At 46.5% G+C, this 249,570-nt stretch overlaps 1 protein-coding gene and 1 non-coding gene across 51 annotated transcripts; one reads left to right on the top strand and one right to left on the bottom strand.

Moving 5' to 3' along the window:
• Positions 1 to 16,237: 16,237 nt before the first annotated feature.
• Clasp1 (cytoplasmic linker associated protein 1) lies at positions 16,238 to 244,237 on the bottom strand. 50 transcript variants are annotated; one of them, XM_075987661.1, is made up of 43 exons: positions 244,146 to 244,237; positions 211,664 to 212,142; positions 163,972 to 164,050; positions 163,379 to 163,482; positions 162,095 to 162,186; positions 159,780 to 159,855; positions 150,287 to 150,384; positions 141,193 to 141,260; positions 113,053 to 113,202; positions 111,080 to 111,153; positions 108,974 to 109,066; positions 107,382 to 107,527; positions 106,428 to 106,563; positions 105,312 to 105,382; positions 104,814 to 104,873; positions 103,326 to 103,403; positions 102,191 to 102,358; positions 101,632 to 101,681; positions 100,817 to 100,987; positions 99,049 to 99,096; positions 92,727 to 92,834; positions 91,233 to 91,259; positions 89,243 to 89,410; positions 83,345 to 83,452; positions 79,033 to 79,095; positions 75,717 to 75,820; positions 73,318 to 73,341; positions 71,700 to 71,944; positions 69,733 to 69,796; positions 68,257 to 68,336; positions 67,193 to 67,348; positions 63,420 to 63,498; positions 62,365 to 62,508; positions 55,175 to 55,318; positions 53,904 to 54,010; positions 49,800 to 49,916; positions 43,018 to 43,168; positions 40,755 to 40,998; positions 37,935 to 38,125; positions 35,972 to 36,100; positions 24,379 to 24,585; positions 22,571 to 22,687; positions 16,238 to 18,813 (listed from the first exon to the last, which is right to left on the bottom strand). In XM_075987661.1, the coding sequence occupies exons 2-43, from the start codon at positions 211,856 to 211,858 to the stop codon at positions 18,727 to 18,729; spliced, it is 4,821 nt and encodes a 1,606-aa protein (XP_075843776.1). In that variant the 5' UTR covers positions 211,859 to 212,142; positions 244,146 to 244,237; the 3' UTR covers positions 16,238 to 18,726. The 50 variants fall into 50 exon arrangements, with proteins under 50 accessions (XP_075843776.1, XP_075843778.1, XP_075843780.1 ...); XM_075987663.1 differs by lacking the exon at positions 99,049 to 99,096 and adding an exon at positions 98,558 to 98,581; XM_075987665.1 differs by having other exon boundaries at positions 100,817 to 100,951.
• LOC142859248 (U4atac minor spliceosomal RNA) lies at positions 164,601 to 164,725 on the top strand. Its single transcript, XR_012912162.1, has one exon. It is a non-coding gene; the product is annotated as a U4atac minor spliceosomal RNA (small nuclear RNA).
• Positions 244,238 to 249,570: the final 5,333 nt, after the last annotated feature.

Here is a 249,570-nt window from a genome sequence, read left to right as displayed (position 1 = left end):
TTTCCAGGGACCACCTCTGCTGCGCTGTCCGCTCCTGGAAGTCACGTGTTTCCAGGGGGTGGTCAACATTCCTGTGGCTATCACACCCATCTCTTTGGATGTAGGACAATGTAGAGGCCATTTTGGCCCCAGAGGTCCCGTGGAGAAACTGTAAGAAGCGAAGAAGCCATCACCTCTGTCTGCTGTTCCCACTCTCCCACATACTGACACTAAAGATTGTGTAATGAAAATCCTGAGTGCCCCTTTAGGGGACATGACAAGGAAAATGCCAATGAGCCAGGCCTTCCAGAGGCTCCTGTCACCCTAGCAAGGCCAGTGGGTGAGCAGAAAGTACAAAATAGCCATGCATGGTGGCGCACGCCTTTAATCCCAGCACTCAGGGTGCGGAGGCAGGCAGAGCTCTGTGAGTTTGAGGCCAGCCTAGTCTATAGAGCGAGTTCCAGGACAGTTAGAAATATACAGAGAAATCCTGTCTCGAAAAAAAAAACCAACAGAACAACGAAACAAACAAACAAACAAAATTCCAAGAAGCAAAAACTATTATGGGAACAGTGGGGGGTGGGGAGACAGTCTGACTTTGGAGCTTCCAGGGTGTGGGAGGTGTCAGCAGCTAACGGCTCAGCAGCTACAGCAACGGGCTGTAGTATCAATGCGCAGAGGAAGGCCTCCAGGTGAGCACACATCACGTGCTATGGCTCGCAGAAAGGGAATTCACAAAGCACGTGGCCAGGGCTCAGACTTCTCTGCTGAGTTGTGAGGTGTGGCCCGTGGGGAGTTAATGCACCCCAGATTGTTTGTACCGTACTTCTTTGTTGGTTCTCTCTCTTTCCCTTTCAACTGGGCCCCTACGCCTTATGGAAGTACTGTTAGACCAGGTCTGACCACATCCCTAGGGTACCAGGAAGCGTCTTCCTCTGCCCCAGCTCTGAAACAACAGCAAGTTCAAGGGAGAGGGGCGTTCACCTGCCTTCAGGCATCCCGGCCCCTCAGTACTCAAGCAAACACAAAGGTCCTGTTAACACTCCCCAAACTGCAGGCTAGGGTGGCTTGCCGAATACTGGCCCTGAGAACCTAAAATTGGCTTTCTTTCTGGGCGGAACTAACGGGAAAAGAAATGTAGATACTATTGTCCTAGTGTGTGGCAGGTGACCGCAAAACCTCTCCGGAGGGCAGAGGCAGCCTTTGATTCCTGTTGGGAGGATAATGATGAATTTCTGAGCTTTTACTTTTCAGTCTTTTGGGACACAATTAGTCTGCCATAGAGAGGACCGATATGCAGATGAACCATCTTTTCTTGTCTTTACTTTGTAAATGTATGCGATTTGGAATATTGACTTTTGATTGCTTCTGTAAAATTAATTTATTTGCGGGAGGGGGCGTGACACAGCCCTCAGGTGAGGTCAGAGGGCAGCTTACTTAGAGTCAATTCTCTCCTTCCAGCACGTGGGTCCCAGGGCTCTAGCCCAGGTTGTCAGGCTTGGAGGCGGGCACCCTACCCACTGAGCCATCTCACCAGCCCAATGGCTGGGATCTTCTTGACACACTCTCTCATCTTAACAGAGTCTGAGTGAGGTTCAGGAGGTGGATACCACAGTGGTGCACCCAGGTCCCTGCTGGCACTTGGGACTGGCCCGTGCACCCGTGGTCCTGCAGTCCCTGTCCTCACGCCCTGAGTTCCTCTCTTCACCTGGTACTGGGAAAAACTTGTTATGATCAACATGACAGTCTGCTCTGAGAATCAACCCCAGAGTCCTTTAAAAACAAAAATAAGCCCTCCATTTCCTGCAGAGTCCCTATGGTGACCCATTTAACATTTCCCAAGGGTCTCCCAGCTTTTCTTAGACACCATCATGACTCTGAAGCTTGTACCCTAAGAATATGATTTGAATGGGTGCTGGGAGTTCATGGCGGCCTGGGAAGGGGCTGGGACTGGACTGGAGGAAGAATGTGTAAGCATGTTTATGGAGGTATCAGGTGCTCATGGCCTGCAGCTGTGAAGGAGTCAGGGAAGCAGTGGGCAGGGGGTCCAGTCAAGCCATAAAGGCCTCCTAGTGGATGCCTTGGGGACCCCAGAGACCAAATGGCAGCAGGGCGCCAAGTGCCCTGTCCTGGATGAGACACGTCAGATGGGCATGTTGGCACACAATAAATCATAAAATGTAATAAGAAAGAAACCATCAATAAGTATAAGGGACTTATTTGTGTACAAAAAAAGGGACTTTCTGTGTTCCACTCGCTTTTAAGTGTAATGTAGCACAGTTGGTAGGATACTTGTCCTGCGTGCACAAAGCCCTGGATCCAATCCTCAGAACCAGCCAGTGATGCATGGCTATAGTCCCAGAACTCTGGGTATCAGAAGTTCAAAGTCACCCTCAGAGAGTTCGAGGCCATCCTGGGATACAGGAGACACTACTTCAAAATAGACAATAGTTTAAATGGCAGAGGAAGGTATCCCTTCACCAAGTTTTAGAAGTCAATAGTCAGAACCACTCACCATGGTACCCACTGGCCACAAAGGGCCACCGACCCATACTGGGAATGTGAAGTCCACACAAACTGCAAAGACGTGAATGAAGAAACAGGCTAAGATATAGCCCACTTGGATAGTGTGAGCCTAGAATGCACAGGGCCCTGAGTCCACCCCCAGCCTGACAAAAACAAAACAAACCCCACAAAACTATACCACAATCGATGAATAACTCATATGCCACTCATAGAAGAGATGATTATTTTTGGAAAAGGGTCACATGTAGCCAAGGCTTGCCTTGAGTTCTTATAGAGCTGATGATCATCCTGACCTTCTGCCTCCACCTCCTCCTGCCTCATCTCCCACTGCCACAGACAACTGCCACCACCACATTTACAGAGTGGAAATGAAGCCCAGGCCTCAAGCATACAAGACTGGCACTCTACCGGCTGAGTTGCACCCTAGCCCCAGAACTCCTCATGCTCATAGGCTGCTATGCCCTCTTGAGCAGACCCAGCAAACAGTCCTGGGTGAGTTGGCCACTTGCACTTTGGCACAGTGCCTCCCCTCTGGGGCCGAACAAGAAGCCTGTTATCAACTTCACATCTCCTGCAAATGTCCCTAGCTGCAAGTGCCAGCCTCTGAGAGAGACCACGAGCAGCATCTCTTCCTCAGGGACAGGGCAGTGGGAAGGAAGTCTGAGGAAACAGTAGGAACCCCTCCCCAGGTCACAGGAGGAGGGATGGAAGGCACGAACTTCCCTGGCACCTCCTCACATACCCGAGGCTATCACTGTCCCACGTCACTGATGAGAAATCCCAAACTCTGAAGAAGCTCGGCTTGTCCAGACCTGCAAGGCTTGAGGGGCATAAAGACACTCTCTTATTAAATGTGCCTCTTCTCTGCCCACCCCACCTCCCCACTGTGAATTCTCACTGAGCTCAAGTTGAACCCACACTGTCCTTGAACTCTATTGTATAGCCAAGGATGACTTTGAACTTCTGATCCTTGGGCCTCCAAATCCTGAGTGCTGGGGTTAAGGGTGCTCGCTACTGCATCCAGTTTGTGCAGTGCTTGAGATGGAACTCAAGACTTAGGGCAGACTTAGCAAGCACTCCGCCCACTGGGAGACTTGCCTGGCCCAGCATCTTGTTCGTATTAAGAGATATCATGGATGGGGGCTGGAAGATGGCTCAGAGTTTAAGAGCACTGCTTGGTCTTCCAAAGGTCCTGAATTCAATTCCCAGCAATCACATGATGGCTTACAACCATCTGTGATGAGAACTGGTGCCCTCTTCTGGCCTGCAGGCTTGCATGCAGGCAGAACACTGTATATTTAATAAATTAAATAAATTTTTAAAAGATATCATTTATGGGCTACAGAGATAGCTCAGTGGTTAATGGCATTTGTAGCAATTCCAGAGGTCCCAGATCAGTGCCCAGCTCTTCCCAATGTTAATGCAGTTTGTGCATGTTGCTGGTTTTGGAAATTGGGCTTTGCTTTGGGCCACCAAGAGCATGGGGGAGCCAAGTGTGGGGACTCACTCTTGTAATCTCAGCATTTAGGAAGCTGCTGAGCCATGGAGCTCACTGTGGGTTCAGCCTAGCCTGGGCTACAGAATGAGACCTGTATCTCATCACAGAAAGAAAGAATGAGAAAGAGGAAAAAGAGAGAAGAGACAGAGGCACGATAACACATTCCTGTGACCCCAGCACCGGAGAGATGGAAGAATCAGAGGTCTAGGGCTAGTTGTGGCTACAGCACAGTGAATTAAGATAGAGGTCACCATGGGCTAAATAAGACCCCCTCGAAAAACAAAACAACAAAACCAAAACCCAAGAGGTACAGCGAACAGCACTAATATGGAGACTCCTAATTGGCCAAAGTGCTAAGAACAAATAACTGTCACGTGCTCAACCCTAAATGCATCATCTGTATCAATACCCTCTCGCAGTCTCAGAGAGGAGAACACTATGGAGGAGGAGGCAGAAAGGACGTAAGAGCCAGAGGGTGGCAGGAAGGCTGGGAAATGCCATCTTCTGGACGCAGCGTGGCCATCGTGCCCATGACCTCACAGCAGCTGTTATTCCCGGCACTAGACCCAGCCAGTGAGATCAATCAACATTCCAGCAGGCAGCACTTGCTGAACTCAGTAGGTTAGCAGCAAAAAAGGAGAGGTTCTGAAGTGGGGATGCTGGGGGAGCCTGGGAGTGGAAGGGGAATTGGGGTGGTAGGGTCCATGTGCATTGTATACAGGTGTGAAACTGTATACAACTAATAAATAAAAAGATATTCTAAAAAAATATCCCTTTTTCTTCTAAATTAAATCACAGGATAAGATGCCAACACAGGTAGGCATTCAGTAAGCTGAGGCAGAATGATCTCTAGTTCAGGTCCTTACCTGGCATCTTAACTGCAAACCCTCCAGAAGAGCAAGCACTGTGTGGCCATCACACACAGACAGAGCTTCACTGTTGGCTTTGGTTACGGTTGGCAGTTTCTTTGAATTTGTTAATACCATCCTTTCTCCTCAGGACTGAGGATGGACTCCCTCAGTCCTCCAAGGAAATTTTATGAGTTTGCAGACAACACCCAAGCATTTCACAAAACAACCCACCAACAAAGTTTTGCCAGATGTCAGCTGCAACATCTGACTGTGGAAATAGGAAATGCGGGGGGAAAAAACCTCACGTCTGAGAATCAATGAGCTATACTGACTCAATTGTGTGTGTGTATCGGGGGTGGGGATGAGGTGGGGCAGATTGCCCCCTTAGAATCTGGTTTACGGGTTTCATGTAGCTCAGGCTGGCCTCAAACTCAGGCTGACAACAACCTTGGGCTCAGGATCCTCCCATCTCCATCTCCCAAGCACTGGGACTGGAGGGATTCATCACCATGTCTGACTATGTGACACTGGGGACTGAACCCAGGGCTTTGTACGCCTTGGTCCTCAACCTGAATTTAAAAATAAATGAAAAAAGGAGAAGAAGAAGGAGGAGGAAGATGATGATGATGAAGAAGCCAAAGCAACAAAAACCAAGCAAAAACCAAAACCCTCTGCATTTCCCATTCTGCTTTGCTGAGGGAAGCACCTTGGCTTCCATGATGGACCATCTTTCTCTTTCTAGAAATTCTGTAGGAGATAAAAGTCTTTTGGGGAGGTTAGAGGTCCCCAGAAGACCTCTCTCTCTCTTTTTTGCCCATTTTCTGTGTCATTTGATTTTTCTTTGGGGTGTTATATAGCAAGGACCTCTCTGAAAAACCCTCCGCATTCACCAGTGCTGCCCAAAAGAGTCCATCCTAATCAGGCTCGAGGAACTTGTTTACATTTTCTCGATGAAGGGGGTGGGGCCAGGACGGTTGTTGGGCTCTCACCTGAGATTCTGTCACTCTTCCCAGCCATTTGTATGCAGTTTTGACTGATTAGCCCGGAGGTCTTGGGAGGTGTTAGGGCAGGTAGGACGGGAAGGTTGAGTCCCCTGTGTAACTGTGAGGAAGCCAGCATCCATGCTGAGTGAAAACTTTCCATTGGCCCTGCTCTGGGGACCCCCACACTCACAATAGTACCCACCTGTGCTAGTGAGGACGCCCAATAAATGCATCAGTTTCCCAGGGTGACTGTGGTGGGATTGTACTTTCGTTTGTCTTTATGACCTTATGGGGTGGGTGTAGACATCACGTCTTCCCAGAAGCAATTCCTGCCACGTGGATAGAGCTTCCAGAGTCCAAGGTCAGGCCCCTGCTAAGCAAGCTCTCTACCACAGAGCTGCATCCCCAGTTGAGAATCCTGATCTTGATGTGTAAGCAATATTCACCTAGATTAAAAAATAAATTAAAAAACCAAAACCACATTCACCAGACCCGCTCAGAACAAGTATATAAGGCAATTCTGACCTCCGTGTCATGGATGGTGGAGGTTATGGGAGAATCCCACTGAAGGTGAGCTGACTCAGTGTGTCCTCCAAAGCGAGACCTCTCACGGGTGGGCACTGTGTGGACTACTTCCCACAGCTAGAATTTCAACGTATTCTTGTTCACTGTACCCAGGAGGCATGTATTCAGGGAAGGAGCTTTAAAAAAAAAACCTCACACCCCAAAATGCACACAATCACACCTGAAATACACAAGAATCACACCTGAAATACACACAATCACACCTGAAATACACACAATCACACCTGAAATACACACAATCACGCCTGAAATACACACAATCATGTCTGAAATACACACAATCACACCTGAAATACACAAAATCACACCTGAAATACACACAATCATGTCTGAAATACACACAATCACACCTGAAATACACACAATCATGTCTGAAATACACACAATCATGTCTGAAATACACACAATCACACCTGAAATACACACAATCATGTCTGAAATACACACAATCACACCTGAAATACACACAATCACACCTGAAATACACAAGAATCACACCTGAAATACACACAATCACACCTGAAATACACACAATCACGCCTGAAATACACACAATCATGCCTGAAATACACACAATCACACCTGAAATACACACAATCACACCTGAAATACACACAATCATGTCTGAAATACACACAATCACACCTGAAATACACACAACCACACCTGAAATATATACATCACACCTGAAATACACACAACCACACCTGAAATACACACAACCACACCTGAAATACACACAATCATGCCTGAAATACACACAATCACACCTGAAATACACACAATCATGCCTGAAATACACACAATCACGCCTGAAATACACACAATCACACCTGAAATACACACAATCACACCTGAAATACACACAACCACACCTGAAATACACACAATCACACCTGAAATACACACAACCACACCTGAAATACACACAATCATGCCTGAAATACACACAATCATGTCTGAAATACACACAATCACACCTGAAATACACACAACCACACCTGAAATACACACAATCACACCTGAAATACACACAATCATGCCTGAAATACACACAATCACACCCTGAAACAGAAATTTGGAGCTAGTGGGCACAACTGTAGGAACCCTTAGCCTCCATGCAGCATGTGAACTGTTTTCAGGGCATGAAGCAGCCCTTGGCTCTGCTCTGAACAAGACCTTACTCTCTACAGGGCCAGTGGTCTGAGTGCTCAGTGCCTCTGCAGAGGTTAGGGCTGAAAATAGCTCAAGATGACCCTCATAGCTGTTGTTCTGCTCTTTAGGAGGGAAAATCTGAAAGACATGATCATTGACTGGAGTTTTACTTTACATTTTCTTTCTTTTTAAAAAAAATTTATCACTAACATCATCATCATTATGTTGTTATTGTTATTATTATGTGTGTATGTCTGTGTGAGTATATGTGCACATGTTTATGTAGGAGCCGACACAGGTCAGAAGACAGTGTCAGCGCCCGGAGCTGGATTACCATGTTGTGAACCACCAGACGTGGGTCTGGGAACCAAGTTTGGGTCCTATGCAAGAGCAGCAAATGCTTTTTACCATCAAGACCTCTCTCCAGCCCCTTTATTTCTTTTTGACTCAGTCTGGTTGTGTAGCTCAGGCTGTCCTTAAACTAGAGATCCTCCTGCCTCCCAAGAACTAAGAGCATAGGTGGGAACCATCATAACTAGCTTTATATTTTCAAGAATTGGCATTGGCCTTATAGCAAACTTGTGTTCATAACTTAACAAGTGATAACATTTGTTATGGTGGTCCCTGGTCCTCTAGATCTCCTCAAAAGTTGGACTTGCCTTTCAAAGTGGTCCTGTTGCAGTGCCTTAAGATGGATCATCAGGGCTTGCCAGACGGCTCAGCAGGTAAAAGTGCCACCAGCCCCAATGACCAGACTTTGAAGCGGGGACCCTCAAGGTAGAAGAAAAGAACTAACTTTAGCAAGTTGTATTCCAACCTCTACAAACATCCCATAGTGTGTACACCCAAATGCGTGCACACACACAGTAAGTAAATAAATTAATAAAATTCAGAATAATATTACCCCAGGAAGCTTTCAACAACTCCTTTTTTAAACATTTAAAAAGGCTATATTTTACTGTAACTACGTGTGGATATGTGTGGCCATGAGCATGTAGGAGTGCAGGTGCCTACAGAGGCAGAAGAGGGTGTCAGATCCCCTGAGCTACCTCTTGTGGGTCCTGGGAATCAGTCCTCACCTCTTCTGTCCCTTTACTGTTTGCTTTGACTGCAGGTGCGTGCGACTTCTCAGTGATGGAACACGTGCCCAGGTGCACAAGGTCCCAGGTTACATCCCCAGTACTGCAAACTAACTAAGTAAATAAACACACAGGCAAGTCACCTCTGTGTCACTGCTGTTTCGGTGAACGGGTGCTTGTTACACACTGGATGTGGTGCCCTGATATTCCACTGGCCCTGGCATTGGATTCCCCTGCCGCTGCCCTACCTGCCCCTCGGTGGTGTTGGAGATTGAACTCAGGTGTGGGCTAGGCAAGAGTCTACCACTGAGCCTCCTCAGACCTCAGTTAGGAAACACTTAAGAGTTAAGGCAGTGGGTCAGGAGTAGAGTTTAGGTAGGGATAGCTGTAGTTGTGAACGTGGCTTTGTTCTCAAATGCGCCACTAGCTTAGCTGACTAGGTTGAGTGGTAGGGAAGCAGCCTGACTGGGAAGGACTTCGAGCAAGCTGCGTCTCCCTCCCTGTGCTTCTGGTTACTTCCAAGAGCTGGTGAGTTTCTGTTTCAGTGGGTCTCTTGTGGGTCCTCTTTCCTCTACCTCAGACTTGGCTGGAAAAGCCTCTGTGACTGGTAACAGCTTGGACAACGGGACTGTTTCCCCATGGCCTGGCTTTCTCTACACAGGACTGGAGAGGTGGCTCAGCGGTTAGGAGTGCATAACACTCTTACAGAGTCCTGAGCTCAGTTCCCAGCACCCGGGACTGGCAGCTCCATGGTCTCCAAAGCTCTCTTCTGGCCTCCTTGGGCACTCACCAACACAGAGATATACATGCATAGTGAAAAATAATTACTTTTTTTTTTAAAGCCAGGTGTCGTGCATATGTACTTGTAATCCTAGCACTGGGGAGATGGAGACAGGCAGATTCCGGGACTCCCTGACCAGCCAGCCTAACCTACTTGGTGGGATCCAGGCCATTAAGAGACCCTGTTCCAAAAGCAAACCCAAACCAGGTAGATAGTATCCTGAGGAACGACACCAGAAGTTGACCTCTAGCCTCTAACCACATGCACGTGTGTGTGTGTACATCCTACAGCAAATAGAGATTTAGTTCTGGAGGCTGGGGAGTCAAGAACATGGTAGCTACATGGCAAGCTGCACCAGACAGCAAGCTGGAAGCAAGAGGCAGACAACTAGCCAAATCCACCCTCTTCCCAGGATCCCATTCTTTAAGATGATTTATTATTTATTTATGTGTATGTGTGCGTGCCTGCATGAGTTTATGTGTGCCACATGTGTGGAGGAGGTGGAATGAGCTTTAGGTCCCCTGGAACTGGAACTACAGGTGGTTGTAAGTCACCATGTTGGCGTTGGGAACCAAGCCAGGGCTCTCTGCATGAGTAGTATAAGAGCTCTTGACCACTGAGCTATCCCTCCCGCCCAGTAGCCCACTCTCGAGATGTCCGAGATGCTGGAGCCTGATGGTTGCTAGCCTAGCTCAAGGTTAAGTGTGAGACCTTGTCTCAAGGGAATAAGGGAGAGGATGATAAGGCACGACACCCAATGTCTTCTTGTGGAAGATGTCGTGGATGGGGGCACCCCCATGTATGTACATACACCACACACCTAATAATAATTTATGATGACTAAATTATAAAAACTTATAATATGCAAAAGAAAAGGATACATTTGTTACAGGCAGTCATAAAATACTCATGAGCTGTGTTGGAGAGATGGCTCCCGAGGATAAGAGCACTGACTGCTCTTCCAGACGGCCTGAGTTCAGTTCTTAGCACTCACATGGTGGCTCAAAGCCATCTATAATGAGATATGGTGCCCTCTTCTGGCTTGCAGGCATACATGCAGGCAGAACACTGTATACATAATAATAAAAAAAGTACCGCTGGGCGATGGTGGTACACACCTTTAATCCCAGCACTTGGGAGGCAGAGGCAAGTGGATCTCTGTGAGTTCAAGGTCAGCCTGGTCTACAGAGTGAGTTCCAAGACAGCTAGGACTGTTACACAGAGAAACACTGCCTCAAAATAAATAAATAAATAAGTAGGTAAATAAATAAATACCTGTTGAAATCAAATTAGGAAGCTGCCCATCAACATCAGTGAAATTGCAGCTAGAGTTAAGACTGTGTAGAGTGTTTGCCTAGGATGCATAAGGCCCTAGGTTCCAGCCCAACACAAATAAACAGGATGTGGCACAGCACACCTGTAATCAAAGCACTTGAAGTAGAAGAAAGAGACTCAGAGGTTCAAGGTCATCTTACTCTAGGTATTGAGTTCTAGACTCCTGAGATACAAGAGACCCAGGTGATGGAGGAGGGTCATCTGTCTATGTGTTACTTTCATTAGTTAATAAAGAAACTGCTTTGGCCCTTTGATAGGACAGAAAATTAGGTAGGTGGAGTAAACAGGACAGGATGCTGGGTAGAAGGAAGTGAGGTCAGATGCCATGATTCTCTAACCCGAGACTAACACAGGTTGGGATCTTTCCTAGTAAGCCATCACCTCGTGGTGCTACACAGATTATTAGAAATGGGTTAATCAAGATGTGAGAATTAGCCGATAAGAGGCTAGACCTAACGGACCAGGCAGTGTTTAAAAGAATACAATTTGTGTGTTGTTATTTTGGGGCATAAGCTAGCCAGGCGGCTGGGAGCCAGATGGCAGGAATGCAGCCTGCTGTTCCTTCTACACCCAGGCTTAAAGCAATCATTGAAATCAATTGCCCTTTCCTTCTCTCCACCCCCATCCTCTTCCAAACTAGTGAGTGCTCCCCCTTTCCAGCCAGGCCCTGGCTGCTAGAGATTCGTAAGAGGTTCTGCAGGAGGTTGTGAGTTTGGTGGCCTGACCAACTGAGCTCATCTGAGACCAGCCAGGGCCCAAGAATTTGCTAACAAGAGTCAGGGATGAAATGGACTGGTATGTCAGAGAAAGTGAGAGGAGGCCTCTGTGTGTGCGCACGTGTGTGTATGTGTGTGTGCATGCCACAATACACATCTGGAGGCCAGAGGACAATTAGCAGGAGTTCTCTCCCACTATGGGTTCCAGGGATAGATAGAACACAGGCCATGAGGTGAGGTTTGGCAGCAAGAACCCTTGCTTACTGGCCTGACTTCCTGCATTTGAATCCCAGCTCTGTTTCTCACTAGCTATGTGACCCCAAGCAGGCTACCTGACCTTGTTGTGCCTGTTTCCAGTCTACAAAATAGGAGTGATCAGGCCCCTGATTACAGATGGTTCTCTGGACCAAAGCCTGACAGACAGCAAACTCTCATCACTGAGACTGCAGCCTGAGGTGTCCAGGCATAGGCATAGGCCAGGAATGGAGGACCAATAGGCACTGACTAGGTAGGCATCAGACAGGTTCAGGAGCTCTCTAGGCTCTTCTAGGGGAGACGCCGAAGAGGTTCAGAGCCTGAACCAGATTCCTTCGTGCTCCATCCCACACCTCCTTGACTGGTCCCTCTGGACTCATCAGAAGAGGACGTGGAGGGGCTGCCTTTCAGAGCCTCTCAATCCGTAACCCAGCATTAGATCCCCATTCCCATGACCTTTGTCCGCTCTTGCCTGGAGCCTCCAAAGTGTGAGTTAATAAATACAGGAGGAACCAGAGGGGTCAGGGAGGTTTGGGCTGAGCTCATGGAGGAAGTCCATTCATGAACAGAGAGCTTTGTGCCCAGCATACCTGGACACGTCTGCCTGGGCTCTAACATGTACCTCTTTCAGTTAAAATTTGTGCATGTGTGTGTACATGCATGTGTGCAATTTGTGAAGACCAGAAGAGAACCTCAGGATTGTTCCCCACCATGCTTTTGGGACAGGGTCTCTCATTGGTCTGGAGCTAACACATTAGGTAAGGCTGGCTGCCCAGCAAGCCCGAGGCATCCTCTCCAGTGATGGCGTTGCAAGGGTGTGCCACCACACCTGACATTTTACATGTCTAGGTTCTGGGCATTGAACTTGACAAGCACTTTACCAGCTGAGCTATCTCTCCCCAGCCTAGTCTATTTCACTTTCCGTGGTCCTAGTTACGGTGTTGTTGGCTGTTGCTATAGTTACCCATAGCATCAGGCAAGGCAGCCCTCTAGGCTAAGTTTCCTGAGGCCTCATACTATTTTCTGCCACAGTCTAGATTCTAGACTCTAGAACATTCATGAAGGTTCATTGAGAAACAGGCCAGCAGACTCAGCATCACCTGGGCACTTGCTAGGAATCCATTCTCAAGCTCACCACTGCTCTAGGGGGCTGGAGCTCCGTAGGGTTCTGATGTATGCAAGAACCCAGATATCTCCACAACTGCAGGGAAAGTGAATGGCCCAGTGAAGAGTAAAGGAAGCCACTAAGCTGGTAGGGAGGAGCTTGGGGCTGGTCCTGGCTCCATTCGTCACTCTCTAGCTGGGGTTTTTCCTGTGCCTCAGTTTCCTCATCTGGAACTGGAAAAGGACAGCAGTTCTAGTATCTGCACATCTGTAATAAGTCACAGATGAGAATTCTTCAAAAACATTGTATGGATTGGTGAGATGGCTCAGCTGGTAAAACATACTTGCTGCAAAAGCCAGACGGCCTGAATTCAACTCCTGGATCCAAGTAAAAAGTCAGTGTGGTAGCCTTTCATCCCAGCACTCCTATGGAAAGATGGGAGCCAGAGGCAGGACACCTGGCTAGGAACTTGCTTGTGCCATTCAATGACAGAAACAAAAGGGGCCTTATTTCCATTTCTATTTTGTAAAGTTCTTTTTAGATTTATATTGTATGTGCATAAGTGTTTGCATGCATATATGTAGCACCACATGCGTGGTTGGTAGCCTGACAGTCAGAAGAGGGCATCTGATCCCCTGGAATTGGAGTTAGAGATGGCTGTGAGCTGCAGTGTGGATGCTGGGAATTGAATTCGGGTTTTCTAAAAGAGCATCCAGTGTTCTTAACTGCCAATAGCCATTTCTCCAGTCCCTTGCTTACATTTAAAAATTTGTGTGTGAGGCCAGGCGGTGGTGGCGCACGTCTTTAATCCCAGCACTTGGGTGGCAGAGGCAGGTGGATCTTTGTGAGTTTGAGACCAGCCTGGTCTACAAGAGCTCGTCCAGGACAGGCTCCAAAACCACAGAGAAACCCTGTCTTAAAAAAAAAAAATTTGTGTGTGTTTGTCACTCTCTGTGTTTTCTCTCTGTCTGTCTGTCCATCTCTCGAGTGTGTGTGTGTGTGAAAGTCAAATGATAACATTTGAGTCAGTCGTCGCCTTCCACCTTGGGGGTCCCAGGATTTGTGGAAAACCCCTTCATTGGCAGAGTTATCTCATCGGCCCTAATTTAACCCTTTTGAAAAGCACCGAACACCTCACAAAGGATGTTGAGTTCTCAGTCACCCTTCCTGCTACTGGGAGACTGTCATAAGCACGAAGGGACTTCATACCAGAGATTCTCATCTTGAGACCCTCAGCAGTTTCACGGGGTTCAGATCCCTTCTATGACTTCCTTCAAAGCCGAGCAGACAGCAAGTTTAACTCCCAGAACCAGGAACGGCTGGAGATTCTGGGCCTGCTACCAGCCTGCCATCTTCCTGGAACAGTAAGCACTGCCTGGCTGCCCACTGGAAAAGGAGCAGCAATGGCGCTGGGCTTAGAGAACCAAACAGAGGACATTGAGTCCGTCCTTCTTCTCTCAGGGTTTCCATGCTTGAGCCTGAGTATGTGCGGAGGCGTGTGGGCGATGTCTCCACCCTGTATACTCCAGGCCATGGAGGGAGCAGAGCAGGTGACCAGCAGCCAAGAATTGCTTGACATCACCTCTAAATTCACACAGCACTTCTGCCAAGCAGTTCCTTTCTGTCTTCTTCTTTGAGATGGGTGCCTACTACATAGTCTAGACTGGACTTGAGCTCACAATTCTACCCCAGCTTCTCAAAACTGGGCCCTCAAAATCCTCTGTGAGACCCCAAGATTGGGGGTCTACCCAGGTGTTATTCAGCCTTATAAAAGGGAATTGTGACATTTGCTATATCATGGAAGAACTGTGAGGACATTGTGACCCATCAAACAAATTAGGGTCGTTATAAAAAGGTGGAATTCTATGTTTGACTATTTCTCAGAGTTACATATAATGTAGAAGCTACATTCAGAGTCAAGGTGGACTCACCACTTAGGTGATAAAGTTCTTGCCTTGCAAGCCTAAGTACCTGCGTTTGTTCCCAGAACGCACATTAAAAAGTCAAACACAGAACTGTGTACTTGTAATCCCAGTGCAGGGGAAGTGGGGACAGGCAAATGACCAGCTAGCCTAGCCTACTTGGTGAAATCCAACCAGTGAGAGACCCTCTCTCAAACAATGAAATGGCTAGCCCTCGAGGACGACCACCTGTGGCTGTCCATCGGCCTGCATGCATACCGCACACACGGCCCTCAGGGAGAGCAGGGATGGGAACTGCTCAGTGGTAGTGGGTGCCAATACGGCAAATATTACATTACCAGGCTTCAAGGAGGCTGTGGAGTCACTCCACTGTGCCCACTTCTAGGGCCACACTACTGCTGGCACCCAGCAGTCAGTGCCAGGCCTACAGAGGTCCAGGGGCTGCAGAGCCGAGCAGCACAGACTAGCACTCGCTCTCACCAGGTCTGGTCCAGTCTCGGAGCCAGGGTCAGTTTCCTCCCTGCTTTGAGCTCTTCTAGAAGAGTGCTGTTGCTTGGCTGGGAAAATGGGGTTCAGACAGGAACTCACTCAGTTCTGGAGAAGGGCTGGGGACTCATACCTCATGTGCCCCCAGTATCCTGTCTCATCACACAGCAGGGGCTGACGGGACACTGGATGGAGGGGGGGGGTTTCCGGACAGTTGGACTTCTCTTAATTTTGAGACAGGGTCTGTGTAGCCCTGGCTGTCCTAGAACTCCTTTGTAGACCAAGCTAGCCTTGAACTCAGAGATCTACCTGGCTCTGCCTCCCAAATTCTGGGATCAAAGGCACACACCACCATTGCCTGGCTTTTTCTTTTCTTTCTTTCCTTTTTTTTTTTTTTGAGATAGGGGGTCTGCCTATGTAGCTCTGGCTAGCATAGAACTTGCTATGTAGACCAAGCTGTAGACCCACATGGTCGTTCACAGAGATCCATCTGCCCCTGAGTGCTGGGATTAAAGTTGTGCACCATCAATCCAATACTTGGTCTTTTGTTTTGTTGACAGCTTGTGGCTCTCCTGGAACTCACTACTTGGCTCAGGATGGCCTTGAACTCATGCAGAGAGAAAACCTCAGAGAGTGCTGAGATTAAGGCATGCCTGACCTTTTTTCTTTTTAAATCTATTATTATTGTATGATTACGTGAGGAGGAGATTCACACTGTGGAGGGCAGCTGGATGGAGCCGGCGCTCTCCTACATTCACATGGGTTTGGGGGATCAAACTCAGGTTGTCAGGACACAAAGCAGTGCCATTCTGGCTGCACTACTCAGTTTGACCCTTTACTGTCACAAAGACGTGTGCTCTCAGTGTCTCTGTGAACACAGCAGGATGATGACAATCTGACAAGAAACTGCAGGTCACCCGAGGGTTCTCACAGCACCACACACACAATTTTAACTGGATTGTCGCATATTCCAGGGCAAACTCAAGGTCTTTTTTTTTTTAATTTTCTTTTTTAGCAAATCCTAGCACATTATTAACAACAACAACAAAAATCTGTACATTTGCCATGATACACTTGGAAGGTGAAACAAGTAAGATATAAATACAGATTATGGATGTAACATGAAAAAGCCCCCCAAAACCCAAAACAAACAACACCCAATCTGGGGGCGCAGGGACCATGCGTGTGAGCTATTTTGGTGGCTGATTGTTTTCAGAGCATTTATTTCTTTCAAACATTGTTAGCAGAGTCCTGGTTGGGGGTCTACGAAGTTCTAATCTGTTGTCTTTTAAAGTGTGAGTTTCCGTAAGGGTGGCAGAGAAAGAAACAGAAGACGTCTGAGACAAACCTGCTGCGTGAGCTGCACAGGTGGTGAAAAGCTATTGTGAGCCATAGATGTGGCGGGCGGGCCCAGGCCATCTGTGGGCACCAGGGCCGCACAGCACACGAGCACACCTGGAGAGAGCCTGTCCAGTAAGGGAGGGGCAGCTTGCCAGGAAGCAGGAAGTCAGATGAGCAGTCCCCCTGGATACAGGGTAGGGGGTTTCAAGGCCCTGGATAATCAAGATAGATGGGGAGGCAAACAGTTCTGGGAGCAGTCAAGAGTCCTTCAGGGTCTAGGTGCTTCCAGCAGAGTCCTTTGGGGAGGTGGAGGCAAGGCAAGGCAGCAGTAGCTGTCAGGGTTCTGGAGTGGCGCTATCGCCCTCCGTGAGGTGGTGGTGGCATGCGAGTCTCCTCAGCATTGCGGGCAGCAGTCTTCAGATTGAGCCCAAGAGACCTGTGAAATGACTGTATTCTTTCTACTCAGGTGGAAGAGGGCACGTGACATTGGAGGCTAGCCCTTCGTGAGTGCCGTGAGGAAATCAGGCAATATTCTGGAACTGTCCAGTTACGGTGGGGACATGGAGACCATCTGTGGGGCAGAGAACTCCAGAGAAGGGCCCTTCTAACTGCATCAGACATAAAAGAACTCCTAAGTAACCGGGCCGAGATGCACAATTCTACAAGGCAGTGGCTACAACACAGGGACCCTGGTGGAGGGTGAGAAGGAATTTCATTAATAAACTCTTAACAGACAGGATTTTTTGTTTGTTTTTTGTTTTTAACTAAAACGAAGGTCTGGTCTTGCTATATTTTGATTTCAGACCAGTCAATAATAGTAAATCCTTAAAATGCGCCCCTGAGTTCTCCGGACAGCAGCAGTGGGGGCAGTTACATGTGTGAGCCACCACACACACACACACACACACACACACACACACACACACACACACACGGCCCTAATTTTCAGTGTATTTCTAAATACAGCATAGGTCTTTCTCAACCTCCCTACCTCTTTTTTGATTGTTTCTTGAGACAGAGTCTATATAGCCCCAGCTGTCCTGGAACTGACTCTAGACCAGGCTGGACTAGAACTCACAGAAATCCACCTGCCTCTGCCTTCCAAGTGCTGGGATTAAAGGTGTGCACCGCCATGGCCAACCAAGTCATTTGGCGGGTCAGAGAGCAGGGCTGGAATTAGGGCTGAGAACTCAAGTGCCCAACCTCTCCTTTCATCTCTGGTAGCTGAAGTGGGCTCTGTACTGGAGGGGCGCACACTCTGCTAGAATTAACACCCCCAAAGAATCTTTTGCTGGGCATGTGGCCCATGTCTATAAACCCAGTATTTGGGAGGCTAGAGGCAGGAGGATACCAAATCCAAGACCAGCCTAAAAAAGTTTGCATGATTGCATTAAGAATTGTCATTTGGCTTAAGGATTTTAATCAAAATATATTTAGCCAGACTCTACATTAGTTGCTGGGTCAAAAGACCTTCAAGAGGTTAGGCCAGTGATTCCCTGGGCAGGAATTTTGCCATCTGCAGTCACCTTGTATTTAATGCAACCATGAAAATGTTGGTGGCATTACTGATTCTGTCCCCAAAGGCAGACTTGTTTGTCACGAGGCCAGCTCCAGGCTGTTGTCCTCTCTGTGCCCAGACTGCAGTCCCACTCTGACAAGTTCTCTTAAGACAAAACCTAAAGACACACACAGCCTCTCTCAGGGTCAGGTGGACCACAGGTGGGGGGTCTTGTCCCATCTGACCACGCTCTAGGAACATAGGCATAAAGAACACAGCAACACCCCAAACCACCCCAGGTCTGTGTGGGCTGAAAAAATACGCTACTGTGTACCAAGCACGGGCTGGAGAGCTCTGGGTTCTAAGAACTGTGTCTTCCATGGTTTGGTGATGTCAGCAGGCGGTGCAAGACACGCGTGAGTGTGGCTCTGTTCTCAGTCCTTTTGTTTCTAGGGAGATTGCATAACAGGCCTCGCTCCCGTTACATTCAATACCAGCGAAATCTACACAAAAGCTGGAAGGGACCAAAATACTGATTGTAATAAATTATGTGCGGCCCCCTGAAGGACTAGACGGCTGATGGGCTTCTCAGAGGCGCCACCATGTGGGTCTGCACAGACTGGCACGGCCACTAGCTGTGTGTGGACACATCGGAGGAGGAGCTGCTGTTGCTGTTGGTGGTCTGGGCCCTCTTGATATAAAGGTTGAGTAGCTTCATCTGCAGAGAGAAGAAAACAGAGACGAGTGAGCAGGGGAGATGTGCAAGAAGCAGGGAAGAGGTCAGCAGGCCGGTGCTTAAAGACAGTTGGTTTCCAGATGCTCTGCCTTTGACTAGCTCAGAGAACAAGTGACCAGAAGCTTGGGCTGTCAGAGCTGCTGAGGAAGGCACATAGGGGCAGGGCCAACACAGCCCAGACAAAGACCCAGATGGATGCCTCTGCCCCTGTGCTGTAGCTGCTCCTTCCCCAGGCCCTACAGACACCTGCTGATGTCAGCCACATCTGAGATTAGTGTGCTTGGCCCCATGAAACCTATGCTGTCCTTGGTTTTGATTTTCCCCAGAACTGCAAAAAGAAAAAGAAAAAAAGGGAAAATTAAGTTTAGTATGGTGGCTCATGCCTGTGGCAGAAGGACCAGTTTGAAGCCAGTCTGGGCTGCAGAGTCAGACCTTATCGCAAGTATCCCAAAACACTGGGGCCAGTGAGATGGCGCAGTGGAAAAAGCACTTTTCCCGAGCTGGATGAGCTGAGTTTGGTTTTTAGGGCCCATATGGTGGAAGGAGAGAACCAAGTGGCAAGTTGTCCTGATTTTTACACAGGTACCAGGTCACATGCAGGACGGCTCACACACACACACACACACACACACACACACACACACACACACACCAAAACCTACACAAAGAATGGCAAAGCCAAGCATGTGGGCCGAGCCTAAGGACTTATGCATATGTGCATGGTGGAACGGCACAGAGCCTGCAGAAGGAACCCTTCCCACAGATATTTTGACAATGGTATCAAGACTGTGATAGAAAGATTATCTTTATAGCAAACTGATGATCCTGGGAGATGGACAGCTATCTGCAACAGAATCAAGTTTAATCTTACCTAACACCACAGACAAAAATTAACCCAAATGGAGCCAACTAAGTAGCCAATAGCAGAGGAATCATAAAGAAAACGTGGTTCACATACACAATAGAATTTTTTCAGCCATAAAGAATAACAAAGTTATGTCATTTGCAGGAAAATGGATGCAACTGGAGATAATCATATTAAGGGAATTAAGCCCGCCTCAGAAAGACAAACACTTCTCTCTCATATGTGGTTCCTGGACCTTACATGGGAGTATGAAATCATGTGCCAGGGAGGGAGGACAAAACAGACAAACAGGATGGAAAGGGGCAGAGGAAAACACAACCCAAGCGAATGACAACCCTGAATCTCAGAGATGTAAGAGCGTAAACCCTGACACTCGCACGGACTGGGTAACAGCTTCATGACAGTGGATGTGGCAATGATTTCTCGAGTGGACTCCCAAGGTCCAGGAAACAAAAAAAATAGACAAATTTATTCCTTAAAATTAAAATTGTGTGCACCAAGGTACAATTAACAGAGCAAGAATCTAACCCACACGAGGGAAGAGACATACATAAATCATATATATCAGAAAAGGCTTGGGAATATTTTTAGATTAATTTATTTGTAAGTCCAATCCACTTTATAAATCGGGGCTTAATGGTGGCCACTGTAGCCAAGTCACCCCTGAATCCCTGTGGAGGAGGCAGAGGAGGAGAGAAGAAAGGGAAAGCTGTGTGACTACGGCTACCAATTTCATTAACAGTGAAAAAAGCAATCGGAGCAAGGTGTTGTGTTGCACACCTTTAATTCCAGCACTTGGGAGGAAGGGGCAAGTCTGAGTTTGAGATCTAGCCTGATCTACAGAGGTGGTTCCAGGCTAGCCTGGTCTACAGAGTGAGTTTCAGGAAAGCCAGGGTTATACAGAGAGATCCTGTCTTGGGGGGAAAAATGATCTGATCAGAGTCTTGGCAGAACAGAAAGAAGGTGGAAGACATAGAGACTGGGTCAGGTAAGGCAGATCTATCTATCTATCTATCTATCTATCTATCTATCTATCTATCTATCTATCTATCTATCTATCTATCTGTAGTAGTACGAGTGGCGGGGCTGCGTCCCCGGCACCTGGCCGCCCACATGGCTAGCTTAGCTTATGCCCCGAAATAATTACACGGAAACTGTATTCTTTTAAACACTGCTTGGCCCATTTCTATCTAGCCTCTTCTTGGCTAACTCTTGTACCTGGACTAGCCCATTTCTTATAATCTGTGTAGCCCACGAGCTGGCTTACCAGGAATGATCTTAACCTGCGTCTGCCTGGAGTGGGAGAATCATGGCGACTCCTTGACTCAGCTTCTTTCTCCCAGCATTCTGTTCTGTTTACTCCGCCTACCTAAGGGTTGGCCTATCAAATGGGTCTAGGCAGTTTCTTTATTAATAAGAAATCACTCCCACATCATCTATCTATCTATCTATCTATCTATCTATCTATCTATCTATCTATCTATCTATCTATCTTCTCATATAGCTCAGACTAGCCTTTAACTCCATCCATCCATCCATCCATCCATCCATCCATCCATCCATCCATCCATCCATCCATCCAGTCTCATGTAACTCCGGCTAGCCTTTAATCATGTAGCTGAACATGATCTTGAATTTCTGATCCTTCTGCCTCCACCTGAGCACTGGGATTACAGATGAAAACCACCAAATCCAGTTTGTGCAATGTGGGGTGGAACCCAGGACTTTGTGTCACTAGGCAACACTCCCCAGCTTCGTCCTAACTTACCCCACGTGCTTCTGTTGCCTCTTTCCATCTGTCTCCAAGTATGTCCTCTGGACTAGTGGTTTTCAACTTCAGCTAGTTTTGCTCTCGGGGGACATCTGACCATGTGTAGAGCCAGTAAGGGTAATGACCTTACAATCAGAGGGAGAGCTACTGGCATGTAGATGGTGGCTGGGGCTGCTAGCCATGGAACTTCTGTCACTGTACAGGTGAGTTCCATAAGCAAGGCCCCGGGGTGGTGGGAAGAGACCTGGCTATGATGCATGTCAGCAGTGAACTGGAAGGAACCACTGCCCACATATTTCTTCTCAGGCAGTAGTGTGCACCCTCAGGCAGGCTGGAGGGACTGAACAACTATTCTTGCCCCTGAGGGAATCCTGTCTTGTAGTAGAGCTTAGAGCTGTCCACATTCTGGGGAAGTGAGGCTCTGGCTATGGTGCTCCCCAGCTGTGTCAAAGTGGCAGCTCAACTCTAAAGGCATCTCACTAGAAGATTTCCTCTGAGAAGGAGCAAGGCTCTGTGCCCCTGGATTCTGCTCTCCACTGGCATGCCAAGTGTATGGAGCAGGGTCTGAGGAGCAGCAGGCCCAGGGCAAGGCTGCCATTCTTGCCGCTGATGACCACAAGGCACTCAACTCCGGTTCAGCAATTTGTTCAAGGATGAGGTAATCTTAAAATAATTTATTACAGCGCCACATGTGCATGCCACAGAATGTGTGTGGAAGCTGGATAGGGTCTTCCACCTTTATGTGAGTTCCTGGGATCAGGCTTCATGGCAAACACTTTTACCCACTGAAATGACTTGCCCACCCTGAGGTAAATTTCTTTAATAATTCCATGGGGGAAAGGGATGGGGGAAACCTGTTTCTGAGCAAGGTTGTCTTCCTTCAGTAAATACACTGAAAGTTAGGTTGTCTTTTTAAAATCGGTTAGAATGGCCTGTGGTATGTCATTCAGCACCACCTTCCCATGGCTTTACCTCATAGCCAGTCCTTTTCACCTCAGAGAAGTCAGACAGCTAAACACACCCGACGAAAAGAGCTGCCACCAAGGGGCTCACGATGAGCTGGTGGCCCAGGTGCAGGCAACAGTAGGTAATACTATACATACCTTGCTCCCTGTGAGCTGTGCAAGGTGAGGTTTCAGATCTTCTCCGATTACGGAATAGATTGCCACTAAGCAAAACACGCTGGCCTTCCGTACACTGCTCTCAGTGTTGTCGTAACCCTAGGGAGTGGAGAGGACAGAGTAAGATCAAAGCTGCGCCTCCCATCAGTGCTTCAGCATCCAGACGCCTTCTCAGTGCAACCCTGAACTTGTCAGACCTGCGCGTGAATCCAGAGAGCTCTGGCCATGCAGGGTCAAAGTGACTGGCTGTAGGAGTGGCATGCAGGGGCAGGGGATGTGGGTGCCAGCTTGGCTGCTTTGTTACAAGGTGCTGACATTACAGATGGCAAAAGGGAGGAGGAATGGAAAGAGAAAACCCCCGGGGAGCGGTGGAGAAACAAATATCTCCTCCAGATTCCTCCTGGTAGTGGAGCAAACTGCCTGAGGAAATGGCTTAAAGAAAAGAGAGGGCTGGGGGTACAGCCCAGGAGGCAAAGGCATGTACTGCCAAGCCTGGTGCCAGGACTCGCAGGGTGGAAGGGGAAAACAGAGTGCCCTCAAGCTGTTCTCTGACCAACCAACACGTGTGTGCGCACATGCGCGCACACACACACAAACACACTTTAAAAAATACCACCTAAAAGCAGTATTTCTCTACTGTCCAGGGACTGCAGGGACTTCCTGTGTCCCTCATGTCCCACCTAAAACAGGAGCCATGTGCTTTGCTGCAGATAGCCCTGCACAGCCTTTGTGTCTTCCCTCCTCCTGGGACAATCTAGTCTGTAACACTAAGTCCAAGCAAACCCTTGCAGACAGCAGCATGCGCGAAACGGGAAGCTGGCTTCTCTATCTTTCCCACTAATGCCTGCTCTGTATGTGACACGGTTGCTTCAGCTGCTGTGTGGTCCCGCCATGTCTCATGGAAGGCTAGGAAGCCTCTGGAGCAGGAGAGCTCCATCAAACACAGACACAGGACAGCAAAGCATGCATGATGTATACTCCCTGCGACCCTTTGGCCCAGGGCTGAGCCACACAAGGTATGCAAAAGGCATTTGTAGAAGCCATGCACAGCGCATGTTTACACTAAACAGAAGGCTCATTCCTGGAGCTACAGGGTGATGTGGACTGTCAGTTCTCCTCTGCTGCATGGAGGAGCACGTGGGCAAAGATGTGTTTGTGCAAAACTGGGCCTGTCAACATCCTGTCACGGGGGTAGGAGAAGGGAGAGACATCTTTTCCATCGGTGCAGCACTGGGAGGGACTCATCTTCCTGTGAATAACCCCTCATCCACACTCCTGGAAGAAACCCGTAGGAAACGCACCAGGCTGTCAAGGACTAGGAAGATTTCCAGTCTAGTCGTCAGTGGACGTGTGCTCTTGAGACCCTCTGCCTCGTTACCAAAGGACACTACAGCTAAATGGGCTTTGCTTGATTTTAATAAGTTAGAATAAGCATCAGCTAGAGAATATTCTCTTGTGTAAAACCTGAGTTTTTAAAATCAAACAAACTAGCAAAAAAGTAAATAAAGACGTGGGAGCAGAAGAGGGAAGGGATCCTCAGGAGAGACAGGAGAAGGACATGGGAGCAGAAGAGGGAAGGGATCCTCAGGAGAGACAGAAGGACATGGGGGACACATGACAAAATGCACAGCATGAAAAGGCCATGATGAAACTCATTATTAAAAATATGCAAACAAAACCCTTTGCAAATAGAACCGATGTAGGTCCCAAGGACAGTGTCATCACTTGGGGCTTCCGTCTGCCCCTCTTCATGCTGAACAGCCTGACTTGGACCTCACTGGGATGAGTACCTGCAGCAGGCCTGGGATGATGTCGACAAGGAGCTGCAGCAAGGACTCCTTGGTGATCCTCTCCACCACTTTTGTCTGCATCTTGATGGCAGCCAGGTTGATGGGGTAGTCGGCCGTCTGGATGATTGGACACAGCACTTTGATGCACTGCTCGGGGTGGATGGAGCTGGCTAGTGTGGATGCAGCCTCCTCGGCAGCCCTCACCACCTGAAAGGGGACCACAGAGTGAGTGGGGCCTGCCTCGAGAGTTTTGAAAAAGACTAACACCACTCCAGAAGTCAGATACAATGACCCACTTCCTCTAATACTGCTAAGGAAAATTAAAAACAACCTGGGTTGTTGTGTGGAAAAAGGAAGTACAGGCCTAGGGGTTGGGGTCAAAACTTAAGCAGGGTAGTCTTCAAATGTGTCCCCACTCATGTAGCAGCAACTGCACATGTATTCACAGCTGCCCCACCACCGTGACATCTCCTTAGCAACGTGGCTTCTCAGCCTTCCCCAGGGTGCTGTCTCAGAGAAGGACCCCTTGGACAATTTTTACCATAGCAGTAGAAAATCTCTACCCTGGAAGATTAGGACCTGAAAGTCAATACTTTCCAAGGGCCAATGGGACCCTCTGACACAAAGCCTGGAGAAAATTAGTCTTCTAGACTGGTGTCCCTGGGAGGGGCTGGATCTGGGAGAAGGCTGTCTTCCTAGGGAATCTCTTGTGGAAGCTGGTGACCAGGAATCTGCGCTCATGATGCTCTTTACCTTGAATTTTTAATTTTTAATTAACTAATTAATTATATCCATCCACCTATTTAAGAAAAAGTCTGTCTCCCAGATTGGGCTTTAACACATTATATAGCTGAGAATGACCTTGAACTTCTGATCCCCATGTCTACCTCCCAAGTGCTGGGATTTCACGCAGGTACCACCAGCCCAGTTTGCACAGTGCTGGAGATGGAGCCCAGGACTGCATCAGGCAAACATCCCAACTGAGTGACCACATTCTCAGCTCCCTCTGTGCACTTTTTAGGAAGTGCATAGATGACTACCACATGGCTGAGGGAGCAGCTCTGACTTCTGGAAAGCTCTTAGGGTACTGTACGCCCCTTGTAAAAACTAGTATTCTATTTCCTCATCTGTAAAATGGGATGACTCACAGCAAGGAAGCACCTTAGGTAAATGCTATGTAAACAAAGATAGCAGGCTGCACACAAGCAAGGGCTCTCCTAGAGAGTACAGTGAGAATCTACTGCTCTCCCCTGACCCAGTCCTGGACTGCACATTCATCTTCAACCCTCCTCTGCAACTAATTCTTCAGTCCAATCTTCACACAGTAACAAGACAAGCCGACACCCCGAAGCTTGGATCATCTTCACCCTTGTGATGATCACACACACACACACACACACACACACACACACACACACACACACACGTGCACACACTCATGTGCACACACACATATTTTTGGGGCAGTGGGCATGGACATGCTATGTGTATAAAGGCCACAGGACAACTCAGGTCAGTAGGCCCTTTTACCTGCTGAACTATCCTGCCAACCATGAATTTTTGTTTGTTGAGATAGAGTCTTTCTATGGAGCCTGTCCTAGAACTCCCTCTGCAGACCAGGCTGGCCTTGAACCCATAGATATCTGCCTGCCTCTACCTCCCAAGTGCTCTACCCTACCCAGTGAGAAAATATATAGCCTTTAAAAATATATTTTAAAAGTTACTTTTAACCAGGCAGTGGTGGTGCACCTTTAATCCCAGCACTCAAGAGGCAGAGGCCAGCCTGGTCTACAGAAAGAGTTCCAGGACAAGCTCCAAAGCTACAGAGAAACCTTGTCTTAAAAAACAAAACAAAAAACAAACAAACAAATTACTTTTAATTATGCATGTCTGTGTGGTTATAGTCACAAGAATGTCCCCAGAGGCCCTAAAACTACAGTGACAGGCAGTTGTGAGCTGTGATGCATGGTTCTTTGCAAGAGCAGGAAGTACTCTTAGCCTCAGAGCATCTCTCCAGCCTATCCTGCTGCCTTTCTTTTCAGCTCAGAAGTTCTTTTGCCCACTGAACCATCTTGCTGGCCCATCATCCTTACAAGTGACGAGTCCTGGAAACAGCATCTGAACCACCTGTGAAGTCACATGGTAGACCAGGGTGGGGTGTGGGGTAGCCACGCCCAGACCGGCCACTTGGGCCAGGCCATATTTGGGCTCTGAGGCCACACAGGTTTTGTCACTTGGGAACTTGAATTAGATGCTGCCTACCACCTGATCCCCACAGTCGTCAGCGGCTGGGGTTTGCCCTTCTCTGCAAACACTGCTCTGCTGGGGGACATACCTCATCAGTCCACAGAGCTACCATAGTCACAGCCATGGCCACTTCATTTAACACACTCAGGACTGGCCATGTTAGTGGCGGGATTTTCATCATGCAGTTCCCAGGAGAGTCAGCTACTCACACCATCACGTGACATCCCTCACTCTGAAAATCTCAGGTGAGGTGCGTGATGGCTCAGATGCTAAAGTGCATGTTCTGGAATCATGAGGACCCGGGTTTGACTCCCGGCACCCACGTGAAAAGCCAGGTAGGGCGGCACACACTGTAATCTCAGTGCTGGGACTCGGGAACAAGGGGACTGTTGAGGTAGTTGGCAGGTGACAAGCCTTGCTGAACTGGTGAGCTCTATGCCAGTGAGATCTCATCTTGAAGGAAAAGGAGATGGCATCTGAGGGCCAACACTGGAAGCTGACCTCTAGAGTCCACACACACAAATACATACACACAAAAATCTCAGTGACAGTGTATAAAATGGCTCATACCCCTCAGAGTGATCTGATTATGGGATCTTTTTCTTCTTTATGCTTTTTACCTTGAAAAGTTGCCATTAACATTAACCTTCCTGGCAAGGAGACATTGATAAAATTTACCTGAAGTGTCTTGTGAGGTCAGAAGTAACAGCCCTGGAAGGGAGCATGCAGAAGAGTCACACCTGAGCGGTGGCCCTGGCATGGGGTGGAGCGCTGTGCAGTGCTAATCTGCTATAGTTACTGCAATGCTCACCACTGTTCCTGCCCACTACCCTAGACTGGCTGATCCAGGACATGCCCTATCCCTCATACAGGGCTCACATGGGTGTCCTGCCCCTCCTTCACCCTCCCACGCCACACTAGAGCACGCTTTTGATCCTGTTACTTGTGTTTACTTTTGTTCTCTAAGAAACACTGCCGTGTGGTGAGCAGAACTGAAGACCTCACCAGGAGTAGAGAGTAGAATAAACAGAGACTTGTAGACAGAGAGAAAGTCAGGTCCCAGTCTCTGCCAGTCAGGCCCAAAGACGCCAGCCTCTAGTGCCTCCAGCGGGAAGACCGTCTCTCAGGCTGTTGCTATGAGATTCAAGTGAGCTGCCATACAGTGCGCTGCTGGGAAGACACCCTGTCAGGTCTGCTACAGGGAGCCCACTCCAGCAGTGTGTCCTCGAGGGTCTAGAGGGCACGGGCATGAAGCTGCAGGGAGCCCACTCCAGCAGTGTGTCCTCGAGGGTCTAGAGGGCACGGGCATGAAGCTGCAGGGAGCCCACTCCAGCAGTGTGTCCTCTAGGGACATCAGGGGCTTTAGAGGGTGCAGGCATAAAGCACTTCAACAAACACATCATGTGCACCGGGTTTCTGGAGACCATCTGGAAAGCCACTGCCAGGGACTGCACATCAAGATGAGTCGCTTTGAAGGCCCTCTCTTCCCCCAGGGTGAGAGCAAGTTCCTCAAGACAGACACTGGTTTTGGCAGAGAAGGTAGTGTTCTGACTTCCCTCCATATGCCAAACCCTGGCTTTGGCAGGCTGCCTGTATCAGGGTGAACTTTAGGTTCTGCCCTATGTTCTCTGTAACATAAGACGTGAGATTATAATGTAAGCAAATAGAGAACAAAAGTAAACACAAGTAACAGAAGGAAAGGAGGCAGCATGCTCAGCAGACGAGGTGGCTACCAGTGCTGAGGGAGCTTTAAAAAGGGTGTGGGGGGAAGACACACAGGTCAGCAGGAGCAAGCTCACAGCAGGAGGAAGCTCACATCTGTATTTTGATTTCGCTTCTGTCTGTAGAAACACAAGAACTCGTCCTGTCCATTGTTAAGGATATAAGTGTCTGGCTAGGGAAAGGCTGTCACAGTAGTTGGTTTGCGCAGTGAGGTCTAGCTCCAGGCCCAGGCTGGCCTCGATCTCTTCATCCTCCTGTGCTCCTAGCTTTTTAAGGAAATGGGATCATGACTCGAAATACTGATGAATGTTTGCTTAAGGATTAGGTTTCTTAATTCTAAGGCACAGAAGTTCTCGACATTTGGACTGCGGGTTTGGAGTGCACCAAGTTTGAGTTGGCCCTGTCTCAGATGCATGGGAACAACTGAGAGCGGTTTAACAAAAAAGAAAAGAAAAAAAAAAGCAGACATCCAAAAACAACGATGGCAAGAATCCAAGAGCTCTTCCCCAGGGCACTTGGAGTTTAGCTCCTGGAGCATTTAGAAGCTAAAGAGATGCTGATGCCACCTTCTGGGACTGGTCAGAAAGACTCACAACAAACACAGCCGACATGGCGTCTTGGTGTCCATTAGACATATGGTAAGAGCTGGGCGTGGTCACATATGTCTTTAATCCCAACACTCAAGGCAGAGAGGCAGACAAATCTCTGTGCATTTGAGGCCAGCCAGCTCTACGTGTGGAGCTCCAGTTCAGAGCTACATAGAGACACCCTACTAATACTAATACTAATACTAATACTAATACTAATACTAATACTAATACTAATACTAATACTAATAACAATGAGGCAAAATGGCACAGCTAGGAGCTGGGACTTAGCGCAACCAAGAGTGGAGTGTAACTATGGGTCCACCCTGACATGGTGTCATCTAGACAAGCCAAGATCAAGAGGGAGAGACAAAGCAAGCTCAGGCTCTGGAGGCTCCAGTTGGAGTGAATTCTGTTACCCAGCAGCTAATAGAGGCTGAGGTGGAACCCTTCCCATGTCCATGCCTGTTCTCTCCTCAGGAAAGCTATCGGAAGGACTGACTGGAACATTGTTAAATTATCTGCGACTATATAATCTTATCACTCACCACAACCTGATGGGTGCTTCTCCTTGAAAAACAGGTACACAGACAAGTAAGGGCTTCAAAACCCTCCGAGGCGAGGAAACCAAGGGCAGTGTACTCACGACCAGGAAGGCGGCTCAGTGGGTAACAGCACTTACTGCTAAACTTGATGACCTGAGTTTGCTCCTGAGGCCCACTTGGTGGAGAGAAATGACTCTTACCCTTTGTCCTCTGACCTCTACGTAGTCAGTGCTGTGTGCACATGCCCCTCCCCCCATGCTCACATTCTCACTAATAATAAACAAGAGAGCTACCTACTCATTGGGTAGCCTGGGGTCATCAGGAGCAATGCTGTGGAATGGGAGGGTAGAGTGGGGACTGGCGGGGTACAGGACCACCCCAAAGTTGCTGCACAGGGAAGTGACTGAGAAGCGAATCCCTCTTTGCATCCCTAACTCCACTGTCCATCTCTAAAAGTCTACAGTACCAGCCCTGACGCTGGCCTGGCAAGGCTGGCATAGCAGAACAGACTGAAAGCGGGAAGCCCCTCAGGGACTAAGTCATTTTTACTGTGATTTAAATAGAGGCTTTGTTGAAGTTGAATTTAAATGTCCTCTTGGATCTAGTCAATGAAATGAGGTAAATTATATTTTACTTTATTGTGTGTGTCACACACAAAATAAGAAAATAAACAAATGTAATAACCTTTCTTTTATTTTCTTTTAAATGAGAATACTTTCTTCAATAGAAGATGGGGGTGGGGGGCTTGGGCCAGTCACCTCACCTGACCACAGGGAGGGGCCCAAGGCAGCTTCTCCCCATGTCATACCCTGGACGTCAGAGCCTTGGTGACTTGTCTAGGCACAGCCTCTGAGCAGTGTGCCAAGCCATCTATCACCCAACTGCAGCGGCCTTCAGAAGCCGTGCCACCTAGGCCTGGCCCATTCTGACAGTCCTGGAGGTGGAAAAGGTTACGTCCCCATGGAAACTGCACTGACTCCCTGATGGGGAGCACTCCTGCAGTCCCCATAAGTGGGATTTGGCCTGGGTGTACATCCCAGACCGTGCTCCCAGCTCTAGTTTTCTCTCTCCTTGTCCTTCTTGCTGTCCAGGCTGTCCACCCTGACCTTCCTAGTCAGCTCCATCCCCAGGGTCCCTTGCTAGTGATCACAGAATGATCTCTGCTGTAAAAAACTAAGACTAACCACAGACTTGAAGGCTGTATTGCCCCCCACCCCCACCCCGGCCCTGGCTAGGTGCCTAGAGGGGTGGGTGTCACTGAGGAGACTGCTGGCTTGGCAACTAGGGACCGCACAACGATGCTATCTAGGTTTCTGACTCTGTCTGTTCATTAAAAAGCAAGAATATCCAAAAGAAATGGGGCTTCTGGTCAAATCCCAACATTGGGCTCATGGAAAACGTAAGGGATTTAGAATCTGTGAGGATTTCAGTTTGTTACTCAACAGCCGCTGCTGTTATTGATGTTATTGATATCCTGGAACTGGAAGAGACAGAGATAACCCTCTGATTGGGCCTGGGGCTACCAGCTAAGACAAAGCAAGGTCCACAGAGGGGTAGTGACTTCTAGGCTCTGCTACCCTGGAGGTTGCAGACGGCCATGGAGATGGGGCTGGTTGGGAATTTTAATAGGTACCTCAAGGAGGACCCCTCAGGACAAGCTTCCTCTGCCACAGTTATCTGTTCAAAGGACTGATCAAGTACACCCTACTTCTGGGGAAGGCCAGGCAGCTGGGGAGCTTTTTTTTACCTTCTATTTTCAAGTGACTTTGGTCTGATTTTGCTTTTCTTCACCTGGAGGAGGAGTCTCTGTCTCTCTATGCTGGAACCATATAGTACACAGCATATAGGCTCTAGGAACATTTCCAACACGGGACCGAGTCTCTAAAACCTGGGTTGGTGGCATGATGGTGACACCCATGTTTGAACAGAAGGTGCTCAAAACAAAATAAAACATCCAGACAGACAGACTACTCTGACTTCATATGGTCCTGTATATGCAGGTTGTATAGGAAGGAATGGGTCCTACCTATCCTTGGAGCAGGGTGCAGCGGCTTCTACTGAGACACAGGCCTCAGAAGCATGCCTGGCTGTTAGTTCTCTTATCAAACCCTCACTGACTGTCAAAGAAGAGATTCGCAGTCAGCTCCCACAAACAGATTAAAGATGTAAAGGAGAAGAGTGTTCACATGAGTGAAATTATCATAGAGCCCGCTGTATCAAGCTCGGCCATTTAAGATGTTTGCTGAATGCAAACACCAACACAGCACTCAGGAACTCCACGAATGTTAGAGGGACAAAAACTCAGCAGTGTCTACTACACAGACAGCCGAGATCCTGGCAGAGAATGCCTTACTCAGATAGGACTATGAAAGGACTATGTCTAAGATGACCAACACCAGCCTTTAAAATACAGCTGTAAGCTAGGCTCTGAACCCACCTGTCTTGTCTCTGTAGTTTGCCATTCGCTGTGGATGGTGGCTTTCAGAGAAGTTACTACCTGCATTTCCAGTGTGTGTGTCAGAACCATGTTCGGCTCTCACAGCTCTTCTAGGAACCTACGACAGCTGACTTCAGCTCATGGATAAGGAAAACAGCCATCTTGCCGCCAGTCCTACCTTTCCAATGTTGAATAGCAGCCTTTTCTTAAATCTTAAAGAAAGTATGTGTATGAACATTTTGCCTGCAGGTATATATGTGCACCATATGTATGCAGTATCCTTAGCAGAAGAAGCCATTGGGTCCCCGGGAACTGGGGCTACTGATGGTGGTATGGATGCTGAGAAAGAAACTCAGTCCTCTACAGCGAGAGCAGCAAGTATTCTTGACTGCTGAGCCATCTCTCCAGCATCCCCCACCTTAAACACTAATACATAAGCACTGTGCATGTTGCTCTGCTTCTCTCTGTGTCCATCCCCCACGTGTGTGTGTGTGTGTGTGTGTGTGTGTGTGTGTGTGTGTGTGTGTCACAGTGATCACGGGGAGCTTGAGGACAACTTCCAGACATCATGCCCACCTCCCACCTTGTTCCCACCAGGGTTTCTCTTAAGCTTGCTGTTGTGTGAGCTAGCCTAACTGGCTTGTGAGCTTACAGAGATTCTCCGGTCTCTGCCTTACATCCACAGGTGACAGGGAAGATGGCTGGTGTTCCATCTCTTGGAGCAGTTCTGTGTGAGCCAGCCAGGATGTGTGTTCATCTCCTACTAAGGCCTGGGCTTTGCTGGGGAAGGTAAAATCACTTCCATTTTAGGAGAGAGTAGTTCTAAGAGAGGCCCCCTGGGATGTGCACACTTTGGAAGTGTTGATCAGACAGGAAAACAGACTCTGCCTTTGGATGATGGACACAGAAACCTAAAAGCACCATTGATCCCATCTAAGCATGGCTGGAGTCCTAAGTACTAAATGTAAGAAAATACAATAGACAAAAATGAAGCCACCAGCATGGCCACCACAACAACTGCATGTTCAGCTAACTATCTCGAAGAATCCTAAGAACCAGAGACCAGGGATGGAGACAAGTTGGTTAAAACAAGTGTGTGTGTGTCGGGGGGGGGGGGTGTTTCTCAGTTGGTAACACCTCGCGCAGGACTTAACTTCAATCTCCAGAACCCACATAAAAGCCAGGCTGGCAAGATGGCTCCAACAAGTAAAAGCACTTGCTGTACAACCTCGATAACCTGGATTTGACGCCTGGAGCCCAGAGTGAAAGGAGAGAGGTGACCTCTGACACTGTCCTAGACCTCCACCCGCATGTACCCAGAGGCATGAGCACACTCACATCCATACACACTCATTGAAAATAAAATAACAACAACAACAACAACAATAAAAACCAGGTGCAGTGGCACTTTCAGTCACAGGACTAGGGAGATGCTGGCAGGCATCTTGTCAGCCAGCATAGACTACCGGTCAAGTTCCAGGCCAGTGAGAGATTCTGCCTCAAAATCAAAGGTGTACTTGAGGACACCTAAGGCTGATTTGCCTACACAATTATATGTGCACATACGTAAGTGTCAGAGAGAGGGAGAGAGGGCAAGAGAGAGAGAAGGAGAGCTGAAGAATTTTCAAGAAAAATAAAAACCAAACCCCAAACCTAAACATACAGGTGCTCCCGAGCCGCTCTGGGGCATGTGGCAGTCTGAGCTGCAGGAGGAAGTGGCAAGGGCATAGAGTCAAGGTGAGCCCAGACATGCAAAGCAGAGAAAGCCTGCCAACAGACCTTAGAACACTATGTCCCGCTGGCACCCTCAGGTCACTGTGATGGCAGTGTGGCACCTTCTGGTGACAGGACTCCCATGCCGACAGAATACTGGGAAATGTATCTAAAACAGGAGATCTTTTCACGCTTTTCCTGGGCAATTTAAGAGAACCTCATACTTACTAAACCATGTTCAAGGAAAAGAAAAATAAAATAGTGAATTTTTAACTTATATTTAAGAGTCCACTGTAAAGGTTTTCAATATTTAAACTGGATGCTCAGTTTAAAGAGATAGCTTCTAGCTGGATAATAAGTACTCAAACATCACATTAACTTAGTTAATTAAATGTTCAATAATAAATAAATACGTGTATGGTATTTTGGCTGCACATATGCATGTGTACCACGCCATGCCTAGGGCTCCACAGGCCAGAAGAGGGTCACAGATCCCCTGGCACAGAAATTGCATATTTGGTTGAGAGCTGTCATATAGATGCTATGAGTCTAACCTGTGTCATATGGAAGAGCAGCCAAGTCTCTTAACCACAGAGTCATCTTTCCAGCCCCTTTAGTTCACTTTAATCTCATTTCAAGCCTGTCCTTTGTCACCAAATAGCCACTACCACCTGTCAGGTGTGGCTAACTTTTTGACATTGCCATATTTAACACTGCTATCTACAAAGCACATGCTTGAGAATGGCACAGTTGAGTTTTAAAGAAGAGTGAGGTCCAGCAGGTAGAGGTGCTTGCTGAAGCTTGATGGTCTGAGTTTGAACCACTGGATTCTACATGAGAGAAGGAAAGGAACTGATTTCCAATAAACTGTCCTCTGTCTCCAATATGTGCATCATACACACGTGTATACACAGAACATAGTATAACTAAAGAAAAACATCACACACACACACACACACACACGCACACACACGCGTGTGTGCCTCTTCCAGTCTTTTAAGTAAGCTTACAATTTTGTGTGAATTACACTGCATTTATAGCTAGTCTGGAATCCAAACTGCTGGTTGGACACACCTGAATCCTAGTTCACTTCAATTTTTCATCATTGATTTTAAGGACAAGCTATTAAAAAAACAAAGTTGTTGCAAGATAGTTTGTCCCTCCTAAGAGAGCCAAGGCCTGGTCCATACTTGTTCTGCTCTGAACTACTGGGCAGGCCTTTTGGGCCCTTTCTTCTTCATCTGGGAACAATGAAGTTGACCATATGAGCCTGTCTGCTTTACACGCTCAAGTTAGCTGTTGTAAGCGGAGCACCTTCTGTTCAAACATGGGTGTCACCATCATGCCACTGAGCCAGGTTTTAGAGACTCGGTCCCTTGTTGGAAATGTTCCTAGTGCCTATATGCAGAGAGAGACAGAGACCCCCTCCTCCAGATGACGATCTGAGGAGGTCAAAGCAGCAACGGCCCAAGCAGCCAATCCATGGCCAGGAGGAAAACTACCCTCAGGATCTCATTCCCTTGCTGGTATAAGAACTGCCCTACTTAAGTCCTCATCCAGAGCATTCTCACAATAGTTATGCATAACCAAGAGCCTGCACTGGAAAAGCGGTCATGGCTTGGTGGGATCATACCTACTCTTTGTCATCTTGAGTTTGCTCCAGTTCTAAGTCTGCCATTCTGGTTTCCACGTGTGTGTTGATGGAGGTTGTTGCTGTGTGCGAGTGCACACAGGCCAGAGGGCCATCTCCGCTGTCAATCCTCATGAGCTGTCCATCTTTTCTCCCCTCCTCCCTCTTTCCCAAGACAGGGTCTCGTTTGCTCCAGCTTTCTGAGTAGGCTAGCAATGCCATGGATATACCTGTCTCCTTCTACTGGGTACTGGGTTATCTGCTTTTAATGTGGATTCTGGAGATGGCCTAGGTACTCATCCTTGTATAACAGACACTTCCCCAAGTCATTAGGCCATGTACCCAGCCCTGGACTAGACTCTGGAGGTCTCTAGCCTATCCATAGAGTAGAAATCACAGGGGCTCAACACACCACCAAGTAACTGGCCAGTGTCTGCTGAGAGCCCATCATCTATACCACATGTACGAGGCACAGAGATATAGCCTGCCTGCTCGCTTAAGGACAGTGGAGATGCTGGGACCTGGCAACCACAGATGCACTTTGTAAGCATTTTAGACATGCAGTTCCTTAGCTTTGATGTCAGCAGTAGGAATCTTACTCCATACAACCCAGGCCAGTTCACAAGGGAAAGACTCATAAGCTTCAACATTCATTTTGGGTTCTGCCCTCCTCCATCCAGTTCTGTTGTGCATGGTCACAGGGCTAACCAACCTCTTTGTGGGAGTCTTTGTGGGCTTCCAGGGTCTTCATGATCGTCAGTTCTGCGTAGTTTTTGAATCTTGCTGGTTGGTTTCTCAGAATCTCCCGTAAAACTCTCAGTGCCAGAGCTCGAATGGAATGCTAGGTGTGAGGGAAAAAGAAATGTCACCTAATAGTACGTGCCCTTGTTCATGCCTACAGCGTGCATGAGCCCACAGGCTAAACATGTTCTGGGTGGCCTGGCCTCTTTTGGGACCCTCTCCATGGATAACAAGTCTACTCAACACATGTTTCCTAGACAGTCAACCTCAAGAGGGTAGGCACTGATGCACGGTGTCATCTTCAGGACCCACCACATGGAGAGGTTGGCAAAGGCTTCTAGAATGAACCCTGTACTGCAGACCTAAGTTCAAGGTCAGTTCTCTAGATGTTCTAGACTTAATGGAAGCTTGGGTTCCTGAGTCACCTTTCTGTGAGACACGCACAGGGACCCTGTCATGGACAGAGGTCTGCCAGGCTGTGAACTCTCTGAGGTCTGCTGGAGACCTGCGTCTGTTCCTGACCTTCTGGGTGATGAGGTCACCATGCAACAGGCCTCAAGCTGTTAAAGCCCAAGTCATGTGTCTGGAGAAAAGCCATTCCAAATAGACGCCTAATCTCAAGAAGAGAGAGCAGAGTTTACTGCAAACAGAGCCAAGAAGCACATCCTGATTCCTTGTCACTCAACTGTGCACTGTGCAAACGCACACAGAAAGCACCTGCCCTCCGTGTGACATCACCCCATCTCCCCGCAGAGCTCAGCCAAGTGTAACTGCCTCCATAGGCACAGGACTTTGAAGAAAAGTTAGTGTGGGCCTTTTGTTAACATTCCTAATCTTTACTTACCCCTAAACCAGACTTTGACCCCGAGAGTCAGAAAACAATTCTAGGGCAGCTTTTACTGCTTCTCCTTCCCCCACTTCCTGCTGCCATCAGTCACCACCTCTGTGACCCTGGGTCTGGCCTGTGACCTCACACTGTGCTAGCTTCTTGGAACTCCTCTCAACTGTGTCTGCTAGGCCATGCAAAACCAATGTGGAAAGATGGACCATTACTTAAGAAACTTAATCCCAGCTGTTCCCTCCCAATTCTGTGTTGTGGGCCTGCTCCATAGGTTGGAGGCAAGATTGGGATTGGATCACCTCCCCCAACTGTACTCACCTCCACCGATGTTAGCAACTAAGCATATCAGGGGTAGTCACAGCCCATGCATGCTGCAAAGCCTGGTCTGTCACATTCAAATGTGCCAGCATGAAGGTTTTGTTTTCTAACCATGAATACACCATGGGAACCTGTTGTCTGCCATGCTAACATTAGCTCTAACACAGGCACAGGGTGAATCAAGATGGAATTTCATGAAACGCAACACTTAATAAGGCTTTTAAAAAACAAACTCTGGATAGGCAAGGGGGCTCAATGACCTGAGTTTAATCCCCAAAACTCACATGGAGGCAGGAAAAAAGTGACCCCCGAAAGGTGTCCTTTGACCTCCACGCATGTACTGTGTGACCACATGAATTAGTTTTTTTTGTTTTGTTTTGTTTTTTGTTTTTGTTTTGTTTTCTGAGACAGAGTTTCTCTGTGTAGCCCTTAGTGTCCTGGAACTCTCTATAGACCAGGCTGGCCTCAAACTCACAGAGATCCACCTGCCTCTGCCTCCCAAGTAGGATTAAAGGTGTGCACTACCATCACCTGGCAAATTAGTTAAAAAATGTGGAAATAAATTTCTCTATTACCTTATTTCACACGAGATAAAAGTGAAACTCATGCGGAGATGAAGCCTGGCAGGCTATCGTCTACACTAATGGGTTTGGGCAGGGTACACACAGTGACAGGGAGACCGGGGTCTGCAGGTAAGTCAGGCGCAGACGCCACAAAGGAGAGCTCTCAGCCCTGCTCAGGAAAGGCATCATGCTCTGGCCGTGAGAGTGCTTACGTCCTTGTCCCCTAGAGTTTCCAGCAGCAGCAGCAGGATGGTCTTGAAGTGCTCCTCCCACACGCCCAGGCTGTCCTCCCTGGTGATCTTGAGCAGCTCCAGCAGCGCACCCTTCCGCTCCTCCACACGCTCGTTGTGGTTGGATAGCTCTTTCAGTAAGTCAGCCACCAGGTCCGAGTGGTCAATGGGCACTAAGGAGACACACGTGCAACCTCAGGAGGCGAGGGACATAGGTTCCTGCCACGTTCTTTCCTACCACAACTCTGAGTGATGGGTGCTATGCATTCCCCTCCTCCTCTGCCCTCCCTGGCTGCCAGCCTCCCCTGTGTACTCCTGACGTTCTTACCATGCTGTGAGAACAGAGTGCCAGGCCAGCTGCACAACGCCAGTGTGCCGTGTGCCTCCCTTCTTACCATCCTTCCCTTTCTATTTTTACACAGAGGTTAAAAAACATCCAAAGCAGGGGATAAAACTGAACTCTCTGATCATGACGAACAATGAGGGCTGATGAGAAGCCAAGGACAATGGCACGCAGTTTTGATCCTACGCAATCTGCTGGCTTGGTGGGAGCCTAGCCAGTTTGGATGTTCACCTTCCTAGATATGGACGGAGGGGGGAGGACCTAGGACTTACCACAGGGCAGGGAACCCTGACTGCTCTTTGGACTGGAGAGGGAGGGGGAGAGGAGTGGGGAGAAGGGGAGAGGGGTGGGAGGAGGGGGAGAAGAGTGGGAGGAGGGGGAGGGAAAGGGGAGGCTGGGAGGAGGTGGAAATTTGTTTTTTTTTCCTTTATTCTTTTATCAATAAAAAAAATAATCAAAAAAAAAAATCCAAGTGCTTAAGCCCCATCTTTTCCCAAACTCTCTTCTACTTTCACAGTCTTGAGCCAGGCTTTCTACTGGACAGCCTCCTGCCGGTAGGAGACCCACTCCGTGCACAAATTGGATTCCCCCAAGGCGCTCCCATCCTCTTACTAAACATCTGTTCCATTCCAACTGCAAACATTCCCTCAAGACTATCACACTGACTAGTATCTGGTCCATTCTTGGACGTGCAGGGCTTGGGAACCAACACAGTACTGATGCCAATCAAAGTGACTGGAATGGATGCCATCCAAAGACTGGAAAGCTTGCTCACCTCTACTCGCATGGGTACCAGCAGGGTCTGAACTACATCAGATGGCCTGAAGGTCCCTCTCGCCCTGTCCATGCTCACTGAGAACCCTCAACCCTGAAAACTCCGCTCTCAACAGGGAACATGGGAACCAGCTGTGGAGACAAGCCATGACCAGCACTCTCCTGAGGCACATTTGCAAACTTCTTTAGCTTCTGAGATCAGGGGGTGAGCACATAGGAAGTTCAAGACCCTGCATACTTGCCATTTCCCCTTGCCATCCCTCCTTTCTCCATAAGCTTTCAGTGCACAGGCAGTGGATAAGAAAGAACTGACACTCCAATCTCTGGGCACGAGTAATACAGGGGAAATTGTGAAACAACCCCACATGCAAGGGAAAAATCACCCACTTCTCCAGAAAGCCTGGGTCACAGCAAACACCGGCCACCCCAGGCTGGCAGCAGGACCGGCACTCGGCAAATCCAGGGGAACGACAGCTCCAGGGCTCTTTTCTGACCACTGATGCCCCCTCTGTGCTGAACACCTGCAGAACTGTCTTCTGTCACAGCACTGCACAGCGCCAGGCCCTTCTGCCTTCTGTGCCTTGAACCTGCCCCTGCCTCATGCATCAGCCCCTGCCTCATGTGGCAGCCCCCTCCAAAGTGTGCTCATTCTGAGTCTGTAACCCACAGGCTGGAGCATTCATGCCAGGAAGTGTGCCTTCCTTTCCTTCCAGCAGGACAAGTTGATTATTCCATGATTACAGAAAGTACTCAAGCAGTCATTAATTATTTAGATTATAATTTACACAATTCTCCACTCTAACTCTATTTAAACAAAACAGATCTACTATAAGCTGCAAAGTCACACGAAATTGCGATAGAACAAAACAGGTGGATGTAAGCAGTGAGGCGGGAAAAGAGAAACTCAAGCTGCTGTTCCGAACACCGTCAAACCCATGCAGAGTCACTCACTGGCCACCTGCTAGTGGACACTGGGCTTGGACTTTGCTTTGGTCGTGCAGATTGATTCCAGGGCCTCACATGTGCTAAGTACAACTCAATCCCTGAACCATATTCACAGGCTCTGGATACTGGTCTTGACGTGACTCAGAAGAAATCCCTAGACACATCCCTAAGTTATTCTTTGGGGCAAGTATCTTAATCTTTCTGAATCTATTTGCTAACTCTAATTTCAGGAGCTAATGGGCATATGCCTCTCAGCAAAGCCCTAAGCATGAGATAGGCAAGTAGCTACCATCAGATGCCCTGCCTCCTTCCTCTGGCACAGCAGGGCACAGCCTGAGAAGACCCCGGGTGCCACACTGCTTAAGAGCGCATGGCTTTGGGACCTCACCTTCACGGTTAAGAGAGCTGGGGCAGTGTGGGCCAAGGTCTTCACAGACAGCAACTATTAGTGCCTGAGCCCTGCTGCACGTCCTGGTCAACCACTCCCCTCAGGGAGCATTCCAGGAAGCCCCAGTAGCAGAGACTTCATGGACAGACTGCAGGCTCTCAGAGGGTAAAAACAAATAGGCTTCTACTCACAGGGGGCTTCTCAGGCCTAAGCACATAGCAGGGACTCAATAGGCAGTTCTGAGCAAATGATGGACCAGGAGACCCCATGTTTCTGTTTGTGTCCATGGACCACAGGCAGGGTGACTGAGGGAAGGTGTAGGGGACATAAAGAGGTGGGCAGGCAGACAGACCGTCTCGGAGCTGCTCCATGTCGTCGTCAAACACCGCCTCCTTCAGCGCCGTCTTGTCGTAGGTGTTGATGGTGTCCGAGTAGGGATACGGGTTATACTCCCGTGCTCGTGGCCCTGGGAAGGCACGTGGAGGCTGTGTGTTGAGCAGGGAGGTCTTGTTGTCCAAAGCCATCCTGCCTCCTTCCACCTCACCACCTCCCCGGCCCTCGGTGGCAGGTGAGGCTGCTCCCCCATCTCGGGACACCTGGAACACAGCACAGTCACTCCTGACACACGCTCATTTGTCTGTCTTCCATCCCTCCTTCCTTCCCCCCCTTTGCCTCTTTTTATCACAGGGTCTCACTACGTAGTTCTGGCTAGTCCAGAGTTCACTACATAGACCAGTCTGGCCTTGAACTCAGAAACCCATATAGCAGGCTGTCTTCCCAGTGCTAGGATTAAAGGCATGTGCTACCACACTCGGCCACACTTTTTCTTTGATGCTTAGGAATTTCTTAGAGGGGTCAGGGGTTTCCATTTGCAAGCTGGCCACTGACCGAACAACAGCTATTGAGGTTTAATTTTACTAAAAAAAAGTGTATAAGTGTGTCTGTCTGTCTGTACCCACAGAAGCCTCATCAGGGTGCTCTTCTTGAAGTTACAAGTAGTTGTGAGCTGCCTGATATAGGTGTTGGGAACTGAACTCTGGGAGCCCAGCAAGTGCTCTTAAGCATGGAGCCATATGTCCAGCTCCGGGCTATTGGTTTTCCATCTGAATAGAACGTTCCTACATCTGCGTATATATTTAGCCTATTTTTCTTTGTTATTTGGTGATTCACTGTACTCACAAGGTTTCTGAAGGATCACTACCATGCAGTCTCAAGAGCTCCTTGGAAATGGAGGAGTATGTCCTTCATTGTCCCCATGCTTGAGAAGCCTGCTTCAGACCACTGTGACCTCTGGCTCTAATGCCAATAGCAGGGACTTCTCAATGACACCTTAATAATAAACACCTCTATGGAGGAAGCTCAAGTACTGCTCAGAGCCTAAAGCAGTCTAAATATCCACAAATCAGCCCCTTGATTTTTTTTTTGAGATAATAATGAGGTTTAGCCAGATTATCCTAAAATTACCTCTAACCTTGAGAGACATAGTAAGTGTCTCATTCTTTGGATACCTAGTACTGAACTTTTTTCTCCTACGTCTGTCTTCACAGTGGTCTTTCAATGGTCTCGGGCAGGTTTTGATAGTTTTGCACTGCTGGCTAGTTTTATGTCAACTTGACACAATCTAGAGTCATTGGGAAGAGGAAACTCAACTGAAAACAAAAGTACCCTAGAAGACTGGTCTGCGATCAATTTTCTTAATTAATATGGGAGTGCCCAGCCCATCGCAGGTGGTGCCACCTCTGGGCTGGTGGCCCTGAGTATTATAAGAAGGCAGGCCGAGCCAGCCATGAGAGGTAAGTCAGTAAGCAGCACTCCGCCATGGCCTCTGCATCAGCTGGCTTCCCTGACTTCCCTTGGGGACGGACTGTGACATGAACTGCGAGCAGAAACAAACCTTTCCCTCCTCGAGCTACTTCTGCTCAAGGTGTCCTATCAGAGCAATAGAAATGCAGCCAGACCCAGTATTAGACCTTCACCTTGGCCATATTAGCCTGGGCGGCCCGTTTCCTCACCTGGACATGAGTCCCAGGAATCTGGAACATACTGGTGATGTTTTGTGCTGCTAACAGGATACAACTCTTACTCTATGTTTATATGGTTTTAAAAGTTGTGGTAAATACACATATCCTATCATTTCAACCATCCATAATCATATGGTTCAGTGACATTATATACATTCACTATTTTGTGTAACCACCAACATATCATGTATACTCCAGTCTTTCACATTATCCTTTCTCCCCCCAAACCCACACACAATAAATAACACTCCCTCTGCCCCCACAAACCTTGATTCTATTTTCTACTAATCTGCCTATGCTAGGCATCTCAGGCAAGGAAATAAAAGCAGACTAGCCCCTCTGCAGCTGGCTTGTTTCACCTGGCATTATGCACTTAAAGTTCTTCTAGGGTCTAGCATGGGTCAGACTTCTGCCCTTTGGAAGGCTGCCTGTCACATCTTCACCCCTGCACCTGCTGATCCACACTGGGGTTGTGTTCGCCCCTAAAAGTACTATTATTTTAACACCAGAGTAGAAGGCGCTGTCACCAGGGAGTTCAGTGTGGGAGAGACTCAAGGCCGCTGACATAGTTGTCCGTGGGCCCAGGATACTCACGATTTCACAGTCCTTCTTGCCATCTCGCTTAATCGGCTCGTTTAGGTCCTCTTGGCTTCGGAAGCTGAACTTTTCGATAGCTTCAGTAACTCCACGCAAAGAGCTGTAGATTTCTTCAGAGTTCAGGTTTTCTGTATCATAGTCCAACATGCTATGATTTAAAAGAAAAAAAAGCAGTTTTTGAAAAACTGAGGTGTGCATGAAACCAAGACACAGGCCTAAATGATTTAGTAATTTAGAGTAAGACTAATTGTACTTGGGGTCTTTGGTTAGTTGGGACGGGAAGGGGACAGCTACTGTCAGGGCACGGCCACTGTCCACCCTCCAGTCAGAGCTGCCCCAGACACATCACACAGCACCGAGAGCCAGTGAGGGACGACAAAGCACAGGAATGGGAGAACTCAGGAGTGACACTGGTGACGGAACGCACAGGTGATGATGGTGGAAAAGTAACGTTCTCATCCTGGACATGGAAAAGGTAGTTTGGTTGTTACTGGTCTCAAATGTACAAACTCTAGAGGAATAGGCACATGGAAATAAGCTCGGATTACAGAGAGACTTTACAAGACTGGCTATGCACCCCAGAATCCAATCCAGAGAAATAATTAACACTCTCCCTCAAAAAACATAAGACACCAGCTTGGGAGTCAGAGTCGGATCTACCCTCACCAGGCTCCTGGGGCTCCATTTCCCACTGGTCTAGCCCAGGAGCTTGCTGGGAATATGAACTTCTTTTTTAAAGAGATGAGCCACCTTCCTGGATGAGCATGTAAAAACACTTGTAGAAACAATACTTGTCCTTCACGGGAAAGTGATGTCAACTGCAATCCTCTGAGACACTAATAATAAAACACGAAACAGAGATGGTTTGAAAAAAGAAAAAGAGAAAGCCTTTTGGTGTCCTGTAGTTTGTCGGCAAATGCTCTTTAGATGTGTGAGAAGAGGCTGACCAGAGGGTCACACCCCTCCTTACTGAAAGTCAGAGAGACCACGAAGCACAGGATGGGCAGACAACAGTGCGAGCAAAGCATGGTGGGACAATCGACTAAGGACGGTTTAAACACTGCTTGCTTGAACAGCATTTGTAGGAGCTTAAACGAGACTGTCTCCCAGAAGCTCCGGTATTTCAATAAATGGCCCACAGTTTGTCAGGAGGTGTGGCCTTACTGGGGGAATGGTATCACTGGCTACAGACCTTGAGAATCAAAGCCCTCCTACCTTCTAGTTTGCCCTCTGCAGCAGGCCTGCCTCTGCCCATGTGTACTCAGTTTCCTGCTCCTGCCACCATGCTTCCCTGCTGGGACGGACTCCTCTCCCTCAGTCTCCTGCTCCTGCCACCATGCTTCCCTGCTGGGACGGACTCCTCTCCCTCAGTCTCCTGCTCCTACCACCATGCTTCCCTGCTGGGACGGACTCCTCTCCCTCAGTCTCCTGCTCCTGCCACCATGCTTCCCTGCTGGGACGGACTCCTCTCCCTCAGTCTCCTGCTCCTACCACCATGCTTCCCTGCTGGGACGGACTCCTCTCCCTCTGGAGCTGTAAACCCACAGAAACTTCTTCTAGCTCTCTTGGTCATGGCATTTCATCACAGCAACAGAAAGTAACTAAAACAGAAGTTGGTGCCAGAGCTGGACTACTGCCGTCATGCTGTAGTTGAGACTTGTGCTACAAGGGGGGGGGGGCTGTAGCAGGTAAGGAGAGCCCCTGCTCCGCACAGAGACAACGAGAAGGATGCCCTCAGTCAACCCCCCCTCCCAGATCAGCGTCCAGGGAGTGAAACAAAGTCTAAGGAGTTTTCTGCTTCTACAAAGCAACTGAATAAAAGGTGGCTGTGCTGAACTAGGTAAGCATGTCCATGTGGTACTGGATGAAGGAGGTGAGAGGGAAAGGGCTGGAGAGTCTTCCTGCAGTCTCAGAGAGCCACCGAAGACAGAGTGTGGCAGGCAGTCCCTACATGGATGCCTCGAGAGGGCAAGGGGCTCTGAGATGCTGCTCCGGGAAGTTGTAAAGCTGCACACAGGGGCCAGAATCAGCCTAAGGAAGAGACGTACATCACAGGCAGCAAAGCCATAGAGGCAAAGCCATCCAAGTCCTTTGAAATGAAAACCCCAAACACGGACATAAGAATTAGAGGATTCAGCATTTGCTCTGATGGTTTCAGTCTCGTTTTGGTTCAGTATTTTTTAACTGTTCCTTTCTCCTGGAATGGTAGTATCTCTTCTGTGCCATTATATATTAGAAATATGTACCTTGTCTTGGTTTTACAGGGGGCTACAATGAAGAGATTGCCTACAGTCTCTGAAGAGACATTGGGCTCTTTATGAAAGACTACGAGCACTTTTGAAGTTGGACTAAATACATTTTGTATCACCACATGGCAACAAGACTATAAGGGCCAGGAGTGGAATTTAGTAGTTTAAATGAGAATGTCCCTCATCAGCTCTGCTACTTGGACACTTGATCCCCAGTTAGTAGCACTGCTTGGAGGTTTAGAAGTTGTGTTCTTCTTGAAAAAAGGCACATCACTAGGGGGTCTTGCACTAGTCGTGAAGTTAGTCTGCTTCATGCTTATGGTTTGAAGATGTGAGCTCTCAGCTTCCTGCCATCATGACTGCTACTTGCTTCCATGTTTCCTCTGCCACGATCCCTTTGGAACCACAACACCAAATTAACTCTTCTTTCTCTAAGTGTCTCGGTTATGATATTTTATCACAGCAATTAAAAGGCAACTAACACAGTATCAAGAAAGGATGAGATGCTGTGAGCTAATTTCACATACAGAAAGTCCCGAGCAAGCTGAGGAGCTGGTGCACTTGGCAACCCTTGGCTGTGCAGAAACAAGCAAGCAGCATTGTCAGTTCTTCCCCTGGTGAGATCCGTTCCAATGGCAATACCGCCAAGCCATGCCCGGCACAAGAAGTAAATTTCCTTAAGTTAAACACAATCAGAATTGACTAAGCTCCTCCCCTAGGGCCTGTCACAGAGTGGCCAGGTGTCTGCCTGCTGGAGGGTATTTTCTAAGGCCGGCTACAGCAACAGTCCTGAGTTCACTCCCATGGGTGGAAGCTACTAGCCTAGCACTGCACTGGTCCAGACAGAATCCTTCTTTCCTGATAAACGGAAGAAAGCACACACACATCAGCCGTGTTAGGAGAGTTCAGACAACACACGCCAACTCAAAAGACTGGCCTTGGCACTCAGTGAAAAGAAACACGAACCCTGAACACATCTGCAGCTGAAACCCAATGTCTGCACCCATGAGAACATTTTTTTGATTTTTGTTTTTCAGGACAGGGTTTCTCTGTAGCTTTGGTTCCTGTCCTGGAACTAGCTCTTGTAGACCAGGCTGGCCTCGAACTCACAGAGATTTGCCTGTCTCTGCCTCCCGAATGCTGGAATTTAAGAGCATGCACCACCACCGACCAATTTTTTTTTTGAGAGAGGTTAATTTAGAAGATCCTCAGTTCACAGGCTGTCCCCAAGGCAACTCTCCGGAAGTGTTGAAGCACGACTGGAGAGGGGGTCCGTGTCTCTTTCCTCAGCACTCTGCAACTCCAGCTTACCTTCATAAGTGTTTATACATCTGACCAGTACACTGTTTTTATACAGAAAGACTGAGTATTATGACTCAAATAAATATATATACAAGATGTAAAAGAATGCCTTAAATACTTTTAATCACAACAACCAAAGATAATAGCATAGCCCATGCAAAAGAAAAAAAAAACCAACGGATTGAAAGAGTGATGGATGGACAAGAGGTGGTCTGGAGGGATGTTCAATCTTTTACGGTATGTCACAATATTATATTCCATGTGTTGCTTCAGAGAATGTTGGCTTTCAGATAAATTCACCCCATGATTTTCTACCCAAACACCCTTAAAGTTTTTCATTTCAGTTCAAACGACTGCGCCATCACAATGGCCTCTTTTGAAGATAAGAAAATGAAGGCTCTGCCAGCTGTTGCTCTCCCTTTTCCCTGACTCCAGCTGCCAACTGGGAGCAGCGCGTGTCCATACCCACTGCGGCCATCCCCGAAGGTCACCTGTTCAGGTGCCCTCAGAGTGAAGCAGGCATCATGAGTGCGAGGTGTGAGAGACCACGCTTTCCCGTTTGCTTTTTCCAGGATCTCTATGGCTCAGTCCTTTTTAAGATCAATACCCTTTAAGCCTTCACTTCTTAGGGGAAATAGAATTTCCCAGGAAGGCTGTCATCAGGAAGTAGGTTGGACAAACAACCTACTTTTAGGTTTTTTAAAAACCTATTTTTTAAAAAGACTTTTTAAAAAAATATTTATTTATTAATTATGTATACAATAGTCTGTCTGTGTGCATGTCTGCAGGCCAGAAGAGGGCACCAGACCTCTTTACAGATGGTTGTGAGCCACCATGTGGTTGCTGGGAATTGAACTCAGGACCTTTGGAAGAGCAGGCAATGCTCTTAACCACTGAGCCACCTCTCCAGTCCCTTAAAAAGACTTTTTAAAAAAAATTTGAGTATGTATATATGCATGTGTGTGTGTATACATGCTTGCACAGGTACTCACAGAGGCCAGAAGTAGTGTCGGCTCCTTAGAGCTAAAGTTACAGGTATTTGTGAGCCACTTGAAGTAGGCACTAGGATTCAAACTGATAGAGCCCCCAACCCTGAGACTTGAAGGATGGCACAGTGGGACTAGGGGGAGGGCCTAGAAGTAGACCGTGAAGAGGCTGTGACCCATAATGCGTTGTTTTATATTGGAGACAATCCTAGGACAAATCTTCCGGGTTAAAGGCCAGGCCTTGATCACCTGTAAACATTCGGATTACACCAGGAGGGCTTCCTGAGAGTCTACGAAGAGTAACTCCGTCAGTCAACAGTCCACTGCAGCCACTCCACAGTGACTGGCCTGCGGAGAACCAGGTGGTGGGTGGGAAGGGACACGGGGTCAGGATGCCAAGAAGAAACCAAACGGAGAGAGAAAGCCTGCTTTCTGAAACTATTTTTCTGTTGTTTTGGGAGATGAATACCATATAGAGAAAGAGGCCCGTTTTCACTCAGCTTTCTCTCCCCGGCTGCTTACCAGGGGTTCTCCTTATGTGCACCCCCATACTGGACATTGAACCCAGAGCCTGGTGCAGCAGAGGGAAGCTCCACCCCACGGTCTAAGTGTGTATTAACTGTTGTCAGTGGGTGAGTTAGAATGTGCTGTGGGAAAGAGGATTCTGGAGAGGGAATCTTCTGGATGGCAATCTTGGTGGCCGGCTGGAAGATGGCTGGAATGAGGCTCGCAGGCCAGCATTCTGGGGGACAGTGGATGACGCAGATTTACACTGCTGACAAGGCTAACATGACCACACAAGTCTGTGCCTCAGCTGTCACAGGAACCCATGGCTGCCGCCGCCTTGTTTTCCAGGCTCGTTTTTTAAATTCTTAAAATGTATTATCATGAGTGTGTGTACAGGCACCATTATGCACGCGTGGAGGTCGGAGGAAAACTTTATGAAGTGGGTTTCATCTTCACCTTCATGCGGGTTTCAGGGACTGAGCTCAGGTGGTCAGACAGGGGCACATCACCTTGCAGGCCCTAGGGTTTTCTTTCTCTTTTCTTTAAAATCTCTTATTCTTCTACACAGTTGGCTACACACTCCTCTTACAGAGCCCAGTGACAGCTGGGCCTCCCATGTTCTGCCCATGAGATGACAGGCTTCTAGGAAAAGCATGCTCTTAGCTTCGGATCTTTACGACAGTGTCCAAGAGGCCTGGAACAGGTGTCTGGAGGAATACATAGAACTTTCTTGGGCTCACAAGCGTAACCTTTAAAACCTGATGGAAACCATGTCCTTCTAGACTTGTGCAAGGTCATAGTGCTGAGCAGCATTTCCCACCAACAGATGATGCTTGCTAGGGACAAATAATGCCCGGTCTGAAGGGAGAGCATCTTTCCCAACTAATGCATTTGTCTGTTTAGCAGTACTGGAGACTGCACCCAAGGCCTCAGGCATGCTAGGTTCACCATGAAACTTTCATTTCAGCCCTAGGTAGGGCATCTGTAGGAAGATGGGACAATGAAGTTACCTATTCTGGTAGTTTTGTTTGTTTTTGTCAACTTGACTTAAGCTAGAATTATCTGAGAAGAGGAAGCTCAACTGAGAAAATGCTTCCATCACATGCCTGTAGGCAGCTCTGTAGGGCATTTTCTTGACCAGTGATCAATGTAGGAGGTCCCCCCACTATGGCCCCCCACCACTGTCATGTCCTCGGCAGGGGGTCCTTAGGGGTATAAGAGAGCAGGCTGAGCAAGCCATGAGAACAGCCAGTAAGCAGCATCCTCTATGACTTCTGCTGCAGTTCCCATCACCAGGCTCCTGCCTGGAGCTCCTGCCCTGATTTCTCTGGAAGATGGATTACAAGCTATAAGCGGAAACAACACCTTTCCTCCCCAAGCTGCTTTCGGCCATGGCGCTTTATCACAGAGGTGAAAAGCACACTAAGACGCCAGCTCTTCTGCACCTGGCACTCCTATGACGAGTTCTGAATGCCACACCAGGCCAAACAGCCCATGAGGGCAAATGGTGATGGGTCTGGCTGGGTGGTTAAAGAAGTTACTGTCCCTAGAGCAGCAGTCTGGCTCCCGAGCCTGTTTCTGCTCACACAGCTCACCCTGGCTCCAATCCTGCAAGGCTAAACGGAAGCAGGAATTACACCAGAGGAGCTCAGAGGCTTTTCAAAAGACCCAGGGCAACCTTGGAAACACAATAATATTGTGACATTTTGAACAAATTTAACAGGTAGCATGTTACCTGGGAGAGTAAGAGCGCCTGAGAGTCTTGTGGGAGGGAGCGGTGGGAATGGAGTTAGGCTGAGAAAAGGGAGGTGGGGGCTTCGATAGCCCATCGGCACTCCAACCCCACAACCGACTGCAGTGATCAGAAGAGGAAAATCAGAGAGAGAAACACAGAAGCAAAGGGGAGGGGAAGAGGAAGACACTCCATAGAGCCCATCAAATTAGCTGGAGCAACATGTAGTGCTTCATACATAGAGGAAAAGAACAGGTTCATTTTACACTTTGCTCCTCAGTAAGACTGGCTTTATTCTTTTCTTTCCCAACCATGGACTAAGCTGACGTCACCAGGAGTCGACTGAGATCCCAAGTTTAGCTGTGTACATACCTGTGAGAGGGCGCGCACCTGTCTGCCTGGGCTGGACATGCAACTGGAAGACTGGGGAGAAACTAAGGATGCTCAGCTTACCACCCTAGAGGTTATTTCAGAAAGGACCAGAGGTGGCGTTCTCAAGACTTAATTCAAGTGGAACAGAAGCGAGGAGATGCTCCAAGAGCATCAGCACTCCAGAGACAGACCGTGCTCCTGGGCCGGGGATCTGGTGAGAGTTCAGAGGGCAGAGGACCGCTGGAGGGTGGTACATGGGAGCAGTAAGTCCCAGGGGAGAAAATAGAATAAAGGAATGAAATGGCTTCCTCTGCTTCTATTCCATCTAAAGGAAACTAAAATACATCTGGGAACACAGGCGTCCACTTGCTTGCCACAGTGTCACTACCTGGCCTGGGCTTGCGGAGGTCCTCAGGGAAAGTTCTAACTGTGCTACAAGAGCAGAGGATGGAGTGAGAACACGAGGCAGAGTTGGCAGCATCCTGCTGCTGCTGCAGTCTGAACATGTATGTATGTACGGGGTCAGAGCACAGCCTCGGGGGCACCAGTACTTATTGACTTCTATTTTTTTTATATGAGACAAGACCTCCCCCTAGTCTGGAGCCTCACCAAGCAGGCTAGGTAGGCTAGCTGGCATGCACGTGCTGGGAATTCGTCTTTACCCTCATCTCATTATTGCTGGGAGTACATGTGTGCGCCATGTGCCTGGCCTTTTTAGGAAAGTTTAAGAACAGGTTCTGAACTCAAGTCCTCATGATTAAAAAGCACAAGGTTGATCTTCAGCGCCCACCAACACAGCTTTCACAGTAGGTGTCCCTAGGTGTTAGTGCCCGTGAGGAGGGTCACAGAATCCATTCTGTAGGGAAAATTCATCTTGGAGATAAGAGGGCATCGTGGTACAGGGTCTAAAGACTTTCTTCAAGCCACATTTGGGGCTAGGGGAAGGAGTAAAGGAATAGAGGTGATACTCAAGGCTGGGTCCGGGTGGGACTGGGCTTGCAATATTCTATAGGTGCTGCTTCACTCTGATAGGAGAAACACAAGCACCATCTGCAGGGCGACTTTGCCATGGCACCAGAGGTGACCATGCAGTTTATTTCTGCTCTACGACTCGCTCTTCAGGAGCACCCACCAGACTGCAGCAACACCCCAGACACTTGGAACTGCAGTTCATTCTCTACCACAAAATCATAATGGGTAAAATGAACTAAAATATAAGTGTTAAACGATGGAAAAAAACATAGGTCATAAATCTCTGCTCAAATATAGCTGCACGAGTTCATCAGTTGGGAATAGCTGTCAACCATCCCACTCTCACAAAGTGTTAGTCTGCTGGCATCTCTGGCCCCACTGGGTTGATGGAAAGAGCCTCCTCACTGGACAGATCGAAAGCCACCATGTCAGAGTTGTCGCCACTTCTAAACCGACCCTTAGTATTGCCATGAACTTTTGGACAAAAAATTTTTAGAAGTCCTAGATCATCTCACTTTTTCCGTCTCCAGAATGAAAAGCTAACACTTTATAGTCAAGGTCATGCTCGAAGGGCAGCACCTGGCAACGTGGGAGGCTGCGCTGTGCCCGGTGGGGGGGGGGGGCTGTGGAACTCAGCCGCTTAGGCGAACACTGCACTTCTTTATAATCTCCCCAGTAGAAGACAGGCTTCCCAGGCAGGGCAGTTTTCACCAGGGGACAAACCCTCTCTACTAGTGGGCTCAGGCTGGTCAGCTAGCTGAGCACTAAACAGGGGCAGTTTTTGTTAGACTGGATCAAGAATTTTAGAACCCAATCCTGGGTTTTAATTTTTCCACACTTTTTTTTTTTTTTGAAAGAAAGAAACTACACTAACTAAGTATTCCCTAAAGAAGATTTGGCCACAGGAAAATATGTCAGCCACAGCCAGACCTTTTGGTACTGAAAAAAAAAAATCTCTTCACTTCTTTTACCTAGGAGTTAAAAAAAGAGCTATGGTTATGAATTAATAGATCTGTGAGGATTAATTTCCAGCCAGCTCTTTGACAGATGCTACTAGGACACCCACCCACTTGTTTTTTTTTTTTTAATTTTTCCCACCCGTTTTTTAAACTTAGGCATTTAATAAAGTAATAAAATATTAGTTTGAGGCACACTCTTTTTTTATTAGCTAATATACAATAGCTATAAGATACATATGAACTGCGCACTGCGGAAGAGCAGGTTTCCTAACTACAGTGCAAGAGCATCGTGTCTAGATAAACAAAAACTTGGAGAGAACATGCAGTTTGCATTTTCACTGTCTGGATCGAACCCTGGTCACTCAGGACAAAACATAGACTTCAGAGATCTTAGTATTCAATCACACTAGGAGGGGCAGACATCCTGGCATCAGCTTCCGTCACAACTGTCTAACAACACACTGAGAACCTGACAACACAGATCGAATCTGGAGATGTGACATCAGACTAGATACTACAGGTCAGGGAGTACATACAAAGCAGTCCAAAACCAGCAAGGTGCTAAAACAACTCACACATGCTTTCAAAACACAAACAAAAACCACGTGCTCTCCCCAAGAGAAAAGACTTCTTTTGTTCCATAATACTGCTGCATAACTGGGGTCTGAAGAGAACTCTAGTGGTGAGAAAGGAATTCATAAAAAGTTACATTTAAAAGCACTAATGTGCCAGGCTTGGTCTCACATGCCTGTAACCCCAGCATCAGGGGAAGTAAAGGCACAGGATCATGAGTTCAAGGCAAGTTCAAGTAGACAACATGGCTGAGACACTGTGTCAAAATGAAAACCAAGACAAAAGTTGCAAACAAAAATAAACTTGGCCATCTTTCCAGCAGATGGAGACCTTTACCAGGAAGGAGGGGCCCATCTGGCACACTTGCATTGCGTTTTAAGATCTTGTGACAGTACCTTCAGGAAAAGTCTTCGAGATTCTCAGAGCCTAAAGATCTTGACTTCTTACAGGTAAAACTCAGCAACTGTGGCCCTTGCTGGGCTAGAAAATTTGTGGCCTCATAGAGGCACCACTCTGGGGCCAGGTAATGCCAACCCACGTGAGGGAGTCTAACAAAGCCTGAGACAGAACATGCTCTCCTTTGAAGTCATACCCCACTGTTGGGCATGGTGGTGGATGACTGTAATCTCAGCAACCTGGAGGCTGAGACAAGATATATATGGAAAGTTCCTGGCCAACCAGGACCATCTAGTAGACCCTGTCTCAAAAACAAAAATACAAACAAATAAGTAAGAGATTAGGCCCCTGACTCTGTAAGGCCATTGTGCATGGTCCTAAAAGGAATCTGCACATGCTGGACCTTGTGATGCTCAGGTCCCCAGGTACTGTCTATCAGAGCAGCATCTGCTTTAAACAGGACACAGGCAGGCCTGGAGCGGCTTCCTGACTGGAAAACTACACCAGACTTGGTGCAGACTCTAAAAAGTTTATCAATAACTCCATAAATACCATTAGGGTTTTCTGTCTCTTGGAGGACAGCTGACAGGTTTCCTCGGGAACTCATACGACCTCAGTCTTACAATCTATGAGGTACCAGGTTCAGTGTTCAGAGAACAGGGAACACAGCTGTCCACTGTAGGACAGGTGTTAACTGCCGAAGACCACACAGTCACAGGCAGAGGGAGGGGCGGAACCTCCCCCTGACTCCTGGCACTCTGCTATCAAGCTTAAGTCTGAGCCAGGCTGCACAGAAAGCAGGGCATCTTCATTCTTCACTTGTGATTGGCCTTACCTTGGAGACAGTCCCCCATGGGAACAGTTGGTGGGTGAGGTCAGGGGGCTGGTCCTGCTGCTGGGGTGTCGGGAAGGCGTCCGGCCAATTGTATTGCTTGGGGATCCCTAGAGCAAAGGAGTGTAGGCATCATTGTCCGAAGGCTTTCTTAAAAATTCAAATCCAACCCCACTTGTTGTCTCTTAAGCCGTATGTAAATGGGTAGGACCCCCAGCCCCCACCTCCACAGATTATTAGTTGCATGGATGGATAATTGTTCTGTAGGAATCCCTGGAACTTACTGACAACTGTCAGCTTACGGCAGCCAACACTGACTGCCAAAGTGACCAGATCCAGAACTACGGAGAAGACAAATCACTAGACATGTGAGAAACTTTCAAGACTGGATTAACTGAGGTGAAAAGATCCACCCCGAGTGCCGGCAGTATCATCCCACAGGTTGGGTTGCCAGGCTGGACAAAAGCAGGACGGTGAGCTGAGCGTCACTAGGACAGTGAGCTGAGCGTCACCAGGACAGTGAGCTGAGCATCACCAGGACAGTGAGCTGAGCGTCACCAGGACAGTGAGCTGAGCGTCACCTGGACAGTGAGCTGAGCGTCACCAGGACAGTGAGCTGAGCGTCACCAGGACAGTGAGCTGAGCGTCACCAGGACAGTGAGCTGAGCGTCACCAGGACAGTGAGCTGAGCGTCACCAGGACAGTGAGCTGAGCGTCAGCAGGACAGTGAGCTGAGCATCAGCAGGACAGTGAGCTGAGCATCAGCAGGACAGTGAGCTGAGCGTCAGCAGCAGTCACCACTTTCTGCTCCTCAACTACAGACACAGTGTGACCAGCTGCCCCTCAGGCCTGCCGCTTTTGCCATCCTTTTTACGATGACTGCGCCACCCTGGAAATGTGAGCCAAAACAAATCCTCCCTTCCTTCAGTTCCTCTCGTCAGAGCAACGAAAAAGGGGCTAACAGAGCTGGGCTAGAGTCATATACAGAATTAAGCATTTCTCTTTTTACAGAGTTAAAATATCTGAGACAGATCCAAAGAATGAATGAAATAGGAAGACAACCTGTAAACACTGCACTGACTCAACGACCTCACCCTAAAAAAAAAGCCACAGATGAGCACCAAGTCCATTCCCCTCCAGGGTGTGTGCCAGCATCAGAAAGGACCCCAGCCTTCATAGGCTCACAGGCTATTAACCAAAGCTGTTGTCCATCAGCTTTGCAGCTGTGAGGGTCACTTGGCAGGTCATGACCAAACCACAACCAGGGCACTTACCACACCAGTGTTACTGGAGTTCTTGAGGTGGTTATGCAGGAGTTTGGTGGCACCATCCTGGAATGTTTTTGGCAAGGCACCAAGTAACATGGTAAATTCAGGAGTGTTCAATTCAAACAGAGAGATGAGCACAATCTGTGCTGCCTGGAAAGAGAAGCACAGCTCAGAAACGTCTGTTACCACGTCTCAACAGAGAGTTCCCTGACATTCTTTCTCAAGGAGAGCGCTTCTGTTTAACTGAAATCTGGAGAAAATGGCAGCACGAGCCACATAGAGCCCAGTTTTAATCTGGAACATTCCCTGCTTCTGTTTTAATGCCCTGGCCCAACACATTTCTTTGGTTGTCTAGTACTAGGAAGGAAGCCAGCAAAAAGAACAATAAAAACACACTAAATACTTAAGATTGCTCTCACTATAGGGAGAGCTGGACAGCCTAGCAATGCCCCGCGGTGCACCCTGGAAAGAGGGAGCTTCCAGGTGAACCACTGCTGGGTTTATCTTGGGACACTTCACCCACTGTACCTGACTAAGAAACTACACATTTTAAATACACATGAAATACATATGAATACAGTGGTGACGCACGCCTTTAATCCAAGCTCTCGGAAGGCAGAGGCAGGTGGATCTCTGAGTTCAAGGCCAGCCTGGTCTACGAGTGAGTTCCAAAATAGGCTCCAACACTGCACAGAAAAACCTTGTCTGAAAAAAACCCAAACCAAACAAACCAACAAAAACCCCAACAAAACAAAACAAAAAACCCCAACCCCCCAAATAAAGAGCCAAGAACACAGACTTTGGGGAAACCAATGGGATACTGATGGTAGACAAAAGCAGTCGCTTTTTAATAAAAAGGTTTAATAAAAACCTTTGGGGAAGGGTTTTATTAACTGAGGTAACAACGCAGGGACATTTACAATGATGGTGGCACATGGGAAAGCAATGAGCTAGAACAAGAGACAGGGGCTTCCCCAGAAGCAAAGTGCTCCTACGGAAGTGAGCCATGTGCAATTGAACTTAAAACCTAAAGACTCAGGAACCAATAAGGAGGCTGACTTATAACTGCTAACACGGACATGGTGGCCACACCTTTAATCCCAAGACTCCAGGCAGAGGCAGAGGCAGATCTCTGAGTTCGGGGCAGCCTGGTCTACCATAGTGAGTTCCGGGCCAGTCAAGGGTAAAGTAAGAGACTTTGTATTAAAGTACAACAACCAAACAAAAACCCACAACTAAGTGGAATGATACTTCTGGTAAATGCCAATGGTCATTTCTTATTAATTTCTAAGAGTCAAGAGAAAAGATATTATGCAAAACTGTTTCTAAAGATACAACAGTTTGTTTAAGCTTTTGAGAAATGATTTCTATTTCATTCTAACTAACTATATGACAGTTTTTCAGAGACTATATTTTTATTTTTCAAATAAAAACTAAGTAGAATGATATTCTTTGTGAGACAAAAAAAAATATTTTCCAACTTTCTAGAAATATAACCGGGCAGCATTTCCTCTCCTGATCTTGAAATCAGTCAGCCTTTCTATCCAGACCACAGTGGCCATTGTACTGTAGCTACACATGAGAAACATCATTACTGATTGCCCTACAGTAAAACATATGATTTAAGCATCATCCAAAATTATCTGTTTCCCAACAAATGAAGGCACTGTTAAGGCGATTCGTACAACAAAACCAACTTCAAATAGTGTGCAAATTAACTTGTACTGTTAAAAACCTTTAATGAAGTGTTAGGGAAAAACACACATGCAGAAAAAGGCGCAAAGCAGGCAGGAGATGGGGATTTCAGCAAGCAAACACAGCGTGGCACGGCAGCAAGAAGGCACAGATGCGGGTTTCACGTGCGGGAACTGCACGGATCTCCTGCTGCATCCCACTCTTGGTTTTGGAGTCGGCCTCAAGTCTGCTCTGAACATGCCAGATGCACTCAACAACGACTATGAACTTCTGCTTTCCCTGCCTCCGTCTCCCAAGTGCCAGGATAGCAAGGGAACAGCTGTGCACTACCATGCCCAGACCTTGAAGAGCTGTGGATGGAACCACACAAGGCACAGGCCTTGTGCATGCTAGGCAAGCACTCTGAGACTTACTGGCTGCACTACAGCCCCAGCCCTACTATCCCTGAACTGTCTATCTTCATGTGAAATGCGCCACTGTCTTTAAGAGAGCGTATTTCCTCCTGGGATGATGTCACATAACACCACCAATGAATGAGTTCTTCATGATGCTGATTAAAAAGCAGCACTTTTAAGAACAACAGGCCTGCAGCCCTAGACAATGTGCAAATCCTTGGCTTTGTAATATGAATATATTTAAATCCTTGGCTTTGTAATATGAATATATTTATCTGAGGAAAGAAAGTACACAATAATTTAAGTTCTAACCCATTAGCCTCTTTTTCCAAATAATCCCAATGCTAAATTTAATATATATCATATAAATTAAAACTATATGTACATGTACAGATTTAGTTGGTGAGTGTGCAAATGTATGTGTGTGTACTTACAGAGGCCAGAATAGGGTGTTAGATTCCTATTATTGTATTCATAGAATTATAAGTAGTTGTGATCCACCTAATGTAGGTACTGGGATCTAAAGTGGGGTCCTCTGCAAGAAGAGTAAGTGCTCTTAACTGCTGAGTCATTTCTCCAGCCCCCTTTACTTTTAAGAACAAATTTATTTTTATTATTTATCTGTGTGTGTTTGTGTATACACATGTGCACAAGTGTGCATATGTCTGCAGAAATCAGAAGAAGGCATTGGTATGGTGTGGGATGCTGTCTGTGTCTCCTGGAGCTGGAGTTACAGGTATTGTAAACCACCTGATACTGTACTTGGAAACTGGACTCTGGTCCTCTGCAAGAGCGGCGAGTGCTCTCAGCTACCAAGCCACATCTCCGGGGCTCAAAAGTCAAACTTTGGCTTAAAGATGCTTACAAAGTACAGTCTTCTTACAACCAGAACAAAACTGCAGAAATTAAAAATATAACTTAAGTATATGCTTTTAAAAAGATTTCAAATCTAAGTTTTATCATAAGGCTGTTATAGCTGTACACCTCACAGAGAAAGGAATTCTGCCAAGCTGGCAGACACAAATTAAACCTTGGCAAATGTTCAGTGTTGATGCTCGGTTGTAAAACTTCAGACGAGGAGAGAAGGACACAGAGTTTTCTCATTTACTGAGAACAGTAAACGTGCTTTTAGAAAACAACTCAAGACAAGGTATTGTGAAATCTTCAATTTTTGTGTGTGCGTGTGTGTGCGTGCGTGTGTTATGTGCCATGTGAAGGCCAGAGGACTACCACCAGGTTTTGCAGGTGCTGTCTACCTTGCTTTTTGGACAGGGTCACTCAGTGAACTGGAGTTTACCAAGCAGGTTAGGTTGGCTGTCTAGGAAAGCTTCTTGTCTCACCTCCTCTGCATGGCAGCAAACACCATAATCCAGGGAACAATCTAACTGGGTCCTAGCTCAGATGAAGGTACCTCCCTAAGTCCTGGATATTTATGATTTTGTCTTTCTTTTCCCTTGCTATTCTATTAAATACGGCAGTGAGCTACACTCAGAAACCATTTCACTGGGAAGGTGGTTAAACACAGGCACACGCAGGCACACACATCATTCCATTATTTTCAGTGGCCTCACAAGAGTGATTGGTATGGACAATGTAAAGGCAGACAGGAGGGTGAGCTTGGAATTAGTACATGGGCTCCATCTACCTGTTTACAACCTTCTTCCCAGTTTCCTTCTCCAGGCCCAGAGCAGGTAGGAACTGACCTAGTAGGGGCATCCTCCCCTGCTCGACTACGCTGACGCTGACGCTGGGACTGGCGAGTAGAAGAGGACAGGGTGCATTAGAAAGTGGGAGGGGTCACTCAGGGCTCTTTGCTGGCTCAGAGACAGTGAAGCTTCATCACTGGGGCCCGTGAGCCAGAAGTCAGGGACAGTGAGATCTCAGCACTCAGAGGCTTGCTGGGTTCCTCATTTAACCACAATCCCCCCTGTGGGGAGGAGAATTCTTGTTTCCTGTGACATGAAGTGAGACTGGGAGGGAGTCACAGTCATGGTCACGTTCAGAGTCAACTCTTCCTTTTCAGATGAGGCTATGCTGCTTCTATATTCACACACACACACACACACAGACACACACACTTTACATTTATTTCTCTGTGTGTGTGGTGGGGGCGTGCACGTATACTACAGCATGCATGTGGGGACTGGGAAACTTGTAAGGAAACTGGTAAGAGTTGGTTCTCCATTTCCATCATGTGGATTCCAAGAATCAAACTCAGGTCATCAGTATTGGTGACAAGAGTCTTTACCTTCTGGACCATTTTGCTCATAATCATTTAGGAATTTCACCCTTCAAAGGCCATTTATATACTTTTCCTGACGCAGCCAATGGCATCTTTATAATTCCTAAGTTTCTCTGCTATGTCTTCATCTCTAACATTTCTCAAAACATTTGGAAGCCAAGGAATTACCAAGCAACTGTGAAAGGTCCCTGCTAGACCACTGACAAGTGACACAATGCATTGACTCAGCATTTGAATCCTAAAGTAGGAAGATGCAATTAAATACCCGGGCTGAGCACAGGGTGCATGCGTCTAACCTTAGCCCTGCGAAAGCTGAGGCTGGAGATCACAAACCCCAGGCCAGCTTGAGCTTCATGAAATCCTGTCTCAAGAAAAATCTAAGGGCTGGTGGTGCAGCACAGTGGTAGAATACATTGCTTAGTGTTCCAAGGGCCCGGGTTGAGTTCCAGCACCATATATGCATAAACTCACAAACACACAAGAAAGAAACAAGCCAATACATTTTGTGGTAAAGATTCTATGGACTTTACCTAGACGGCCTTTCATAGATCACATGACTTCTTAAGTGCTGGAAAGAGCTAGGTCTTCAGTTTGTTTCCTAAACAGCAGCAGCAAATCCTGAACAACCCTTATACAACAGCAAATGAAGCTATAGGATCTGTTTCTTACTGTGATCAAGCCTGCCCTAGAAGCCCCGGACAAGTACAAACAAGGACTCGGGAGAGTAAATGAGTTGCTCAGCTGCACAGGCAGAAGCCAAAAGGAGGCCAAACAGCAAATAATTTCTATGGTAATACGCTCCACTACGTTCCACTCACAGTGTACTGGGAAAGGGGTAGTGACTCCTAGAGTCTGCCTGGCACACTTGCACAAAGAAAAGGTTAATGTTAAAGTAGCCAGTCCAGGTAAACTGCTGGGTGTCTCCAGCAGCCTTCAACCCGCCAGTCTGGCAGCCAATACCCTTTGCATGCTGTGAGTTTGGTTTGGGTTTTGAAAAATGCCTTAAATATTAAAATACCCTTCTTTTGTCATGTGATACATCCAGATGTAGAGCTCTCAGCCCCTCCAGCACAATGTCTGCCTGCTCACCACCATGCTTCTCGCCATGATGATAATGAACTAAACCTCTGAAACTGTAAGGTGGCCCCAATGGAGCTGCCGTGGTCATGGTGTCTCTTCACAGCATCAGAACCCTAAGATAGTGCTCTTCAGGGAAGAGTCTGAACTTCCCCCTGGAGTGGCAGCAGCTGGAGTCTGTTTCCAAAAGCCTCCTAGCATGGGTAAAGTACCCGGCTGGCCAAGCAGATGTGTGACCTTCAGGTTGTGAGGCGAACAAGAGGCTGGAGGGCAGAGAGATGAACCCTGCTGGGGAGCTGTCAGGATGAGCACACACTAGCCTAGTTTTTTACGTGGGTTCTGGGGGGCTGTCCTCATGCTTTCGAGGCAAACATTTTACTGAATGATGCATCTCCCTAACTCACAAAGCTTTTACATAAAGCAAAAGGCAACGACAGCACGTGCCACATGTGAAACCCAAGCAGAGGCTGTGATACTGGTAGAAAGAGAAAGGGGACAGCTACAGCGACCCAGTGTGACTCACTGCAGTTTGTGGGGTGACAATGTTCTGCGGGTATCTATGAGTAACATTTCTGGGAAGCAGAGTACTACCTAGCAAGAGATCAGCAGCCTGTGCTCCACTGCTGGATATGCTCCATATGGGGATTTGGAAGAATGCAGGAAATAGTCCTGTGAGCCAGAAAAGCAATAAGTAATAGCTTGGTGTTAGGTGTCTCGAAAAAAAAACCCATAATACTGAGGCTGGGGTGATGGCTCGGTCAGTAAAGTGCCGCTATACAAGTATACGGGCCTGAGTGCAGATCCCCAGCACCTGGGGAAAAGCATGGTGGTCTATGTGAATCAGCCCAGCACTAGCAGGAAGGGAAAGGAGGATCCTGGGAGCTCACTGGTCAGTCACCATACTTAAATTGACTAGCTTCAGGTTGAAAATTAAGGTGGAAAGAGAGGGAGAGAGACAGACGGACAGACAGACAGACAGACAGACAGTCAGTCAGACAGAGGAAGATACCTGATGTTGACCTCTGGCCACATACAATGCACAACACATGTGCATGGATGTGGGATTCCCCTCTGTATGCTGTGAATACCATTGGTTAATAAAGAAACTGTCTTGGGCCTGCACAGGGAATAGCGGTAGGTGGGGAAAACTAAACTGAATGCTGGGAGAAAGAAGGAGGAGATGGAGATGCCATGTAGCCCTGCTGCCAGAGAAAGACACCAAAATTTTAGCCAGTAAGCCACAGCCACGTGGCGATACACAGATTAATGAAAATGGGTTAAATTAAGATATAAAAGTTAGCCAACAATAATCTAGACCTAATGGGCCAAGCAGTGATTTAAATAATATGGTTTCTGTGTGATTATTTTGGGGCTTAGCAGCTGGGTGGCCCAGAAACAAACTATCGGCCTAATTATAACATGCATGTGCTCACACATAATCTGAATTCTACCTGAATCCCATTCTACTTCCAAATCAAAGAGGGTATGCTCTAGGGTGGCATATAAATGAAGGATTTGGCTATTTTAAAGTCAGGAGTCTGCTGTGTCTTTTAAATGTTTCAGTTACATTCCCTCCCAGGCTCCTTTGCAGCCAGTGAGCCCAGATCGCGGTCCCTCATCAGAGCACCTACCAGCAGACACAGAACCATCAGTGCTTTGTTATCGCCACGGTTGATCCATCAGACCAGGATGGGCAGAGGACAGAGAAGCAGAAACAGCACAGCTTTGGTGACGCGGGTGTATGGGGCAGAAGAGTCTGCAGTCTTGCTGCAGCTCTATGAACATACCTTTCTCACGTCTGAACTCTTTGGTTCTGTAGTCCACGTTATGATTCTAGAAACAGCAAGCCTTGTTTCGCTGGAGTTTACAAAATCTGTGGGATCCATCTGCCTGGCCAGAGACTCGATGTATTTCAGGATTGCGACTTTGACCTGAGAGACCAAGGGTTATGAATGTTAAGAACATGTTACAAACTGAACAGAAGTCTCAGCTGGTGGTCAGCAGTGCACACCACAAGGGCAGAACCTCCCGCTTTCCCACGCTAAGTTTCTGCATGAACTGACAGCCTCATCTATATCCTCTAGATGCTATATATGCTCAGATCCTTTTTTTTTTAAAGATTTATTTATTTTTATTTTATGTACATTGGTATTTTGCCTGCATGTATGTCTGTGTGAGGGAGCCAGATTCCCTGGAACTGGAGTTACACACAGCTGTGAGCCACCATGTGGGTGCTGGGAATTGAACTCAGGTCCTCTGAAGGAGCAGCCACCTCTCCAGCCCCATTCCTAGAGTTTTAAAGAGAGTATTTCTCCCACTGGCTGGGAGGCCAAGCCAGTTCTTAAGCCAGTTCTGTGAAGCATTCTCGGCCAGGTCCTGGGAGGCAATTCCCACCTCTCTAGCTCATACTCTGACCCAGTTTCTTCATTAGTTTTTGATCTCAGGAGAAAGGGACCCATCCTAGAGCCTTAAGAAAAGTCAACGGTCGAGGAAGAGACACATCCCTTCCTTTTTATAGTAACGAAAGTAAGTTGTCGTTACAGGTGTGACTTTCTACGCGGCTCAGAGAATGTTCTATTGAAGGTATTCTAACAAGGCACTGATCCCCTAGTCACAGAATCAACTGTGTAAAGGCTGACGCACAATTGATGGTGACGACACTGTTGACAAGAACAGAATATGGCACAAGAGTTAGGCATCTGCCTATGCAAGGAACTAGTCATTTGGGACCAAGAGAAACGAGAGCATGTCCACAGAGATGCTCCCAGTTATGCAGAATCCGACACATCACAAGCCACACAGGGAAAAGTGAACAAGAAAAGCAAGATGAGCATCCACTGACCTTGAGGTTTGGAGTTTGAGTCTGATCCACAATAAATCTCATTAAAATGTTGAATTGTTGATCAAATGGAAAAGAATCCCTAGGACAAAAAAAAATAGAAAAAAAAACAAAACTAAAAAGCAGCTCTTATTTTTAAAGAAATTGATTACATAAAAGAATATAAAACTATACAATATATCCTGATACACACACACACACACACACACACACACACACACACGTACATTCACATTTTTATGGATGGTGCTTTTCATTTTAGATAAGTACTAAACTATATTTACATATAGAAAATTCACGGAAAGGAATATAGGTCACTTTGAGTAGCTACTTTAAAACTGAAGACTAGGCAGAGAATGCGGGGAAGCAGGCAGCCTCCTGCTCCTCCCTGCTTCCTGGAAGACTGCAGGCCCCAGATCCCACTTCCCTTCTGCTCTAGGTTGCTTGCCCCCACTGTGCAGAGGCCAAGCAGATGTCTTTCTAGTCCTGTACATGCAGACGGTCCTCCTGCAGTCACCACAGAAGAATGTCCATGTAAAGCTCAGTGCTGGGAATTTTCTACACAGCTCTGGCTCTACAGATGCCCCTCCTCTTGCCTCAAGCCTGTGACTAAGCCCATGCCCAACAGTCACTGTGCTGTCTGATCCAATCAAGCAACCCTGGGGGCTTCAGGCTAGGGAACATCAATCCTTTCATCCTTAGCTGTGGCAATCACTACTGCTGGTTTAAAATTGCCTGATGGAGCCACTCGGATGTAATGTCATCCTCAACACAGGGAAGGTGAGGCCACTGAGTCCCTGGGGCTGGGTGATAAGACTGTTTTCTTTGGACTCTCCTAAGAGACTTCCTACAGAGGTGTGGGACAGTAGCTGAGAATGCAGGCTTGAATCACCATTGCAGGAAGAAATGTTATCAAGTATTCCTAGACTGAAGTGGAAACTGAAGAACCAATACAAGAAACCTATAAAGTTTTATAAAGGAGAGCACATTACAAACCAGTGTTTTAATAGTAATCACTAATAAAGAGTAAACTTAAGCTAAGTGGAAGAGCACCTGCTTAACATGTGCAAAGTCTTGGGTCCCCCTGCCCTGGAAAGTGATAAAACCGCCCCTAGAGCAACCTTATTTGCTCGCCTATTTATAGGCTGGAAGCTACAGTGGGCTACTTCTGAGACAAAGTGCACTCTAGTGGCGCTGTTTAAGTAGTCAACAAGCCACAGATGAGTCTTCCCTGCTTCTGCCTCCAGCAGATGGAGACAGGTGGGTAAGTTTAGGCAGGAAATGAGCCTGTTTCAGGCACAGCTAGAGGCAAGGGAGCCAGGGAAAATTAGAAAAGTGGAGCAAGTTGCTCCTGGTGAAGAATCACTGATAAGATTCAGTGTCCTCCAGGATTAGCAGCTAGGCCATCTTTCCAGCAGCTTCTGCACCTATCTGACCTTTCCTACAACAGCTCTGCACCACAGTTGAGTGAGTTGGGGGTGGAACAAATGTCTTAAACATGCACAAATTTACTCAAGTTTTCTGCTTTCACTTGTGCATGTGTGTGCCTGTGAAGACGCTGAGTATCTGCCTTAATGATTACTCAGTTTACGGAGACTGGATCTTGAACAGAGAGCTCACCAATGCTGGCCAGTCTAGGTAAGGTTGCCCTGGAGATCTCCCACCTCTGCTCCCCAAGTTCTGGGATTACAGGTGACCACCATGCTGGCTTGGGTTGTACATGGATTCTGGCAATCTCTTCGGTCCTCATGCTTGTGGGGAAAGTGCTGAGCCATCTCCTCAGCCTAAAATTAGGACTCTTACAAGAAAGGGTGTCAAGGAAAAATAACTAATAAGAGCTCACAATTCTATTTTCCTTTCATTGTGTGTGTGTGAATGAGTGAAATGGACAGAGGTAGAGAGGAGAGAGAAAAAATTCACTGAGCTACAACTAACTGTATCACCAAAATTTAGAACTGTAATCTTAATAGTCCCACCCTTCAAAAAATTGTAACGACTATTTTATTCATCAACTGACTCAAGCTGCGACACCCTGGACTAACACGTGCTTTATTTGGTCTTTACAGTGTCCTAAAACATCTTTAAATATATTACCAAAATCTATGTTTTTGACTTTTTATAAAGTCTAGGAACACTAGATCCATATTTTAGAAAGACCACAAGTGGAGGCAGCTGCCAGGCTGCCAGGGACACTCCTTCCTACCTGCACAGCTACAGCTGTCAGGCTGCCAGGGACCCTCCTTCCTACCTGCACAGCTACAGCTGTCAGGGACCCTCCTTCCTACCTGCACAGCTACAGCTGTCAGGGACCCTCCTTCCTACCTGCACAGCCACAGCTGTCAGGGACCCTCCTTCCTACCTGCACAGCCACAGCTGTCAGGGACCCTCCTTCCTACCTGCACAGCCACAGCTGTCAGGGACCCTCCTTCCTACCTGCACAGCTGTCTGCACAGCTACAGCTGGCCAGCCGCTCTGAGGCCCCAAGGCACCGGTGCACAGCACTGGTCTCCAATTTTGCTAAAATGAACCATCCAGTGGAAGAGGACCTTGGAAGCCTTATCACAATGTATGCTACTCAAAAGAAAATGTGTGCAAAATCTGTGCAAATTGCACAAGTCAGCAGGCTGAGACACCCATTGGTAGCAGAGTGCAGACTCACAAATGCCATACAGCAGCTGCAAGCACAGATGTGTTGCTGGAGTGGCATATGCCAACTGAGCAAAACGGTGCAGGAGGGCAGGACACAACCCTACAGGGCAGTAGTGGCAGACAAAAAAAAAAAAAAGCAAAGGCAGAAATCCTAGCACCAATACTAACTGTGACCTTAGGCAAGTCAGGGTAGCTTTTGTTTCTCATTGAGAAAATCCCATTTCACCTCTGAGCTCCTTTGCTGTGAAAATCCCATGATACCTGGGGTCTATCCTATGTGAGATTTGGGTTCTATGAAAGTTACTGCCCTGACAATAATGTCAAGTGCCTGGGAGTCACTTGCTTGTTCTTTTCAAAGATCTGTGAGTCTTTCTTTTGTTTATACTAAATCAGTCAGCTCACGGCCATTATCTTCTGAGATCATTCACTTCTAGCCCAGGCATTCTTCTGAAGAGCAGCACAGCCCATAAACGTTCCTGAGCCTCTGTTAACAGCCAGAAGGGCTATGTTTTCAAACTCTAAACTGAGAAGTGTGGGTGTGTGCATTATTTATTTCTTACTGTTACTAGTTTATTTTTGGGGACACACACACAGTGCATGCGGAGGCCAAAAGTCAACATCAGGTGCCGTCCTCAGCCACTCCTCATCTTTTTTTTTTGAGACAGGATCTCTCACTGAACCTGGAGCACCCTCCTTTCCATGACCCCACCCCCACTCCCATGCCAGGATTATAGATTATAGGTGCAAACAGGATTCTGGAACCTAATGCTCATACAAGACTTTGGCACCAACTGAGCCACCTTTCTAGCTCCAGAACTGCTAATTTAGAGGCAGTTATGGTCCAACAAGATTTCTACATTACATATTGATATTAAATTCCTGAGGCAAAATATTAATAAACAAAGTATTAAAAATAAAGAACTTCAGAAACGTATAAACGAATATCCTAAATAATCTCTCTAAATACTTTAGAAAAGCTGCCTATATTCTGCAGGCATTTATAAAGTATTGCCTACTCAGAGATGACACGATCCTCTCCCTCCTAGACTGGTGAGACATGTCAGCCCAGACCACGGGAGATGAGCACGGACCCCTCCAGCACCACAGCCAAGACCCTGAGTGCCCACCTGGTGACATCCAGTGCCTTCTGAACTTTTGCTTGCACAGATCCAAGTAAGTCTGCTCCCATTTTCTTCAGTAATTGTGTGAGAAGGACGAAAAGCCAATCTTGTAAGTCATCCTTATGAATGATTATAAAATCCACAAGGGTCTCCAGAAACATACTGAAAACCTGCACGAAGAGAAACCAAGCCCATCACAGCCTGCATTCAGGATCCCTCCACAGCCCGAGAACACCGCAAGTGCCCGCCCGAGCTGGCCTAGCCCAGTCTTGTCACTTGGGTTAACAATGCTGGCTGCTCTCATAGTCAGAGACAGTGCACATCAGAACACGGGGTGGGGGTGGGGGTGGAGGATGGGAGTGGTTGACACTTACTCTCTGTTGTGAATTCCACCGCACACCAGGGCATGCAACAAAACAAATTCCATGTTAGTGCACAGCAAAGGAATACCAGTTTCATGCAGTTTCTTTTAAGAATTCTGAAAAAGCTACAAACTGATAAAACACTCTCTTCACCTCAATATAAACCTGTAACTGTCAGTACAAAGAGAAGTAAGTTTAATCTTGGAGGGTTTTCTGAGAGAGAAAGACAGAGAGACGGGGATGGTGGTGTTTTGTTCTGATTTGATACTAGTCTGGTTCATTCCCTTGCATTCAACACATATTATTATAGGACATAAAGGGGCAGAAGCCTACTAAGGTTTCTGTAACCACTGACTTTTGTGTCAAGTAATTTGGCATGTGCTAGTTTCAGATGTTATGAAGGGGTTATCAGGGGAGCTACTAAAAATTCCTGTTAATTCTCATGCCACTATGTAGTTACTCTGCTTCCGAGGTAAAGCAGCGCACAGTAGCGTATCTCTACGCCTGTCTCAGGGAAGGAAGTGGCACGGGACTCCCCAGGTGTGGTGCTGTTCTGGGACACCCACCCCACAGGTCGTCAGGTCTATCACAGCCACTATTCACCACCAGGAGTCTCCAGCGACAGCTCAGGAAAAAAGTCAGTGAGCTCTGAGAGGTGGGATTCCTAGCTTGGCTCAGGCAGCTAAGAAACATGAACTAAACTGAGACCTCCAACTCACTGGACAAGAGCCTTCTGATGGAAACAAATTTCCTTCTTTATCCTCACATTCTGCTTCTGAATCAGCAATCTAGAGGTAACGGGTAACAGAAAGTGCATCAATGTGAAACCATCTAACATAGCATCCCTTATGGTATAACTTACCAGCTATAGCATGCTTACGCTTTAAATCCTATTGCTCTAATACCTCCATAGAGAACAATCTTGATGATCAGATCTTTGGTTATCTAGGTGGCCATTAAACTCAGTCTTTTGGGAATTTAAAAATGAATGCTTTGAAATGTGCTTTCTGGAAGGCCTGCATGATGATTTAGTGAGGGCTGCCGCGGGAACAAGCAGGAGGAGAGGGGCCCTGTGCTTGGTCCCAGTGCTTATGAGAGTGCCTCCAAGGCAAGGGCCTGGATTTTCCATATCCCTAGCTCATGGCAGGAATTCAGGGAATGTGGAATGACTGGGTAGATGGGAAAATGGGTGGGCAGTGAGTAGGTACATGGATGAAGAGATGAAAAGGTGGGTGGGTGGGTAGACAGATAGTAGGGGATGCATGGTGGATGGGTGGATAGAAGGGTGAATGCATGAGCTGATGGGCGGGTGAACAGGTGGGTGGGGGGATATTTACTACTTCAAGGACAATTCCTATGAGGAAGCAAGGATAGGAAAGAAGAAAGAGAGCAAGTTGCTGGACTCTTTGACCACCACAGGCTTTTTTTCTCCCAGCATCGAAACTTTAGTGCCAGCATGTCCACAATGAATTTAGTTCCTATTCATTCCCACACTCTAGCGCCTATCTCGTATTTACCCGTTAGCCCCCTCTTGTCACCATCCCTTCATGACATCAACAGCCCTTACTAGCATCTTCCTAAACAACAGTATTTACTTAAAATACTGTTAATCAAGGTGCTTTTGTAAAGAGGTCCCTTTCAGCACTACTTCTGGAAAGGACTTTGTTCCACTCCTTGTATGGTTTCTCCTCAACAGTCCTTCCCAACGGCAGGGTACCAGCTAGGAGAACTCTATCCAGCAAGCTCTCGGGAACAGCCAGATTTCATCAGGGAAATAACTGAACTTGGTTTTCCAATAAAGGCAATAAATAAATACTTCCATTTTTCTATCTTATTCTATGAATACAAATTCTATGTGAGACACCAAAGTAATCATATACATCTTCCCACTACTGTAACATTGCTAAAATGTACTAGATTATATCCTAGAACCTAGCACCCTGTTTGGCTAAAAGGAGACAGACAAAGATGCTTGCTGACTGGATGAAAGATTCCGTCTGATTACTTTCAGGACACTCCTTATTTGAGGCACACCTAATTGGAAGTTGACAGCCACCTAAGTCCCCGAGAACTGTACTTAGGAAGATGTTAATGGGGATGATACTGGGGAGCTCTCTCTCAATCCGGGGTGTATTACACAGTTCGCACAGGCATGCAGACGGACTTTACATAAGGCCTGGTTACCTTGCTGTGAGGGTCAGCAAACATTCGGGTGAAAATCTCACACAATCTCTTCAATTCTACTCGACTAGAGGAAAAAATGGAAACAAATGAGTTTAAGATGTAGTATCACCAGTGTAACTAGTTATGGCTTTAGAAACCCTTTAACTAATCTTTAGTTATATAACAACAACGCCTATATCAAACGAATCATCTTATCTAATTCATGATGAAATTTAAGCTACAATCTTCAATTCATTTTAAGATGAGGAAACAGATTTAATTGCCTCCTAGAAGGGGACAGATGCAAGGCAAGTCCCCTTACTTCAGCCTACGTCTGTTTTCCACCTGCCAAGCTAACTGTGTGTGTGTATGTGTGTGTGTGAAGGTCACAGGAAAACCTGTGGCAGTGAGTTCTCTCCTCCTGCCACGTGGGCCTAAGGACTGAACTCAGGTTGTTGGGCCACCATCTTCCTGAGACTCACTCTTAGCATCTTTTGCCCTGTCTTCGGCTGGGAACTCTGCCATGGGACTGAGAAGAGTAAAAGACACAGTTAACACTGAGACCAAGAAAAGCCTCAGTGCACACCTGCGTCTCCTAAGTCCCCTTTTCACATCAAGGATGGGAAGAAGAGTTCTTCCTTCCTGTCCCCCTGGGACAATCCATCTTCTTCATGTGTCTGAGACACAGATGCCTCAATGATCCTTCAGTAACCTAGACATGATAGTGCTAGCAGGTTTGCACGGACAATTCAGGTGTAGCTGGTAAACACTGGGAATCCAGAAAGTGGACTAGTCAACAAGACCAGAGCTTCAGATCAACCCTGACAAAGCACACTCACAAGGGTGTCTGTTCTTCAGAAGGATGTGGCAGAACCTCTATCAGCTTCATGGACAGAATGGGTTAACAGGAGCAAGGGTGAATGTGGTGTGCAGAGGCAGACTGGACACCAAACAGCTCAGGAACCACACAGGGCCCAGAAGGGTCTTCCACCCAGAGCTGCAAACCTATTCAGGGTCACAATTTTTTCTTTAAAAAACCAAAAAACTGCCTTCTCTGTAGCAATGCTCAAAGGCTGTCACAGCGTATTTCACGGTGTCCACACATCACTCACATCTACTTAAGATTGGTCTTTAAACCAAGAACAAATTAACAGGCTGGATTAGTGAACAAAATTTATCTTCCTCTCCCCATCCCCTCATCCTTTTTTTCTTATTTTGGGAGGGGTGGAGACAGGATCTCACCCTGCAGTTCAGACAGACCCAAAAATACCCTGTTTCCGATTTGCAAGTGCTGAGAGCACAGGAGCAGACTAGCCACACTGAGCGGTCTTTCTATTATTTTGTGAATAATATTATTTTCATCATTTTATGAATAAAATAATGGCATGCCGATGGCAGCTTAGATATGATGAAACGTTATATAAATGCATATTCCTTTGGTATGTGTAATACTTGGTTATCTAAAAACATTATATAAATGCATATTCCTTTGGTATGTGTAATACTTGGTTATCTAAAAACTGCATGAGATATCAAAGGACGGCACGAGAGAAGCTGTAAAGCTGCGCTGCTGCTGCTGCTGCTGCTGCTGCTGCTGCTGCTGCTGCTGCTGCGTGTCTATTTCATCCCAGGCTCGCTGGGCACACGTCTAGGCTGTGCACACAAGTGGTGTGAGCTTACACACTGCGCTTTACCCTGAGCCTGGAGTGGACTCAGCGTTACCAATGCGAAGCTGCTTTCTGTGTCCGACTCCTCAGGAGCATCATCTAGTGGACAGACATACACCTAACAGGAACCAAATGTCTAGCAGCCACCTAACAGATTGCAGAGAATTTTCTAGATGTTTCCAAGCATGTGTGTGGCAGGCACTATGTCTTCCAATCGTTAGAAAGAACTTTGCAAGGACTCTGTAATGGCAGACTCCCTCAAAGCCCCTGACGAGTCTAATGGGAGAGGATATAGATCATGGCAGAGTTTCTTTTCCTTACCTCAGTGTTCTTTGGCTCTTCAGTAAGTTCTGCAGGCCCAGGAGCCCCTCTTTCCTTTCGGACCAGTTGGAACTAGCACAGTGGTTGAGAACTTCGGCTACGTCCTCAGTCTGCCGCAGATAATGAGGAATGCCACCATTCCTGGAGCCGTACGAGCGCTCAGAGCACACGCTGGAGGCGTCGCTGTTGGCGTCATCGTCAGAGTACATTCCATAGGGCTCGTACCTCCTCCTCACAGGCTTCTTCTGAAATGTCCCATGGGGGCGGGGTAAGGAAGAAGTGGGAAGGGGAGTGTTCATGAGTCATTTACTGACAACTACAACAGTGCAGAATGACATGTAAAAACACACACATTCCTATGCCTGCAGATGAGGGAAGTGTCAAGGTGGCAGTATCTTGGTGTGGGAGAATCTGTTGTTTTGTAGAAAGTGTGGATATGTGTATCGGTGGCAAGGGAGATTTCTAGCAAGATGGTCTTGGGTTCTGATCCAGGTATCACTGCTGAGCAAACTGTCATTTTCTGCCTCAGTGATTCTTCTCGAGGAAGGCAACAATCCCACTCTCCAGACTACGGGGGGGGGGGGGGGAGGATTCAGTGGAACTCTGAAGGATGAGGAATGGACACACTGCAGACATGTGCACATGCTCACCTCTTCAGAGCCCAGAGCATTGACCCTAAGGGCAGGCTATGGATGCCCTTGGCTTCAACAATCATGCTTGCTTTTAAGAAGCGTGCAGTTGACATGTCTGTGGCGGAAGTAGTCTATGCAGAAGGGTCCCATACTGTGTGAGCCACTTTAGCCAACAACATTGGTTAGTTTTATAATGCAAATAGGCTTTTTCTTTTCTTTTTCTTTGCCTGCATGCCAGAAGAGGGCACCAAATCCCATTATAGATGGCTGTGAGCCACCAAGTGCTTGCTGGGAATTGAACTCAGGATATTTGGAAGCGCTCTTAAACTCTGAGCCATGTTTCCAGCACAATAGGTTTCTTTTTAAAGTAGAGTACAGCAGGCTATTCTTTCTTCTCTCACACCCTGAATATAAGACAGTGTGTTAAATCCATACACAGGACAACAGTACGGTAAGGTTGGCACATACAATGTTTCCTAAGTGCAGTCACTGACTCTAGCCACACAGATAGTTTTAATCTTCAAATAATGTTAATTACTTTGAAAATCAGCTTACTCAAGACTGTACTGCCTCCTGTCCCAACAAAATTATTCATAGCGTCCTCTTTTTACCTTTGAAAACAGCTTTGATTTAGATAACAAACCATATGATTTACATTTACATAAGCCAGATGCCTAAAATAAGAAAAAAGGTGGTTGACAGATCTATTCATGGAATTACGATAAAATAGACAGAAACTGAGTTAATAAAATGAGACACAAAAAGGAGAGGGAGTAGAGAGTGACATTAAAACAAAAACAAAAAAGTACCAGAAGCATGTGAAAGGTGACGAACTCTATCACAGACAGCAAATAATGCTTACCAGAAACACGTGAGACCAGAATTTCTAACTACAGCTACATTTTGTGCCGCTCTCAACTAAATTCTAAAGAAATAAACTTGCAACAGAAAAACAAGGCTGTAAACAAAAGTGAAAGCACGGGTACCTTGCTCCTGGCGTCTCCTAACAGCTGTAGGCAGGGAAGTTTTGGAGGACGGGAAAAAGCATAGAGAATTATGTCAGAAGCACAGGTGGGGATTGTTCTGGCAACAAAAGTGTACAGCAAACATCTCTTAGCAAACCAAAAACACAGGTCAGCAAGCGGTTTGTCTGGGGAGATTGTAGCAGACGCTCTCCGGATGGCATTTCCTCATCCTGCCCTCTCCCCAGGCTCCTGACTTAGGGCAGAATTTTTGACCAGATGTCCCACACCCAGAGGCACCTCTCTAAGTCACTGTCCATCCATTATTTGTTCCTACCCCGGGGCGTCCATTCTGTAGGCAAGGATTCCCTACCATTCCGGCACTTTCCCCTTCAGAAGCAGGTCACTCGGAGAGGCCAGACAGAGTGGACAAAGGAGCAAGGGCAGCATGGACAGGCTGGGACTGGGGCTCAGAGGAAGGCTCGAGGAAAAGCAAAGGGCTGGAGTCTCTAGCTCCACTTTGCCTCCTAGAAATTTGTACACAGTCCCTTATATGGGATTTAAACAACTAAGAAAATCATCTGCCTGAACTGCAAGTCCATCTTAGCCAAGGCTGCAGCTCCATTGTTTCCCAGTCCCCTGACCACTACTTTCTCGAGTCTCTGACTGTATAAAAGGCAGATTCAGAATGCTTTGACTTGGAAAAAGAAAGCCTCACTGGATTCTGTTCCAGCTCTTGACTCTTAGGCTAAAACCACGGTTTGAGCAATACTGGGCACTCCAATACCTGCCAGAAAAAGTTCCTTCTGTGCTTAGGCTGATGAATAGAGCTGGCCAGGCTGGCTGCCTACCAGGAAAGCCTTCTGAGGTGGCCAACAGCTTACTCAGAGAAACACATTAAAGAAAACATCTGACTGAGCAAGAACAAACAAGGCAGAGGGATGGAAGCGGGATTCACAGTAGTACCAGCCAGAAAGCCATGGTCAGGTGGCACAGGCCATATTCAAAACCTCAGACTGGAAAGTAAGACTTTCCAGTAAGAACGAGTTACGTGTGTGCTCCTCTCCTAAAAGGAGAATAAATCTTAGAGCAGCAGCAGAGGGCGGGGTGCCTGTGAGACCATTCTGAAGAGCACCTATTTCAAATGCTGACCACATGAAGTAGGCGTGGGAGGCTGCTCCTACCATCTGGGAGGCAAGTTCACCAAAGCTGATCCTACAGAATGTCTGCTGTACCACAGACTAAAGGAACCATGAGCATTCCCCCCATCCCAGTACTAAAATGTAGTAAGTGAAAATTCCTCCACTAGGACTTTAGATACTTAGAGACCAAACCTTAACTTTTCAGAAAATTTTCATGTATGTCCATGTGTGAATGTGTGTGTGCATGTGCAAGAGAGAGAGAGAGAGAGAGACAGAGAAAGAGAAACGGAGCTGGGGGGGGGGGTGTCAACCTGAGGTACCATTCCTCAAGATGCTGTTTATCTTGCTTTTGAGACAGGATCTCACTTATAGCTGAGCTCATGGACTCGGCTTGGCTGGCGGGACAGCAAGCCCAAAATATCAGCCTGTCTCCATTTCTCTGGGGCAGTAATGATAAGGCCCGCCACCACACGGCTTTATCTATGGATTCTGGGGATTAAATTCATGTCCATGTGCTTGCATGACAAGTACTCTATTTACTTTATTGATCCATTTTCAGGGGTGGAGGAAATTCCCTAGCTCAGAATCACACAGCAGCATAAACGTAACTTTCAGGTCTCAAACTCTACTGTCCGTTGTTATAATGATGCGTGTAGACTGTGCTGTCGAAGCCCCTACAGCAGCGGAGGCAACAGGATGGAAAACAGGAAATGCTGTGAGAAAAGAAGCTATGGTATACAGAAAACAAAAGAGAGCTTGATGACATGTGCGAAGCCCAATGTCATCAAAATTTCCTGAGTGCCGAGAAGCATGCATGGGTGAGGTTCTTGATACTGCTCGCTCCTGGAAGGCTGATTTCACTGTGTGCTGTAAGAGTGTGAGAGAAAAAAATAACTAACTTTACCTAACCTTTTCCCTTCTCTCCTGCGTATATATGTGTGGTGTGTGAGCATGTCAATGTGTGTGTGTGTGTGTACACGCACGCATATATGCACGCTGGACTGAGAGATTTCAAGGGTCTTCCTTGATCTCTGTCTCTCACTCAAACGCGTAGATTGCCAATGTATAACCTAGCAGGCCAGCCCTGAGCATGGTAATCCATGTGGGTCTGGTCCTCACCTTTGCTTGTGCTTTGACGGGTGAGCCACCACCCCAGCCCTATTCACACACCTTTTGAAGAGTGTAAAAGATGACTTAGTCACCTGATTTGAGGGCAATTTTGTGTTAAGACAGAAAACTATGTTTGAGCAACTGTGACTCCATTCTTTCTGTGCCTCTTACCAGCGCATCAGCCACGGCAGCTTCTAGGTCTGTGCTGGTGCTCAATACTCGCATGGCATTCACGGAACCAGGGATTCTTCCTGACTGGCCCAGCCCAAACCGATCTATGTGAAAACAAAAGCAGGACATGTGTCAGCCACGCGTAGCTTCGCAGTTCTCGGCAAGGGTTCCTGCCTCCTCCCACGAAAGAGAGTGACAGGAAAACTCCCAGCCGCTGCGACCTGCACCGGCCGGGCGCTGCGACCTGCACTGGGTATGCCTGCCAGTGGTAGGCTAAGGTGCTCGTATCTAACACAGAGGAGCCACAGGCAAGTGCTTTCCCCTCTTTTTTCTTTTTTCTTTTTTTTTTTTTACTTTTCAAATGGAGCCTGTTTTGGACATTTTGTTACTGAAAGGGCTTAGGCAGAAGATAGGGACCGTACAGCAGGGAGCAGGGCTCTGGGTTGAATCTTATATTCTACTCAGCTTTCCTTCTAGAGGCAAGTACCCTTGTAGTTTGTTTAGCTCAAGTACACTTCATGGTTTGGGAAATAAGATGTAAGGCAAAGTGATGGAAAAAGTTAAAACTTGAAATAAATTATTAATTGATCTTGGTACAAATTTTCCCTAGTGTTATTATTTAAAGATCAACTTACTAAAATTATTTAATAATCACCATAAAAATCTAATGCCTTCTTTTCAAGAACAGTCATTTAGAGATCATCAGTTTAATTTTCACATGAGTCCCTTGAAGGATTTCTGAATGATGAACTTTATATAGATAAGGCAGAAGAATTCTGTTATTTTATTACACTATTTATTTCTATTACATTATTTATTATATATTTTATTATTATTTATGTTATATTTTATTATTTATTATATTATTTATATTATTATATATAGATAAGGCAGAAAAACTTAAGATAAATGTTAGAAATTTAAATAATTATTCTAAAGTTTTTTTAAGTTATATTTATCTATTTATTTGTGTGAGTGAGTGAGTGAGTGAGTGAGTGAGTGTGTGTATGCCACACATGTGCTAAGAGGACAGAAAAGGGTGCCAGATGCCTTGGAGCTGGAATAAAGGCACTGGGGAACTGCAGAACATGGGTACTGGGTGCTGGGTGCTCTTATCCACCGAGCCACCTCTCTGCCATCCCAGAGCTGCTCCTCGGGACCCACTGAGTCAGCCCTAGCAGCTTTCCTGAGAAAGTGCTGGAGCCCGACACTGCGACAGGGGGATGCCCGTGGAAGTTATACATTCCAACACGGCTCACTCTCCACGGATGAGAGGTCTAGTCATCAAAATTCTAATATGTGGAAACTTTAAGAAGAAAATGTGTTAAGATAAAAAAATATGTTTTCCCAGAGTTATACAGAAAACACTATTTGGACAAGGAAAAAACAAACCTCTGCCTTAGTCACACTTTTAGCAATACAGCATTTAGAATAAGATATAATATTTATTTCTACAGGAATTGATCTTTCTTTTGAAATTGCATTTTAATTTATTCACTATTATGTGGGGAGGTGCTATGGCACTCATATGGAAGTCAGAGGACAACTTGCAGGAGCTACTTCTCCTTTTCCATTGTGTAGGTCCCAGATATCCCATTCAGGCTGGCAAGCCTTTACTTGCTGAACCACCTTGCTGGGCCCAAGGAATTGGCTTTCTTTTGAAATGATATATTTAAGCATTTGGACAGGGAATAAGACATCGTCTACAAAATTAGTGAAGTTTTAGTTAGCTTTTGTTAAAAGATCACTTTCAAAATATTTTACCCTTCTACTACCACAGGCAGGGAAAATAATTTACACACTGCTAGTCAAAAGACTCATACACAGTCACAAATTTTTTAATAGAAAAACAGAAACCGTATGTCATACTATCCCCTTTTTTAATGCACTTGCTGATGATTGCAAACATCATCTTCTCATCAGATTTTGGGGATGAGTCGCTGGGCTCCGTGAACCACGAAGACCACGGACAGTCATCCGTATGCTCATTTGTTAGAATGTGAACAGGGACAGAATTAAGAGGTCTGGGCATGCTGTTTTGTAAGTAATTTTGGTTCAAGTCTTTTTTTCCATTAAAAAAGGGTAGATAGCAGGGGATTTATGAGGAACAAATGAGTAATTCAGTTAAAGCCATTTAAAAGTTACCCAGCATAAACATAAAGCCTTAAAAACAAACAAAAAATAAAAAACAAAACAAAACAAAACAAAAAAACACAAGTAGATTTCATGCCAGCAACTCTTATTCCAGGGATAATATTGGATCTTTTCAGACAGAAAATTAAAACTTTCTAAGAATAAAGCAATGACTCAGTGCTTCCCAGATGCTTACAGCTTTGCCACACACAGCAACTGTCGGCCATCTGATAAAGTGGACACTGTGACCTGTGGATCTGAAGGGGACATGCTTGTCTAGATCACCAGGCAAAACCCTGCAGTCCATACTCACTGTTCCAACATTATGATAAAGCGGTTTTCCAACGGATGGATACAGAGGCCTGGACCCTCAGCCTGGCCCTAGTTCTTAAGGAGACGTTTAGTCAGAGCCCACATGGTGAAAACATGCAGCTGGCTCCGTTCGGAAGAATGAAAGGGCACGATATTCGCTGGATAAATGGGTGAGCATCGGCACCATCAACAGTGTGTGAATTAGTAGAGCATGCTGACTCCATTGAGAAACGAGCCATTGGGGGTGTTAGTGTGTGAAAATGACCCAGTTAATTTATGGTGGCATATGGATGCATCTTTAGACACTCATTCTCTACTCCTGTAGCCAGTGAAGCTGAGACAGGTTTGGAGTTCACAGACAATGAGACTAACCTCTTGCACCTTCAGGGCCTGGATCCTGACCTTGCTTTCCCAAAGCTTTCAGGGTATTATATTTTCCTATGTGTGAATGACGTATGCTGTGATCTAGGTGTGTGGAACTGGTAGCTGACGCTAACACCTTAGCACCTGACAGAACACTGGAGTAAGGACTGTGGAGACGAAAGACTGCAGGGTGGTAGCAATCCCCCTCCCCACGGGGAGGCCGGCCTAGTGACACCACTGGGAAGGGGGTGTGAGGAAGGAAGGAGTACTTCCTTGATTTTTGTTTCAATGTAAATATGAATGCTAGAGAAACAATGCCAAACAGGCGACCGAGCATCAAGCCTATGAACAGAATCATAAACATTCAACAACTCAAAAAAAGAAAACACAGGAGGGCGAACATGAGGTACACACATGCCAAGTACTAGCCAACACAATGACAACAGAAGCTGACATGGGGGTGGGAGGACGGATGGAGAAGCTGATCATGCAGTTAGCACTTGTTCACCTGACTGCCCAACAGATTCAGCAGTGGAGAGAGCACTAGTGGACCTGGAATGACGTCGAGAGGCTGCAGGTAAAAGGAACGGCAACACCCACAGGGTTAACACACAAGTACCAAAGGAAATGCGGGGCTGCTACCACACGGCCGCGCTTCTCATGAAGAAATGGTGCTGGATATGAATGGACAGCAGGACTGGCCCCCACCCTGCATGGTGGTCACTGGCCTCACACAGCTCTTACACACACAGGCATGACAGAGGCACTCGTCACAGTGCTTCGTACTAAGGACGCACTGACGAACTCAGACTCCAGGTTTAGATTCACACCACGAAGCTTCCACCAGCCATGATGGAAATAAGCCACATGAAGAGCATCAGGCGCCAGCGCCATCTGAGCCCAGGGTGGACAGCGACGGATGGATCACTAACTCAGCTCACGAGATGTCACTGGTATGTGATGCATATGCCACCATGCACCAAAAACAAAAGCGAGAGGTTTGTAATGTTATCTCAACAGGAATTCATGGACCATGGGGGCTCAACACCTGCATCTGACCAGTGGAAAGGCTTGGTGTTTTCTGCAGAGCTACCCTAGTTATCAATGTACCTGTCTCACTGCTGGGCATCCACCGGCAGTGAGTGTAGAGGCCCTTGGAGACGCAGAGCGGGAGTCTGAGCACCATTTCAGAAATACAAATGGCAGGCCTGCCTGGCTTGGCCACAGCCGGCTGTGGCCCTTGGTAATATACTAACCGTCGGTTTCTCTCGGGTTCTTCATCTCTAAAGTGGTGTCAGTCACAGTACCTACCTCTTGCTGGTCATGGAGAGTGTTAAAGGGGACCACACACCACTGCCAGGACACAGCAGTGCTGGTGACAGCATCAGCACTAGAGGGAGCAGTGAATGTCAGGGAAACTTACATGTAGGATAATATTTTATGAGTATTTGTAATATGTTTATGAATTCATCAACCTGAGGAAATGGATCTTAAGTTCCTTCCTTGTAAACAGTAACTTAGAGAAGTAAATATGGAATAAGAAACTGGTCTGATGTTCAGATGTCACAGGCCCAGATAATATTCAGCTACTCATTTAGTGAAAACAATAGACGATGCCTGCTGCCTTTCACTGCTCTGGAAAAGCCAAGGTGTTATATCACAGAATGCTCACACGTTTAACAAATCACTGAGAGGTGAAATCCTTTACCTCCTCCATTGTTCGGCACACATTAAAATTCACACATTTATTGACAAAGCGTCAAAACCTCTAACCTCCAGTGTAAGTTTATTTCTAAGCTCATGCCACTTTAAAAAATATACACCCTGTGGTAGATTGATATAAAAAGAACACATTGCCTGGTCAAGCAATAAAAAATTTAGAGACTTGAAACAAGAGAAGGGAAAATCCTCTTTTTGGATTCACACAAAGCATTGAGATGATGTGTCTAAAACAAGACTTACCACTTTCCTAGGTAAGGAAGCTGCAGGGTACCGGTTCCTTGAGACCAGAGAGACCTGCACAGTTCTTAGCTATCACATTAGAGCTCTATCTTGATGCTTACATTGAAAATGGATTTAAGCAATACTTGATCTGTCTGTAGGTTTCTTAAAATGTATTTCTTTGGTTTGGACACAATACTCTACAGAATGTCTGCTCTGTAACGACTCTCTGTTGAATTCCTAAGTGAATAGCCAGCAATAGAATACACAGAGGACTCACTTCTATCAAAGCCTGACTTGATTGGCAGCAGAGTTCTAGAAGCTGTAATTTCACTTAGCATTAAGATTACTGAGAGGCTTAAACACAGTGTTACAAGCTTAAAAACGGCAGGTACAGTTGACAAACTGTCCACAGCTTCCACGCCTGGAGATTCTGAATATGCTTTCTGTCATTGGTACCTGAAGAACACAGTACAACAACCACTTACATAGCATTTACATTGTGCTTAATATTATAAATAATTCAATGATGATTGACGTGTATGGGCAGGGAGGCATGGGGAACATAGCCTGTGTTTAATCTCCAGCATTTTATAAAATAGACTTGAGCATCTACAGGCAGCCCTGCAACCAACCCCCTGTAAAGGCAGAGAGAGGTCTGCATTCACTGAGATACATTACCTTTCTCCTCTCCCTTCTCTCTCTCTCTCTCTCTCTCTCTCTCTCTCTCTCTCTCTCTCTCTCTCTGTTTCTCTCCTTCCTTTCTCCCTCCCTCCCTCCCTCCCTCCTTCTTTCTTCCTTTCTTTTTCCTAATGAAGTCTGGCCTGTAACTAGTGGGAAGTGATTGTGGAGACAAAAAAAAAAAAAAAAAAAGAAGGCACTCAGGGATATGGAGCAAGCTCGCACAGGACAGCCGCTTTCTGGGAGGCCTCTCTGAATCCATGGGTCCTAACTCCAAGACTGGAAACCAACGCTTCAGTAAAATCTCTTAGCCCTTTTCTCTGTGTCTAACCCAGAAGAGACTTCACTACAAAGCATCGACCACATGGTTGAGCAATGTGAGAGACTCATCAGAACTGCTTTTGAAGAAGGCAGGCTGGGAGTCAAAACAGCACCTGGCTATTCAATGTAGGACTGTTCCAATCAGGCTCAGAGGCTGATGATAAGGGTGCTTGTCAGTGTGAGCAGGGACTGAAAGCACTTGTGCCAGCTGATGCTTCAAATGGCCCTCTTGTTATTCCTCTGGACACAAGTTTGGGGCCCAGATTTAACCCAAGGAGGTAAAAGGCATGGTCTAAAAATTCAGCTAGAAGTATTTCCTACTGCCCTGGCTCCAACAGAAGAAAGCAGCTGATGAAGCCAGAGCTGCAGCTTCTGTCCTGGCCACAGCAACTATACACTGTACTATTTTAGGACGTCACCGAGACAGTTAAGCAGACCTGTTTACCCAAGGAGCAAAAACTGATGAGGTCCATCAGGTGCTCAGGGTTCAATCTAGATACCAGGAATTCAGCCCTCTCTGTCCATCCACAAATTGTATGTCAGACTTCAAGGCTGGGTCCACACAGTGTAAAATGTCAGCCACAAGAAAAAGGCTGACCTGCTTCTAACAGACAAAGTCATCCACAGACTGAATGGCTCACTCATCTAACAAGGCTGTTGGAAGGCCAGCGAGTAAGCCAAGGCACACAGGTGTATAGCCTGCATTCAAAAGGGAAAATCACCATGAGGAGTACCCCTGCTGCTATCACGAGGATGCTGCAATGTCCCTGCATGCAAAGGCGCCTGGCTGAGGGATAGAATGGCTGAATCTGAGAGAAGGAGCCACTGGAGGAAGAGGACCCTCTGGAAGGATGTTGGTATCTGTTCGCTACATCCTGACTTGGATCACTGACCCTGGAGAAAATCAAGGCATCAGAAGAGGTATAGGGCATGAGCAGGAGAGAGAGAGAGCTCTCACTTGATCTACTACTGTCTCTCTCAGAGCGACGTGTACAGTGCGAAAAGATCAGCTGAGTAATCACACAGCCAAAAGAAAAAATTCACAGACTGCTGAAGCGCCCGCTTCATTGGGAATGGGATCATTTCAGGTCTAAACCAACAAAATTACTTCTGCTCTCATGTTCATCAACAGTAAACCTACACCCGGAGGGCACCACATGCCACGCAGGTCAGAGGATAAAAATCCTTTGGGAACTGATAATCCATATTAAATAAATGTACTGTGGCCCTTTTAAAGGATGGCATGGCTATTAAAACTAAAATTCATTTCGCTGTTGAAATGTTGTATGATTATACTCTTGTCCTTCCTTTGAATTATATATACTGGGCTTGGGTGCGTGGCTCAGAGTCGAGCACCCTGGAAGCCCTGGAAGCTTGAGGCCATGGTTCCATCCTCTTTAGGAAAAATAAAGGTAAGCCAAAAATTTGATGACTACATTTCAATTCTGAATTCACTTCCCGTGAATTCACGTGAAGCCGTTCACTTCCGCTAAGTTTTGCCCTATGTTAGAAACTGCCACACGATTGGGCTTACTCAGTGACAAGTGGCCACACGATTGGGCTTACTCAGTGACAAGTGGCCACACGATTGGGCTTACTCAGTGACAAGTGGCCACACGATTGGGCTTACTCAGTGACAAGTGGCCACACGATTGGGCTTACTCAGTGACAAGTGGCCACAATGGCCACGGCAGCTTGAATGGTATTTGTTTCCTCTAATGTGTGAAAACTGGTAGTTGCTGAAGTTTATGCATGCAGAGGGGACCACAAGGGTGACTAAGGAAGAGGGAAGAGAGAAGAGAGGCTCACAGGGCAGCAGAGGGAAGCGGCCATTCCACCCAGCAGTGTCTGCACAAGCAGCGCCTATGGGTACTCACCGAGTGGAGTGAAGCCCCGAGCAGGGCTTGTATCGCGGCTGCTCTCACGGCTGGTATCGCGGCTGCACCCCTGACTCATGCTGGGTCGGGGGATACGGCTGCTCCGTGCTAGCGTGCAGCATGAAGGGTTTCAGAGAAGGTGAACAAATTTAATGAAGACAGAAAAACTCACAAGCATCAGTCACATTTGCTTAAATGTAATTATGACATTGTCTATGCTGGGAAGTATGGACAACCTGCCCATGATGAGGTCTCACTGACAGGAGGGTCTGGATAAACTCGAGTGTGCTCTGGCCCTTGAAAGGCTGTGGATTTAAACACTGAAGAGAAATTACACTTAGCTGTGAGAAATGAAGACTTCCCAAAGGTCAGTCTGGCATCAAATATAGTAAGAGCTAAAGCATGTCAGAAACAATGAATGTCTGTGGCTTTAGCAGACATCTCAATGAGAGCTCTGGAGTCCAAAGCTAACTTCACGGCACTTGGTTCCCCCGAAAGACCATTCAATCTGGCTGAATAATAGAAGTAAAGGCTCTAGTCTTGAAGTCTACGAACTTCCCTACTGAAAAGAAGATGGTCCTGACATGCTCGTCAAGATGGAGATGTCACACACAAGGGCAACCATCTAAGCAGCAAATTGGAGTCAGGACTGACTGCTTACTGTTTCATGATCTCTACAGCAAGAAAGTGGACATTGTCAGTATTTGGGGAAGAAGATTCCTCTACTGACCTTGGAATAGTATTTTATAGTTGTCTCTGGACAGTTTATTATTCCCATACATGAAACATGTAAGACAAAATCATACAATAGTCAAGTCTAATAATATTTTGACTATGAAACCCAGACAGACCACGATACCCGTGCTTATCAGTCTGATGAAGCAGAAATAAATTAGTGGCCAAACACTCTGCAGAAACACTGAGCATGTGGGACGTGCAGAGGAACGCCTAACGTCACAGCTGGAGGGGACATCTCATCCTCAGAGGTCTAGAGCTGCTAGACCGGGTGGGAGTGACTCTTGAGACGTTGATTCTCTGATGTAAAAACAAGCATATTGTCTATGTCACCATGAACACAGCCTAATATTTCAGAGCAAAGATTTACAGCTAAACTATAACCAGAATCATAAAACTCTCCAATAAAGAAGAAAGTGTGGGAAGTGAAGCCAGCTTAGAGTGTGCTCAACAGCTCTGTGCTGACGTGGAACCCGACCCCAAGAGCTTGTAAGTGATGTCCAGACACTGTCAATCTGTAGGAAGGGAAGGGAAGGAATATAATCTGAATGATAGACCTCAAGGGCCTCACTAGAAGTTTCTTAGTTTGGACAGAATGACAGGGAACACTGAAGTTTGCACTCACAGCACTGGGGACTGGTTAATCAGCAATTCCTGGTGACACTTTAAGTAGGCCACATGAGGACAGCAAGAGTAACAGGCGCCACGCTGACCCCACCGACACACGGGAGCTTCCTCAAGTGGACACAGCAGGGCTGCTTATCTTTAGAGACTGCTGTACCTGAGCCACAAAGTAACCCATACAGCTCCCAGCTGCACTACTAGTCCAGCTACTTGATCTCCCCGGTTCTCATCCTCCCACAGAAAGTAAGCAATGAAAAGATTATCATCTCATTGACATGGGGACAATGCACACATACACACATCAGAAATGTAGCCAAACATCATTCCTGGAAATCCTGAACTTTTCTACTGTCTTTTCCAAAGCAGGCAGCTAAAACAAACGTTCTCATGGCTTTTCACAGAAGTGCATACTCAGCTGACTGCTATGTAACTCTATCCACAACCCATGCCTTTTCAAGTTCACAGAGATGCTAAAGAAATGGAAATATATGTTCTCTCTGGCGTAGGCCCGCTTCATGAAGACAATAAAGACCACTAATAAGAACAAACAGCTGCGATATAAAATAATGCCCACACAAACTTCTTGATAGGCCTCCCCCGAGTATCTCCCCAAGAATGCACTCACCCTCCATGCTCACGGGCTCCTCTACAATGTGACACATAGAAAAAAGAATTCTGTCCACTGTTTTGTCAGAAATCTGTCCACAATTGCCCCAAATCTCATTAAAATACATTTTGTGGTTAAGAGTGGTATTTCAAATGTTAGGTAATTTAACCCATGGGAAAAAACAGACACAAAGATTAACCTACAGAAATATCTAGAATAAGCACAGAAAATTATTTTTATAGAATCAGCGGTCAAAATTCATTCATATAATCTCCATCCATCTACCCATCCACTTAACTACCTAGAGTATAAAACCAGCTTGTCTTGTTAGGAAGTGCCCAACAAACACCCTAGGTGAGTGGAGGGCATGGGGGAGGAGCAAGAGGAGCAGGCAGGACACACTTGGTCTCCCAACGGCACTCACACTAGAAAGCTCTGGACCTTTGTCTACAGGAAAAGCTGCCAGGTATTCAAGAACCACTGGTTTGGTTTGCATTTCTTGAGACTCTACCCTACATCATAGTGTTTAAAGGTAATCCTTACTTTTGTCTTAAAAACAGGATTTTCATTTTTACTTAACATGTATTTGTATATGCCTACAGTAGTGCAGTCCACATGAGTGCAATGCCTACAGGGGCCAGAAGAGGGCATCAGACCCACTTGGGCTGGAGTTGGAGGTGGGTCCAGGCAATGAAGTCCTCTGCAAGAGTTTATGCTCTTAACTGATGAGCCATCTCTCCAACCCTACTTTTGCCTTTTAGCGAATGACCCAATCAGACTGCACAGCAAGGCAAAAGTGCAACAGAATTAATGAAAACGCCTAGAAGCTAAAGGCATAAAATGCTTCTTTAGATGTTTTCATGTCCCAGCAAATCTACTTTTATAGTTAAATAATTTAGTTAACTTCAATCTTCCAAAAATCTTTTTGAACCAGGAAGTCATAAGACATTTAAAATATATACCATGCAATGTAAGTTGCAAAAGTGTTAAAAACCAGTTTTTCTAGTCTTTTTGATGAATGAATAGGAGAAGCGAACTGGCGGCAACTGCTAACAATCGCTAGTGACGCTGGATATTTGCATGGCTTCACGTCTGCAAATCTTTGAGACACCAAAGTGAGACAGTTTATGAATGTGCTTTCCTGATTGTTTGGGTAGCTTATGGGGGGATGGGGAGAGGGAAAGAGAAAGAGAGCAAGAGAGAGAGAGAGGAGAAAGAGAGTCAGTCAGTCTCTGGAGAGGGAGAGAGGTGCGGGGGCACTGTGTGCAAGAGCAAGCAGGGCTGCTTCTGGACTGTCCAGTCGTGGGCTTTCTACTCAGTGAGTTTTAAATGGCAGCTGAGTGTGGCAGATGGCACCTGAAATCCCAGCTCCTGCAGCTAGGCCACCCTGCCCTATGTGCGGACATGTGCGGAGGTCCGTCCCCAGTCATGCCCCTGGGAGCTTGTAGGCAGGCTCTCCTTTGGAATGCACACCTTGCAGCAGGAGTGGTAGGGTCACAAAGGTGCGCTACCACATCTGGCTTTTCAGTGAGCTCAAGTCACCAACCTTGTGTCACTGGACTTGTGAAGCTAGAAGCTTCACCTACAGAACCATCTCTCTGGCCTTATTTTAGTTTTTAATGTTCATTCTAAGCCTTAAACTAGGCTAGCAGTCATTAAAACTGCTTAAGGATTTTAAGGAAACATTCTATAAACATGTTACCCTTCTTCTGAATATTTGTATTTAAAACTGTTAAGCCATAAACCAAATGGTTAGACGCACAAATATATTCTAGTATAAACTCAATGATCACAAGCAATCCATTACTGAAAAATACTAGGCACCTACTACCTTATAAATGGTAAGTATAGAGGTACATTTGTTCATGTGTATTATGTGTGTATTCTCATAATGTGCAGAAATAAAACACCTTTGATCAGAACTTCATGCATGACCTTAAAATACTAGTAACTCCCTTCATGAGCATCAATAATTCTTTAGACAGAGATGGTGACACAATCCCAGCACCTGGGAGACAGAGGTAGGCAGGTCTCTGAGTTCTGTCTAGGCTAGCGTGGGCTATATAAGACCCTATCTCAAAAAAAAAAAAATATCACCTCAAATATGAGCTCTTTGGAAGGAAACCAACTCCTTTACTGATGTTTCGTGACACTGGCCTTCCAAGCTCTTGTACCATACACAACGGACCACTGGAGTAAAGACTGGAATAGCAGGTCCTGGAGTTATACTAGATTACTAAAACTGAGTTATTCCCTAACGTCAAGAGTGTTAAGAGGCTGTCTGGTGGCTAACTCACTGTCAGCTGGCTAGGACCTGCCACCAAGAACACACATCACTGGGCATGTCTGTAAGGGCGTTTCTAGACAGTGTGGAGTGAGACGGAGAGACCCATCCCATGGGCTGGGGTCCTCAGAATCATCATCCTTGTCTTTGGTTCTCACTGTGGATGCCACATGACCAGCTGCCTCCCACTCCTGCCACAAGCCTTCCCCAACAAGAAGGGCTGGACCCTAGAACTGTGACCCGAAAAGAGCTCTTCCTCCCGTAAGCTGCCAGTCAGGTGTTCTGTCATGGCAAGAAAAGCACCGGAAACAAGCAGTGCTCCTAAGAACACGTCAACGTCCCAACAGAAGAGCCTGTTTGAGACATCACAGCAGACATCAGCAGTCAGTGATGGAACAGACAGCCCAAGAGTCACGCCTAGATTTAAAATAAAATGTATTCCAAACGAAGGCCTGACCCAGATGCAGATGGGTTTCGTAGCAGGTGAGACAATTCAGACATTCATCCTGGAAATCTGATTCAAATCAAATCTTACCCACGTCTTAGCACCTGCCCCTGGCTGAGCCCTAACAGTCGCTGCCCTTAACTGCCAGCCACCCCCATAGCTGACGAGTCCTTCTTGACCAGCTGCTTCTGCATTTGCTGCTCTCCTCCTGAAAGTGTCTTTTCCTTGGACTTCAAAGCAGGACCTATTTATTCCAGGACACCTGTTGTTAGACAATCTTGAGGGTCTCGCAGACAAAGGGAAGACCCTCCTTTCTGTTGGTCCCTGAGCACCTGTTACCGCATCCCATACGGTTTTTCACCCTTCTCAAGGGATTAGAAGAGTTTGGAAATGAGGAAAATATATTCATTTATCTTCTAATTCTTGGGTCTAAAAAAGAGCCTGGTATACATTCCGGTAAAAAAAAAAAATTAAGAAAAATCAATATTGAGCCAACAAGAAAAGTTAAACCTACAATCCTCTCATTCAACAGCAATAAACTTGTACATAAGGAAGCAGATAGATATACAATAAAAGTAGGTGTGTCAGTAGATAACTTTTTGGTATTATATCTTGAAAGATTTTTACATTAACAAGGAATGTGTGAGTTAGAGTGTATCAGTCTAGAGACACCGAGAATCAGCTGTGTTACAAGGGGACTAAGCAACACTCAAGTGAATGCTTTTCAGAGTTCACCAATCTCTAGCTTCCATGTTTCCACAAAATTATGTCCAAAGTAAATATACATATTCTTTTGCTGTAAGTTTAACCAATTAGGATAGAAACCAAAATAAAAATAAGGGCCTTGAAATGCTTTTGAGAATTAATGCATGCCGTGAGGAGAATGAATTCAGAGAGAGGACAGTGAAGAGTGGCCGAGCTTCTGAACGAGAAAGAAGTCTTTCCCCAGCTCCCGTCCTCTGCAGACGATGGAGTCCCACCCCAATTGCAGGACGCATACACTCCACACATTTTGGGGTCTGGTGAAATCTCAGTGTAATCTGAATAGCATGGCACACAAAGCAAATGCCCGCTTTTGAGTACAGCTGAGGTGGCTCCTTGAGTTCAAAGACAGAGCTCTGCATTCTGTATCAAACAGTGATTAGGTCATAACCACATTACAGCCATGCTGGAATGAGGTTTCAAGTCTTGGAGAATCCTTACCTAATCCAATCCTGTTAGGACTTGTTTCTCGGCTACATCCCTGACTCCTGGGGATCTTGCTTCGTTTTTCTGAAGACAGTGTTACAGGTGGGCCTCTTGAGGAACCCCCAGCAAGTCCACCATAGCCGCTTCCCAACAGCTTCCCTGGGGAACTTGACCGGCTGCCAGCTAAAAATGCAACAAAATGATGGTGAGAGGAATCTAAACCAGGCGACAACTCAGAAACTAAAGACACAAGCTTTCACATACAGATTTGCAAGAAACATTGAGAAAGCAAAATACAAAACAGCATTTTAGTCAGTAATACTGCCTTTTAAATAGAAGACGTAGGATCACTGTCAGACACAGCTTAGAAGACCCACGAGCAACTCTCTAATGAAGAAGCTGATGAAGACAGGATCACCGGCTACAAAGCAGAGCTCTACACATGGCCAGAGACATCCGCAAGGCTCTCCCACTAACCACACTCACCCCAAGAGCTGACTGCCTAAAAATTAAGTATAATCACTGGAGAAATAGACTTTTAAGACATAAACTTAGGGAATATGGTTGAGAAAACTTAATTAATCTAACAAATGGAAGAAAGATGTGGGCTTAAAATGACTAGAAATGGTTTTTAAAAATCATAGCGTAAGATGGTACAAATAAACATCAGTGCTGTAAGGAATGTGGCTGGACACCGCTCATTTATTAAAAACAGCAAGTTTTCAGTCTACTTATTTTTTCCTCACTGGAGATTGAGCCTTGCTGTGCTAGCCAAGTGCTCTATTACTGAGTCACACCCCAAGCCTCAAGCTATACACTGCTAATAAGAATCAAATAACACACTTAAAAGCAAGCAACAAAACAAAAAGCACAAACACCTGTAACAGGATAAAAACAAACTCCAAACAACATAGCTTTGAGATACTAACCGAGAAAAAGAATATAGGGAAAGCCCTAATTATTAAAAGACCCCCCCCACACACAAGACCCTATAGAAAGCCTAATAAGTCTCAGAGAAATAGGTGGGGCCAGGAATCAAACTTTTGTGTGCAGAGTGGTTGACAGCAAACACGTTTAGGATGCGTATAACCAGGACATACAACGAAACGCCTCTGTTAGCAGCGGATCACCTGTATTCCCTGGTAAGGCTGTGGTCAACAGTCTGTGGAACTACACTCAATGGCCTAATAGTTCACAGTGTGTGATTTCACAGGCAGACTCCTTTTACATATGTGGATATCCCAAACACTTCTCTTCAGTTTAACACCCATATTTTATAAATACTAGCTGTATACTAAACCTCAAAACAAATCTCAGAAAACATGAAAAAGAGGAAACTACATGGGCCACAATGTCTGAGAAATATGCGGTAAAGGCAGAAATCAGAAATAAACAATGGAACTGCTAATCTTTATTAATAGCTAAATATCCAGATATGCTTATAAGCATTTAGTACGGGACAGAACTCTCTCATAGAAAAGATCAACATTCCAAATATTAATATACACAAAATGATTGCCACTTAACAGATCTTTCCCTAAGCAGAGAAGGCAGTAAAATTTTAAACCATGAAATCTAAAGTATCATGAGGCAGAGTAGAATTACCTTCAGGAAAAAAATTAAAGCAAACAAAACCCTTTTGAAACAATACTTACCCACAAATTACTGTTTCTTACAGAATATCATCATTCAAATAAGTCACTTGGTTGGCTACACAGGAAAATTAACACCTACTAATTACTAAATTATATACAATTTGGAAGGAAAACCATTGTAAAAGTCAGTGATGCACATATTTTGAAGAACTACCCCAAGACTTGAACATAAGATAAACTATTCAGCTATGTCAAAGGCAAAAAGAAATGCATTTCAAACTCTAGTATTTAGACATATATAAAAATGCAGAGAGATTAAGCATAAACAGAGAAATTAATATTGCACAAAGAGCACGGCTGAGGGAGAGTGCCAGTGACGACAACAGAAGGGCAAGAAGAGAGTAGCTTACCACCAGCGGGGTTAGCAGATCTGGATCCTTCGTTAGGAGAGCAGACCAAGGGACAGGCAAAAAGTGGATTAAAAGACAATAACACAATACAGAAAGTCAGCATGCGACACAGCACGAACGGTTTGTTCCCAAGCACAGTGCAAAACCGCCACTGTTCCAAGGGCGCTTTGTTTTACACAGCACACAGTTTTAGCATCTGTCCCAGGTCTGTTCATGAAACACCCATCTATAACATGTCCAGCTTAAGAGATCTCCCAGAGCACACCTCCTCAGCTTTCAGCAAGAGGGATACAAGCAGAACCTGGTCACCTGTGCCCACCTCCATCTTTAACAAGATGCCAGTGGCCGGAAGAACACTGCTATGAACTGTTTTCACCCTTAACTGGCTATGACTTTCCTTATCTTCAAATATGTAAAGTATTTCAATCGTTAAGGGTCTTAAATCTAGAATTAACAAACCAACTTCATTATCAAACCAGGACTATAAATGTTGCATGCCCACGTTTACAATATAAATATATTTACCTCATTCAAATCGTTATTAAAATGATGAATCTGTATGTTTAAGTCTGGGGTGTAGGTTCAATTATGTGCTACTATTTAGTGGCTACTGTTCCTGTGAGTACAATCTGGCCAAAGTGGACCTGAGTAGTCTCAAGGTCCAGGTCAGTATGTTCCTGAGCTTTAAGACTTAAGCATCTTCTTCTCTCCTAAATCCCCTAGAGAAGCAATTTTCAACCTCCTTCTAAAGTCAGGTGACATTTGGATTTCTAAAACCAGAGAGACACAGCACTAACGCAACTGGGGTGAGGAACCTGGTAGAGGACACAGCCAAGAGCTAACAAAAAAGAAACGTAAGATTTCCCTCAACCCCCATTCCCCACAGAAAATCATACTGCAAAATGAATTCATAACAGGCAAATTTTGACTTGAGAGATTTCAGGGAGTAAAATCTATTTTAATTTCTAATGCTATCAACGTGTGTGTGTGTGTGTGTGTGTGTGTGTGTGTGTGTGTGTGTGTGTGCATGTGTGCGCGTGTGTTATATGTTCCTGCATATGCAAGTGTGTGGAGGCCAGAAAAGGATGCTGGATGCCTTCTTCAGCCACTACCTTTTGTTTTCAGACAGGGTCTCTCACTGAGATCTGAGGCTCACCAATTAGACCAGACTGGTTGACCAACAAGCCCCAGGGATCCAGCTGTCTCCATCTCCCCAGTGCTGGGATTACAGGTGTATGACAGCACAGCCAGATGTTTATGTGAGGACTGGAAATCCAAACTCAGGTCCTCAAGCACTGGAGACAGAGTCATCCACTAGCCCATGAAATAGGAAGCCCTTGAGAAGGAGACCAAAGCATGCCTGGAATGCTCACTCTGTAAGCCTACCTAGCAATGTGGTCACACAGCGTCTCAGAGCCGCTGCAAGTCTGTCCAGCTATGGGATGTGCTACTAGGGGAAGCGAAAGTAACCAAAGCATAAAACACACTGCTTACGCTGAGACTGTGAAACCACTTTGGCGCGACTGCGGCCCCGACTATCCGAGGGTGTGGAGGCGACATTGGTGGCACTCCCAGAGCTTTGCCGTCTGGTACGGATCCGACCTGGAGGATACAGGAAAAACAGTGTTTTCATAACATCTTCAGCTAGTGTGACCTCTGTAAGAACCCACACCACGAGCACAGGGCACTGACGCGGCTGACCACGCAGGAAGCAGGGGCTTCTGTCAGCCAGGCCCCCATGAGAGTTAGACACCAGTAGGATAAGCAGAGATGAATGTGGTTTTGAATTCTCCACAAGGCTTCTCTACACTCAAGGAAGCACGAAATGCCTTTCTCCATAAGCCAGCTAGAACTGGATGTGACTGGCACCTCCCCAGCATCAGAGGAAGAATGCAGAAACAAGTCCTGAGATTTGAAGAAGGTTTAAGAAAGTGCAGCATTGAGGTGGAAAGGAGACGAGAACCAGTGACCTTCAGTAAAGTTTTAAGACATAAAAGCTGGGTACGGTGGCACACACCTGTGATTCCAGCACTTGGGAGGTGAGACAGGAGGATAAGGAGGAGTTCAGGCCACTCTTGGCTACACAGTAAATCTGAGGCCAGTCGGGGCTACATTTACTACTGGATGTTTACTAAAAGGCTGCATTATTTATTCTACTGAGAACTATGACTATCTCTGTCAAGTACACAGCAATGTATAGACAAGAAAGGGCAACCAGGGGAGAAGCACACCCAGTGCCACAAGCCTGGCATAGGTGTCTGTCCGAGGGCCAGCTGTCTAGCCCTCAAGAACCTCGGCTTTCTGTAGGCACCCAGCAAAACCAAGGTGATCAGGCAAAATGAATATGGAAAAGCAATCTATTTTAAAGTTATTACAAGCAGAATACTCAGGGCACATATATAACTTTTTAAAAAAATGAATACCTACACCCACAAAGCTGGAAGAATTAAATCCCTCTTGAAGGATTCTCACTCCCCAGCATTTGGTAATATGATCCTAAGGCCAGTTTTCAGGAATCTCAGATTTCTTTCTTTCTTTTAAGATAAATATACTTGCATGACCAAGAAAAAATATGCCAGTTTTGCATATTTAACATTAAATTATAGTGGGATTTTAAAATACACTGCTTTACTCAACAACTTATTTGTGAGTACACTCGTGTAATAGATTTTCCATATGGACCAAGGAGAGAGTTTACCTTTTCCAGATGACTAATTCTCAAATAAGTCTTCACAACTCTTTTCTTACTAATCTACAATGCCTCCCTTTCTCAAAGTTCTGCTTCAGTTTCATACTCAGGCAAAGATACTTTAATTACAAAAGGTACTTTTAGATTTTATTTTGTTAACATATAATGTGTCATTCACATATATGTATATGTACATACACAAACACACATGCGCGCACACACACACACACACACACACACACACACACACACACACACATACTGTTTCTCGAGACAGGGCCTTGTTAGATAGTCCAAGTTGACCTGGTATTTGTTATATAGTCCAGACTGACCTCAAACTCACAGCAATTCTCCTGCCTCAAACTCCTGAGTCCTGGGATTTACAGTCATATGCTACCACACATGGCTTTTAATCATGACATTATGACTTTAAGTTTAGGACTTCTGCTAGATGGATTAATTTGTATGTAGAGCTGGGGTTACAAAATAAGGCAGCTATCAATTTTTTTCTAATTACACATTTTCACCTATCTGCCTTCATTGTGTTGCCTTATTCATGTAACACAAAGCAAAATAGAAGCAATGAAGTACTATTGACTCAAAAGAGATTTTTTTTTCAAAATGCTGGATTTAGGGGTACAACTTATTGACAGACTATACAGGCAAGGTGTGGGGGTTCAGTCACCTCCCCCTGACACACATGCCCACAAAATGCCCTCGTCTTTTTCCAGTAAAGTTGCCTTTTGCTGACCAGTGATGAAGGCATATGAGTCCTGTCTGTACGGCAGATTCATGCCAGTGAATGCCCACAGGCCCCAGGGTTTTGCTAATTCCACCTGGACCCTGTATTCATGGTGTCTGAAGTGGGTGACTGCATTGCTTACTCTGGATTGGCCGGGTGTTCTCAACCACGAGGATCATTTTAGCCACTAAATTCTATGTTTTTCACTCAATAGAAAGATGCAAATTTCGTATTTCTTTTGAACAGCTAGCGTAGGTATTTCATATCCCACTACTGGCTCTAATGACCTGGAGTGCTCATCCGCGCAGCGCCTTCGGCCTGTAGTCTCCTACCTGGCTGACAGAATACATGGAAAGCCCAGAGGACAGAGCCAAGAGCGGCTCCTCCTGTGAAAATTCAAGAGTCCTCATAGGAACTGCAAACGCAAATCACCTAGTTCTACAGCAAGGGGTGTCTCCCACCCCACAACAGAGATGGGACCTTCCTTCCGCCTACTGGATGTACAGAGCTTGGTGACAATCAATCAGAAAAGACACTGAAGACAGCAAGATGATCTGAAGAGAGTCTTTCTGCCTCGACCTTCTCATGGCCATTGTCAATGCTGGTTGGCTTCGGGCCAATGTCTTGCACCTTGCGTGAATTCGAGGTCTGGTTTTCTATGTGCTTGGCCTCCCACTGCTATGCTGTAGGGCAGCCTGAAAAGGCCTCTTGTTGTTTTTGAACTTTTTACTTTTTGGGGAAGTAGCTACATAGTTTGAAGGGTCTCTGTTGTGCTGTGTTCAGATATGGGTGCCTCCTTCACAGGAAGAGGAACTGGTTTCTACTCTAATTAGTTGGCAATTATAAGTGCCTGGATGTGTTAAATATTTTGTGGTCTTCAAGAAAATCACAGCTACTGCACAAACACAGCAAACCACAAGAAAATACTACAATTGTGTACTATGAGTAAATGACAGAAAACCATGAGAAAATACTTCGATTGTGTACCACAAGTAAGTGACAGAGAACCACGAGAACACACTTCAATTGTGTACCGCGAGTGACAAGGACAAAACAAGTGTGGAAGGGGGCAAAGCCAGCCTGGGAATAATAAAATGAAATAACTGCATAAGAATGAAGGAAAAATCATAGAGTTGGAGGAGCCAAGAATGCACCAACTATATATAAAGAGAGAAGAGCAGACACTGGGAAAAGCAAGGAATTTAGGAAGAGTTAAGTCTTCAGCTTCCATGGAGTCAAGGAAGAACATTCCAATTTCACAGCATTTTAACACTGCTAAGAATTCTCATTCAATCGTGTTTTCATTCTTCTGGAAAAGACCCTAAAACATGGAAGCCCAAAGTTGTGTTCTAAGTCGACCTTACAGGCATGGTTCTCAACAGTCAACTCAGCCCAAAGCTTCTGTGTCTGATTCTAAAGATGACTGCTGAACTTGCTGACTGAGTCAGCTAAAGTCTTGCCCAATGAATCTCCACCTGGAGTTGGAAGAGAATTTGTGATCATTTCTACAATGGCTCCAGACATACTTATGCCATCTTGTCCAGTGGTAAGTGGTGACCTATGCAACGATCAATCAGCTCAGAAAAGTGCTGACAGTGGTCTCTGTTCTGCACTACAGTTATCAGGCATGGTTTCATTCTTTACAGAAAACTAAACAAGTCCATTTGCCTCATTTGTATACAAGTGGGCTTCTTTCCCCATCAAACCAAACTAAAATTTAAGCTCGTTTTCCTAAGTAATTTTTTAGTACAATCTTAATTCAGCAAAAGTCAAGCTAACCTGGCCGTGTGTGTGTGTGTGTGTGTGTGTGTGTGTGTGTGTGTGTGTGTCAGGTGCATGTGAATGTATGTGCACAAGCATGTGGAAGCCTGAGTTGACACAGTGTCTTCCTCAATTGAGACAGGGTCTCTCAACTGAAGCCAGAGCTCGCTGACTCAGCTAGTGTAGCAGCCAACTCAATCTAGGCAGCCCATCTGTCTCCCAAGAGCTGGGATTGCAGGCAGACAGCTGGCCGGGTCCGGCCGACTTGTGTGTGTGTGCTGAGGATCTTAACTCTGGTCCTCACACCTGCACAGTAACCGCTTTGTCCACACTGAGCTATCCCTCCGTGCCCTCATATGTCCTTTGGCCACCACACTTATTAATCTGACTTTCTTGGTAGTTGTTTTGACACAGGTCTCTCTCTCTGTAGCATGGGTTGGACTTGAACTTGCTGCAATCCTCTTTGCTCAGCCTCTCAAATACTAAATATAGGATTGTGCCACCATACCCAGTTTGGCTTTTTTTTTTGTCTTGGGCATTAGAGATTGTAAAATATTTACTATATTTAAAGGCTCACAGCTGAAACCTAGCTCAGCGGTAAAGTAGCTGCTTCTGTGCTCACACATACACTAGGGTGTGCAAACGTACCAATAAATAAATGTAACTCAAAACCATTTTAAGCCTATTTCTCTATTTTCCTTTTTGACTCCTGAGAACCTAGACTACGGCCTCAGGAACAGTAAAACTGAGAATGTAGCTCAGCTGGCAAAATGCTGGCTCAGCACGCTCAAAAGCCTGCCTCGATTTCCAGCACTGATGAATGCGGACACAGGGGTGCACAACCGAAACCCCAGCCTCGCTTGGGAGGAGGATCAGACCATCAGGTCAACTTTGGCTAGATAGAGAGTTTGAGGCCTGTGTGGGCGACATGAGACCCTATCTCCAAACAAAATGAAAGTATACATAAGAATACTCTGCTGGGCTGGGGAGAGAGCTCAGTGGTTAAGCACTTGCCGTATAAATGTGCCAACCTGAGCTCAGGCCCCAGGGATTCCACATGATGGAAGGACAGAACTGACTCCCTTGTGAACTGCCCACCACCTGCCCCACAGCACACAAACCTGCACTCACACACACACACTATACACACATTAATAAGGAAACTTTACAAACTACAGAGAGCTGCTCAAACCTAGGCTCCTTTACATGGGAGCCACCTCACAACCACAACTGAAGAGACTGCTCCCCACTGCTGCAGGCAGTGTCTGGAGGTCTGGGGCCGAGCACTTCCTCCGACAGGCAGCACTTCACGCGCAACTGTGGAAGTAGTATCCTGCTTTCTCCCCAGAAACCCTGGGAAAGGTACGGGGTCTACCTGCTGATAATGTAAGGCACTGTTAGCGCAGTACACCGGCTGGGTCTCAAGGACAAAGAACAAGGCAAGAACTCAACAAGAGCTTCTTGGCCTAAAATGTGGGTCATGGGGAAGTGGACATGCCTGTTTCTCTCCGTGGTGTGGACTGCAGAGCTCGGCAGAGAAGGCTCTTATCATGTGACTGGCAAGAGGATCGGTGTGCACAGATGAACAAACAGGGGCACATGACATTTTCACAAATAAAAACAATATCCCATAATTCAGCAGTGTTCTTCATAGGAGAAAACACACCATTAAAAAAAATGTCTTTATAGCTTAGTAGAAAAATTTCACCAGCATTGAACCCAAGTACTTGGCCCAGACATTACTTTCAAAACTGGAAAGATGAACCCGAGAGGCCCAGAAAGCACAGAGAAGAAAGTGGAGCTCATGGTCGGGGCTTCATGAGCAATAAACCCCAGGGCAGCGGCACACAAGGTGGCGTCCGACGTCCTCCCCAGTGTGGCCGCGGCATAATCGCCGCCCTCAGCGCACTTCAGTGCCCCGGTTCATCAGAACAGAGATTAAACAAGAAAGGGAAAGAACTGAGGTGGAGGGAGGGCTAGGAGCTGCTGGAGACAGAATGAAGAAGAGGGTGGGGACATCGTGCAACACATCATGCAGGGACCTTAGTGAGGACACGTGGGCACCAGGAAGCACTCGGTGGGAACAAAGGACCAGAGAGACACACACCTCAATCACAGAAACAAACCGCTTACCCTCCGCTTTACTGGTAGTACCGTCTTTAAGCCAATTAAAAAACAAGGGAGGGGACAACAGGGAACAGTTAGTAACATTCAGGAAATTAAAAAGCAGAATGTTATTAGCTACTAAAAAAGCAAAATGTACACTTTAAAATAAAGCCAAAAGGGAAACACATTCAAACGCAGAGCAGAGCTGGAAGCCAGCGCAGTGTGCCCTCACCACCAGGAGTTAGCTCAGTCTGCAGTAACACAATTTGCCTTTGGAAAGCAAAACAGAACAGTGGCCCAGAGTTGTGTCACAGTCGACAAGCGTGACTCGGGACCTCCGTTATGTCAACTGCACCATCCTCGGAAGTTCCCACTCCCTGAAAGTTCTAGCAGAAGGGCGTAGAGCAGCGACTAGCTGAGGTTCTACGGTCACCCCAGAGCAGAGTCGAGTGAGAAGCTGAGAGGCTGTAGCAAGGCCTATCCCGACTACACGCCCAGCACAGCCGTCCCTTCAGTACCTGCATCCAGGCCTACGTACTCCAAGTCTTCCCTCACGTGTCTGGACTCTAGAAGTTTGGAAAACGGTTATCAGCTTTAATGCTCCACTGTGACCAGTCAAGTGCTGTGGTCAAACCTACGTGGGGCCTGGGCGCAGTCTCAACTGCGTACTACTTCGCTTTGGGGTCAAGTAGCCGGTGGAGGAGGGGCAAAATCAAGGACACTGGAGGTGCAATTCTTACGGGGAAGGGGGAGAACAGTGAAGCTGCAGTCTTGCCTGGAGAGGATGCCCTGCACTGAGAATGTCCTCAGGGCTGCTGAAGGCTCAGTTGTCTGTCACCAGACCCAATTCTGAGATTCCAGCAGCACTGAGGAAATCTAACCAGGCTTCAACCAAATACCCCAGATGTGTACAAGTCAGTAGTGATCCGCATATGCCACTAAAGGTTGGCATGAACTCAGTCAAGCAAATGCTAACTAAAAATACTAACGGTGGGGCCATTACTGTGGGAGGCAGGGGCAAGATGATCTCTGTGAGCTGGATGCCAGCCTGGTCTACACAGTGAGTTCCAGGCTAGCTGGGGCGATACAGTAGGGCCCTGTCTCAAAAACAAAAACAAAACAAACAAAAAACAAAAGTAAAAGTAAATCAAAAGTATTAACACCCTGGTAATACCTAGATTACAGCTCATTCACCATGGGAGGGAACAGCCCTGGCTTCTCCCTTCACCCAGTATTACAAAACAATACCTTAATATGTATACATAATTGGTGTAGTAGTTACCATGGGGAAGAAGATTGCCCATCCTGGGTCTCTTTTCAAGAGAATGTGCCTGGACACACAGTTCCAGGACATACATTGTCTTGGTAGGGTTCTTATTTCAACTCTCCTTTCTTCTGCCTTGAAGAGCAATCATTTACAAAGGATCTTCAGGCAATTTTACCCACCCTCAACATGTGCCCGAGCCAGATGGCTACCATCACCATGAGGTCATTGGCACAGAAACAGACTCAAAGCTTCCACAGCCTGCTCCCTGGGACAGAGAGAGAACAAGGGGCACCTTCTTTGGCTACCGTTCTGTCCCCATGCTTCCAGTCTCAAAGCACTTTAGAACTGGTAGGGACCTTGAAATTCCTAATGGGCCACGTGAGCAACTTGGTTCTGGTGTTAAACTTAAGCTAAGTCCTCAGGTTTGGGAACTGAATGACCATCTTGGCATTTACAAAAATATAATAAAAACACCACCAGCCCAGAACAGAGAGGGTGTTCATTGTCAGCTGGCAGGGAAGAAAGCATCTACCATTATGTTAGATAGCAGAAATTTGGGAATAATCAGAAACAATCCTTTGGAGCATCACTGGAGTATGGGTGTACTCGCCTCAGGAAACATGTAGGCGGAACACTTGCACAACTGTGCTTAAGTTAGCTTAGGGTCCATTACATTCCTTCAGAACCCTGTTACCCCTCCCCCACTAAGAGATACTCAACTACAGGACACGTGAGTCCTCACTGACCATCTGGCTCTGTCCCCACCAGTGGGAAGGGGAAAGCCAGTGCTGGCTTGGGTACGGACACGAGGACCGCACAGCCTGAAAGCACACATGCCTTACAGAACAGGCTGATGTTATAGAGAAAGGGGACACCGGATAGGACACTGGGCAGAGGGTGGCTGGGAAGCATCCCTTAGTGCCATTGCTTAGACTTTAGACCACCCTGCAACAGTGAGGCTCCCCTCAGCCAGAGGCCTGTAATCACTGGGGCAGGGGGACAGGAGGGAGCCTGGTTACCTAAAGATGCATAGGACCCTGGAGGCAACGCTGCTGCAGAGCTGAAGGCGGTGGAGCCCGAGGATGAGGAGACTTTGGATTTGGCACTGGCTGCTGCGTTCACGTCAATATCGCTTCGAGATCGCTGGAGGGATCCTGTCGTTGACACAGATTTGGTACTAACTGTAGAAGCTTTAGTGGTAAAGGAAGAGAAGTCAGGAAGGACTGACCACGTGGAAGTTCAAACACATCCTGTTACATGCTGCTCTCTGCTTAGCTTAGAGACAAACACTAAGTTGTAACATGTTGGTGTCCATGGGCGGAAGGAAATACCTCACTGTCCCCAAGACGGGTTCATGCAATGCAAGGAAAGACACAGTAAACATGCCTGTAGGGTGCCTACTACTGTTCCAGTCCTAGGAACAGAAAACTATAGGTCTGAGGTTATGGCTACATATGAAATAAAGTTAGGTGTTCCCATCCAGCTATGCCCTCTCTGGAAACACACCCTTTCCTAGCTTCTAAGCCACCAAACTGCTGCCCTCACTCTCCCTTTATGTGAGCCTAGAAGCAAAAGGACTGGGGGCTGCAGGGGGTGGGGGAAGAGAGGTCACAGAGCCTGACCTCTGTCTGCCTAGCCATCCCAACAATGTCAACAACCGGTCTGGTGTAGTGGAGCCCTGCCTTGGAGCCAGAGATGGCAGGGTATGTGAGCCCAGCTGAGTGGGGATAAGGGCAGGCCCCAGCTTCCTGTCACTGAACGCAGCCTCAGGGCAGAAACAGGCCTCCCAACGATGCTGTTCAGTGACTCTGTGGTTCTGTGGCTGATCTCTTACCTCTGGATGTGGTGCTGCCGGTGGGACTTCTCTTGGCAGAAAGGGGCCGGCTGCAAAATGCACACACATGTGTGTTACCAAAGTGTACTTTATCTGCAGTGACACAATACAGCCAAGTGTGCCCGTGGAGAACGGCCAGGGTCTTCAGAACTTTTCAGGCATTACTTTACCAACCTCACATCTGACAGAGTGCTACCATTACGTTTGGGATGAATGACCTTTCAAACAGAACAAAACAATAACAGGGCAGACATGCAGGTGCAGTTCCGTGTCTTTCCAGGCCTGTCTCTGGGCACGTTCACATCATCTTGGAGGACTCCTTATGCGTACAGTTCACGATGCTCTATAGCTCGCTATGCTGTGGCAGGGGGGAATGAGTCTGCGGCAGAGTCCAAGGCCACGTTTCTCACCTCGCCGACAGTATCTGACCTAGAACCGGAATCTACCTTGACAGCTGGGACGCTTTAGCAGGTACCCAGGTGAAAACAGTGTGCGCTTCTGTGTAGCCAACTTTTAATAGAGCAGACTGCACTGTGGGCAGCAAAGCCAAAGCCCTTACTTGAGACTCTCCTGAGAGCTGGACGAGGATCGGTCTGACTGAGGCAGAGACACGATGCTGTCCGAGTTCTTCAGGTGGGACTGCAGGGCCTTCTGGTAGGAGGACTCCAGCGTGTGGTACAAGTGCTCTGCTTCTCGGCTGAAGTGACTGTGGAAACCCCAGTAGCATCTAGGAAAGAGACGAGCCCCGGGCTGGTCAGGACCCCGCTGAGCGCAAGCGTGCCTCTCGCAGCGTTTCTAGGGTTCAAGGCCCCCCTTGATCTGCTAGGAGGAGCAACGGGGCACAAGGCCAGAGAGCTAGCAAAGGAGGCCTCGGACAAATCCTGGCTTTACAACATTCAGCTTAAATCTAAAAGGCCCTTTTACTTCTTCACTGATGTGGTGGTGGGGTGAAGAGGCCACAGCACATGTGGGGACGAGAGGACAACTGTGGGAGTTAGTTTTCTCCTTCCACTATGTAGGCTCTAGGGACTGAAGTCAGGTCAGCAGGCTTGGGGGCGCCTTTACAGGTTGAGCCATCCTGTTCCTTGCCAGCTTTTGATGCTGGCGAAGTAACTTAACTTCTCTGAGCTGTTGTCTCATTTACAAAATGGGAATTAAAGGTTCTAACTTGGAAGTCTATGACCTCTGGGAAGGTACTGGATTGAAGGCCATAACCACACGACTGAAGCATTTTCAGTTCCACTGGGAGTCTAAAACTGGACATTATCACCTGACAATCCTGGCATCAGTCAACCCAAATCCCCCTCCCATAATTCAAGTTTTCAAACAGGATGCCCAAGAAGAGGATACTCTGTGGCTGTCATCTCCCGTGGTACCATGGTCAGGAACACCGAGTTGTACGGCTCTCGACAGCTCAGTAAATGAACACAGAGTACTACTGACCATTTCTGTTAAGTCTGAAAACAAGCATCCTACTGTCAACCTCAGCCCTATTTAGATTCCGTTCCACTTAGGCACCCACCTAAAGAGCAAAACACCCACAGAAACTCAGAGAAACACGCTAACATGGACTTCTGGAGTCACACTTAACAGTTACAACTAACAACATACGCCTGATGAACCAAGATGATTGAGTAAGGCAAACCGTACAGTGGGCTGGGTCTGAGAGCCAATATGGGCCAATAGCAACTTACTTTCTGGCTTCTATTCTTGCTTCAGAATCGGCATCGTGGATTCCTTTCTTTATCGTTTCCGCTAATACTGATATATGCCTAGATATTTCGGAAAGAGAGCAGTGGGTAGTCACTAAGCAGACAACTTTAGTGGGTGAACACAGGCTTGTGGAATCAAGTTCAAAATAACAATGAGGGTCTGGTGGCTTTGTGCCTGAGTCAGTCAAGTAACACAGCTGAGAGGCTAAGAGCATGCCCCACCCTCTCGCCAGCGCCCTCTCTGCATCACAACGACTCCTTTGCGAACCAAACGTATTTAGCTTTGGGAAGCAAAGAAGTTCCACACTCTCCATCCACGATCCCGTCATTCGTGGCAGCACCTCAGCTAATGTGGCATGCCTGTCTCTTACCCTCTTGGGCAGGATGACACAAAGATGTCTGGAACAAAAGTGGCCAGCGATGTGCACATTAGAATGGGAAAATCTCCTTAAACAATAAAGACAAGATTTCCCCCAAAATGCTGTCTTCATGACACCAAACACCACACCTCTGCTCTTTTCTCAGTTGGCGGGCAGCCTCAGTTTCTCAAAACCAGGGCTTCCGATTAGTTGCTTAGGAGTTTGGGCTGAGTCTTAGTTTTGATTTCTATCATCACTGGGATGGATTTCCTTGCGTCTATTATCACTATGATGAAACCAACTGACAAATTGTGATGCCCACTCCAAACTGTGGCATACTTCTCCCACCTGCTGTCTCCTAACTCAGAGCACAGGTACCTGAAACAGACAGGAGCTAAAAATATCAAACAAAAAAGAACAGCACGTGGTTGTTTAGAGACCCTGACACAGCGCTACTTTTAAATTCTGATATGTGAAAGCAGTCAGCTACAGCCTGCCATAAAAACAGCACTGACCACAACAGGGTGAATCGTCCTGCAAGGCATCAGAAGAGGGCAGCAGCGCTCAACCCTCACTAAGCTGCAAACAGAACCTGCACCACTACTGCCCTCTACTGTGTAATAATGGTAATGCACACTGCCAGCTGGAGACATACAAGTTTTGTTTCATTTTCCCTAAGACATGGCCCTTAGCCCAGGCTGGCGTTAAACTCCCAATGCATCTGAGGATGACCTTGAACTTTTGACCTTCCCTCCCTCCTGTGCTCCCCCCCCATGCTTCTCTCTCTCCCTCTTCCCTTCTCACCTCCTCCATCTTCTCTCACTCGGGATTATAGGCAGTTTATTTAAGAGTGGGGATGAACTCAGGGTTTCTTATATGCTAGGTAAGCACGCTACCAACTGAGCCACACAAGCTGTATCATACTAGTGTTTGGAAGGATGACATCCCTAAAGCTTCTCCACTATGAAGTGGCTCACATCAGTAGAAACAATAGTCCCTTAGTGACACGTGATTCACTCCTTCCTTACACAAGACCGGGTGGATGGCTTGCTGGGGCGCTCACCCCCAAAACTCTCAGGCCAGAGGACGGCTCTGAATCACAGGGGCTTACCTTTCCAGTGAATGTGTCTGCCATTCTTGTAAAAGCAAATCTAAAAATTCAAAACAGCGCCTGAAACGTGGCAAGAAACACAGAACTTAGTAAGGTGTCTGCTGGAGAAACTAAACAGCTTTCCGCTTCCGCCAGTCAGTCTATCCTGTGAGTAAGTTTCGTTTAAGAGGGAGAAGAGGAAAAGGAGGAGTAAAGAAGAATCAGAAATAAATAAAGACTAGGCCAACAAGGTGGTTTTGAGGGTCACACACATGCACGCACGCACGCACGCACGCGCGGCAGAGGACAACTTCTGAGAGTCCTGGGATGAACTCGGCACCTTACCCGCTGACCATCTTGCCAGTCACAGAACATTTTACTGATTTTGGACCAAGAAGCAGCTGTTACTTAAATAATAACAACTTCAGATTCGAAACTTTATCCATGGAAGGCGATCTGGGGATCATCTTGTTTTTTTAGACACTGACAAGACAATCAGGAGGAACTTTCAACACGTACCTTCTAACTGCGACAGACTTCGAGGTACAGTTGCTTGTTATGACAGGAATTAGCCGAGGGATGTGCGTGTGCTGCGGAGAGAGGTGAGAACAGGTGAGCACTGGAACACAGACCGGACAAGACGCAACAGATGACCTCACGGTATGTGGAAGCTGGGTCTAAAATGTCTGCTGGCGAAGGGAACAGGCCATTAGAGAACTGGCAGAGCCAGGACAGACAGACGACAGGATGCCATATGAATCAGTCGGGAGTCACAGCAGTCTGAGGAAGGAGGCCTAACGCATGCTAGCAGCTGAGACAGCGTGCATTCATAGGGCCTCATCGTGCTGCGCCATCCTGACACTGTCTCAATGGAAAAATACAATGGCTCTGGTTTTAATATTACAAGTAAGAGCAAACACAAACAGTAAGAATGAAAAGAATACTAAACATCCTTTGGGGATAGAGCACATCCTGCAGAGTTTCAATTTTTTAAAATTATATTTATTTATTTATTTACTCTGTGTATGTGCATAAATGTGTGAGTGTGTGCGTGTGCTTGTGCATGAGGGCACATGTGCAGAAGTCAGCGGCAACTTGTGGGAGTTGGGTCTCCCTCCACCGCGTGGGTCCTGAGGATTGAACTCGGGTCCTCGGGCTTGGTGGTAGGCAGCTGCCGAGGGTGGCAGAGAGGAGGATAAACTACTCTTCCTGAAAGCACACATGAGGATTATCAATACCTGGCCGCTGCTCACATCAAAGTAAGTGCTAGAAAATTCAACCAAAGAAAGAGTTCTAGTTCCTTGCGTGCTGCAATTAGTAAAATGAGTTTCAGGTAAGCAGAAGCCATAAGCACAAGTAGCTAACATGGAAGAACAGAAGTGATGGAGGGGAGAGTCAAGTACTTAGAACCAACGGCAGGTTGACAAAGGCGTGCCTGTCAGCGGCTGCACCAGCCCACAAGACACAACACAAATCCTTTAGTGTGGCCGCCCCCATCGTGGGAGAGAGACACCGCTGCAGGGGCAAACAGATGGCGATGGCACAGACACACCTCGGGGGGAGGCCTGCTAGATCCCACCAGCCCACGGGATCAACCACTCTTGTCCTTCATAGGTGGCCCCATGACATACTCACCCGAATGATTAGCCTGACAGCTACAACACCAGAAGTAGCCATAATTTTGGCACTGTTTGGGATTAAATTAAAGATAGTTGGCATAATGGCTTCAGCTCCATGATCAAACTTGTTTCCCAGAACTGACGACAGATGCCTGCAACAAGAAAGGAGCAGCTGTAGTCCCGTCCTCACACACAGGGAAGCACAGACTCTCCACAGTTGACAGCCCTCCTTCACAGTTCTCTTTGAGATAAAAGGTCAAGCAAAGAACCCGGTGAAGCCATCAACCAACAAATGTTCTTAACAATTTCCAAATAAGTATTACAAGAGCAAAATCAACCCCGCCAAGACCAAAGATGTATTAATAAACATGGAGCATGAACCCAATGCTTGCCCCGTCTGATTTTATTTTTGTTTTGCATATAAAACATGATGCCAGGATCTGCCTGCCCTAAAACTTTATACAGTTACAATGCTTGCCAGCCGCTGTGACTACTGCTTTAATATTCTGAAGCATGCAAACACAGCACTTAAGTTTGGCTTAGACAGTATTGCAGTCCTGTTGTTCGCTCTCTCTCTCTCTTTCCAGTCCTGAGTACTGCAGGGCTCTGCATGACAGGCGTGTGCTCCAGCACCACCGGCACCCACAGGCCTGCACTTACTTCATTCTATAGCACTCTTCAAACAAACATGAGGCCTAACGCACATATACCCTGCAGGCTAAAGTCATGAAACAATCTCACATACAGAATTCCATAGGATTTCATTTCTCTATTAGTAGTACAATAGAGGCATCAGAGATATGCCAGTGAGTATAATTTAAATCCAATGCTGTACATAACTGGGAAGCAGCTACTCTAACAGAAGTGTTAACAGGCTAGGGTCTTGCAGACCAGCGAGAGGTGACCCCGCTGACATGCCTGAGCAGTTATCTCTAAGAACAGTGCGGAGTGCATCGCACGCAGTCCTTACCCCAATGTGATGCAAGCTTCCCGCACTACCTGAGACCGCAGGTCCTTAGCAGAGAGTTTGAAGGCTCCATCCAGAAGACGCAAGTGTTGAAAGAAGTTATCGTACTCGGCAGCCCCAGCCAAGAGTAAAGACCTCATCTTTTTTAGCTAATGGGATGAGAAAAGTCAGAGGTGTGGGAAACATTGTTAAACACTGAATCTACATAACAAAGAAGCCATCAATAGAACATAAAGAAAAGTTAACTGATGATAGGAACAATCTTTTTTTAAAGAAAAGATTTGTGTGTGTAGTGTGTGTGTGTGTGTGTGTGTGTGTAGTTTTGTCTATGTGTGCATATGACACATTTATGCAGGTGTCTGCTGAGGCCCAAGAGGGTGTTAGAGACCCTGGAACTGGAGTTACAGGTGGTTATAAGCCACTGATATGAATGCTGGGAACCAAGCTAGGGTCCTCTGTAAGCTTAATTGCTGAATTTATATCTCTAGCCCTTAGAAACTATCTTTGCAAAGACAACTGGACAGCTAATTATTACCTAATGTACAATGAACAAACTAAGTCACAACTAAGACTCCATTTAAAAATGCAGTACCCGTAATAAATGATTTCCTTAAAAACATTTTAGGTGTGTGTGTCGCCTGCGTGCGTCTATGTGCAGTACAAGCACACAGGGGCCTATGGAGGCCAGGACGGGAGGACGAGCAGCTCTGCTCTAACTGCTGAGCCAAGCCAGCTCTCGAGCCTTTAAGCTGCTGAGTTTGTCTTGGTTTTGCTTTTTATTTGTTTGCTTGCTTTTTAGACCACATCTCTCTATGTAGCTCTGGTTGTTCTAGAACTCTCTATGAACACCAGGCTGGCTTTAAACTCATGGAGATCTGTCTGTCTACATGCCTGTCTCTGCCTCCCAAGTGGCATGTGTCACCACTCCCAGCAACTTGGTGTGTTTTAAAAACAAAAGTAGGGATGGGTGTGGGAGCGCATGACCATTAAGTCCACCATTCCACACGCTAAAGCAGGAAATACCAAGTTCAAAGCCAGCATGGGTTACATAGCATGTAATTTTTATCATTAATTCTTGTCAACTTGACATAAACTAGAGTCATCTGGAAAGAGGAAATCTCAACTGCCTTCATCAGAATGGCCTGTGGGTATGTCTTTGGACATTTTCTTAACTGACGATTGATGTGTGAGGGCCTAGTCCACTGCAGGCGGTAACGCCCCTGGGCAGGAGGTCCTGGGTTCTCTAAGAAAGCAGGCTGAGCAAGGCATGAGACCAGCAGCAGCCCTCCAGTCTCTGCTTCAGATCTCCCTCCAGGTTCCAGAGTCCAGTCCTGCCCTAGCCTCCTTTAGCAGTGGACTGTAACCCATGAGACAAAGAAATCCTTCTTTTCCAAGCTGCTCTTCATCATGGGGTCTACGCAGCAACAGAAAGCAAACTAAGATGTAGTGAGACTACCTTGAAATAAACTCAAAAACCAAAACTCACAGCAAACAATAAAACCAAATGAGGCAATTTACCACAAAAGTAAAACGTACAGATGGTAACTGACGTGCACGCAAACATGTGTAACGGAAGCCAGGACAGCGGCACTTACGGCATTGACCCTCTGTTCCCAGTCATGCTTGTCATCCGACAGGATTTCTCTGATTTTGTTTATCGACTCCTCGAGGTCTCGGCTGGAGTAAATCTGGAAGCAAAATTAATTTATACTTGACAAAAGACAATGTACAGAATTAAGATGAATTTTAAATACATGACATCAAGGAAGCAGAATAAAAGAAACGCTCACTCCAGGTGAGGAATTCTCTGGGCATGCTCATCTTAGTGAGCTCACACCCACAGTCAACGGGACCTCTAAACTTGCTGCCATGCGTACACAGCCTTGCTCTGGACATCTCTACTAGACATGTAGCAAGGGGATTTGTGTACAGAGAAAGAAAGCAACAGAGATGCCTTCATTAGTCATTTTTCATTTTTTTAAAAAACTTATTACTGAATATGTATGGGGGGACAAGAGGTGCACTGCAACTTCAAGCAACCACTCCACTTCTCCTGAGATTCAGGAATCAAATTCAGGTCATCAGGTGTCTGGAGCATCATCTCACAGGTTCTAACTATCGTCCTGAGACAGCCTGCAATCATCTGAGAGGGAAGCATCAATTGAGGGACTGCCTAAGCTAGACTGGCCCGTGGGAATGCTGGTGTGGAATTGTCTTGATGGTTGATTGATGCAGAAGGGCCCAGCCCACTGTATCAGCAGCAGAGCAGGGGCTCCTGGACTGGCTAAGAAAGCTAGCTAAGCATGGGCCTGAGAGAAAGCCAGCAAGCAGTATCCTCCATCACTCCTGCTGGATTTCATTGGTTGTGAGTGAATTTCCTAGGTAGGTACAGTTGTGTAAACAACGTGCAGGCTCGCCATTTAATTCCTGCCTTGACCTCCCGCAATGACGGGATGTGATCTGGAATGAGCCAAATAGAGTCCCTCCTTCGCTACTGCTGTGGTCAATGTAAGGGAAACCACTGCACCAGCTTACAGAGCAAGCTCTTCAACTCTCACTAACACTTTCAAATCTACTCATTCACTGGTCCTCAATCCTACCGCGAGACTTCAATCAAGAGGCCAAGGATGAACCCAAGCCCACGGAGCCTGCCACCTGATGGACACTAGGGCCTCCAGGTGGCAAGGAGAGCGGCAGGAGGCGACCTAGCAAGTGCTGCAGGACGTCACAGCACCGCACAGAGAACCAGTCCCAGTCAGAACAGAGATACAGGCAGAGGGCAGGCCCCAGTCCTTTGTTTGTTAAGTGGAGCATCCAAGATAGTGTAAACCAGGCTTCTACGAACCACACTCTTCGGTGTTTTAGGTGTCAAAACTTAGTTCACATTTCCAAGAAAAAAAATCTTAAATATATGTCTTTCCTCTCTAAGCAATGACCAATGCCTCTTTTCTGTGACCCGATAAACTAACTTCCTGCACAGAGACATCTTTCCTGTTCTTCTGGAGATATCAAACAGGACCAGGCCTTCTGTTCTTGTCGGACACTTACAGGGCTCCCACACTCTCTAGTCTGTCCCTGAGGTTTCACACTGCAAGGTGACTTTGCAGTGGTATCACGCTCTGGACATGAGTGAGCCCCAAGGCCCACTGTGCAGAACGGTGAGGAGCCGGGGGTGTGGCTGACAGGCGGTGGCCCTTTAAGGCCTTTGATCCGTGGGGAAGCAATTCTGAGAAGGTTGTTATGAGAGCCTGAGCTGACTCCACCCAGGCCGCTCTCTGCTGGTCTGACAGAAGTTGCCTGCTGTCCCATGGCCATCTACCCGACACCATGAAGCATTGCTGTCGAGCGTGGTTCTCCAGCCTGCTTTGTACTCTGTACTTTGGGGCTCCAAAGTTATGAGCTGAATGGATCTTTTCACTTTAAAAACCTAGCTGCCTCAGGCATTTCACTGCTGTAACACAGAGCTAACTGATATGGGTACCGGGTTGTGAAAAATGAAATCCGAAGACTTTCTAACTTGGTCTCCAAAAAAAAATTATTTTTCTTGTGTGCCTGTGTATGTGTTGTGTGTGTGTCATATTTATAGGTTCCTGCGGAAGACAGAAGAGGGTGTTATATATGCTGGAGCTGGGGTTACGGGCAATTGTGAGCCATTTCTCGAGTCACTCCCCTGCCTTCAACAGCAGCTCAGACACACTGACCTGCACTACGGGCACATCATCAAAGGCTTTAATGAAGTCCTCTTCATCCACAGCGCCAGCACCTTCTTTTGCAGCTGTTAAAACAAAGATAGCATGAACTTGACACTGTAAAAAACATCTATAGAACTGCACATATACACACCCGAAACTGAATTCTGAAACGCATAAAACAGATTGATTTCACTTATGTGCATGAGCTTGCGTGTAGTTGTGTGCACTGTGCATGGGTGCACACAGAGGCCAGAGAGCACTGGAGCCTCTGAGCTGCTCACAAGCAGTTGTGGACCGCCTGATGTGAGTACCAGATGCCAACTCTGGTCCTCTGCAAGAACAGCCAGTACATTCACCGCTGAGCCATCTCTCTGGTCCCTCACATCTTTAGCTATCAGTTCAAGTTTCTCCCACAAAGCTGAGTTAAAATGCCTTGTAGCCAGGAGGTGGTGGTGCACATCTTTAATCTCAACAATCAGAAAGCAGTCAGAAGAATCTCTGTGAGTTTGAGGCCAGCCTGGGCTACAGAGTGAGTTTCAGGATAGTTAGGGCTGTTACACAGAGAAACCCTGCCTCAAAAAACTGGAAGGAAAAAAAAAAATCCTTGTACACTTAAAACAAAGGCAAATCTGGCCCCATGGGGGCTTCCGGAAGGACTGGTGAGGAAAACGTATTTGGATCACATTGAGACTGTCTGACCACTCCATGTAGCCACAGGAAGAAATGCCAGGCATGGGAGTGAACCCCATACGTGACAACTCTGTTGTTTTATTCCCTGTGCTCATCCTTGAAGTGCCAACAGTGACATATATAGATTACCATGTCTGCTCTCTTATCAGACATGTGACTTGCTGTTAGGGCTCTGCTGGACCCACTAGAGAAAATAAGACAACAAACGGCCAGCCAGGTGGCAGTGAACGTGCTCGCACGACAAGCAGCGATGCAGAGCCATGCTCCTTGTGCTTTGCCATGGCTGGAGCATGGGAGGAGCTGTGGCCTCTGAGCCCACAGAACCACAGACCAGGAACTTGAACGCACTCGGGGTCATGGTGCTAAGCAAAGGATGAGGGCACAGCTGAGGGCAAAGCAGTGGAGGCTTCGGTGGGGAGGGGCATTAGGGGAAAGCAGAAGGGCAGGTGAGATGGCTTAGCAGACAGAGGAACTTGCCACCAAGGCTGACGATCTGAATTGCTCCCTGAAACCCACATCACAGAAGCAAAGAACTGATGCCCCAAAGTTGTCCTCTGACCTCTGCAATCATGCCCAGGCATACAGATGTGTGTATGTACATACGTGCACACACACACACACACACACACACACACACACACACACACGGTCTTGATACAGCTTCAAGGGAGGTGAATGAGACACTGACAATATTCCCCTTCATAATAGCTGAAGAGATGACATAGAACCCAGACTGGTTTACAATCATCTGTAACTCCAGTTCCAGGGGACCTTATGCTGCAGGAACAAGATATGTACACAGTGACACGCATACATACTAGCAAACATTCATGCACATAAAACAAAAGTAAATCAATCTTTTAAAATGTGAATTTTATGTTAAATAAACTCAAAAGTAAAAACAACTAGCAAGAATAACCAACATATGAAGCAAAGTAACGCTGTTCTTCCTATGGCCAACACAGCTTCCAGGGCAGGATGCTTGGGCTGGAGAGGCACAGCAGCACCTTGTGGATCCAGTCAGGATACTGTCATTCCAGGACAGACCACCAGAGGGCAGCACTCCTGCGCCTCCTCCCTCAGGCTTTCACTGAGCCTACTCTGGCTTTCACAGCTGTGGCATCTAAATTGCATAGCAGCTCGTTGGCATCAACAGAAGTACCAGGCCAATCAAAGACTGCAAGCAAGAATGTGCCCGCGGGGCGAGTTCATGCCTAGGGGCATGGTAGGCAAGTACGATGACAAAAGATCCCAGAACACCACACAGGATGTCACACAGGATGTGGTCTTACCTGAAGACTTAGATCCAAGACTGGATGACACGAGCCGACGGGTCCCCATGCTAACATTCCTTCGGGAACTAGATGGAGCCTTGGATGAGGAGGAGCTGGCAGAAGAAGGCCTGTTTCCATCCACAGAATCCTCATCGTCAAAATTCTTATCTAAAAGAGAAGCACAGAAGCCACAGTTAAAAACTATGTTTTCACTGGGTGACGATGGTGGCGCACGCCTTTAACCCCAGCACTCGAGAGGCACAGGCAGGTGGAGCTCTGTGAATTCAAGGTCAGCCTGTTCTACAAAGCAAGTTCCAGGACAGTCAGGGCTGTTATACTGAGAAACCTTGTCTCAAAAAACCAAAAAATCAAAACAAAACTCTATGTTTTCACCTATACACAGAACAATCATCAGTTTTAAAAACACAGGTTTGCATGTATGTAAGGTCCCGGGAAAGCCTAGAAGATGGTGTTTACCTTCAGGGAGCTAGAATGCTCACCCACTCCGATCCTTTCTCTACACATTTTTTTTAATTTATTTATTTATTAAGGATTTCTGCCTCCTCCCCGCAACCGCCTCCCATTTCCCTCCCCCTCCCCCGATCAAGTCCCCCTCCCTCATCTGCTCCAAGAGCAATCAGGGTTCCCTGACCTGTGGGAAGCCCAAGGACCGCCCTCCTCTATCCAGGTCTCTAGTAAGGTGAGCATCCAAACTGCCTAGGCTCCCCCAAAGCCAGTACATGCAGTAGGATCAAAAACCCATTGCCATTATTCTTGAGTTCTCAGTATTCCTCATTGTCCGCTATGTTCAGCTGGTCCGGATTTATCCCATGCTTTTTCTACACATTTTTTCCCATTTGTAGGTTTTAGTGTGTGTGTGTGTGTGTGTGCATGCACAAATGCAGACACACAGTGCATATGAGGACAGTCTCAAATGTCTGCTCACCTCCCACCTTGTTTGACAGGGATGCTCTTCTGTGTTTTTCCACTGCTGTCCCATGAACCTCTGGCTCCCATCTCCTCACAGGAATGCTGGATTACAAAGGTTTGTGCTATTTGTCCAGCTTTTATGTGGGTTCTGGGGATTTGAACTCAAGTTCTCATACTTGAACTCCAAGTGCTTTATGCACTGAGACATCTCCCTAACCCCATCACCACCACACAAATACAGGGTCTTGCTCTGTAGCCCAAGCTGGCCTCAAATTCATGATCCTGAAAGTCAGAATTACTGGTGTGTGCCATCACGCCTTAGAGCACATGCATTTTTAAAAAAATTATAGCTGGACAATACACCTCCTTAAAATACTAATTTATTTCAATTTTTTTCTTGAGACAAAGCTATTTTTAACGGCTGTAAAGTATTGTGGGTGGAAATGTCTCACTAAAATAGCTTCTGTCAGGTAGTTTAGCTACGTAATACCTCATCATTAGAGACAGGGTTGTAAACTGGCCAGATGACTCGGTGGGTAGAGCCACCTGCCACCATGCCCAGTGACCTGAATTGGATCCCCAATATCCATATGTTGAGGGGACAGAACTAACACACACAAACTGTCCTCTCACCTCCACAGAAGCACCATGGCACCCATACTCATGAGTATGTGCGTGTGCACACACACAAAGTAAGTAAATAAGCAAAAATGTAAAAACAGAGAAGAAAATATGACTGGAACAAACACCTTCCAATAACTAGGCTTTTGTTGGAATTTTAACCAATTTTATTACTGGGTCAAACCGCATGAAAGTGCTGACTGGTACTGCTGCGTTTACCCTCTGAAAGCCAGAGAAGCGCCATCCTGCCCCACCTCTATCATCAGGTTACCGTTCACAAGCACGCCAGTTAGATGGAGGAAAAGCATGCTGTCTGGGCTGCGTTTCCTTTAATGGAGCAGAGTGTGTTTTCACTACACTGTTCTGTTCAAACCTCCACACCAGCAAGGCTTATTACCTCCTCTGCCGCATTCAAAATTCAAAAGAAAACGTATCTGTGGTTCTCAAAATGCAATCTATTTATACTCATTTTAGATTTGTTTTATTATTATTATATTATTATTATTATTGTATGTGGGTGGCCATGCACGTGCCATGGTGCACACGTGGTCAGAGGACAACTTTTGGGAAATAGTTCTCTGTTCCACTATGGGCTGGGGGATGAATTCAGGGTGTCAGGCTTAGAGCAAGCACTTTATACTGAACTGCCTCGCCAGCCCTATTTATAAATACTTTAATTATACAAATTAAAGTTTATGAACCAAATCCCAAGGGCTTGTGCGTCATTCAGGATGCTAACATGAACTTGGAGAGAATAAGAACGAAAAGGAAGACCAACACCAGTCAGCTAACAATGGCTGCCGAGACAGAAGATAGAGTAACACATGGCAGAGGGCAGGCAAAGGCTCAACAGGTAGACACGGGCTGCCAAGCCTAACAGTCTGAGTCAATCATGGAACACTCATGGAACTGGTCATCACAAGCTGTCTTCTAACCTTCACATGTGTTCCACAGCACTGCCTGTGTGCGTGGGTGTATACACACACACCAAAAAAAGTTACAACACAATGAGTGGCGCCTAATAAAAGTTGATCATTGGTCTCCATAAATACATGCACACATATGCACCCACCCCAACGCCCCCTACACACAAATTAAAAGGAGGCTACGCCCAATTAAATTCCTTTACATTTACATGCACACACACACATTTATTTAGCAAGTTTATAAAATAGTGGGTTTTTCAGACACTCTTACAGTTGGTTATCCCTTTTCCAAGTTATGTGGGCTAATTCCTCTGGAACTGATGGTCAGAGGTGTCCCACAGACCCCCAAAACAATAAAGACTATAGTCATTCTCTTGACTGTCTATGAGAACTTGATGGTAAACCCTCTCACTGCAGACACATGGCATGGAGATATCACTTTGTACTGACAGGAAGCTTCCTCCCTAGTGGCTAGTACTAGGAAGTGCTATGGAGGCTGCTGGAGTTGGCAGGGGGTCAGAAAGAGTCTTACTGGGCTATGAACCAAATGACTATAATAATGACCAGCATCACAAGATAGCCCATGGGTACAATAGTGGCATGAATGTTATGGAGTTACCAAGTACTTTCTAATTAGATATCAGGCCTGCTCCACAGGAGGAGATGCATGCCTGGTATTGCAAATCTGCCCAAGAACCGAAGGCTGGGCCCTAGCTCACAGGCCTCAGGGGGTGGACCTACAGCTATTATTTTGTTAAATGAATACAGTATCAATCTGTTGTCTAAATTCTTATCTTTCTACTGATGAATTAGTGCAGTTCTCGGATCTCAACAAAGAAATTTCTTTGTGCAGTGGGTGATGGTTAACACAGAAATGTGCAACTCACCAAAGCACAGAGACTAAATGACTGGAGAATGCCCCAGAACTGAGATTAGACTGGAGCAAAGTGGCATCTACTGCAAGTAACAGGACCACTGCACAAGACCCACACAAGATCAAGCCAGCCAGCACTCCAGCATGGAGTCCCACTCCAACTGAGGAGCTGGCTTCTGCAGGGAGGGAACCAGTTCTCCAGAGGAGAGGCTCCAGTGGATGGCCCATAACCACAAGTATACTGGCAGCAGAAACTGAAATTGGAGGGTTATTAAATTAAAAAAAAAAGACACAAAGTTGGGGGAGCAAAGAGATGGCGGTGCACCTGGGAGGGTTTAACGAGGAGCTGGGGTGAATATCATCTAAGTATAGTATATGAATTTCTAAGTAAATAAAATACTAATTTTTTCCAAAGAGAAGGAGGAGGAAGGAGGGAAAGAGGGAATGAGTTTGGACAATCAGAAAGGAGCCCAGTTTCAGTAAACTGGAAAATTCTCATCTGTAGAAAGGATCATTCCTTAAAAGGCAAATGGGCCATTTACATAAGTGACTGGCGACAGAGAGGCTCCAGAGATGTCCCAGATGCAGAGAGGCAGTCCTGGGTTCTTGACATATTTCAGTATTGCTCAACTAAATCACAATGCACACTGCTACCTGTTAGCAACTACTTTGTTTTTGTTTTACAAGATAGGATCTCACTATGTAGCTCTGGCTGTCCTGGAACTCACTGTATAGACCAGGTTGGCCTGGAACTCAGAGATCTGGCAGTCTCTGCCCCTGCCTCCTGAGTGCTGGGATCAAAGGCCTCTTCCACTACACCGGGAGTGCCCAGCTTCTTCAGGGTGTCAGCTAAGCAGACCGCTCTTGGAGTGAACGTGTGGAAAGGAGTATTTCCAACTGCGCAAGCTTTGCTATCACACTAGGTTCAGGTTTTCACACACTGGATGCTACCCACAGAAAATGGCCTTCCAGAAATATACATTCTCCTTGCCCGAAGAAAGAACCCATTCTATCTTCAGCCACCAGTGGGAACACGACTTTCCCACAGCTACTCCCGCTGTCTTGATCTCAGGATAGGAACAGGAGTAAACTAACTGAAGCCGTCAGTTCCCAGCCACCTTCAATTCTTCAAAGTCACTTGAGCCTCATCTCTCCTCCCACAGCACTGGGACAAGACATTCCGAAGGCTTGTGAGGTTTCCACAGAAAGGCAGTGAAGCTCTCGCCTAACCCTCAGTAACTCCCTCCTGGAAAGTCCATTCAAGATAAACCTGAGCTCAAACGGAAAGGTCTGTTGGTGAGAAACAGCAGCAAACCAGTGTGCCTCTTGGAGAGAAGATGAGTCTAAGACAACAGAGGAAAAAGAAAAGGCCAAGGTACACAGTCATCTGGGAACTTAGAGCCAAACCAGCAGAATGAGAGCTACCAGTTCAGCATGGCCTCTTGAGAACTGGATCTTAACCAGGAAGTGTGGTGGCATCAAGTCCCACACAAATGTCGTGCAGCAAAAATAATGAACAAGGGTCAGCAAGATGTCTTAGCAGCTCAGGGTGGTTGCTGAGCAAGTCCTGAGTTTGATCCCAGGAACCCATTCAAAGGAGGGCAGAATCAGTTTCAGAAAGCTGTCCTCTGACTTCTCTATGTGCATATGTGCACACACACACACACAATCAACTCCTAAGAGACCAGAAAGACCATCCTGGGCCTAGAGGTCAGCGGAGATGTCAGTCTGACACAGAAATCAAGTCTGGCTGAGGAAGTCAGAACTGTAAGCTCTGGGTTCTTCTGGAGAGCTTCAACATTTTTATTCAGAAGAAACAAAACACTGAAATGTGTGTTCAATGCTCATCTTCAGGAGGACCAGGACCTAAATGAAGTGGTCTTGTCCTCTCTTTGGGCAGGCTTTGATGGGGGAAGCCCACAGAAGGAAATGTCTGGCTCTCTGAAGCCGATCTGTACCAGTGGTGGGATCCCAGCAGCCTTCTCCTCGCCGTCCTCGAGACAGGAAGAAACAGCAGGGTAGCCTAGTAACTAGAGCACACTCAGCACTCCTGAGGCAGAGAAAGCCCAGAGATGTGCTGCTCTTCCACACATACTCCAGCACCCCTTCTTTCTCCATCTTACACAGATCGAGCCCTCCCAAAGTCTGCTCTTGCACAACTTAAGTCGCATACTCTATCTAGCACATTCCCAGTGCATCCTGGGAAACAGGAGACTGCTGCTAGCTTCTAATTGGCACAGGCACCACGTAGGACACATATATACATGCAAACAAAACACTACTACTACACATAAAATAAATCTTTAAAAATAATGCAAACAGGCAAACTTCTGTTTCCTTGTCTGAAACAGACAAGAAGTACACTTGTCTGTTTGCAGGGCTCATCCCACGCATGGCTGCACCATGTCAATCCCTGCTCTGCCCTGACAGTACTCAGGTACCTCACCTAACCAGCTATTCACCTCCTCTCAGGTCCGCCCCTTCTTATCTGGACAGACGCCAGTCCTGGCAGAGAGGCAAGGCTCCATCCCACCCATCATGGCAACTGCACCAATCTCCCTGACTGACCAGTGGAGAGGGATCTGGAAGGCTCTGGGAGATGACAGGTGTGATGTGTGTCTCGACTGGACACCCATGTGCTTTAGGTTCCCCTGCTGCAGCCCCGGCTGTGATCTCATGGTCAGCATTCCTCAGTCTACATTCTGTCCATGTAACTCTGTCCTGATTCTAAGGTCCTACTGCCCTAAGGTTTTAGTTCCATATTATTCTGGGCCATTCTTGAGTCAATTTCTAAAATTTTAAAAAACATTTAGTTAATTGGTATGTGTCTGTGTATGCGTGTGTGCATGAGTATGTGCACATGCACGCACACATATGGACAGAGGCCGGTTAGGGACAAAAAATGTTCCTCACACCTGCACAAGGACACAGAAAGGGAGTGCAAACCTTTTCACACCAATCTTGCACTCCCTAGATATAAACTTTCAGCTACTTTTAAGCCCTTCCCAGGGAAACATGACCATTATATAGGCTTACAATCACCCATAGTTCAAAATGCGCACAGGGAAGAACAAGGAGACTTAGCCAAAGCTGTAAGAGGGGAAAAAAAAAGACTCCACTCTCTTTTTTTAGCTGTGTGTGTGTGTGTGTGTGTGTGTGTGTGTGTGTGTCTACGCACACATGTGTGGGCAAGCACATGCCACAGAACCTGTGTGGAGTTCAAAGAGCAACTTCATTGAGTAGGTTTATGTTAGGTCCATGGGTGGAATAAGTAGCCAGGCTTGTGCAGCAAAGCCTTCCCTCACTGAATTGTCTTTTCTGTCTTGAATTTTGTGCTGTGAGATATAGCCCAGGGCAGCTTTGAACTCAGCATGCAGTCAAGAATGACTTTCAATTCCCGAGTCCCACCTCCACCTCCCCAGCTGCTGGGACCAGAGATGCATCTACATACCCTGTGAAGATGTAAGTTACTGCTTAAGAATCTAGATGTTTCTCTAATAAACTGCTCTGTGTGAGGGTGTAAGAGTTAGGGTTTTATTTACCCACCAATTAATGAGTCTGTGTCTTCACAACAATGTTCATTCAAATCTGAGTAATTCCAAGTCTAAGCATTTGAAACATTGTGCATTCAAGTGATGGTTCTTGGTGTTCAGAAAAGACATGTACTCACTGCAAGAATCCCGGCTCCTCAGCATCAGCTTGGAGTACTCCAACAGCTGGATGGATTCACGCTGTTCCAATTATTTCCATAATTACAGAGCAAACAGTAACAGACCAAGAATAACTTGCTTCGCACTGCATAAAGTTGGCTTTCTAAAATTCTTTTGATTGTATCCAGGTACCAGAGCAAGCCAAACTGGGTTTCTTGTTGTCTTTTGTTTAAAGAATTGTCCAGAGATCCTGATGCATGACGCAAGCATGGGCCACACAATTACAGGCTAAAACCAGGAAGTGAGCAAAGGGAAGTTTAAGGGGGGGTCAAGTAGTGGGAGACTGAGAGCATATGTTTGGGTGTGTGTGTGATTGCCCTACACCCAGTAAAGGAGATTCTGTAAGAGCTTTGTGAATTACAGTTAACAGTTTGCCGAAATAGCTTATGGGATACCTGTCCTCACACAGGATCATTTGTGTATTACCTGGCCTAAATAAACCAAGTGACGGTCCACAGTCCACACCTCCACCATCCTGGCCAGACACCGGCACACTCATCACTGCATTCGGCATTCGGCTTTCCACAGTATCCCACAGCTTCTAAGCCAATTCTAATTCTCCAAATAATAATCTCATTGTCCAACTATGACAGAGGACAGTGTGTAAGAAAGTTCACACCCATCTATAAAGCACCCCAGCTTCCCTCTAAAGCCAGAGGCAATGCATGGCTGTAATTTTAGTACCGCTGGGGTTACACAGTACTAGGCTAATAAACTGGATTCAAACAAAACCAAATTTCCTTCTATCCCTCCTACAGAAGTCAGCTTTGTTTCATGCAGAAAGCACACCTCAGATCCTCTGTCCAGAACCTTCTGTTCCACTGTCAAAGGCTAACGTTCTAGCTGGGCAGAGAACCTAGCAAGACTGGAATAGATTCTCTCTTATCAGCTCCACGTTAATGAACAAAGCAAAAGAACAGTCAGGGTAGCTTAGGCAAGGAATGGGAGACAGTGTTACTGATGTGGAAAGCTACTTTCTTCCTTTGTATGCTCGTTTAAACTCCATGAGGATCTGTTGCCTTTTCAGGCATTTTGGTAGGTCCTGGATATATGTGTGAGCAAATCATACTAACTGCACAAACGGAGCTTCCAGAACAAAGTACTGTGCTGTTTGCTTTGTGCGTGCTCTACTATCAAAGCTGTATTCCAGATCCTTCTCACACCCTCTACCTGACAAAATCGCCACATTTCAAACATAGGAATCTACCTTGAAGACCTTATCTTCAAATAATCACATCTCCAAAACTGGACCTCCAAACAACAAAGTTTTGTGGTAGCTTGAATGAGAATGGCCCCTGTAGGCTCAAGCATTTGAATACTCGCTCCCTAGTTGCAGGAACTGTTTGAGAAGGATTAAAAAGTGTAGCACAGGCTTTGAGGTTCTCAAAAGACACATGCAATTCTCAGGGCAAGTAAGTGATCACAATCTCTCTTGTGATCTCTTTCCCTCTCCTTTTTTTCTCTTTCTCTCTTTCCTCACTCTCTCCCCTAGTGGTTGTAGATCAATCAAGATGTGAGCTCTCAGCTGTTCCTTTTATCTACCACCACAGACTCTGACCCTCTGAAACCAGAAGATAAGTTAAATGCTTTCTTTTGTAAACTGCCTTGATCAAGGTGTTTTTATCACAAAAATAGAAAAGCAACCAAACCAAGTTTCCACCCTCTGTCACTCCATAGACCTTCAGGCTGCGGTAGCTGCTGGTGGACGGGCTCTAGGATCCAAATTCTGGTCCTCACGCGTGTGCGGCAAGCACCAGACCCACTGAATGGTTTCTGCAACCTGACAGTGCATCTCTAAAGGAGCATGGGACCTACAGTTTAATAATTCATGGAAAGGGGGAGAGTGTACATAACATAACAAGACAAAAGCAGAGTTCTATATGGATGATGAAAAACTCCGAATGTAAAATGAAGTTTTAAACAATAAAAACATTAACACCTAAGACAGTCTGTAAGATGCCATATTAACAAGAACCACACAGTGCATATTCTTTCGCTGATTAAATATTCATCCTCTTTTATACCACAGTACTTATTTTACCTTTGACCTTGAAGGAGTACTGTACCAGTCACTATCAGAGCCCATCAGACAGTACAAAGCCATCAGATGGACAGTCTTCGGGAATGCCACTCTAATTATCAGTGTGGCCATACTGACCTAATTCTTCATGATAGCCCCTAGGCAGGCACAAGGACAAAAGAGCTGGAAAGCTCAGAGCCAAATTTGGAAACGGCTTCCTAACAAAATGTCAATGGTACTTAGCAGTGAGTACACCAGGAGCTACTTCCTCTTTGTGCAAATAAACCTTCAGATTCCCCATCTGGGCTTCAATAACCTCAGTCCTCAGATACCCTTAGGAGTAGCAAAGAACCACACTTCTCCATGAAAAAAGAAAGGGAAATAAAATGGCAATTCAGATAAAGAACAATGGTCTAATAAATATCTCAATCTTCCACAGCAGCCCCATCTCTACTCCAAAACACAGACTACCTGAATCAGACAAATTCCACGGTGGGATCCCAAAGTCATCATCAGCCACAATCAACCCAACCTCCCGGCTCCTGACTCACTTGGCCCCACTTACCCAAGCCAAAACATGGCTCTTAGCTCTTCAGATTCCTTCCCTATCTCCCCACAACCTGATTTACCCACCCTAATACTCACTGGCAGCAGGCAAAGCTACTTAGAATTCTCTCACTACCTTCCAATCTCCAGTTCAACCAAGGCCCCATAGATCAGGCCTTTCTTGTCTTACGTGGGCATCTTAGGAGTTCCTATCACTGAAAATAACCCTGCCGGCTTCCATGACTCTAGTTTTAGCCTTACAAAGTAAATGGCAATGTATGTTTCAAATAAAGAAACATTTAAAAAAATATATAAGCATACCATCCAAAACCCAGATCAAGTTGTTTGCAAAAATAAAATCAATTCATGCAGTTAATACAATGTGTTTACATAGATTATTATGGGAAGACAAACCAAATCAAAAGCTTCTTCCCAACCTTACTTTCCAGTACTTGCACACTTAATATAAACTTTGGGGAAAGTATTGTTATTTGCAGAGTTACTAAAAGTCGGAGCTGCCGCACACACCACATCAGTTTCACCACAACGCCTACAGTAACACAACAGACTTCCTTCAACTAAAGTGCTGGGGCGGGTGCAGTCTCATCATCGAGCGGCCATGGTCCACCGGCATCCCTTAGTTCTCAGACAAGGTCTTATTTGCACAAGACTACAATCGGGGTACACGGCCACAGTCTGTCTAGCATCCCTTAGTTCTCAGACAAGGTCCTGTCTGTCTAGGACTACCACCGGGGCACACAGCCACAGTCTGTCTAGCCTGCTGTAGGTTTTCACAGAGTCTTGGTCTTCCTGAGTTTTCAGATGACCTTAACTATTCTGAGGATCAGGGTTAGCTAGTTATGGATAAGACACTTCAATGTGCTTTTTCTAGTGGTTTCTGGGTTGGAAGAGGAGGATCACACAGGTAGAATGTCATGTTTATCATCTGTTAGTGTTATTCAGTAGCCATAAAACAAACAAAAACCACAGCAGAAAACACAGAGGAAAGCTGTCTCTTACCTACCACTATCAGTCCATAGGGCAAAGCTCACATCCCAGGAGCCAGGAAGCTGAGAGCAAATGCCTACACTAGCCTAACATCTGGACCCCAAAGGCTATGGGATGGTGCCTCACATTCAGGGCACATCTTCCTTCCCTAATCCCCCCTGAGCCTTCCTTATATACACACCTACGTACATGCTTTACTGCTCTCCTAAGCCCTTTCAGGACACTAAGATGCACAGACATACCAGTCAGAACAGAGTGCAGGCACTGAATCATACGAGAATTCTGAAGACTTGTGAGAAAACTCCAAGAAAACAAGACAAGAATCTTATGACTTTTTTTTAGAACATGTCTCCGTGTTCCTCCCAGGGGTAGCCGGTAGGAGTGAGTTTACCTCAGCTGTTGTTGCTCATGTGCCTCTGTGGGAACATGTTTGTGCCATGTGTGTCCTGTCCTGGTGACTGTGTGCCTCTGTGAGAACATGTTTGTGCCATGTGTGTCCTGTCCTGGTGACTCATGTGCCTCTGTGGGAACATGTTTGTGCCATGTGTGTCCTGTCCTGGTGACTGTGTGCCTCTGTGAGAACATGTTTGTGCCATGTGTGTCCTGTCCTGGTGACTCATGTGCCTCTGTGAGAACATGTTTGTGCCATGTGTGTCCTGTCCTGGTGACTCGTGTGCCTCTGTGGGAACATGTTTGTGCCATGTGTGTCCTGTCCTGGTGACTCATGTGCCTCTGTGAGAACATGTTTGTGCCATGTGTGTCCTGTCCTGGTGACTGTGTGCCTCTGTGGGAACATGTTTGTGCCATGTGTGTCCTGTCCTGGTGACTGTGTGCCTCTGTGAGAACATGTTTGTGCCATGTGTGTCCTGTCCTGGTGACTGTGTGCCTCTGTGGGAACATGTTTGTGCCATGTGTGTCCTGTCCTGGTGACTGTGTGCCTCTGTGGGAACATGTTTGTGCCATGTGTGTCCTGTCCTGGTGACTCATGTGCCTCTGTGGGAACATGTTTGTGCCATGTGTGTCCTGTCCTGGTGACTGTGTGCCTCTGTGAGAACATGTTTGTGCCATGTGTGTCCTGTCCTGGTGACTGTGTGCCTCTGTGGGAACATGTTTGTGCCATGTGTGTCCTGTCCTGGTGACTGTGTGCCTCTGTGAGAACATGTTTGTGCCATGCGTGTCCTGTCCTGGTGACTCATGTGCCTCTGTGGGAACATGTTTGTGCCATGTGTGTCCTGTCCTGGTGACTGTGTGCCTCTGTGAGAACATGTTTGTGCCATGTGTGTCCTGTCCTGGTGACTCATGTGCCTCTGTGGGAACATGTTTGTGCCATGTGTGTCCTGTCCTGGTGACTCGTGTGCCTCTGTGGGAACATGTTTGTGCCATGTGTGTCCTGTCCTGGTGACTGTGTGTCTCTGTGGGAACATGTTTGTGCCATGTGTGTCCTGTCCTGGTGACTGTGTGTCTCTGTGGGAACATGTTTGTGCCATGTGTGTCCTGTCCTGGTGACTGTGTGCCTCTGTGAGAACATGTTTGTGCCATGTGTGTCCTGTCCTGGTGACTGTGTGCCTCTGTGAGAACATGTTTGTACCATGTGTGTCCTGTCCTGGTGACTGTGTGCCTCTGTGAGAACATGTTTGTGCCATGTGTGTCCTGTCCTGGTGACTGTGTGCCTCTGTGAGAACATGTTTGTGCCATGTGTGTCCTGTCCTGGTGACTGTGTGCCTCTGTGGGAACATGTTTGTGCCATGGGTGTCCTGTCCTGGTGACTGTGTGCCTCTGTGAGAACATGTTTGTGCCATGTGTGTCCTGTCCTGGTGACTCATGTGCCTCTGTGAGAACATGTTTGTGCCATGTGTGTCCTGTTTTGGTGACTCATGTGCATCTGTGGGGACATGTTTGTGCCATGTGTGTCCTGTCCTGGTGACTCATGTGCCTCTGTGAGAACATGTTTGTGCCATGTGTGTCCTGTCCTGGTGACTCATGTGCCTCTGTGGGAACATGTTTGTGCCATGTGTGTCCTGTCCTGGTGACTGTGTGCCTCTGTGAGAACATGTTTGTGCCATGTGTGTCCTGTCCTGGTGACTGTGTGCCTCTGTGAGAACATGTTTGTGCCATGTGTGTCCTGTCCTGGTGACTGTGTGCCTCTGTGGGAACATGTTTGTGCCATGTGTGTCCTGGTGACTGTGTGCCTCTGTGAGAACATGTTTGTGCCATGTGTGTCCTGTCCTGGTGACTGTGTGCCTCTGTGAGAACATGTTTGTGCCATGTGTGTCCTGTCCTGGTGACTGTGTGCCTCTGTGAGAACATGTTTGTGCCATGTGTGTCCTGTCCTGGTGACTGTGTGCCTCTGTGAGAACATGTTTGTGTCATGTGTGTCCTGTCCTGGTGACTCATGTGCCTCTGTGGGAACATGTTTGTGCCATGTGTGTCCTGTCCTGGTGACTGTGTGCCTCTGTGAGAACATGTTTGTGCCATGTGTGTCCTGTCCTGGTGACTGTGTGCCTCTGTGAGAACATGTTTGTGCCATGTGTGTCCTGTCCTGGTGACTGTGTGCCTCTGTGGGAACATGTTTGTGCCATGTGTGTCCTGGTGACTGTGTGCCTCTGTGGGAACATGTTTGTGCCATGTGTGTCCTGGTGACTGTGTGCCTCTGTGAGAACATGTTTGTGCCATGTGTGTCCTGTCCTGGTGACTCATGTGCCTCTGTGAGAACATGTTTGTGCCATGTGTGTCCTGTCCTGGTGACTCATGTGCCTCTGTGAGAACATGTTTGTGCCATGTGTGTCCTGTCCTGGTGACTCATATGCCTCTGTGGGAACATGTTTGTGCCATGTGTGTCCTGTCCTGGTGACTCATGTGCCTCTGTGGGAACATGTTTGTGCCATGTGTGTCCTGTCCTGGTGACTCATGTGCCTCTGTGAGAACATGTTTGTGCCATGTGTGTCCTGTCCTGGTGACTCATGTGCCTCTGTGGGAACATGTTTGTGCCATGTGTGTCCTGTCCTGGTGACTGTGTGCCTCTGTGAGAACATGTTTGTGCCATGTGTGTCCTGTCCTGGTGACTCATGTGCCTCTGTGAGAACATGTTTGTGCCATGTGTGTCCTGTCCTGGTGACTGTGTGCCTCTGTGGGAACATGTTTGTGCCATGTGTGTCCTGTCCTGGTGACTGTGTGCCTCTGTGGGAACATGTTTGTGCCATGTGTGTCCTGTTCTGGGTACTGTGTGCCTCTGTGGGAACATGTTTGTGCCATGTGTGTCCTGTCCTGGTGACTGTGTGCCTCTGTGAGAACATGTTTGTGCCATGCGTGTCCTGTCCTGGTGACTCATGTGCCTCTGTGAGAACATGTTTGTGCCATGTGTGTCCTGTCCTGGTGACTGTGTGCCTCTGTGAGAACATGTTTGTGCCATGTGTGTCCTGTCCTGGTGACTCATGTGCCTCTGTGAGAACATGTTTGTGCCATGTGTGTCCTGTCCTGGTGACTCATGTGCCTCTGTGGGAACATGTTTGTGCCATGTGTGTCCTGTCCTGGTGACTGTGTGCCTCTGTGAGAACATGTTTGTGCCATGTGTGTCCTGTCCTGGTGACTGTGTGCCTCTGTGGGAACATGTTTGTGCCATGTGTCCTGTCCTGGTGACTGTGTGCCTCTGTGAGAACATGTTTGTGCCATGTGTGTCCTGTCCTGGTGACTCATGTGCCTCTGTGAGAACATGTTTGTGCCATGTGTGTCCTGTCCTGGTGACTGTGTGCCTCTGTGAGAACATGTTTGTGCCATGTGTGTCCTGTCCTGGTGACTGTGTGCCTCTGTGGGAACATGTTTGTGCCATGTGTCCTGTCCTGGTGACTGTGTGCCTCTGTGAGAACATGTTTGTGCCATGTGTGTCCTGTCCTGGTGACTGTGTGCCTCTGTGAGAACATGTTTGTGCCATGTGTGTCCTGTCCTGGTGACTCATGTGCCTCTGTGGGAACATGTTTGTGCCATGTGTCCTGTCCTGGTGACTGTGTGCCTCTGTGAGAACATGTTTGTGCCATGTGTGTCCTGTCCTGGTGACTCATGTGCCTCTGTGAGAACATGTTTGTGCCATGTGTGTCCTGTCCTGGTGACTGTGTGCCTCTGTGAGAACATGTTTGTGCCATGTGTGTCCTGTCCTGGTGACTGTGTGCCTCTGTGAGAACATGTTTGTGCCATGTGTGTCCTGTCCTGGTGACTGTGTGCCTCTGTGAGAACATGTTTGTGCCATGTGTGTCCTGTCCTGGTGACTGTGTGCCTCTGTGGGAACATGTTTGTGCCATGTGTGTCCTGTCCTGGTGACTGTGTGCCTCTGTGAGAACATGTTTGTGCCATGTGTGTCCTGTCCTGGTGACTGTGTGCCTCTGTGAGAACATGTTTGTGCCATGTGTGTCCTGTCCTGGTGACTCATGTGCCTCTGTGGGAACATGTTTGTGCCATGTGTGTCCTGTCCTGGTGACTCATGTGCCTCTGTGAGAACATGTTTGTGCCATGTGTGTCCTGTCCTGGTGACTGTGTGCCTCTGTGAGAACATGTTTGTGCCATGTGTGTCCTGTCCTGGTGACTGTGTGCCTCTGTGGGAACATGTTTGTGCCATGTGTGTCCTGTCCTGGTGACTGTGTGCCTCTGTGAGAACATGTTTGTGCCATGTGTGTCCTGTCCTGGTGACTCATGTGCCTCTGTGAGAACATGTTTGTGCCATGTGTGTCCTGTCCTGGTGACTGTGTGCCTCTGTGGGAACATGTTTGTGCCATGTGTCCTGTCCTGGTGACTCATGTGCCTCTGTGAGAACATGTTTGTGCCATGTGTGTCCTGTCCTGGTGACTGTGTGCCTCTGTGGGAACATGTTTGTGCCATGTGTGTCCTGTCCTGGTGACTGTGTGCCTCTGTGAGAACATGTTTGTGCCATGTGTGTCCTGTCCTGGTGACTGTGTGCCTCTGTGAGAACATGTTTGTGCCATGCGTGTCCTGTCCTGGTGACTCATGTGCCTCCGTGGGAACATGTTTGTGCCATGTGTGTCCTGTCCTGGTGACTGTGTGCCTCTGTGGGAACATGTTTGTGCCATGTGTGTCCTGTCCTGGTGACTGTGTGCCTCTGTGGGAACATGTTTGTGCCATGTGTGTCCTGTCCTGGTGACTGTGTGCCTCTGTGGGAACATGTTTGTGCCATGTGTGTCCTGTCCTGGTGACTGTGTGCCTCTGTGAGAACATGTTTGTGCCATGTGTGTCCTGTCCTGGTGACTGTGTGCCTCTGTGAGAACATGTTTGTGCCATGTGTGTCCTGTCCTGGTGACTGTGTGCCTCTGTGGGAACATGTTTGTGCCATGTGTGTCCTGTCCTGGTGACTGTGTGCCTCTGTGAGAACATGTTTGTGCCATGTGTGTCCTGTCCTGGTGACTGTGTGCCTCTGTGAGAACATGTTTGTGCCATGTGTGTCCTGTCCTGGTGACTGTGTGCCTCTGTGGGAACATGTTTGTGCCATGTGTCCTGTCCTGGTGACTCATGTGCCTCTGTGAGAACATGTTTGTGCCATGTGTCCTGTCCTGGTGACTGTGTGCCTCTGTGAGAACATGTTTGTGCCATGTGTGTCCTGTCCTGGTGACTGTGTGCCTCTGTGAGAACATGTTTGTGCCATGTGTGTCCTGTCCTGGTGACTGTGTGCCTCTGTGAGAACATGTTTGTGCCATGTGTGTCCTGTCCTGGTTACTCATGTGCCTCTGTGAGAACATGTTTGTGCCATGTGTGTCCTGTCCTGGTGACTGTGTGCCTCTGTGAGAACATGTTTGTGCCATGTGTGTCCTGTCCTGGTGACTGTGTGCCTCTGTGAGAACATGTTTGTGCCATGTGTGTCCTGTCCTGGTGACTCATGTGCCTCTGTGGGAACATGTTTGTGCCATGCGTGTCCTGTCCTGGTGACTCATGTGCCTCTGTGGGAACATGTTTGTGCCATGTGTGTCCTGTCCTGGTGACTCATGTGCCTCTGTGGGAACATGTTTGTGCCATGTGTGTCCTGTCCTGGTGACTCATGTGCCTCTGTGGGAACATGTTTGTGCCATGTGTGTCCTGTCCTGGTGACTGTGTGCCTCTGTGGGAACATGTTTGTGCCATGTGTGTCCTGTCCTGGTGACTGTGTGCCTCTGTGAGAACATGTTTGTGCCATGTGTGTCCTGTCCTGGTGACTCGTGTGCCTCTGTGAGAACATGTTTGTGCCATGTGTGTCCTGTCCTGGTGACTCATGTGCCTCTGTGGGAACATGTTTGTGCCATGTGTCCTGTCCTGGTGACTGTGTGCCTCTGTGAGAACATGTTTGTGCCATGTGTGTCCTGTCCTGGTGACTCATGTGCCTCTGTGGGAACATGTTTGTGCCATGTGTCCTGTCCTGGTGACTGTGTGCCTCTGTGGGAACATGTTTGTACCATGTGTGTCCTGTCCTGGTGACTGTGTGCCTCTGTGGGAACATGTTTGTGCCATGTGTGTCCTGTCCTGGTGACTGTGTGCTACACTCAGGCGACTCTTCCTAACCCTCAGAGCATGACTGGTCGGAAGCTCTGAACAAAGTTGGCTATTGCGGAAGGCTTCAGTCGGCCTCACTGTTAGGCCCTGCTCTTCGGTACGCCAGAGCGCTAAACAAACCCTACTGCCTCCCAGCCGACTCCACATCACACTCTGCAGAGGAGCCCACTGCAAGCCACCCACACTCAAGTGCCATCACCGTCTAATAAAGCACCCCACTGTAGGCCACAGGGAGGCCTACTAGTCTCCCACACAGCCTCGCTGCTATACTCCTTTGTCTCGGAGTGCTGCATGTTTCTTGGCTCAGCAGCATTTCCCTGGCTGCCTGTACCTGCTCCCTGCCTCAGCTCTAAAAGCCACCTCTTCTCCAGAGTCTTGTGGCAACGAGATGGCAGACTCTTTTCAGGCCCTCCTCCTCTTCCTCTTCTTCTTGTTTTGTTTCAATTTTTGAGATAGGTCTTTTTTATGTAGCCCTGGCTCCTGGAACTTGCTTTGCAGACCAGGCTAGCCTTGAACTCACAGAGATCCACCTACCTTTGCCTCCTGAGTGCTAGGATTAAAGGCCTGTACCACTATGCCCAGCTGGTTAGAGGTCTTCTTGTACATCTGATTCTGCTTTCTATATCTACAGAGAATATCAAACATCATTAAATATCATTTAAAGCCAAGGCTCGGGGGCTAGAAGAATGTCTCAGCAGTTCAGAGCACTTGTTCTAACAAAATACCTGAGTTCAGTTCCCAGCACACAATCATCGGTAACTTCTGCTCCACTGTGTGCAAACTTACACAGATACACTCGTGCATATACACACATACACTATATACACATTAAAAAAATTACAGGTCCTGAAAACCAAGGTCTAACTTCCAGCTCCTGTTGGCTCCTGTGCACCTGTAACACACAGGATGGCACCTAGTGTCAGGTGATGCCACCATGCCACACCACCTGCATGCATTACTACATCTACTTTCCGCAGCAGCCTGGGACTTACAACCTCCAGTCTGCAGTGGGTAGGAAACTGAGGCTGACAGAAAGGCCAGCAGCCCACGTCACATCCTGTTCCTGTAGAGGATACTCTACACGTTGTTTACTCTAGCCCCAAAGTCCCTTCCCTACTTACAACACTGTTGCCCAGTACCTGAAGGGCTGGCAATATATTTTAAAGATGATTTACATTAGTTTACATCAAACTGAGAAGAATACAAAAACTGAGGCTGGAGCTCAGTGGTTAAGAGCACTTGCTACTCCTTAAGAGGGTCTGAGTTCAGTTCCCAACACCCACAGCTCACAACTACCTCTACCTCTAACTCCAGCTCCAGTAGACTCAACACCCTCTTCTGGACTGGGAGGGCACAAGCACCCACACATGCATTCTCTCTCTCTCTCTCTCTCTCTCTCTCTCTCTCTCTCTCTCTCTCTCTCTCTCACACACACACACACACACACACAATTAGAAATAAAATACTTTTTTTGAAGATAAATAAAACTGGTGCATTCCTCACAAAGCTAACTTTGTTTCACTCAAAGGCCTATTTTCCTTTCTGAAATGGTGTCTTTCTCTGCTTCCCATTGGTGCCCATGCCCCTGGTTTTATGAAACGGTTATGACAGACAAACTGCACTTGATCAAATTCAAGTGGCCTCTCTGTACCCATCTCCCTCACCCACAGTCTCGGTGGCTTTGGTGTCCATACCATAGTAATGGGTTCAATAAAGGGGTCATACCATAGTAATGGGTTCAATAAAGGGGTCATACCATAGTAATGGGTTCAATAAAGGGGTCAGTCTCTGTCCTCCTCCCCACGTGCTCCCTTCAACAACAGAAGCTGCCACTAAAACCAAACTCATGAGTCCATATTACAGTTTCCTTTGCCAGAATCCTGCACCACGCCCAAACCTCCTCAGTACCGCACCTGCGGGGCACCCCTCAAAGATGGGGTGCAATGCCTTGAACTTGCTATCCTCCTGCCTCAGGCTCCCAGGTACTAATATTTCAAGCAGAGGATACCACAGCTGACTCCAATGCCTGTCTTAATGTCTCTTTCCGTGCATCTGTTATTTTGAATTTTTCTCTGCAGCAGTTACTAACATGGCAGTTTCAGAACCACAGAAGTTAAGGTAACTCCAGCTTCAGTAACAGCAGTAAAGGTGACGGCAGGAGGGCATACAGACAGCAGGGTAACTGATCCGAGACAGCAGAGCGCACCATTCTCCTGTGTCCTGAAACTAACCCAATTACTGGACACCTGAAACCTCAGGCCTACTCTGCAGGGTACCTCATGAGGATAATAAAACAGAAACAATAAACAACAGAGTTTAGGGGTGTGCTCTGAGAACGGCAAACACTGAATGCACATGTAGCTGGCCTGTACCGACTGTCAGCCTCCGTTTATGAGCCATAGACTGAGAGAGACTCAGATAGAGTGGCCTGAGGTCCCTGTTTCCTACCACACAGGCAGCTTACGCTACCTCCCAACAGCTGCAGGTGACTTAGAAGTAGCTCCAAAGCAGATGTGTGGTCTTCATGTTCCTCCCAGGCCTTCAACACAGACCTCTGACTTCCAAGTCATTTTGTCCTGATGTTTAGAAAATAGCCCTCAAATACAACAACTCAAGCCATGCTATTATCACTTACATGTTTTCAAAGTCTCAAATGAAAGACTCTTTGGAACATTAATTATTCAATGTTCCCACCTAGGTATTCATTTCCTAAATGGTCAGTAACCCTGACAACAGGCAATTATGAGAGAAGAAAAAAAATACCATCTCCACACACTGCAAATTACCAACATGAAAATATAAGCAGAGATATGATATCTTCCAATAGGACTATTTTCACCCAAAATACAACTTCTGTTCAGTTTCAGCTAAACCAGGCTTAGTTTAAGCAGATCTCAGGCCAAGATGGCTCTTCCTGCCAAGCCTAACGGGAGGAGCCAAGCCCAGGACCCATGTAATAAAAGAGCACAACTCCAGCAAGTCATCTCCTGACCTCCACATGCACACCCAGGCACATACAAATAACCAAATACAAAAAGCAATCGAGATAGAGACGCAGGCCCTTTGGGATTCCTACAATGCTAGCATGGGGCCAAAGCCCAGGAGAGGCACCTACTTCCTCGCAGTGGAAGAGAATGAACAGAGTTACTGTGAACAGTTGCTCTAAGGTGCATCTGCTCCAGCTAAGGTCCGGGACTGTGCCAGAGACAAGACACTAAGTCTGCCAGGAGCACTACCCTAGGAAGGACGGTGAACAGGTTGCTCCTAGACCACCCGCAGCACTCAGCTGGTAAACACAGTCTGGCTTTCTGCGGGAGCTTTCCCAGTCCCCTCAACACTGCCTGAACCTGGCAAATCCTCCATGGAATTTGGATGGGCAATAGGAGTGTGTGAGCAATGTGTGCTGAGTGGTCCCCTCTCCAACTTCTGTCACTACAGAATCTCCCCTTTGAAGGGGGAAACACCGCAACTGGAAGGCAGGAACAGCACCTGCCTTGTTTTCCTTCTAGCTGCAACTGGAGAAACTCAGACATTCCCAGCCAGTAGACTTTTTCTGAAGACAGTTTAGGTACATTAACGAATGCTTTGAGAAGGTAAAAACAGATTTATCCCCATAACCAACATCCCAAGAACATAAAAGAGCAGAGAAAAACTAAGCGTGCACCAGAGAGCCGCTGGGGACACCTGTCCAACCTTTGTTTCTGTGTCCTTGTAGTCTTTAAAGGTCGTCACCTTTACTACTGTGATAATCTGCAGGCTTTGTCATCTCCCCCACCTAGCTGCACCCGCAGCAACAAGTTCTTCACTTTCTAGCCACGGGTATAAGTTAACAAGGAGATTATAAAATGCCCTGCATCTTTTCTTGGCTTCCCAATCCATCGGCAGTAATTACACTTTGCAGCATACATCGAGTGCCTACCTCTCCCAGTGGTCATGTTGTCGGTGGTCTGGTACCCGGCAGAATTGCCCTGAGTCCTTCCCACAGCAGGCTAGGCATCCACAGAAGCTCCTCCCACACCTTCTTCAGAAAAGCCAGTGCTGTGACAACTGCCACCTCACTCCAAAATAAAAGCCTAGATTCTCCCCCTGTGTTTTTTCACAACAGTAGGGGAGGGGACTGTCTCTGTCTTGACTCAAGATAATAAGAGTCTTCTTTGCAGCTTGTTTGGCTTTACAGAGGAACTCCCTACTCCCTCCCTTTCCCCATCTACTATACACCTTAAAAGCAGAAGCAATTTCAGTCCTACATGGAGACGGGGACACAGACATACGCAGCCCCGCCACTCACTCTGCTGAAGCTGCTCAGGCATCTCTTCAGGGCTTCTTTTTTTTCAAAGTATTTATTTGTTTATTTGTTTATTTATTATGTATACAATATTCTGTCTGTATGCCTGAAGGCCAGAAAAGGGCGCCAGACCTCTTTACAGATGGTTGTGAGCCACCATGTGGTTGCTGGGAATTGAACTCAGGACCTTTGGAAGAGCAGGCAATGCTCTTAACCACTGAGCCATCTCTCCAGCCCTCTTCAGGGCTTTTTGAGCGGGCTTCTCCTCAGCACAGTTCAACACACTTGCCAGTCGGCTAGCACATTACTCGCACGTGTGAGTGTGGAAACACTTTCCTGCGACTCTGACCTCTCCAAACCTGCGAGGGGCACAGTCTAAGAAACGGCAGGGCAGAATGGGACCATTATCCAGCTGAGCCACCCGGGCAGCGCCACTGCCACTGGAGCCGAGCTGACAGGAGGGCTGGCTGCCTAATCAAGGCCTGCCTTTAAATGGAGCCTTGTCCTCGCCACACCTGGCAACATCCTCGCCTAACGAGCTCAGCAGGGTCTGTTTTCAGGCTCATGACAGTTCTCACCTCCAACAAAGCTGAATTAGGTAACATTCTGCAAGTTACTTTCAACTGTAAAAATGTAAGGAAGGCAGCAGAACGATACCCTAGGTGCGTTGTGTATGAAACAAGTAAGTTTTATCACTATCTGTAACTTAGTGTGTGGCTTTACCTCCAAATACTTTGTCCTTTCCTTTAGCTACGGATTATGGCATTTCCAGGCATTTAATCAACACGACGCTTTCCAGATGCCCTCATTGACGTGTTAGCATTTCTTAGGAAACAACACCACCTGAATTTTCTAAGCAAATGGCCTCGTGTCAATCAAATGTAATTGAAGACTGTTAAGAGCTGTAGATAAAGGACACTGCTTAGTGCATAATTAACGCTCCTTCACGCCGAGTCAAATCTCCTATAACCATAGCACATCTGCTTGATTAAAAAGAAAAACTTACACAGAAAATAATTTGCTTTTTGAAAACCATAGAAGGGAAAACTGTAATTTGTTCTTCAAGGGGTTTGCTAATTATATGGAGATGGAGAAAAGAAAAAGAAGCATCTATACAACAACATATTTTTAACGCCCATATTTTTTTGCCAGACAAAGCTGAAAGCCCTTGGGTAGCCTAGCAACAAGGAGGAATCCTCTACAGATGAAGCAAGTCTGTTTTACATTGTTCCTTGGCTATTTCTCCACTGCTAGTTTCGGTCACAAAAATGTCACACTCACAGAGAATGAAGCCCACTGGCTCAAAAGGGTACAATTTTAAGCACATCAAGAAACAATCTAAGATGAGCATTCTCTCTTCCTTAGAGGTATTGCCCTTAATATTTGTAGGTTTGGTAAAAGTAAGTATTAATGAAAAAGAGACATTAAAGTAGGAGGGGGCTAGACAGGAAGAAGAAAGGTCCAGCAGAAAGAAGGGTAAAAGAGGTCGATGGGGCGAATAAGACCACAATGGACCATCTACACGCATAAAATTGTCTAAAAGTTACATAATTAATGCTTTTAAAAGAAAAGTTTGTCCAAGTGAGTGCTAATTTAGAGCTTCATTTTCTGACTGAAATAGCACCGCTGTTCACATGTAACAAAAGGAAAAGAAACAGACGAATCACTTCACCAAATTTTAAATTTTTAGATACCAAGACATAAGAAAGAAGGGACAACCCACAGAATGGAGGGGAATAGCTGCAAATTATTTATGAGCTATGACTCTTATGATCCAGAAGTATAGAAAAAATTCACACAGCTCAATCATGAAGACATACAGAGTTTAAAAATGACCAAGGGGTGAGTGAGGTGGCTCAGCAGGTGTTTGCTGCCAAGCCTAGAAACTGGAGCTCGACCCTGGGCTCCAGTGAGAGGAGAGCACTGGCTCCAGGGCAGTACCGACCTCCAGCCAAGTGCCTGGTGTGTGTCATTCAGTGTGGCAGGTGCTCGGAGAGAAAGGTGCAGCACATGCCCCGTGACCCCAGCGCCAGTTCTGACTGCCACGTTACCACGGCCAGAGAGCTGACTCTCCCACACAGACACACTGTAAGGCGACTGACAGGGGTCACCTTACATCAGTAGAGATCACACAGGGTAAAGTGCCGGCCACACCACTGGATTCCAGCACGGTGACTCACTTGTTCAAGATAAGGAAAACACTGGCTGTGCAATGGCTGAAATGGCAGCTGGCAGCAGATCCCAGGTAGAGGGCAACTACGAGGCAGCTGATTAGAAACAGAGACAGCTCCTGTGAGATTCCTATGGGCACTGTGTAGAAGAATTGCTAGCTATACCCTGAAGGCTGATAGGCCACCACTGAGCAGTTAGCACAGATAAAGAACAATGTCCTCAGGTGACAGGCACTTCAGCACTTCCGCGTCTGTCTACTGTTCTATCACGTGATTTCAACCCTTCACGAACAGGAGCTGGAACAGCAACAGATGAAATCCCAAATTCTGGATTCTTGCAGAAGCCGAGAATGATTTACTTTGCTGCTTTAGCAGAGAAAGACTAAACATTATCACTAGTATATGGAATCCATGACACCACCTACGACACTACAGAGGGCCTGGACTGGAAAGGGAGCCTCTCCTGCTCCTCCTAGCACTGAACAGGCTAGAGCTCCATATAAACAAGAGCAGTGCTTTTGGGGGGAAATTTAACGCACATTCCAATAACTTAAAAACCTTTTTTAAACAATCACACATGTGAATTTACTTTCTAGTGGTATCCTTTTTATGTTGGAAAGAAGGAAGGAAGGGAGGGAGGGAGGGAGGGAGGGAGGGAGGGAGGGAGGGAGGGAGGGAGGGAGGAGAGAGAGAAGAGATGGGGGATCACTGTGGGCTGCACCAGCTCCATCTGGGCACCGTGCTAAGGGTTCTACACATTATCTCACTATTCCGCAAATCTTCACAGGGTGCTTCATTTTGTAAATAAGCAAACAGTTTCAAGAGTTTACTTGCTTGCCCAGGCTTCAAAGCTAAAGAGTGGGCAAGAGGACACACAGAAAGGATATTTACACATCTCAGCTACCTGCTGGACGTCCCTCAACACTGGCTGCACTTCCTACTGGGGACATGGGCACTCATGTTCCAGTCACACTCACAGGAAAGCACTTGCCAAGTCCTCACACTGACTACCAGACGGTACGTTTTCACATCAGGAACGGATGGCACCGATCACTGGAAAGACTCTTAGAGTCAGCTGAGGTAGTCGGGCCACGGTAAAAGAAGGACAGTGTACGCCTTTAACCCAGCACTGGGAAGCAGAGGTAAGGGGAATTCCTGTGAGCTCAAGCCTGTCCAGTAGAGTTCCAGGACGGTGCTACACAGCAGTAGTCCGTCTCACAGAAACAAACCACAAACCACAATCTAGCACGATAGATGGTACCTATTGGGTAAACTCTGAACCGGCTGTGCTGGGCAAGAAGGGCAACAGAAAGCCTGACGGTGCATGATTCCATTTGTACAGAACAGCCGCGACGGCGAAACCACAGAGACAGACGGAGTGAAAGCTTCACTGGCTGTTAGGGTCTCCGCACTCTAGTAGGGATGATGAAACACACAAGCAAGGCAGATGATAGTCCGTTAGCAGTTAGGAGCCATGTGTTCTTTCCTGCTTGAAGTTTATTTTCTGAGTCAGCAATTGGCTCGGGAGCCAGGCTTCTCTTTCTCACAAGAGTACCTGCAAATGTCTTGAAAGTAAGTTTATTATTCCTTTCCACATTGCTATTTACACTGGTCAGCTTTCCCAAGCGAGGGAAAAGAAAATTACTGTACGAATGAAAGCCACCCAGGAATGAACTGCCAGCAGAGTAGTGTGTGTGTGTGAGAATGTGTGTGAGAATGTGTGAGTGTGTGTGAGAGTGTGTGTGAGAGTGTATGAGTGTGTGAGAGTGTGTGTGTGTGAGTGTGTGAGTGTGTGAGTGTGTGAGAGTATGTGAGAGTATGTGTGTGTGAGAGAGTGTGTGAGTAGGTGTGAGTGTGTGTGAGTGTGTGAATGTGTGAGTGTGTGAGTGTGTGAGTGTGTGAGAGTGTGTGTGTGTGAATGTGTGAGTGTGTGTGAGTGTGTGAGTGTGTGTGAGTGTGTGAGAGTGAGAGCGTGTGAGAGTGTGTGTGTGAGTGTGTGTGAGAGTGTGTGAGTGTGTATCTGACTGTGTGTGAGTGTGTGAGTGTGTGTCAGAGTGTGAGAGTGTGTGAGAGTGTGTGTGAGTGTGTGAGTGTGTGAGTGTGTGTGACTGTGTGTGACTGTGTGTGAGAGTGTGTGTGAGTGTGTGAGTGTGTGTGTGAGTGTGTGAGAGTGTGAGAGTGTGTGTGAGAGTGTGTGTGAGTGTGTGAGTGTGTGAGTGTGTGTGTGAGTGTGTGAGTGTGTGAGAGTGCATGTGTGTAAGAGTGTGAGAGTGTATGTGAGTGTGTGAGAGTGTGAGTGTGTGTGACTGTGTGTGAGAGTGTGTGTGACTGTGTGTGAGAGTGTGTGAGTGTGTGAGTGTGTGTGTGTGTGTGTGAGTGTGTGAGTGTGTGTGTGAGTGTGTGAGTGTGTGAGAGTGCATGTGTGTAAGAGTGTGAGAGTGTATGTGACTGTGTGTGAGAGTGTGTGTGACTGTGTGTGAGAGTGTGTGAGTGTGTGAGTGTGTGTGTGTGAGTGTGAGAGTGTGTGTGAGAGTGTGAGTGTGTGAGAGTGTGAGTGTGTGTGAGAGTGTGAGAGTGTGTGAGTTTGTGTGTGTGAGAGTGTGTGAGTGTGTGTGTGAGTGTGTGTGTGAGAGTGAGTGTGTGTGTGAGTGTAAGATTGTGTGTGAGTGTGTGAGAGTGTGTGTGAGTGTGTAAGAGTGTGTGTGTGTGTGAGTGTGTGTGAGTGTGTGTGTGAGTGTAAGATTGTGTGAGAGTGTGTGAGAGTGTGTGTGTGAGTGTGTGAGAGTGTGTGAGTGTGTGTGAGAGTGTGTGAGTGAGAGTATGTGAGTGAGAGTGTGTGTGTGTGAGAGTGTGTGTGTGTGAGAGTGTGTGTGTGTGAGAGTGTGTGTGTGTGAGTGTGTGTGAGTGTGTGAGAGGGTGTGTGAGTGTGTGAGAGTCTGTGAGTGTGTGTGTGAGAGTGTGTGAGTGTGTGAGTGTGTGAGAGTGTGTGTGTGAGTGTGTGTGAGTGTGTGAGAGTGTGTGTGAGTGTGTGTGTGTGAGAGTGTGTGAGTGTGTGTGTGTGTGAGAGTGTGTGAGTAAGAGTGTGTGAGTGTGTGTGTGTGTGAGAGTGTGTGAGTAGGTGTGAGTGTGTGTGAGTGTGTGTGACTGTGTGAGTGTGTGTGAGTGAGTGTGAGTGAGTGTAAGTGTGTGTGATTGTGTCCGTCCGTCCTAGTTGTTTCTGTGGAGAAAGAAAGCTGAGGAGTGTTTCAACCAGAGTGGGGCAGAGGCCTCAGAAAGTCCCAGACCACAGTGCTCCAGGAGGCCTCTGCTGTAAGATCAGGATGGGTGAAGGGGAACTGTACATCCCGTTGTTAAATTGTCCTGTGCTATTTGAGTTTACTGAGAAGCTGGCTCTGCAAGTAAGCCTGGCACCCCAACTTCAGGCCCAAGCATGTTTATGCCAACTGTCTTCCAAGACCCCCTTTCTAGGGCTTGGCTGGCTCCACTGGCACTGTGACAGGGCAGGAAGAGAATGAAATAGCCCAAAAGTAAAACACTGCACCCCTGAAAACAGAAGGTAAGCTGTTTGCACCAGAGGGTACTGCTTATCCCATGATATAGAGCGCCTGCAGCAGAAGGAAGTTCAGCCACGGGAAGCTCAGCCACGGACAGTTTTATTGGCAAGTCCGGCTGACTGCCTCGACCTCCCCAGTCAGGTTCTACGAACACTGTGAGCACCCAATTTGATGATGCCAGCTCTATCTGTTGCTGTTTGTCTGTTACTTGGAAATCTCACCCAAGAGGACCTCTTTCTGCCTGGGATTCTCTCTTCAGGTGGCTGTCACAAAGGGGCCTCCTTACCAAGCTTTCTTTAGCTGGATGTTCTCAGGACCTGCTTTAGGATGTTTATTTATTCTTTTCCTTGGCTACTGTACCTTTAAGAAGAACATTTAGAACAGACAATAGAGCTCCTATTGTAGATCATCTCCATACCATACACATCAGAAGAAGAGGCCATAGTGATAGCGGGGACCCGTATTTCAGGAAGTGGAAGCCGTAAGCACAGAAATGCTCAGAATGTTCTAATCTAGCGGTGGCCAGCATGGCAGGAGCAGAGAGAAATTTCAAAAAGAAAGAATGACGTCAGAATAGGGGTCTAGGCCACATTACCAGGCCTGGGGACCACAAAACTGCAGTCTGGTTATGAGTAAGAATGGGTGTTCAATAACACCTTATTTCCATTGATGCTAAATGAACACAGACGACAGACATGGGGGAGGAAGAGGGGACAAACACCCTGATGCGCTCAGGACAGCCCAGGCAAAACATCACCAGGTCTGCTCCAGCAAGTCAGTGGAATGAGGAGAACAGACCATCTAATGGAGTCAATGGGGGTCTGAAACAGAGCCAGCGGTAAGCCCACTGGCCTGACAAAGTAGATGGAGGAAACCTAACTTTTAAGACCTGTAAAACCATATTGAAACATCTAGTATCCGTTCAGAAACAGCAAAAGCATTATCGCCAAGCAACCGAAGATGCAGAAATGGAGACTGGTTCCCCACTCACCATTTGCAGACTGTATCATAGTTCCAGACTTTTGGACTTCATCAAATTTTGTAAAAATGACATTCAACCTGTTTGAAAACAAAAAATATATATATGGGATATCAATCATCACCATTTATGATTAACAAACACTATTAAGTTGACTGCTCCGACACCTTAGTTTCATTTCCGCTGCTGTGATCAAATACCCTAAGAAAAGCAAGCGAGGAGAGAAAGGGTGGATTTCAGCCCACAACTCCAGGTTACAGTCCACCCCTCTGGAGAAGTCAACCTGAAGCGGTTGTCACCCACAGTCAAGAGGAGAATGAACACACACATGTTTCCAATCAGCTCACACTCATATGGACCCTACACAAGGGAGCTGGGCTGCCACAATGGGCAGGTTTCTCACTAACATAGTGAAGACAAGCCTACATGGCATGTATAGGCCATGCCAATGCAGATGGGTTCTCCTTGAGATGCTCAGGTGATCCTGAGTTGTATCAAGTTGACAATTAAAACAAACCATCAGCCCCCACAACCAAAATAACCAATTATTTAAAAAAAACAGTAAGAATAATAGCTCCCTCAGTAACAGATAATATCCAGCAAAAATTCAACACCTAGAATGGCTCCATCACTGGTTTAAGGCTCAGTCTAAAAGATCGCACCTGGGACTCTATGGGTAACAGAACTTGTTGCACAAGCATGAGAACCTGAGTTCAAATCCCCAGGACCAATGTTAAAAACTGACTGCGACCATGCACACACCTGTAACCACACACTGTGAGGGGTGAGAAACAGGAGGATCACTGGGTCTCACGGCCACCAGCCTAGCTTCGGATTCAGTGAGAAAGCCTATCTCAAAGGGAAAAAGGTGAGTGGCCGTGGCAGAGCAGGACACCCGATATGCTACACACACACACACACACACACACACACACACACACACACACACACACACAGGAAAACTTTTTTTAGTTTGTTTTAAAAGTTCATATTTCTCCTCCTTCTTTTGAAGCAGACTGCCAGTTACTTTGGATAAAGTCTTTCACACTACAGGCTTTCTCCGACTTGTACTTGACTCCAAATGTTATAAATAACATGCGACTGAACCCGCTTCAGCCTAAGAGATCTACATGGCACTTCTAATAACAGAGCATCCTACCTTGGCATTTAAATGTAAGCAAAACTGCTGGTGCGTCAAAACCGTCTACCCTAGCTGGCACCAAAACCATGAGAAAAGATCAGTGATGTGGCATCACCTCTAAGCAAAGCGCAGAGGCTTCCCAAGCAAAAGCGCTCGCTCACTCTCGGCCGTGAGATGAACACTGACGCTTCAAAGCAGCGCCTTTTGTATTCACACAGACGCCACCCACTTCTGGGACAGGCTAGTCACAGTGCTCCCCTGCCCTCCCACCCTTCCTTTGAGAGCAGCCATTTCACACGCACGTCTTTTCTTAACCAGAATGCAAACTCCTTGGAGGCTAAGATGGAAACCATGTTCTTTTGGTGACAAGGCAGAGGGTCACCTGTGAGAGTCACATCATGGTATCACAGAGGCAGGCTTCTGCCTTCTCTACAGCACTGAATGTGTCTCATCTTCTGGACTTAGTTCATTCATCCCACGCCTCGCTCGGAGCTGACTGGACGATCAACGGGAAGGCTGCTTCCCTCTAACGCTTAAAGCCGAAGCAACAGGCAAGCCAAGAACACCACTGGCAAACGAAGGGGAGAACCTGCCTTTTACAGTGCCTCACCCCTCCCATCGCACATGGAAGATCGATAATCTTTTCAAGGCTCCCAGGGCCAGATACAGCTTCAGAATCTTTTCTGAATTTACTCCCAACCACCACTACCCACAAATCAAAGTAGAGATGGAAATAAAAGCCCAATTGCCAACTCGGGGTCAGACATGAGTAACACTGTAACTCACATTCAAATCCAGTGGCTACCAAAAATCTGGAAAGATGGCTTAATGTCAGTTCGCAAGATGTTTCCATCACTTTCCCTTTTAAAGCAACAAAGATCTTGAGTGGATGGACAAGCCCATAAATAGGCTCACTGCGCAGGTTGCCAGGGTGTGCCCTGACTTGGGTACCACTTTATTGTGTCACAACCACACCCTCTGCCATGACAGGAACATGCCAGCAGGTTTACAAGTTAGGGCAGACGTATCCCTTTCATCTAGTTGTCTCTGAAGTTTCTGAAGGAGAGCGAGTATTACGTTCCTGGGACAGTCCCAGTTACTTGTGAAAACAGTTCTTTAAGATCTCTCCAAGGGGTGAGGTCTACACACTGTGGTGGCCTTAACAACCATGTAGGACAACCTCCACAGAAACACCACCATTCCTGGTACCTGTCTTCACTTGGAATGCTCCCGGGCAGGATGCCCTCCCCATCACTGTCACATTCCGAGTTAACTAACACCCTCACTCTTTGCTCAGCAGTGCCTCATCATGGCTCCTATGGTTACACCTTAGAGACCTGCAACCTGGCTGTGGGCAGCTGACACCAACAGAGCCCACCTCGGGCATGAAGTACTGACTACATCCGTGAGCTTCAAACACAGCAACTGAAGAAGCCTCTCGTGGAAAACATCAATGGGCACAAATACAGACAGGAGAGTTCCAGGTTTATCCTAGCCCCACTTCTGTTGTAGAGATAAAACACCCTGACGAGAAGCAGCTCAGGAGAGAAAGACTTTATTCTAGCTCACAGCTCCAGGTACCGCTCCTTACAGCAGAGACTTGAGGGCATCAGGGTCTCAGTCCCATCCAGTCAAGGCCAGAGAGAAGCCATGACTGTGTGCTCGCTTGTGCTCAGCTGGATTGCTCCACGCTTACACAGCTCAGGATCCCCAGGCATAAGGAATAGCGACACCCAGGGTGGGGTGGGTTGTCCCACAAAAAGTAAACTTATAAAAAAAAATATCTCACAGGCCAAGCCAATGCAGACACCTGTCCCCAGATGATTCCAGGCTGGGTCAAGTTGACAAATCACACTGACCGCACCTTGGAAGCTATCAAATGGTTTTATTTTTCTAATCTTTAGATTTCAATTTAACATCTTGTGGTTTGTGGTATGCCTTGGTGGTAAAGTACAGATTACCATACCTGTAGCCTTGATTAAACTACCCTCAAGAAAGGAGAAAATAATTTCTTTACTAGTTTGACAAATCACCACTATCATTTTGCCCTAGTTTTACTGAATTTAAATATTTACATTAAATTTAACCCAGTTTATTGTACTAAGATTTATGTTTAAATCTTGGCTAGACATTTTTAATAATGTAAAATATAAATTTTAAGTCATTTCCAAGAAACAAACCCTGAGAATCTCAATCAACAAACTTCATCCAAACACCAAAAGCTTTTCTTGCTCAGCTTAAGTCTTCCATCCTGAACAAGGGTACCAAAGTTTCTAATTGGGGCCAGTGAGATGCTCAGGCAGTAATAGAGATTGCTAGCAAGTCTGACAACCTGAGTTTGACCGCCAGTAAGGTGAAGAAGAGAACCAACTCCCGCAGTCTGTCCTCTGCACACGCCATGCATACTATGTGTGCACATCTTCCACAGTATCTACCAGCCTATCTCTGCCATTCCTCACCTTCCACAGTATCTACCAGCCTATCTCTGCCATTCCTCACCTTCCACAGTATCTACCAGCCTATCTCTGCCATTCCTCACCTTCCACAGTATCTACCAGCCTATCTCTGCCATTCCTCACCTTCCACAGTATCTACCAGCCTATCTCTGCCATTCCTCACCTTCTCTCATACACACAAGTAAATAAGTGTGTGTGAGTGTGTGTGTATGTGTTGTGTGTGGAAAAGAAGCATGTATTCAAAACCTCAACCTCAGGCAGGCCTTTAATCCCAGCACTACAGAAGCATAGGCCAGCCTAGTCTACATGATGAGTTCCAGGCCAGTCAGAACAGCACAAACAAACACATAAAGATATAAAACCCCAAACCTGAAGGATGGAATGTAAAAGTTGTGCCATCTATGTAACTATGACTCCATAGTTACAGGGGTTGCCCCTGAACATGAGGCCCAGAGTTGGGATCCCCAGTACTCATGTACACGCTGTGCAGGTGAGATGGCTCTTCTGTAACCCCAGTCTCAGAGAGCAGAGATGGGATCCCTAGAGCAAGCTCTGAGTTTGAGAGACTTTAACTCAATAAATAAGGCGGGAAATTAGCAGACGATGGCTCCAGACAACCTTGGGCCTCCACATGGATGCTGGCTGGTTTTATACCAACTAGACACAAGTTACAGTCATCTGAAAGGAGGGAACCTCAACTGAGAAACTAGCTCCATAAGATCCAGCTGATGGGGGAGGGGGAGGGCCCGGCCCACGGTTGGCAGTGCCATCCCTGGGCTGATGGTCAAAGGTTCTATATGAAAGCAGGCTGAGCAAGCCATGAAGAGCAAGCTAGTAAACAGCCCTCCTCGGTGGCCTTGCATCAGCTCCTGCCTCCAGATTCTTTCCCTGCTTGAGTTCTTGTCCTGACTCCCTTCAGTGATGAACAGTGATGAGAAAGTATAAGCCAAATAAGCCCTTTCCTCCCTCAAGGTATTTTGGTTATAGTGTTTCATCAAGCAATAGCCAAAGTAACTAAGACAACATGTATACATATACACATGTGCCCATACACATGTGAACCCATACACGGGCAAAAAAAAATGTACACTTACACGCATATGAACCCATACATACACACTCACAGTGTAAGTCATCAGCCACAGCCTTAGCTGGATTTCCCAGAACCCACATAAAGTAGAAGGACATCTTCTAGGATTGCCCTCTGGCCTCTACATGTGTGCCATGGCATACACCTACCACCATACATACAAAATAAATGTGATTAAAAAATTAAAGCACTTTCATTCCCATCTGATTAGTTCACATACACCCCAGGGTTCTGGAGTAGGCTCCACCCACCTATTTACAGCAAGCCTGTATTAAGGTCACACCAAGGCAAATGACTCCTATACTCTATTTCAGTACACCATGCCACATCCCTAGTACCCAGGACTTCAGAAACTCTTCCATGAAACAGCAGAGAAAATGAAGAGGTCAAGTCAGTTTGAGAATCTGGACCCCTGCAGTTTCTTGGGACATAGGGATAGGCTTAGAGAGTTGTGCCCACCAGGATCATCAAAATAATAGAAAATCAGTTGTTACAGTGTATTTTCTAATTCTATCTCTAATGAGCCATTTCCAGCTCGTTTCTTGGCCTATAAGGTGCTGTTTCTCTTGCATCAGTTCATACCCTGAAGGACACTGCTGAACAGAACACGCTCCTTTTGAGGATGTAGTCCCAGGTGTTTTGTGCTGTTTAGAGGTGGGCACGCATTAGACAGCTTCATTCACTAAACCAAACCACAAAACGACGAGTGCCGAATGCCTCGATACCAGCACCTCTGAAAGGTGTAGTGTTTTAGTAAGAACTGCCCCTATAGACTCATATTTGAATACTTGCTCCTCAGTTGATAGAGGTGTTTGGAAAGGATTAGAGCAGTGGTTCTCAACCTCAACCTTCCTAATGCTACAACCCTTTAATGCAGTTCCTCCTGTTGTGATGACCCCCCAACCATACCATTATTTTCATTGCTACTTCATAACTGTAATTTTGCTGCTGCTATGAATGTAATGTAAATATCAAGTCCTCTGATGGTCTTAGACAACCCCTGTGAAAGGGTCATTTGACGCCCCCCTCAAAGTGGTTGCAACAAACAGGTTGAGAAACACTGTATTAGAAGGTGTGGCCTTGGAGGAGGAGTGTCAATGGGATGGACTTGAGATTTCAAAAGCCCATGCCATTCCCAGTCAACTCTGCAAATGTGGGCTCTCAGCTGCTGCTCCGCTCCATGCTTTCCTGCCTGCTGCCATGCTGCCCAGCTATGATGGCCATCAAAGTAACCCTCTGGACCCACACGCCCCAATTAAATGCTTTCTTCTGTAAGTTGCTTTGCTCATTGTGGTGGTCCAAAAGAAAATGGCACCCATAGGCTTATAGGAAGTGGCACAACTAGGAGGTGTGGCCTTATAGGAATAGGTGCAGCCTTGTTAGAAAAAGTGTGTCACTGGGGGTAGGTTGCTCAAGCCGGACCCAGTGTCACTCTCTCTCCCTTCTAGCTGCTGATCCAGATGTAGAACTCTCAGCTCCTTCTCCAGCACCATGTCTGCCTGTGTACCACCATGCTTCCTGCCACGATGATAACAGAGTAAACCTCTGAACTGTAAGCCAGCCCCAACTGAATGTTTTCCTTTATAAGAGACAAGAGCTGGCATGGTCATGGTTCTCTTCACAGCAGTAGAGACCCTAACTAAGGCACTCATGGTGCTTTGTCACAGCAATTGAAAATTAACTAAGACAGACGTTGGTCCAGGGAGTGGGCCAATACTGTGACAGGCCTGACCATGCTGGGTTTGTTAGTGGGGTTTTTTTGGGGGGGGAGTGGGGATGTAGAAGACTGTGGGACTTTGGACTAGGAAAGTGGTTGAATGCTGTTAGCAGAGCTTAGTGGCTCGTTCTAGTAAGAGCTTGGAAGGCAGTAATGCCGAGAGCAATGTGGACTAGGGAAGCCTGGCTCAAGGTATTTCATGTAATAGCATTAACTAGACACAATTCTTCTGATATACAAAGAATGTGCTTTTTCCCCCATCCTAAAAATATGCCCGAGGCTTAAATGAAGAGTTTTGGAGTAATTTGTTGGCAGAGGAAATTTTGATCCAGCCCAATGTTGACTCTTTCATGTGGTTATCAGTGATCACCCTTACCTAGTGTTGACTGTGTCGTGTGGTTATCAGTGATCACTCTTACCTAGTGTTGACTGTGTCATGTGGTTATCAGTGATCACTCTTACCTAGTGTTGATTCTGTCGTGTGGTTATCAGTGATCACTCTTACCTAGTGTTGACTGTGTCATGTGGTTATCAGTGATCACTCTTACACATATCTACAATGAAAAAGACCAAGTGGGCAAAAAAAAGAAAAAGAAAGAAAAATGCAAAATACACAGTTTGAAGAGAAAAAGAGCACCAGGAAATTTAATGTTAAAGCCTTGACTGGTGCTGAAAGAGATAAGGGAATGAAGTCCTCGAGGTGAGATGCCCACCTAGCTAACGGGGAAAGAACCTAAAGAAGCATCTGCTAAAGAGCAACAACAAATTAATTCAAGTAGGGGACAACAATCCCAAAAAGGCAGCAGAACTCCACAGCTGTGGCCACGAGGATCCGGTGTTAGAGTCATGAAGGCTTCAGGAGTAAGGGAGTAATGGAGTCTTCCTCCGGGATTAATGAAAGCCACTGAGGCCAGGCCTGTGGCAACACAGTCCCTACATGGAGGCCTAGAGAGGCCACTATATGACTCTGTGAAAGTGAAGCAAAGATTGCACTGGAGACCTGAAGATACCAGAGCCATGTGGTATCTGCCAAGAAGAGCAGCCAACAGGGAGTAGAACCAACCCAAGAAAGAAGTGTGCTGCAGTCAGACAAGCTGGAAGGGAAGAGACATCGAAGCCTTCTGACATTAGAAGTAAGCCTGCAAGACTTAGAGCTTGCTCTCCTGGTTTTCTCTCTTGCTTTGGTCCAGCATTTCCTCACTATGTCCCCTTCCCTCCTTTTTGGAAACGTAACATATATTCTGGGCCATTATGTGATAGAAGCATATAACTAGCTCTTTGTTTTACAGGGGTTTACAATCGAGAGACTGTCTTCAATCTTAGAAAAGGCTTTGGACTTTTAAACAGCACTTGGCCCATGAAAGACTATGTGGATGTTTGAAGTTGGATTAAATGCGTTTTGCATTATGATATGGCTACCCGCCTACAGGGGACAGAGAATGGAATGTAGCTGTTTGAATGAGAATGCCCTCTAGAGGCTCTTGTTTGAATGCTTGGTTCCCAGTTGTTTAGGTATGGCCTTGGAGGATGTGTTGTCACTGGGGATGGGTTTGGACCTTTCCAAAGACTCACTCCATTCTGTGTGTGTGTGTGCCTGGTTTGTGGATCAGATGTAATCTCTTAATTAATACTTCAGCATCATGTTCCCCAATGTGATGATCATGGACTCTAACCCCCTGGATCCATGAGCCCCAATCAACGCTTTTTTTTATAAACTGCCTTGGTGATACTGCTTGGTTATAGCAACAGAACAGTAACTTAGACAGGTACAGAACGAGGCCAGATGTTGGCATGAGTCATCTGAGGTGAGTCACAGGGTTGGGGGTGACAAGGGAGGGAGCTGTGAAAGCCCGAGATCAACCTTGGGTGCCATTCCTTGGGTGCCAACCGCTTTTTTTTCTGAGCCAGAGTCTCATCGGCCTAGAGTTCTTCAGTTCAGCTAGGCTGGCTGATTAGGGAGCTCTAGGATCTTTCTGTCTCCATTGCCCCAGTGCTGAGACTACAAGCACGTGCCACCACATCCAACTTTTTTAATGGTTTATTTAACTTTATTTAAATTTATTGGTGTGAAGTGTCAGATCCCCTGGAACTTATCTTCAGGCAGTTGTGAGCTGCCATGTGGGTGCTGGGAATTGAACCCGGGTCCTCTGGAAGAGCAGTCAGCGCTCTTAACCACTGAGCCATCTCTCCAGCCCCCCACATCCAACTTTTTTAAAGTGAGGTTTGAGGCTCAAACCTAAGCACTCACGCTTTCAAGGCAAGCACTTTCCTGAGCCGTCTTCCCAGCCCCAAGTCTTATTTTTGAGGGAATAAGATAAAAGGCTTCCACTGACGTCTGGTGTGGAGAAGACTTCTAGCCACCAGCCTCATAACTATGCATTCTTTGAATAAAATTACCACATCAAAAATAGGAGCATGAACCAACAGTAAACCTGAAAATGAGCAGGGAAAGGGGTGGAGAAAAAGTACTACCAACAAACATATACAGAATAAATACTAGTTTAAATAAAAATTTCTAAGGGCCAGCAGGGAAAGACACTTGCTGTCAGTACTGATAACTTGAGTTCAATCCCCAGTGCTCACACAGAACTATTCCTGCAAGTTGTTCTCTGACAACATAGCACAAGGACCCCCATACACAGAGACACCAATAAATACATTTAAGAAAATTTAAGTGGAAACAAGAGAAAGCGAGCACTCACCGGGACTGTGGCAACCCTTTCTTACTGAGGTCTGCCCGCACACGTTCGCCTACATGTCTGTAAATCTCCACCAGACTGTTTATCGCTGCATCTCTAACCTAGACGTAAAAGAAGAGATCTTACAGGTGCTTCATGTCACTCCCCAGTTCCTCCAAACAGAAGCTGAACAGTCTACATGCCGCCCCAACTTATACCAGCCTACCAGCACATACAATCCCCAGACAGGCCGGACTGAGCAAGGGCACATCTTGCTCATAAAACAATCCCAAATCATAGAAACCCAAATTGTAGAAAAAGACCCCAGCTTTTTATACAGACTCCCAAGTCCTCCCTATTCTTTAACATTGTGATCAGGAAAACAGAATTTAAAAAACAAAAAACAAACAAACAAAAAAACAACATTAAACTAGGCTACAAGTAAAGCATCAGATGTGAGGTGGTGTGAAGAGCATGCCCCCCACCACGGGCTGGTTGAACAGTCTGGCAAGGATTAAGGGATGTGGCCTTGTTGGAGGAGGTGTGCCCTCGTGGGTAGTCTGAGGTTTCAAAAGCCTATACCAGTCCCAGGTAACTCTCTCTCTGCCTTGTGGATCAAGATGTGAGTCTCAGCTCTAGCACCATGCCTGATGCTGCCACGCTCCCTGCCATGATGGTCATGGATTCTAACCTTTTGGACCTGTAATCCCTACATACACAGACTCTTTTATAAGTTGCCTTGGTCATGGTAACTAAGACAGTGTCTACGTAGATCACATACAGCATTAGCTTCATGTGTAAGAAGAGTAACTGAGAAATAATGTACTGTAAGGGCCCACATCCAAGGGATTTACAATACTAAAACAAGCTAACACTAAATACAAATGCTACTTTAAATAGAAGTCAGGATGTGGTCAATGTTCAAAACCAAAGATCATAGAAAGGTAGGATCAGGGCTGCTGGGTAAAAAGCTGGCCCTGTGGGCACGAGGACCCAGTGAACCCTAGAACTCATGTTAAAAAGCCAGGTTGTTATACTTAAAATCTCAGCACCGGAAAAGCAGGGACAGAAGGATCCTGGGGCTCAATGATCATCTAGCAGAGCCTATATGCTGAATTCTAAGGCAAGAGACTCTCTCAAAAAACAAGTTGGACAAGGCCTGAAGAATGATATCAAAGTTGTCCTCTGGCTTCCACAAGCATATGAGTAAGTGCGCGTGCATGCACACGCACACACACACACACACCTACAAACAGAGAAGGTGAAGAGGAGGAAGAGAGGAGTCGTGTCAGTGCTCAGAAGAGTGAGATATTGCCAGGTCCAGCCAGAAGCGTGGGTCCAAGTAAGACCCTGCTGCTCAAAGGCAGGAGGCACTGTGGCCCTCACGAGCTGCAGGTGCATCATCTGGCCGGACACAAAGACCTGCAGCACAGGCAGTGAAATCAGCAGACAAGGATGGATGTGTTTTCTTAGGAAGCCTCATTATGGAGCAAACATTAAATACCAATTTGATGCTAAATTTCTTTAGTATAAAAATGCATGTAAGGTCACTGAGATGTCTCAGCAGGTGAAGTTGCTTGGCACCAACCAAGCATGACAACCTGAGTTTGATCCCCAGATCTGAGGCACAAGGATCCACCTCCACAAGTTGCCCTTTGACCCCCATATATGCCTCTTTATAGATATACATGTTTATTTTCAAAAACGTGTAGTTATATGAGAAGATACTTTTGCTATTATATGAAACACTAAACTTTCTGGAGTAAAAATATTATGTCTGCATGTTATTTCCAAAAGGTTCAGAGAAGAAATGCATGTTTTCAAGTACATGGTGCACAGGCAGATGTAAAATAGATCTGCCAGGGCTAGCTGACAGATACAAGTGCTCACTCAACTGCTCTTCTGGCTTTTCTGTGAGTGTACAATTTTGCACACAAAAAGAAAATAATAAATTGTAATACAGAACGGCATAAAGGCCAGGTAGGAAGTGACAGGGAGGCAACAGGGTTTCAGATTTGGTCTGCAGAAATGAAACCAAAATATGCGGTGTTGTGGGACATTTGTTTACACTGTGTGAAGATGTGCCATTGTGACTGGTTTAACAAAGAGCCAGATGGTGACTGACCAGGCAGGAAAGGATAGGCAGGACTTCCGGGGACAGAAAGAAAGAAGATGAATCTAGAAACGTGGAGACACCAGTGAGGTGTAGAACAAGTCAGACATGGTACAGAGGAGAGGTAACTGAACCAGGTGGCAAAACACAGATTAACAAAAGCAGATTATTTAAGTTAGAAGAGCTAGTTAGGGACAAGCCTGAGCTAAGGCCAAGCTTTTGTAATTGATAAGTCTCCATGTCATTACTGGGAAGGAAAGTCCCACAAGAAAGCTTACAACATAAAGGAGGAAGGAAGGGGGACACAGGCGACAGTTTCTAGGCCTGTCTGACCTCGTCTCCCATGACAGGTAACGAGAGCCATAAACCCTCTCATTCTAATACATCTTGTCTTTTAAATCGCACACCACATTCACCAAAAGGCAAGTGCTGAATCCCTAAGTCCCAAGACAGGGACAGGACCTCTAAGAAGGTAAGGTTTGGAGCAAGGGCTGTAGAGATGGCTGAGAACCTGTACCGCCCTTGCAGAGGAGCTGAGTTCAGTTCCCAACACCATGCCAGGAGCTCACAACTGCCTGTAATCTCAGCTCCACACAACCAACAGTCTCACTTGACTTCTCCGGCAGCTGCACTCACGCGTGCACAGACCCACACATAGACAAACACACATGCACATAATAAAAGTTAATCTTTTGTAAAGTGCTAGGCATGGAGGTCAGTGGTGGAACAGTGGGTGGCTGAACTGACTGGCAGGAGTGAGGCGCATATATTCCTGTAAGAGGCAGTCTGCATGCAAAGCGCAGGTGTTGCGGGAGGTCCTCCCGCTTCTCCAACCTATAGCTGCTGAGATACCAGCCCATTGGGGCGTAGTCTCTCTCCCTTTAAAAAAGCGGCCACTTCCCTCTCCTCTCTCTCTTCACTTCCTGCTCCGCCGGCAACTAGACTCCTGGTTGCCTAGAGGGCTGTTGCCTGGGACAGTGATCTGAAAGTTTTTTCCCCTTTAAATAAATATCACCCTATTAATCATAATCCCAAATTGGTGTGGCATTGTTTGTGACTTACGCCTTCATTTTGGCGCCCAACGTGGGGCTTTAGACCCTCTCCCGGCTCACAGCCGCGAGTTCGGCTTGGCGGCCACAAGTTCGGCTTGGTGGGCGCTAGTTCGGCTTGGCGGAAGCCCTTGCTTCCTCAGCCGCTGCCTGTGCCTTGCAGCGGCGGCCTTGGCCTCCCCACGTGGATTTAAACTCCACAGGCCCGCGTAGTCTCTGCCCGCATGGTTTGCTCTTTTCTGAGTCGTTTTTAAATCTCCCTTGCAAGCACAGCTCTTAAGTGGCGCGAACCAGAGCACGCGGTTGCTGAAAGCTGCAACCCCTCAGGGTGACTCTGTCACGAGGAGGCATAAGCAGCTTCCAGATTGCTCTTCTCATACCCTCATACCCTCATTTTAAAAGACATTGATCTTGAAATTTAACCATCATTTTACTTTCACAGGATCCCCCAGAAAGAACGTCGCCCCTATGACAGCTGGAAGTAATTCTAGAGGACGACATCCCCCCTCCCAGTAAAGTTTGCCCTTGGGTTTAGGGACATCATTTAGGGGCTGGAGAGATGGCTCAGTGGTTAAGAGCATTGCCTGCTCTTCCAAAGGTCCTGAGTTCAATTACCGGCAACCCCGGTGCTCACAGATTGTTAGAGATGGGTTGATTGGGATATCAGAATTAGCCAGTAAGGGCTAAAGCTAAAGGGCAAGGCAGTGTTTAAATGAATACAGTTTGTGTGTAATTATTTCAGGGCAAAAGCTAGCCGGGCAGGCGGCTTGGGTGTTGGGGAGGCAGCCCCGCCGCCATATTACTACAAATGGCGCCCCACGTGATGGACTAAACCCACTTAAAAAACCTGAGAAGGCTTAAAAATAATGGAGAGAGAGTTTAACACAGATTTTTGCTGTTTGTTGGTGGCGTGCTGTAGAGAGATTTCCTGGTTCGGCAACAGCAGCAGAAAAAACGCTGTGTCATTTTAAAGCACAGCTTCTTGGGGCTGTGCCCCCAGTGCAAACTCTGGCTTTATGTTTGTGTTCCCGCTTGGGATAGGAAGGAGAGTGCTCTGAGACCGTGCTGATGGCTCTCAGCGCTCCCCGCCTGCACCTGGGCAGATGGCCGAATCAGGCTTAGGCAGGCGGAAGAGCATGGCGGATTCCTGACAGAGACGTGTTTTCAGACTGCGCAGTGCTCTGTGTGTCAGATTTGGACGTAACTTGGATGAAAAGAATTTCTGTGCTGCATGCTCAGTCTCAGAATTAAAGTGCTGAGTGCCGCTCCTACCTGGTGATGGAGCTAGCACAAAATGGTACGTCCTCCATTTTGAAATTTTCCTGACTCAGCAGCAGGAACAAACCTGTGTTGTTTTAAAATGCCGGCTTTCTGGGCCATCCTACCAGGGCAAACTCTGACTGTTTGAGGCAGGAGGGCCGGCTACGGAGAGAGGACTTGAGTGTTGTCTGTTGTAGCTCGCTGGCTGGCAGGAACCTTGAAACGCCAGTTGTGGCTATAAACATGGCTACAGCCAGTACCTCAGCCATGAGGCTGAAAAGCTAAGGATCCAGCCGTCAAAGCCACGGCTTTAGTCCTACTGATATTTCTTGGTACATTAAAGACTCATGTGGTCAGAAAAACAGAGATACAGTAAAGAGAATGTCAAAGACAAAGAAAAATTTTAAATGATTTACAGTGTTAAAAATATATGCAGACTAAAAGTTAAAATTCTTAAAGTAAACCTCTGTGACTTCAAGGTGTGGTAGCACACGCCTTTAATCCCAGTGCCTAAAAGGCAGAGACAAACAGATGTCTGTGAGTTCAAGGTGTAGTAGCAAACACCTTTAATCCCAATGCCTGGGAGGCAGAGACAGGCGGATCTCTGAGAGTTCAAAGACAGCCTGGTCTACAGGGTTATTCCAGGTCAAAGATAGGCGCTCAAAAAGCAAAAAGTTAACCTAGGAATGTCACAGCTTACATTCTTAAGTGCCTACTGATTTAAAGGCGCAAATCAAAAGTGCTCCTGGATAGTAAAAAATTGCAGATTCACAATAGGACAGATTCAGACCACTAAATGAGTCACACTGTTGGATGAATGTACGTAGGCTTGGGAGAGAGAAGAAAAAGAATATAGAGAATAAAGTTAATGGCTTAAAAAAAAAAGGTAAAGTCTTTAAAGAGACAGAATAAAGTAAAGTGATAGAGTAAAAATAAGCCGCGTAAAAATGAAAAATTCACAAAGAGTCTGGATTATGTACATTGTGTTTTCTTTAAAATTTTTGACTGTGAAGGAGCTAAGTACAGAGAGACATTTCATTACATGGGCTGCCAAGCTAAACCAGAATGGATATAAGGGTATTATGATTTCAGAATTTGGATCTAAGGATATGATGCTTTGGAAAAGAGTTTCTTATTTTGTTTTTACAGAGGATGAGACCTTGTTCATTTCTTCTATTCCGATTTGGTATGATGGACCACGTCCTCCTGAAGGGTTGCTGTGAACATCTTCAGAAAATTGCTTTGCTCAACTGCCAACTGAGATGAAACTAGCACACAGGTTATACCATGAAAGACCTAATTAACGACGCCCCCATTCAGCAGGAAGCAGTTTGGAGAGAAAAAACTGCGCCCATGTTCCCAAATATTGTTTATAAATGTAGTTTTACATTTAAAGGGGGATATGATATAGATATGAATAATTTGCATTAGTATAGATTTTGCTTTATTGATAGACATTTAAGGTCAATTGTTATATGTATAAATGTTTCTGATGTAACTTTTACTTGATAACTGTTTTGTTATATGTAATTTTGCTATGTTAAAGTTAAAGCCTTTTTTTGTTTAAACCGAAAAAGGGGAAATGATGGAGGAAGGTCATTGGTTAAATTAAAAGAAACTGCTTGGCTCTCATTGGTTAGGAGATAGGTGGGAGGAGTAAACAGAACAAAACGCTGGGAGGAAGAGGAAGTGAGGTCAGACTCGACAGTTCTCCGCTGGGGAGCAGACGCTTCAGAGAGAGACGCCATATTCCCCACTCCAGGGAAGATGCACGCTATGAAGCTCCGACCCAGGATGGACTTAGGCTAGAATCTTCCCGGTAAGACTGGTGCTATACAGATGATAAGAAATGGGCTAGTCCAGGTGGGAGAGTTAGCCTAGAAGATGCTAGGTAGAAATGAGCCAAGCAGTGTTTAAATGAATACAGTGTCCGTGTAATTATTTCGGGGGTAAAGCTAGCCGGGCAGGCAGCTGGGGTGTTGGGGATGCAGCCCCGCCGCCGCCCCATATTACTACACGCAGGTGCTATTACTTCAAAGGCAGATGTAGGGGCAGGGGCTGGAGATCAAGGTTCGAAGGTTTGTCTCTATGTGTGAGGCCCCAGTCTTAATCTCTAGCACTGCCAAAGAAAGGACTGTGAAGGCTGGTACAGCCCTAAGGATTGTTTTCAGTGTTTAGTAGAGAATCCTCAGCCGATAAATCCTGTCTACTACAGGGAATGCAAGTCGCCCTGAAGCACCAGCCTCATTTTCCACATGATAGGAAACGGAGATAAATGAAAATAAAGAAGTAATAATCATTTTCTTATTAAAGGCCTATAGACCAAACCACTGTAACAGGCTATACCTGAGAGCCATATAGTACAAGTACTGATCAGATTTGGGGCAGAAAGAGGTAATTTGAGGTTTAGTTTGTTAAGACAACTTCACACTTCCCATCTTTTTAAAAAAAAAAGTTTAACTCACTTGTTTTATTTTTAATTTTTAAAGTTTATATGTATTCATGCTTTGCTTGCATGTATGTATATGCATTTTGTGTGTGCCTGCATCCCTTGGAGGTCACAATAAGGCACTGATCACCCAGAACTGGATTCATGGACAGTTGTGAGCTGCCATGCCACATGAGTGCCCGGAACCAAGCTCGGGTTTTCTGTAAGAGCAGAAAGTGTTCCTAATTTTTGGTTTTGAGACAGAGTCTCACTGTGCAGTTTGGTTGACCTGGAACTCACTATGTAGACCAGGCTGTCCTTAAACTCTGAGATCCACATGTCTCTGCCTCCCAAGCGCTGAGACTCTGGGAATGTGCCATCACACCTGGCACCTCCTAGTTTTGTTTAAACTTATACAAGTCTTTCTAACTCCTGTTAAAGGACTTTCCTTCACGTTTAGGCTGCATCGCTGCTACTACTGAGAATCAGCCAGGAGTGCCTGGCTTCAGTGTAAAGAACTATCTTTTCGTACGTGGAAGCACTGTGTTCTTTAACTAGCTATGTGCAAAGTACATCCATACTGTGAAGACACTAAGACACCAGTACAATAAAGTATTTCACATATTTAAAACAATACATGCTGGACAGTGGTGATGCACGCCTTTAATCCCAGCACTTAGGACGCAGCGGCAGGTGGATCTCTGAGTTTGAGGGCAGCCTGGACTACAGAATGAGTTCCAGGACAGTCAAGGCTACACAGAGAAACCCTGTCTTGAAAAACAAAGCAAACAATAAAGTTAGGGTATCTCAAAAACCTAGTGGATGTGGCAGGTGTGAGATTTCTGCAAATGCAATGCCCATCTCAGGCTAAGCAGACTCTTAATAAGCTGGGCCCAACAGTGATACCAGAGACTAAGAACAATCGTTCTCCAAAGCACTTCCAGAAAGATTCAGAAGCAAACACACTACTGTCCTAACAGGGAGGCAGGCTCAAGAGCAAGGTGTATACAGGGTCAGCTGTGCAAGGCCAGGACATGTCTTTACTCTAGGCTTTTTATGCTGGCCCAGGTAGCTCAAAGTCTCATACAGCCTCTTCAAACTGATACTCAATGTCATCTCTAACATCAAACATGAAAACAACTGAGTTAATGTGTTCAGAATGTGGGACTATGCTGACCTTGCCAAAACCCTAGAGAGATTCCCATACGAGCATCAGCTCTGACCTGAACAAGGGACATAGAGTCAAGGAGCAGTGCCACGTGAGAAAAGACGGCCCCCAACCTTGTCACAGTTCAGGGCAGTTCTAACTGAGCTTCCCCTGCTGGAAGAACTTTGAGGCTCATCTGAATAGCTTCACAGGGAACAAAAACATCACTTTCAAATCTCTAAACTGGGATCTGAGCTTCTGAGCAAGAACTGGTGATGCTACTCCCCCAGCACACAGCAGAGGATCCCGAGCGGGTGAGGTGGTCCTTCCATATTTCTCCTCTAAACACCATCCAGGACCAACACACAGCGATACCTCAGCATCCGCTGTGGAGAAGGATGGTGCTCTGCAGAGTCCTGCTGGGATTCACTGTGCCGCACATGGTACAGCCAGTGTGGGATATCTCTCCTATCATCTGGAAGATGATGCCCACTCCAGTTAGAGAAATACATTGTGTGCTATGTGCCTACCAACTGAGCTTCCCCTAGCATTTTCCTCACCTAGACCTGTGAGTCTGCCTTCCCCATGAGCCTGCTTAGTCCTTTGAGTCTGCCTAGTCCTATGAGCTTCCCTTCCCTGTGAGCTTCCCTTCCCTTCCCTGTGAGTCTGCCTAGTCCTATGAGCTTCCCTTCCCTGTGAGCTTCCCTTCCCTGCTATCTTCCCTTCCCTGTGAGCAGCCTTAGTTCTGTGGACCTAGTCCTGTGAAATTGTCTTATTCTGTGTGCATGCCTTATTGGAGTAGCTGTTTGGGTTTCTCCGCAAACAGATAGCAGGCAGTGAGCGATGAGTGCTGTCGTGCTGGACGGTGTGTCTAGCCTGCTCCGTCTCTCAACCTCAGTGCACACAGATACAAGGCCACCCACAGGTCTACCATCAATTCCCTATCACCTGCCAGCTTAATGACAGACAACCTCAAGTAGGTGCCATGTAATGGCACTGACATCTCCAAATGGGACTTCTATAAGGGAGTTCTGCAGAAACAAGGCTAAAGGCCCACTGGTGAGAAGGAAAGGCAAAAGCACCAAAATTATTCTGAAACTGTTGAGGCCATTTTAGGTTTTGCTTTGTTTCATTTTATAGGTTTTATTTTATGCATAAGTGTTTTGTTCCTATGCATATCTGGGCACCACAGTGTAACGAGTGGTTGTGAGCCACCATGAGGGACTAGGAATTGAACCCACTGCAAGAACAACACACACTCTTAGCCTTCTCTCCAGCCTCTGTGGTCATTATAACTGGTAGACTATACAATATGACTTGGTGCCCAGCAATGCCTGTGATTTCTCAGTACAGGAGAGGGTAGAGTGGCCACTACATTAGCTGAGATGTTTTACACATGCTAGTGGATAGCTAATCTCTTACATCAGAGTCAGAGCTCTCCAGAGGTAAGTCCGCCCACCTGCGGCACACACAGATACCACAATGCACCTTCACAGGCTGCAGGTCTTCTTTCCACTCACCTGGCTGTTGGGGTCTCCCAGTAAGTTACATATATGTGGCACAATCTTGCTTAGTGTTAGAGTCTGTGCCCCAGAGCTGGAAAGAAAAGGCAAGAGTGAGAACAAAGGGAAGATGTCCCGCCCACACCTGCCCTTCTCCACCCCCAGAACTAGCCCCACACACCAAGGTTCCCTCCATTCTACTCAGAATGGCTCCAAAGCACCCCAGAGCCCACGGCTGAGCCCACGCTCTTCGCTCTTCCATGGCCTGGCCTTGGAGACTATACCAGGCCTGCACCTTGCCATTGCGCTTGCCTCAGACCCTCGCTCTGCTGTGCAGCTCATACTTCCTGTTCTGCCAACCAAACTCTTCAGGGTCATCTGGGGGCAGGGGTGCTTTCAGACATTCTGTGATTGCTGCTGGTAACTAGACAGTGACAAGATGGCTGCAGGGCATCTGCCTAGGCACTGCTCTATTGGGGAACTTGGAGTTTGTCACTTATCCTTGAGTTCCATCTTTACTTTTATTTATGCGCATGTCTGTCTGTCTGTGTGCCAGAAGAAGATGCCAGGTCCCCTGAAACAAAATCCATAGGCAGTTGTGAGCCGCCTGATGTGGGTTCAGGGAAGCAAACTCAGGTCCCCTGGAAAGAAGCAAACACTCTTAATCACGTAACATCTTGCCAGTCATTTCGCCACTCCGATGCCGATGCCCCAGACCTGCTCTGTGAATACATGCTACAAAACAGCACAGACAGCTCCGGAAATAATTCCAGCAGTTTCTTCTAAAAATTAGAAATGGGCTGGGGAGTGGAGGTATGGCTCAAGGGTTAAGAGCACTGGCTGGCTACTCTTCCAGAAGGCTCGCGCACCCGCACGGCTGCTCACAACCATCTGTACTCCAGTTCCAGAGGATCTAACACTCTCTTCTGGCCTCCAAGGACACCAGGCAATCACGTGGTGCACAGACGTACATGCAGGCAAAACTCCCAAACATAATAAATAAAAAATAAACAAAAAACGGGCTTAGGAAATGGCCCTTACATTGTACTCTACTTCAGAGAACTGAAATTTACACTTCAGAAAGTTGTATACATATGTGCAGCAATTTTACTCCTAGGAGGCCCAAACTTGAAGCCACCACATTTTAGTTAATTGATAAATGGCTAATTAAAACTGGATTACATCTGCAGTATATATTCTATACAATATAATCTATAAAACAGGATAGATTCTATACCAAAGGACTGTGCCCAGCACTGAAACAAAATGAATCATCTCCATCAGTGGCATACAGTGCAAGCTCTAGGGAATTTAACTACATGGAGATCTAGACTGCAACCCTGACAGGGTATATGAGACTGCATTCCACTCGTGTAACAGTTTGAAGTGACAAGGTCATAGAGATAAAAGTCCAAATCAGTGGCTGCCACAGGCTATCGTGTGTGGTAAAATGGCAATAGGTGGGGGCCTCAAACAGGTGGGGGCCTGTGTGCAGCTGTGGCAATGTGGGCAAGCTCTGTGGGCAGCACCCATACATCCTGCTGAAGGCTACGCTGTCCTATATGGCATCCTACACTGGGCAGGTGGAGGGAAGGAGCTACTTCCCAGTAAGTTTCTTCACAACTACCTGTAGATCTAATTACTTCAGAAGAAAGAGTGGAGGGTGGTGGTGGGTTTGGTTTGGTTTGTTTTTAAAGCTTTAAGGAGCTGGAAATGTAATTTAGACTTTAAAATGGTTACTCAGCATCCCCAGAGCCAAATAAGCAGGACACATCTTGGCCTATGCCAGTGATACTAGTTCTTGAAGAGTGGAGACAGGAGGATCAGAAGTTCAAGACATACACGAGACTCTATCTTGAAGAAGAAAGGAAGGAAGGAAGGAAGGAAGGAAGGAAGGAAGGGAGAAAGAAAGGAAGGAAGGGAGGGAGGGAGGGAGGGAGGGAGGGAGGGAGGGAGGGAGGGGAAGGGAAGGGAAGGGAAGGGAAGGGAAGGGAAGGGAAGGGAAGGGAAGGGAAGGGAAGGGAAGGGAAGGGAAGGGAAGGGAAGGGAAGGGAAGGGAAAGGAAAGGAAAGGAAAGGAAAGGAAAGGAAAGGAAAGGAAAGGAAAGGAAAGGAAAGGAAAGGAAGAAAAAAAAAAGCCGGACAGTATCAGTGCACACATGGGAGGAAGAAGCAAGTGGATCTCTGTGAGTTCGAAGCCAGCCTGGTCTACAGAGTAAGATCCAAGACAGCCAAAACTGTAGAGCTGTTACACACAGAAACCTTGTCTTGAAAAATCAAACAAACAAAAGAAGCTTTGGCCAAGCACAGTTAGCAGGTTCACCCCAGACTTACGCATTGAGTGTTGCAATAAGGCAGAGGCAGATGCCCTCTCTCGTGCGGAAGTTCTTGTGTTTGAAACCTCCGAGCATCCTGTCCCACACGTACTGCAAGTGACAAGAAACAAGAGAGAGGGTAAGGATGCTTCGCAGTAAGGAAGAGGGTCAGGATGCTGCAGCCCTTCGTGGTAAGGAAGGAGTCGAACAGGAAACAAACTGGTCCCATTCTCAGGGTCCTCTCTCAATCCCACTGAAGTAGACAGCGAATTATTTTATCAACCACTTCCAGTTAAAGTGTGAAAAGCAAGTGCACTGATGTACACTACTGCATCCTCCCCGCACCCCAAGGAGGTGTAACTCCCCCACATCATGACTGAGAACAGTGCAGCCCAAACGACAGCAGGCTCGCACATCTTCTGTTGGGAACAGCTCCTCACTGAGGCTCACCCTAATCTTTGTTTTATCTCCCCTGGGAAACCGCTGCTGGCTGCTCCAACTGCATCCCCCAACAACAGTCAGTAGGACCCTGGAAGACAGGGCTGGGTCCATCCATTCTAGCAAGCCCAGCTAACTGTCATATAGAAACCAGGGGCCCAGCCAGGCCCACTGGCTCCTCAGATACCACCAGCTGCCCCTCTCCAAAGAAAACAGGGGCCAGTCTCTTCAATGACCTGAAGGGCACAAAAGATTAATCAAACACTCAATACCCATGTCAAACCCACTAATTTATTCAAATGATACATTTTGCTAGTTATATATTTAAATCTCTCATAAGGTGAGACTGTGGGCCATCAGAATGTTCATCACTGTACTGGCTAGTTTATGTGAACTTGACACAAGCCAGAGTCATCAGAGAGGAAGGAGTCTCAGTAGAGAAAACGCTGCCATGAGATCCAGCTGAAGGGCATTTTCTTAATTAGTGATCAATCGTGAGGGCCCAGCCCACGGTGGGCAGTGCCCTGGCTGGTGGTTCTGGGCTCTATAAGAAGGTGGGCTGAGCAAGCTACGAGAAGCAAGCCAGTAGCCAACACCTATCCGTGGTCCCCGCATCAGCTCCTCTTCCAGGATCCTGCCTGTCCTGTTTGAGTTCTGTCCTGACATCCTTCCATGATGAATAATAGCACAGTGGAAGCGGAAGCAGAATAAACCCTTTCTTCCCTGACTTGCTTTTTGGTTATGGTGTTTTGTCAAAGTAACAAAAACCCTAAGACAATCTCCAACCCATCAGTTTAAAAGAAATTAAGCCCAGGGAGTTGCACAAACACTGTTTGTGCACACAGGTGTGCTTCTCTTGTCCTACCTGGGGGTTAGCAGCTTGGTCCATGATCTTTAGCAGCAGGGCTTGGTCTTGCTCCCTCACGGAGTCCTTAGCATCTCCCAGTCTGTCTATTAGACTTGGCAACACTGGAAAACAAAACGGAAACGATTAAATGAAAACAGATCTGGGAAATACCAGTTAATACTGTGGCTCAGTGGTTAGCGTGCTGGATAGGTACACCGAGCTCATGGGTTATACGCACTGCCCACACAAAACAGAAGAAAAAGAAAAAGGAATGGGGAACTTTTCTACAGATACAGTCATATAAGCTTAGTGTTTACACTGCCACCACGAAATACCTTGATTTAGTGACATTTAATCTGTGAGAAAATCCAACTGGCTCCTTTTTTGTAGGACTTTTCAAAAAAAAAAAAAACACGCCTCTCAGAGGAGGGGCTGGGGACACGTACTGGCTGGCATTAAGTCTGATGGCTAATCTTGCATAAAGTCCTTAATTGGTAATATTTCATATTCGAGGTCAGAGCAGGAAGGAATATTTCGGGATTAGAGGGAAAGGTGCCAGTTCAGAGGCAGTGAAGGTGTGATGTGGGTGAGTCCTGCTGGTCGCGGCTTACCTGTGCCAATTTGCGCCTTAAACCGGTCCTGCAGCCTTGTCACCAGTGCAGACAGGATGTCCATGCCCAGTAGAACCACCTGCAAAGGGAAACAGGCACAGCATCAGCGGTGCTGCGAGGTAGCGCTGGCACATCAGGTCCTCACGGTCCCAGAGCCCGGGGCGCCTAATGACTGGGAAGGCTGAGCTGGCTGCTCAGGAAAGGCACGGAAAAACCGGTTACAGTTTGGAAGAAAAAGTCGCCTGGGCGAAGCTCCATTGAATAGAAGAAGCAGCCTAACCCACAGAAACCCCATCACCGCCCAACCCGGCCCGGTCTGGCCCGCCCCGCCCCAGAGTAGCGTATGCAAATTAACCAGCTGCAGTACTGCGCCTTCCTCTGGCCCCGCCTAGAGAGACGTGTATGCAAATTTTCAGACGTGTGGCGCTCGGCCTTCTGGGTAAAACCGAGCAGGCGTCTGAAAGCCCCTCGGGACTTTCAGGAAAGCAGAGAGAGTAATCGGCATCAGAAGCTGCACTTGTAGAAAATACTGGCCACCGCGAGGGCTAGGGAAAGCCGCACGCGGTAGTCACCGCAACCTAACCCGGGTTTGGAATTTTCTGGTTGCGGGGAGCGCGTGGTTGCAAGCAACCATCCTTTTCTTGGGGTTGCGCTACTGTCCAATGAACGCATAGTGAGGGCAGTACTGCTAACGCCTGACAACACACCTGCATCGGTTAGAGCTCTGCTTTACCTTGGTGCAATTTTTGGAAAACCACAAACCTCTTTTCCACGCGTGAGAGTTCAAAAAGAACTACAAGATTGATTACTTGCCCGCGCTTACCTAGGTGCCTGCTAGAGGGCAGCTATGACGCTGCTACTGCAAGACTGGCTTCCAAACTGCCATGGATGCAGAGCGTCCAGTTTCCACACAAACCCACTTAGCTCAAATACTAAACCAGGCCGGGAAGGAAATTAGACTTGGGAGTGTAAAGAAAAATGTACTTTTCCATTCTTGTTGGACGGAATCTATAACTGCCCCGGACTGACCTGGAACTTAATGTGTTGCTCATGCTCACAGTCTCAAACTCCCGGCCACTGGAATAAGGGCGTGTGCCACCACACCTCCCCCACACTTTTAAAATAGCTTTATTTACTATTTACGAGCATTTTCTTTAAAAAAGAATTTTTTTTTTAGTTCAAAATATTAGTCTTACTTTTGGGCCACGATATTAAGTTTCCCTACTAAAGAGCACAGTAAGGAGAAAACAAACCTGATAAACCACGTCATCCAGGTGACCAAGGTCAGCATGAACAACGCTAAGTCATGCTGGTAATGTAAACGTAATATAATGGAATACACACTTCACCTCCAGTCTCTCCAAAGCCTATGAGCCAGGAGAGGTCCCAAGGAAAACATGAGGGAAAGTCAAAACACCACCAGTGCTCCACTGTTAAGATCAAAACCAAGGCTATCTGAGAAATTGCACAGGGAAGAGAGGGAAGCGAAATATAATAAGTATCTTGATAGAATTCCCAAGTGGGGCGGGGGAGGGATAGAATTCCAGGGAGGGGAAGCAACAATATTCCCTAAGGAAAAGCTAAAGATCTAATTTGACCACCAGGTTAGGAGATGAAAATGTACAGATAACCTGTACCAACTGGTCCCCCTTCTCGTAGGGCTATCATCCCCTGGGAAAGGGCACCCAAACACTGAGAATAACTTTTTATAGCATCTTTATTTGCCTGGGAAGAGGGAAATGGCATTCTAAAGTTGTTGGGGTTTTCTTTGTTTGTTTTGGGGTTTTTGTTTGTTTGTTTGAAAGAACCAAATAATGAAGAGACCAAATTAAGAGTCAATGAATGGCTCTGTTTAAAGTGCACTGTACATAGAGCAAGAGAAACAGGAGGGCGGGGATAGATCCAAAATACAGCCTAAGGAGGCAATGGGTTAGAGGAGTCTGAAGCACACACAGGTGCACAGCAGAGGCGCACAGAGCACACAGATGCTCAGACAGCCGAGCCCCAGCAGGGAAAGCAACAGCTGACTCACTAGGCAGCTACTACAAAGGAAGGGGGAGAGAGGGATGAGGAGGGAAGGGAAGAAGGGACCGTGCCAATAATAACTTTACACTGCTGGTGGGAGTGTAACTGAGTGTCAGTGTGGGAACTGTCTTCAAAAAATTAAATAAAACTTAACTATATGATCCAGCAATTCTACTCCTGGACATAAACGCGAAGGAGGTAACGACGGGTGAGGGTCAGCATCCGTGGCATCGTTTCTCCAGGCACGATAGCTGGTGAGTGGGTGCTCACACGTGGTCTTTTTTTTTTTTTTTTTTTTTTACGTGGTCTTATACCAAGATTGCAGTCCTAACGCGGGAGCAAAGTCAGCCAAACTCGTCTTCCACCCTCCTTATGCCATAATAAATTCCCCAAATAAAGAATTTATACAATTTAAATTGTGCGCCGTTCTGAGCAGCACAATAAAACCTCACACTACACTGCTGAGTCCCACTCAGAATGCGAACCACCCCTCTGGCATCCAGTATCCAATGACGCCCTCTATGACTCACTGGGCGTTCATACCAGCTGGTCAGCTGGCAGGTATGAGTGTGCTAAGGAAGCCCATAGTTACTGAAAACTGCTCCCAAAGCACATGAGTGACACTGATAATTCGGATATGCCCAAGAGAAAAGAATTGGGGTTACAGGGCCATAGCTCCACACCTGGCTTCCCCTTCAGCAAGGACTTCACAGCCTGGGGAATATACGTAGAAATACAAATGGCAAGACACTCAGTACACCTACTGGGAAGCAGAACAGGAGGAACAAAGGCAGGAGCCACTGGTTCACAAACAGACTGGTTGATAACAAACAGAATTCACCAACAGCCAGGAAAGGGCGCAAGCATTTGGGGCACCACGGAAGAGCAGTGGGGACGGTGCTGTTTTACGTAAACGCCCTTGGGTCAGTGCGGTACCTAGAAGGGATAAAAAGAGAATGGCTCCTGCGACCCGCCAGGCACAAGTAACACGTCAGCAACAACCCCATGATCCTGGGGTAGGAGATTTTCTGAGCCAGATAACCACAGACTTCACAGGCCTAGGCTGTGAACTGGACCTACTTGACTCTCGCGAGTGAAGGCACTGCGAGAGAAGCAAAGCAGGGCAAACCCACGGATCATCAAGGCCATGATGTTTACAAACTCTGCCAAGACTGTTTTCAGTGCAGCTCCACCACATTCTACACAGGCCCAGTGCTTTCAGGTTTGGGCAAGTCACAACACCTCCCAGCCAACACCAGGTGACCTCCAAAGTCATGTGAATCTCTTTGGTGCCCTGATAACGCCAGGTCCTGAAAAAGTACACAGGCTCCCTAAGCCTAGACTTATGAGGGATAGGGTACACCAGGCTTCATTCACCGCCCACTGCCAGCCATCCCATTTCCAAGTGTGAAAAGCACCAACTAACTATACATCCACTCTACAGAGCACACAGAAGGGCTAACAAGCTTTATCAATATGCCTGGTACACAGTAGGTACCCATAAGGATGCCGCCCCTTCATCAGGGCCAGGAAGAGGGCTGGGTTCGTAAAGTGCTTGCAATCAAGTGTGAGGACCCAATGTCCATCCCCAGAACCCAAAGAAGTATCAGATGTGGTGCCTGTAATCCTCATGCTGGGGAGGCAGGGACAGGGGGATCCCCAGGTCTTGCTGACCATGTAGTCTAGCAGACTATGTTATCAGTGAGACAGCATCTCAAGACATCAAATCAAGCTAGGCATGGTGACTGTACATGCCCTTAATCCCAGCAGAGGCAGGTGATCTATTGAGTTTGAGGACAGCTTGGTCTACATAGCGAGTTCCAGAACAGCCAGGACTACATAGAGAGGCACTACCTCGAAAATAAACAAGTAAATTAAATTCATAAATAAAATTAAATAATAAAAATAAAAGTAGAGAAGGACTGGTGAAGACATCTGACCTCTGGCTTCCACATGCATTGGAGCACACGCACACACAGACACACACACACACACACACGTGTGCTGCTATCTCCTGGGACACACATGTCCACAAGTGTGCTATATGTTTCAGCACCAATGTCTATTAGGATATCTATAGGTAGAAAAATGCTCTCCCTTCTACACTGGCGCTGCCACAGAACGCAGTGGTGATCCTTGAGAGTCAGGGTACATGCTGCTGATATCTCCACGCTGTTTAGTTGTTGCTTCCATTGTTCAGCTGGAGCCTGATATCAGCTAAAGAGAAACTAATTAGCACTCTCTACTGCACTCACTTCCGATTCCAAGATTAAGAGCACAATACAAATGCAGGAGGAAAGACTGAGTCTGGAAGCATCAGGAGTCAGCTCCATGCAGGCACGCTGTGAGCACTGGCCCGACAGAGCTGTCCTACAGAGCGGTCACCTAAGGAGCTCCTGGACATTCATGGCCACACCACTGTGCTGACTCTTGAATCTTTGTCTGGATACCATCTGGAGATGCTTATTGCCAGGTACTGCCCCACACAGAGATGTAACTATTAGAAAGGGACTTAGGACACTGCACCGTCGAACCCCTTCTTTTTCCAGGAGGCAACAGTCACAAAAGGTGAAACTGTACTGTGAGGCAGACTTCAGAAGCTGTATTTAGAAATCAGACCTGCCCAGTACAGCGCATCAATAACATCAAGTATTCTGCGACAACCTAGTTCAGTGCAGTAATGGTGGTTCCACAAGCAGGGGCTGAAGTGACAGCTGCCGCTGCTGTCACACAAGGACGACGGTCTCTGCTCACCAGCGCCCTCTGGCTGCGGTTTGCTGGAACAGCTTTGCTATCCTAGTGCAGGAGAGGCGGAGACAGGCCCTTGGTCAGTCAGCCTAGCCTCATTGGTGAGACCCGGTCCCAGTGAGAGACCCTGTCCCAAAAAAAAAGGAACAAGGTAGACAAGGTGTCCAGATTCTGAGGGATGATACCTGAGGGTTGATATTTGGCTGCCATATGCATATGTGCACACACTCATACACATACATGCACGCACGCACGCAGGCACACACGCACGTGCGCATGCACACACACAATAAATTGTGCAAACGGGAACCAGAAGTTTTTATTTCGTAAATGTTGCTTAATGTAACTTTCAATGGCCATCGAAGACTCTGGCTACCCAGCAGCACAGCTGGCTACAAACTTAAGTGAGCAAGGAGAAACGAGGCAGGCCATGGAAGGGGCATGGGACAGCCATAACAGCAGGGCAGCGCTTAAGAGCTGGGCCCCCATCACCATGCAGGAATGGAGGCAGATTTAAAACACTAATCTGTTCTAAGAGTTACAGCACTAACGAGATAAACAAAACTGCGCATCTCCACACACTTCACCTCGGGGGCACTTAGAAATATGAGGCTCAGTGAAAAAAAACAATGCCAAGGACTGCATGCTGGATGAGTCTGCTCACGAGAAACTTCCAGAAACAGAAAGGAGACAAATGGTTTCCTGGGGCTGTGGTTCAGACGGAGAATAACCATAAACAGGCATAAAGGATCTTAGGGGGGACGGAGAATGTCCTAAACCAGGATTGTGGTGCTAGCTCTACAAATCTGTAAGAATAAATGAACTATACATGTGCTAAATTTTAGGTATCTCAATATTTTTTTAAGGTGAAAGCTATTACTAGGCTTAAAAGAATTCTCCAGCCTTTCTGGCAATGGACCAGGGAATGACTCTGGCTGCTGAAGAAAGCAGCGGGTTCAGGGGTCAGGAAGTGAACTAGGGGTGAAGAGCAAGACCTATGTACAGACCCAATCCTGAGAGGCTGCACAGACACCACCCTAGACAGAAAGCTGGCTTCTAGACTCCCACAGAGCTCTGCTCTCTTGTGGTAAACACAGTTTTCCAAAGTTCTGCAAAATGTATTCAGGTGACTTGCAAATTGATTCTCCCTCCAAACAGAATACAAACTCCACGAACATAGAAATTTGCACCTAGTTACTCATTGTCTAGAACCTATTCCACTCAAGAGATGAATGAATTCGCTTGTTGTCCCCTTGGAAAAACCTCTCTCTCTCTTGAATCTGAAGTCAAGTTAAATATGAATTCTTTCTGACGTATATCCTTCTGTCCATATTTCATTCATCAAAGTATAATTTCATCACTTCCCCGTCCTTCCTCCAACTCCTCCCATGGCCCCTCCCTCCATTATGCACGATGGGGAAGGGGCACAGGCACGGAGGACAAAGGACAACTTTGTGGACTCAGTCCTCTCCTTCTGTCTCTGTGGGGTTACAAGACTGAACTCAGAGCCCAGGCTTGAGCACCATGTCTTCACCATTTTAAGCATCTCTCCCACGGCTTCTGCACTCCTTTAAAGGACCAAGGCATGATGAGCCGGGCTCTTGTGTGAGAAACCGGCACTAGATCTACATCCCGACTCTAGTTCTGCTGGCAAATGATAACAGGTAAGCCACCTTCAGTCCCCTGACTACAGAGCTACAGTGGCCTGACAGGTAAGCCACCTTCGGTCCCCTTACTACAGAGCTACAGTGGCCGTCAGGGCTCTATGAGCTCTCTGGCTGGAACTCCCCTGTTCATCCCATTCTGTGGTCTACACTGAACTGGCAATAGCAGCCTTGGGCTTCCACCTATGGTCTCCTCAGAGTTTATGACGGACCTACCACGTTCTACTCATGTCTCAATGTGGTTAACAGTTTAAATCAGCAACCTCTAACACTTCTGATCACATGTCCTTAGAACTCCTAGCAAGTACTCATGAAACATATGACCTACTGCTGTGCAAAAATATACAAGATAGAGTAACTTCAAAAAAAGAGATTAAAAAGTACATACAACCCAGTTCTCTATTCCAGTGACCCCACTAATCTGGCTGGTAAAGGCCCCATCAAGCAGACAGCACTGCTGCACCACCTTATAGAAAGTCAAGGAAGTTCTCTAGAAGTCCCAGGAAGCATCTCACTCTGACCAGAAGAAAGAGACAGTCGTGGTGACACACTCCTGGGGCTCTCACAGGTTAAACTATGAAAAATCTCAGAGACAGACAGGTCTGTTGCGGGAGCTCCTTCCACTCCTTCAGCCAACAGCCGCGGAGATACCAGCCCACTGGGGCGTGGTCTCTCTCCCTTTAAAAAAGCGGCCACTTCCCTCTGCGCTCTCTCTGGCTTCCGGCTCCGCTACTGGCGAGTAGGCTCCATTCCTGATTGCATAGAGGGCTGTTGTCTGGGATGGTGATCTGTAAGTTTTTCCCCTTTAAATAAATAGCTTCTCTATTGGTCATAATTCCAAACTGGTGTGGGATTGTTTGTGACTTACGCCTTCACAGGTCCTCCCAGGACTATGCTCATACTGTTTCCTAACAACAGCGTCCAAGGCTGGGGAGATGGTCAATGGGAAAGATGCTTGCTGTGCAAGCACAAGGGCCAGAGTTCAGATCCCTAGAGCCCAGGTAAAGCTGGGTACAGTATTATGTGATGTTAATCCCAGCGTTCCTACAGCAAGACAGGAGGGAGGCAAAGATTGGAAAATTCCCAGAATCTGAGGAGCCAAGCAATCTGGAGTTCTCAGATGATGAAACTCAAACAAGGAAGAAGACAAGATAGACCCCCAAAGATGTCCTAAGACCTGAACTTTAGAAACTGAAGTTTGCAATTTGGCCTGTGCACCCTAAAAATTTTTTATAGAAAAATTAATCCATCCATTGAACTGCAGGCATCAGCAACCTAGTTTCACTGCAGGCAGCACTAAAATGCTGTGCCTTAGTTAACTCAAAGATTTTAGATCCAGGTCACCCTGGTAGAGGTGGGCTAGGTATCTCTTGTGAGATTTGTAACCCACATGGGTGGGCCAAGACAAAAGAGTAGAATGCACAATCTCAGGAAATCCAGATGATAAAACTCAGAGATGATGGCAGCCGTGGGCAAGCACATGGGAAAACGGGAACCCATAGAGACCGCTGGTGGGCCTGTGACAGGCGCAGTCTCGTAATCTGCCAGCATTAAACATCAGGGAAATTTTGTCCTAGCCATTCCACTCCTAAAGAAACACTCAAGAGAAGAGAAAAGTTTGTCTGCAAGACAACACACAAGTGCTCGAAACACGGCTGTTCACAGCAGTCAGCAGTCAGCCCACGAGTACAGTGAGTAACAAAACACAGCACGTCTCCACGGTGAGTATTGGGAATAATGAAATGCAATAAGCTGAATTCATATCACAACATGAATAAAACAGCCTGAGAGCAGTACCTGCCAGTGACGTGAACTAAGCACAAAAGGACACCTGCTATATGGCGCTCATGAAATATTTGGGACAGCGACAGAAAACGCTCAGGGACGAAATGTGGCTGGCTGACGGGCGCCACTGCCAGGCACTCATGGCTGCTCATGACTAGGGAGTTCCTTCCTCGGAAAATGAAGATTTTTAAGGTTAGATAATGGTGGCCCAGCAGGTAAAGGCACTTAGAGTCGAGCCTGACGAGCTGTCAATTCCTCAGGACCCACAAGGTAGAGAGAAAGAATGAATTTCCGCAAGTTGTGCCGTGGCATGTGTGCACATCCACACTCACAAAATAAGTAAAGTTAGTAATTTTTAGTTAGACAGTGTTGCTTCTAGAACTGTTAATATTCAAATGTCAATGAGCTGCATGCTACAGAAAAGAGTGAGTTTTCTAACAGCGCATTTGTTTCAGTGAGGCAGTTAGAATCATCATCACCACTAATAATTTACTGACCTGCTATTCCTGAGTGGATTCAAGAGAAGACAGTTATCAACAAAACACAGAAGCAGCACAATAAAGCCAGCAGACAATCAGCAGTGCTGTATCAAGTCCTTTGTGGTTTTTATTATCACAAATGTACTCTGCCCACGTTAGATGCTCGATTAAATATATACAGTAATTTTTTAATCATTTTAAAGGAAGGGGTTAATTAAAATATAACAGGACAAGTACCAGAGAGATGACTCAGCTGGTAACGGCGCCTGATGACAAGTATGGGAACCTGAGTTCCATCCCTAGGACCCACACAGTGGAAGGAGGAAATGTGACTTCCACAAGCTGTCCTCTGACCACAATACTTGTGCCGACACACATATATGCACTCACGTGTGTATACACACACAAAACAAATAAAATAAAATAAATATATATACACACATACATATGTCGAACAGAACAGATAACATCACCTCACTACCAAAGCTATGATGCAGCTACTGAAGAACCACTCTAGAGCGGCAGACACTTAACATGGAAAGAAGCCTGAGCAGGAGGTGAAGCTGAAGAACACGGCAGAGAGAATGACTCTACAAACCTCCCATACACGGGCTGTGTTCAGTGTGAAAGCAACTTTTCGTCCTGGACATCACACATGTCTGTACTATGAAACTTACACACATATATAACTGTGCAATTTGACACAACAGGAAGGCGAACGTGATGAGGACACCAAATGCCTTGCTCTGTCTCTGCATTTGCACCCACCCCACACTCACATGCATACACCACACATCACAGACACACACGTACACACAAGCTTTCCAAAGTGAAGGAAAGATTGTTCTGGGACTCCTAGTATCTGAAAAGACTTGGTGTGTGCCACTGTGGCTGTGGAGGCTGGAGGAAAATCCAGGCACTATTCTTCAGGCACTGTGGTGGTCTGAATAGGAATGGCCCCACAGACTCACATATTTGAATACTTGGTCACTAGGGAGCGGCACTGTTAGGAGGTGTAGCCTTGTTGGGAATAGCTGTGACCTTGTTGGAGGAATTATATCAGTGGAGTGGGCTTTGAGGTTTCAAATACTCAAGCCATGCCCAGCACCTCTCTCTTCCTGTTGCCTCTGACACAGATGTAGAACTCTCAGCACCTTCTCCAGCACATGTCCACCGGGATGACAAACCTCTGAACTGTGAGTCAGCCCCAATTAAATACTTTCCTTCATAAGAGTTGCTGGGATCATGGTGTCTCTTAGCAACAGAACGCTGACTAAGACAAATGTTGTCCACTTCCCTAAAGACAAAGGGCTCTCACTGGGCTGAGGCTGATGGAGTAGGTTAGGCTAGCTGGCCATTGAGTCACAGCCACCCGCCTGTCTCCTGTTCCCCAGCACTGAGATTACACGTGTGTACCACCACACCCGGATTGTATATGTGCGTCTGGGGGACCAAGCTTGGATCCTCATGCTTGATCAAATGAGCTCTCTCCCAAGCCCTTAATGTGTTAAACCTGAAACACATCGATTCAGCTCCTCTAGGAGCTGCTACCAGGGAGAAAGGCAGACTGTCTGGTTTTCTCCGCAGGGTGAAGAGGGAATCCTCACCTGAGAGGGCCTCAGGTCCATGGTTATCGCTACCACAACAGGGCAGACCTTTCCCTAGCAGGTATCCTAAGAAAACTAACATGAAACCAGGTGATAACTATATGCAGATTATGACATTCTCTCCACTTAGAGTATATTTCGAATTTTTCGCAATACAAGTTAAAGAAAAACAATAAAGGTGCACTCTGTATTTGACCTCTAGAATCCATCTTCCTTGATCACTCAGAAATCAGGATTAGATCCAGGGAGGAAAAGGGTTAACTGACTGCACACCTCTCTCCAGACCGCCTTCCCTTCCTGTGTACCACAGCAGAGTGCAGACCTCATACAACTCCTGCCACGGGAACACTCGGCCCAACAGGATTAACTGACTGCACACCTCTCTCCAGACCGCCTTCCCTTCCTGTGTACTACAGCACAGAGTGCAGACCTCATACAACTCCTGCCACGGGAACGCTCGGCCCAACAGGATTAACTGACTGCACACCTCTCTCCAGACCGCCTTCCCTTCCTGTGTACTATAGCACAGAGTGCAGACCTCATACAACTCCTGCCACGGGAACACTCGGCCCAACAGGATTAACTGACTGCACACCTCTCTCCAGACCGCCTTCCCTTCCTGTGTACTACAGCACAGAGTGCAGACCTCATACAACTCCTGCCACGGGAACACTCGGCCCAACAGGGCAAGTCCCAGGACTTGGAAAGAGGATATGAATTTATTCATCACTGACTGGTTGACAATTTAAAATTAATTGACAGTGGCACACCTCTCACCTCAGACTCTTGAACAACTGAGACTACAGGTTCCGACACCATGCCCGGCTCTATGCCATGGGGTGAAGGGAAACAAACAAAAACAACACTGAGATCTAGAGGACATGCTCACTCTCCCTCCTATGAAAGACCATCGGTCTTCCAACTAGCCCATCTCCAACAGTCTGCAGGTATCGGGCACAAAGCCAAAGATCAGGCTGCTTTCATTAGGAAGCCTACAACTTTCGAGAAACAGAGCTTAACACCAGACGTGTTCTGTGGTCTATTTCAGGATGAGATGTTTGCCCCTCACATAAACTGAACATCCACAGTGAAAGAGAGACAGCCTCTGGCCAATACATCAGGTCATCCTAAGACTAGGGTCCCCGCCTTCTCTGTAAGCTCTTACAGCAAAGGGCTGGACTCAGCTCAGGAGCAGGGCGGGCAGGCGGCTCAGGGCTGACAACGCCTACCAGCTCATGTGCTGAAAGGTAAGAGTTCTTCCCAAAGGGAGTGATTTTGAAATTAAGTACACACAGCCCAGGAGGTCTGATCCTTCACCAATTCAAGCTCCCACACCTTTTCCTATATTCTACTTGTCAAGAATACACACACACACACACACACACACACACTCATTCAGCAAGAACAATCCCAACAACACACGAGACTAGACAGTTGCTCCAACACTGATGGATTCTTGACTCCATTAAAAACAGAAGAAGCTGGGTGTGGTAGTGCACACCTTTAATCATTCAGGCAGCGGAGGCAGGAGGATCTCTGTGTTCAAGGCCATCCTGGTCTACAGAATGAGTTCTAGAACAGCTAGGGCTACACAGAGAAACCCTGTCTCAGAATTAAAAATTTTAAAAAAAGGTAAGAATAGGAGGAGGAGAATTATTAACAAGCCTAGTGGAACATTCTCCTGAACATTTTCTGATCAATATAATGTGGAAAGTTTTCTACATTGGAGCTGTCCCAAACTCTTCTATTATTTATGTGGATCAAGCTAAGCAAAGAAACACACTAGACAAATTTCACTTACACTGCACTTTACCCTGGGGTCTGGTTCACACAGTGTTGGTTTCTAAGTCTTCTCTGTCAATGCCAGTATCAGTGCGGGTTCAGAAAATCCCCTCCTTTGTTCGGCTTTGTGCTATAGCATTTGGTCTCTTTAGGCCTCAGATCCTTTTTCTCTCAACCAAGTAGTTCTAGATTAATTTCACATCTCTTCTACTGTGAAATGTCAATACATTGGCAGAACTTTGCTTTCTTAATTTTATTACATTTATACATTTATTGCAAGGGGCACAAGCAGGTGTTAAGTTCAGAGGACAATTTGTGAGGAGCTGGTTCTCTCCCTCCACAGTGTGGGGCCAGGGATCGGAACTCAGGTTGTCAGGCTGGCAGCAAGCACCTTAGCTGCTGCGCCAGCAAACCAGCCCTGAGCTAATTTTCTAAGCTCTCACTGCAGTCTCAGGCCAGGCCGAGCTACTCCCCTACAGCATTGCCCCTTCCCCACTTGGCTTCCCACTTCCCCTGAGTGCCTCCTCCACTCAATCAACCAACCAATCCCTTCCAGGACCAAGTACAAGTGGTTCGTCTCTAATGGAAGCTCTGCCATCAGGGCTTGGTCTTCCCTTCTCCCTGGCTTCCCTAACCTGCAATCATCATACCCCAAGAACGCGTAAGCTGCCACCTGACTGCCCCATGGTGTCCTCAGGGTAATCTGTCTAGTGCCAGCCAGCTTCTTTTCTGCTTGCTCCTACTCTTATCTGGCCATGATTTCAAATGTAAAAAGTACTGCCAAGTGGGACCACCTTTAGGAAAGATGAGCAAAGGGTGGGTAAGAGGTGGAGAGTTGAGTTCACTGGCAGGTGGTATGGCTCAGCAAGAAAGGGACTGCTACCAAGCTTGAGAACTTGAGCTCAATACCCAGGGCCCACGTGGTGGATGGAGAGCTGATCCCAGAGGCTTGCCTCTCACTTTCAATCATGCCCTTTTGCCATGTTTAGGTATGTACATACACACCACATACACAGTTGATTAAATGCTTAAAGAGTCATAATATAATTACTTTAAATGAAATAACTGCAGCCTAAGCAGCGATGAAAATAAATAAACCATAAAAAATATTTTTAAAAAAAGCAGCAATGAAAAGCAAATTCAAGAGAACATTTAACATTTACTCATCCTGTTTGATAAAGCGTGGCTTAGAGAAGAGTGTATCCTGCCTGAGACCCTGGGCCAGGACTGGCAATCGATCTCGTATATGAATGCACACGGGCTTGATTTCCATAGCTGCTGCGACCTAATTCAGAATCACAGGAGGATTACTGAGGCCTCAGGGCCAGGCAAGAACAACCTCTTGGCACCACAAGATAATGTTATCATTTACAAAGTTCATGTTTGAGAAACAGAAACACACACACATGAAGAGCTCACGATGCTGTAAGTAAGTTTACAATTTTGTGTTGGGCCATGCTCGTGGCTGTCCTCAGCAAAACACACCACGCACAGCCTGTGGGCCACAGTTCTGAAAGGCAGGAAGGTTTTGGACATTTCCCTGTTTTAGCGACAGCTTTGCCACCTGCTCCACATTTGAGGAAGGCTCCAAAGTCCAGCGCTTTCCATGACACTGTAACCAGGGTGGCAAAACTAAAGACAAGAAGTCTAGAAGACGTTTTTATCAGCCTTTTTCCCGGTGGTCATTAAAGGGATAGCAGCACCTTAGATCACCCAGCAAACATCCTGGAGGGCTGGGGAGGCAGGGAGGTCACCAGCAGGTAGCCAGCAATGACTACTCCTTTCCTAGACTCAGCCCCAGAAAAGAAGTGAGGGAAGACACAAGTCAGAATCTGATACTCTCGGTGCTAAAAATACCCTCCAGGCTTCAGCAGGCCCCCTCGGGACAAGGACAGGCAGGCCATGATAAGTGAGAGAATGCGGACAGAGAGGCTGCAAAGCACAGAAACTGTATGATGGACTGACTAGAAGGCTCCGGAGTAAAAGCACTTGCTGCCAAGTCTGACAATTTGAGTTCAAACCCAGAAACCCACACAGTGGAAAGACAGCGCTGACTCTTGTGCTGTGGAATAAATCTCTTGTACCCTGTAAAGATTTGTCACATGAATTGATGTAATAAAACGCTTATTGGTCAATAGCCAGGCAGGAGGTAGCAGGGTGACAAAACTGAGAATGATGGGAAGGAGAAGGGCACCAGCCAGATCCAGAGGGAGCAGGAGATGGATGCACCATGCTAATGAAGGTACCAATCCATGTGGCAAAGGATAAATAGAAATATGGGTTATTTTAAATGTAAGAGTTAGCTAGTAACAAGCCTGAGCTATTGGCCGAGCATTTATAAATCACATTCAGCCTCTGAGTCGGTTACTGGGGACCAGGTAGTAGGCACAGGAAATGTCCAATTATACTCTTGCAAGCTGTCTTCTGATCTAACAGGTGGGGAAGGCAGAAGAGGAAGCCTATGGTCATGAAGAAGCCAGGTGGGCAGCTCTAGACTTCAGGATCATCTGTGGTGAGGACTCACGAGTTTGCCTCCATCACAAAGAACTTAGCGTCCACACCTGCAGGTCTGCAGATCAAGAGAGAGCTCGGCCATACCAGGATAAGAAGAATGCATAAAGACTTCCATGGGCAAGGTGAGCACAGTCTCACTAGACATGAGTCTCTAGGACTAAACCATATGTCTTACTCTGCTCCATATTCCCAAGCGATGATAGAGGGAGGATGAGCAGTTGCTGTGACCAGGTTCTTCAGTCCTTGCAACCTGCCTGCTGTTCCTACCAGGGTGCCTGCCTTGCTACTCCAGGAGGTAATTAACAACCCTCTGCAGCAGCTATGTCCCCTAGAAAATACACTTTAAAAAAAGCCAAAATGAGCTGTCTCTAAACAAGCTTTGAATAAGCGCCTTCATATGCACAGTAAGCCACAGCCCTGCCTGAAGCTACTTTCCCATTGAACTTGCTGTGACCTTCCATGCCTATCCCTCCCTTGGCAGAGGAAGGCTGTCACCGCACTGAGAGAGGCAGCAGCAGCTGACACTCCACGCTGTGAGCCCAGGGCTTTTCTCAGCAGGATGCTCCAACTCTGACCATTACTGGTACAATAACTCAAACAAAGATCACTAGGCATGACCGTATCTGCAGCCCAGTCTAGAGGCCAATGCAACTCTGAGACTCAGAAACAAGAGTCCACAACTTCTTCTAAGTCCTACCCTGGTTTGGGTCAGTTTGTCTGTCCAAAGTCACCTTCAGTGGAGTCACTAACCAAAAATTTGGAATCTGTTCTTTTCTGAGGAGAAAATGCTCAAAAAGCACATGGAGGCTATCTCAAAGAAGGCTTACAACAAGGAAGGGATGGCGGGCTCTGGGCTCTGACCCAAACTCCCTCTGAGATTGACAGCTGCTGATCCTATTAATGGACCTCCAGCGCCCTTCTTACATTCCATGGGTGTAATCCAAGCTACCAGAAAGCTTTAATGAGAGCAGTCAAAAAACCTTAAGGCGGGGCTGGGGAGTGGAGACTGTAGTGTGCAAGAAGGAAATGAAGTGGGTGCAGGATTGCTGGTGGGGTCTCAGGGGCATCTGGGTCCGTTATGAAGTCACGTGACTGGTGCACAGCATGAATACTCACTTTTTAACTCGGCACGGCTTCATAACAATACAATTATTTCCCACTGTAAGCTTCCTGGTGCTCTATACAGACATCCTTCTGCATCCATGAGAACTCCTCAGTACACACAGACTCAGGTCCCTGGGATAAAATGTCACAACAGCCTGGCCCAACTCCATAGGCTGAAGCAGAACTCCAGATCAGTTTGGGCCATACAGCCATTTCCAGGCCATCCTGGTTATAGGATAAAACTTTGTCTCAGAAAAACTAAAATTGGCCTTGCCGTCAAGAATGACAATCCAAATTTGATCCCCAAGATCTATGTAGTAGAAGGAGAGAACCAACTCTCACAAGGTGCCCTCCAATTTTCACATGTGTGTCATTCCATGGTGTGGACCACGCATGCACACACATGCATAAAATGAATAAAGATGATTGCATTCATAGTGAGGTTTGTTTATGTTATGTGTATTGAGTGTTTCACCTGCGTGTACACTTGTGCCGCACATGCAGTCTCAGTGGCTGTGGAAATCAGAAGCCACATCTGGTTACCTGGAACTGGAGCTATGGGCCACCATGTGGGTCCTCAGCAAGAGCAACAAGTGTTCTTAACCACTAAAGCAACTCTCCAGCCTCCAATAAAAATAGTTGTAAAAGAAATGAAAAACCAAAACACAATAGCATCTGCATATAACCTGGTCACTGCCTCTCACATACTTTAACCACTTGTCTGCTGTGGAACAATCCTCTTGTACACTGTAAAGATCTGTCACTGGAATTGGTTTAATAAAACACTCATTGGCCAGTAGCCAAGCAGGAAGTATAGGTGGGGTAACCAAACTAAAGATGATGGGAAGGAAAAGGGCGGAGTCAGGAGTCTCCAGCCAGATGCAGAGGAAGCAGGGCATGAACGTACCATGCTAATAAAGGTACCACAAAAGAGAGTATAAATAGGAATATGGGTTAACTTAAAATCTAAGAGCTAGTTAGTAATAAACCTGAGCTATTGACCAAGTATTTACAATTAATATAAGCCTCAGAGTGGTAATTTGGGAACAGGTAATCAGAACAAGAAACTTCTACCTACAACTATCTTACTTATAATACCTGCTACAATGTGCATGTTATGTAAGTTATACAGTTAGGGAACTGTAACAAAGAAACAAGTCTGTACATGTGGGTACAGATATAGTTTTCCATCTCAGGCTGGGCTGCCTCTGAAAATGTGGGACCTGCAGGTATGGCGGGCTGAGTATGCTCAGGTTTAAAATCATTAATGTTCAGAAGACAACTCGGTCAGTACAGTGTTCACCACACAAGTGTGAAGATCTGAGTTTGGCTGCCCATAAAAATAAAAAATAATAATAATAAAACAAAAAACCCAAGCACAGGGCTGAAGACATGGCTCAGCTAAGAGCACCTGTTGCACTTGCATCTCTGTTCAGTTCCCAACAAGCACATACTGGCTCACAACCATCCTTAACTTCAGTTCCAGGGGATCCAACACCATGAGCACCAGGCCTGTACATGGCACATAAACATACACTTAGATAAAGCACATACAATTTAATAAAAGTCAGGTGGTGGCACACACCTTTAATTCCAGCACTCAGGAGGCAGAGGCAGGCAGATCTCTGTATTCAAGGTCAACCTGGTGTACACAGAGTGAGTTCCAGGTTGGCCAGGGCTACACAAAGAAACCCTGTCTCAAAAAAACAAACAAAAAAAAAAGCAAAATGAAACCACTAAAGTGGACCTCTGTCCCCCGCCATGAAAACCAAACAAATACCACCGGTTTGTAAAATGGAAGCACATGGTGGAGATGGCGCCCTGTAAAGCTGGTTTGGGTAGATCTAGGACTGAGAACTAAGAATACCTCACTTACTGGCCTAGCACTTCAGCTGTCTGAAGTTAAGGATGATTTCGGTCAAGCAAATCCAAAGCCCCCAAGAGCCCACCACACTCAGATACAGCCCAGCCTAAGATGGAAAACTACATCTGTACCCATATGCACAGACTGTTTAAGTCTGGTTTATATGGCGATGGCCATATTGATGATGAGAACCATATATCACCTCACTCGCATGTTTTCTGAAACACTGATATCATGCTGGAGACCACATAGTTCCTTAACTTTCAAAGGACAACTTGAAACACCCTAGAAACTGCTACAGTGTCGCCAAGGACCCTCGCAGCCCGCTTAGCTAGCTTAGCTGCACTCTGGGTGGCACTCATGTCCTCCGGATCCAGCACCACCCATCTTTCTAGGAAGAAAAGCTCAGAGAGCATTTTGGGTTTTGATCCCAAATAGTCCCATTTCACATGTCAACTCTCCCACTCATGCATTAAAAGGGAATGCAATAAAAACTAGCCAGTCAACTGACAGTGAAGTTAAATAACTTGCAGGAAACCGGAGCACAGCCTGGCGCCTAAGAACCATTTGATGAGCATTCCCTGCACTCACGGAGTAAGTATCTGAGCACTACAGCGTGGGAGCACTCTCCTAACTCAGCACTCATCGCACCCTGGGCAAAATGAAGCCCTGGGTTCCACTCTCTTCCAGGAACCTTGGCCTTCCCAGCCCAGTCTAGCTGCCATGCTTTGCTCAGGCCTCTGAAATGCCCACTTTCTCCTGCCAAAAGCTTGCCTTCCTTTAAGGTCCAGCTCCAGCTCCATCAATGCCAGAAAGTTCTGGGCCCAGGCATTCTGTTCCTGCCACACTCTAACTACTTAGCTATAATATTTAACACAGAGAGATGTGTGTAAGTCGCATCTGTTCTCAAAACAAGAAATAGTTTTTTCTTTCCTAAACCATCTAAATGCCTTTTTTCAATAAACAAAATTTTTAAGATGGGTGAATATATCTTAACTCACCTCACCTATATCCATCTTAGATCTCTAGAGAAATCCAGGAGAAAGCGGGAAGGAGAAGTGTAAAGAAAGAACAGAAATAACTTCCAAGTCCCATACATGCTAGGGTTTAGAGGTGTAACTTGGCCAGGAAGCTATCTTTTGCAATCGGAGGTTTCTCTCCCACCCTCCAGTTCCCGAATAACCATTCAGAGGCTTAATATTACTTATAAATGTTTGGCCGGTGGCTCAGGCTTACTACTAGCTAGCTTTTACATTTAAATGAACCCATATTTCTTATCTATGCTTTGCCATGTAGTTCATGGCTTGTTGCCTCATTTTCTCCATGTCTTGCTTCCTCAGCAGTTGGCTGACATATCACAGACCCTTCTCCTGTATCTCTACTTGGATTTCCCGCCTGGCTCTATCCTGCCTTGCCATAGGCCAAAACAGCTTTATTTATCAACCGATGAGAGCAACATATATTCACAGCATACAGAAAGACTGTCCCACAGCAGTCTCTCCCCCCCCCCCCCCCCGCACCCCCATGCAGCCACTTCTGTTCTTCCAGAGGATGATGCACAGCTTGTAAAGTCTGGGCTGAGTGCCCAATTTGTAAGACTTGCATACTTTAACACCCGAAGGGAGTAACCCAAAGGGAAGGAAGGACTTTAAGTGTCTCATCTATCTAATGCAGTTTAGAAACTTTTTCTGACTAATAACAATTTGGGGGCAAGTCAAGAGGGTAAAAGGCTCAGCACAGAACAGCAGGATTTAACTGCATGTCCAGAGGACTTGTACTGGTGTGCAGTACCCCTTCCCCCCCCCCCAAAAAACGGTAGCTCACACAGCCCATTAGCTATGGCTCCTCGCAATTCAGAATGTCAGCCCTCAGCTGAGAGGTCAAGAGAGCCAAGCTCCTTCCTCCTGTATCCCTGGAGACAATCAGGACCAGAGCAGCTAAGAAGGGTGGCAGGTGGCCTTCAGAGCCTCCTGCCATACTCTGGGATAACACTATCAAGAGAAATTTCCTTAGAAAACTCAAATATCTTTAATTTCCGAAAAGGAGCAGGCTGGATTCTAAACAAACAAAATAACAAAGCATTCTTGAATAGTCATAATACAACTTTAGAAGAGATTCTTTGGTGCTAGCCAAGTAACAGGTTCACTGCTGTCTCCTGATCCCTTCCTGGGTGATTCTACTCTATCAGGTTGACAATCAAACTAGATACCACATTTGCAACAATTAATTAATTAATCTTCAATTCTTAACAACGTTTAGGATGGGTGTTACTCTGGCTAGTTTTTTTTTGTCAATTTGACACAAGGTGGGGTCATTCAAGGAGGAGGCATCCCTACTGAGAAAACGCCCCCATCAGTCTGGCCTGCAGACAAGCCTATAGGGTATTTTCTTGATTGGCTGGTGTAGGAGGACCCAGCCTACTGTAGGCAGTGCCATCTCTGGGCAGGTGATCCTGGGATGTATGAGAAAGCAAACTGAGCAAGCCAGTAAGAAACATTCTTCATGGCTTTCGCTACATGTAGCGAGCAGCATAGAGCCACACCTGATGGAGATGTATAATTAACTCCTATGGCTAAAGTCTGACTTATGCCTGATCATGCAATGATCATCAGCTGCTTGCATATGCGTGGGCCTACGGGCAGTGCCCACCTGGCAATCCGGGATTGGCATCCCATGCCTACTTAAGGGCTGGGAGAGGTTTGCCCAGAGAGTAGGAAGGGGCGGGGGAGAGAAGGAGAGAGAGAGTGAATAAAGTCCTGGAATAAACTACAGTGAGAAGAGCTCCCGGTGTCGTGTCATCCTTGCGGGTCGAGGCTGAACGTGACAGCTACAGGCCTGCCTGAGTTCCTACTTTGGCCTATCTCAATGAACTGTGACTTGGGATATATAAATTAAAAGAGCCCTCTCCCCCCAAATTGCTTTTGGTGTCTTTATCACAGGAATGCAAAGCACCTATTCTATGGGTGTCAAGGTAGTGTTATCAGCCAACCAGTTCCTATCTTCCAGATCTGTTAGACAGGATGCTGATGTCAATGTAGTTATCAGCCAACCAGTACCCACCTTCCAGATTTGTTAGACAGAATGATGTTCATGGTCAGACCCTCATCCAGCTTCATCACCAAGAAAGATGAAAAGTCAGCCAATTTCCAGCAGGCAGCATTTCTACCAATTCATTTCACAGCGGTCCTGTTCAAACCACTACAGGGCTTTAGGGCACAGCCGTCCTGTTCATACCAGTACAGGGCTTTAGGGCATATTCAAAGGGGAGAGTGTTTTTAACTTAAAAGAGAATCTTGGTATAGAGTGAGGGTTGTTGCTGTTTTTTCGTTTGTTTTATTTTTTGAGACAGTGTTTCTCTTTGTAACCTGGGAATCCTGGAACTCACTCTGTAGACTAGGCTGGCTGCAAACTCACAGAGACTGGCCTGCCTCTGCCTCCTGAGTCCTGGGATTAAAGAACCACCATTTCTTGCTTTTGTTTTTGTTTTTCTAGAAAAAAGCAAATTAAAGAAAGAGAGAAAAATAGCCACCTCAAACAAAAGCAAGCAAGAGACACTTAATAACCAGCCAAATATAACTGTGCAGTTATAAAAGCACTGGATCCTTCTGGACAGGAAAGGGGTAAGAAACCCAAGAACGAATAAAAAGGAAGTCTTCATCTGCAGAGCCATGGGCAATATAGTTGAAACAAATACACAAGAGGCCATAATTTAAGACAAGCATGGTCTGACGAAGTGAACTCTGGCTAAGGGGAAGAAGGACCGGCTCCTCAGTCAGCTCCTTCAACAAGGGAGAGCCCAGACTCCTCAGGAGCCAGAGCACATAACCACTGTTAGACACAAGAAAGAGTTCGACAGAGCTAAGGAAATTCCAGTCCCCACGGCCAAAAGAGCGACTGCTGGGAAAGGAGTCTGCTGAGTCTGTCCCAGCATGAAGGGGATGTGGGGACAGAGCAAGGAACGGCAAGTGTGGGAGGAACCCTGGGAGGAAACCTGAAGAGGCGTTGGGTATTTGGGTATTGGTCTCTAGACAGCAGAGCCCTTGAGGCTCCTGCGACTCCAGGGGATGCATGGCCAAGTGCACTGAAGAGCCTACTTGGCCTAGTGCGAGACTAGCTGGAAACTCTTTACCAAGCCAGACAGGAGTGCTGTGTGATAGACAGGCTGAACAGAAAGGCAGGGAGGCTTGAAGGGATTAACAGGTCGCATTTTCTTTATGTTCTTCCGCTATCTTCAAATAGGTACACACTCCTAAAACAGCAAGAGACTACAGATTCCTCAGGAAAAGGAGCATATTGCTAATCGGGCTGTGTATGTTGAGGGGAAAGACCATGTGAGACATAGAAATTAACCTGAGAATTTTACTATGGGTGGTTATGCCTTAAGGCTAATCATGACCAAAGAGGTCATCTCACCATCTTTATTCCACCCATTGGAAAATAAAAAAGGGGGCTGGAGAGATGGCTCAGTGGTTAAGAGCATTGGTTGCTCTTCCAGAGGTTCTGAGTTCAATTCCCAGCAACCACATGGTGGCTCACAACCATCTGTAGTGAGATTTGGCGCCCTCCTCTGGCATGCAGGCATACATGGAGGCAGAATGTTGTATACATAATAAATAAATAAATCTTAAAAAAACCCAAAGGATAATGAGATTAGCGGCAATAAAAGAGTCCTTATGTGTTTAAAGAAAAAGAGAAAGAAAAAGAAAAGGAAAAGAAAAGAAAAAGAAAAGAGGCCAGGGATGGCAAGATGGCTCAGCAAATATAGGAGCTTGCTGCCAAGCCTGATAACCTGAGTTCAATCCCAGGGAACCACATAATGAAAAAAAAGAACCAGCAAGTTGTCCTCTTACCCAGAAATGACTGCAATCCCTCTGCAGAGCTCACTTCTCCTATCTCTCCCCTACCCAAATCTTGGGACAGAACCTAAGCTTTGCACCGGCTTGACAAGCAAGCACTGAGCTACATCTCCAATCCTGGACTGTGCAAACAAAGTGACGGTGAGTTAAGGGGACACACCCAGCCTTTAGGGAACTTAAAGACAATTGAGAGTATCCTAGGAATACCAGGACTGTGTGCTGAACCATCAGGTCTCCGCTCTTTCAGACGTCTGTTAGATGATGCTATTGCACTGTTTGGCCCAAAGCATTACAGTCGCTTTACAGTCACTAAAGTTGAAACAAAAGCAATCATATTTTTTCTTCACGTATATATTCATTTTCTCCTATTATATGTAATCATTTCTACAATGAACCCTCTGTATTATAACTTATACCTATACATGATAATTTGCACTCCTGTAAGTACAGACGAATCTAATGTAACAGACTTAGCAGACAAATACAGAAACACAAAGCCTCGAGCATCGGTCCCATGAGTCACTGTCACTGTGGCCACAGAGCAGGCCACCAAACAGTGAGACTTCACAGAGCAGCATGGGGTCCCCGGCAGCGAGGGGTGTTGACAGGCAGGAAGAAAGGACCCTGAATTTCAGTAGCAGAGATGATGGTTCGGGGTTAACAGCACCTACTGCTCTTGCAAGAAACCTGGGTTTGATCCTCAACATTCACACGCAGTTCACAATCATCCATAACCCCATTCCTGGCGATCCAATGACCTCTTCTGACCTCCAAGGGCACCAGGTACACATGTGGTGCACACACATGCAGGCAAAAACTCATATGCGCAAAATAAAAACAAATCTCGTAAAACTGTTTTTTAGTAGAAAGATGTTATGATTGGGATGTAAAAATGTCTCCACAAGCGTTCAACACTTGGTCCCCACCTGGTAGGGCTGTGTGGAGGGTGCAGAGCATTTAGGAGGGAGGCCTAGCTAGAGGAAATGGGTTTCTGATAGGCGGGCCTTAAATGCTAGGGCCTTGCCTCTCTTTCTAGTCCGTCTCCCTTCTTCTCCTCCTTCCTAGTTCACTGAAATATATGCAAACCACTAGTGTGGGAGGCCCTTCTGTCTGTGTGTTGCTTTTATGGGTTAATGAATAAAGAACTGCTTTGAGCCTATAGCAGGGAATAACAGAACTAGGCAGGGCTGTATGCTGGGAGAAAGAAGGCGGAGTCAGAGAGAAGCCATGGAACCGCTGGAGATAGAGGCTGGGAACTTTAGCCGGCAAGCCACAGCCACGTGGCAATACACAGATTAATAGAAATGGGTTAAATTAATATGTAAGAGTTAGGCAATACGAAGCTAGAGCTAAGGGGCCAAGCAGAGTTTTAATTTTTGTGTGGTTATTTTGGTTCTGGGCGACCAGGACGAACAAGTGGCCTCCTCCTCTAATAGACCACAGTAGCTTCTGCCACACTGCACTACCGCCGCCATGCCCCACACAGCGGACTATGTATCCTTTGAGTTGTGAGCCACAGTAGACACTGCTTCTTGCAGATATTTAATCACAATGAGGGAATATGGTCAAGATAAACAACAGCAACTGGGCGTGGTGGCACACACCTTTAATCCCAGCACTCGGGAGGCAGAGGCTAGCACATCTCTGAGCTTGACACTAACCTGGTCTACAGACCAAGTTCCAGGACAGCCAGGGTTACAAAGAACCCCTGTCTAAAAAGTCAGAAGTGAACATGGGGACTACAATTACAGCAATGTTCTGTACTCCCAAAAACCGCTAAGAAAAGAGGGAAATCAGGCCTGATGTTTGAAACCTAGCCAACTGCTCAGGGCTGGTGAGGTCATGAATCTTGAAGGAAAACCTACAACCACCCCCTTAACTAAACCAGCGTAATTCTAACTGCATTCTAAACATTTGTCCTCATACCCACACATAAGTTAGTTCTCAGCCCTCAACAAGGAAACTTCTTTTTGCAACAGACGGAGACCATTACAAAAACCACAGCCAATCAAAATACAGAACTGTAAACCCAGTCCCAATAGACATGTCGACCAAACTCTCCTGCACCAAAGGCTCAGGGAGCATGGCAGAAGAGGGGCTGGAAACACTTTAAGGACCAGAGGACCAGGGAATTTGCTGGGAGATTGTGTCTCCCAGGAATGTCAGAAGCTACACCATAAAGTCTCACCAGCATAACTGCCTGAACATGAGCAGACCAGGGGCAGCAACAATATTGTAATAATACTACTAGACTGGATGGGAGAAAGCCCACAAAGCAACAGCCTTACACAAAGAGCTACAAGCAACTGAAGAGTACTGAGAGGAAGAGGTACAGTCTTCTCCAGGGCACAGCAAGCCAATCAGTTATCCAATAACAAATGATCAGTCTGAAGACATACATCCAAACAATTGCACACACTGAGCTTACTACAGTCAGCAATATGTGTGTGTGTGTGTGTGTGTGTGTACATACACATATGCATGCTACAGCAATTACTGAAAGAGAACAAATAAGAGTACATGGGAAGGTTTGGAGGGAAGAAAGGGAAGGGAATGATATAATTATAATCTCAAAAAAATAAAAGAAGTAAAAAAAAATTGTTAAGAGATTCATTGTTTTACCACCAAAAAAGGAAAATGAAAAAAAGTTATGCATAGCAATGTGCATGTCATTGCTCCGTTAGCCAATCTACAGCATATACATATTTGAATATATTGCTCATGAGAAACATCATCTCATATGTTCATTTAAAAGAAGACTGTGGGGGCTGGAGAGATGGCTCAGTGGTTAAGAGCAGTGTCTGCTCTTCCAGAGGTCCTGAGTTCAATTCCCGGCAACCACATGGTGACTCACAACCATCTGTAATGAGGTCTGGTGCCCTCTTCTGGCCTGCAGATGTACACACAGACAGAATATTGTATGCATAATAAATAAATAAATATTTTTTTAAAAAAAAAAAGAAGACTGTGTGTGTGTGTTATACCTGGGCATGCACACGCAGAGGCCACAGCAGGACTTATCAGGTGTCTTCCCTGCCTCACACTTCACCACATCGCCCTCAGCCATCACCTTGAACCGGAGACTCACCATTCAACTAGGCTAACTGACCACCAAGCTCTTGGGACTCACCTGTCTCTACCCTCCCAATCCTGGGGCTAGGAATACAGGAGATTCTAACTCGGGTCCTAATGCTTGCAGAGCAAGAACTCTTACCCACTGGGCTGTCTCCACCACCTACCTAAAGGCCTTTTCTCCCAAAAACATATTCTACATTTGCGCATGCTTGGTGTTTTCGTTTTGTTTGAGGATTTTTGATGGATGCTTCAGACCCAACTGTTTAGAGAACAAGCAGAGAAATGTGTCTGATTCTGAACCTCAAAGACCACAAGGGCAAAGGAAAGAAAACTCAAATGATTCCTGCAGGTAGGTGGGACAGGTCACTGATGACCAATGTCCACCTGTTCTTCCCTGCTGGGCCATCTCTCCAGACTCTGCAAACTGACTTTGGAAAATACAATTTACCAGGGTCCTTAGATGATAAATTCCTAAGGACATTCCAGGTGTGAGAATGACAAACTACATAGTTTTATCCAGTGATGGAGAATCTTGGCTTCATGCAGGACTTCCTTGACAGATGTTAGATGCAAAGCGCACGTACAGTCTATGACAGTATTTCCAGATGCCTGGCATATGAGCCAGCTTTCTGAAGAAGAAAACCTTGATGTGAGCAGTGCCACCAAAGTTGGTGCACAGATGTAAAGGTGCAGAAGCACACACGCGCTGAGCCTTCTTGGGTGGGTACATTTTCTGCTGATGCCATGGCGGGGAATATATCCGAAATCCTATAGGGAGCTGCAGGCCATTGGCGCTGGACTGAGGCCACATCACTTCCAGGCCATTGGCGCTGGACTGAGGCTGCATCACTGGCCCTCTTATTCTGAGGTGTCCAGCTTTTTAGACTGCACAGCTATTGTTCCTCCAGCTCTCCAGTCCACAGACAACCATTGTGGGGTTATTAAGCCTTGAGTCATGTAAGCAAATCTAATAAACTCTCCTTAAAATTATTATGTATATTCTATTCTGCAGACTATCCAAAGGGCATCTAATTACATATACTCTATTCTGCTCTCCTTCGGAAAACAAATACATTTGTTTTGATAAATGCCCATGAAGTTCAGCATTCTCAAAGAACTAGACTTCACTATGAGTTATTCTGAAGAGGACTAAGGAGCTGGGAGACCCTGAACCATGCTTTCCACTACACTTGAATCTCTTCCCAGAGAGGGCTTTTATCATCTCCTCCAGCTCCTTCTCCGTCACTGTGACAAAACACACTGATGAAGTAGAATAAAGCAGGAAAACTCATTTGGTTTTTTGGGACAGGTTTCTCTGTGTAGTCCTAGCTGTCCTGGAACTCACTCTGTAGACCAGACTGGCCCCAAACTCAGAGATCCGCCTGTCTCTGTCTCCCAAATGTTGGGATTAAAGGCATACACTACCATCCCTGGCTGATTTATTTATTCATTTAGTGGTTTACTTAAAACACTGCCTGTATTGGCTTTTGGACAAGCATAACTTCACTTGTTACCTGAAACAATAGTTAAATTTTACAAGAGAATTATTTAATAGAATGACCTGGAGAAATGGCTAAAAACACTGGTTGTTGCCCTTAACCTGCTGACTGCCACACACACATCAGTAAAATCTTTCTTGCGTGCTCACCCCACCTGCGGTTTTAGGGTATAGAATAAGAATACAAAGTGGACCTGGGACAGAAGGCTCCCGGGCGCTGTCCTAGCTTCGGTTCACCAGTGACAGCTCCCGTCTTTCACTCCCATTGGTGTCAGAGTGTTTATCCCAGAAAGATTCCCACAGCTCTGACAAAAGCAACTTCAAGGGGAAAGGGTAGATGATATAGATATGAATAATTTGCATTGGTATGGATTTTAAGGTCAATTTTGTTATATGTATATGTATTTCCGATCTTGATTAAGGTATTGTGATTGTGTGGTTCATTTAAAAATGTAATGTATAATTAGGAAATATAGGTTGTTAATGGATAATCATCAATAATAGTCAAGCTTGTAGTCATGTTAGTTAGATTTTCTAGATGTGCATAGATACATTTCAGATAGGCATTCTTCATATCTTTCAAAGACTACAGAATATAGCATTTAATGTTTTAATAACTTAGGGCTTTTCATGACAATGAGACACGTCTCCTACTGGCAGCACCAATCCACTTCAAGAGGAAGATGGGCATCGAAGAGGCTCCTTATGGAGTTTGATAGCCATTTGGGCAAGAAACTGCTCTTACCTGGACTGGTGCATAAACTGGGCACAGAGAACCCGCAGACAGAGGACTGCTGAACTTGCCTAAAGGTGAGATGGTCTTTCGGGGTTCCTGACTCATGAAAGAGTCTGTGAGACATTCTGCAGGACACAGCAGAAAGTGACTGAACTGCCTTTGAAATTTCCTGCTTCATGGAAATGTATGCTGGAAACTATGGGCCTGTAGGCTGAAGATGGATGCCCCAATGGTACAGAGGAACTTTGTGTGACAGTCCAGGCAGCAAGATGTCTCTGTCATTTCTAGAGTTTTGGAAGTTGCTTACTTCTTGTTTGCTTAGGTAATATTATATCCTTCTGGAGTCTTTGATGGAGTTGAAGAATGGCTAGATAGTTATAGTTTTCCTTAGTTATGATAAAAGATAAAGTAGATATAAATATTGTAATCGTAATTCTTGCTTGATAACTGTTTTGTTATATGTAATTTTACTATGTTAAAGTGAAAGCCTTTCTTTTTTGTTTAAAACAGAAAAAGGGGAAATGATGGAGGAGGGTCATCTGTCTGTTGCTTTCAGTGGTTAATTAATAAAGAAACTGCTTGGCCTGATAGGTCAGAACTTAGGTGGGTGGAGTAGACAGAACAGAATTCTGGGAGGAAGAAAGCAGAGTCAGAGAGACACTATGGAGCCAGCGCCAGGTCAGACATGCTGAATCTTTCCCGGTAAGCCACCACCTAGTGGTGCTATACAGATTATTAGAAATGAGTTAATCAAGATGTGAGAGTTAGCCAGTAAGAGGCTAGAGCTAATGGGCCAAGCACTGTTTAAAAGAATACAATTTCTGTGTTATTATTTCCGGGGCTAAGCTAGCCGTGCAGGAGCTGGGCGGGAACACAGCCCACCGCTCCTACTACAGGTAGACATTTGGCTTGCAGTTCCAGGTGACAGTCCATCATTAAGGGGAAATCAAAGCAGAAACTTACAACATCATATCAAGTCAGAGCATGAGGAGAAGGAGCATGCATGTCTTTGCTTTGTTTCTTTGTTTTCATCCAGCTTTCTCCTGTCTCACATAGTTCAGGATCTGTCCAGGGAATGGTGCCCATAGGCCCTCAGACATCAATAAACAATGTAGACAATCTCCTATAGACATGCTCACAGGCCAACCAAACCCAGGCAATTCCTCAACTCTGGTAATTCTAGGTTGCACCAAACTGCCGATCTGAAAACTAACCAACAGCTGGTGTACTCTCTACTCCCAGCATCTGGGAGGCAGAGGCAGGTGGATCCTGTGAGTTTGAGGTTAGTCTGGTCTGCAGAGTAAGTTCCAGGCCAGTCACAGGTACACAGAGAGACTTTGCCTCAAAGTAATCATCACACCTCTTCAAACACTTCCTTTAAAAGAACAAAATGTAAGCCATAAGATCCACCCACTAAGCAAGTAATTTAGATTATAGGCCTCGGCTGTGTAGCTGCCACTTGCTAATTCTAGAATACTTCAGTGGTGTGGGAGAATTGTCTGTATTCTGTCAATCATGTTATAAATAAATGCTGATTGGCCAGGCAGGAACTATAGGTGGGAAAACCAGACAGGAAATAGAAATGATGTAATGAGAACAGGAAAATTCTGGGAAGGAAGAAGTTGATTTCCTCCCATTCCTGTCCAGACAACCAAAGCAGCAGGATGTGACCTGCCCCACTGAAAAAACGTACTGAGCCATATGGCTAACATAGATCAGAAAAATGGGTTAATCAAGATATGAGAGTTAGCCAGTGAGAGGCTAGAGCTAATGGGCCAATCAGCTTATAATTTATGGAGACCTATGTGTGATTTTCTTTGGGGTTAAACAATTGTGGGGCACTGGGAGGGACAAAAAACCCCAACAACAAGCAGGCCTGGCCCTCCATGTTACACTTTGGCATTTAAAAAAGAAACTTATCCCACCAATAGCCACACCCCATCACCTCCCCAGTTCCTGGCAAACCCCAATACAACTGTAATCCATCCTCAGGCTACTCTGTCACTAAGGGGGTGGGAGTGGGAGGGATACAGGGCATTCACTCCTAAGTCACAGGATCCATAAGAACCAGCTTGTCTGCCACGCAGCCATTGTGTGCTGAGGAAAACAAGGATGCTTGCTTCTCTGGAATTACTACCTGCACTGTACAGTAAAATCCAAACCAACAGTCAGATTCGGCTTACTTTTTTGCATTGCTAATCTATTCTGAACATTTGGCCATAGCATATTTTACCATCTTCTATCTCAAAATTCTGAAGCGAAAAGCAAAAAAAAAAAAAAAAAAAAAAAAACTACAGCAATCATTCCCACACACACACACACACTAAGCTAAATGCTAAAATGTAGTAAATGAGTAATTAAAATACATAAATTCACACCAGTGTTTGCTCATTTAGCCAGCAAAACTCATCAAAACAGTTCATATACTAAATACAGAATTTCTATAGCTATGTAAGTGCAAAGTTAACAGCACCCAGATAAAAACCCACGGGGGTGGGGAGATGGAGAAGCGAAGCTTAAGAACTGGATCCACCTAACAAAGCCTTGGTCCAACTTGAAAGCCACCACTTCTCCTTTCAAGTGTTTTTTTTTAACTTTCACTCACACCCTTCTTTCCTGGATGCACGGACATGGTGCATGCATGGAAAATGTGCATTTGGTGCCTGCAGACTCTGTTACTCTCGAGCTATTGTGCTGCAGAGTCACTGCCAAAAGCCGCATTCCAGTCTGAGGCAAACACCGTCCATGTCATAACGAGGAACAGTCAACTCTTCTAACCACTTAGAAATGAAAGGCCGTGCCCTCAATCAGTCAAAAAGCCCTCTCTCCAGCCTTAACTTACAATCCAATCCCTCTCCTGACCTCTAGAGAAGAGTCACCTTGTTTACCCTGCGTCCTTTTATTAATGGCTATCAGACGGATAACCTTGAATTTCCAATTTAGGCTCTCTTCACAGAAGTGACCTCAGAGAAAATCTCGGGGTGCAGTGAAATGCAGCCCCAGCATTCCCTCCCTCCCTCCCTTCCTCCCAACAGGCCCTTTGTTCCCAGGAAGAAGATAAATACCTGTCTTCCTCCTAAGTTAGTCTTAAAGTAACTGTTTAGAGCAGAGAGCTGACCCACAGAAAAGCCCTTGTACTCTAGAGGACGTTTTTTCCCTATCCAAAGATAGTCACTGTGATAAGACGGCCTGGTTAATAAAGCGTCTCCTGTAAAAACCTGTGTTCAGATCCCAGCACCCATGTAAAAGCTGGAGGCAGCAGTGCGGGCCTGTAAGCCCAGCGCTCAGAGGCTGACTCGGGAGGGGGCCGGTTCAGTGAGAGAGCCTACCTCAAATGACAAGGTGGGGAGCAGCTGAGGAAGACACCTGCCATCAACCTCTACCCCTGCAGGCGCATGTACACATGCACTCACATGCACACACACACACACACACACACACATACACACGCGCGCGCGCGCACACACGAATCAGCACACCGCACACACACCACATGCAGAGACACATGCACGTGCCTACAAACACACAGAGAAACACACAGAGACACACATGTACACACACACACACTTCTCTTCTATACATCTGCTGGACTTTTATAAAAAATTCCTCCCCCTGAAACAACCTAAATGCCCCCTCTACCAAAGAATGGATAAGGAAAATGTGGTACATTTACACGATGGAGTATTACACAGCAGAAAAAAATAACAGCATCTTGAATTTTGCAGGAAAATGGAAAACATTGTTTTGAGTGAGGTAACCCAGACCCAGAAAGACAATTATCACATGTACTTACTCATAGGTGGTTTTTAAACATAAAGCAAAGAAAGCCAGCCTACAAACCACAATCCCAGAGAATTTAGACAACAATGAGGACACTAAGAGAGACTTAAATAGATCTAATCTACATAGGAAGTAGAAAGTAGCAAAAGACAAGATCTCCTGAGTACATTGGGAGCATGGGGACCTTGGGGGAGGATTGAAGAGGGAAGAAGAGAGGCAGGGAGGGGAGCAGAGAAAATGCAGTCACATGGGTGACTTTACAATGCTCACAGTAGGCCAGCTCTCTTCTTCGGTCTCCTGGCCATTGATTTGGCATCATAATCAAACACTTCTAATTCACATCCTGGTTGTCTCCCTTTCTCCATAGGGGACCCAGACAGCCATCAGGGCCAGTCACTCGTACCCCATCCTTTCCTTTCCAGTCTTGCTTCTGGTCTCTTTTGGACCTCACTGCTATGACTTCATGTCTGTTCCTGCTGGAAGTTGACAGCACTAGGGGTGAGGCCTGTGGGGTAACTGAGACGTGAGGGTGGAGCTCTCCCAGACCACTGGTGTGAGGGTCAGGGAGAACCGGCTGGGCCTCCTTGCCGGTTCTCTTTCATCCCCTCAGCACACAGTCACGGGCTTCAGCCTGGAGGCATAGCCCAAGCCCTGCATGCCTGCAGCACCCTGGTCTAGACACTGGCCTGCAGAGCAGTCAGGAAAACATTTCATAATTGCGAACAGCCAGTCTGTGGTTACTTGCTACAGTAGCAGGAAGGGGCCGACAGTCCAGTGAACTAAAACCCTGCAGACAATCCACTGCGCAGTTAAACTGCTGCACACAGGCAGCCAACTCCTCTCCCTCACTCAACCTCTTACAGGTCTAGTCTGCTCCAATGTGTTGTGAGTTTGTCATCATTGTTGGGAACGGGGAGAAGTGAGATAGAAGAGATGCCCCTAAGTAATTTAAATGTAATCCACACAAGAATAAACGTTTATTTCTAAATGCTTCCTTTCATGAAAAGGTGTAACGGACAAACCAACAGGACTGCAGAGATGGCTGAGGGTTGGTTATTCTTCAAGAGGACCTGGTTCAATTCCCACCACCCACATGGCAACTCACAACTGCCTGAAACTCCAGTCCCAGGGACTCCAACTCCCTCTTCTGGCCTCTGCAGGCACTGTACTCACACAGTGCACAAATACACAAGCAAGGAGAACACCCATACACATAAAATAAAAATAAAGGTAGAACAACAACAACAACAATAATAATAATAGAGAGAAGCCCCACAATCCAGCCCGTTACACACCTGAACACAACGAGAGACCAGGCCAAAGTAACCTTCCCCCACTACACTGCAAAGAAACAGCCCACACTCCAACTTCCATCTCCCGAAACAATGCTGCTCTGCTACATAAGAGCAATATAAATCATACCAAGTAACCAAGGATAAGCAATGACAGGGCTGGACCAACTGGAAAGAAAACACGGGAAGACTATCATACTGGATGCTAGGCAAAAGGCATCGTGCTGCCGAGCATACTTCCTATAGGGCGGCCGCTTTGTAGGAATGTGCTTGTATCCTTTTATCCTGGTGACAACCACCAGCTTGATATTGCTAATTTTACCCAAGTACTGGGTGACCATAAAGTTGACAGAGCATCACACAGTGAGGGAAGGAGGGAGAGAGTAAGTGTGCATTCTAGCATAAAAACCTGGTGTGCAACAGTTCTTCCAGGACTGAAACATCCCATCTGGCAGGAGGATCCTTTAAGCAGGAAGGTAAGCTATCAAAATAGCTTCAGGAAGTCCCTGAAACCCACCAGACTCACTAGGCCCCTCCCTGCCAGAATGTTTATTAAAAAAGCTGAGAGTCCCTGTCAAAGTGAAGCTGAGCTGCAAAGAAGACTCTTAGAGAAGAAATGCTACAAAAAAGACTCAGAGACCATCAGCCTGGCAGAAGCAGAAAGCAGCCCAGCTGCCTGGGAGAGGTCTAGACCAACTGAGGCACAGGAAAAGGACACTCTCCTGTTGAGCTGCCTGCGGGCTGTGCAGTGTGCTCCAGGTTCCCAGCTTTGTGAGCTGTCACCCATGCTGGGGTGGGCCTTGGTGATGCAGCTGTCTTTGAGTCATTTCTGCTCCTATAAGTAACCCCTCACCCATACTCCCATTAGTAACCCCAATAAAACTCACTGGTTCACCAGATTAGACATTGGTGGTGTCCATATTAGGTTGGCCACAGGCTCCCTATCCAGGGTGAGTAGATGTGTGTGTTGTGTCTCCCCACACAACACAGTCTCACTCCAGATTCCAAGGCTCCTCGTTTCTCCATTATAAACTGCCCACTTCACAGGACTGGAGCCACAGAGCCGACGAGTGGGAGCCCTGATATGGAAAGTCCTTTCTAAGCATCTCTGCAGCTTTGGAGCATCTGCCAGCACATGGCAGAATAGGAAGCTGGACCAACCAAAGGCAGGTCATGATTTCAGAGACTTTGAAGATAAAGAAGCAATCGCTAAGGTGAGATTTAGAGCACAGCTCCCCAGAGACTTGGTACAGTAACTGTCCCCTCCCCTGATGGTGTCCCCATTTCCAGGTATGCATTCCCTGCCCTAAACAGGATGCATCTACTTTGGGAAATAGCAAAAGAAAAAATGCATTTTCCCTTTTAAGCAAAGGGATCAAGATCTCAGACACACTTTACTACCAAGCTGCCTGAGGGAAGGCGGCAACGCCACTTAGCCTGCCCTCCACTTGCTCTCCTAGCAGATAACAGAGCTGAGCAGAAAGGAAACCATCACACCCAACACAAGCAAAGCCAGCCTGTGCTCAAAACTAATAGTGTGCGTCTTTAAGTAAAAGCTTTACAACATTTTTAAATTCTAAAAGGCAAAATTTATATGGCATACACGTCATATACTTGTAATCTGAAGGCAAAGTAAGCAGAAGCCCCTAAATACTAGACCATCTTGGACTCCACCCCAAAATAAACTTCAACAATACATGAACCCCTAAACTGTCCTGACTCCATTGAGAGCCTGGCATATGTCATACCAGGCATTCCCCTGTGTGTACAGATAGACTAAGTGTTTTCTGAATTCAGCTAAATTCAACGGGAGAGTTTTCTGACATCCACCCAACAACAGTTGCCCTCCGTGCACTTCGTGAGCTTCCATTGTCCTCATCCATGGTAGTCTCATTCCTCCTTCTTCATTTTACAAGAAGATCTAACACTATACATTGAAACAGCAGGGTCCCAAAAGCCAGCTGCAAGCCACTCCTGGGGACGAGGTTGGCAGCAGAAGGCCAGCCCCAGCACACCCCTCACAGGAAAGAGCACTGGCTTTGCCCACCGGCTCTGAGCCCATTTTTTCTCAAGGCGATGTGACTAAGCTATCGGTTGCTTGCGTCTAAAACATCTCAGATGAGCAGGGAACTGAGTCCTTGAGAAAAGGGTACAGCCAGACCGGGGAGAGCTAGAAATGAGTCCTCAGGCCAGCCAGGCCAGCTGCCTAGCTCCCTACCCGTAGCTCCCCTGCCCACCGAGGCCTGAAGTCACCTGGCTCAGTTTACATTCCCACTTATAAGATACCCTGGGATGGTTTACATACCCAGGCGTGTGGGGAGGGCTCAGCTGAAATGTTAAAGTATTACACAACTCTTGTTTCAATTTTAGAATACCGTAGTGTGTGGTGTGTGATGTATTTGTGAGTGCAGGTGCATCTGCTCCACAGCACTCAAGTGCGTGTCAGAGAACAACTTTCCACGCCGGTTCTAGGACGGCAACTCAGGTCCTCAGGCGGAAGCAGCAAGTGCTTTTACCCATGAGCCATCTCGCCTGCCCACAACCCTTTATGAAGCTCAGTATATAGGTAATTCATACCTCACAATTTTAGTATGCAAAAGGAATGACATAGACCTAAAAACAAAGCATAATCATCACCAAAGAGAAGTTCTTGAGTCAAAAGGAGTTGGAAAAAAAGGGCAACGTCTCCCTTGATGATGCAAAAGTCTTAAATAATAAAAGACACAGACAGAAGGAAATGGAGTTCAAACAGAGGCACGCCATGGCAACCATGGAACGCTTGGCTACACCTCAGGGCTGTCAGCCCCCTGGAAGATCCAGGAAACACTCTCTCCATCTTTCCTCTAAAATAGTGATTTCAGACACAGACTATCGGTGGCTTTCAGGCTGGGAGATGCTCAGTGGGTGAAGAGCCCATTGCACAAGCATGTGGACCTGAGTGTGGGTCCCTAGCATAGACTTAGGTCTTGCAGCAGTGTCTAGAGTCCCAGGACAGGCAGCTCCCAGTGTTGCTGGCCAGACAATGTTGCTGTAATGGCAAGCTTCATGAGAGACTCTGTCTCAAACAACAGATAAATAAATAAACAAGTGAGCAAAGGCCCGTGCCCTGAATTTCATCCACAGAACCCACATAAAGATGGAGGAGAAAACTGACCCTATGGCGTTCTCCCTGACCTCGACATGCAAACCATGACATAGGGCCACTACCTGGAATTGTGCACATACACAACAGTAAGTAAAACTGACAGAAAACAGATTATGATTTAACATTACACAATAAAAATTTTAAACATAAAAATTCTTCATATCTACATTTCTAAATGTTCATCAAAATTATCTCATGGGGTTTATTTTCTCAAGAATATCTTGTATGAATCCAAAATCAAATTTATCACATAGGCTGTTCACAGTCAATACACAATAAACTATATCCTGAATCCTGAAATTCTTTTTTTTAAGATTTATTTATTATATATACAGTGTTCTAGGGCAGCAGATCTCACTATAGATGGGTGTGAGCCATCATGTGGTTGCTGAGAATTGAACTCAGGACTTGAAGAGCAGTTAGTGCTCTTAACTTCTGAGCCATCTCTCCAGCCCTGAAGCCTGAAATTCTTAATAACTCCTAAATTAATTCCACTACTTTATATACTCAGACATGTACCCACACACAAACATGCATGCACAAATACATGGACGCATGTGTACACATACCACATGTATATAAAAAAAGCGTTTTTTCTCTTTATCTGTTGAAGCAGTCACTAACTGTGACATTTTCTTTATGTACCTACTAAAACAGTGGAAATCATCAGGCATTGCGGCTGCTTCAGAGGCAGCCTCCAAGTCAGAATATTCAGGCTGATCCCCTGCCTTGTGCAGAAAGGCAACTGTCCCCTTTCTGTTGGATTTGAGGCCTGTTCCACAGGAAGGAATTCATGTCTTAGACGTCCATGAAGTCATGTCTGTAAGGTAAGACTATTACTGTTATCCATGCTGTCAAACTGCCCTCTAAGTGTTTATATTCCTGCCCACGGACAGTGCTGCTTCCACACTGGGAAGCCTGCACCACCTACAGAGGCTAATGCCTGGTCACCGAGAATAAGGGACTACTGAGTGCTCAGCCCTGAGGGGGTTTATATCAACCCACCCTCAGACGGCTCAGGGAACATCACAGGAAGAATGGAAGAGCCAGGGGATGGAGAATGCTCTGAATACTGAGTTCTACACAGGACTTGGCTGTGTGCTTGTTAGCCTGCACAAGATCAGTCAACATTCAGCCACAGCACTAACCAGACTCGGGGTTACTTAAAAAAGTGAGGGGAGAGACCAAAGTGGGAGGGAGATATGTTGTGGGGCGAGGGGGACATTGGAACCGATATATGCTCAAGATATAGAATCAATATAGAATATATACACTGTATGAAATTGCCAAGGATAAGCAATATTTTAAAAATAAAATAAAACCTGCCTCTGGCATGCCTCGTCACAAAATCTCAGAGAGGTTTCTTCCAGACTTCTCTTAAGAGGCTTCCTGGGATGGAGACTGAATAATCACAGGCTTACCACCAAACACTTCCCTGAAGATCACAGCGAGTTGCATTCAAGGCTCTTAGGGTGCCTGGCAGTCAATGAGTACTTAATAAATGCTAGTTATTGTAAACACCAGCTTTCAGGCCTCATCAGCCTCACTGTTGGCTGCGAGCGCTCACCCAAGACGGTTCTCTTTGTTTCCTCTTGGCATTCAATTAATGATCTCTTATCTGTAGCCTTATTTAAATTTTAACTTTTGAAAACAAGGCAAAGTATAGAGTTGTATTAAAAAAAATAAAAAGAACAAGCAAAATCTCCCCAAAACCAGTGTCCTCATTCAATGGATTCATTTGCTCCAGTAGCCTTTACGCACTCATGACAGGATCCCCCGCCAGCTGCTGCTCTGCTCAGCGACTTTATCAGCAACACTAAACAACTCTGGGCTTTATCTTATTACAGAAGACCTGAGTCTCCTGTCCCAGGACACAGGCTAACATGCAGGGCTACAGGAAGGCATGCAATATCAACTCCACAAAAGTTGACTTTGAACAGCTCCTGTATTATTTGACCCCAGTTACATATCCTCATTGACTTCTTTTATTGACCACACACTACCTGCACACAAAGGTCAAAATGGCAAAGCCAGGATATCTGAATTATTTCCAGTACAGTTTGTTGTCTGTCACATGCGTGCACACACACACACACACACACCCTTGGCAGTCACACAGATGAAATGACGTGTCCCGAGGCTGTCTGCTTTAGCCTCAAACTGCTCCCTGTAGCTTTCTACTTACAAGAGAGGCATCTATTTTAACTGCACCAGAGAAATTCACTTGCCAGCACCGCAAAGTCGAGAAGAGCCTCTTTCCCGGCCTGCTAAAGGATGCACCACTTGGCGGAACCAAGCAACCAGCCAGAAAAGAAACAGAAGCCACTTAATCGGAACCCAATAATCTTTTCTGGCTCTCCTCTCAAGGACACAGGAGGGAAACAGGAGCCTCAGGAAAGGAGCCAAGGCTAGGAGATAAGCAACGGGAGAAGTACCTCCCTATCTGTCCATACATCCACCGCTGCCCATAAATTCATGGGTTCACTGAGCTCTGAGAAGTGGCCTAGACTAACCTTTCCACAGGCCACAGAGATAGTGCTGCCAGAGAGGGCCCAAAAAAGGCTGCTAATGACTTAACGTCTTCTTCACGGCTGCTCTCAATCCACTTTTCCATCACGGCTTTCAAACCGAGAATTCCCTATTAACCTTTTTCTTGTCTTTCCACTAAAAGCACTCATACACATTCCCATGGGACAATTCATAAGGGACTGTTTACCATCTCACACTGTACAGTACGCCCCTGTCCTCCCATACGCCCGAGCTCCCCTCCAGTCAGACCCTATCAGCCTTGACAGCAGGGTAATCTATAAGGAATTAGGAAGCTCCAAATTCAAATGCCCAGCAATGTGGTACAGGCCTTGAGACAACTGTGGACGGAGGCAAAGTTCACAAATACTGGATTAAAAAAACCTACCCTGCCTAGACACCAGCCGTATAGTGTGCAAACAGAGATGCCTCCCATCCTCTCCACACAGTGGGACTCCACAGCAAACATCTGCCAAATCCCAGAAACCGTAATTACTAGGTCATCACTCCAAAAAAGTCACCTGGTTTCTCCGAGCATCAATTTTCTCATCTACAAAACGGAAATGACACTACGTATCTCATATGGTAAAAAGTAACTCCTCTCAGCATCATCTGGCCCAGTGGCTGTCTGAGCCACAGGCTCCCATTACTATCCCAGAGTGCCGTCCATTGGTCCGCAATTGCTTAGCCAGAACTTGAATTCAGGTGTGTTCTGGGACACAGACTTTGGGGGGTTTTATGAATGTAAACCATGCTATTTAATACTGAATATTCTCTGCGATAGCAACTATCAACCCCTTCTGCAGCAGAACATGTCCTCAGCAGCTGGTAAAGAAAGACTGTGACGCTTCCTGGCAGTTCCAACGGCAAGTAAGCCATGGGAAACAGGGTTCTTAGGCTACGAGAGCTGCTTTGTGGCTATGAGAACTGCCGTGAAGGCCTGTGGCGGTGTGTTCACAGAAGCTACTGTGCTCATCTACAATGCTGGGAGAAAGGCTGTAAGGCTGTATTCACAGAACTGCCCTCCTCTAGGATGCTGAGTGTCCACAGAGCTCACCAAAGGCACATGCGCTGTTGAGGATGAGAGGCTACTGAACCACTCTGCAGGCGGTGTAAAGATGGCAAGATGAGCTGAGAAAACTGCACAGCCCAAGTCCCTCTCGTTGCCTCAGGCTGCCACGCCCACCAGCCTCTCAGGGAGCTCATTCTTTTGGAACAGGATGATGGGTGGGAGCGTGATGGCTCCGCATACTTGCAGGAATGGAGCCCAGCATCTCTCCTTGGGTGAGCGGGAACCTAATGGCTCTACACAGATGCAGGAATGGAGCCCAGCATCTCTCCTTGGGTGAGCGGGAACGTGATGGCTCTACACAGATGTAGGAATGGACCTCAGCATCTCTCCTGGGGTGAGCAGGAACGTGATGGCTCTACATACATGTAGAAATGGAGCCCAGCATATTTCCTTTCCTTCAGGTTGTAATCAAAGAAACCAGAAAGGAAATACCAAGGGTTGGAGATAGTCGTGCAAGCCTATAATCCCTGTACTCAGGAGGTAAGGGCAGGAGGATCTCTGTGAGTTTAAGGCCAGACTGATATATAGAGCTCTAGGTCAGTAAGGGCTACATAGTGAGACCCTGTCTGCAAATTAAAAAAAAAAGAAAGGAAGAAGATGAAAAAAGAAAAAAAAAGGAAGACCAGATCGCTGAAAACAACCATGTTCAGAATTTGAGGATTTCACTTTATTTCTGATATATGGGTAATCTAAAGAGAAACCTCATGGGTGAGAAGGGCCTCCAGTCTCCCATGGTCACTTCACAGAATGAAACACTTCACAAGGTCTTCCAGATTAAACAGCACCCCCATGATGTGCCCTGGATGTATGAGTATTTAAATTTTCAATTACAGTGTGTGCATATGTGTGTGCGTGTGCACCTGTGCACATATGTGAGAGGAAGGGACAAACACAGGCACAGGTGTGCCATAGTGCACATGTGACGGCAGAGTTCTCTCCTTCCGCCTATGGGATCCAGTAGTTGAGCTCGGGTCACTTGGCCTGTGCACAAGTGCCCCTACCCACTGAGTCACTGTGACAGCCCTGTACCACTATTTAAATAGCCAGTTACTGAACCCTTAAATGATTTGACATGTTGGTCTAGAGAGATGCCTCACTGGTTAAGAGTGCTTGTTCTTACAGAGGACCTCAGTTCAGTTCCCAGCACCACAGGGTGGCTCACACCATCTGTAACTCCAGTCCCAGGGGACCTGATGAGGACACCAGGGAAGCATGTGGTGCACATCCATTCATGAAGACAAGACACTTAAACACAAAATAAAGAGTTATTTTTAAATGACTTGCTATCGGTGTGTGTGTGTTATATGTTTACATAGGTGTATACATCTGCATGCAGAGAGGGCAGAGATCAACACTGGTTCTCCCTCCTCTATTGCTTCCCACCTTCTTTGAGACAGTGTCTCACTAACCCTGGAGCTCATGGATTTGGCAAGGCTAAATGATCTCTGCTCCCCTCAGTCCCTGCACTAGGTAACAACCCTGTGCCACTGCATCCAGGGGGAACTGGGGATCCAAACTGGACTCTATGCTTCACAGGGAGGCACTCTACTGACTGAGCTCTCCAGCCTCCTCAAGATGCCTTCAACCAGTCAAGGAAGCCCACAGTCAGTTCACTGTAGCTAACAGTGACAAACTAACGATTCAAATGGCATCAATGAGTCTGAAGGAGAGAGCTATAACAGGCAACGCTGTTCTAGGCAATTTTTAATCCTGAAATAAAATACTAAAAGTAAACTGCTCTAATCTAAACTAATACCCCCATTCCCAAATTACATGCAAATGGGGATCCCCACTATCCACCTGATGGATCATTAACGGCGCCATGCTGAAGAAAAAGAGGCCATCTGAGTCAGATCAAGGCGGGCAACGTTACTGATCGCAAGGCCAAAGTTTCTGTGAATCAAGTTTTGCTGGGACATGTCCAAGCCTGTTCACTCACGTACTGTCTTTAGTTGTGTTTGTGATCCAGATTACCCGAATATTTGCTAGATAGCCATGTGTTCCCAATGCCTAAAAATACCCATCTGTCAGGCCTTTAGGATCTTATGAAAGCTGGACCCATACTTAAGAGTCATGCCGATAACCACCAGCAGGAATTACCTCATGTATCAAGTTAAGATGCTTTCCTGCCACTGTGATAAAGCACTGACCAAAAGGGACTGGAGAGTTAAGAGTATTTCCTGCTCCCCCAGAGGATCCCAGTTCTGTTCCCACATCAGGTGGCTTGCATGCCTGTAACTCCAGCTCCAGGGGATCCTTGAATATCTGCACTCATAATAACCTACACATAATAAAAATATATCTTAAACAAAAGAGCACTAATCAAAAGCAATCTGGGAGCAAAGGGTATATTGGGCTTATTTACACTTCCAGATCACGGTTCATTGATGAGGGACGTCAAAGCAGCAGCCTGGAGGCAGGAACAGGAGCAGCAGCCATGGAGGAATGTAGGTTACTGGCTTGCTCTCCCTGGTCTGCTCAGCCTGCCGTCTTAAATAACCAGGAACTGCCTGCCAGGGGTGGGATCATCCACAGTGGACTGGACCCCTACATCAACCATTGATCAAAGCATTTCCCACAAACATGCCCACGTGTAATAGAGAAAAGTCCTTAACTGAAGCCCCCCTTTCTAAGTGTGTGTGAACTGTACAGTGGCACCTGTCTCCATGGCATTCCTTTACCTTTCCTGTTGGGAAAATAAGGACTGGGAGAACTCTTAGTCAGGAAGACTAGCCATACAAGCACGAAGACCCGAGTTCAATCCCCAGTACCCACATAATCTCAATTCTGAGGAGCTCAACAGCCACAGCCAGCCTAGATGCCAGGAAAGTTTCACGCCAGGTGAGAAGTCCTACCTCACAAGAAGAAAAAAAAAGTAGCTCCTGACAAATAACACCTATGACTGGCCTTTGGCCTCTACACACAACCCTCCACACACAAAAGAAAAAGAAATAACACAAGTACTGTTGCTTTCAAGGCCAAAATTACATCACCTTCTCCTACTGCCATCTCTTTAGTCCTTAACGTAGAAGAGTCTAGAAGTACAGCTTCAGAGTTCTGTTTGGAAAGCTAGTCTCCTCTAATCCTACGATTTTAAAATTAAAGTCTAATGAAATGTACTTCAGATTCTCAGAATTCTTGACTAAGATTAGGAGAGATAAAGGAGGCAAAGCCTAAAAGGTTAGTGTCCAGATTTCACCAAAGCCAGCAATCACACCTGAGGAGCAATCTATATGCTAAGTCCACCCCTGTATCCAGCATTTGCTGAGCCCCTACCAGATCCAGGCTCTGGGCTTCAGTTGGGAATGGGGCTGTTTCTGCAGTCAGAGAACTGGCAGAGCCAGCACCTCAACACTTCCAAAGGAGGGGGTGCTCCGTCCACAGAACAAGCCTGCATACACAACCCTCTGTAATAAAGCAGCAGATGTCAGAGCTGAGGGTTCCCAAGTGACATGGCACTCAGTTCATCTGCACGACAAATGGGTTAGTGAACCTGGTCACAAGTCCCAATCTTTGTCACTTAACTTCCCAACAGCCTGCCTTTGCTGGTTTCCTCCCTAGCAGGCACGGTGGCACACATGTGCTGTCTTCCCAGGACTTGGGAACTGGAGACAGGAGAAACATGAGCTCGAGATCACCCAACTTCTGGCCAGCCTGGGCTACATAGAAGACCCTGTACCAAAAAGAGAAGAGGGAAGAAAAAGGACAGGAGAAGAAAGGGGAGGGGAAGGAGAGAGAGCTGGGGGAGCAAAGATAAAAGAATTACTCTTCAGAGTGTTAGTTAAAACCTCTTAAATCTTCCCTCCTGTGACGGAAAAAGGACTGAAACTTCAAGGCTCTCCAGGAAGTGGTGCTGCGTACATCTGTCTTGCCCAGAATCCCATGTGTTTCCATGAGTGGGCATGCTGCACCTGAACAGTGATGCAATCGCCTATTTTGACCAGCACTCCTAGACAAGGCAAGAGCCACCACTAAGGAGCTTAGCATGCAGCGGCAGGAAATAACCGAGACTCCCTCATTCGGTGCTCATAAAAACTTTATTATCTGTCTGGGGAAAGGCTCAGGAGGTAAAGTGCCTGCCGCATTTGCACAAGGACCTGAGTTCAGATTCACAGAACCCTGTAAAAGCTGGCCTTGGGAGTGCACATAATCTGAGCGCTCCTGTGGGGCGAGGGGAGGAGGGATCAGAAGCTTCCCAGAAGTGTATGGCTCTGCAGCCTGGCACACACAACAGTCGTGAGCACACACAGCAGTCGTGAACAATAAGAGACCCTGCCTCAGACCAACACTTGAGTGCTGCGCCGTGACTCTCCAAGACCGTGTTAATAGAGCTAACTTGGGATGGGGCAGAGCCACCAACTCGCTGACTGGAATTAGCCATAGAAGCCAGGAATACAGATAGGGAGGTCCATCAGGAAGGAGAGGGGAGGGTCTTGGGATTCTGGGACTTTTGATGGGAAGAGGTGCTGGCTGGGTAACCAATAAGAAAGGGAAGGTCAGCTGGTGACTTCTCTGCTTCTTTGATCTCTAAGGTTTTTCACCCCAATAACTGCCTCTTGAGTTTTTATTGGAAATAGAACAATTCAGCAAAACACAACACCTGAGGTTCTCCAACCTACACCACACACCAAGGCACACACACATTCACATACACACAAGCATGCATGGATACAAAACAATCTTTTAAGGGACTGGAGAAAGGGCCTAGTGGTTAAAGGCATCAACTGCTCTTGCGGAGAAGCTAAGTTTGGTTCCCAGTACCCACGTGGTGGCTCTCAACCGTCTGTAACTCCAGTTCAGCTCAGGGAGATGGCCTCTTCTCGCTTCTGTGGACACTGCACACATGTGGTGCACAAGCTAACATGCAGGCAAACACTCATACACATAAAATAAATATAAATAAATCTTTTAAGATTAGTAAATAATCTGATTATCCTGACATTATAAATGGGAAACCTGTGACTCAGAGACATTACAGGCCAGTGAAACAGGCCCCACAGGTTGCTAATTAACATCGTATTATCCTAGCCGCAATCTCCTCTTCCTGGTACAGTCAGACTCAAGTACCCACCCTCCTTCCTGTGAACACAGACTTCCCTTAGGAGAGGGAAGAGCACCTTTGCTGAGACCAGCAGTTAAGCAGGAGGTGGGAAGTGATCCTGGACAGGCAAAAAAGGCACTGCCCAGCGGCCCTCACTGCCCAGGGCTCTCACTGTCCAGGGGCCCTTACTGCCCAGCGGCCCTCACTGCCCAGGGGCTCTCACTGCCCAGCGGCCCTCACTGCCCAGGGCTCTCACTGTCCAGGGGCCCTCACTGCCCAGCGGCCCTCACTACCCAGGGGCTCTCACTGCCCAGCGGCCGGCCCTCACTGCCCAGGGGCCCTCACTGCCCAGGGCTCTCACTGCCCAGGGGCCCTCACTGCCCAGGGACTCTCACTGCCCAGGGGCCCTCACTGCCCAGCGGCCCTCACTGCCCAGGGACTCTCACTGCCCAGGGGCCCTCACTGTCCAGGGTCACTCACTGCCCAGGGTCACTCACTGCCCAGGGTCACTCACTGCCCAGGGGCCCTCACTGCCCAGCGGCCCTCACTGCCCAGCGGCCCTCACTGCCCAGGGGCCCTCACTGCCCAGCGGCCCCACAGGGAGGGATGGTAAGAAGTAAGGCTGACTGGCCAGGAACATGCACAAGGTCTGTCACAAGCTCGGAAAGCACTCCTCCCCCAGCCCCCCATATTACCTCAACTACTACTAGTCTTGCTAAATTTCCTACACGCTAGCGTCTCTGCCAAATGCTTCTTACCATGCACACAGGAGTAGCGGAGCCATGGCTCAAACACATAAGCGGTCAACCCTGACAAGCACAAGCGGACTCTACCTGACCTCTCAGGGCCAATGCTCTCACCATAGAGCGCCGGGTGGCCTGCATACAAGATAATACTCATTAACTTCTGCCAAGTAAATAGACCGAGACAGGATTTCAGCTCAGTTTCAAGGATGGGGGACCCACAGGTATACCCAGTGGTTAAGGACTGTTACATATGAGGTAATGTCTTAACAATAAGAGTTCACCACTCTTACTTAAGACTGGGGCTTAAATGTGTGTGGAATGCGGACCAAAAGGAACCCTGTAAGCACCAGCTCCTAAGTCCAAATCAGCCTCAGGCACCTGAGTCAGGAAAGAGGGGCACAAGGGAGCCGGTGTCTGTGGCCACTTGACCAAGTCTGCCGCACTGCCGGCAGCCGCACAAGCTTCCTACCCTTCCGGCCACTCAAACCTGACCCAGAGACGCCACACCCTGGGAGGGATGAGCCGAAGATACAGGAGGGGGCGGGTGAAGAGGGGGCAGGTGAAGAGGGGGCAGGTGAAGAAGAAGGGGCAGATGAAGAGGGGGCAGGTGAAGAGGGGGCATGTGAAGAGGGGGCAGGTGAAGAAGAAGGGGCAGATGAAGAGGGGGCAGGTGAAGAGGGGGCATGTGAAGAGGGGGCATGTGAAGAGGGGGCATGTGAAGAGGGAGCAGGTGAAGAGGGGCAGGTGAAGAGAGGGCAGGTGAAGAAGAAGGGGCAGATGAAGAGGGGGCAGGTGAAGAGGGGCAGGTGAAGAGGGGCAGGTGAAGAGGGGCAGGTGAAGAGGGGGCAGGTGAAGAGGGGCAGGTGAAGAGGGGCAGGTGAAGAAGAAGGGGCAGGTGAAGAGGGGGCAGGTGAAGAGGGGGCAGGTGAAGAGGGGGCAGGTGAAGAAGAAGGGGCAGATGAAGAGGGGGCAGGTGAAGAGGGGCAGGTGAAGAGGGGCAGGTGAAGAGGGGCAGGTGAAGAGGGGGCAGGTGAAGAGGGGCAGGTGAAGAGGGGCAGGTGAAGAGGGGCAGGTGAAGAGGGGCAGGTGAAGAGGGGCAGGTGAAGAGGGGGCAGGTGAAGAAGAAGGGGCAGATGAAGAGGGGGCAGGTGAAGAGGGGGCAGGTGAAGAGGGGGCAGGTGAAGAAGAAGGGGCAGATGAAGAGGGGGCAGGTGAAGAGGGGGCAGGTGAAGAAGAAGGGGCAGATGAAGAGGGGGCAGGTGAAGAGGGGGCAGATGAAGAGGGGCAGGTGAAGAGGGGGCAGGTGAAGAAGAAGGGGCAGATGAAGAGGGGGCAGGTGAAGAGGGGCAGGTGAGGAGGGGGCAGGTGAAGAGGGGCAGGTGAAGAGGGGACAGGTGAAGAGGGGCAGGTGAAGAGGGGCAGGTGAAGAGGGACAGGTGAAGAGGGGGCAGGTGAAGAGGGGGCAGGTGAAGAGGGGGCAGGTGAAGAGGGGCAGGTGAAGAGGGGGCAGGTGAAGAGGGGGCAGGTGAAGAAGAAGGGGCAGGTGAAGAGGGGGCAGGTGAAGAGGGGGCAGGTGAAGAGGGGCAGGTGAAGAGGGGGCAGGTGAAGAAGAAGGGGCAGGTGAAGAGGGGGCAGGTGAAGAGGGACAGGTGAAGAGGGGGCAGGTGAAGAGGGGGCAGGTGAAGAGGGGCAGGTGAAGAGGGGCAGGTGAAGAGGGGGCAGGTGAAGAGGGGCAGGTGAAGAACACCTCTTCAGGGCTTCCAGCGCCCTGTAGTTTGCATTCATGAAGCTCAACCTTGAATGGCAAATGGTCCACGTTCACAACTTAAATGGGCTGTGCACAGACCTCCCTACAGACACCCTTCACCTACTGCACATGAAGAGCCCTAATCTTCAAAACCAAAAGCTATCCTCTAGCCATTACCCGTGTGTCAAAGTCACTCCTTGACAACCGAAGACAACTGAAACTGTTTCTGGTCAGGTACCAAGTCCAAAAGCTATCTATCATCCTCTAGCCATTACCCAAGGGTCAAAGTCACTCCTTGACAACCGAAACTGGTTTTGGCCAGGTACCATGTAGATTTCAATAGTAATTTGAAAGTAAAATGTTCTATGTTCTGACCCCAGAGACAACAGTGAAGACCAGTCACCAAGGTGTCCAAACCTCCAATGTCAAGACTGCAAATGCTTTTAAACGTCCCCACACAAAAGTTTCCCCCACTCTCCCATAATTTGCATGCATATTGTGTTTGAAGTCGAGGGATTAGGCTGCTAATACTTCCCTAACGATTTTTTTCCCGGACCAGTTTCGATCTGCCAAGACAGCCTTACCACCTTCAAGAGCACGGCTTACCTTGTAATTGCTAGAGTTCACCCAAGAGGTAGCGAGTCCGTCCACAAGCTTATCTAACATGGTCTGGTCATGCTCAAGGTCAGCAGACTTCTGCTTGTCAGAGAAATAGTCTATGAGTTCCTGGCCAACCTGCAGCCGTTTCCCCACATCCTTCTGCAGCACCTGGGCCAGACAGGACTCCATTCGAGGTTCCATGGTAGGATTCAAATCCAGATCCGGCCAAGGCTAGGGGGCGGTCAGGATGACTCCCTCCCGGTAGCTGTACCGGGAGGTGGCCTCTTTGTTCGCTGAAGGCTACTAGAAGCGTGTGTTTCAAAGATGCAATCCGGGGAATGGCAGCAATGCACCATGTGTGTCTGAAGAGCAGCTGGTAGGATATTAAAAGTCCAATTTAAATAACTAGTAGGCGATAAAGGCGAGAGCGGCGGAGTGATGACCCACGACTAGGTCTGAAATCCTTCATAGTTCAGCAGTCCATTCTGCAAAGGAAGAGAGGAGAACAAATCAGCGGGCGGGCAGAACACGCAACTGTCAGGAAGCATTTCATCAAAGACAAAGACACTCCTGATCACACGCGGGGTGGAAAGCACGAACACTTGGGTGAACGGATCAGAAAAACATGAGTATTATTTTTATTAGCAGAATGGCAAAGCCCAAAGGATTGAACCAGAGAGCTATGTGCTTGGTAAGCTGGCATTTTTCACAGTTCCCTAGCCTGTAAAGGCACAAGTTAGGAAAGCAATCTTCTGCTTCCAGTGGCTTCGGTTTTGCTTCCACCAAAACCCTCGCACCACGCTGAGAGTCGTGGTAGGACTGTCCTATCACCTATCTCTCAATAAACTCAGTCCTAGAAGGGCACAGGCTCCTCTAAACAGCCTTAAAACAAGCTTGGTCACATTAGCCAAAGGCAAAGGGAGCACCTACACTGTCCTTCCCGCTGTGCAGTTTCGCAAGGGGGCAGCCTCCTTTCCGAGCAAAGGGAAGGAGATAGGCTGCTGACACGGTATTCTCTCTTGACAGCAGCTCCACCAGGGACTACTATTTGTTATAAAATGAGTTCTCAAAATCATGTTCGGGCACTGTAAATGCATAAAAAAGGAAAAGTACTAAAACTGAGTTTGGAGTTTTTGCAGTGCTGAGGCTTGAACACAGGAACCCTGCACAAGGGTTCTACCACTGAGCCGACCCACTTTACTCTCATAAAATGGTTTTCGCTAGACAGATTTAAGAGTTAACTAGTTAATTATAGCCGGTAGAGTAATATGTTTCTTATTCAACTGCTCTCCAACTATTAATTAGTTCCTTTCATTCTAAATTAGGAAGACACACAGGAAACCCAGCTTTCTTAAGATGCAGCATCTCAGAGCTGGAAGATGACTCGGGGGTAACAGGGCTTGCTTCACGAGCATGATGATATGAGTTCAGATCCCAGCACCCACGTAACAAGCAGGAAATGGGTCTCACATGCACCTATAACCCCAACACTGAAGAGGGCAGACACGGAGGATGGATAAAGTTTGTTAGCAAGCAGTCCAGCCAAAACACGTGAGCTCCAAGTTCAGGGAGAGGCTCCATCTCAAAGGAGTAAGAAAGACAGTGATTGAGGAAGACATCTAACCACCTCCATTGGTCTCTGCGTGCAAACAAAGGCGCGAACACACAGGTATGTATAACACACACACACAATGTAATTTAAAATGAGGGCCAAAAAGATGGCTCAGCAGGTAAAGATACCACACAAACCTGGTGAAATGAATTCAATCCCTGGCAAACAAGTAAAGACAGAAGGAGAAAACGACTCCACAAAATTGTCCTCTAACTGAAGGCCCATATTTCTATATGGTGTGGCAGCCAGGCTCTGAAGCCAGAGGCCCCACCTGAGGTGGTCACGTAGCCCTGCAGACAGGCTGTCACTGCCCTAACAGAGGGTCAGGATGTTGTTGCTCCTTTCTTTGTAATTTGGAGGATACCTGATAGAGATGCTGATTCAAACCTGCCTGACAGCTAGCACACAGAGCAAATAGGCAGAGGTGACAAAAAGCCATCAACCTGGCTACCTGGGAGACAGAATGCTAATGTGCTTCCCCCTCCCCCTGATTTAAGTTTTAGGAAAAAGACTGTTTGGAGACTAAACTAAGAGGAATTCTCCAGGATGTGAACTCAGGACTTCATGACCACTGAGAATCTCCCTCCCGATAAAGCCATGTGAGTTGTGTCTTTATTTCCGCGCCTCCACGCTGGTCCAGAGATAGTTTATGTTGGGGTCTGGTCTAGAGACTTAATTTATGGTCCGGGCTGCTACCAGCCCCGACATCTGACCTCCACAGGTGTGCCACAGCATGCATAACTACCCTCATAATATACTTTTAAAATATAAAGTGTAAAAATAAAAGCATTCCACATGGTTCCAGAAAGAAGCAAGCATTCACTGTTCAACATCGGCTACAGCATGCAGGCCATGGACTTAGCAACACTAGTCAGTGCATAAGCTTTCAGGAAGCTCTCAAGGAAGCAATGTTCTCAGAAACGCCAGTAAATACATTAAGTTGCCAGCCCTATCTGCTTTCTGATATAGCAAAATGTAGGGCTATGGCCAGAACTACTAACTCTAACCACCACGCCTTCCTTGCCAAGATGGTCTGACATGCCCAGAAACTGTGCCAAGATCAACCTTTTCTTCCTTTAAAAGCAAAGCCAGGAACCTGCAATGTAGAACCTGAGACCACCAGAGTTCATGTGAAGAGATGGTATTGCTAACAGCACAGCCTTCCACCCAGAGGGGACACCAGATGGTGTTTGTGGCCTAAGTCCAACTAGAGATTCTAACAAAAGGTACCTGAGGTTGCCCTCTGACCTACACATGTGTTGTGCCTGCACACAACACACACACTATACATATATATATATATATATATATATATATATATATATATATATACATATATCAGAGGGGACTTGGAAAGGGTTGGAAGGAGAAAAGGGAAGGGGAGAATTGTGTAACTATAATTTAATTAAAAATAAAAACCACCTGAAAATGTCTCAAGGCATGCATGGAAGACAGGCATATTATTAAGCAGCCAACCCTGGAAGACTAGACGCGGGAGAAGTCACTCGCACTGAGCCGAAAGCAGCACAGCATCTCCTCCTGCAGTTTTGTAGCAGTCAGAGCTTAGCACGCAGAGGAGTCTCTGCTCTTCCTCCTTCTCTCTGCTCCCACCCAGGGCCCCCGGGGTTGTAAATCCCCCACACACTACTCAGTGAACACCACGCAGGCCCATGGGAAGACAGGTGCTGAACTACACTGGCTGCTGAAGCCCAGCCGGGTGACTCCAGGGCTCTTGCTGCCTAGAACAAGGAAGAGACAGGCAGACAGCTATGGGTAGCATAGGAAGAAGACAAAACACTCGGGGACCCAGCAACACTTCAGCTGAGGGCCAAAGATGGAGCAGCTCACCTCAGTCAGACTCGGGGCCACCCACCCCACTCCAGCTTTCCTTGGCCATCACACCCATACTCCAGAGCGCTCCCTCCCTCCGTCTTCTGCTTTCCTCATGGCTTCAACACCCATGGGGATGACTTCAACCTTCCAGTCACCTGCCCCAGGATGAATGCTCTCTCCCTTCTATTGGCCACTCACTACCAGCAGCTTGTAGATGTCCCCTAAATCGCCCATCTTCAGCAGGCCCTCACTGCCTCCATCGGGGACAGACACGGTTAGCAGTTATCTAGGAGCTGCAGAGAAGCTGGGCAGACAGAGTGTTCAGTGCTCTTACAGAGGACCCCAGGTCAGTCCCCATCACCACAAGAATTAAAATGTTTAAAAAGGATCACTTTTCTTTTCTACTCCTCAGAACTCTCTCAAAGACACAAAGAGGCATGTGCTCAGACAGCTGCCATGATGGAGGTGAGGCTTGCAACACTATCCCCTCTGCTTCTCCTCCTGCTACAAACTGTCCATTACGAAGGGGAGGGTTCTAACTCACAGAACAGGGCTGCAAAGTTTATGTTTTTAAAAAAGAATGAGGGGCTGAACAGATAGTTCAGCAGTTAGGAGCAGTTCTCTCTCTCTCTCTCTCTCTCTCTCTCTCTCTCTCTCTCTCTCTCTCTCTCGGGGGGGGGGGGGTTGAGACAGGGTTTCTCACTGTAGCTTTGGAGCCTGTCCTGGAAACTAGCTCTTATAGGCCTGGCTGGCTGGCCTCGAACTCACAGAAATCCGCCTGCCTCTGCCTCTGCCTCCTGAGTGCTAGATTAAAGGTGTGCACCAATCACTGCCTGGCTGCTGTTGTCACTTTTACAGAGGACCAGGGTTCAGCTCCCAGGACCCACAAGGCAGTTCACAACTGTCTGTAACTCCAACTCCAGGGGATCTGACGCCCTCTTCTGGTTTGCAAGGGCACTGCATGCATGTGGTGCACAGACACAAAGCAGGACTAAAATCCTCAAATACAAAACGTTTTTTAAATGTTTAAGAAAGTAAAAAGAAAATAAATGAGAAAAGCATGGTAATAAAAATTTAAATGACACAATATATGGAATTAAATTATGTTATATAATAAAGCCTGTTATTTCAAAAAGTATAGAAAGATAAACTATCAAAGTATAGCCTAATTACTAAAACCATGAATGCTTTCTTTTCTACTGAATGGTTATCTTACTACTTACCGTATTATCTTTAACATTTCACTTAGAGTGTGTGCACACACCATGGCATGTATGTGGAGAGCAGGGACTCTCTTTCCAGCATGTGGGGTCTGGGGTCCAAACAGATCAGCAGGCTAGGAGGCAAGCATCTTTACCCCCTAGACCATCTTACTAGATTCCTATGTCCATACTTTTCATATTTTTTAAACAGAAAAAAATCTCAAATGAAACCCTGTTTATTTATGTCAGCCTTATTTTTCCAAAATGAACTATCAACTGAAAACAAAGACTTTTTTTTTTTTTTTTTTTTTTGGTTTTTCCAGACAGGGTTTCTCTGTGGCTTTGGAGCCTGTCCTGGAACTAGCTCTTGTAGACCAGGCTGGTCTCGAACTCACAGAGATCCGCCTGCCTCTGCCTCCCAAGTGCTGGGATTAAAGGTGTGCGCCACCACCGCCCGGCTAAACAAAGACTTTTTTAAACAAGGCTAATTTTTCTTCTTCTTTTAAAAGACATTTAAATATATACAAAGGGATTAATGTCAACATCAGCACAACAATTTGTTACAAAATGAAGGCACTAAACCCTGGATAGGAGAGGGTAATAACAACTTAGGGGTCCATGGAGATGAGAGCCTGGCAGAGAACCAGCTTGTTAGGGTGACAAGGAGCATGGCAGACAGGGTGTGCTCACATACTGGTTCCTCGAGAGAATGGATCACCTACCCAGTTTACCAACCCTTGACTTCAGTCGCCTCTTACACAGAGCTCCGTCTACAGCTTCAGTCTCACACCAGGGAAAATCAGATCACCAAACCTCAGCAACTTCTACACGGGGCTTTCAGGTAACAGGAAAACCGCCTGTCACTAACTTGTCCTAAATTCCGCAGTGTGTCTGATACTCACAAACTGCACAACGTCACCATTCTCTTTACCCTTTAGCAGTTCACCGAGTCCTACTGCATTGCGGTCCCTTGTATTGAATCATATTTATGTGTTCATTCATTGGAGACAGGGACTCATAATTTCCAGGCTGGCCTCAAACTGGCTATTAAGCCATGGGTGACCTTGAACTTTTAATCCTCCTGCCTCAGTCTCTAATTTGCGTACAGCAGGGACCCAAATACTTCCTTTCTCATAAGGACACCTATTTGTCTCACCACTACTTATTGAAAAAGACTATTCTTTTCCTCCACTAAACTGTCCTTCTTGGGGGCTGGAGAGATGGCTCAGAGGTTAAGAGTACTGGCTGCTCTTCCAGAGGTCCTGAGTTCAACTCCCAGCAACCACATGGTGGCTCACAACCATCTGTACTGAGATATGGCGCCCTGCTCTGGCATACATAGAGGCAGAATGTTGTATACATAATAAATAAATAAATATTTTAAAGAAAACTGTCCTTCTTACAGCCTTGTTTAAAAGAAAAACAAAAACAAAAAACAGGGAGGGAGTGCACACACATCTTTAATTCTAGTACTTGGGAGGCAGAGGCAGATGGATCTCTATGAGTTCAAAGTCAGCCTGGTCTACAAGGCAAGTTCCAGGACAGCCAGGGCTATTACAAAGAGAAACCCTGTCTCAAAAAAACAAAAACAAAACAAAAACCAAAAACCAATGGGCCATAAGTGTTAGCATTTATTTCTGGACTCTCCTTCTATTCCATTGATTATATATATATATATATCCACCCTTCAGCCTACAGGACATGGTTTCAATTACTGTAGCTTTGTAGCAAGCTAAGTCTTAACTATATTCTTTATGAAGACTCTTTCGAGGCCTCTGTATTTCAATGTGAATTTGAAAATTAACTTGTTATTTGTAATCACAGGCATCTGAGATCTCAACAGGAGTGTGTTGGACTTGGAGAACTTGGGAGTCCCACCATAACAAGATCAAGTCTGCAAATCCAGAAACGCAGAATCTTTAGTTCTCCAGATGGTATTTTATAATTCCAAGAGTAAATGTCACACTTCTCTTGTTTATTCCTAGTTTTTTTTTCTTTTCTTCGGTTTATTACTTCACAGGAATTGCTCTCTGGGTTTCACTTCACATTCTCTTGGCCGCAGACAGGAGCTGACCTTGTATACTGACCGTGACCCTGAAGCCTGGCTTGTGTCCTTCTTTAGTTCCAGCACCTTCAAATGCATCGCTCAGGATAGCCTACCTACACAATCACGTCATCTGCAAAACCAGTTTTTACATTTCCTCCTTTCCAAATGCAATCTTGCCTTCCTTTTTCTCTCCTGGCTATCTGTACAGGATGAAGTAGATGTGGTCACAGTAAACATCTGTTTTACTCCATGCCTTAGGACAGCATTCAGTCTGTCCTCACTGAAGATGCTAACTGGGTTTTCACGGATGGGCATCACATCAAGGAAGTAGATCTTTATTCCTAATATCTTGAGTTTTTCAGGTTTGTGGAAGGGTTGCTTTGTTTTATTGGTTGGCTGATTGAAGACCTAGACTGTTAAAACTACTAGCAGAAAATACAGAGAAAAACAGTTCACGATACGAACAGAAGCAAAGATGTCCTGCATAGGCAGACTCTTAGTAAATCAGGAACTAAAAGAAAGATCTGACAAATGGAACTGCATCAGATTTTAACAGTTCTGCATAGCAAAGGAAACTACAAAGACTACACTAAAGGAGAGACGCTTGGCCACCCACACATCTGACGGAAGATCAACATCCAGCGGTGGTGTGCGCCTCTAATCCCAGCTTTGGAAAGTAAAGGCAGGGGGATCTCTGTGAGTTTGAGGCCAGCCTGGTCTACAGAGCAAGTACCAGGAAGGCCAGATATACACAGTGAGACCCTGTCTCACAAAACCAAAAAGAAAAAATAAGGAGGAGCAGGAAGAAGAAGAGAAGGAGAAGGTAATGATGATTAATAGCTACAGTACATTAAAAACTCAAAAACATTAATAAAAGAACAAATGGCCCAATTAATAAATGGACTATGGAGTACAGGCAACCAATGAATACACGAGAAAAGATGCTCACATCTTTAGCTATCAGGAAAATGCAAATTAAAGCTACATTAAGATTCTATCTTAGAGTTAATATTAAAAGTACTAAATGCCAGTAAGGATGCATGTTTGTATGCCTCAATAAACAAAAAAGGAGTAATCAAGAAAGATACCTGACTTCAGCCTGCGGCCGCCACATTCCTAACTGTACACACATGCAAACACACAGACAAAACAGTCACACACCTGTGCAGGAGGAAACAGATGGACGCGGTAGTCCGCACGCTAACCTAAAGGAACCAACAGGGAAAAGAGAAGAGAAGGGAATGCGTGAGGCGGGTAGACTGACAGAACAGTGTGTGCAGACGTGGGGGTCACTGAGGAATCCTTAGCTAGAGACAGGGCTCAGAACCAGAGCTCCGATTCCAACACCCACATGGAGGTTTATAGTCTCTTCTGGCCCCCACAGGCATGCACACGTGCACACACACACACACACACACACACACACACACACACACACACCTATACATAAATAAAAATTTTAAAAAATTTATCAAAAGGTAAAAATGGTGCTAAGTACACAAAAACCTTCATTTATTGATTGAGAATACTGCTATTAGTTTATTATTAGTTTATTATTGGGGATCCTTTTTAAATTTATTTCTTTATTCCTTTATATGCATGTATTTGTATATATACATACTATGTGTGTGTGTGGTGTATGTGTGTATATATAGAACATGCCAGTCGTTTGACCCCTACCCTTCTCCTACCACTCCTGCTGAAGTCCCTTCTTCCCAACAAATCTCCCCATGCCTTTCGCTATTTATTTTTATTTACTTACTTACTTATTTATTTGGTTTTTCGAGTTAGGGTTTCTCTGTGTAGCCTTGACTGTCCTGGGACTCACTCTATAGACAAGGCTGGCCTCAAAGTCAGAGATTCACGTGCCTCCGCCTCCAGAGGGCTGGGATTAAAGGTGTGCCATACCACATCCAGGCCCCTCCTACTTTCTTCTCTTTGGTTTTGCTGGTGTTTCGGGTTTGGGTTTGGCAGCCCCCTGAGTTTGATCACAGTTGCTTGCATGAGCAGAGGCGGGAGTTCCTGCTGGGGCTGAGTCCACTTGTAAGTGGTTGCAACACTGAAGAAATAAGCTTCTTCTCCCCCAAACACTGACTGGCATTCATTTCCCTGAGCACTGTCCCTGCCCAGATTATCTAATTTCGGACATGTTTAGGTTTGGGCTGGGCTTTTGCATGGAGTATTGCTGTGATTTAATAAACACACCAGAACAGGTGGATAACAAGGTTTTCTCTGACCGTCGTAAGCATATAGAAGAGCGGGCATCTCAGCCGTCTGAGGACATAATGCAGCGGGGAAAGTCATTCATGGAGTGGAAACAGCACCATCAGCCTCTCTGTCAGCGGTGGATGGTTGCAGAGCGCAAACTTTAAATCAAACATATTTGCCAATTTCCCAAATTCCATCCTATTGATATTTAATTTCATTCCACTGTGGTCAAAGACCTCTTTGCATGATTTCCATCCCTTCTAAATGTATTGAAGCTTGTTTTATGATCTAACATATGGTCCTTCCTATAGAAGGCTCAGATGTCCTTGACCTGCTGTTACTAACTGGAGCATTCTACAGATATCTGTCGCTTTAATACTTTAGAGTTTAAACCCATCTAGACCAATTCGGGGGTGACAGAGACCATAGCAATTATCTAAATCTTAAAGTTTTCATTCTATTTCCTACGTTTTATAATTATATAATTCTATACACAGAGGCATATATGTAAAAGAGCACACACAATTACTTTATTAAGATCTTCGTAATGTATACACATTCCCTCTAAAGATAAGATATTCAGTTCCTAACACCACATCACTAGTTCATTTCTTACAGCAAAATCTACTCAAACTTTTTTGCCAAACTGCAAAAAAGATACATCCATCCAGCTCGAGAGGTTCTCCCAGATGTATTTGAACTGGGAAATACCCAAACCTGGGCGACTAAGAGGAGAGCACTGGATGTGTCACTTGATAGTGCAACAGCTGACACAGAGTCCCAAACGTCCCCGGGGAGGCAGGCTGCACCCAGTTGACAAAGGGAGCCTATTATGGTCTGAGCATTAGTGTGAAGACAGAAGGTGTAGAGGGCTGGGCATGAGCGCATGAGGGGCTCTCCTGTGCTATAGAAAACAGGTAAAGCAGCACAGCTTTCAAGCTGACTTCCAGCTCAACAGTTTAAAAGAAGCATGGCCACCAGGCACAGTAGCACATGCTTTTAATCACAGCACTTCAGAGGCAGAGGCAAACGTTTCTCTCCGAGTTCAAGACCAGCCTAGAATCCACATCAAACTGCATGTCAGCCAAAGCTACATAGCAAGACCCTGCCTCAAAACTGATGAATTCAGCATTACAGATTTGGGGTGTGGTGTGTAACTCCATAGCAGACCACGTGCCCAGCATGTGTGAGGTCCTGGGTTTGATCCTCGGCACTGACAACCAAGCAAACAAGAAAATCTAAAGTAGTAACTCCCTGAGTTGGGAGCCTAATGAATGAATAAATTAATCTTAAGGAATCTTAAGACTGAATAAATGTCTTCCTGTCTAACCCTACCCATGTGAGTGTCATTACCACGCATATTGACAAAAGAGACAGGCTCTGAGACTCGTATCCAAGTGAACAGCAGCGAGGCTGGAGAGACAGCGCAGTGGGCAGAGCACGTGCTGCTCTCGTAGAGGACCACGCTGAGTTCCCAGCACCGCCTCAGGTATCTCACAACCATCTATCACTCCTGCTCCAGGGGATCAAATGCTCTTTTCTGGCCTCCACTGGTACTTGCACTAACACGCACAGATAATGTAAAAATAATAATTTTTTAAAAGAATATATCAACATTGAGGAGATATAGAAGACCTGGAGAGGAAAGAGGGGGAATAGATCGAAATTCATTGTATTCATATATGAAGTGCTCAAAGGACAAAAAAAATGTATTTAAAAACTGTCAACATCAATCTCTTGGTATGATAGCACTTTTAATCCCAGCACTTGGGAGGCAGAGTCAGGTGGATGGATTCCTGTGAGTCTGAGACCAGCCTGGTCTACATACATGAGTTCCAGGACCCTGTCTCAAAAAAACCTAAAAAATAATAATGAGAAAAACTAACTCCTGGAAATGTATTTACTTATATAAAATAATACCGAATTCTTCTCTGTAACATTTCTTAAAATGCATATTAGAATAGCCGGGTATTGGTGGCACATGCCTTTAATTCCAGCACTTGGGAGGCAGAGGCAGGCGGATCTCTGTGATTTTGAGGCCAGCCTGGTCTACAAGAGCTAGTTCCAGCATAGCCAGGGCTGTTACACAAAGAAACCCTGTGTCTAAGCCAATAAAAATAAATGGAGTACACAGACCTACAGAGAACTCTCAACAGAGGAATCTAAAATGGCTGAAAGACACTTAAGGAAATGTCCAACATCCTTAGTCATCAGAGAAATGCAAATCAAAACAACTCTGAGATTCCATCTTACACCTGTAAGAATAGCCAAGATCAAAAACACTGAAGACAACTTATGCTGGGGAGGTTGTGGGGTAAAGGGAACACTTCTGCACTGCTGGTGGGAATGCAAGCTGGTATAACCCCTTTGGATGTCAGTGTGGCGATTTTTCAGAAAATTAGGGCCGGGCGGTGGTGGCGCACGCCTTTAATCCCAGCACTCGGGAGGCAGAGGCAGGCGGATCTCTGTGAGTTCGAGACCAGCCTGGTCTACAGAGCTAGTTCCAGGACAGGCTCCAAAGCCACAGAGAAACCCTGTCTCGAAAAACCAAAAAAAAAAGAAAAAGAAAAAAAAGAAAATTAGGAAACAACCTTCCTCAAGACCCAGTAATACCACTTTTGGGTATATATCCAAAGAATGCTCAATCTACCTCAAGGATATGTGCTCAACTATGTTCATAGCAGCTTTTTTTGTCATAGCCAGAACCTTGAAAAACCTAAATGCCCCTTAACAGAAGAATGGATAAGGAAAATGTGGTGCATTTACACAGTGGAGTACTACACAGCAGAAAAGAATCACAGCATTTTGAATTTTGCAGGAAAAAGGATGGAGCTAGAAAACATCATTTTGAGTGAGGTAATCCATACAGAAAGACAATTATCACATGTACTCACTTAGAGGTGGTTTTTAAACATAAAGCAAAGAAAGTCAGCCTACAAACCACAATCCCAGAGAACTTAGACAACAATGTGGACACTAAGAGAGACTAACATAGATCTAATCTACATGGGAAGTAGAAAGTAGAAAAAGACAAGATCTCCTGGGTAAATTGGGAGCATGGGGACCTTGGGGAAGGGCTGAAGGGGGGAGGGGCAAGACAGGGAGAGAACCAGAGAAAAATGTAGAGCTCAATAAATATCAATTTAAAAAACTGAAAAAAAGAAGAAAATTTTTGCCTAAGGAAAGAACTAGATAGCCTCTACATTTTCTTTCATGTGACTTAATTCAGACATCCAAACTAAACAACAGAACAATATAGTCCCCCAATATATCCAGTGATCCAACCTGGCACAGCCTTTGATGGGGCTAAGGTATAAATGGAGGTGGCTCTGCCAGTTGGAGAAAATATGAAGAAAATGGAGGAAGATGAGTCATTCAGACCAGGGGACAGAAAGTTTAGGCTCTACAAGTCTCTTTCCTCACTTTTACTCCACAGTTCTGCCAGAATCGCAGAGCATTTTAAGTAGACTCTTTCAACCTTGCAGTCCTTCACATTCTCTGACGTGGGCCCTACGCCATCATCCTCTCTCACCCAACCTAAGTGTCCAACAGAAGAATGTCAATGCTTTCTGGAAAGACAGCAAAACAGACAAAATGCTGACCAAAAATATCTCCAAAACAGAAGAAAAACAGAAGTATACGTAAGGATAAGGCTGTGGCAGAGCATACTTTAAAAGTCACTGGATATATAGTGGCCACTGGCTATATAGAAATTTATTGAGAAAATTGAAATTTAGAACTAAGTACAAATTCTCAAGGGAAAGCAGACACACACACACACACACACACACCACAATGGCTGGGTGGTGAAACTCAGCAGGATCTGAGTTCAAATCTCCACCACTTATGTAAGTTCTAGAAGAGTGTAGAAGCACACCGAGAACCCCGGTGTTCAGAAAGTAGAGAGGGTTGCCAGAGCAACCTGGCTAGCTATAGTAGGCAACTTGGCAAGGTCTAGTTAGGTCAGAGATCTTGTCTCAGTGCATAAAGAGAAAAGTGACAGAAGAAAGCACCCGGTTTCAGTTTATGGCCTCCATATGCACATGCGCAAACACGTACCTGCTCACGTGCCCATGCACATGAACACACATGTACACTAGCATGCAAACCGCACACACACACACATACACACACACACACGTTTAAGAATGACAAACAGCAAACATGGTTAAAAATAAATAAAACATTGATCCCAAAAAATTAGCTAGGTTTAAAAAAAAAAACCTCTGTGTCAAAAACAAAAAAAGCTCAACAATTGAGTGCATAAGTAAACACAGTACCTGACAACAGCATGCTATTTAGACATTCATTAAGTAATAAAGATGAAGTCCTTAATGAACTACAGGACAGTTTCTAAAACACAAGCTTTAGAGAAGCACAAGGCAGTAGTCTCTAACAGACAACGACCTTCTGCACAAAAGAGGAGTGTGTGCTTATGTGTTCCACATATATAATTAAACAATGGTGTCTCTGGGCAAGATGAGACAGCAGAGAGGAAATTAACTTTAAATCATGTGCATATTATCTATTTTTTCAATGCACAGGTCTGGGGAGAGGGCTCAGTAGGTAAAGTGCTAACTGTGCTAGCATAACGACCCGAGTTTGAGCCTCAAGCACCCATGGAAAAAGCCGGAGCAGGGACATGTGCTTACAATCCAGCTCTGGGAAGACGGGGACAGCCAGCTTAGCAGAAGAGGGGAGCTCCTAACTCAGTGCGAGACTGTCTACACATATGTGAGGTGAAGCACAATTGAGAAAGACTCCTGAATTCACCATCCGGCCTTCACACATGTGCACATGCACCTAGATTCACATACATACATATATCACAGTCATACCTGTATGAACACATGCCTGCACCATATATGCACACGCAGCAAAACAGGAGAATGGGGTTTTATTATTTTTTAAAGATTTTTATTCTATTTTATGTGCACTAGTTTTTCCACATTCGTGTCTGTGTGAGGGATCCCTTGGGAGTGTAGTTACAGACAGTTGTGAGATGCTGTGTGGGTGCTGGGAATTGAACCTGGGTCCTCTGGAAGAGTAGTCAGTGCTCTTAACCACTGAGCCATCTCTCCAGTCCTAAGAGAATGTTTTATAATAGAAACTTTCTGATGGGGGAGTGTCATATATCAATCTGTTGATTTCATTGTTTAAGCAATAAAGAAACTGCTAGGCCCATTTGATAGGCCCACCCTTAGGTGGGTGGAGTAAACAGAAGGGAAGGCTGGGAGGAAGAGGAAGTGAGGTCAGACTCCACAGCTCTCCTCTCCAGAGCAGACGCCTTCAGAGAGACGCCATGCTACCTGCTCCAGGGAAGACGCACGCCATGCCCCAGCTCCGACCCAGGATGGACTTAGGCTAGAATCTTCCCGGTAAGCGCACCTAGGGGCGCTACACAGATGATTAGAAATGGGCCAGAGCAGTGTTTAAATGAATACAGTGTCTGTGTAATTATTTCGGGGCATAAGCTAGCCGGAGCCGGGCGGCTGGGGTATTGGGGACGCAGCCCTGCCGCTGCCCCATATTACTACAACTTTCAGCCATGTAAGCAGCACTCTTGACATCCAGATAACTGAAACAAGCATGAAGAGTCTCATTTACAAACTTAGAGACTGAATTCGCTTAGGAGCTAGGAAGAAAAGAACCAGTGGGGAAAGTACTCACCGCACAGCCTGACACTGGGTTCAATTCCTGGGACCAATACATAGAGGGAGAGAACTGACTCCCTAAAGTTGTCCTCTGACCTTCACATATGTGTCATGGCATGCAAGCACACACACACAGAGTAAATAAATAAAATAGCATCATTAAGTATACTCACATAAGAAGAGCACAAATATATCTACTAAGAATTTGCTTTGAAGTGAACAGTCAACATATGTAATAGGCTTGTAACTACAATAAAAAATACACAACTCCATCACTACCCGGAGGCAACCACAGCAGCAATAGCTTTCCAAAAGGGCATGTCGCATTCCACCCCAAAATTCCAAAACCAATTCTCTGACTCAAGTAAAGATCTGGAAAATTGGCCCGGCGGTGGTGGTGCACGCCTTTAATCCCAGCACTCAGGAGGCAAAGGCAGGTGGATCTCTGTGAGTTCGAGGCCAGCCTGGTCTCCAAGAGCTAGTTCCAGGACAGGCTCCAAAGCTACAGAGAAACCCTGTCTCAAAAAAAAAAAATCTGGAAATAGAAGTCTTAATTTTGTGAAGATCTCATTCTTTTGGACCCTTGTATCTGCAGCCACCTACAAAATCAGAACACGGCATCCATGATCACCTGGGGTCAGACAGATTTTGTAGTCACAAGCCCCCAGTCAACAAAGCTCTCCATGGATGGAAGGTAACAAGCGGGCCCTGGGCTCCCAACAGGAGAGTATGCACTTGGGTCTGGACCTCACACCCTTCCAGGTCACAACAGAAAGGTGAAGGAGAGACAGATAGAAAGAAGATAGGTGGACAGAAACAGACACACACAGATCGCTCTTCCCTCAGCCCCAGATTAGGAACTTGTCTTAGTTTGTTTTCTGTTGCTAAAACAAAATACCTCAGGCTGGATAATTTACAGCAAACAGTCTATTTGCTGAGCTCATAGTTCTGGAGCCTCTGAACCAAGAAGAGCACAGCACTGGTCTGTGGGGACGACTTTCTTGCCAGAGAGTGTGAGAGAGAGCATCAGAACAAACACTCTAGCTTGTGTCTCTTTCTCTTCAAGCAAAGCCATCAACGCCACTGGGGAACCCCACCATCTTAGCTCCATCAAATTCTGATGACCCCCAAAGGCTCCGCTCCCAAATGCCATCAATGTGAATTTGGAGGTTAAGTGGAGACACATTTGAACCACGACCAAGTACTTTCCTCTCTAGTCTCCCACAGTAGCCCTCCAACTCACAGAATCCACCAGCTCGGCAGCCCGTCTGCCCTCAGAAAGGCTGAGAGCCTTTCACTCTACCCTGGAGAATCAGGACTGGTTGTTGAATTGACCTCAGCAATCTAATCACTCACGATAACAGTGGTGGCAGTGTTTTGAGCCAGGGTCTCAGACTGGCCTGGAAGTCTTTTTTTTTTTTTTTTTCGTTTTTCGAGAATGGGTTTCCCTGTGTAACAGTCCTAGCTGTCCTGGAACTAGCTCTTGTAGACCAGGCTGGCCTCAAAGTCACAGGGATTCACCTGCCTCTGCCTCCCAAGTGCTGGGATTAAAGGTGTGCATCACCACCGCCCTGGCCTGGCCTGGAAGTCTTAATGGCAGCAGCTCTCATTAAAAACTGTTTGGGGGCTCAGTTCTCATTAACACACCGTATCTGCATCCATTCTAGCCCCAACCTGTCTCAAAAGATGTCTAGCCAAGTAATTCCAGTCAGATTCTCAAGTCATTCTTCCCTGGTTCTTCTATACAATCATTATTATACAATTCAGCAAAACATCATTGCTATATCCAAACGTTGGCGAGCTTGGAAATCTACTCCCAGCTCTGAAAAAAATAACCGAATGGAAAGCTTTTTCCACTTAGAAACACGGGTCTAGGCCATGAGCCACTTGCTCGGCATACCCATCAACATCAGTAAGTCAAGCAGCACAGATACACACACACTGAGAGTGCACACCTAGAGCGCACACACCGAGAGCGCACACCTAGAGCGCACACACCGAGAGCGAACACACCAAGAGCGCACACACTCAGAGCGTACACCGAGAGCGCACACACAGAGAGCGCACACACCGAGAGAGCACACACAAGGAGAGAGCACACACCTAGAGCGCACACACAGAGCGCACACACCGAGAAGCATATTTCTCTTAGAAGGCTGTCCTCCTCCAGTGGGAACTCACGCCTGTGGTGTACTGGAATAAGCAGAAAGCAAACAGGAAAATAAAACCCCACTGCTTCTTGGATCAATCTTTGAACAAAGGATGTACATGAAGGTGTAGCTAGAGCTACAGATTCAACCAGATAAAGCCAGCCCAATTTCTCCCTAAGAAGACACGGGTGATAAGGAACGCAGTGTGCCTGCTACTCCGTGCATAAAGCAGCAATTCCACTAAAGACACTAAGGAGTTCAAGCTCATGGGGGGTGTTGCATGTACATGTGCACATTTATGCATGTATGTGGAGTATCATCCCTGAGGTACTCATTTATTGTGTATATGGTTGCAAGTATACATGCCACAGAGTGCCTCTGGAGGTCAAAGACAACTTTTGGGAGACATTTCTCTTCTCCCACCCAGGAACTGCACTGAAGTCATCAGAATCCATGGCAAGCGCCTTCACCCACTAAGCTTTCTCATCAACTCATCTACCTACATATCTATCTACTTACCAACCTATCCATCTATCAATCAACCTATCATCTATCTATCCATCTATCTACCTATCATCTATCTATCTATCTATCTGTCTATCTATCTATCTATCTATCTATCTATCTTTGAGGTAGGATCTCTTACTGGCTTCAAACTCCCAGTTAGGCTGGACTGGCTGGCCAACAAGCTCTGGGAATCTGCTTATCTTCACTTCTCAGCAGGATTGCAGATTCAGGCTATCATACCCAGCTTTTTGTACTTTTGCATGTGTGAGAGAGAATCCTGGAGATCTAACTCAGCACTGTGCAGACGAAGCCCCCTGTCCAGAGTTTAAGCAGCGGATGAATCACTTTGCTGAGTGACAGTTCCCTCGAAAGCACAGCAGACATGCTGCATTTGCTCTGTTCTCTGGCACAGGGCTCAGAAGTAGGAAACAAAGGATGAAATGACTTGATGTCTTTGCTCCACTGCTAATAAGACTCCAAGGCACAAAAACAGATAATAAAGGTGTTTACCTAACCATATGCTAAGAACCTACCTGGAATAAAACATACTAGGAAACCAACACCAAGGCCAGGCTGCAGGTTAGGGGCCTGCACCACAGCTGGATGGTAAGCTTGAAAAGGACTCCCAAGGGAGGTCCTGTCACCAGGACGAGTAACACTGGACACTCCTGAGCACTGTGCAGTGACGGAAAACGGAGACAGGCCTGGATGGGAGAGCAGACACATCTTCCCGAGCTGAGCTCTGGAATTTCCAGACAAAACAATCTGCTAATGTTATTTAGTCCATTTTGCTCAGAAAACACACACTTTATTGTAAAAATTGAAAAAAAATTGAAGCTAAACATTTATCAAAAATGAGAAAGGTTTAGGGTAGAAAGACATGAAAAATCAAATGCAAATTAACCTTAAAATAAATCAAACTCAAAATTCAATCACTGGAATTTCTTGTTTGTTTTCATGTTTGACCTAGAGTCTCATCCTGTAGCCAGGCTGACCCTGAACTCAAACTCCTCTGCTTCTGCCTGCTGAGATTACAGATATAAACCACCATGCCTACTGTATATCAATCGCCCTGTGAGCATTAACACTGATTATCAATTTGATAGGACCTAGAATCACCTAGGAGAAAAATCTCAGGAACACCTGTGAGGGACTGTCTACATTTGGTTAACTGATGTGGGAAGACCGACCCTGAATGTGGTCCACACCACTGCATGGGTCTAGATGGGTTAAAAAGGAGAAAGCGGTCTGGGGAGATGCCTCGCTGGGTCAAGCCTGACAACTGAGTTCCATTCCTAGGACCCACATGGGAGAAGGAGAGATCTGCCCCCACAAGTATGCTGTGACACACGTGTGCTGCTGCTGTGTCACATGTATTCTGCTAACCCTGTCCGCAACACAATAAAAATTCTAATTAAAAATGAGAGGTAAAGCCTAGTGGTGGTGATACACACCTTTAATCCTAGCACTTGGGAGGCAGAGGCAGGAGGCCAGCCTGGATAGTCAAGGCAACAAAGAGAAACCCAGTCTTGGACAAAGGGGGGTGGGTAAAAAAGCAACTAAGCAGGGGCTTTTTCCTGCTTCGCAATTATGGATGTGCCTCAACCCGTCACGGTGGGCTGTGGGCTGAGATGCAGGCACCCTTCCTCCTTAGGCTCTTTCCTGTCAGGTATTTTGTCACAGCAACAAGGAAAGTAATTACTACATACCCAAATCTTACACAGCAACTTTTTTCGGTCATGAATAAAATGAACCCCAAAGCATGTCAACTAACATGTTTACCCAATAGTAAGAACAAATCCCTAAGACCTGTCATTGATCCCCACATTTAGAAATGTTTGACTTAATAGGAGCAGGTAAAAATCTTGAAGAACTTCTTAACATACTAATCAATAATCTTTGGGGGGGAGGGCTTGCAACTATGAATGTATTCATTAAGAGCTGTTTGGCTTCAAATTAAACCAATAAAGTTTAAGAACAACACTACATGGTATTAGACTGTCTCTCTGAGTGCCAGTGGGACATGGAAGTATTAGATTAGGCACAAGACACAAGGCAAAAGGAAGACAGGGAAGCAAGGAATGTAGCATGTCCTACACACTAAGGTTCCTATTTTGGGTATACAACCATTCAAAAGTTAATGACAACTGGAGACCTAGCTCAATAGTAGGGCGCATGCTTAAGGCCCTGGGTTCAATCCAGAGCTGAAAGTAGAAGAATATAAAATAAAATAATAAAACTTGCATAGTTGCCAGGCGTTTATCCCAGCACTCAGGAGGCAGAGCAGCAGGTGGATTCTCTGGGAGTTCAAGGACTGGTCTACGTAGTGAGTTCCAGGACTGGCAGAACTATGTGAGAGACCCTGTATCAAAAATGTAAATAAACTAATAAATCTTGTGAAGTAACACACATTTTAAGTAGAAGAAAAAAGCCCACATATTTGCTGAACTTTATACAAGGGGTTAGCAGCATAACAAGAAAAGCATTGAGGAATTCACTTTTTCTTTGACAAAATGTTTCATGTACTCCAGCTGGTCTCAGACTTACTATGTAGCCGAGGATGAACTTGAACTTCTGATTCTTCTGCCTCCTGCTGAAATTACTACCACAAGGCCCAGTTTTATGAGGTGCCTGGTACAGAAGCAGGGTTTCACACATGCTAGGCAAGCACTCTTGCCCTACATGTATCCTTTCTTAAGGAAAGAAAATAAGAAGGAGGGAAAGTAAGGAGGCACCGAAATAAAAACCCAAAGCAAAATGCAAATGCTATGGAGAGACACACACAGAGAGAAAGAGAGAGAGAGGAAGGGAGGGAGGGAGGGAGATAGAGAGAGAACAAGAACATTAAAGTTCAAATTAGTTAATGCTAGAGAGAGAGAGAGAAAGAGAGAGAGAACAAGAACATTAAAGTTCAAATTAGTTAGTGCTCCACAAACCATGGTTCATTGGCTGGTTATCCATGTGTAGCAGAATCATCATGGATCTCCTGTATCACACCATGTACAAATATAACTCAAAGGACCTGAGAACAAGAGCTCAGATTTTGGGGTAATGGGAGAGAAGGAGGAAAGAAGAAACAAGGGAAGGAGGGAGTGTGGGAGGGAGGGAGGGATCTGAAATTTTAAAATCTTAGAAGAAAACATGGGTAGGTCTCTATTATGCTGAAAATCTGGTAACGAATTCTTTACATGACAGTAATTAACAACAACAAAATTTGAAAGCTCTGTGCTGAAGAGCATCATGAAGAAATGGTGGCAGTGGTGGCCTCTAATTCCAGGTGGATCTCTGCGAGTTCCAGCAAAGCCAGGGCAGGTATATAGAAAAGCCCTATCTTGGGGGGGGGGGGGAGAAAGGAAGAAAGGAAGGAAGGAAAGAAGGAAGGAAGGAAGGAAGGAAGGAAGGAAGGAAGGAAGGAAGGAAGAGAAAGAGAAAAGAAAGACAACCTAGGGACTGGTGAGATGGCCTGGTGGTTAAGAGCACTGATTTAACACCTGAGTTCAGTTCCCAGCATCCACATGGCAGTTTACAACTGCCTGTAACTCCAGGGGATCCAACACCCTCTTCTGACCTCCGTGGGCACCAGGCACATACACAAGTGGGGCACAAACAAATATGCAGGCAAAAGACAAAAAATAAAAATAAATCAATCTAGATAGATAGATAGATAGATAGATAGATAGATAGATAGATTGATTTGTTTGTTTTCCGAGACAGGGTTTCTCTGTAGCTTTGGAGCATGTCCAGGAACTTGCTCTGTAGACCAGGCTGGTCTCAAACTCACAGAGATCCACCCGTCTCTTCCTCCCAAGTGCTGAGATTAAAGGTATGTGCCACCACTGCCTGGCTATCAATCTATATTTTTAAAATGGACATACAGAGTAGAAGAAAATATTTGTAGATCATATATATGATAAGAAACTTACATTCTAAACACACAGGAAACTTCTGAAACCAAAATTTATTATTTATCATATTAATCTTGACAATGCCAAAAAAAATAAATAATGAAAAAAATAATTAATGAAAGAAAGAAAGAAACTTGTGGCGAGAGTGAGATGGCTCAGTGGGGAAAGACACTTGCCACCAAGCCTGACTACCGAGTTCAGTACCCAGAGCACACGATGGAGAGAACCAACCCGCAGAAGTTATCTGCTAACCTCCACATATGTGCCATAGCATGTACGTGCATGTGTATGCACCCGGCCACACCAAAGAAACAAGTAAATCACTTTTTTTTAATTTAAGAAACTTCTAAAATTCAACACAAAGACAATCCTACTTTAAAATGGGCAAAAGATATGAACAGACATTCCTACAAGGGTATTCAGATGTAAACACACGGAAAGGTTCCCTGAACCTTGGTCATTAGGGAAATTCAAATCAAAACACGATGAGCTGACACTTGACACACACTATAAACAGAAACCACCAAGAGTTTTCTAACAACAGAAAACAGCACGGGCCAGGCTGTGTGGAAACTGGAGGCTTGCAGTGCCGGTGAGATGGGAAGTGGCAGAACCTCGCTGGAACTCTTCTGCAAATCCCCCAAAGGGCTGAACACCTCATCCCACCCAGTGGCTCCTCCCAGATACACACCCAGCTGTGAACAGAGACTCAAAAAGAGAGAGAACTGGGTGAAGTGGGAAGGGGAAGGCATAGAGGGACAGAGACAGACGGATGCAGGAGAAGGGAGGATGAAGCACCTAACCCCAAGGACGGCTTTTCTGCAGCTGTGGGGATGGGTTATTCAACTGCTGTAAACCTCAGCTTCCTGTCATTCAGTATAAAAGGAAATCAGCAGGGTGTGGTGCTCACTTTTTATTCGAGCACTCAGATGACAGAGGCAGGCAGATCTCAGTGAGTTCGAGGTCAGCCAGGGCCATATAGAGAAACCCTGTCTCAAGGGGAATAAGGGACAGCACTGTCTTTTAAATGGTGCCATAAAAATTAGTATAATACAAGTCTATCTGCAAGACTTGGACCAGTGCTTGGTAAAGGGTGAGCATTTAATCTTCAACAGCTATGAACTGTGACAATATGATACATGGGTGTACTGCTCAAAGAAAAGGCTTGGGTCAGAATGTGCGTACAAGGCCTTGGATTTGATCCCAACACTGAATGAATCCCAGCTGGTGACACACCTAATCCCAGCACTCATGAGGGCAGAGGCAGGTTAATTCAAGGTAGTCCTTGACCACCTACTGACAGAGTTTGAGCTGGGGATGTGGCTCAGTTCGTAAAGAGCCAACCTCGTACATACAAGAGGCCCAGGGTTCAATCCTCACTGCTCCAAAACCCATGGTAAAGACAGCCCAGCTACATGAGACACTCACTGTCTCAAAACCAAGCTAAGCAAAAACTTAAATGAAACAGCTCCAGCACCACAAGGTCACTTCTGAGAAGGAGCTGCTGAATGAAGTTCAGCTCTCTTGCAAAGACTGCCTTATTGTCCCGAGAGCGAGCCCAGCCACTCTCCACTGGAAAAGGTCTGCTACACAATTCATTCTCGAGACACAACAGGCCTCTGTGTAGCACGTCTGAGAACCCGTTCATAACAGACTCAGCCTGGACTCACAGGAAAGACACAATCTGTGAAATTACCCGGAAGGTAGTCCCCAGGGGCTGCTCTCAAACGTTAGTGGCCTCGGATTCACTTGGGGAATGTGTTTGAAAAGACAGAACCCTCGGCTCCACCCACAACCATTCTGACTAGTAAATATTTTAAGCTGGAAGCCAGTGCACACTATTTAAAGAAATACTTGAAGGTAGTGCACAGAAATGTTGTGATCACATTCTAATGTGGACAGACACTGATCTCTCTCCCAAGGCAAGAGCGATAGGCTCTTCCCATCCTTTGGAAATACTATTGGCAACAAGAAAACCTCTGAGATGGTTCACTAACTTGAGTTAATTTGACCCCCAAGATCCATGAGGTGGAAGGAGAGAATCAATCACCATACGTTATCTTCTGGCCTGCACATGTACACCTTGGTACATACACACACACACACACATCTATACACACAAACATGTATATAAAACAATTAAAAAAATCTTCTCTAACGAATCTTTGTTTACCAATTAAGAGTTAAAAGAATATATATTGCAGTCACAAAGATCATCCAGCCTTAATAATTTACTATGGATAATTTAGTATCGCTAGGAGGGCAATCTCAAAGGTGGTGCCTTAAGAAATAACAGCAGGACGGTTATTTATGTATACCAGTGAGGCGGTTCAGCAGATGTGGGCACACCTGCTGACAAGGCTGTAGCTGAGCTCCATCCCAGGGCCCACATGGTGGGAGAAAGGAACTGATGCCTCCAAGTGGTCCTATGACTTCTACACCTGCACCATGTGGCACGCACACCTACAAATGTACACGTCGCATGCATGTGTGTGAGTGAGCAAACACACTCTCTCTCTCTCTCTCTCTCTCTCTCTCTCTCTCTCTCTCTCTTAAAAGAAAGTAAATATCTTTTTTTTTTTAAAGCAAAGAAAACTTGAGAGGGGTTTGGAAGGAGGTGCGGTTGGCAGAGAGCTTGCCAAGAACGCACACACATGCGAGGTGGAAGCAGAACATTCAAGAGTACAAAGCCATCATCCACTACATTGTGGTTTCAAAGCCTACCTGGGATATAAAAGACTCTGACTCAAAAATGAAAAAAGAAATAGTGTGTAGGGCTGAGTAGGGCAAGGAAGAGTGTTTGCTGAGCATCCTAAGGTCCTGAACTCAAGACTGTTTAAGTGTGGTTCACCCCTTCTAATCTCATCTGTATGTACTGTTGCTACATTACAGCAATGCCGCTGTCAATTGATTCAGTAGATTCTACCTGGAAGGTTACTTGAACAAATCACAGATACAGGCAGGAAGTGTAAACACTGACTTCAGCTATCCTGATCAAAGACAGATATCCAAACAGGCCACAGTAACAAGTGGTCAAGACCCGAGTTCTAGACCTTTTTTCACCTGAAAGATACATCCTAGACATAAATAGATGTGAGTATGAAACTTTAAATTTACTTTTGTATTGCTTTTTTTTGGGGGGGGGGATGAGGATTGAGATTAAAATGTCCCATATATCCAGGCTAGCCGAAGCCTCCTGGGCTTGGGATTATAAATGATAACATCCCAACAACTGGCTGAATTCACATTTTTGTTTCATTTCATTTTTTGATGGCTTGTTTTTGGTTTCTGGAGACAGGGTTTCTCTGTGTCGCACTGGAGCCTGTCTGCCCTGGAACTCACGCTGTAGACCAGGCTGTCCTCAAACTCACAGAGATCCACCTGCCTCTGCCCCCCAAGTGCTGGGATTAAAGGCGTGCGCCATCACACCCAACTCAATTTTTTTGTTTTTTGAGACAGGATTTCTCTTTGTAGCCCTGTCCTGTCCTGGAACTCACTCTATAGACCAGGCTACCTTGAACTCATAGAGATATGCCTGCTTCTGCCTCCCAAGTGCTGGGATTAAAGGTGTGCGCCACCACTGCCCAGCAATATTTTTTTGTTTTTTGTTTTGTTTTTAAGGCAAGTATATATGCACTAAAGGAAAGGAGAAAATCCAGTATGGCAGCCACTCACATAGCCAAAAGATCAGAAAGTCCCATGAGCCACAACTTCAATAAAATTAACAAAAGTATGCCTATGAGAAGAGAACAGAATGACAGGCAACACGAGGCCCTGTGCCTCCTACTTCTGAGAACTGGACTTCTGACACTGGACCCCAGTGTCTCATCTGCAAAGTGCCAGCATGGCCACACTCTCTCCCTGTCTGCTCCTCGGAGCTTAGAAAGGAGCAAAAGGAATTAAAATGCTTTCAAAATCACTTTCATTTTTAAAAGCTGGCTGTTGCCATGATGAAGTCATCCATTTATATCTCTACAAAAAGTGGCAAAGCATTTAGAAGGATACAGTGCAAACTAATTAAGAGGGCAAGGAGGAGGGAGATGGGAGCTGATGAGACGGGTCAGTGGGTAAAAAAAGCACCTGCTATCAATACTATGACCAGAGCTCAGTCTCAGAAGCCACATGGTGGGGAGAACTGACTCCCGCAGGTTGTCTCCTGACCACGGCATGTGTGTAAATGAGGCACACACACACACATACACACACACAATAAATAAACAGGTGTAAAAAAATGTGTTTTTAAAGAGTCTGCAGTCTAAGAAGACAGCTTAATCAGTAAAATGCTTGGCCTGTATGCATGAGATTCTGAATTGAATCCTAGAGCCCACATGAAGAAAGCTGGGCATGATGGTTCCCATTTGTAACCCCAACAACTCAGGAGGCAGAGATAGGCAGGTCCTGGAGCTTGTACAGTCTAGCCAAATCAGCGAGTCCCACACCAGTAAGAAAGCCTGTTTCAAAAACTCACGTAGACAGCTCCTGCAGACAGTTCAGATTGCCTTCTGGTCTCTACAGGCACTTACCCACCCCATTCCAGAGCCATGACCTTAGGGTTACTGCTGTGCCAAGACTCCACGAGAAGGGCAACTCTCATAAAGGAAACATTCAACTGTGGTGCTCGCTTACATTTCAGAGGTTCCGTCCACTATCTACCATCATGGCGGGAAGCACAGGAACATGTGGGAGGGCATGGGTGCTGGACAAATAGATGAGGACCATACATCTTGCAGGCACCAAGAAGTCCACTGACTGTCACACTGAGTGAAGCCTTAAGAGACCTCAAGGGGCAGCTTCAGGGACATGCGTCCTCCAGCAAGACTACACCTCCTAATCGTGCCACTCCCTTTGGGCACCATTTTCTTGCAAACACACCAACACAGGTCTCCAGGGGAGCTTGAGAGTGGGGGCCACACCTCACCATGTCAGCAGGAGTCAGGTCTTCTTGTTTTACTCAGCTATTGCTTGGGTAAGTGTTTACATTTTAACTTTTTTATGTCATTACTAGCAGCATTAACAAAGTGCAGAGCTTTCAACCTGCAAGGCATGCCCAAATCATCAGGGGATAGTGGACAGTGGCTGCCCAGGTCCCATTGATACAGAGCTGACCAAAGCTCTGGATAGACAAGAGAAAGTGGAGCCTGGCCAATCATAATTCAACAGGCTCCCCAAGTGAGCATGGTGAACTCCTTACCACTTTGGCACCTCTAGTATGATCTTCTTCTTCCTGCCATGTGGATCGGTCAGCCTTCCTACTCTACATGTATGATCTCATTTCATCCTTACAACAACCATATACATACTGATCCTCCCCACCCCAACCCACTGCACCCCCATTGTTTTTTTAATAGAAAAAGACTCCAAAATACAAAAGAACTACTAGCCCAAAGCAGAGCCAGAATGCACAGCAGAGTTTGAAATTTGTTGCTGTGGTTTTCAAACTTGAGGAAACAGCTGTGCATTCTGATAAAGTCCTATGAAAGATGGAGTGCATTTAAAGATGCCCTAAGGGCCGACAAGATATCTCAACTTAGAAGGGCACTTGCCACCAAGTCTAACTACCTAGCTTTGATCCATATGGTAGAAAGAGAGAACCAATTCCCACAAGTTGTCCTCTGACCTAACACAAAAAAAAAAAAAGGAAAGAGAAAAGGAAGAAAAGGTAATGCTTAAAAAATTAATAAAATAAAGAACACTTTAAAAACAGAGAGGGATAGCGGGCAGTGGTGGTGCACACCTTTAATCCCAGCACTTGGGAGGCAGAGGCAGGAGGATCTCTGAGTTCGAGGCTAGCCTGGTCTACAGAGTGAGTACTAGGACAGCCAAGGCTACACAGAAAAACCCTGTCTCAAAAAGCCAAAAAAAAAAAAAAAACCAGAGTGGGCTGGAGCGATGGCTCTATCTACACAGGTATGAGAACCTGAGTTCCACCCTCTAAAAGCCCACAGAAAAAGAAGAGGAGGAGGAAGAGGAAAAGTAGTAGGAAGGCAGCAGGTATGTACAAAGTATAATCTAACCCTGGGGAGGTGGAGGCAGGAAGAACCCTGGGGTATGCTGGCCAACCAGTCTATGTAAATCAGCAAGCTCTGGGGTCAGCAGAAACTGTCTCAAAACATAAGGTGGAGAGTATTGAAAAGGTAGCGGGTGCTGACCTGTGGCCTCCACAGGCTCCTGCAAACGTATGCATGCCAACATGCAAAACAAACAAAACAAAAGCTGCCTTTAAAAAGCATGGTGAACATATATGAAATTATCTAGAAATAAATTTACAATATATTTTTTAAAAGCACAGTGAGCTTCCATTAAACCAGGAGGAATGTTAGGATATAGTGCCGTGTCAGAACTCATGTGTAAAGAGCAAGCGGCTACGGGTCTGATGCTGAACACCAAGTGATAAACTAGGAGGGGACAAAGACACAAACATGTCTGCAGACACCTAATATATGTAGCACCGACTCAGGCCACCATCTCCCCTCCCAGACTGTGAGCCCCTTCCATGCTTATAGGTCTCTCTAACTGGACCTCTGGGGAGTTGGTACCCAACTCATGAAAGAGTTGAACAAGAAAACCTAATCTAAATCCAAGGAAAGCCTGCTGACTGCCCGTGGGAATATGAAGAGAGCTGGTGGTGGGAACAAACAGACTTAAACCATTCTGCTTTGAGGGATAACTAATGTCATCAAGTAAAAGCAGAGGCCAGATTTGATGCAGTCAACAAAGCCTGTCCTGAAACAAAGAGGTTCGCCTGCAGTTTGAGGCTGGAGAGCAGAATGCTGCAGAGGTCAGGTGAGCCTTTAGGAGCTCTTCCGTAGCTCCAATCCTATTACCAAGCTAGGGCAGTGGGAGGAGGGATTTATTTACTTTATTGTATTTGAGTGTATTTGCCTATATATGTCTATGCACCACAGGAGTCCCTGGTGCCCTTGGAGACCAGAAGACAGAAGAAGCAGCCCTGAAACTCGTGTAACAAACCGCTGTAAGCCACCATATTGGGCTAGAAATCGAACCCAGGTCCTCTGCAAGAGCCATCTCTCCAGCTCCACAACACACTTCCTTATTCTTTCACACAATCAACAACTCCCACTAGAAGACAAGTCCCACGGGTCACACTAGCCGCCATCACAGAACGTTCTCAAACTCCCTATATCCAAGGATCTAAAGAAGAGTAAATGTCTAGGAGGGAAACAGTGTGACAGGGAAGTTGAGGAATAAAACCAGAAACAGCAAGGACTGAAGAGACTTCCAGCAGGAAGAGAGTGGAAGGCAACAAGGCGTTGTGTCAGTAATACCACCATCTCAGTACTGTTGGGACCCGGGGTGGTAGGATAAGACACAGCACAAAGCTAGGGACAAGTATCACCAGGTGCGGCAGCAACGAAACCAGTAAAGCCCTGGGAAGGGAGGAGCCAGTCAGAAACTATCAGCGAACACTAGTGCTTCATTCACCAGTTAATCTCTCTCTCATAGGTACGCACGCCTTATGGGCGATGCTCTGCCAGGCACCAAGCAAAGAAAGCATGGTTCATTCTTGACAACTACATTTTACAAATCAAGAGATGTATCACCTGTGATTTCTTCTCTCTGTAGTTTTTGTTTTAAATAAATTTGACCTTTCTCTTACCTTCAAGAACATCTCTAGTTGGTTCTGATTTTAAAACATGTTTTACTATTATCTACCATTTACCACTGCCATTTAGTTTGGAAACCAGATTGGCACTTATCAAAACTAACAGCTATTGAAACTCAACTCTGGGACTAATATTAACCCTTTGATGGCTATATTTACAATCGTACTGCACAATTAAAAGTACTGTTTATTTAAAAATTGATTTTAAAATGGCTTAAAAGGCTCAGTGGGTAAAGGCACTTGACACCAAGCCTAAATTCAGTCCCTAGAACACACAGGGAGGAAAGATAGATCTGACACTCAAAAACTGTCCTCTGAGCCAGTCATAGTGGCGCATGCCTTTAATCGCAACACTTGGGAGGCAGAGGGAGGCGAACTCTGTGAGTTCGAGGACAGCCTGGTCTACAAAGCAAGTTCTAGGTCAGCCAAATCCTGTCTCAAAAAACAACAAAAAAGAAAGAAAGAAAGAAAGAAAGAGAAAAAAAACAAAAAAAGAAAGAAAGAAAATTGTCCTCAATCATATCATGTACCTGGCACACATACACACACTAATAAATATATGCCAATAGATCAATGTAATAGAAACTGATTTAAAGTAGATTATTAAGAATAAAGACAATCAAGTACATAAATTATCTACCCAAATTTCTAAACCAAGACATTGAGCTGCTCAAGAAAATAAAAGTAACAGAACACTGGGAAAAAAAAAAATCAAAATCCAAAACCAAACAAAATGAAACACATTCGAATGATAGACAATCCTAATCCTTCTGACCGATCCTTCCTCACCATCCACATAAACTATTTTAAGGATCTGAATCCTGCTCTATAAAAAGCCAGGTCCATTGTCTGTGCTATACTTCAGCGTCTACCGCAGTTGTTACTGGAGCAAGTAAACTCATGCTGTAGATTTTTCCTTGCTATCAATACAAAAAGAAATGCTAGAGGCAGTGAGAAGCCTCTGTGAGTAGAGGGTCCTACATAGTGGAATAAAACCTATTCCTACAAATTGTCCTTTAACTGCCACATGCCTGCTGTGTACAGCACATGCACACTCACATATACAGATGCTTACAAACATATACAAATAAACAATACATGTAAAAAATTAAAAGCTTCAAGGCTGGGACGTAGCTCATTGACAGAGAACTTGTCTAGTACACACAAAACCCTGGGGTCAATTCCCAGCACTGTCAATAAGGAAGCTAAATAATTAAAACTTTAAAGATTTAAACCAGTTATAGTTCTGGTTTGCCTTCTGTTGTGACAAACATACCAACGAAAGCAATTTAGGGGAGAAAAGGGTACATTTGGCTTGCATGTTTAGGTCACAATCCATTATGGAAGTCAAGGCAGGAACTTGAGCAGGAACTCCCAGCAGGACCCATGACAACCGCTGCCTACTAGCCTACTCTCTGACCTGATCAGCTGGCTTTCTTCTTCTTTTCTTTTCTTAATATTTAAAAAACTTTTATGTAAAAAAAAAGTCTTCACTACAGTTTTAAAGTTTGAAAAGGCTTTTTAAAATCATAACCCCAAAAGTTAGTAAGTATATACAGAAGAGAAAACTCATTTTAAAACTTTGAGAGAGTAAAAACTATATCTATAGGCATGCATCCAACTTTTGAGGGGTGTGCCATCCTGAGGCAGCTGGTATCAAGGCTGCCTTAATCACCCAAATTTACAGCTTCATTCCTCCACTTAAGCCAGAAGAAAAGAGTCCAATAAAGTGGCAAATATTCCAAATTAACATCATGGTTAGATCCCCAAAGTCTGCACTTGAAATGATGCTGGCTCTTCTGTTTACATGCATTTCTATGGTTCTCTACTTGGGGGGGGGGGGGGGGGTGAAAGCACTCCGTGTAAGAAATGTGTCCCAAGTTCATAAGAGGTAAGAGAGCAAATAAATTCAAAAAAGTCAGGCATCAATCTGACTAAATTCAAAGAAGCCTGTCCCTACCTACAACTCATAAAACTGGGGTAGCATTTTGCCAGAAGTCTACAAACAAATTTTCATTAGCATAAATTGGCACACAAAGCACAAGGAGTCCTCAAAGCAAGACAGAGAGTTTCATGGCTTCAGATCAAGAAGCAGGAGAAAAGAGAAAACAGACTACTTCAGCTAGCTTTCTTATACAGCCCAGACCTACCTGCCTAGGAACAATGCCACCCACAGTGAGCTAGGCACTCCCACATCAACCACCAATCAAGACAATCTCTTATAGACATGGCCACAGGTCAATCTGATCTGGGAAATTCCTGGGAGAGGAGGTTGGGTCAAGCTGACAATAAAAACTAGCAGTTACATGTTACCCGTAATAAACAATGACTTACAGAAACTGAAATTTGAGTCCTGCAACAAGGCTGCAATTAGCCAACTTTACAAAGATGAATGAACAAATAGCTCATTAAAACTTAAATCTTTCTTAGCAAGTAAAAAAAGATAAATAATATTCAGTTCTCTGGGCGCTGTGTTATTTTCCCTATCTCTATGTCTCTGCATCAATGTTGCTATTCTCCCTCCTACTACGTGAATGAGCAACCAGACCCCTCTGTTTCGGATCCCTCAAACCAAGAGTTCCATAAATTTCATGAATAACAATAAAAATAATAATAATTTCTAAGGCTAGAATTGATACTAGCCAGTGGCACCTGAATCTGGTGCAAGGTGCGGGGTAGCAGGCAACTGCATCACTCTTGACTCTCCCGCATCACTGACTCCCAGAGGACTAGAGCATCCAAAGCACTAGGCGCCACATCACAAATTAAAGTATCAGGTTTAAAGAACTCACAGGTTCCACCATTAGGTCAGTGTCTCATGAACGAATCCCCTAACAGAAATCCACTCGATGCGACACAACAAGCTTTAAGGCTCCATCTAACTATTCTTTCAAGAAATAAACACAACTAATTTTAAAATCTATAGATATTTATATAATGAGTTTGACTTTGGAAAACCCCACACTCATCCAAACAGCTCATTAAATGGAAAGCAAAATTCAATCTGCTCCATTGTACCCAACCAGACTAACATGCAAGATCACACACTCATCTTCGTCAGAGCGGCTCTGCCAATACCAAAGAACAACAAAGGCAAGTTGAGGAGGCTGAACAGCCTTAACTCAGCACTTGTCCGCTCTTTCCAGCTTAGCCAAGACCCTCGCAGCGGGGCCCTCCTGGGGACCAAGGGGACCTTTTGCATCCCGCTGGGCCCCGGCTGCTCCGCTTTTGTCTGGCCCGGGCTGGGAGCCCCGGCCGCCCGGCCTGCCTCCCCGACAACCCCTTCTTCTCTATGAATCTTTCTCCACACCCATCACTCGCCGATGACTAGTTGGAGTGGGGTTTCTTCTCCTGGAGCCCCTTCCCGCTCTGTGCAATGTGGGTTCTTTTCAAAGAGACCCCGGACTGCTTTGGCGTCTCCCAAGACGGCCAGGGGTCAAGAAGGGGCCCCGGGGTGGGGTCTGAAAGAGACAGGCACACAAAGCCAGGCTTGACCCCACAGCCGCCCCACCTCCCCTCTGCAAAGCAGCCTGCGATCAGGATTGGCCCTAGCAGTCACGCATCCTGGGTTCTCACCCCGATCCCATCCCAGGGCCGCCCCCTCCCCCAAAAGTGCACCCCAGAGCGACTGACAGCGCCGGACACCGTCCCCACCCGGACCCTGCGCCCGCCGCCGCCCGGAAAGGGAGCAGGGCCCTCGAGTGGACTCCAGTCTGAACATTCTTCGTCTTTAACCCGGTACTTACAGCTCTATTATTCACAACTGTTGGGGCTGCGGACCGGACAGCCGCCGCCTTCTCCTCCACCCCAATGAGGTTAAGCGCTTGGTGCGGGGATTAAAAAAAAAAAAAAAAAAGTGAGAAGCCGACTGCGCCTGCGCAGTGCGGCCTTACTGTGTTTCCCCTTACCGCCACCAGCTCAGTTGAACCATAGAGACTGCAAACTCAGCCCAGAGAGGTGGCTTCCTCTCTATGGTAACGCCCGGCGCACTGGCCGCTCCAGGCTCCCTTTCCTCGCTAGGAGGATGTTGATTGACTCTAAGGGCGACCCGTAGCGTAAAGGTGCTATAATGGAAAAGGTGACCAAGGAATATTTAGGCCCTCTGAGTAGTGAAAGCAAAACTCAAGCGAGACTTGGAGAAGGCTGTGAGATAAAAGAGCTAGAGAGGAGTCAGGAGAGCGTGGACAAGTCTTCCAACCGGAACTTCCTTTGATCGTCGGGGTGTCTGATAGTGAAGCGAACAGTCTTTCACTTCTGGGTTATGGGTGCCCGCTATTCATCGGACGATTTCGGTGAAGGAAATTGTCCCCCACGACTTCCCGTAGCTGGCAGTGAGTGCCCTTCGGTTCGCTTTTCTGAGCATGCGGGCAAGTGCCGCTACCGGAAGCACAGCTTTTAAACCCTTCTTCGCGCTTTTGCAAACCTAGCCGCGAATTGAAGGCTTCAGCGACTCCAAAGAGCTCGTGTCTGTTTCTTTCCCAAGTTCACTACAGTCAGTGTTGCCTCGCCCTCCCGCGTGGCCCTCAAAAATGTCTGTTAAGTGTTCAGGCTTTGCAAACTACAGCGCTGCCTTCAAGGAGCCTACGGACGCCCGGTTTTGCCGCCTTACGCCGGTGTGCTCCCCAACAATTTGGCTTTGAAAGCTTTTGTGTTGAAGTTGCACACTGGTTTAAATCACCTTTAAAGTGTCGATTGGCTTCCTCCATCGCGATTGGGTGTTTACGGGGAGTCTTCTGAGCGGGAATGTCCATCGCGATTGGGTGTTTACGGGGAGTCTTCTGAGCGGGAATGTGTATGTATTGCAATAATGCAGACTGGTACTCGGGACTTGGGAGTTAGGTTTGAAAGACGAGCTAAAACAATAAGCCAAGTGAGACTGTCTGTAGTGCAGAAAGACTAGAGGATTGGTTCGGAAGAGTGGGATTCATTCCTATGCTGAATGGGACTCGTGATCGGATATAGAAGCGTCTTTAAGATGCAAATACAAGCAAGTTTATTGATAGTGCTGGGATCGTGAAGACCATTCTAGAAAAGAAACACCGCCGGGTCAAGCGGAAGTGAGTGATGTGTTGGGAGAACAATGTGCGAAGAGCATTCTGCGGGAGAGGGAAAGAAAAGGGAAACCCTAAGTTTAATAAGTACGACGAAAGGCAATGTTCTGAATGTTTTCTTATTAACAAAATTAACTACGTTGTGGCCAGCCTCCCTCTACCTTTCTTTCTGTCATGCAAAGCAAGCCTGCGCCGGTTAAATCTTAATCCCCCAAGTTTTTACCTCCGGCTCTGTAACAGCCATTCTACTTTCTATGAATTTGAAGACTGAGCCCTTTGAAAGTGGCTTCACTTCGTCTTGGTCTTTTTGTGACTGGGTTATTTCCCACAGCCTGATAAGCCCTAGATTCGTAAGTGCGTGTTGCAGCACTTGCCAGAGTGCCTTCTTTAAAGCTGTGGGATTCGCCAGTGTGTCTTTACCACCTGGGCTACTTCATCATTTGCAGTCGTACGCAATGTTGTGAAGATGAATGTAGAGCTCTCTTTTGGATCCAGCTTTTAGGGGCCCAGGAGGGAGATGACTCTGAGTAAAGGCTTGTTTTTTACAAGCCTGGTTACCACTCCATAGTGAAGAGGAGAGCCCACCCCTGCAGGTTATCCCCTCACTTCCACACGGGCACTATGGCCCATAAACTCGACACATATTAAATAAACAAACGTGGTTTTTAAGTCACTTTTAATAGGAAAACTGGAAACCAAGTGAAGAAATTCACACGTGATTCATATTGTTACCCGTACCTTAACTGGAGATGATTAGACAGTGTTTACAATGCTAGGGACAAACAGGCCAACAGTCTCAGAGTGTTGAGCAAGTGCTCTGAGAGTGAGCTAGACCCCAGCCTCAAGGACTTGATAGAAAGTGACTCGCCCACAAGTCAGGAAACTAAATATATATCATACAAAGAATTTATGGAAGCCTGTACCAATACCAGGGATTGTGCTTTCTGTAAATTATCCATGTCATTGAGTTCATCAATAAATCTGAGACACCTCATTTTCTGGTGAGCTAAGCAAGGTCGTGTTACAGATAGACCTAGAGAAGGCCTGACAGCCCTGTGTTCCACTAGCGGTTAGGAAAGAACTGGGCACTTGGTACTGACAGGTCACAGCTGAGGGCAAGGATGTTGAGAGAAAACACATGAGTGGTGTCTTGCATGGTGGAGAGCCTGTGCTGGGCATCGAACTGAGGGCTTGGGCATGCTCTGCAATGCTCATCACATTACCCAGGAGAAGTCAAAACTGACACCAAAAACTGTCTTGTTTGGGGGATTTTTTGTTTGTTTGTTTAGTTGATTGGTTCGTGGGTTTGGGGGTGTTGTTTGGATTTTTTATTTGTTTTGTTTTTTCTTAAGAGGTTTTCTCTGTGTAGCCCTGGCTGTCCTGGAACTCACTCTGCAGACCAGGCTGGCTTCAAACTCAGATCTGCCTGCCTCTGCCTCCTGAGTGCTGGGATGAAAGGTGTGCAGCACTACTGCCTGGCTCGTTTTGTTTGTTTTGTTTTTTAGTGTGTATGTGTGTCTAGGCTGAGTATTCAGGTGCCTGTAAAAGTCAGAATAAATTTTTGGATCCCTAGAGATGATTGTGAGCTGATGGACGTGAGTGCTGGGAACAGAACTCGGGTCCTGTGCTGTTGCAGTGTGTGCCCTGAAGCTTCGCCATCTCTCCAGCCCCCTCACTTCTTAGTACTGGTGTGCATAAAGACTCAGTACAGCAAAGTTGCATCTGCCAAATCCCTAGAACAAACCTGGACTTGATTTCAGGTCTTGCCTTTAACAAATACCAGGTGTCAGGCAGAAATACGGTTTCTTAACTTGTGTTAGGTAAAAACCCTATCTTTTTACATCATAGAGAAATTAACTCCTCAGCACTGCATCTTTCATCTGTACTCCAGAGTACTTTGAGGCTACTTAGTAGGTGAGAAAATCAAGAGCCTCAGGGTTCCCACTCTGCTTTGGTCCTTGGAAAGATGGGTGCTATACTCAGTGAGTGGACAGCGTGTCTATTCAGCCTACCTCATCTTCCTCCGGAATCCTGGCCTAAACGCCAATGAACTAATATCAGCAAATCCAGGAGAGAGAATGTGAGTGCATTATAAGTAGCACTCACCCTGAAACTTGTGCATACAAAGTGTCAAACAGTCGCTGAGGGCACACTCCCGATGCCACCGAGGAAACAGTAAGGAGACGAGTAGATTCGATGATGTGACAGAAAGGATGTGTATTCGTGGTGAAGGTGAAGCAGTGAAGCAGAAGTAGGGGTGCCCAGGGATGGGAAAAAAGTCGTGTTAAATACATCATGGGGACCCCACTGAGAAGATGAATTTCCAATAAGAAAGAACCTCTGTCAGGTGTGTAGGCTTTCAGTTCCAAGATCTCTGAATTCTGGACCAGCCTGGTGTACATAGCAAGGTGAGTTCCAGGCCAGCTAGGAATACACAGTTAGGCTTGGTCTCAAAAACAAAAGAAAGAAAAGAAAAATAGTGACCTCCCTTAATAATATCATATCTTAAAAATTAATTCCAAAGCTGGAGACACGACTCAGTGGATAAAGTGCTAAGGACCAAAGTAAATGCCAGGTTGGCATGGCAGCCTACTTAAGAGTCTTAGCACTTCAGAGGTGGAGATGGCATTCTCCGGAAGGGATTACCCTAATTAGTGATCTCTAGGTTCTCCAGAGACCATGCCTAAGTACAGAATGTGGTCAAAAAAAGAAAAGAACATCCAACAGAGTCTGATCTGGACGTACACACATGAGCACATGTGCTATGTGAACATGCATATACACATAAACATACACAGATAACTACAGTCTTCCCTCACATCCTCAGGCATTGGTTCCAGGACACACACACAGAGACCAAAATGTACTAAGACAGTGTCATAGTTAGGGTTTCTATTGCTGCAATGAAACACCATGATCAAAAAGCAAGTTAGGGAGGAAAGGGTTTGTTTGGCTTACTCTTCAACCTTGCTGTTCACCACTGAAGGAAGTCAGAACAGGAACTCAAATGGCAGGATCCCAAAGGTAGAAACTGATGCAGAGGCCATGAAAGGGAGCTGCTTACTGGCTTGCTTCCCATGGCTTGCTCAACCTGCTTTCTTATAAAACTCAGGACCACCAGTCCAGGGGTCGCACCACCTACCATGGGCCGGACCCTCCCCCATTGATCACTAAGTGAGAAAATGCCTTACAGCTGGATCTCACTGAGGCATTTCCTCAACTGAGGCTCCTTCCTCTGATGACTCTAGCTTGTGTCAAGATGACACACAAGACCAGCCAGGACAACTGACCCTTGCCAACCTGACACACAAACATCTCTATTAAGCCACACACCTTTCTTTGTCATTCATCCCCACGACCTCACATGAAAATCATAATCTTTTAAGTCCCACAGTCTTTACAAATTCAGTCTTTAAAATTTTAGTCTCTTTAAAATATACAAACTCTTAAAAATTCAAGTATTCCCTTCCAGCCTCCGTCTCGGACCCTGCAGCTGCCGTGATGTTGATCCTTAAGGATCAGATTACGAACTCCTTTTTAAGAAAGGAGTGATGGTTGCCAAGAGAAAATGTCTACGTGTCCAAATACCCTGAGCTGGCTGACAAGAATGTGCCCACCTTTCACGTAATGAAGGCCATTGGTCTCTGAAGTCTCAAGGCTTTGTGAAGGAGCAGTTTCCCTGGAGACATTTCTACTTGTACCTTACAAGGACATCCAGTATCTCTGAAATTACCTCCAGCTATCTCTTGAGAGCATGCCTGCCACCCTGAGCCACAGCCATCCTAAAACTGGCAGGCCCTAGCCCAAAGGTCCAGAGGATGAGTGGCCTACAAGATTCACAAGCAGGGAGGCAGACAGAAACACAAAAGGAGCACTGTGCCCCCTGCCCACCTACAGGAGGAGCGCTGTGCCCCCTGCCCACCTACAGAAGGAGCGCTGTGCCCCCTGCCCACCTACAGAAGGAGCGCTGTGCCCCCTCCGCCTACAGAAGGAGCGCTGTGCCCCCTGCCCACCTGTAGAAGGAGCGCTGTGCCCCCTGCCCACCTGTAGAAGGAGTGCTGTGCCCCCTGCCCACCTGTAGAAGGAGCGCTGTGCCCCCTGCCCACCTACAGAAGGAGCA

The sequence above is a fragment of the Microtus pennsylvanicus genome, chromosome 10 (genome assembly GCF_037038515.1).
Source record: "Microtus pennsylvanicus isolate mMicPen1 chromosome 10, mMicPen1.hap1, whole genome shotgun sequence".
NCBI classification, from domain to species: Eukaryota; Metazoa; Chordata; class Mammalia; order Rodentia; family Cricetidae; genus Microtus; species Microtus pennsylvanicus.
The sequence above is the reverse complement of the archived record's forward strand: the minus strand, read 5'-3'. Positions and strand labels throughout refer to the sequence as shown.

Coding starts and splice junctions, on each gene's coding strand:
- Clasp1 (XM_075987661.1), bottom strand. CDS start 211,858: ATGGAACCTCGAATGGAGTCCTGTCTGGCCCAGGTGCTGCAGAAGGAT. Junction 162,187..163,378: donor ACCAAGCTGCTAACCCCCAG/GTAGGACAAGAG, acceptor TGTCACTTGCAG/TACGTGTGGGACAGGATGCT. Junction 113,203..141,192: donor TATGATACAGTCTGCAAATG/GTGAGTGGGGAA, acceptor CTTCTCTTTTAG/ATAAGAATTTTGACGATGAG.